Source organism: Trichogramma pretiosum, unplaced genomic scaffold (genome assembly GCF_000599845.2).
Source record: "Trichogramma pretiosum strain Unisexual culture from Peru unplaced genomic scaffold, Tpre_2.0 scaffold3, whole genome shotgun sequence".
Lineage (NCBI taxonomy): Eukaryota > Metazoa > Arthropoda > Insecta > Hymenoptera > Trichogrammatidae > Trichogramma > Trichogramma pretiosum.
Window position 1 is genome coordinate 3120508 of NW_019641698.1, and position 242719 is coordinate 3363226.

Sequence of the window (242719 nt, forward strand, 5' to 3'; positions counted from 1 at the left end):
TCATAGGTATGTCATATTGATAACTTTGTACTAATTTGTTCATACTACTATATAAGAAAGACTTCAAGAATATGAACAAATTAGTACAAAGTTATCAATATTACATACCTAGGATACTTTTTGTATAAATATCAGTTGGTTAAAAATGTTTAATGCACAAACAATGACATGACTTTGGATTATAGTTTGGTCTTTTAATTGCTTCTAACCATTGTTTCCTTAATTTAGGGTCTTTTGTGAATTAAAATTTTTTTCCCTTTTAATTTTTAACACTACAGTTCATTTTTATTATTTATTTCATATTTATTTTTTTATTCAGAAAGAACTGTCAATTAGTCGCACCGAAAAATATCTACTGCTATCGAGATGGCCCGGTCACGAAAAGCATGCATCTGCGCATGACTTGACCTGCGACGCTGCTGTCATCTCGCGGCCGAATTTTCGCCATATTGCCTAATAACTGTAGCAAAGGGTCGCGCCATATACCGAGTTATGCTGCTGCTGCTGCTGCTGCTGCTGCTTTTGCGAGTAAACACGAGCACTTGTTTACACTGTGTTAGCTTTTTCGCGCTGGAGCTGCGAGTCTTCCTCCACCTCGAGAGTTGGATTGCACCTTTTTTTCTGTTTTGACTTACAAGAATTTACGAGGCGAGCACGTGCGTCGTCGACAACGACGTCGCGTCTGTTTTGATTTTAGCGGCGCAAGTGGAAGAAAAAAACTCGGCAGACACCGATTCGCATGAACTTTGCGGAAATCTCTTCGAAATTATTATTATTTAAATACGTAATGTTACTACGGCCGCGGCGCGAAATATCGAAGACGAATCACTCGTATAATCGTGCGAGTAACAGTGCAAGAGGTTGCAACAGGTGCGCGCGAAGAATAGACGAGCCTCATCCGGTTATCGTTTATTAAAATGTGCAACTCTAGCAACAGATCTCGGGTGTGAAAACGATATTATAATAGCCGCGCTGAAGAACTGCATTCGCTCGTGAGAAAGATGAATGAGACAATCGTTAAAGGAGTGACTGATGATGCCTTGTCTCTCATCGGTTGGTTGTACGTATAGCGCTCACGCGCGCGATCGCCCATGGGAGATCACCCAAGCGGAGGGAAAGGAAGCCTTCTTTGTATGACAACGATCTCTTGCATCGAGTATCGAGCAAAATTGTTATTATCTATCACGAAAATCGATGCACTGCATTAAACTATTTTTCTTTACTGCACTATTAACTGAATCACTGCTGTATAAGCCGCACTGGACAACTGACACTTGAACTGCACTCGGACCGACATACAACGTATACCACTCACTTCGCACTAATCCACTGCGCGGCAATTTGCCGATCTAATATCTTTATCACTATCTGCACGCGAGAACACTTTATTACCAGGACACAACTACCGGGGACACCTATTACGAGGTAGAGAGGAGGTAATACGCAACTCCGACGAAGGTTTGCGGTCTTTCAGGTGTAATCGGCATCGACTGCACATACACGCACGTGCCTCCGTATTTACTTGTAACACTGGCACAGACTGCGTCGTGTGCCTCGATACATCGATCGATCGCGACTAAAACGCGCTTACGTTCTCGCTCGCATAATTCAGCGCGTGCGGACTCCGGCAGCTGATTATCTCCTCTGTGTTGCTGCTGCTGCGACTCTCTTGAGTCAGCACTCGGCGCTCGGCAGCGTCGTGCCCGCGATGTATATGTGCTTACAAACTCCGCTATATACGCGTGAGCCTTTCACTCTCGACTCTACGTTTCTGCTGTTGCGGCTGCTGCTGCTGCTGCTATTCGCCTCTACGGTATAAGGAGGAATATACGCCGAGTCTATATAGCTACTTATGTACATCTCCACGATCGTTCTTCTTCGTCGTCTTCTTTTCCTCTGTCTCGCGACAATTTTGCCTTTTTCCCTCCCTCGATTACGGGCCCCATCTCCGAGGCAAACGCATTTATATAATATAAATGAGATGCAGCGTTTCCGCTGATTATGATTTCCCTTTTTTCAAGCTTGATTATCTACCTCTTTAGCTTATTATCCCGCCCCGTTTTCTCTCTAAGGGTCTCGGCTGTTGCTGTTGCTGCGGCTGAATGCAGCTATATACTTCCAGAGAGCCGCAGCTCCAGCGAAATGAGTCATTTTGAGGTTTGAGATTTATTTTAGGCTCTCTCCTCGGGGTTTTGCGGTAAACGACGTGGGTATCAACTGCATTTTTAACTTGCAGCGCTGCTACGACCGCGACTCTCGTGTGTGGTACAGCCACACGCGTCTATACTATATGCATACAGTTCCATGCGATTCCAAGTTTCCAAGTTCCGGCGTGCAAAAACGAAAATCGATCGATTTGACTGCTGGAACTCTGACTGGTTGAAATATTATCCGTCGACTGATAAGAAATTCTAAGTTTCAGACTGCGCTCGACTATTCAAGTTTACAGAACTATTACTCGAGACCAGATTCCAATCGATCGGTAGGATACAATAAAACAACAAGGCGTAATTCGCACACATGCGTCAAAAGTATTTTATGCGCCTTTCTTTGTAAACAGCAGGAGACTTGATCAACCTTGATTTTGTTGTAAAAATTCAACGATTAAATATACTAGGATATAGAGATACACACTCGCATTCGTTGAATTTTATTTTTGATGCATCTTTTATGAGACAAAAAGAGAAAAGATCGTGCTAACGCGTTGGCGCTCCTTACAATATACAATTTTGAGTCATTTTTCGTTGTCCGAAGTAATATAAGACACCAGTACAGTGTACATTGCATTGGCGATACTGCAGACGATATTTGAGAACGAAATCACCTGTCGGTTCATTGAATCTAACTGGCGAGCGAGAAATTAGCAAGTGAAATCGATTTCAACTTTTTTTGAGAAGAAAACAGTTTAATTTTAAAGAATACAGAGGCCAACCTCAAAAGGAAAAATGTTCAAAGCTGTTTTCTGAGATTAAAACTAAACTATTTTCTTAAACATCTCTTTAAAATTTTGAACAAAACAAACATACATCGTAGAACTTCTTAAAAAAATATTTAATAGAAATTTTCGCTTTTAAACATTTTTATTGTCACATTTTTTTTGGAATTCCTTTAAAGAACATTAACAATTCAATGTTTTATAAGATAAACCTAATAATAGTATTAACAAAAAAGGTAGAACTGCTACCACGACGTCAATAATAATAATGATAATACATATTAAATAAATAATGATGCATCATCTGCTCAATTAAGGAGCGCTACCTGATGGTCAAGGTATCAATTTCACGCTTTGCGTATTGATCCAAGAATTACCAAGGTCATTGATGCGATGTGCATTCGACGGGCAGCATTGAATTGCTATTACCTATAAATAAACAATCTTGATTTTGGTTAATTTTCAGTCGTTCATTTGAATACGACCATAAACATGCGAGAAAAACGAGACGAGTTTATTTTACGAACAGAGTATTTGCATAAGTTTCGAATAAATGTCTAAGCATGGCTAATTGATTGAAATGGTTATTAAAAAACCTCTCGCGAGGCACACTAATGACATTTTTTAATCATTTACGAAGAGATGATTGCATAAACACGTCTCGATAAAACACGTTGAGCTACTCGAAATATCTATTAGAGTAGACGAGTTAGTACGCACCGGTGAATCAATGCGTAACTTTAGAGAGGTCCTCTATTTTTCTAAGAAGCGGAGATTGAGAACATTCACCTAGACTCGAAATTAACATACAAATATCACTAACGCGAAATAGAAATTACACATTAATGCTGTTTAAACATCCAAGTGTCAACCTCAAAATTACAGATCAAAATCAAAACGATCTACTTTATTAGAATGTATCTTTTGTTTTTCAGGCATTAAATAAGTAAATACAAACTCCCGATCTTTTAGATTTACATAATGAACAGCTGGGATAAAAAAAAAGGATTTTTCGTTAAAAAATCGTACCTACTTATATATCTTAAATGAGAATTTCTATAAATTGATCAATTATTAATAAAACCATTTCAAAATTTACTTGTAGGTTCCCAAATTTTTCATTGATGAAAATCAAAATGTGCAAAGTTCTGAGAAACAGTTTGCAAACTTTTATTTGATTTCATTTTTAAATAGCAGTGTGTATGACAAAAGAACAACACACTAAAGCTATCCCTATAGAATTTTAGAAAATTATTTTAAAGAATTTTTCAAAAATTTTTATTTCTACTTCGACTTAAATTTCTCTTTAAAATATTTACTACTATGATGTACTCTATTATCTCATACGGCATTATTCCAAACTGTACGGCGTTGTTTCAAACTATATTCAAATATATTACTTTTTTATCATGGTAAAATTGTGGGCTTCTAAAATTTACAAGTAACCCGTTTAGTATATCAAAAGAATTGAACAAGTCATTACACGCATTCAGTAATTGAATTTCTTTGTGCATGTTTAAGCTAACATGAGAAACAAAAGAAAAGCTATTGGCGGTTGAATCTCGTTGGTGAAATTTTATTTGTCAGTCATAATCGATTTATCCTATAAAGAATTCGTTTTTCTCTTTTTTTATTCGTGTTACCAATTAATCAACTTTTTCGTTGTTCGTGTAACGGAATTCACATTACGAAACTCGCAATGCACTTCAAAATTTGTAGCTTGTATGTGTACAAATGAATTAATTAAAAGAGAAATAAAATTTCATGTTCTTATACAGGGCAGGATAATAAATTTATCTTGAATGAACAAATATTATTTAGAGCAATGGAATAAGTAAACACCAAATCTGCCGACAATATACATCACACTTCTATGTGCGTATACTAGTTTAGGGCATTGATTTACGATGAATTTCAAGTTAGCTTTATTTTCGCTCTTTTATTGAACCGCACTTCAGCTGGTTTTTTCGTACTTCCGACTGGCAGTCGTAACACCCAGCTTAGTACATTTCTCATTTTATTGCAATAAGCACACCAAATCAAAAGCGTAAAATCGTCAACATTGATTAATTATTAATTTGAATGCTAATAAATTTTTGGAAATGAGAAAACACAGCATTCTCATATAAATTCACTGAATTCCTTCATTTTGTCGAGTAAAATCAATAATTATTCATCAAAATATTTTACATTTTATTACATTCTATTTCATTTGAGAAACTGAAATATATCATGCTCTGCTCGATCAGCTGGGAGTATGCGCACTCTTTCGAAGCAAATGATAAAAAAACACGCACTATATTGCGTGCAATTTATAATTCAATGCGCCAAACCACACACATGAAATAAATTACTTACTTTGGCGAAGAGAAATAAGAAACTCGGTGTCCACTCGAACTGTGAGCCGCCGTGTAATTTTGAAATTAAGAAACAACAGTGCTTGGTACAATATGTAATATTAACAAGAGCCATTGCTACTGGCTTCGGTACAAATGCAGTTTGTAAAAAAAAGTTGACGCGTACGAAGACATTTAAACTGGCTTCAAAATACAGTTCATGGCAGGATGCATTTAGTGAGCAGCCACTGTAGATCAAGTCACGCTGCAAACGCTCGCGTATACAAGTACATAAGAGATGAAGGGAGAAAGAGAGAGAGGGATACGCAGAACGAGGAGCGAAGTAATCGAGACGCGCACTCCGCATTACCGTTGGACTTCAGGGAAAAGACGAAATTTTCTCTTTCGCCTTAACTTCGGACACTGCTCGACTTCGGAGCATGATTCTTTCTCCTTTTTTGTATTAACATGACTTAACTTCATGATCGTATCAAGAGCTGTGCTCAGTCTATGCAAACTTCACGCAACGTTGGAATGAAGATTATTTTTGCACTTGGATTACGTTCTTTTGGCCCAACAGCCGGACTAAATGAAAAAAAGAAAGACGCAATGTGAGTGCACACATCCGAGAGTTAATATATGCGAGTTGACACTTATTTTCCAACGGACTGATTTTTTGAGCGAAGTACTCGAATGTTCACGTAAAATTACCGAAGATTTAACTCATCGTTAACTTCATCTTGTCGCTTCGATTCAGCCGCTTCGTTGAAGTAAAAATCATTGTCGTGTATGTATGTGAAGTATAATGCTGATACAATATTGAAAATACGTGAGACGTTGTAAAGACATTTACTATCGTTTGCGCCTGGACAATTCAAATTAGCAAGTCAAAGATACAGCAGGACGCAAATGTCAAAACTCAAAAGTGACAGGTATCAATACCTTAGAATTTCAAAGAAGTGTCAGTTGTTAGAAGTACAAACTTCCGCAGTATGTTCATAAAATCTTTCGTGAGATCAATATAAGTCTTGTGATCAATTAACAATTTATGCCAATAGACCCCCATTAATAAATGTACCTTATTTTAACTGAAAGTCTTTTTTGAACTCTTAATTTATGTATAGACCAAATTAAAAACGTTATTAACTATTTATATGTACAATTATGGCAATAGCTTTAAATGCATAAAGCCACAGTTTGTTTATTATATTGACGTGCATGCATTTTTTATGAATTTTCCAGTCCACGCGTCTGCCCTCGAATACAAGTTAATTTTTAATCCAAGAAAAATAAGGCAAATAAATACAAAAAGAAACTCCTCGACTCGGACATGTCAATCGATGCAGCTTTAAAAAATTGTAATTCATCGGTAAAGTGGACAGCAATCATTGTGAGTCTGCTACTGCACGTAGCACAAGTAAAGCAGCGAATACCAATATAGATATATATATCGAGTGCAAGACACACAAACGCACATAATACGTTGACGTGCGCAGGGGGGCCAAGGGAAAAAAGTCAACGAGCCCAGTTCGGATTAACGAGTAGCCTGTAAAGGCCAAAACGAGACTTGAAGAAACAATAAAGTCCCGTATACCTTGAATCGTATAAGGAAGCTATCCGCGTGCGCCGTCGAGAAAGGGGGAGCGCGCGCGCGCCTCATTAAAAGCGAAATCATTGAAATTTTCGGTAATTTAGGTACACAAGCCGCGACTTGTCGAGCGCGGTTAACAAATATTTGTAAATAGAACTCGTGTAAATAAAGAAAAATCGAATTCCGAAAATTCGCTAAGCAAAAAATACGACCTTTTAACTTATGGATTTACGCTTTGAATTCATCGGCCAAGCTACTGGAAAATTAGAATATAGAAATAACGAAGGGCCTCATAAAAATTTTACGATCATTCGTTATTTAATTAAAAAATTTAACAACGAACGGCTAATTCTGGATTTCGTTACTCGCGCGACGATACACGGCTCCACGCAATGGATTACACTTATGGAGAGCTCTCTTAAATTGGTTCATTAACGTTCGAGGCTCGAATGAATTTTACCGAGCGGCCCAAAATAAATCTGCTTATATACGAGAGATAGGAAAAGGCTTCGTCTAATTTACAGTTTTTAATCGTGTACTCGCTGCGCTTGATAAATACAACGCGTCGAGAAGGATATAACCGACGATTGAATCCCCTTGTGCAGCATGTAAATCGCGTACACCTTGATTGATACTATAAAACAGGCTGTCCTGAGTTTTTTTCGTCAGCTCGCAATTAGGCATATATGTGCCGAGTCAAAGATAAAAAAAAAACACAAACTACAGTGCGATAAGATATAGGCATTAATCATATACAAAGCGAGACTGCGCGCATACGCTCAAATTGCTCCTTTTATTCTTCAAATGAAAAAAGTCGTATTATGTAAAGAAAGATGAATAATTAATAGAAGTTAATTTTAAAGAAAGTTATAATAGACAAGTAACTGCCAGTAGTCGGTCGGATTTCACTAAAAGTACTCACATACAAACAAAAGGTTAACGACACTTTTGACACATTTCGAGTTGGTATATCAATCGATAGAACAGCAACACGAGCACACGCGGGTCGACGGTTGAGCAAAAACCGATGATCGTTGGTAATGATCACGAGCATCATGATTACAAGGCCCGTGCTACGCTCGATTCGGCCGGTCCGGCCTTTTTCTTTCGGGGCCTCCTACTCTCGCGGATGTATGTTGTACAACGTGTATTATAACGTACCTCAAAGCGATACACGTTCTCTCTGTGGGTCGAAAATTAAAGATGTTGCATTGGCGCGCGCTCGCTCGCTGGCTCGGCCCGCATCATGCAGTGGCCACCGTTTAACGAGCGCATAATGTATAATACAGCCAAGTTCCATACACGTATACACATGCACACACGGACATCAATTTGAATAAATTTAGGGCCCCGGTGATAATGGCAGGTTTTGTTTTGTAAAAGAGGAGGACGTGTTTGAAGAGCCGTTAAATTGTTTTGATGAGCACGAGTAATGCCTCGGCTTGCGCTTGCTCGCCGCCGCGTCGAGATTGCGGTATGTGCAATTACAGGAGGATCCAATCCATGCCATGCGCTCGATCGTATTATATCCCCCGTACTGCATGCATAGAGTGAGCGAGCGAGGGATTTTTTTTCTTTTTTAGTACAAAACAATCGATACGAGCGAGATGAGAGATATGTTTGTACGTATTATGTTTTACAGCGATGCAGCGTGTGTTTATGTTACATGAGACTCGAGATGCCCCGGGAATTCGGCTCTCTGATAACTCTCGGCCTGAGAGTATACGCGCGCTTTAATTAACCTATACATAACCTATAGATGTTCGCGAGAAGAGAAGCCCCCGCAAAGTGAATTTCATAACTGCTAGGGAGCGCGACGAGGCGCTCTTGGCCCAATAAACACCGGAACGCGAACACCCGGACAGAATCCAAAACCAAAGATCACTCCGAAAGTTCGAGGGCGGATATTCAGCGTAAGCTTACCTCTACGCATCCGTACATAATGCAACGTAGACCAATAGGGTATATGAAAAATAGAGCTTACCTGTGCATTGATGATTCTCTTGCTGGGCTTATCAGCCATAATAAGTGACACATAACTTTACTTTCTTATTTGCACCAAGAAGTTGCTCGTCGGTTTGATTCACTCCACTGCGTAACAGAAAATTTGAACCTTTATTTTTTGTTTCGAACACCGATGTATTTCTGTTTTATGTATCTCGCACTGGTACGTTACACATAACACACGCAACGACTCCTAACGCGCACTTGACTCTTTTAAACTTCACTCATCGGCACAGATCGCACGGCACTAGTTATATATTTGCTCTTTCGCTTTTTTTTGGCGAAGCCTTCTTTGCTCGATGTTCGTTATTGTCGTTGAAACTTCCAAATTGTCCGACGCCTTATGCCGTCCAGTTTCTTACACTCTATGCACAATTTTCAAATGTATTTTTTCACCCTCTCTCTCCGTCTTCTCGGTCGCAGTTCGCAGTTCGCAGTTCGCGAGTCGTGACTTATATTATAGCACACACACACAGATGTGCACACACACGTAGGAGCTGCCGAGAGGAATCGACGAGGGCGCGATTACCGTTGACGGTTAGAATATTCTTCGCGCAACCTGCAAAAAAGTAAGTTTGTTTAACGATGGATTTTCTTCGATATCTTAGAGACATGCAACGTATAAGCGACGCGATACAGCCAGCCGTTGCAGACGGGGGGTGTAGTGGGGGTAGTTGAACGTTTAACTGCGGAAGTTCGTGCGCGGCAGCACGAAAGGTCGAACGTTTTTTAATCGCCGAGCAGCGTCGAAAATTTACTGCCGCGCGCGCGCCCCTACAATTGCAGCTCGGGCTTCGCGAAGAAAAGACGAGTTTTTCCGTTGAGAATTTTCCTTCTTTCAATCGTTTCATATACGTTTTACTTTGCGCTCGAATTTACAAGTTGGAACTTTTCTCGACAACGATTTTGCTCATTCAAAAATATACTCTGAGCTATATGCGACAGTCTCGATCGCCACAAGTATAATTCGATGGAGGTTTTGCGAGTACCGATGAGGGCACAATTTCACACAATGCAATTGGTATATCCAATTAGGATTCTCGAGCTCTCGTCGCGAAAACCATAACTATTAAAGTTTTTCATCGAGTTCGTTTATTGTGTATACGCGTCGGTTCTCGCGCGCAACTGTTTGACCCCGCGGTAATTCGATACTGCACCTCTTCTCGCGTGGCGAAGACATCTCTTGTCACTCGTGGCAAACTAATTTACTTAGAAAGTTGAAAATACGGGGGGTGAGAGGGAGGGAGAAAAAAATGTCGCTCATTCTCGAGCCGCGTCGTCGCTCTTCTTTTTCGTTCGCGCGCGATGCGAGATCGAGACAAGAAGTCAACCTTGCCGCAGACGGCGGCGAAAACTTTTTCCGCGCCTGCATATATCGAGTAATGCTCATATATTCATATTATAAAATCGCGCACATGCGACTCGCGCGCTCTATAGATATATACGGTATATAATATATACGTAAACTCGTATATTAAAGTCTTGAGTTTCTCGCGACGTCAAAGATATCAGAATTTATTTTTCCACTTTCAATAGCTTCTTTCGCGCATTTGCCTCACTTACGCGATGCACATACGCGTATTCGTATTACAAGCTCGCGAAACCATTTGGATGCTGTGTACATTAACGTTAATGGACCGTACTCGAAGCTCTAATGGCACGGATATTGTGTATGAATGTATGTCACCGCAGCGCAATTTTTTTTTCCTTTTCATTTTCGTAAGCAACAAAATGGCAAAAAACAATCAACTCTTCGAGTAATCCATGAAAAAGTCGATGGCCGCAAGCGAAGCTCTATAAGCTCCGCGAATAAAGTGTACAATTAGAACTAAATTTAATAGAGAGAAATCCGTCGAACTTTTCCAAGGGGTAATTGTTACCGCTTAACTATAAGAGCCAAAAAGATCTTCCCTGCGGACTTTTATGCGCGGAGTCTAAATTTTCAGCACCTCTCCGCAGCCCCGCAGCATCGTCAGCGGTGGCTCGTTAATGGCCACACCGCGACGATAATATACTCCACAAGAGATCCGCTGCACTCGACGACTTTATACAGAAAGAGAAAGAGAGAAACGAAGTTCGGCCGAGCTTTTTGAACTTTTGGCAATGAACTTTTAGATAGATAACAAAAAAAAAGGAGGAAAAAAATGCAGCGACTTGCCACGACGATAGCGGGGAAAGCTCGAAGTTGGGACAAAGTCTCGGGCGAACTTGAACGAATCGTGCGGTACGAGTTTAATGAATATGACAATCGTTCAAAGTTCGTATCAACATTTTTAATATACTCGCAGCGTCCAAGTAATTTGTTTTTGTACGGTTTCGCGTTGGCCGAAAGATTTTCTTTTACACGCGCGATATACGTATACGCATGCATAATAAACGTGCAGTGGTGAAGGTATGCGCCTGGCGAGAAGAGCGTCAAGTGTCTACGAATAAAGGCAAACGCGAAGAAAAATATGAAAATTTATGCTACGTACGCGGAGTCAGTTGTGTGTGTGTGTGTTGCGCGAACGTTTATATGAGGCAGTGTCTTTCTCTCCGCAAAATATATAAGTTATATCTGTTGCGTACGACGACGTGCGTGCGTCGCATAGGTCGCTATGAGCGCGCACTGCACGAATCAGCCCTCGTTATATTCCTTATAATATAATGTACGAAGCACGGCCTTTCCAATATAAACAACTCCTTCGCGGTTCTGCTACATGTGTGCGCATTTGTTCGGATGCATTTATATATACGTATACGCGTATGTGTGTAAGCTCGGTGCAAAACAATAAAGCACGACGACCGACACTTGCCTCGCGTGTAATAGACTGTGTGGTTTATATACACCGACGTCGTACCCATACGCGAGGTTGCGAAACGACCTTGAGCGGCCAAGCACACAGCTGCACTACACAAGCTGCACTACACCGCAGCTATATAATGATACATTCGCGATCGGTACGAGAGCCTTGTACCAGAGACTCGATTTATCGGCCAATGCACCAGTTGAGTCTAATGCTCTCTTTCTCTCTTTCACTTTGAAACGCGATCACCATTGCAGCGCTGCACTGCGAGATATTAGTTTTCATTATGCATCGTGGCCGTGAATCGTTGCGCCTTAATTTTATAATTGTCCATTTGCCATGCTTACGAATTTTTCACGCGTACGCGTTCATATCTCTTTTTCTCTTGCGATCGTTGCCCAAAAAGAAATAACAACGATGCACACAGAACGAACCTCGCTGCTATACTTGCAACGAGGAAGAAAATTTATCGCTGCTTTACGTGTGCAGACTGTGTATATATTATACATAAACGTGAACGCGTCCGCCACGCAATACCTATCTAAAAATGTATACGTAAACAACGTAAAGTTGATACTTACGTATTTTTTATCTTATTTTATTATTATTATTATTATTTTTAATTCGAAACAAACAATTTTTATCTTCCTTCTTTTTCCGTCAAGTTTTGCCCGCGGTGGCGTAATTTATTTTTCAATACCGTATAGCCGTATAACTGCTTCTGCGTACGGCAGATTTTCAGTTTTTTAACTTTAGAGATGGTCAAGCGCGGAGCGCGGCTCTCGTGCGCATAGGTGATAAATTCAAAAGATTTTTTTTTCTTGTCGAGCTCTTTCCCTCGCTTAATAAACCGACGGAATGCCGTTCGAACCGTTTTTTATATGTTTTTCTTCGTCATCGCTGTCATTATTATTAAAAATAATTTTGCCGTGTAATTTTAAATTAATTCCGTGAAATTGTTGGAATTCTTCCGTAATTAATTGAATGAACTTTCGGAGCCGAGTAAAACAATGAAATTTTATTATGCAAATCGGGACGGTTAATGAAAAGTCCAGACTTTGATGTCGTTGGTGTTGATAACTCTAGAGTAAGTTTTTTACCTAAATAATTCAACCCTGAGCGAGAAAAATATTTCAACAGTCAAATCGTAAAAAATTAAGATCTATATTGGCTAATTATTCTACCTCGTACAAATATTACGCTGAACGTACAGATACAAATATTCGGACACTGTAAACACAACACAGATGAGACCGAAAACTCATAAGTTAAAAAGACGGCAACCGTGTCGCGCGAAAAGCGACGAAAAAAAGCACACAAGGTTCGATGGACGAATTTTCTTCACGGAACGATTCACCAAGATATAACGTGGAAAAAAATACGAAAAGTCGAACTTTTGCCTCGGAGAGAGTAAAAACACGCGCCGCGGTATATAAGTGCGCGGGTAAGTTTAAAGCTCGCTTCGGTTCGGTGGCTTTTTGAAGAGGAAGGCGTCGCGATAGCAGCCGCTCGCTCACTGTCAACCGAAGCGAGAGTAGCTGCAGAGGCGAGCCGAGACCAGTGCGCGCCGATCTCGCGTGCTCGCTCTGCAGCAGCAGCAGCAGCAGCATCGGGCCTTCTTCGCTCTAAAGTCCAGCTGTGCGAACCGGTTACGTGTATATATGTGTGTGCTTTACGGTCAAGCGTACACTTCTGCAAGTATATAAAGATTGAAGAAACAAAAGAAGAAGAAGAAGACGACGACGACGAAGAGCATGAAAAAGAGAAGAAGGAGCCGTGTGCGTGCACTTCACGCAGATATATATACACACGCATCGAGCAATAGAGGCACGCACGAGCAAAGAAATCGGACGTTTTGCCGATCCGAGCGGAGGGAAAGGGAAGGTTGAGTCGAACGAAAGGAAGGGATAGTAGAGAGATTGTTTGTTTATCTATTTGATCAATATATCATATTCGTAGGAGGAGTTGGTAGCGACGCAGCAGGGAGAGCAGCGTTCGTTATTGAATATCGGTAACAAGATCGCTTTTTCTATTTCATGCATAAAAGTCGACGCGCGGCTACATTTCTTTATCCTCGTATACTATGCGAGGAGAGCTTTTCTCGTTGTGAGCTATGTTTTTGTTTATTTTTCTTCTTTTTTTTTTTTTTTTCGATCGTTTCGGTTTCGCATCGATCGAGTTTCTTTGTTGATGATATTCCTATAACGATGAAGTATACGCGGGAGCGCATCGTCGCGCCTCGGATTACCTATATGAAGGACTTGGTGCTAGCGAGACGTATTTTTTAAGAGAATGATCGATTTTATATACGTTGCACATTTTCATTAGACATCGTGAGGCTACGCATTAAGCACGTGTGCTCCATATTTAAAAATAGCTGCAGTTAATTGTGGCGTGCGATCGTCGTCGGTGTCCACAGATGTCGAACCGCATACGGAACTGTTTGGTCGGCAAATTTTGTCGAAACCCAGTCAGCTCTCGGCAGCATCAGCAGTACGGTACGATATAGGCGATCGTATTTAGCGGTGCTCGGGCGCGAGCGAGATCTTATACATCCATGAGCGAGAAGAAAAAACAAAAGGAGGCCAGCGCCGAGGCGAGTGCAGCGCGCATAATGTGGTCCGCTGAAAGCGAGAAAGAAGAGAGATAGCTACGTCCGATGGCTTACATACCGATCTGCGGCGCATGCGGCAGCAGCAGCAGTTGAAAATAAAGCATCGGTGATCGCACACGCGCGAGCCCCAGCAATAAGGCGAGAAAACAAATTGAAAGAGAGAAAATAAAAGGAGGAGAGCAAGAGCTCGCGCCCGAGCATCAGAGAGAGAGAGAATATAAGGAGATAAAGAACGAAACGATACGCATACATGCATAAGGCAGGATATATAGGCGCACGCGTGCAAGCCACGGGCCAAAGCGGGAATGACAGCAAAGACGGATGGAAAAAGCGAGCTCGAACGAGGCTTTCGGAAGAAAGGGAGAGAGAGAGAGAGAGATGCGAAAAAAAGGAATAAGAGAGAAAAAAGGCACGAAGAAACGAACGAGGTGCCGCCTGCGTTGTCGCCTATATAACTCTGTGTGTGTGAGTGTGTGCGTGTGCGTGCAAGCGCACCAAAGGGCTGCTGTTGTTGCTGCTGCTGCTGCTGCTGCAACTCAACTCGATCTCTTTTAATGTAGCGGTACTATACCATCGCTGCTCCAGCAACGGGCCAAGTAAATATATTACGTATATGGGTAATTCTAGCTTTTTAAAAGAAACATATTAAAAACAAATTTTAACATTTTTGAAAAAAACATAAACATATTTCAACAATATGAAAGATTTTTCGTGAAATCTATTCATCGTTTGAAAAGTGTCGATAAACTTTTTTGCTGCATGATGGCGAGTTTTCTTCAATAGATACTCCTAACTTGTAGCTCAAGTAAAAACCTACATTTTTGAAAGAATTTTTTTTTTCAAACGGCTCGATTACCGTCAATTTTGAAGCTATCAAAAATTAAAAAAAAACCTAATTCAAGATCTTGAGCGACGTTTAATTTGAGACGCCGAACGAATTTGATACAGTTAAAAGTAACTCCCGAAAAAAACCAATTTTTTTCAAAACTCTAGGTTATTTTTTTGAGTATCACAGCCGAAAGGATTGCTTGGGTTTCGTGTAAAGCATCGCACTTTAGCTCCGTATTGTGGTTTTCAAAATTTTTATTTTTATGATATCCATCTAATGTTTTACAGCATTAAAAACGGCTGAAAGCGTTGCAACATTATACTGATAATACGCTTAGAATTCGATGATAGCAACACAGTCATTTGTGCGGGCAAAAGTCTTTAGCGATAAAGGTAGTACTGACGTTGTTTACCTTAAAATCGTTTATTTTTTTTCCGGTAGCTCCAAAATTGACTGCGTAAGACCTTGACTTTCGTCCAAAAACATCAATTTAGCTTTTTGGAAAGCTAATTAAAAAATCGCAATTGTTGAAAACTCCCAACTCAAATTTCCAGTAAAAACATACCATTCAAGACGAAAAAAAGATTCTAAATACGTCCCAAGAAAGTTTAAACTTACCCCTGAGGAAATTTTTAAAAATCGACAAAAAATAGCGAAAAGTTCGACGATTTTTAACTTGGAGAACCCTAAAAAAATGTTTATGTTTTAAAAATTCACAAAGAGTCACTATCATATTATTGAAAATTAAATATAATTTTTTTCAAAATTCTTCAAAATTGTTCCATACATGCTTTTCAAAACGACAGGAGAATGACCCATATACAAAAAAAAGGATCGCGTACTCGTGCAAGCCTACGTAGCGGAGGGTGGGGGAGATGTAAAAAAAAGCGAAGGAGAATTGAAAAATGAGCAAAGATGCGCGAACGAGGCAGCACAAAAGAAGGAAAGGTTAAACTGTATATACGCTGAAACGCCCGCGTGTACCTATCTTACACGTATATTATACCAACCACTTTGATGCACATGCATTTGTGCCACATACATCTCTATACGTGGTATACAGTACGCGTAGCTCTACTTATACGTGGACCATACGTAATATGCGTTGCCGATATAATCTGATCGATTTTTTGATCAGCGCCCGAAAAGATTAATTTTTGACATTTTTTTAACGGTCCGACGAGCTTTGCGCAGAGTATACATACTCGTGGCGGCGAATCGCATGCGATTTTTGATTGTACGCATTTTGCTCGGTCTTGTGCTTTTTTGATAAAATGAAGAAAAAACGTGGTTTTTGCTCGAGCTGTGCCGGCGTTCAAAACTGTGAAAAAAAACACGTTTTTTCTTCTTTCTCTCGCTATAGCTCGTGAAAATTTTTGTTGCGCACTCTGCAAAGTAGCTATTCCGGTGGAAAATTTTATGTTCTTTCGATCTAGAATACTTGAATCAATCTTAAAAGTAAAATTTTTTAAGAAATGGTCTTTGAAGGTTTCCCGGCCATTTTTCCGAGGAAAATTGATAATTTCAGGTAATATAACCATACAATTGGAAAGCTGAGGAAATTTTCCATCGAAATGATGGGTTACTCTTTTCTTCTGGGTGTATTTAGGTATTTTTACAGTGAGTTAGAAATTTAGCGATTGGACTCAATGATATCACGCGTGGATGCTCTGTGAGTTTTGACGTGAAATTCCACGTATAAATTTTTTAAATTATGTATATTTCATGAACAAAGCTGAGCAATTTGCTTGAATAATGCAGAATAAATTTTTTTTCAGTTCGTACCGGATAGTGCAGAACATGTCTGAGTATCAATAATAATTCTCTCTGCTTGTGATCGGTTCAATGGCCAAATCTTTCAGTTTTTTTTATTGCGAGGCTCAAGAAATCGAAAAAAAGCATGAGAGCAGAGACCTACGCATACAGTACGTGTATAGATCACGTGTATGTTATCTATACAGTAGCATCGCGTTGCTAGGAGGCATCGATATATTTTATTTATGAATAATTTTTGATACCAGCTTCCCGAATGCAACTATGTTTCTCCACTCATGCGAAACGGAAAATGCTATAAAACTTAAAGATGTCGGTCTTCAAAAAACTTGGGTGTTTCTATTATAAATATCAAAAAGTCAACTTTTAGTAGATATTGCAGTTATATATTTAGAAAATGCAATTTTCTACACAACAAAGATGCATTTTAAACAAAATATATATAAAAAAAAAATATATAACAAAAAATGGTAAAAACTTAACAACAAAAACAATAAAAGAATTCACTTCAAAAACAACGTAGATAGGAACGAAACGAATGGAAGCTCATTTAATGGCTATAATGGCGACGATCTCGGCGAGGAGTTGAGTGTCCTTGATGGCCTTGAATCCATCCGTGGCTATGACGTCCTTGGCGTAGAGAGCTACGAGCTTGGTGACTCGGGCCTTGAGCTCCCTCAACTCGTAGCGATTGCACAGCTGCAGCATCTCGATGACGTTGTCGATCCGCAGGCCCCGGCGCAGATGCTCGACGCAGACGTCCTTGAGGCCCTGGACCTGGTACTTCTCGGCGGCGTCGAGGAGGCCCGCCACGAGGCCGTCGTCGTCGAGGCCCTCGACCCGGGCGGCGTACATAAAGCGCAGCAGCTCGCGCAGCACCTGGTAATCCATGTCGGCCACCTCGACCTGACTGCTGCTCGCCTCGAGCATCTTCTGCCGGAACATGGCCCGGAACACGGGACTGCGCGACGACAGGACGAACTTGTGGGCTCGCAGGCTCCTGCCGCAGCTGGCCCGGAGCGTCACGTCGCTCGACTCGTCCTCCGCTTCCGACGACAGCAGACACGTCTCGAAGGCGTCGAGCGCCTTGAGACGCTCCTCGGCCAGCAGATCGTCGAGGTCGCACCAAGATTGATCCGGCTTGGCGCCCTCGAACGAGCTCGAGTTGCAGTCGCCGATCACGACGAAGTCGCAGCGCAGCGTCAGCGTGTCGTTGTCCAGGAAGAGCTGCTCGTCGCCCAGCAAGTCGCTCCTGTTGACGAACGAGCCGATCTTGCCGTAATTCGTCGTCTTGGTCAGTCGGCGCTTCTTGCTCTTGGCGAAGCACTTCTCGCCGCTGTTGTCGATCACCGCGACGCTGTACTCGACGTCGAAGGCGCAGCTCGACGCGCTGATGCCGGCATTGACGAAGAGCGACACGTTGCCCTCGAGGTCGCTGTCCGCTGGCCCGTTGATGTAGAGGTCGAGGTACCACTTGATGCCGTCGCGCGGATTCACCGTGAACTGCGGCGACTTGTACACGACCCCGTCCTGGGCGTAGCTGAAGTTCCGGATCTTCCACGTGTAGCTGCTCTTGTGCACGTTGATCTCCGTCGTGCCCCACTGGCCGTCCGGTAGCGGTTGGCTCATTGCGATCGAGCTTTCGAGACTCTTGTACAGATAGCGACGATGATGCAGCGGCCGATGCAAAACTGAATTCGTTGCCGACGATGATAGCGAGCCGACGAATCGATCTCGATCTACGTACGATCAAAACAATTGTGTAACAACGTGTGTGAATATATATCACGATTTTCAGACGCAGCACGGGCCAATAATAATAACAGATGTCAGTGATCGCGACTCTTCCTACTTGTGTACGTATTATAACAATGTTATGTTCATAGGTTCGTTTGTATTGTATACAAATATACTATATATAATGTTTAAGAAGACACGGAAATGAATCGATGCATACTTTCGTGGCGGAACGAACGATTCGCCTCGGCCCCAGTCCATTGTTCGTCAGCGTAATTATTTTAAGAACGATTAATCTTTAATTTTATACGTATTATTCATTTTCGTTCTCAAATAAATGAATATTTATTTGAATAAAAAAAATTTTCGTTGCCAAAAAACGGTCTTATAAATTTTATAAATTATTCTACTATACTTTGAAACTCAAAGCATCGATAAAAATCGTTAATTAATAGTGACGTGCAGTGATCGACTAGGTAACTCTCGCGCAGGCAACTTGTGGGTAAGCTAGAAATTTTCTGCATCTCGTGTGCGCCACGTACCGACAGCGACTTCTGCACTCCTGCGACAGCAGCACAAGCCAAAGTCACAAGCATTTGGTAAACGTATCCGTTATGACTTATGATGTACCGCGAATCGTAAAATATATGAACAAACGATTATTAATCAAAAATTAATCTGGAAGTAAATGCAATCTCGGTTTACATTCAAGTTTCCTTTGATCAAGTTTCTTTTTCTTTTATTTTCTATTTTCAGTGATAATTTGAAAAGACGAGAAACACTTTTCTATAGTTTCATAATTTTTTATCGTTGAACTGTACATTAAATTAAAAAATAAAAACTATGCAAAAAAACAATAGTTGTCATACACTATTTTTATTAAAATTTTTCTACTTAAATCTCAAATCTGATTTATGTACATTTTATGTATCTACAATGCGTTTGTTTACTTGACCTAAATTAAATTTAACATATCAATTGGAAAGTTACATTCATGTCAGAACTTGAGGCATCCTTCAAAGAACTGCCAACGCCTATATACAAAATGCAATCAAATAACAGATTATGCATAGGAGTAGGCAGTTCCGAGGTATAGAATCTAGGCAGTGCTGAACTTGAGAACTACACATATGAACCTAACTTTTTAATTGTTCTATGTTGTCATTTTTTTTTATGCTCAAAAAACAAGCACCATTTTCTACATCTTTTGTTCCACTAAAAATCACACATACAAAACCATGATTCTCCACTTGATCCCATACACTTTTTATCCACTTATTTACAGACTTAAGTGTTTTGCCAATATTTTCTTCATTCACTTCATCTTCAGTCAATCTAACATGACAGAAATTCAAAGCATGGTTTGTAATTACTTCTGAAAACCTTTTCACAGTTTTCTTGTTGGTATCTTTTATGACTAATCTTAAAAAGTCACTTTGTTGGAAATTGTCATCATCCATTATTTTCAAATCTGATTTCACTAAAGCTTTGCTATATTCATTCATAATTGATGGACTTGCAGCAAGAGCTGCTGATTTTAATTCAACTTTATTCATATGTTGAAATATTAACGATGCTAAGATTTGTTCTGTAAATGGTTTACTCCTTCCTTTGTTAATTTGTTCTTGCAGCTCTGACTGTGAGATAAGAAGTCCATCTCCAAAAGTAGGAGTATTTAATAGCTTTAACTGCACCAACTTAATAGCAGCTCTTGAATCTTCTACAGAACAATGACCATCTTTCCCAGCATTTTGAATACTTTCTTTCAAAAATGCTTGAGTAAGAACTTTTAATCCTGCTTTCCGACCTTTAATACCACTTAGATTGAATATCACGGATGTGTCTATTACATAAGGGTGCATCATTTCAAGAGCTCTCAAATCAAAATTAAGACTCTGACCTATTAAAATAGCGTCATCCGGAAGAATTTTTTTTATATGCTCTTGTACATCTTCCAATCTTGTTGTTACATCTTCCAATAATTCTTTTGTTATACCACTGAACCTGGTAAGATAGTTTGTAATTTTATTATATGGTTTTACAAAAGTATCATATATAACCTCAAGGCTTTCATCAACAATTGACACACGTGTTAGCTCTGAACGATTCTTGTCTGTCATACACATTTCACAATCTAAACCAAACATGCGAGATTTAGAATTCACTTCAGCATATTTATCTTTTGTAAATTTATAACCTTTCAGTTCATCTGAACCTCCTTTTATAGGTAACGGATACCCATTCTCTACCATTTGCTGCGAAGAAAGTAATAATTCTGTTCTTGAGAACTTGTCGCCATCAGGTAAATCTTCAGTTTTTGGTATTTCTGTTTCACTATGTTTTCTTTTTCTTTGAACTGTAAACAAGTAAATTAGAAATATTTAGAATATATAGTTGTTTGTAAGTTATTTGTAAATTATAATGTTTTAAAAGTTTAATAGTAAAGTAATCATACCTGAATTAATGGGAAAAATGGTTCTTTTCAGTTTTATCATATCTTTTACACGATCAGCTGCTACTTCTAAGGATCCATAATTATGAATTAAAGTTTTTTTGTAAGTTTCAGTGAGAGGTATTGTTATAATTTCCTCTGCGATAGATTCACCATTAATTGCTGGAGTTATGAGCTCTAATTTGTGTTCCATGTCAGACTTTAAAGTATCAAGTAATTTTTGATTGGTTTTATAATGATTAAAGTTTAAGCCATCAACAATCAGTACAACGGCATGTGACACTTTGGTGAACTTTTCAACTTTGCACCATCTCAAAGGTACTTGAAGATCCGATACTGAATACATAAGTAGATTCTGGATGTCACTTAAAATGATTGGTGTTCTATCTTCATTGTCAATTGATAAACTCGCGTTAACTCCCGCTGGAAGCAAACGCAACCTTGGAATATTTTTTTTAACTTTCTTCTGTTGTTTAAGTCTCTCTTTTAACTCCAAGAATGCCTTGCCCTCAAGTTTTGGCTTCTTTGTTGCTGGTGCACCACCCATGATTGGTTGTACAGTTAATAACACTCGAATAACAGAAGTAAAAACTTTGACGTAATACTGATGATGTAAACAAATTTATTACACTTGAAATAGAAGCACTATTATTCGTGTCAGGTTAACGTGTACCGTCAATACACGTGACACAAATTTAGCTATAGAAAATTAATTTTTAGTCTGAAATGTATGTAACACTCTTTACACTGAGATAACACATCGAAATAATAAGTTTAGATGCACGATTATCGAATATTACACAAGGACTAAAGACGTGCAGCAGATCAAACCAACTGAATACTGGATTTGATCGACGCACATGGCCGTACGCTCGCTCCTTCTACGTCTGCGGCGGTGGCGGCACGAAGAAGCGACAAGACTGCGCCGTATGCGTATGCCGGTGCGTCCAACGTCAGTGACTGTGAGACACGAGTGTCGGCTCTTTTCGTCCGCTGCGGCAACAGCATCGTATTATGCGATGTAGTATAGGTATCGACACGCGAGCGGCATATCATTATTTATTAACTTCTCTTTATTTTGAGACATGATCATTTTGACACGTTGGTATGTATTTTCTTCAAGAAATAATCATAAGGTTATAAATATTATATACATTTTTAGGTTTAATTTCTTCCCGCACTGAAAGATAATGTATTGAACCATATTATCGACATTATTATTTGGTATAATTTTATTTTTTTGTAGCAAAATGAAAAAAGTAACAAATAAGAAATAATTTGGATCACGTTTAGATAAAGAAACACCATGGGTAGAGAAAATTCCATTGATTACAACTGAACACAAAATTAAGAAGCATTACAATTTACAAATTATACTGAACAGTAACTTAGGTCCTAGTCAAAAACCTAAAGTTACGTGCATAATGCCAAAAATTCTGATAAAACTCTAATATTTGCAGCTATAGGTAAGCAAATGGAAAAATTGATCTCACCTATTGCTCAGATGAACCGCTTGGATATTTTGAATTTGTTAGTAGCAGGCTTGTTTATAATTGCATTGATTACCAATTACAATTTGTTTTAAAAATTTCATTGTATCAAAATGTTTACATATTTTGTTAATTTTTAGTATCAATGAATCAAATTTTCTAGGTGAAAAAAATAAAATTTTACTTTCACTAACACATCACCCTTATAAAAATTTCCTATAGGATCTCGCGAAATTCCTACAGGAGTCCTATAGGATTCCAATAGGAATTTCGCGGGATCCTATTGGAAATTTTTATAAGGGCAGGAAACCAACGAAAATAGTAAGTGTTGATTAATTTAAAAAACGATTGAAACGATATAAATTTCAAAAAAGACACGTTTATTGTAAAAAAATCGTGTAAAAAAGTTATTTTCAATGTATAATTGGTGTTTAAAATTACATATTTATGCCATTATTCTATATAAATTATGCATTTTGATGACTTTCCCAATCAAGCCAACCTCCTGTATAGTTGTAGGCACTAAAAAAACGATGAATATAAATATATTTGACGAGTATAATTTCAAGATAAAAAACATACTTTTTGTATCCTAATTTCTCCAAATCTGCTTGTACCATTGCACTCCTTTTGCCCGACCTGCAGCTCAAAATAATCTGAGTATCTTGACTAGGTTTTTCATGACTATATTTATCTTTAAAATCTTGACTAGAAACTGTAGTTAGAACGCGTGCGACCTCTCCCACTTGAGGGAAAAAAATTTAAACGATTAGAGAACGAAAATTTTTTAAATAGCAATTGTTATTCCTGTGATATCTTACTTGGTATGTGAATGCTTCCAGGAAGTTTTCCAGTTTCACGAATCTCGTCGTCTTCTCTGACGTCAATGATCAATATTTCATCTTTTTTCTGCGCTTCTAAAATATCCTCGTAGTTTAAATTCTTCGGCTTGTTACTATCTCCGCTCATTGTTCTGTTGGAAACGTGAGTTGACGCTTCAATTGACGGGCTGCTAACAACTATGTCCAAGATAAAAATAAATATATAAAGTTTCATTTTTGTAACAGTTGACGATCAATATAAGTATGTCAGAAAAACAGAATAATCGGAAGTCGATCGAATTTGATTTGAAGGTGATAATTTTCACATCCAAAAAAGTTGTGAATTTTTGGAAAGTTAACAATCGCTGATTTTTTATCACGTGCAGCGAGTTATTAATTCAAGAATACCGCAACAACAAATGCAGGTTTACAATAGAGCATCTGTAGATCAAAAGAAAATTGAAATGCACATAACAATATGGAGTCGCCGCAAAGACTCGCAAAGTGTCGAAAGTTGTTTACATTACTTATTGTTATTATTGCCTTTACCTGGGGTTATGTAGCGGGATGATCGTTCGAATATTTTCAATTCTTTATGGGTGGAGTCAGCGATCAAATGTTTTCGAAAAATCGGTAGGCTCGAGTATTGTAAACAATTTTTTTTTATCGAAATGAAATTCGACGCCACGAGTCTTCGTGGAATGCCACAACTACTTGCTAACATTTTTCCAGTCAATGTTTTTATGTGCGCCCGCAACTGTGTATTATATAAGCACGATATACTTTTATCATCGGCTAGTAAGGCAGTAGCGCTTTAATCCGAGAGTAAAATTTGAGCCCACCGCGTCGCCGCCGCGTTCAATGATAATACAGAATAAATATACATTTTATTTGTCACAGTCTCGATCGGATCGGTTCTCGTAAATAGAAAAAAACTAATGGTCATAATAATCGCCAAAACTCAAAGTATACAATTTAAAGTCTAAGTTGGACTGTTATTATAACGATCATATCGATGAGTCAAATCCTTCTCGACGCACATCTCTCTAAAAATCCTTGGTATAAAGTCGCTTCGAGTTCAGTGAAAGAGCATAGGAATACGTTCGCAATCAGCACACTTACGCATCAGGGAAGATCGAAAGATGGATGATTTCGAAAATCACTTCGTAATAGTAATGAAAGTTATTCTTTTGGTATCAAAAGAGAATACCCGCAACCTGGACCCTAATGAATCAAAATTTCTACTCTGACTTGGCGATAGTATCCATTTGTCGTTGATTGTTAGTAATTTCATCGTTTTTGATGTTTTTAACGTGCAAAATTCAATATCATTTTTTTTTACATTTTTTCTGACCATAAAAAGTCTTGAAAAATATCCAGAAGAAGAAGTTGTAACCGTTACAGAGTCAAAATTCCACTAATACAATTTTTTTTATGAATTTTATCTCGTTTTTTTTACTTATTTTTATTAATATCAGTTTTCACTTGGAATAACTGACACGGAGCCATTTGTGTGTCAATTGACAACTGTCACACATTTTTCCATTTGTATCAAGGGTATTTTTTGAAAAAAATTTGAATCGTGGATTTTCAAAAATCGGAAATAATTCTTTGCAGGGTACAAGTTTGGCAAATCTAAAAATAAAATACAATTTCTTCAGCAAAAAGGTAAATTTTTCCGGGCCTGGACCCCGGGAAATTTTTCCTGGGGTCATAGAGACGAGAAAAAAATACGTGAACATTTGAGAAGACAATAGTCATGTTTTCACGTAAATACTGCTACTTGATCAATTTCTAAGTCACTGTAATAGAATCAAACCCCTGATGGAGAAATTCACTAACTAATGGATTTGATAGAAAATTTCCTCAGCTTTCCGACGGTGATATCTGATTTTCCGAAATATTCAATTTTCACCGAGAAAATCTCCATTAAACACTCGGAGCTAAATATCTCAAAAGTGACCTTATAGGTTTGTTTTTGATTTTTTTTTTAGTAAATGTCAAAATTTATCGGAAAAACTGGCTGAATGCAAGGAAAATGAGAAAATTTTCTATCGGAATGAAAAAATTTTAATTACTCTGATTTCCATTTTCCTCGCACATCCCTAAGTGTAATATACTACATCTTATTTACAATATTTCAGAGTATGAAAATAATCTTGCGATATGCTGCTTACGGAAAACGATGATAAACTGATTGATAAGACATGTCTTGTTGAAAATGTTTAATTTTGTTATGTTTTATTAATATATGGGCTATTCCACAACAGGTGTTGCAGGCCCAAAATTAAAAAAAAAGTAACTTCTTGTGAGATCTACTTAATGCATGAACAGAACTCGGAACACAGGGTCGAAATTGAGAGATATATATTTAAGAAAATGACTTGTAGCCGTCGAAGCAGTCTTCGTTTGATGCTTACTGGTTGGTGTCTTAACTTGGACTGACTGCGCACATGCACTGTTCAATTTATGAAGAGAACTCTAAAACACGTGGTCGAAATTGTGGACCATTTTTTTTACGAGAATCAAACGGAACCGTCGATGCAGTCAGCTTCTGATTCTTACTGGTTTGCATCTTAACCCATTAACGACCAAAATGCTTGATTTTTTTGTTGGTTTTCGTAGCGATTTTTCTTGTAATTTTAGGCCTTAAAAAAATTTCGCATGGACCTATTTTGATATAAAATTTTATGTCGTTTCAGAAACTGAACTCAAAAACTCGATTTTTTGCGTAAAAAAAAGTTATAGCTACTTAAACAAAAAAAAAGTAAACATTTTTGCAAAAAATCAAAATTACGATTTTTTTTTCGCCATGTTACTTTTAAAGAATCACGACATAAATATCATCAAGGGGGGGTCACGACTATCAAAGTATCTCAGGGATTTTTTATGGAATTTTTTTAAGGCCTAAAACTACAAAATAAATCGCTGCGAAAACCAACAAAAAATCAAGCATTTTGGTCGTTAATGGGTTAATTTGGACTGACTCTGCACATCGGGTTCTAAGAAGCTTCGATGGTATATCCAATCTTCAAACTAGAATAAAAAGTAACTTTTGATGCTTTGCTTATGACTAAAAAATAAATATGAAAATATTACTGTAATGCTTTAAAACATCGAAAAAATTTGACGAGATATTCTTCATTTTTCTAACGGTTTGTGTCACTTTACTCGCATTAAAGCCGTCGTAACCTGCATAATAAACTAGCAACTTTGGTTGCAGTATGCTGACCGAGTTGAACGGAGTATACATTAAACGTGTTATAAAGTAACGAACATGTTACAGTAACATGCGTTATTCGTTTTATACGCACCCAACGACGATAATATAATCATCTGCTTTTACCCACGAGTTCAAGTTCTGTCGGGATTCTATACATCTAAAGTAAAGTTTAAGTGTGTGATAGGGCCCTGAAAAATGTTTTAATTAGATTTTTATCACAGCGTGCGGGAAGTACGTAATTCCCGGGCAGTACTGTAATAACGATTCTTCTCGAAATTACATACTTCCCGCACGGCTGAGCGTGCGGGAAATAAAAACTTCCCGCAACTCGTGATAAAAAATAGTATACGTCACTTGTGCGCGTGGTGATTCTCGCCCCCGTCTCATTGTCACCCTCGCTGCGCTCGGGCGTCAAACTGAGACTCGTGCGAGAATCACCCACTTCGCGCACGAGTGACGTAATGTACTAATTCCCACACGATTGAAAAATGTCTCGCATTTTAATCGTGCTTCTGAATAATTTCAAACATACCAAAAGGGGGGGGGGGGGGGACAAAATGCAAAATATCTCATACTTGGCGCGCGATATAGCGTGTGACATATTTATTACAAATTTTTTAGCGCATAAAACGTATAATACACTTACGCACGCGCGGATCTAATGACGAATTAACGCGGCACGAGATGATAATGTATACGCGGTCAAAAGTGGAGGGTATATCGTTTTGCGTGACGCATGTGTTTCTGACCTTCCATTGAAGCTTATTTATGAAAGAATTGTAATGCAGTGTAATTATCGCGCAAGATAGATCGAAAAGAGCGGTGCGAATACGAGGAGCAGCGACTCGAGAGTCCGATATCAATTGTTATCGTTGATAACCACGAATCGATGGAGATGTCTTTTTTATCAACAATTTCGACTCGTTAACCCAGTCCATGGATTTCTAAGAGTCAAAGTTCAAATCGCTGGATGCTGAATCGCACTGTGGCTATGCGTTCTCGCTCATTGGAATTTTTGATTCTGCAAAATTGATTGAATTCGGGAGATAAGCCAAAAGAACGATCAGTCAAAACACTTGACTTTTTTGAAGAAAAAAATCTTTTTATTATTTCAATTTTAAATAGGAAAAATTTTTGAATTTTATTCCCGAATTTACGAGTTGAAATCGAAAAAGTAGCCGGTCCAGAACCATAAGCGGAAGTAAAATCGGTTTACAGCCGTTGCACACCGGTAAGCCGTAAAAGAGTCGTTCCGTGTAACGCAGTCGAATCTTTGAACACGAGATAGCCTCGAGGTGCAGTGCAAAATCCACATCGAGCTCATTATAATTATATATATTGTACAATATAGCAGGATCGAGTATCAAGTCATATGAAAAGCACGCGCGCATACTCGATTTATCGTTATAAACTCGCGCGTATAGAGTTTATGCCGGTCCCTCAAATCGTCATTCGTGTTCTCTTTCTCTGCCAAGAGATAAATTATCTCAACATGTTATATTTTTTAAATGTAAAGCGCGCTACATATTTCTGTATAATGCCAATCTCTTTGCGACCGATGCGAGCGAGTATGTGTAAAATTTCATACTCTCACTCGCTATTCGGTATCGTCGTCAGAAAAATGCGTGCATACCAAAGTCGAAAAATACCATCGTAAAAAAACAACGCGCACGCGGTATGTTCGATATAATATTATATTCCTCTGGTTCTCTCGCAATAATTGAGCGTCATTCGACTTGATAGGCTGGCATATTTTAGGTAACGTAAAAAATGTATTAAATAGCTGCGTAGTGCGTTTGAATTATTATGGTTTATAATTCACATTATGCGCGGCTAGGCATATTATGCCTATAGAGACTATGGACTGGCGTCATTCTTTGAATTTTTTTCGATCTCCTCATTCGCGATCGTTGGTCATGAGCAATACATGCCGCCGCCGCGCGTCACACGCGATATATTACCTTATAGGTATGTACACGGCAGACGGCTCGAGCATATAAGTGTTAAAAATATTCATATTTAAGGTGTACCCTAGTACTGTATGGAGCACGAGCATAAAATATCTTGTAAAGCTTCAGGACTGCTCGATCGAGCAATCGTTCCCCTATCAAGAAGAGAGAGAGAGAGAGAGTAAGAGGGAGAGAGATATCGTGTATTATTTCCGCAGCTGTTGGGCCTGCTGCTGCTGTATGGGCTCTCGAACGCATTCGCATATTATACTCAAAGCTATAGCTCCTTTAAACTCGTCATTGCGGCATGGAAGAGCCGAGCGCGTCTATATAGTAGTATAGTAGTAGTAGGTAATACACACAAAGCCGAGCAGATGTCTCGCGCACGCATACAAGAGTCGGCGCGTGTAGTCGCGTCGCGTATTCTGACGCGCGCGTGGAGTCGAGAGAATTTCGCGATATGTGCTCGGATGCCTCATGCGGTCTCAATGCCAGACTCGCGCGACTGACTCGGCTGCAAAGCGCTGCTCATGCTGCGCGCGGTATATAGTAGCGGCTGCCACACACTCCTACAGTATCGAATACGTGTGCCCGTGTATGTGCCTGTCTCTGCGTGTGTACGTACGTCGACAAACCGTCGGTCGCTTACTCCATCTTACGAGGAATGCGGCTAGGCTCGCTCGAGCGCTCTCGTCTGTGTAATCATACGCGCCTGTGTGTGTGTGTTGTTATACGTGTGTGTTGTGTATATAGTAAGATAGACAGCAGTGCGCTCCGAGTCCCGACTCCCGAGTCCCGAGACTCTTTTTCGCCTCGCGCGGAGAGCTGCGCCAGTCTATAATCGAATACAAGCGGTAGCGGAGCTCGACTCGCCACACAGCACCAGCATAAAATATAAAATAATATATGTATAAGTGCTGTAAAGCGGAGTCTGATCTTCTGTCGTAAGTCATATTTTTGTTTTTTTCGCCGCGAACCAACGCTCTCGCGATCGCTGCTACTATATATAATTTATGTATCGCAAAAGCTCGCTATTACAGTGTGCGACTCCAGACGAGAATGTGAATTGTAATGTATGTAAAAAATTGTGAAGTAGACGACGACGACGACGTCCAACACCATAGGTCACCGCACCTCGTCGTCGTCGTCGTCGACCATTGGTGAGTGCGCTGCGCTTTGTGCAGTCGTTGTTCCGTGTGCAGTGCACCGAGCCAGCTTCTCTCTGCATTCCGTAATCCAGTGTGCAACGAGTGTACGTGCGAATGCGCACATATTTGGAAAATATAATTCGTCGTGCCAGTGTATAAGAGTGTTCTGTGTGCATTGATCAGTAAAAGTGCAGCAAAGTGCCGAGTGGTAATAGGTATACATAGTCGTCTTCTTGTGGCGTTCTTTTGGAAAATCTGCTCGCGGTGATCAACCTCCGATCGACCTTGTGCGTGTGCGCCTCTCTTTATAAGTGCAGTCGAGTGCGCGGATCCAGATTCCACATAGTTCGATCTCTCGTCGCTCGGTGTATGTGTGTGTGCGTGTGTGCATATTATAGCTCGTGCGCATTGCATATACTCGATGCGGCACGATCGCGCATCCGACGACGATCCAAATGCGTAAATTTGCACGACTGCCTGTGCGCTCGAGACTGGCATGAAATGCGCCAGTGCTGTGTGCGTACGTGCGTACCAGTGTATTATGTACGCGAGGCGCAGTGCTTATATCTGCATTCGCGTACGAAAGCTTAAATTACGCGGACATTGTTGGCGTTAAAATCTATCTACTCCTACGCACAGTGTGTACTTGCGAGCAAGCGGAGCATCGAAGTTCTCTGCTCGAATATAACAAGTGCAAGCGGGTGAGAGAGAAAGCTGCGTACTCTCTGTATCTCTGCGCTGTTGTGCAGGCTTTGTTCGATATTCGGGCGACTCTCGTAGCCGCCCGCACGCGATATCCGGAACCGATCTCTTTACTTTTTCTCTCGAGGAATTCGCGGATCGCACGCACGAGGCGCCCCTTCATCTCGCGTCGAAGCTGCTGCATATACTTCCATACGCGGCTCGCGGTCCAAACCTCGAGCCGCATCTCCGCTGCACACATGCACAATGTGCGCACACGAACGCCTATATGATCGGCACGGCAAGACGATTTTGCGCGGCTGTCTCGAGCCTCTCGCTTTCTCTCTTTATTTTAATCGTCGAATTCGGCTATAGCTATTCTCAGTGCACTCCGCGGTGCGAGCAGCATACACACACACACACACACAGTCACACACACGAACGCTCGTCGTGATGCGCAGCAGCTGCCCGTTTTATGCTCTCAAAGTTATCGTATCCTTCTTAGCTCGAAACGTATTAATAATGACACAACAAAAGTATCGAGATGCAGTGTGTGCGCGATTTTTCTATTGAAATTAATCGTGTAAACAATGAGTGAATTCGCCGTAACGAATATAACTAAATGCTAGCTTGATTTCGCTTTAATGATCGTTACATTGTGTGCTTGCGGGCTTTTTACCATGAACGCGCGTCGGCTTCACGGTAAACTTTTTTTTATCGGAATTTGATCGCTGACGAAATCAAGCGCACGACCAAACTAACATTCCACACTCCCACTTTCAGACTCTCTCTCTCTCCCAGTAGTTGTTGTTCGAGTCGTCGTCGATGCGATTGATCTCAGGATCAAAAACATTTTTGTATACAAAAATCCGATACTTTCTCTGTTTCTTCTTCCTCTCTTTCTTCCTTTTTATAAAATAAATCCGCTCCCGCAGTGACTATGCGACTATTGCACTGACTCATAATATAGTATTTCTTTCTTTCGAAGTGTGGAGGTATATATTAGCTGTAACACACCATTATACATTGCACACAAACAGAACAGAGATTGAGAACGACATTCGCACAAAGTCAGTAAAACTGTAGACGATAATGAGGACTCGGTGTAACTTTTCAGCTCCAGCCAATTAATTCATGGAAAAAAACTTTTTTGCAATATTGTTGCACTAATTTATGCGTAACTTTTGTTCGCCAAAGATTTATTTATGTGATCAACAATTGACCGAAACTGAAAAAGTATGCGAAAGCTCTGCCATCAACATCGTCCGGACTATCCGATAATCGGCGCATTCCAGAGCGTTGACACGCGCCTCTGTGTGCGTATTATATGCACGATCCCCGAACACACATGTATAGCACGTGAGTGTGTGTATGCGCGACTTGCAAAGCAGAGCAGAGCGCAGCAGCGCGTGCCTCTTGCCCCCCACCTCTGTCTCTCTCGCCGTTTCTCTGCACTATACGTGCTGCTCATGTCCGTGCGTGCGTGTGTGTATATATAAGGTGCACTATACCAAATACGTATATTGCCAAACCGAGTCATCCCGCATCGTCATCGTCGCAGCTTACTACTATCTCACTTGGTCGGCATGTGCAGCTGCCATGCTCCTTTCTCCTACAAGCCTGGAAGCTCGGATTTTCGAGTTTCTCTCTCTCTTGCTCTCTCACTCACTCCGCCGATACAAAGTCCACTGCACAAAGGAATTTTCGATTCTCTCGTGCTCCTTTTTGTGCCAGATATAATATTGGCCTTTCGCGGCGGCTCGCGACGCCGATCGCATTATCATATTATTCACGGATATACCGAACAAAGCTTAGAACGAATCGCTGTACACTCATATAGGTATTATACTCGAGGTGTGAAGCACGAATGATACTCATCGAATTCTTTTCTTTTTTTTCGGTTTTTTTTTTCGCGATTACGAGAACAAGAATCGGAAGTGAAAGGTACCGTTTTTTCGAGTGGCGTTGTTCGACGAAAGCACGAGTAATTCGAAAAATGTAGAAAGTTCCGCTCATTAAATTATTATCTGCGTTGATATCGGCTTGGTTAAAATTATTTTCAGCGTGTCGCGTGCGCTCGCGTGTGTATGTTAAATGTCCTCTTGCCGCGAGCATGTCATATGCAACATGTACTTTATGCTCAATATTACATGCAAAAAGTTGTGATACTTGGCTTTAAATTGCCTTTCGTCTGGACGCGCGACAAAATATTCCATCGAACAAAGTGGATGACATATTCATCTTTTTTTATTTTGGAAAAAAATCCCGCTTACTCAAGCGTTTCGTTGATATCCCATTTAACTGATGAAATAATTTACAACTCATAAAGCGCGGGCTATTCGCGAAAACAAATCAATGCGTTTTCGAGCGAAAAATATTTACCCGTCATTGGTATGCGTTTCTTTTTTCGTGATAAAAATTAATACATTCTCGAGTGTTGGAGTACTTTGACGTGCCGAGCTGTTGATACCACTTATTTGTACTTAGATATATGGCTCATAATTTCATGCATTCCGCGCTTATCGGAGTATAAATACTTATAACTATTGAAATCTCCTCTATAGATAAAATCTTTTCGTTTCTTGCAGATAAAGCATTAAATGGATTTATAAAATCATGAGTTCCCTTCAGCAAACTGGTCGCTTCCTTCCCTTCGCCAATAGCAACATACAAAGAAAACAGATTTCCAGCCAAGGTAAGGACACTTCTTTTTTCCATTTGTCGATATACAATCGTTCGTTTCATGTCTTTCCGCACGTAATTCACGCCGCAATTCTGCGTTGATTTTCCAAACGATTAGCAGGCTTACCGCAAAGTCTAAGCGACAGCGACACTGACGTCTCCACGTCCAATGAAAACCTTAGTAACGAGGAGCGATATGTCATCAGGCACACGGCGCGACAAGAGCCACAAGGACAAGAAAATCAGCAACACAGTCCTTCAAGGTCTTCCAGTCACAAAGAAAACATACCAAACATTCAGGTATCTATCGAAAATATTAAAAAAAAAATTAGTACTTTTATTAAAAAAGGATTGATTTAGATCTAAAGAAAACTAGAACTGAAAACTACTACACTGCCGCTACGAATTATTAATGTTTAATTTTAATATTTACAGGCTAATCTTCTGAATAGAAATAGTCTCAAAGACAGCTTAAATGGATCCAATAGAAACAGTTTAAAAGAAAGTTTAAACGGTTCAAATCGCAATAGTTTAAAAGACAGTATCAGCGGTTCAAATAGAAACAGTTTAAAAGATAATCTGAGCAATCGGAACAGTATTGGATCAAACAGAAGTAGCCTGGATGTGTCAACTAGTTCATACAATACGTTAATTATTCACAATGCTAACGAAGAAAATCCATGGACGCCGTCGTCAAGGTTAAATCAAGTTTTTACTATCTTTCGTATTAGTTGATATGAATTTCAATTCCTAATGATTAAACTTTCAAATTATCAGGTTATCCGGGGTGGTGAGGGAACACAATGATAATATGACTTACATATTCTGCGAAGGCGCTGGTAAGCAGTCGCTGTCGAATTTACCGCACGACGATCATATTTACGAAAATACCGGTCACGGTGGATGCCAAGAAATTACGGATATACCCGATGATTATTTAAATCAGTCGCATGTTCTGAAGCATCTTGCGAAAGAAGTCAGAGTTCCCTCGTATTCGAAGCTCACGACCAATGACGGAAATTTTGATGTCAAAAGTGATCGAAGCAAAGATTACGAGGATCAAAACCAATCTAAATATACTTCGACGATGTTGCCAGTTAAAAGCAAATTTCGACTCCCAGGACCCATGGAAAAACTCACTCTTTCTAGGTCACAGCCAGATTTATCTAGAATAAACAAATCCGACATAGATACCTACGATCCGAGAACAACGTCCCCGAGGTAAATTTGCATTTTACAATTTCTTAAAACTTTATAAAAAAAATTGATTAAAATTCACGTGCGAAAGTATAATTTTTATCGATCTTTTAGACCACAAACGAAAGGAAGAGAAGAATTCGAATCTGCGGCCGCCGAAGTGTGGCCTACGTCGGAAATGGTTCAAATTCTCATACAGGAAAATAGTGCCTTGAAACTCGAGCTCGAACGCTGCTTTAAAAAAGTATCGAAATCGCAGCAACTCGAACAAGAAATCGCAAAAGTGCATCGAGCACACGAAGAACTGGTAGCCTCTTGCGAAAGGCGAGAAAAATTGGAGAGAGCCGCAAGAATAAGACTTCAAAGCGATTGTCGACGCATGACTGAGCTGAATCGAGCGCTCAGAGATCAAATTGATTTACTATCCTCTAGGACGGAAAGCCCCTTATCATTAGAATCGATGAGGAAAGAGTTGACGCAGAAGGAATTATTTATTGGACAGCTTATTACACAGAGTAATTTTTCTTGTTACTTTACATAATGAATACAATTGTAGTTCATTGTAGTGTTCATTGTAGCATTCATTAAAAATTAAAACTTTTTACAGCTAAAGAATTAGCAGCAGCCAAAGAAAGACAAGAGATTGAACTAGCCGCGCAACGAGCCACTCTTCAAGAGCAACGAACGCACATAGATATTCTTGACACTGCATTAACCAACGCTCAGAGCAATGTAGTTCGTCTCGAGGAAGAGAACCGCAAAAAACAGGTTTACGTCGATCGAGTGGGTCAGCTTCAACGCGCTCTCAGTTCGCTCCAAGCTTCCAGCGATAGACGAGAAGAAACTGAGCGACAGTTGCGTGGACAGCTGGAACGCGAATTGAGGGAAGGTGGTGGACACACTTCTACTATATACGGTAACGCAGACGGAGAAAATATTTCTGAGCTGAAGCGTAAACTTCGCGAAAGGGACGAAAAAATAATGTCTCTTGAAGGCGACGTAGCTAAATGGGAGCAAAGGTACCTCGAAGAAAGTGCTCTCAGGCAAGCTGCCATCGATGCTGCTAGTCTTCCCAAGTAAGTCTATTTTTATTTTCTACTTATTCTTGTGCATAACAAGATCCATTTGTTAATCATTTTTTTTATTTTTACTCAGAGATGCAAAAATAGCTGCACTTGAAAAAACGAGTCAAGACGCAGAAAAAATGATCGCCGAAGCACGATCAGAAAAGATGCGTCACATGGACGAGGTGCACGCTGCACAAAAGAAACTTGCCGATCTTGAATCAAGGTATGAATTGATTTAAAATATTCTATTGCGCGAAAGAAATCTAAATAATGTTAATGTAGCAGAGAATTGATCAATTTACTATTTTTGTGTAGAATGAAAGATCTCGAATCAAAGTTAGCCGAAAGAGATGCCATGATACGAGTATTGCAAAAACATACGTACGATAAGGAGAGCAGTGCGAGCAGTAGTTATCCTCCAGCACACTCTTCTCATTCCAGCACATCGGCGGATCACCATACAGCTTTAACAAGCACTCCTGAACTAGGTATGTATTCCACTGTGATAATATATGAATCAAAATTTTATTTTTAATTTCGAAACATTAATGACAATATTTGATGAACAGCGTCTATATTTTTTGTTTGAAAATTCACTCAAACATCGTGCTGCGTGCACTTTATAACAAAAAATTTCTATTTTCCTGTTCAGTAAGCAGCGTTTTGGGCACTGGCAGTGCATATGTAAGCTCAGGATCTTATGCTGTTTCGGAGAGCTATAAATATAGAAAGCAAGGCAGCTTCGAACAAACCAATAAAAGTCTCGATGATCAGCTTAAAGAGCTTGATTCGCAGATACTCAGCAAGGTAGGACGAATTTCTACTTCGTAGCCTACCTCATTTACTATTGTATAACTATAGACACACTCTTGCTGTTTCTGTTTACTTTTTTTATATTTTTATCCTCTTATGAACATCATCACGCGAGACTTGTATCAATGTTTACTTATTTTTCACATGAATGTTGTACACTTAAGGTAATTTCAACTTTGCACGCTATATTGTACTATTTATTCGAAATATTATAAAACTTTTCAAATAATATGCGTGCAAAGTAGTAAAACAAATAGAATTTTTAGCTGGTGAAGATATCAAAGAATATTTACAGGTAGTGCAGTATAAGGTACTGATGAGTGCGTGTTTGTGTTCTTGTTTGACAAAACAAATTGAAAGCAATATACCAAAAATTTTCATTGCAGCAATGTATATAATTAGAAAAAATTGTCTTATTGCTTTCGATTTTATCGAGTGTTTGCAAGTTTTTCTAACGTTTGAATTCGAGTTTGTACTTTTTGTATATATTTTTTTATACCATTAATAGTTTTAGTTATTAAACCACTGAGAGAACTTTAAACGTTACATAATCTTGAAATTAAACGACTGAGCACTGTAGATGAGAATTCGATCTTCGGTAAGGACGTTTTCATGTAAAAGTATTGAAAAAATATTACAAATATTTTTTCTACCCTACTACGTTCGTTATCATTGATGTAAATTGAAATGAACGAATTAAAAGTATTATTTATTTTAGAAAAAATTTTATACAAAAAAGTATGATGCATTTATAATGCTACGATGCCAATTAGTAGCAAAGTTACTAAAAATTAAAAATAAAAACAATAAAAAATTTAATTACAAAAATAATAATGAAGTTGTCACGTTTTATTACAAATCATTTTACTCTCAAAAACTACTTCAAGCAACCTAATATCAAAGAGGGTAGTTTTATTGTATTGTCGCACAAATGTAAGTAAAAGTAATTAATTACAAAAATATTCTTACGCTTAAAAGGTAGCCTTCATTTTTTACGAAACTTTTCTCTCGTAGTTGATTTGACTAAAAAATCTTATTACACTGTACTTTTAGAGATTTTTGGTTCTATAATCAGTTATAAATTCTCGATGTAATTATAATGTAATTTGAAATTCTCTCAGTGTCTTTTGTTTCTTTTTCTCTGATTTTCTTTTACAACTTTACAACTTTATTTATGCATAAATTACTAATCATTCTGATTCATGTCAGTATGGGTTGTATGGTCATATAATCGTCATCATTATTCCTAGTAATTTCACATTAGATTTATTGATATTGTATTTGAATTCTTACTAAAATTCTTTTGTCTCTAAATGTTCTATTTAATTGAAAACGAGGTGTTTGTGAGAAATGGCGTAAAAAGATTATTGGTGCTATGTGCTAGCCAAAATTACAAGTATAAGCAATGAAAAAATCTAGACTTTTAGTGTAACTAAATCAAAATGAGTACTATCATTAACATCTCTCACTAGACGTCGTTATTTTAAAATAAAATATTAAAAATAAAAATCCAAACAATTTCCAACTTCCTCGCCGAAATTTGAAGCGCATGAACTGCCTCTCACACGTGTGCAGTGCGCGTGTTGATCCACTAACCCTCTCTTCCTCATATCATTTGCCAGCCATCCTCGAGCTCTAAAGCCCAAATTTCCATTGCCCTCATAATGAAGAAGAGAGAGTACACCCCCGGATTAAAAAATCCATCGTCTATCCAGCCATCACTCTCGTGGGTGTGTTCTCTTTTCTTCTGTTTTCAGCGTGCACTATGCTGTTTTCCAGGATTCTCTAATCCAGGCGCTACGTCGCGAAAAGGAAAAATACCCAAGCCACTATTGGCGAGTGTAGTCGATTCCAACAACGGCGGCAGCGGCGGAAGCGGCAGCAGCACGACCTCCTCCAAGTCGCGCCTGCTGCAGCACGACGACAACAGCCACCACCACCACTTGCATCATCATCACCACCAGATGCTCGGCTCGAGCGAGTCGACGGGGTTGCTCGACTTTGCCACGTCGCGATTCAAAAGTCGCTTCTCCGACGGCAACAAGCCCGAGGACATGATGCTGCTGGAAAAGCAGGGGCGCAGCTCGCAGCGCCAGCGCATGCAGGAGCCGTCGTCGGCCGAGGCGAGCCAGGAGCAGCAGCGGCGAGCCGGCAGCCTGCCGCCCTCGTCGCTGCCGAGGCCTCCCAAGTCCAGCCTGAAGCACCACTCGAACACGCGCTACGCGAGACTGAGCGACTCCGAGACCAGAAAGAAGACGACGAGCGATCCGCGGGACTCGGGCAATTGCACGCTCGAGTTCGGCCGTTTCGACACCAACAAGGTGCTGCGTCGCAAGAAGTCCAGCGAGAGCATCATGAAGAAGACGCTGGAGTACGAGCGGCTGACGGAGAAGCACCACCACTGCAGCAGCCGAGACGCCCAGGCGAGGTCTCTCATACCGCCGCCGCCCTCGTCGAGGCGAATGATGGACTACGGCCGGCTGAGCGACGGCGACGCGAAGCAGCCGAGAAAGTCGCAAGAGTCGTCCATCGGCTCGTCGCGTGGTCAGAGCACCGGTAGTATTATGAGTACCAAAAGCGACACCAACTCGACTCTGAGCACGTGCATGTTGAAGCCTGGAACCAGGTCCATACCCAGACCCAGCAACTACAGAATTCAGTTTTGAGCGATCGCGCTCAAAAAGTCGAGAAGTAGTTTTATCTATGTTATACACTAGTCATTACCAAAGCGCACATGTGTATTTGTCCTTCTTTGTCGATTATTTTCCTTGTACATGCGTACAGACTACGCACTCGATTGGAACAAGAATGATACGCGTTTGATATCGATTTTTTTATTATTCCACGCGACAATGATTTGTTATACACCAATGAAAAAAGTACAAATGTAACTTTTATTTCGGAATTTTCCCCGTTTAGAACTGATTCGAATGGATATTTAATTTCTGGAACAATAAAAAATTCCATGTCGAGCGTATTATCATTTTTAAACTCATAACGTTGTTAAATTCTGAATTTTCGCTTTAATGAGAACCGAAACTTGAAGTGTAATCGACACTTGTCAATTATACTGTGTCTTTAAACGTATACATTTTATGAAAAAGTACACAAATTGATGTTGCCTAATATATTTAATTACTTATAATGACGTGCATGTCAAATCAACGCAAATATTTACATGTTTCACATCAAAGATATTTTTTTTTTTACACTCCTCACGAAGTCACGAGTGTATACTATCTGAAACCATAACATTATAACTCGAGTGATTGGAAACTTGAGTCAAGTGTAAAAATGACGCATCGAACCAAGATGTGTGTAAGCATTGATAAATGAGAAAAATCTGCGACAAGTCCCAGTAATTGACAATTGTGCTCGCGTATAAATTCATATACGAGAGACAAAAAACGATTATCGTTACTAATATTTATTATGAGAGTATAGTTATATAATTTATTTGTAGAATCGAAACAGTCGTAAGTGTTATAATTTCGTTGGCTTAATCTATAAACAAGAAAAGCTTTATTTCGTTGTAATGAATGTCATAATGTGCCGTAATGAATATTTTTTAATATTCACCTATTTCCATAAGTTATGAAATTGAATGGATTTTGGAGCAGCGAGAATGTAAAAACCTTGATGGTTTTTTGTCATTTATAATGCTGTTTTCATAATATTGCGCACTAGGTGATGCATCATTGATAGTCTTGCATTTTAAATAATTACAGCTGCCAAAAAATTTCTAAATCAATTTTATACAAACTATATGATCTGTGTGCATAATAAGAATTTTCATTAATACAGCTTTATGTTGGTTGTGTTGTAACAGCTGACCAAAAGTATTAGCAGCTTTTATTCGTTTTTGATTTGTATTGATAAAAACATTTGAAAATGTGCATTTGTAGATCTGTATTAGTTTTTACGTTAGTTTTTTTTGCAATCTCTTTTTTCTCTTCCGAGTAGTTTTACATCAATCTTTTGCCAAATGATCAAAGTAGCGATTTGAATATAGTATTTATAATTTATAAAGTAAAAACTCATTTCACACTTTTTCTCGCATTAAAAAGGCTGTTATTTCACATTCATCGTAAAGATGTTAATACGAAAACTCACAAAATACTTTTTTATTGTGATGCATACGTACGAAAGTACTGTTTTTATCTTAAAAATCTATTGATTTATTAATGTTACAATTGGTAATTCAAAATATATAGGACTTATATTATGCAAGAATACCAAAATTGCACCAAAAGAGAAACTGGGAAGCTTCCATAAAATCGTTATTCTTTTTACCTGCTTAAAAAAAAAGAAAACATTTTTAAGCTCGAGTTACATAAATTACAGTTTTGATAATTAATTCGTACTTTTATACTGTGTATCTAAAGCATACGAACATTCCGCTGAGTACATTAATTTTTAATAGATTTACCAAATATCTTGATAGTCTTTCAGGTCAGTAGACTTTATAAATTTTGCGAAAATCTCAACCCATAATTTAAATGATTGAAATTAGTAACTTACAAGAGAATCTCCTATGGAATAAAATATCTTACAGTACAGAAGTTTTTGCGATTTATAATGAGAAGCTTCCGTACATTCTCCAGTGCTACCTTCACCAAAGATGCGCCTCCTGTTATTAGCGTTAACAATTATTAGTTATATTTAAGTCAAAGTTTTAGTTTTAAATTGACGAAATGCCTTATATAACGAATATAATAATCTTAGGTACGGTCGCATAAATTTTTGCGTACCCAAATATTGTATCATGAATATTTTTGCGTTCTACGCTAATTTTATCAGTGCCGTACCTCCATAAGAGAGATTGAAAAAACTTTTCGTTCGCACGCCAAATTTGTATAAATATTATACCGTAAGCAACAATTTGTTTGCTCTCTATTTTTGATATAGCCTTTACTTCAAGCCTAGCCCATGTAAATTATATTTTAATTTTTTACACTTTCATAATTCACATGGGTTTGCAAAACCTTTTCCTTTCCCTCGTTCAAAGAGGGCAAGTGTTATAAGGTATAAATTTGTAATTTGAAGCAAAGTTGATCTTGGCCAAATGGGGCTATGAAAATGGAATAGAGTAAGCGATCTGCGAGCGAGAGAAATGGTGAAATAATATGATTTACATTTGTTTGTTTGGTTTTTTAGTCGAAAAACACGAAGTTCCGTATTTTCGTAGCTTGTATATAAACAACATATGTATAAATTTGAGTGAGCTTGTTGATATAGTTTTACTAACTTGCGATTCCTTATACTGTCGATTGTCATATCAAAACATATCGAAATAAAAATTGTTTGTAGTTCATTTTTAGAGTCATTGATTTTTTATTATCTTTCAATCCTTTAAATAAACAACTGGCAATAAAGAATAAAAACCTAAGCAAATGCGATAGGCAAGTACATTTGCCATACGGAAAGTCTCTGCCATACAAAACTAGTAAAACGATTTCATACAAAAATTCTTTCTGGTTAAAACTTTACTCTAGAAAAATCTTGATATTGTAAAAATAAATAAAGTATCACAGATAATAATACTTAAAACTTTAATGTAACATAATTTTTTTTAAATTTAAAATACAAGTTTCCTAACAAGCCAAGCTCTTTTAACACCAACTTTTTACTTCATTGTTGTCAATGGTAATCATTGTTATTTCTATCTATTATATTTCAAATAAATTTCATTAGGTTCAATTCGGTTTATTGAGTATTACGTAAAAAAAATTAGTCGTACAAAAAATTACGATCTATCAATCTTGATAAATTTAGTCTGAACTGGTGTAGCTGGACGTAAAACTATATCGGATTGTATTTTGATGTCAGACAGGTGATCAATCGGTTCCAAATAAAAATCATACAAAATTCGGGCTATCAGAGATTTCAATTCCATCATGGCGAATTTTTGACCTGCAAAGAAAAGTAAATTTACGTTCAAAATTGATCGGATCATTTTTAGAAAATATAATGCTATTTCACGCATACCGATGCAATTTCGATATCCAGCACTGAAAGGAACGTAGCAAAACGGATGTCGTTTCTTTATTTCATCCGGCAAGAAGCGATCTGGATCAAATTTGTCTGGTTCCGACCAAAAGTGTGGGTCCCTGTGGCAATTGAAAAGGTGAACAAACACGTTGGATCCTTGCGGTACCAAACAATGTTCTGCAAAAAATGTTGACCATCATTTTTTTAATGATATGCAACAATGATATGTATAAATGTTAAAAACATACTCAATTGCAAATCCTCGTCTATTCGACGCGCTATCATCGGAACCGAGGGGTACAATCTTATAGTTTCCTTGATGCATCTCTCTAAATAATTCATTTTTTGCAGATCTGACGTATCCATCGCGCCATTTTTAGGTTTTAATAGCTCTTCCACTTCCTCACGCGCTTTTTTCTAATACGAAAGAAACAAGGTTAATAATAGCATTTATGATAAAGAAAAGAAAAGATAATCCTCGCCTACTTGTGCTTCTTTGTTTTCAGCGAGTAATAATATTGCGTAGCACATTGCCAAAGCTGTTGTATCATGTCCCTGCAAAACATATTTTGCCAGTGAATAATGAAAAAAAAAAATTTAGAATGTCATTCTTGACTAAGAAAAAAACTATGTGTAAGAAAATCATAGTCTTGCCTCGAATATAAACGTGGACACTTCTTCGTTAATTCCAGCGTCGTCTATCAATCCGTTTTTTTCGTCCGTGAGCAGCAGATCTAGCATGGCAAGTCTTCGTTTTTTGCCTGCAAAAATCAAACTGGTTTATAGTTGTGATGTTACAAAATTATGAATGTAAAATGGTTCAAAATTCTTAAATGAAAATCGTGTAGAATACCGTAAACGGCTGTGTCGTCGTCAGCCTCATGATTCAAATCGTTTAATTGTTGGTATCCCGTACTTATGTGATACTCCCGACGTTCGTTGACTATCTATCGAGACAAAAATATTAGTACAAATAAACAGTTAAAAAAAAATTTATAAATATTTCGGTTTCAAGTTCTTGGAAAAAATATAATAAAAATGCGTTACACAATATATTATTTGCAGTTACTATAGCGCTCCAACATTCCTCAGACGAGTTTTTGTTTGTTTTACGTTTTAAGGAATGTGTCAATTGAGCTGAATAATATTCATGAATTATTGATCATATTCTTTCTTAAATATAAATTTTACCTTGCTGGTGAACCTGTGAAGATAGCCTAAGGTGTTTTTTGTCTCTTTGTTCAGTTGAGGCATAAAATGGAGCATCCAGTCTAGAATGTAGGGCCTTAACAATCTGTAAATGAATTCGTATAAAATTTAATTAAAAATCAAAGCAAAATTTTATAATCTTATTGTGCATACCTGTAAATTATGATATTTCCTATTTTGTAAACTGCATCTTTATATTTCTTAGCTTCGTTGTTATCCTGTTCGCTGGTCAACGATACACCCATGGACGATTCTGATGCATATTAACTTGAATAAATTCGAAAATTCGGTAAGATCGTATAGTCCAAGTTCTTACCACAAATGATATTCAAAGTGTACTTGGAACAGTAGGGTAACAAGTTCACGTTGGTTTCTTTTCCCAGCGATTCTAGATCCGTGACTGCTTTGTTACTCTGCTCGAACGTGATTTCCATATACTTTTTCAATACGTTGAAGTGAAAAGCCGGAGTCAGAAGTTTCCTTCTTTGATGCCATTTTTTATCTGTTACAAATAATTTACAAAAATTTGAAATATTTCACGAGGATTTTCTACTCTGCGGGTAATTTACGGTTTTTACCTCCGCTTGTTAATAGTCCAGTTTGTAGCCACGAATAGAGGTGCTCATAGGCCATTTCCTTGTTGATATGTTTTGAGCTCATTAGAAGAATCTATAATTAATTCATTCATTATTTACTGACATAATTTTTTTGATATAAAAGCAATTAACCTCGATGTCGTCCGGGTGTTGAATGAAGACGACCGGTTTGATACTAAACCATAGTCTATAAACTGGATAATATTTAGCTCCCCATTCACGTAACAATCCAAACAATTCCACTAGAATTATTTTAAATTAACTTAGTCGGTAAAATGAATAAATAAATACTGGGTTTTATACTTAAAGAGATGGCAAAGATTTTCGAGACCAAAATAAAATGTAAAGAGACGTCGATTGTACATTGCCTGTTTACATCATGCATACTTTGATTTTAGTGCTGTTAATTGAAAAAGATTTTTTTTATTTGTACAAAGCTTTTCATGAAATTCAGTTCACTGTTTGTCAGCAACTTCATCAATGCACTTTCATTTTATGTGCGTTTATAATTTGTCCTAATCGATATAAATAGGTTTCAAATTTAATTAATTCATCAAGAATAATGAGTAGCAAACGATGTTTTTTCCAAATCGTAATAAAAATTCTATCCTTGACGAGCAGAAAATGAAAAGACAGACATTTACCAAGTCAACTTACCGAGCGTCACGTGAAGCTGCAGCAAATTTCCCAAAATCGGTATAGCCCTGGGTCCAGGTAGAGCGTCGATAGCTCTGCCCGTTCTGCTCATGTGTAAATAAAAATGAGCAAACATGATCATGAGGGCAGCCTCGACCAAGGCCAAGATCACGTAGAACCACATCTCGCGTACGTGAATTAAATCGATACTTTTGAAGCCGGGTGTCAAATTTTCGTTTACTATTCGGATCAGAGAGACGCGTGTGATTATTGTCGCGGTGAATATCAACGAATGCGGCTACTGATAGATTGGCCGACCTCGCGGACAGACACTGACAGAGCAGTCGTGCGTGACTCACAATAATGCGCGCAAATTTTTGCCATGCGATTAGTTTGCAATAGTACATATATATACATATAATATCTCATCGCATGCACCGACACACGAGCGTTCGAGCTTGATCGCGACGTTGTCGTTCGCATCGGCGCGGCGCTATTGGACTGCAGATCGCAGCACGAGGCATCGCTATAATGATAATTCATCTCTTGATGTATGTAATAATTTCGTGTCCGCTCCGTATCAATTTCGTGCACGAGTCTTAGCTACTTGTATGACAATGATGTTTTGTTTTTTTTTCGTCTTTTCAACTTGAAACGTTTCCTCGCAGCGTTGACCAGAATTTGGCCAAAGGTCCGATTTAAATAATTATTATTTCAAAATAAAACATTCTAATACAATAATTATTATTGAAAATCGTGATAATGACCGAATGGCTTCACGACCAAGACTCAAGTCAATAATTATTGAAAATAGATAAGGTGACAAAATACTATGGTACATGTCCTTTTGCTTCCTCATCGAGGAAGTTCTGTGATAGGTTCAAAATCAACTTTGGTCAATTTTTGTGTCAGGTAAATTCCGATTACATATTTGTAAACTAGACAAAATTTGTGACTGATGTCTGTATGTATGTTTGTATGAGTGTGTGTGTTGCCTCGGCTTCGCCTCTGCTGATGAATTCCACGTACTCCGAGACTTTACGGTTTTTCATTCCCTCGGGGCCAAATATAGTATACAAAGTTGTATGGAACCTCGCTTGCGACCCATTTTAGTTTTCTTGTAAACATCAAGATTAAAAATGCCGTAGCTAAGAATACGTCAATTTCGAAATTTAAAAATGCCCTCGTAAAATTCTGAATAATTTAAACGTATTTTTTGACTTATTTAAGGATTTTTTGATTCTTAGAAACGTTTGGCCAGGGTTTTTCAACCCAAATTTCATGAAGGAAAATTCGTGCAGTCCGAAAGGTGTGGTTATGGCAGTCTTGCAGATGTCATCCGGGTTGACAGGTATCCGTTGATATGCCTCGATCAAATCGATCGTCGAGAAAATAGTCGATCTTCCGATGTTCTTCGATCTTGTGGATGTGGCGAACAGGGTAGCGATCCGGGATCGTTCGACTGTTGAACCCCTTTATGTACTGCGAGGTGCAATATTGACCACTGACTTTCGGACAGACGGCACACGCCTTACATTATACGTGTGTTCGTGCGTGCATTGAAATTTTGAAGATTCGGCCAGGTATTGTTTGTTCACTTTCTACTTTTCTACTAATCTACTACAGATCAGTAGTACACGCGACGACACGCCTCAGCATACAAAACAGAGGCGAAGATCGCGCAACAAAGTCAATTTCATGTTAAAAGTGGAAAATTATTATTTTATATATTAAAATTGATCGTGTGTCTGAACCATGAGTAGGTCGAAACGTCGTAATTTGTTTGCCACTTTAAGCACCTAGAAGGTTCAACAGCTCGACGAAGTCAATATGGTAAAGTTGAAGAACTCACGAGAGAGCGTCAATTGGGAAATCGAAGAGGAGCGACGCCAACTGCTGGATAAACTTTATCCACTGATGGACGATTGGAGACGATTGCCAAACCTGCGGAAAATTTTTCGAGCCCGCGAGATCAATTGACTTCTCGCGGAAGATCTACGGAAGGGTAAACCGGCCAAATTCGTCGACATGCTGGCGCGTTGGGGGTACAGAGATGAGCCCGACTTGGGCGAAGCAGGCAGGCAACTGCTGAACGGCATCACACACTGGTCCGTCGGCTCCGATGTTTCATCTTTCCCATGTACCCGGACAGGTGCAATTACGTCGGCGAGCACGGCTACAGTCACTTTCGCGTGGCCTACAGCGGGTTCTTCTCCGATCGCGTTGAGGGGTTCCTCGAGCTCGGCCGGGATCCCAATGAGCCGGTGCCGGCGACGGGAGACACGCCCAGCTGCATCTGAGTCTGGCCTTCGACGGGGGCGACTTCAACGAGCGGATGGCCACTTCCTAAAATTTGATAATGAAATTTGAATTCTGAGTTAGTCAAAATCAAGACTGAGTGCAAATGCATAGACGGCGCTCAATGCCAGTTAAAAACTTGGCGGCGAGATTTTGAATCGTCATTTTTTCATTAGTGATTGAAGAATCGGAAAATGTTTGTAATTGTATAGTCAAACCGTGGTAAAAATTTCAGAATTATACACCGAAAAGCTTCTTGAACAAAAATCATTGAAATTTTCCATTTTTTTGCCCCTAAAAGAAGACGTCTATAATATAACAAAGCCTGATCAGAGTTGTTCCTTTAGAGCATCTATATATTCAAAGAGTTTATGTAAAAAAATTTGTCTATAAATTTTGCCTATCAAAAACTCTTTTGTTGTTTTTTTAGCGGCTTTTAGTTTGTTTTTGAGTACAAAGGTAAAATTTCGAAGTAGCTAAGTATTCATGTTAACTGTTGATAACACGAATTGAGCAAAGTCAATCTCGCAATTATTGTAAAACTATTTGAATCGATATTTGCTTCGCAAATTACAGGAAAATGCTTTGAAAGTCTTCTTCTATTAAGAATGCTAGAAAAATAATGAAAAAAATTCTAAATAAATGTTTTGGTTTGCATATACTTCGTTTTTTTTTCGCCTGCATAAGTACTCTTTCAAAGCTATCTCTGTTTCAATAAGATGCAGTATTTCAGAACTCAACGACTCTTGAGTTCAGAAAGTGTCAAAACGTTCTCTAGCAAAGATAATGTAAAAATTTAATCTAGTGAAGTTCTGCAAAATCTCTAATTTAAAAACATTTACTATAATGATTCATTTACTAACATTATTACTCATCATTTGCTTGGGGCCAGCTGTTTACCATTATTACACATGGTACAACAGACGAGGTCGGCTTGTGAACCAAATACCAGGCCCACCAGCTGTTCCATTGTTGGGAAATTTACTGCTTCTCTACGCTCCTTTAGGTAAAAGCATAATTAGTCAAATCGAAAAAAGAAGATTCGAATTGATACTGCTCTCAGTACAATTGAATTATTTTGAAAAAGTCTCGATTTACATTGGATAAAATTTTGCACAGGAAAAATAAACGATCTGTTTCGCGGCTGGTGCAAAAATTATCATCCAGTGTTCAGATTTTGGTTTGGCACCAGACCAACTATTCACATACATCACCCCGACGACATGGAGGTAAGAACATTGTGGATTATAATTATTCAACTTGACCTGTATTAATGTTATTTTCATTTATAGGTAGTATTAAGTAGCACAAAGTGTATTAATAAAAAGTTCGTGTATAATAATCTTGAACCATGGCTGAAATTAGGACTTTTAACTAGTTCTGGTGAGTAGTTATGTTTGAATTTTTTTCATCTCAATGCGGCTAGTACACTGTAATAATAATTTACAGGGCAAAAATGGCATCAGCGCAGAAAAATATTAACACCAGCTTTCCATTTCAATATTTTGAAAAAATACATGGAAATAACTAACGAGCAAGGCAAGCAAGCTATCAAAGAGAGTCGAGCTGCAGGGAAGGAAAACGACGTTCCTCTCTTATCCTTTTGTTCGAAATATACTTTAAACATCATTTGTGGTAATCTAAATTTGTTGCTTCGTCAAAACCGCAATCGTATTTCATTCGAATGTTATTTTAAATTATAGAATCTGCAATGGGCGTTGCTCTAGATGGAGAAATAGATAAAGAGATTTCGGCTAATTACAGAAAATCCGTCGACAAAATGAGCGGAATAGTTCTCTACAGGTAGACGTTAAACTAGAAGTTTTTTCTAGGCAAAATATCGTATTAAATTATTATCGCATTACAGATTGCTAAGGCCATACATTTACGATTGGATGCTTCCATTTTTTCCCAAAATCAACAACAGAATAAGGAGCGTTTTAGAAAATTTGCACGGATTCACGCATAAGGTCTTTACATGAACATTTTTGTTTGTAACATTAAAAAACTGTTGAAGTTTTCGAAATTTGCTTAAAAGTATTATGTCGGAGCGAATATGAATTGCTAATGATTTAAATCATTACCTATTATGCATGCCACAGATCGTAAAAGAGCGCAGAGAATATTACGAGCGTCAAATTCGACATCGAGAATCAAACGATACGAACGAAGACGAATCTTTATGTAAATATAAATTTCTTTTGTCGATTCATTTTCCGGATTACATCTGAAAAAGAACTAACATTTTTCTAGACCAAAAGAAACGAATGGCGATGCTGGATCTTCTGTTGTCGGCCGAGAAAGACGGATTGATCGACGACGATGGTATCAAGGAAGAAGTGGCAACGTTCATTTTTGAAGTTGGTATTTGTATATTTTGTGCAACGAAAGATAAGAAAATCGGTTGAAAAAAACTATGAATTAATTTAAGGGTCACGATACCACGGCTATGGCCATGTGTTTTTCCATTCTTCTTTTCGCAGAAAACGAAGAAGCACAGGTGGGTGACTATTAATATTCTTTTCTTGTACGTTTTATTTTATTTTTTATTTTTTTAAATTTCATTGATGCGTCCAAATTGCAGAATCGAGCGAGGATCGAAGTAGAGGAGATCTTGAGCTTCAAAGATGGCAATTTAGAAACGTCGGATCTGCAAAATATGACCTACTTGGAATGCTGCATCAAAGAATCTCTCAGACTGTTTCCGTCGGTTCCCTCGGTTTCCCGGCATGTTTTGGAGGACATACAATTGAGTTAGGTTTACACGATTTCAGTCAAAATTGCAATGTACAAAATCCACATTTTGTCCACAGAGCACTGCTTGGTGCCCAAGGGAGCCGAAATCTTGCTAAACTTCATCGACACGCACCGACACTCCGAGTTCTGGCCGGATCCCGAGAAATTCGAGCCGGATCGATTTTTACCGGAACGAGTGCGAAGCCGGCATCCGTTCTCGTATCTGCCGTTCAGCGCCGGTCCGCGCAATTGCATCGGTGAGGAAGCGCGCGACGCAACGGCCCAGCACGGCACTCGCGTCATCGATATAATCTATTTTTCCTTCGTCTCGTTCTTGTTCGCAGGTCAAAAATTCGCCATGATGGAGTTGAAGTCGCTGATGGCTCGCGTCCTGTACAATTTCCGGCTGCAGGCGATCGATCGCACGAGCGACATAAAAATCCAGGCGAATTTCGTGCTGCGACCCTGCCGGCCCGTAAGGGCTAAGTTCATTCGAATAGACAGATGAAGCTGCACCTAATATACATACCGTTAATTGTGTAAAGCACGTCGATTGACAGTCGCAATAAAATTGAACGAAGAATTGATTTGTCACTGAATACGATCGAACGCGATTCCTTGGACAAAAAACACGATACGGGTCGCCCTTCGTCGTTTGTGCTTTATTAGCCAGGGCCAACGACTCTCGACCCACAATCGAGTCGAAAATATTCAATTCCATACAAAGTAAGATGTGGTAAGTAGGATGCGCGCTGCGAGAAAGCATCGAGGTTGCCAATAAGCTAATACGAATCGCTGTAGCCTCTCTCTCTCTCTTTCTCTAATACTCGAGGCAAATCGAATGAGATTATAACATAAGCCTAGTGTAGGTATCGGAGCGAGCTGCGATCAGCTCGAGAGTCCCCTCGCGCCGCGCCGTTCGAGCTGTCTCTCTTTCTGCGGCGCAGTCGAGGCGCACGTCTGGCGAGTACAAGTGCACGCATACTCGCTCACTCGGTGCAGCTCTACCTAAAAGACGCGTTATGCATTGAGATTACGTACGGAAATTCGCAGTGCCTATATACACACTCCGTGAGTGTGCGAGTGTCTGTGCGTACGCGACGCTCGCGAGTGCGCAAGATAGAATACTCGAGCGATTCGAGAGAGCTGTGTGTGCACCGCAGCGCGCGGCATGGCCTGTGCAGGCTGCAGCAGCAGTGCAGCCAATAATCGTCAGCCGATAATTTCGCGTGTGCTCCGCCGAGTCAGCGGCGCAGCTCGTAACATTTTTTTGCCACATAATACTACAAGAGCGGAGCAAGATCGAGAGCTGCGTATACGGACTGTACTGATACATTACTAGTATTGCCCACATATATGCACCTGCAGAGTATCGGACGGACGGACAGTTGTAGCCTGCAGCGCATGATAATCAGTGCAGGCGTGCGCTCTAGACGACTCGCGCGCATTATGTTAACTTATGTATAGGATAGGCTCGCGCGATACAAGAGCCGCCGCCGCTGCTGCTGACTGCTGCTGACTGCGCGCGGCGCGAGCAGCAGAGCACGTAACGAGTACGACTAACTTTGCCGTCCATCCGTGCATAATTAGACATACACGCACACGCGTGCAGCGCGCAGTACACGTACATAACATAATATAATCTCTTTCTCTTTCTCTCTCTCTCTCTCTCTTGTGCCCGAGCGACAGTCGAATGTGCGCTGCTGTGCCTGCAATAGTGCGCGCTCAGGCCGATATTATATAGAGCCTCGAGTCTTGCTGCTTTGCGATTTAATGCGCATACACGAATACGTCTCCACGTATCATCGAGGCTCGGGCGCGCGCGCTCAGTAGCAGCAGTCTGCAGCTTTAGGCCAGAGCCATCAGCCAGGCCACTGGCCAGGCGGTCGACTCTCTCTTTCTCTCTCTCTCTCTCTCTCGAATCGTCGTGCGAGTCGTAACATGAGAGCAGAAGACGTTCCAATCTTGCTGTCTGGAGAAGTAGTGGCGGTTCACCTGCAGCCGCTTCAGCTTTTGCCTCGCTAAGGCCTCGTGTGCTGCGTGTTGCTGCTGCGTGTGCCTCGCTCGGCTGCGTGTACGTTTGCAACATCGTGCACGCGGCGGCTCCTTCGTCACCTCTACGAGACTATTATATATATAGATATATATATCGAAGCTCATCCCTGCTGCAGCTGCTGCTGATATCTTGCCCAACTGCACGCGCCGCCGTCTGTGTGCAGCGACGACGACCAGTCGGATTTTTTCTTCCTTCGTCAACATGAGCTACGACATCAAGTGGATCATACCGAAGCTCAGGCAGCCGACCCGGCTCTGGAATGTCGCGAGCAGCCTCACCTTCGCCCTCGTCGGCATCTTCTCCAAAATCGTCATGGGTCAGTATATATGTCTATACTATTGAATCCGCGACGTCTTCTTTCCTCCGCACGCTTGCAGCTGGCTCGCTGCTGCGAAGAAGCAAATTAATCGAGCCAAACTAGAGCTGCTCATGTCCCCGTTATAGCTGCACTATGGTTTTGTGCAGACGTCTCTCTTCTATCTGTCTCTCTCTCTCTCTCTTTCTGCATCGTGATGTAACCTTGCATTTTGATTCGTTTACCTCTGACCCTCGCCTCTCTTTCAGCGCTCGTTCGTGCTTTGAAAAAAAAAAAAAAAACAATGTCTTGTTTATTTTCGCTTGCTACTATGCAATGTGTTTACATCATGACTCCAGACCATTTTTGCTGGCTAATAAACGCATGGCCGTTCATTCATTGCGTTTCTTTATTCGTACCGAATTTGCGTCGACTCGAGAAACGGTCCCTCCGTTATTATTTCAATTCAATTCTTTTTTACTTTCACTCCTGACAATTTAATCTGATTAAATTTTAATATTTTTATTTACTGTGCTATTACAGAATGGCTGAACAAAACAACAATTTATAACAAACACATCATGATAAATGCCCTCAAATCCAGGCCAAAGGAGGTTCCCTTAATAACAGTATCTAATCATCATAGTTGTTTTGATGATCCTGGAATATGGAGTAAATCTTTTTTTCGTAAATTTTTTAATCTAATAATATAAAATGAATAAGTGACTGATGCCTCCCAATTTCTTGAACTCGATTAGGTACCTTGGATCTCAAATATTTACTGAATCGAAAAAAAATGAGATGGTCCTTGGCAGCTCATGACATATGCTTTACAAACTTCTGGTGTTCTTACTTTTTCATGCTTGGAAAATGTGTTCCTGTAGTTAGAGGTAATGGAGTTTACCAAGAAGCCATAGATTTTTGTATTGAAAAGTTAGCAAGAGGAGATTGGGTTCATGTCTTTCCAGAGGGTAAAGTCAATATGCAAAAAGAGAATATGAGGTATATTATTGAAATTAACTTGAGCATATTTATTTCATTTTAAGAAATTTCATGAAACAATTAATATTTTACAGATATAAATGGGGCATCGGGAGACTTATTTTTGAATCTCCAGTGGTACCTCTTGTTATACCAATTCTTCATTTGGGTATGGATCAAATTCTTCCAAATGAACAACCATACATGATAAAAACAAAGAAAAAAGTTACAATGTATTATGGAGAACCAATAGATTTAAGTGAAATGTTAGAAAATTTGAAAAAATCAAATGCCAATGAAGAAGAAGCTAGAAAAGCTATTACCGACCATATTCAGAACGAAATGTTCAGGTAAATTCACTGTTTAATTGAATAGCTAATAAATTTATTGACAAACTAGATTTTTGGTATAAAATATCTATTTTTTCTTTTAGATTGAAGACTACTACAGAAGAACTTCATGCGCAACTCTGACGTAGATGTAAGGGCTGACAGTAATGTCAGCTTTAGTAAAAAATTTAAAGCACAAAGTACAATCATAATAACGCAAATACTTTTGTGTAATTGACAAAAAATGTGTAAACAAACTGAAACATGTAAAGATTTTTTAACACTGAATGACTTTGAGATAGTGCATGATCATAAAAGGTTATTAAAATAACTCCTCATAGTTATTTGATTTTTAATGTATAAAATAAGCAATAATTTGTAAAATAGTACATTATGAGTACTTACTCTTTTTACCACATTTCCACGTCAACGCAAAGTAAATTAATTCGTTCAATATCACATTATGAAAGTAATGAAACATCAAAAAATTATTGTAAAGTTAATTCTAACAATTCATTTTCAAATTTGCAGACAATTTTTGTCACATGATTGATGTACTTTTACTAAAATTATTGTAAATAATGCAAAAAATTACTATGTAAATATTTTCTTGAGTAATAGTTTGTAGAAACATACCTTTTAAATGATCACCAAATTAATCATTATTTCTGCATCATTTTGTAATTATTCAATTAGTTTAAAAATGTATAGACAACTACTGTCTTTTGTTATTGAAAATAAAATAATTACAATAACGAAGTATATCTCATGAACTTGGAAAACCATTAAAATTGTTTTTTAATAGTTGAATACAAGGATAATAATTATGACGATAAAATTCTCTTTCAAATTTGATTTATATTTATTAATAATCTCAAGTTATTGTTTAAACAAAAAATACCAAACAGCATTAATCAATAAATGGCAAAATTTCTCTTTTTAAATTGTATACCCTGCATGATTATTGAGATTCCATAGATGAAATTAAGTTAATATGAAAAAACAATATTTCAATAGAATATTTTTACAAGTAATCATTGTGAATTTGTTCAATTTAAAAATTATATTTACTACAAAAAATTAATGAAATTAAAAAAACATTATAAATTGAGATTTTATGTACATTGTCATTTCAAAATTTTCAAATATTATCGATTTTTCGTAGCCTCAATAGTTAGATTCTAAATTATTATTAGTAAACGTAAAAATTCACGATGACATGCTAGGTGAGTGATATTTAAATCAGTGATTACCTAACTTGAAAACATTCTTAAATACTTGTCATTCATTTCGGTCTTATAATTCTTAATCGGGTATTGTACTGATATAATTAAATAATTCAGAATATTTTATTGTTATATTTTTGTTTTCAAACAAAAAATTTTAAAAAATATAAAGTTTTTTTCTCGCGAATGAATCATATGCACTCAATTGGTTATTTCAATGGAAGTATAATATTGCACATTTTTCAATTAATATATTGAATTTTTTTAATTCTACATGAGTCTATTGAGTATGATAGTAGCATGCGCAAATATTGATGAATATGAAGATGTTACTTGTGCTTTTTTACATATTCGATTCGATTAAGTATGTACATTCAATATTAGAAACATTTATGATGATTATCAAAATGCCATAACTGTTATACTTTCGGCAATTAATGTATATCGCGTGTCTACGGGGTAAAATTACAAATTAATTCATAGACTTTTGATCGTGACGCGAGAATCACTTTTGGGGTACGAAAAGACGACTTAGTGCATATGATGAAATACTTGAGTTATGCAATGATTATGGAAAGTGCTTATTTATGTTTCTATGTCTATTTCCTTCACTACTTTCCAAAGCCATTACATAACTGCTACTATGCTTGCAATTGAGCATGAAACGCACAATCTCTTTCTCGGTATACTTTTTCAAGGGAAATTAATTTGTACGAAAATAATGTAACATCACGAGAAATATTATGTACTCCTAGCATATTGATTTATATTTAAATTGTTCGTTAAGAAATTTCGCGGACAAATATTTGCGAAAAGTGACATACTTTTGGACTACAAAACAACGCGTTAAGTAATGAATCGTTTTTAATTATTTGATTTACGCTTGCTAGTCATTCACTGATAAATATACATGATACCATGCATTCATATTTATATATGCTCTACTTTCACAAAAATTATGTTTAGTCGAAAGTCACAGCACAGTGATGAATTTTCCACTTGGATAACATCTTTCTTCTCTAAATATTTCTAATAAAAATCTTAATTTCAAAATTATAACAACTCAGCATGAACATATTTTTCGTACATTATATATATATCGTTCACAACGAAAAATGGAATGTTCAAGGTTGAACTATATATTTATTAATTTATATAAAGATAATATAATATTTTTGAACATATTATTACACAATATTAACAATTGTCCCTAGAAACTTTTCGTAAATTTGTTTTGTTAAACGAACTAATACTTCTTAGTAACGAAGCGCGATCATTTGTGTTTTGTGTATTTGGTGTAGTTTCAGCATGCATTGCTGGCATCGGAGGTGGCGGAGGCTTGAACTCTTCTTTTACCTCTCTGGAACGATGTATCATCTCTGGTGCACCTTGAATTATTTTTTAAAGCATTAAAAAAATTGTGGAAATTGAATGGGATCAGCTAACTATACAAAGAGTATTAAAGCGAAAAAATAAAGGTGTAAATGATAACTAAGTTATAAAATTATAAAGAATTAGTTTGAATTTTTTCTACTGAAAATAATAGAATTTCGTAAAGTCAAAAAATTGACAAATGATATAACTAAACAACTGACAATAAATTATGTGATACCATGGATTAGATTCAAATTTGCTTCAACTCCTATGTCCAGCTTTTGTTAAATTATAATTAAAATTCAATTGAGATTAAATATTGAATAGTCAAAGTTAATTATGAATAATCATTTGTGTTAAACTACACTTACTATGTGATGGTGGTGTTAAAGTTCCAATGCTAGTTGCAGTTGATGTGCTAGTAGGACTGTCAGATCTTTCTGAACTTTTTCCATTAGTATTTCTAGTATCATTTTTACAAAATTGGTTTGACAAACGCTCTTGAGCTAATTTTTGTTCTTTTTTCTATGAAAATTTTTTACATCAATTTTTCATCTTATTTTTTTGTTTATTTTATTTGAAATTTCCTTACCAATTTATGCCGCCTTTTTTTCATTTCTTCATCAGAACTCATCATTTCTTGAACTCTGATGAGTCTTTTTTGGTGTCTAGCTACTTTCTGTTCATCTTTAAGTCTAGCTTCAGTTTTATTTATGGCTTCCAAAAGCGCATCTTTCAAATGACTATTGAGTTTAAAATATGGTTTTTCAATTGCACTAGCATTTTGTTGAGCACTTTCAAAAAATGGATGTTTCATTAACTGAGCAGCAGTAGGGAGATCGTGTTTCAAAGCTTCATGAGATAAGATGATTTCCAAAACATTTTTCAGTTTTGCATCACAATGAGGTAAATTTAAACTCTCAAATGTAGCTTCAAGTAGAGGTTGTCCAAATGCCATTTCATAAAGTACATGCCCAAAAGCATATATATCAACTTGAGGCTAAAATAAATTAGTTAAAATTTAATCAATTAAACATTACATAAAAGTTCAAAGAGTCAACTCTTACTGCAGCATATAATTTTCTTCTCTGTACCACGTAAGGTCGATAAAATGCTGGCAAGCCCAAAAGTCCATTTTCTATATCTAATAATTTTATGCCATTAGGAGTCAACACAATATTTCCAGTATGTAAGTGACCATATGGTAAACCTTTTTCATGCAAAAACTGAAGAGCTTCTAATACCTGAAATCAGTGCATATTTCATTTGCATTACAAATAGAATCTTTTGATTAAAGTTTAAGTTACAAGCAAAAAAATAATAATTTGTTTTTTTCAATAAATGTATGAACAAAAGATGTTAATGTGAATTTGAAAAAATGAAATATTTTTTAATAATCCATAAAATAATAAGCAAGTGACATGGACATACATACTTGATATGCATAAGTAGATATTTCAGATGTAGTTAATGACTTTGATTGTTTTGGATTCCCATATTTTTTTATAAAAGCCTGTTTCGGTTTTGTGTTACATAAAATATCTCTTAATGTTCCATCTGGATAAAAATTGCGAATGCTCAAAGCACCATTTTCAGTTGCATGAAGATGTATAATAGGCTCTATATAATGATGTTTTAAATTTCCAAGACTTTTAAAAACACCTATCATATCTTTATCTTGAAGAAATTTATCTGGTCCAAACTCTACCCATGCAAGCAGTAATTCTTGCTTGAGATTTTGTTTATTTTTGACTGTATAGTAATGTTTTCGAAGCCGCCATCCCATATCAGGAATAGCTTTTCCGACTTCAAAATTTGCATCGCTTCTTAAAGCCAGTGACACTTGCTGCAGAGCAATTTCTGTTGCATAAGATAAAAGAATTAAATAAATAAATCAATTATCGAATCTAATATTAATAATTACCATGAAGAGGAGCTATGTAATTTTCAGGATCTAAAAATTTTTTCATATACAGTGAAGATGCTAAAATTGGATTCATGAGTACAATGTTTAAATAGTTCTGCAAAGTATTAAAATGAAGATCTTTAGATACATTAATGTTTAATACATGAATAAAATATTAAACATTATGAACCTGTAAGGCTGCTTGTCTTTGAACTATGAATTCTGGATCCATATTACCAATAATTTTTTTTGGAGGCAGTGGCAATTGGAGGCCTGAGGTAGAAAGCACAGCATGGAGTTGAATGAAATCATTGTATCGTCTATTGACTCGCCAAGAATTGTCAGGCAATGGTCCTCTTTGTACTTTAATAACGTACTCCTATAAAATACAAGATAATTGACCAATGAGAAAGGCATAAATAAAAGCTAACTGATAAATGAGTGCTGTGCCATGAGAATGTATACAGCACAGGATATGAAATTTATTGAATCAACTGACCGTATGGCCGTCGATAGGACGTGCGTTTTCAATGCAACATGTGAGAAGTTGGGTGTCGTCGAGCAGCACTTTATTCGTATAAACTTGCTGAAACAGGGCCATTGATCATGACAATCGGGATAGTGGCTTTCCAGAGCTGGACGCCGCTGCGCACTTTGGCCGGGGTAGTGCAAATGGATCCGCAGAAGAGAGGGTTGATGAGATCCGATAACGACGACACATTCAGACGACTGAGGCGGCTAGAGCCTGGCCGCCAAAAATCTTTCAACATTTCGTGTATCAATCAGCTCGATGAAACAGTTCTCGCTGTCCGCATTAGATTTGACTGCTAATCATCGACGACGCGATGCTCCCACATCGGAAAGCTCCAATAAGCACAAATCACGATGACGCGAGGCCTCAATGCTAGCAGTATTAATTATTTTACACCGAAACGAGACGAGGCTCATCCAGTTGCGATTTTTAATGTTATTGAAGCGACGTAAGCAACACATACGAGTGCAGAGAAGGTGTCATTTGACCAGCAAAGTCTGCTCTTTGCAATGTACACATACACAGTACACACTGCAAAACTTGAGAATGAAAGTACGACGAGCGGATCAGATGGTTGCGCGCGCACAGGCGTTACGTTGTTTACATATATAATATACCTGCGTAAAAGCTTATGACTGAATAAGCTGTATAATAAGACATCAAGCTTCAAATTGAAATCGAATCAATCGCTTGAGATTTGTAATTTTAATCGAACCAATGAAAACTTGAAAACATTTCTTACAAATTAAACTTATTGTAACTTATTGGAATATCTTCTCCCACGTGATTATAGCATCCTTCAAATATTTTCAAAACACGTTTTTAACGTTGTATACATTTTTGACAGCTTGAGCCGAGTCATTTTTATTACTGATTATCTACAGATGTGTTTCATACAAAACGCTTTGGCGTCAGGATTAGAAGTTTCAATTCTAGTTTGAGGAATGGAACTGTTAGATACAAATAAGAGGACCTTTATGGCCAAAATTTTACTATATAGGAACTAAAGCATTCAGTGCAATCATTTCTGAATTTTGCGAATCAAATTTAAGTGGCATTTGCAAGGGGTTGTTATTTTTTCGCAAAAGCGTCTTCGGTTTATTTGATGGTACCTAAATCCATTTAAAAATCATGCTCTCTACTTTCAGTTACGACTTACTCAAATAGATATCAGGTTGCAAAGGTACATTATGACGTCATTCGCCTCTGGTGGATCAAATTAATTAATTCATTATTACACCTGTTTAAAATAAATAGCTAGATCTCTACGTGAACATAGACCTGGAGTCGCCCTGGTATTACATATGGATAAGTGGATTTTCACGAAAAATTCTAGTTTTCGGAAATCTACCTGAAAGTTTGGTAAAATTTTTTTGAACATCTACATAGAAATCGACCCAAAAGCTAGTAAAAATTTAGTTTTATGAGTCGATTTCTACTCGAATTTTTAGATTGAATTTTACGTGAACTTTCATTTCGATTTTCACGTATAAGTCATCTTGAAAATTCACGGGGAATTCAAGTCAATCCACGTGATAATCCAGCTATTTATAACACGGTGATATCTAAGAAACGAGATGCTCTTATGAAGTTCGTTATTTCAAACAAATTAGGAAAGCACTTACATGATTCTTAAGATAAATTAAGTGTGAACAAATATCAAATACTTCTCATGCTGAATAACGTATATATAATCCCAATTATTTGACACTTTTCTAGACTTTTCAAAATTCCCTTAGAAAATTTATTTTAAGCTACATCTATACCTTCATTGTGTAAATATTCAATATAAACCTCACAATATTATTAGTCATATATTAAATGTTAATTATTTATTTTTATAAAACTTTTGCATGGGACAGGTATTTATTTTTGGTGCAAAATGTCATCGGCATGACTTTAATATTACGAGTAACTCTGTAATGAGATAACTAGAAGAATAAAATCATTCGAAATTAACACCACGCTTGAGAGAAGATATCCTTTCTGCATCAATAGAAAAAAGTTTGAAATTTGAAAATATGCGCATTTGGAAAAATATCTCATTCATTATATTCAACTTACAGTAACTTATTTCAATTTGTTCTCCATTTAATTAACACTAATGTTCCCATGAAAAACCACTTCCTTGAAGCACTCTATTAAGATTTTTCAAATTTCTGACAGCTTGAACTAAATCAAATAATAAGCAAACTGTTTTAATTATGAAACTGTTCAAGTAGATACAGAAATACATAATAGAACAAAAACTAAAGCTTATCAAGTTTGTTAATCTATTTCCAATTATGATCATTTAGAATAAAATTAATGAAACAAGAATGGGATAATCATATCGTAGTATAATAAAATGAATAAATAAATGAAGAAATAAAAACCACAACATGTATAATTTATAACACTTTATTCAATTTTCTTTGAAGAATCTTTGAATAATAGTTTGTTTCTTATAATTATGATTTATAACAAAATTAGTTAACCATAAGTACAGAAATGAACTTTCTGATTAATTCAGAACAGCTGAGCTCATTCTTCTTACTTCTTACTTGCTGACTGGATTGGAAGATTTGGAGTCGCGCATGGAAGCACTGCGTCTTCTCTTTTGCTCTTCTTGGCGCTTGGCTTTTGCTTCCTTGTGCCTCTGAGCCAAGAGTTTGGCATATTCAGCTGCTTGCTCTTTACGAGCCAAGCAACGTCTCTTCTTCAAAGCAACCCTATGTCTTTTTCTCTGCAAGGTAACTGGTGTAATGAGTCGCTGGATTTTTGGTGCCTTCAACTTTTCTTTTTTGCCTTCCTTCTGGACAGGACGCTTTACAACAAAGCGTCTCACATCATCTTGCTTGGTGAGGTTGAACAGCTTACGGATTTTGGAGGCCCTTTTTGGTCCCAAGCGACGAGGGATGTTGTTGTCAGTAAGTCCTGGCAGTTCTTTCTCTCCCTTCTTTACAATGACCAAAGCCAACACGCTCAAATTGGAGTCAACGATACAACCTCTGACAGATTTTCTTTTCCTCTCACCGTCACGACGAGGTCTATAGCAAGAATGTCCTTTGGATAACAACAGACGAACTCGGCCATTGGTCAGGATACCTTGCTTCATGGGAAATCCTTGCTTATCATTTCCACCGGCTATGCGTACGACATAACCCTTCCACTCGTCTCCAAGGGAATCAGCAGGCACTTCCATGCCCATGCGCTTCTCGTAGAAAACGCGAAGTTTATGTTCATCGTCAACTTCTATTAACTTTTGACACCCTGTGGCAGGGTAAGAGACGTTCAATTTCATGATTGTGAACTTGTTTATACACTAATCAACTTTGGAATAACACACCGCCGTTAACACGCGATGAAAGAAGGTTACGTTCAACTTTTAATCTCGCAAGTCGCAACTCGCAAGTAGTCTCCGGACTACATGTGCGCCTCGTCGCGGTAAAAATACACATTCAAAATGAAAATATTTTCAAAGAAGTGCAAATTAAAATTTGTTGGAAAGCTGAACCAGTTGTTTTTCATACGAAAACGGAAAAGTAAAGATTAAAACAATGTGAATTGATGTTTACGTATATTTTTTTCAAAATTAGAAACTTTTCTTGTTATTTTCTTATACTTGACTTTTAGAAAATTATGATATGAGGTTTCATTTTAAATCTTGAAAGGTTGAATATGATAAAAAAATAAAAATCAATTATACTTTTTAATGTTTACCTTTTCAAAACTTTTTATCTGGTAATCAGTCATCTTCATTTTTCAACTTTCAAATGACCAACCATCACTAACTTCGTTTTTACAAAAATTTTATATTTCTGTCAAACTACATAGTCCGGGCGCTGGTGACATTTGAGTGAACTTGCGAGATCCCCTCGGCGAGTTGACGGATTTCTATGTTTTTTGGGTCGCTGAAACCGAATTTGAAGGTCGCCAGGCCGAATTCCTGGTAAATTTTTTGTTATAAACAAATTAATTGTTTAAACAGCCATATCTTGAAAAATATTGAAGATAGATCAAAACAATTTGTTTTTATTTCATTCGTCTTTAAAAAACAAAGAAATTCCATTAAATTAATTGAAAATCCGTCCACTAGAAAAAAAGTTATGCAATAATTAGTGTAAAATACGTCTTTTTTCACCTTTCAACCTCTGTAACTTTGCTCGTATTAGTGCGATCGAGCTCCTGGACGTCTCATTTTAAAGGTAATAACCTACAGAATGATGTAACATAATTTTTATGTAGGTAAAATTGTTTATAATGCAATCTGTAGACGCCCACTTTTCCGTCCGTCCAATCCGTCCACTTTTTTCTAGTGGACGGATTTTCAATTAATTTAATGGAATTTCTTTGTTTTCTAAAGACGAATGAAATAAAAACAAATTGTTTTGATCTATCTTCAATATTTTTCAAGATATGGCTGTTTAAACAATTAATTTGTTTATAACAAAAAATTTACCAGGAATTCGGCCTGGCGACCTTCAAATTCGGTTTCAGCGACCCAAAAAACATAGAAATCCGTCAACTCGCCGAGGGGATCTCGCAAGTTCACTCAAATGTCACCAGCGCCCGGACTAACAGTTGCAGCTTGAAACAACTATTTACACACGAATAAATAATAAGATTATTTAAAAAATGGGTTCTTTAATTTGTCGATAGCGAATTGTTATTTTAATTATTTTAAGCTCTGTGATTCAATAGTTAGATTGACAATAATGTTCAAATAAAACAATAACATCGATAAAAGTTCGGTGATTAATGACACTTTATTGGTTGATTGCATTAACATGAACCAATTATTATTGATTTGTACATAATGGTCACAACAAATTTTCATATATTGTTACATCAAATAGACGAAGTACTATTAAAATTCATAAAATTTGATGCTAAAAATGAAAAAAGTGTAAATATAATATATTTTCGTAATGCTATCTCCTCTATTATCAAAATTATAAAAATTATTTTCCTGAAAAAGCTGTATACACTAAGAAAAAGAGAGGCAGGAAAGAATAAAACTACAGTATAAAGTGAAAATTCATCTAAAAACATTGATATAAAAAGTTTGATAGAATCTAATTGGTGAATTTGACAATTCATATACTTGTAAATGGATATTTCAAGTATACAATACATTGTTTACTGCAAGAAACACCACTACAAACTGCATTTTTTCTTACAAAAAAATGTCTTAAAACTTTTTTTTAGATAAAAATGTGTAAAAATACGCTTTAAACACACTTATTTTAGGTTCATATTACAATTTGCACTGAAAATCACGATGAGCTCGTGAGTATCAAAACCCCATACATATATATTGTATATGTATCAGTTTAACATTCTACATATACATAACTAATAAACTATTTTCGATTTTACGATAGAAAATTTTTAGTACAATCTTTGTACTATCTGATTCTATACTACTTATACATTGAAACAGACTGACAACGTCATAACAGTCTTTCAGAAATTTTAGAAATTAAGAGACCGCGGACGTAGAGGCGTGTAACCGTGTAGGTTGAGGAAATTCCGTGCTGCCTGGGTCATATCTAGCTGGTCTTGAGTTCGTCCACAAGCTACAGCAACCCATTGCACTTCAAAGTTCATCTAAAATGATTTAAAAAATTATTAAAATTTATTTGATAAATATATAGTGAACATTATAATGAGAAATTTCTATTAAAAAATACAAAAATCGGATAAAAATAATCATCAATGCTCACCTTCGGAATTTTTGATGGCGCTGCACTTGTACTATTTGGACTATCGAAAGTATCAAATGAAATGGCTCTCTTCGCATTAGGCCTCCGTTGCATAGGTGCAGAGTCGTGAGGAGTCTGGAAAGAGGAATTGACACACTAGCTACAGCCGGCAGTTCATAGTTCGGAAAAATGCAGTAAAGAAAATGTGTTCGTACAGAAAATAGAGATTTTTCTTAGAAATTGGTTCTCAATCTTATTCTCTCCTTAAAATTTATTAATAAGAAAATGACTAAGCTACTCAAACGCGATCATTAATAATCGCTTTATTATTTTATGTTGATCGAGTCATTTCCTCAACATGGTTCCCATATTATTAGAAAATCTTAGTATACTTTAATTACTTTCTAACAATCACGATAGAATAACAATAATTATAAGTCTGGGAGAAATAAGACAAAGTAATGAAAATTATTTTTCCTTATTTTTCACCTTCCTTATTTTATTAATTCTCTATCGTTTTATTTTGAATAATTTTGATAAAAAATCGGAGTGACTAGGCCTCTATATATTTTATATATTTGATTACAACGTGTATTCGCATAAATTACACTTGCATCCTTAAGGCATCATTTTATGTTATTATCTTTGGGACTGAGCATTCAATTGATTTTTGAATTTATTTTAATAAACAACGTATCATATTTAAATTTGAAGGGCCAGATATAAGGAATTGCTTGTTACAAAAAAGCAAGGAAAAAGGATTCTGTGGTCGGGAATTGCTTTGGTACGCTAGACCAGGCCTATTTACAAGAAACCGATGTGTTTCAGTATAAGGCATGCTTTTTACATGAATCATGATGACTAAAAATTTATTACAAACTCAAAATTAATTAAAAAAAAGACAACATTAATAAAGATAACGTTAATAAATAGATATTTATATATATTTATAAAAATTCATTCAACATAAAAGTAAAACATTTTTGTTTAAAAATTACGACTCAAAAAGAAGCAAGATTTAAAATAATTTTTATGACAAAAAAATTCCACTTAGAAAAATTAATTCATGACGATTCAATTAATTGATTCCTAAAAAATGTTTTTACTCTTGACATTACTGCAAGCAATTTTATTAAATTTAGTAAAATACGATGAAATAAATGCATCGAGTTTTGATTACGTAATTGTTAGTGCTAGAAGCTTAAAGCTAACTTGTACTTTGAAAATTTAATATGGTTATATGCTGTAATGTTAATAACTATTAAAAATTTCATAGGTATAGGGTAAAATAACCAAAATTTTTACAAATAATAAATCCAAGGTAAGTCATATCTTATTTGCTTATATCTCGTCTGCAACTTAAAAAGTTGTGCTTTAAAATGTTAAGCAAGATATATTCATATTATATACAATATGTACAAATACAATATATATTAATATATATTAGGGTGGAATTCATTTTTACCAAATTACATGGAATCTCTCTCCTAAACTTTTTTAGTTTGCTTGAACCTAAAAATGAAAAACCTATAGCTACGACCCTTTTATAGAACCACTAGCATGCGTTAGATAAGAAAGTCGTTTTTGAAATTCAGAAACCAAAAAGTCTTCAAATCAGTATCAAAACTCGTAGAGATTCTTTAAATTTCGTTTAATGGCCGTATGAAAGGGTCATAGCAACGAAGTGTTTCTTATACAGGTTCAAGCAAACTAAAAGAAGCTTAGTAACAAGGTTCCATGCTTCTTGGTAAACAAGTGTTCCCCTCATATATATTTATTAATATGCGTATAAAATATATTTTCACATTCTTTCGAAGTACTTTTTTGAGATTTAAGTTTAAAAAAATGGTTTTAAGTCTTTTTGGGAACTTTCATCGTCACTGCATAAACAAATGAATCTATTAGGTCTGAAATAACAAATAAAAAATACTACACATGTAGCTAACACAAAAACGTGCAAATGTTGTATGTTGTGATAATGGAATTAAAAACAGAAATTAGTTAGAAACAAAAGAAAAGAAAGAAATAAAGTGTGAAAAAAGGCCGGCTAGCGTGTCTAAAGGCGAGAATTGCGGGTATATGTCCAGGACATGGCAGGTTGTTCAGGATTTAACAAATCGCAAAGAGGTTCATCAATATGTACCTTTAGTGGACTTGGACCAGCCGTGAGAAAACTGTCATCCAATGCCAGACCAGATGGAGAAAACAGAACTGAAGAGTCTATGCTTTTGCTCTGAAATAGAAATTGAATTTATCATCCAACTTCAATGATGTAAAAAGTATCGATGATTCAATCTTAAATCAATCAACGATTTAAGAATCTTTTTATCACTCACTGGAGTTTCGACGGCAAAGCTCATTTCGGAGCTATCTTGCCAAGCTTGGCAAAGTGCTTTGCGAGCTTTTCTTCCCCCTGGTGCACTGTTTTCTTTTCCACGCCGACGACCTGTACCATAACCCGAATCTTGAAGCAGGCTGTCATTGCTCGTACCGGCAAGACTTTCACGATCTGCTTCTTGCTTGATGATTTCGGAAAGAGCTTCCAGCCTGTTAGGTGTATTGGTCTGATTGATTTTGGCAATTGGACTTCGACGCTCCAATTCAGCTAGAGCATTTTTGAATGGAGTAGGAGTTCTGGGGGTGACTCGGTCTGTGCTTTCTGCAATAGTGCCACGACGCAAGATCGATGGTTGAGGTGTCGTCAATGATGCTGGACTCTCTTGCTTGGTTTTAGGCGTGCTTGCTCTAGGCCAAGATGACATATCTGAAGACAGGCTGTTCAGAAATTGTGACGGGCTAAAAGGCAACTGCTTGATTGGAGTTGAAGGATTGCCTAGGAAACCACCAGGCGCGGATTCGATGTCTGGATACGATGTCATTAAATAATCTTGATTCTCAAGATTTTTGTGAGCTCGCTTGCGCAAAATCGATGGAGTACTACTTTTTTCTCGCTCCATGGTCGATGTATCCGCATCTTCAAAGTCAGGCATAGGTACGAGGTTAATTTCGTTTGACCTCGAATTAGGAGCTACTTCTAAACCATCGTAGTATCTGTAAAAAAGTAAACCATTAACTCAAGTAATCATGTCGGAAAAAAATAGAACGAAAGTAACCGTACAGCTTTGAAAACGGCGATATAGTCAACTGATGTTGAGTTGATATCGGAGAGCGATTTATTTGTAAACCTTCCTGGTATGCTTGTTGGTGGATTATTTGACGATCGGAATACGTTAGTTCAAGCTGACTTTGAGATGTTTGTTGTTGGCTTTGTTGCTGTGGGTCCACAAAACCCCATTGCGGTGACCATTCACCCATTGTTTCATGTTCAGTAGGTGCACTCGAATTCGTCTCATTTTGTGTTTCAACCTCCATTTTCATCAATCTATCTGCCACTCCTGTCAAGTTCGTGCTGGTGCTGGCAGGCGCTGTGCTAGTTCGTTTTTTACCTCGACCTACGGGAGAAAATCGTCCAATTCAGTGTAAGCGAGAAAAATGATTTTAATATCAAGTAAAAATAAATATATTACCTCGAGAACTCTTTTTGCCATCGTCGGCTTCGTATTTTCTTCGCATCGTACTGTTCCAGTGATTTTTGATGGCATTATCCGTTCGCCCGGGTAAAAGTTTTGCTATTTTAGCCCACTGGTTACCAACGCGCTTGTGAGCAACGAAGATTATATGGTCTTCTTCCTCCGTCCAAGCAGTCTTTTTGATAATAGGATTCAAGTGATTGTGCCAGCGCTCTCGGCATTGTTTGCCAATCCGGCCTTTCAAGTGACGCGCTATGAGTGTCCATTTTTTCGCTCCGTAGCGTTGCACCAGGTCCACAACTTTTTGATCCTCCTATAAACATTATTATGTTAGAAGTGCAAACCTATAAAGTGATAATTGTATTCTTTGATTCAGTCAAAATTAAAAAAATATATTTAATATATTATTTGGTTCGTTCGATTGAAACATGTACAACTGAGAACATACACGCAGCACAGTCATAGACAACCGTTCCCTTAATCGTCCCCACACCAGATAGGCACAATTCAAAAAAGCATTTTTAATTTATTCGGTCGATGCGGCACAGTAAAAAATGATACGAAACATGTGATGTACAGTTGGGTCAAAAGGTGCAAATGAGATGATGTATATACTACATAGCGATGTAGAACGTACCAGGAGACAAGATGATTCCAAGTGTAAGTTTTATGTATTCATATTCGAAAGAGGTAACCTAATTCTAAGAAATCAAAACCGGTTTTATTCTTGGTGTTTGTTTTGCCTTAAAGGGTACCACACATTTTTTAACTTGATGCACCTCGCGCGCTGCACTGTGAATCTTTAAAAAAATATTCTTTCTTTAGATACAACGCTGCTAAAACTTGACAGAACGATTTTATTGGGAAAGCAAATTTTCTTTTTCAAAGATCAACGATTCACGAATGAAATGATTTTTAAATGCCATTGTTTTGCTTATTGATCAATGAAATTAATGTCAATTATTATAATTTTAAGAAACAATAATCGTAATTTTCAAATACAAGTAACACCGATCGTAATAAGGTGAAACCTTCAATAAAAATTGAAGCGACTTCCGCCATACTTGGTGGTCAAATAAGTCCTTCTTATGTTTCGTTCATATCCTATTTTGGTTAGTTCGAAGGTTTCATGGTCAGTACATCATGAGAAAAATAATTTACCGCGTGGATTCTACAGTAAAATAAAACTTATAATTCAATACTCGGTTTTGTATACGGGTAAGTGCATCAGTCAGCAATAAAAAAAAAACGCGGGGAAAATATTCTCAGGAACGCACCAGAAACGTGACATACTAATTTTGGGTAACACTTGCGGAAGAAGCAAAGTAGCATCGAGTACCTCGTGCCAGGTGGACAACGTATATAGAGGCCTGTTTTAAGTATAAAAAAAAACTGCGTGACACGAGTGGGGATGAGAAACGCTTATACAGTGCCGTCATACTGTAGGAATGTAAAACTATAGTGGGTATTCAATGTTTAGATACGTATGATATATTTGTTGCAGCGCAGTGGTTCTGTACATGCGTTGGGATTTCGCGAACTTTTTGAAAAGATTTTTATACGCACCGGTGTATTTTACTAGGGGGTTTGAACGAAAAAACAAAAAAATTTGCAGAGTTGCTCGAAGGGTCAAGCCCCTCGGATCGATGTGTGCGCACGTGCACTCGAGGCGGAGAAAGAGAGATGTCCTCGTGTAAGAGTAAGCTTCTGACATGTGTCTCGAGTACTTTTACGCGGTGCAAGCTCATTGCGTATACCAAAACTGCGATATGCATCGGGTAAGTGATTCGCGCTTAACAATCGCGTTAAATTCGTTTGTTTAATCGATAAAGTTCAATTTATGATAGTATAGCTTCTACACGTGTCGCTGTAATTTTCAGACTTTAAGGTTTGCTACACTGCTCTGTGTACGAGATCTTAATTTCGTAGATTATTTCAAAAAAGTCATTCATCACAGGCGACGACGATAAGTTGAATCGGAAATCCCACGAAACGGAAGCCATCAAAGCGCGAATAAGTTGAGCGAAAATGTCGATAGTTGCGTGCATCGCTCGACGATAGGGAATATTTCAAATTTCGTAGTAAATTAAAACATTCTTCACTTATTCCTGCGCTCGGCGTAGAGAAGTACGAACTATAATTTATATAGCGAGCGCAACATCCTGTACGGTCTCTACCCTAGGTCTCCCCCTTGAAATGGTATGGTTCAACTACCACCTGCTCTCTTTACTTCCACGAGTAGCAACCCCACACGTGTGACGGTCAGGAAAGCAAATCTGACGCAATCATTTTTTCTTTTTTTTCATGTCTTTGGTGGTTTTTTTTTTTTTTTTACTGTAATTATGTAGAGATGGAATAAAATTGCGAGTTTGACTAGTTTCAAAATGAAAACTATTTCGTGGGATCGATCGTGCGCGGATCAAAGTAGATATTTTTTCAGACTGTCCTCGAGATCAGACGCCGTTCATTCGAATTCACTTTGTAATCAGTTCACAAAAAACGGTCGGGACGATGACTGAATCCGAGAGGGGTTCGAATTGCTAGGGATGATTGTCCGTGTAGAAAGTACGTACAAAGCACGAACAAGTTGTGACGTGTTCGCAAATGTTTCTTTCGATATCATAGGGTGCGTCTGTTTGGTTTTATACAAATTTAAAGATTTAAACAAAAATATTTTTCAAATCGAGAATCGAATAATTGAAAAAAGTTATGAATCGCACGTGCGATCAGGACTTACCTCTTTGGTCCAAGGACCTTTGACGAGAGCAGGGTTGACAACCTTGGCCCATCTCTGCTGACACTGAACGTCGCTTCGATTTCTGAAGTGTTCCGCGATCATTTCCCATCTCGGTTGCATATTCGCATCCAGGGCGTCGGTCACTAGCTCCTTGAGCAAAGCATCCTGCTCGACAAAAAAACCGCAAAAAATGCGAACGAGAGTTAAAAAAAGAAAGAATCGCTCGATCGTAGGCCTTGCGAATATGGCGAGGGGGCGCCCCCCGCCTCTTATCTTATCTCGCATACGAAATCAGGAAATCGTCATCGAGCTTCACCGAATTCTAATGCTAAACACTCGGGACGTAGAGTATATATGTATTATTATATATAAATGAGAATGCGCATCGTCATCCCTTGCAGAGTCTAGGCATATATATACTTCCGCGCAGATACTCTAAGCATAATATAGGAAAGAACGTGTGATCGCTGCGAGCGTGCATTTCCCATGGGAAACCATACATGTGTATATGTTATGTATGCTTATGCGCGCTGCGTAGTCTGTATCCATGTGCGTGTGTGCGCGTCTGCCTGCTCGTGTATTGGTCGGATAGCTACGCGTTAATACATATGCGCGCACATACACACACACACACAGACGTACTTTCACTCGTGTGTATGTATACTTGCACGGCCAACCTTATACGCATATGCCGCAAAACTTACCCTCTTTCACCCGCTCGGTTGCCGCACGACCCTTTATATGCCTGATCTACGGCGTGCCTTTATATATATATGTGTACTGTATTTGTGACGCGCGTGTGCGTGTCTGTGTGCGTATGTGCAAAATATACATACACAGCACTACGACATGACTAACTCAAACACTCCCCTGATGCCTGCTGGCTTCGTTCGTGCGTACATAAAATCATTACATCGAAATATTAAGCAAGCGTGAAATAAAAGTAAAAGTAGAGACGCTGTACTATTGATTTGAATTAGAAAAATTAATGGCAAACACGTGCTTTACCAAATTTCACTTTTCTTTTACGTTTTCGATTTTTGCTCGCGCAACGTGTAGCTCTTTCGAGCACGCTCCAAGTGTGATTCTTTACAGGGCCATCTTTTTTTCTTTTTTTTTTTTGGTATCCACATTTCTGACGTACGTAATCTTTGTCCGACTTTGCGATAAACTACATGAGCGATTAGAGGCTTCATAGCGCATGGAAGAGGAACGAGTACAACTCGCGAACGAGTAGTCGAAACGCACCTCGTCTTTGTTCCATCGACCTTTGTAGATGTGTTTTCCATTGGCTGTGGATTTGCTTTTTTTGGTCGCTTGAGCCACCACTAATGGTACGTCCGCCGAGACGTCCGATATCTCGATCGTTTGTGCGTGCGTCGGTAGCATCACCTCCATTTCCACCAAGTCGGGTAGCGGCTGCACCGCTGGCAGCTGCGACGATTGCTGCTGCTGCTGTTGTTGGTGCTGCTGTAAGACGACAGCATGTTTGGTCTCTGCGTCGGACTCAATCTCGCTGTTCGACTCTACGCGCGATAAGTGGACCCTGCAATAAACGAGAAGAGAAAAAAAAATTATGTTCAATTCTCGAATGGATAACGCTTTACCAAGCGTAATTTCGAAAAAAATTAATAGCGCGTATAATATAATCAATGTTAAAAAAGTAAGCGATAGTTAAAACTTTAATTCATACGATTAATCGTATCAAAATCGGTCGATACTATGCAAGCAAACTGTAAGTTTATAAATTGCAATAATCCTGTAAATGTATTCCATATATCTGTAAATACAAAGTCTCGACAAGCATGTATTATATACCCTTAAGTTGAGAGATAATTGTCATCAAAATGTAAAATACAAGAAACATAAGCAAAGTTTGATTAGTTATACCAAAGGCGATTTGTATAGGTACATGTATTGAAAAGATATGTAAACAAAAGCTGATGTATTGTTATTACCAGATAAACTTCAATTTCTTCAATAATCTAATAATTATTTAAATGATTTACAAGTAAAAAATAAATCTTTTTTTGTGATTCAATGAAATATGTAACATCTGAATTACTGGAGAAATAAAAATTAGAAGAAAAAAATCAACATTCCTTAATAGGCTAATTTTGAAATAGCACATTACATAATCAATCCGAGATTGTAGTATTCAAGAGATTCTTTGTATAAATAGCGGCTCTTTAAAACCACGAGTAAACGATTGATTTCCGTCAATCCACTATTGCAACGAAGAGTGCGGAAAAACGCGGCGAAAGTATAACATAAAGTAATACAACTGGCGGTAAAAAGTAGGTTATAATTCTCACACACTTTTTGTAAAGTGCTTCTAAATGTTTGATGACATATTTACATACGATTAATTTGGTACAACACCTTGCACTTGCTCAATGCTGACATTTTTTGTTTTGAACATTGAGCATTCTGATATTTCGTGCAATGCAGTTTTTTTTTAAGGGATAAACGGGGGATAAACAGGGATAAACAGGGATACACTTCGGGTTTTTCCTTGCGCGCCCAAGCTCCGATCTGCAAGCGTTATTGAATTTTAAGAAAACATGTACACAAAACCAATCATACGAAAGTTGCGAAAGCGTTTGTACAGTGAAAAAAGAAATTACGATTTGAATGACAAAAATTTCTCAAATATTGAGTGAAGCAATAAATGTTTCCATGACTAAACTAATGTTGTGTTAAATAACAAATAATTCATCAACATTACTGTGTACAAATAATTTTCAAAGCAAAGAAAACCGAATTGCTAAATCTCAAATATTCATGGTGTCATTATAATCGGTCGATAATGGTGTTTCAAGGACGCCTATAAAAAAAACTTGTTGGCAACGATGTTTGTTGACGCCATGAATTGCACATCGGTTGTCGGGTTGTAATGCATCATTCAACTTGTTAAAAGCGCGCGATGTTTAGTATTTTTGTGTCCATTAATAAATCGATAAATTAATTTTACTAATTTTGCAAACAAAAAAAAGAACCGAAAAATGTAATAAATTCAATAATAATTACATATTTTCATGTTATTCGGACGAATCCTCGAAGCGTCGTCGAAGTGATCCGTGAAGTCGACCCTCGAGGCTCGTAGAGGCGTTTTAATTGTTAAATAGACGCCTGAGCTGCTGCGGCATCAGCATCGGCGGCAGCAGAACAGAAGTATAGCAGCGTCAAAGCGTTCTCTCGGCGCGCAAAAACAAAGGCGCAAGAAGATAATGCGGTGCGAGCGAGAGAGATAGACGCCGGTACGGGTATATCAGCTCGATGGGGTTCTGTTCCTATAACCCAGTGGACGGCTCTCGGTGCCCAAGGTCTCTCGACGTCGTTGTATATTACGTAGCAACAACTAAAATGCGTCGGCGCTCCAGTTTATGTGTGCGAATATGCGCGTGTGTGTGTTCGCAAGATGGCCAATGGTCAAGATGCAATTCACCTAACACTTGGTAACACTTGGTATGCACTAACACACGGACACGTAGAACGAGCACACACTTAAACGTATGTGTATATAAATGACATAAATGCACTGTGCGCGACGAAACGCGATCGAGAGAAAAGAGATGAAGTTAGAGAGATAGAGAGAGACGGAAGTTTCAGTCGCGGAAAGCAGAGAGGCAGATGCTTGCCATAGCGTCGTCGTCCTCGAGTCCCGTGAGTGATACCGGTCGGACTCGTGTATGGTTACATACAGACGCGCACTGTTAGCAAAGCATACTTATGTGCTGCTGCTGCTGCTATATACTGCGCGAAGCTTTTTACACAAGCAGCGGGGCACTGCTACCATGGGTTGTACAGCGCTATAATATAGCGAACGCAGACCCTCTGCTGCTGCTGCTGCTGCTGCTGCGAAAGCGCGCGCACTAACACACCAGCACTGTATACTGCTCGAGAGCCGAGAGAGACTATGGCGAAGTGAAGCCTAGTGCAGACAGAGACAGTAGATGCCGCGCGGAGACTGACTCTTGTTGTCCTGCTCTCTCACACGAGCGGCGGCGCATGCCTCTGTCTGTGTATGTGTTTAATACGAACGTGTATTGTATGTATACATATAGGATGCAGACCGCCGGTGAATGTTACGTATTATAATGCTGCTGCCAAGTTCGAAACTGCACGTATACACTACTGCACACCAACGCGCCAACACAACACACACTGACACTCGTTGTATTTATATATAGAGACGTTGGACCTGCGCTGCCGGTGTTCCGATACCGCCTACTGCACACAACTCGCGAACCGCGATGCACTGCGGCGTCGTCGCGCCGTTACGTTGTCGTGCTTGACTCACCGAGTCAGTGCGAAAATTCAAAGGGCGGAAAATCTGCGTTCGAAGCGTTCGAAAGTTGGCATCGTTGATTTTTAAATGTTATACCGACGTAACGTTCCCTTATACATGTACGGGTGCATCTCGTATATGTACGTGGATGAAGGAAGCTGCAGCTCGAGTTACGGATTGGCTATAGCGATGACTCGGAGTTGCGAAGAACACTGAGGAGAAGGGAGATTGCCGGCGCACGAGAGACAACCTTTTTGCACTGATTAACTGCGCTGCTTTTTCTCTCTTGGAAGCGCGATTTCCTCGTGTAGACGCAGTAATTTTTACAAAATATATATTTGAAGAGTCGAAATAAGAACTCCCCTGGCTGTGTGTCTATACACGGTGTTGCAAGAATTTTATAATGTATTATGTAAAGCAGCACACCAACACCACACAGAAACAAACGCGCGCATACGATACCGTTCGGCACATGTACGTATATACACTTTGAGTCTTTTCGAGACGGCACGCGAGGGCCTTTACACCCGGCAGGCAGACAGCCGAACACTGCTAGATGAGCCGGCGCAAAAGCACAAGACCACTGCGAGTATAATCCGCGATGGTAGTGGCAGGCAGCAGGCAGAGATCCCGCTCAAAGTTCGTCTATAGGAGTGTGTGTGAGTCCTCGTCTTACAGTGGCCGCACACACACAGGATATACCTTATACAGTATGTATATACATACACGCCTAAAGGTGCCCTGCGCGTCGGTGAGCGCTCGTAATAATAGCTTCTTTGTGTGAGTATGCCTTATAATACACGAGAGCAAAGCCCGCTTGTGCCGAGTGCCGACTGTAAGTCGTCGCGGGTAAAATTTCGCATACACATGCCGGTGATGCACATGCGCCCTCGGTATATATTATACGATACGCACACACACACATACTTCGTCGTCGTCGTTGAAGTTGTATTGGTTCGCGCCGTAGTTTGCGGCGGGCGCACGCAGCTCGACGCAGCCGGTGCAGTCCTTTGCCTCGCACGCTTCGGCGCTCCTTCGACTCTTGTGTGTGTGTATATACGAGCACACTTAAAAATGCATATGCCCACATATACATACGTGCGATCGGGTGGTTGGAAATTTTTTTTTCTTCCTTCTCTCGTTCTCTTTTTTTTTGCGTACACCGCTGTCTGATATTCCAATCTCGCGATATATGTAGGCGCGCAAGAGCGTTCGCCTTGTTTTCGCGCGCTATTCTTCTTTTCTCGCGTTAATGAAGAAAGCACGCTTGCGCATCTGTACTGTAATGATACATTGACAATGAGCGCGATTTCCCCCTGGATTCGAGCCAAGTTGGACACGCGTGTTTTAACATTCACTTTCCAAGTCGCTGTAAGGCCATTTAAAATTGTATATGGAATCTCGAGCCGGCTCGTTTTAATGTACAATAAAAGAGGAAGATTCCTCTACCTCCTGCCTGCAAAGCTTTCTCTGTTGGAGGCGAATGACGCGGGCTCGAGCACGAATTACGACGATGCATTTCGGAGCGCGGCCGTGAGCCACCATCCCAGATCCGATTCATATTTTTCTCGCTGTGCGCGGGCTCCTCATACAGATCCTCTCTCGCGCGATACCTCTCGTCACCCGACAACTCATTGCACAAGCTTATATAGGAGTACTATATAACAGCAGATATATATATACAGCAGCTTGTGCCTCGGGGGCTAGAACGTTAAAGAAACAACAGCAGCAGCGGAGCGAGCAGCCGTGTGCGGCATATGCGCTCAATGAAATGTTACGCTATACACACGCGTGTTGTGTCTATCGATGTGTGCTTAGAGTCAGAGAAAAATACACACACACACACACACAATACATAAATGTAGGCCTCGTGCGCGCGGAGTGGCAAAGCGAGACGCGGAAAGGAACTTTTGGCTCTTTAAGTCGAGTCTCGCGAGCGCCGGAGCTTGACTCATGTACATATTTCTCTTATATACAGTGATATATTATATAGGTATACCGAGAAGTCGTATATAGAGTATCCAAATAGGCGATATTCCTCGAGCCTCGAGATCGCGGCTCTCTCGGCTCGCGAGTAACCCGAACGAATAACACGATCGCGTCTCGGCACGCTATGCTGGCTTATATAGATGAATCTTGCAGTTTCCATCTCATAAGCATAATAAGTAGGCAATCCAAACGCACGCATACAAGTACGTAAATATAAGTAGGAAGAGACCGCCCGAGACACGTGTGTGCGCTGCTATGCTGTGCTTATAACACAGGCCAATTGCCGCGCGCCGGCTTATACAGCTTGATGTTGGCATTAAGATCTTTTAATACATATGCTCCGAAATGCTCCGAATACGTGTGTGTGCGTGTGTGTAAACAAGCTCTCTTGCACAGTCGCAGACACGCACACACACGCACGCACACACTAGCATACATATTTTATTTGCTGGCAATCAGCAATGGCAAGGGCAAACACGCACATGCAGACACATGCGCAGAATTATGCGCTTTCCTTGCTATACGTACACGCCAGTAGGTATTTATATACGACGACGGCTGTGTGCAGGGCCATGGCGCACACCCATGGAATGACGAACGCCAGAACCCATGGGCTATACGCGCGCGCGCATATGCACATACAGCAGCATACGAACACATTATATTCGCAAGAGATAGAGAGAGAGAGAGAGAGAGAGAGAGAGAGAGAGAGAGAGACGCAGCTGCCTTGTACTATATATGTACGTGCAGTCCTGCATGTGCTATATATATACACCAAACATATACACTACCTTAGGTACTACCGCGAACATGCGACTCTCGAGCCGGGGGAAAGTTCTGCAATATGTGCGCGCCTCGATTCTTATGTATATAATATGGGTACAGTATCGTCGCCCGCTTGTGTGTGCAATTCTTCGCATCCTGCCCCAACACGCAAAGAAAGAGAGAGAGAGAAAATATAACGGGGAGGATGGTCGCTATCGATAAGGCGCGCGAGCGGAATATATAAGCGCGTACTTCGCTATATCCCTTATATGCATTATTTCCTACTACTACCACCGCCTGCAATGCCACGACTCGACCATCCTTACGATTGTTATTATTATTTTTTTGTTTTATTACGATGAACTCGACGCCTTGACTCTTTACTTCCCTCCAAGAATGACCGAGCACAAAGAAATGAAAAAAGAAACAAAAGGTTGAGACTTGGGTACGGTATATACTTATGAGCGTAGAGTGGAATTTCGGAGATACATGCGAATGCAGCGATACACTGTCGAGCGCAATTCGAAAAGGGCCAAGCGCGGGGATTTGCACGTAGCGTGCAACAATGCAACGTAAGAAAGTTGAGTTTGTACCTGACTTCCCTGTAGCGATTTATGTTTTGCTTAAGTCTATCGAGTGCGATCATTTTTGCTAAATTATTTTAGCTGATTTCAGTACAATTTTACGAGTAGTTGTCAGTACAAAATAAGTTTTGTATTTACCATTATAATAATTTATCAAAATTATTAATCACATGAGCTATAAATCTGAAATGTAAAAAAGAGTAATTGTTATCGCCAGCAAAAATCGCGAGTCCAAACCATCAATTCGAAATCATCTTTGTCAAACAAATGAATGAAAGAAAGACCCTGTCACCCCGATTGCGGAAGTTTCGTTGTTGTTGGTGTTTTGTTTATTTCACGACTATGCACTCGGCCAAGCAGTCGTGTGCGTGCGTATTTTGCGCGAATTTTCGGGCACTCGTCGTCGTCGGTGCGCGCGCGCGCGCGCGGGAGCGCAGCACACCTTTCATTATTTGTGGTGGAGGTACATATAGTCACCCACTACTCCTGGGCGCTTCGCAATTGGCCCGTCGTTTCCCGGCAAAAATTCTCTCAAACTTGCCGCCGACGCCGCGCGGCTTCCTCTCGCAAGTCACAATATCTCGATGCGATGCCGCCCCGCTACCATGTAATTACGTCATTCGCATATAAACATGTTTTTGCCCTCTTTTTTTGTATTTTGTGCAAACAAACGCATCATACCAACTTACCTTTGAAACGTCTGCAATACCCCTCTCGATTTCCGATTTCGACCGGATGAATTACGTGCGATGATTCAATCAATCGACGCTTACGAATTTCGCAGATCAAAGACAGGGGGACAAGAAAAAAATAAACAAACGAACTTTCCTCACCGCTTGTTATTATGGTAGTAGCAGACTGCAGACAGGGGTACAGTGGTGACGGCTATCAAGTCCGGCAACTGTTCGAACGGCAATGTCCAGTCTTCGTTTTGGAAGCCGTGAAATGTCAGAGACTCCATTTCTCGCTCGCGTCCGCGATTGAATTTCGGTCCCACCCAGACACCGCCGATCTATCGAACCCGAAGTGCGCCCACGCGGCCCCGAGTTCGACTTCGATGGATGACCCTGACAAGCTCCGCACACCTTTTACGATTTTCGACTCGAATTCGACTTTCACAGATTTTTCTTCACAGATCGGATTCTAAGGCGTTTTTCTCTTCATCTTTTCTTAGTCAATTTCTCTCATTCTCACACGTTGTATACGTTTTCGGAACTCAATCTACTTGAAAGTGCGACGCAAGGTAGACGTCTGTCGTGCACTTGCTCCTGGCTCACGTTTTCTATTTACTTTATTTACCATTTAAATGGAAGTAAAAGCCGAAAAAATACACGTACTGAAGAATAAAGCACGATTCGACGTCGCGAAGTTTTAATTGCATATAACACACTGGCCGCACGTGAAAATGTATGAGCTCGAGTTTGGGATATTATTATTTATGAACGCTAACCCACACATATCTACACTTATGATAAATACACGATATTTACGTGTTCAATGTCCAAATCATACTTCCAGTCGGTATAAACACACGAGGCGTCCCGAGATCGAAGACAATCCCCTTTCTTGCGCGAAAGCTTTTCCTTCTGCTCTGCAGACGTAAGACAACAACAGCGACGTTATAAACAAAACCTCGTGCGTTGCTCTGCACCTGACTAAATCTTCGCTTTTCAGCTATTCTCTCGCTTGAGTCGAGGGCATGAGTGATCAATTTCTTTTCATCGGGTGTGCTTCGTCGCACGTGCATGTGCAAACGTCATTATCATTTAGACACATAGAACAAAAAGAAAATAAGCGCAGGTCAAAATCAATGCCGAATACCGCAATTTGATTTAGATCTAGAAATTACCCGTGTGCTTAAGAATTTTTAAAATTAAACTTAGAAAACGTACTGAAAGTAATTATCTAAAATCTTAAATCACTTCGGGTTATGAATGATAAAATATAAAAAATTAATTGCAGCTATTCTAAGTAAATCATAACTCGTGAGTTTGCTTTAATATGAATCTCTATAGCTTACTAACTTGAAGCATTGTATGAATAAGACGATCATTTATAGTACTCGCACAGACAAAGCGCAAAAATATTAGTTCTACAGCCGAAACGGAATCATCGTGTTTTTCTGAGAAATCGTGGAAAAAATAGTGGGTGTAATTTATAGAAAGTGAAAACGTCTGATCATTTACATACGCGATCTACATGATATGCTATAGAATACTTCCTTTTTCTCTAACTTGCTTGAATACAAGCGGTCAAGGATTAAATATCTGCGTGGTCAGTGAAAATTTTCCTCTCCAGATGTATTCAGATCGTCAAACCTCTGTATTATAGCTGTGCCTGTGCAATGAATTTTCGACGCATGTCTTATTTTATATAACACTCTATCAAATCCTAAAACTTAATAATTGAATAAAACGATACATAAAGAATTTCCCGGCAACTTATTCAATATTTCGTCGCACCAAGTTCTATTTTAATAAAAATTTTTGTCAAGTGCAATTGATTCCATTTTTTATAAAACGGTATTAGAAATAATTAATCTGCACAGTACTGTAACTCGACAATGAAGCTAAGGTAAAAATTTTAGATTCTGTTTTCTGAAACTTGTCAACTAACAAAGAGACCACTTCGGCTCTGGGTAATGAATCTTCCCCAAAAAATTTTTGGGGTCGCCTGGTCGAACAATGAAACTCCATATATTTACAAGGAGATCTTTCCACCTTTGGATCACAGATCCTTCCCAAAACTTTTTTGGAGTTTAACTAAGCACAGGGAGCTTCATTAATAGGTACCACAAAACTCCAAAAAAGTTTTGGGAAGGATATGTGATCCAAAGGTGGGAAGGTCTTCTTGTTGTATCCCATGAGCCTTGAGGCTCATTTTAAAAAGAATTTTCTATTTTATTCAAAAATCTTTGCGATTTTTTACCTCGGAATGGAAGCGCTTGAACGAAGAAATGCAATGAACAAAAAAGTATTAAATTTTTTCAAAGAATCCGCCAGAATTTTCCAAAACTTTCGAGACAATTTATTACTTAATTTGCGAGGCCCAAAATTACCCTTTTTTTTTAAGTTTTTAGGACTTCGTAAAAAGTGTGCTAGATGTTCCCAAAAATTCTGATAAAATTTAGGCAGATTCTTTGAAAAATTTATAATTTTTGGTTCTAGCAGTTTTTCGTTCAAGTACTTCTATTTCGAGATAAAGAATCACAACGATTTTTATATAAAATAGAAAATGCTTTTAAAAATGGGCCTCAAGGGGAGCTTCATTATCATTACCAGGTAACCACAAACAATTTTTGGGAAAGATTTGCCCCATATGGGGCTGTCTTTAAGTTCTGCAGAGCTGAAGTGGTCTCCTTGTATTATTTTTATAAGCTCGACAGTCCTACAGGACTTCACATGACGTAAAGTCGTGTAGGAAAATTTTCTAGTAGAAGTCTCAGAAAATGAAGTTCATTATTTTCCATTTTTATTCTGGAGTTAACTGGAATGAGTTGACTTTAAAAAATTTCCAAAAGTTTGAACCAAACTTACGGTTTTGAGATATTCTTCAGTTCAAATTCCTTTAGGTCTCGATCGTATACTTGAAATTTCATCTTTGTTGAAAAATCTTAGAAAATGTATTATATTTTTTGTATACAATTATTCAATTACTTCTCATTTCTAGTTGTCAAGATAAAACGCATAATAAGTAAACATTTATTTTTAGATAAATGATCTGTTTTAAAATAATTTATACAATTTTACGAATACTTCAGTTGATCAATTATTATTGAGAATCAAAAATGATATTTTGTACAAATTAAAGTATCGTTGTTTTACGAAGTTATATAATAACAAAAAATTGATTAAGTGCCTATTCATCTCTGAAAACGGTAGTTATTTGACATAAATATAAATTTTATAATCAAAGCATTAGATGTAATTCACAATAATTTGGTATTGGTTATTCGATTATATATAATAGGTTTTCTTAATACACATTGTAATTTGATTTATAGCAAACAAAATTAATCGTCTACTTCTTAAATACAACCAATTTTTGATTTGATTAAAGAGTTTATAAATTTAAATATATTTTAAAATATCTAATCTTACGTGTTTATGTATAGGTAATATGATAATTTTTTAAGAAAACCTAAAGATCAACTCAACAATGCAATAATATTTTCAACTATTTTTTTGATAAAATTACTACAATTTCTTGGAAAAAGAGCCATTGTAACTATTTCATACTCAATTATGCTATAACAATATTTAATCCATAAAAAATGTAAATATTCATCTCAAATTTTTTTCTAAAATAATAAAATAAAAATACATTCAAAAATGTTGAATACAATAAAACTGTCTACCTACAAAATTTTTATAGTGAATGTATATAGAATTTTTCAAAACTTTTTTAATAGTTTTGTTATTATAATTGATGAGTATAGTATGTATATAGATGTTGGGTAACTAGATGATTTAAATGATTGTCTATGAAAATTTTGCACATTATTTTTGAATGACTATAAACTTCATAAAAAACTTTGTCGAAAAATCCTGATAATAGATGCCACCTTTTTATAAACCTAAAATGATTTATATGTACTCACAAAACGCAATAAATCTTATTTTCGTAAAAAAAAATATTTTAGTATCATGCACAAGGAATGAAAGGTTACATTTTTCCAGCATCTTAATAATTTTTGCTACTGTGTTTGTGATCCTTGAGGTTGATGATCATCATTTCCTGAATGACTACCACTAGCAGCCACGTCCAAAGATTCTGGATCTGTTAAAATAATTTAGAATAAATTAAATGAATTTTTTACAGATTAATTTAGCTTACCAGGACAAGGTGATCCTTTGATTCTACATGTATTGTAACTACCACAGCTTAAACATTTCAGTCCAACAACATGGAATTTCACAGTGGATTCCTAGAATTTTTAAATGTAGATAATTCATAAATTTATAACACACCAATAAAAGAAAGTGTCTATCTAGAGAGCAAAATAATTCATAATATGATTAATTATATGCTAACAATTTATAAATATACCCAATAATGATTATTCTCAATACCAAGTAGACAATTTCTTAATTAAAGTAACAATCATATAAAAAATTATTATCATAAAATACTAAATAATCTAAAAATATTTTATTATAATCTAATTTGTCAAGTTTCTCATTGTATACAAAAACTTTTCATCAATTTCATCTAACAAATAAGCAAATCAAATTAAAATTATAATGAAGTATTCTCATGTAACCAAAATATACATTGTTTTTCTGAATTAATTTAATAAGATTACCTCATGACAATCTTTACACAAAATTTCAGCTTTGAAGTCTTTGTATTCTGGGGGCATGGGAGTCATAGTCACTTCATTATCCAAAAATCTCCACAAATCGCTCATGTCCAAAAGTGATACTTGGCATGTTGGACAAGCATAGTGTCCTGAATGTAACAAGTCTTCAAAACAAGTTCTATGAAGCAGATGACCACAATTGGGAATGTGACAAGGAATTCGACTTGTATGAATATCTTCCAAACATACTGGGCAATTAGCATGGGAAACATTTTCAACACACTGAAAATGCAAATGATAATTAACAACAGAGTTGAATTTAGAGAATATCTAATAAATCTTTTTTACTTTGTGTCCATTTTGAAGCTCAACTGGGAGACACATATTGCACTTAGCACAATGGAAAAATCTGTCTCTGCCTCCTAATCTACAGATCCCGCATCCATCACAATGATATTGATTTTTATCTTCGTCATCAAACAAATTACACTCTAGGCAAGTATACTTTCCAAATCTCACATGACACTTTTGGCAGGTTGCCTGCACAGGTTGACGAGTATCACATAATACACAAATAAGTTCAGTGACTTCTTTACGCTTTACTGTATGAGCCTCTTGTTCATCATGACAGAACCTGCATGGATAAACCTTATCGCAGCAAGGAGTCTAGAGTAAATTAAACAATAAAACATTACTTAATTAAAAAGAGTTGATGGAAAAATTATTAACAAAAGTAAATGATTATAGGTTAAGAGCAGAAGAGTTTTGATAAATGTTTAAATACCAACCACAAATTTTGATTTTCTTTTATAATGCTCACAGCCGTACTTGTCCTCGATAACTTGTGGTTTGTCAGCGGGTGTTTCAGAAGTTTTGAGGCTTGAGTTAGCCTTAGTCTGTTCTTGATCCTGGTCCATGCTGAAAAAGTATATTGTCTAACGATTAATTCCGTGGCAAAGCAAACGGCATGCAAGAGATATATTCGCCACAGCTATATAGTGAGTTTCGCACGGTCGAAACCAGCTCGTCGGGGCGCTAATATGAGTGTGACTAGAAAAGCACTGATCACTGAATAAGCAGCCAGAGGAGCACGACACTGTGATCCAGTGTGTGGCCAATGGGTCTATAAATGAAACTATGTATCGTTTGTATGTGTTCACTATATTCAGACACCTGACGTAGCAGCAGCACGCGCACACATATACGCGAAAATCTCACACTTACGTCAACGCCTTTCTCTGCTCTGCGCCTTTGCTCCTCGCGCTATTATTACTTAGTCCGTCTTCGCAGCAGCATCGAGAGGCGCAGGCAATGCGAAAACTGTGCGCGTCGACGACAACGACGACGACGACGATGAGTTCGTCCGCACCGAGTCTGCTGCTGCTACTGCTGCGAATTATACCGACGACTGCTGCTGCAGACTATTATCGAGTCTCTCTTCGATGCGCGCGGGATCGCCCGTTTTGACAGATTTATACACGGTGCGCTGCAGCAGCAGTCCGTATATACCACAACCTGCACTGCACCAATTAGTCGTCGCCTGTGTGTATAACTGCACTTGATACAGATTATATTGCGCGGGAGACTATACGCGCCGCGAGACAGAGTAGCACCTGCCAGTATATACAGTATACCTAGTGTATTATAATATAAAGTGTACACTATACACAACGAGCACTGAAACGCGCTCGCGTATCGCTGCGTTCGATTTTTATGATTGGCGACGAAGCCAAACCTATTAGCTATGCTGCATTTCTGCCGATGTGTGTCACATGAATTACGCGATTTTTTTTTCCTTGCGTGACGCGCGCCGGTACGACCTCTAACGGCTCTAACGATGATAAGGGAGGTATTTTGAGCTTTTGCTGCCTGTCAATAAATATTAGCCAGAAGATAAGCCATCCAATAGTTTAGTGTTTCATTCTTCGACTCTTCAAATTTTATACTTTTTTTAATAAATAGGACACACTCATCGGAATTCGTTATCATTTTTTTTAGTACTAATAAGAGTGTAATTAAAAAATTATCAGTGTTTTGATATTAATTTAAAACTAATGGTCAGGTAGAATAAATCGATAAATTTACTAAAACAATTTCTTTCTATTTAATTGAAAACTACAGCCAGCCTTATTCATTTCAGATCATACTTTACCTAAAATGTCATCATTTTGAATAGTTCCAAGTAATACTTACTTTTTTATTTTTAAGTATCATATGATCAGCTTTACAATATTAGTATTAAATTGAATTGATAACAATGCGTTTTCAGAAATAAATATCAATGCATTTGCAAACTACAAATACTTGTTTTACCAGTGTCCTACAACATTAGCGATACTTTTCTTTCGATAATTAATTCAAATTTTTCCGTGTATAATATTATGATAAAAATTATAATTCGATAATCTAATTATGAAAAAAAAACATAACATGTTTTGAATACATGAATTGGAGTAAGTTATTTTTTTACTTACGATGGATAATGAACTGACCTATAATGGCCGATTGTTATGAATTTACAAGACGTTTGTTGTAAAACTCAACAAGTACATTGTTATAATTCGATATTTTTTACTATTAATATGTTTTAAAAGCAGAAGTGAAAATTGTTCTCATAGAACAGATAAAATGATATTTTCTAATTGAATAATGGCGATCTAACTTGATGCTGATAATAACTTTCAAGTGACTTTGTAAATCAGTAATAGATTATAATGCAAATATAAAACTTGAATAGATCTGCATACATTTTTTCATCCAGTGCTCCACGGTTTTGATGGAGCATCGTTGAATGTATTCCGATATTTTCAGTATAATTTTACAATGGCTTCAATAGAATGTTTTTTTTAAATAAAACAACCTGTTTTTTGTTAGTTTAATAAAATAGATTTATTTACAAGAAGTAGAGTAAATACAATAATATTGTAATCTTATATTACTACAAGAATAAGTTTTTATTAAATAAAATCTACAAATTGTCTGGCGCACTTTAATCAAAACTATTTGGAAAGTAGTTAATTGAAAACTATTGATCAATTGATAATAGAAAATTCTATTGTAAATGATTACTATTTAATCAAATAAACCATGCTGCTAGGATCAAGTCAGAAAATCAGTAAATATACAGTGGTCATAAACAATAAATTATTCATCAAACATTGTCTGATACATTATTGATCTACAGTTGAAATTTGTTGTAGCTTGATAACTACTATTTGATCTCAAATTTAACTTTTTGCTCAAAAGATTAAATTATTCATATGTAGTACTCAGTAATGCAGTAATACAGAGAATGCTTAAATTTTCGATGCACAAAACAATATTACATGATAATTAGTAATGAATAACACTAATTTTAGTTGTATATGGAACAAAATACTGAAAAAGTAAACGACCATGATTCGTCGAAAGACAATGATTCCAAAGTTTGATACTAGTAACTATCTATTTTCATCAACCACCATAAATCAAGTGCATAAATGAATCAAACTAACTCTATTTTTATAAATTTAATAATAGAATCTATTAATTAATTCATCTGCACATTAATCTTTTAAAGTAAAGCACACGGGCACTTGACAAATAACAATTACGCCATACAGTTATATTATATAGAAGTTAATTCTAAAGTTTTTCTGATCTAGAACTTTTGTTTATGACATTGCTCAATATGGAACATGTTATATGCAAATTTTAAATCATCACAAATGATTCAATAGATTTTATATTCTTAAGTGCCACCATGACGAAAGAGTAATTGCAATAATTTCTTCCAATTTCATAATGACTATTAAGATTCTACATAAAACAATCTATCGCGCATAACATATTCAAATTATTAGTTTCAATCAACAAAAGTCTAAACAATGATGAGATCATTAAATAAAAACCATAGCACACCTTTTTATAATAACACTTCTTAGTTACTCTAGGGTATATTGCACCCTCAGCAGCATTTCATTTCTTATTCAAACCAGTACATATTGGTTATAGTCTCACAATGACATTTCAAAATTGCTAAAAATCTTGCAAAATTTTGCAACGGCGACCAATATAGCTATTGGGTATTGCACAGCCCGTGATCAGCTTGTCATTATTTTAAGAGAGTAACTAAGAAGCATTGAAAGTATGCAAATGAATTTTTTTCTAAAATTACTAGAAATTTGATTACAAATAAGTGATTAATTGCTAAATTATAACAATAGATTTAGTTTAAAATATTGATCACTTATAACACAAACTTCAAAAGATAGGATTACATATTGAAAATCATTCTACATGGGCCATTCTAAAGCCTTTTCAATCTTGTTTCTTCATTTCACTGCACATGAAATTTGTCTTTTTTTCCAATTAAATTGGCACATTATAAATCAATGGCACTGCAAATGGTCCGTAGAAAACTTTTCAAGTCCTTAACACTGTAGAACATATCATTTCTTGTATACTAATTTTATAATTTTATATACTTCATTGTACAAGCAGATACAATATTGATATACATATACATATCAAGACAATTATGAAGATGAAGATCTTTTTATCTTTGAAGAACATTTGTATTTCTTGATATTTTTAGTGGTGGTTCTATTGACTTGTTCTTAGATGACAGGGGTCGTTTACGGTTTTTCAAAAATTCTGAAAAATAAGAGGAAATATTAGAAAATACTATTCTAGTATTTAACTGTTACAAAATATAACTAAAAATTGATAATAAATCAGCATAAGATGTAAGTATTTATATTTATTAAATGTTTCCTTATTAGATTGATTTAAAAATACCTGAATCGCTTATTTTAAAATTTGAATTTTCAAACAAGTTTCTACAACTTCTACAGAATATATATCTACAAGGCTCTATGGAAACATCTTTTACATGTTCTTAAGGTTTTAATTGAGCTTTGTAGACATATATTTAGTAGAAGTTTCACAAAATGTGTTTGGCAATTTGAATTTTGGACTAGAATCCGGATGTCCTTAATACAAACAAATAATAGAATGGTTTTCAAGTATTAAAAAAATTTGTATTTAAAAGAACCATGTGAATTTCCAACGGAAGATTGATAAAATCTTTGCGTGAAAGATTTTAAAAAAATTTAAAAGAACTCCACTGTCTAACTAAGTTCTTAGTTAAAAACTTGATTACGTAGTAAGATAGATGAGTTCTTAATAGTGAAATAGGAAGTTACGTAAGCAAAATACTGTTTGGTAATAATAATTTTGTACTAACCAGTGATGGGTACTTGTTTCTGCGTCGCTGGAGAAGATTGTTTAGATTTAGGTGAACTGCTTTCATCATTCTGTGAATATTTGCTAATATTTGCCAAACTGTGTGATTTACTTTCAAGCGCTGATCTAATTTCTTGCTGTGGTGGTGTCTTTTCACATGTGCTTGTGCAAGAAATTTGACAATCGGGTGCAACAACTTCTTTGATGATTGTTTCAGAAATAATTTTTGAGAGCTTATTTGGAGTAAGCTTCAAGGAGCACTGTGGTTTGGTCAACTTACTGGCGTAGAACGACCTACGCTTAGTGAGACATTTCATGCTTCTAAGAGCATATGGCTCTGGAACATAATCTTTGTCTGAGATGAGCTTCCAATCGTATCTGGTGCCTTTGAGGGGCCTCTCCATCTTAAAGTCGAATCCCCATCGCTTGGAATCGAGTTCCGCCTGAGCTTTGAGCTCGCGGTCGACGAGCGCTTGGGTAGCAGCATGATCCACGGGTCCAAACAAATCACGACGCACTTTGGCCAGAGCTGCTTGATTGGGAGAGATGCGATACTTGGAGGGAATAACCTTAGTCGAATTGCTTGCACTTGAGGCCATCCTGGTCATTTCGGACATCATCGCGGCTTGATTTAACACTCGCGCACTCATATTACAGTATTCTATTGCCACTTCGACTCACTTTTTAATTGTCAAAACTTGGTTAACAACAAGGAAACAGGAAAACAAAGCTCTCTCTCTCTCTTTTTCTCACTCTTGGCGAGACACACAGTCACTAGTCGCACAGCACACAGAGACAAGCCTGTCCGTTGCGGACGCAGTATGGCGGCGAATAGAGTAGCGCGTAGTATTAGCAGAGCGGCCGATTGCGAGGCGTAGCGGCGCGTCTGTCTCTGTCTGGCCCCTCACTGCCTAGCTGCTGCGTCGGTGTGTGGCGTCGCGCGCGCGTGTGTGTGGCGTGGCGTGGCGCGGCGGCGATAAGCAAGCAGCGCGTATAAGGGTAAGGTAACGCGTTAAAACAGACACGGCCGTGCCGAGCGTCGAATTCGGCTGCGAAGCTTCATGGCGGCGCTGCTGTAGTCGTTTCGAGGCGCTGGCCTCCGACTGTTGCGGGTATATTATGATACGAATAACATGGCGACGATCCGAGCGACGACTCCGAAAAACTTTGAAATGCAGCTGCCTATGTATACAACTAGATATGCTATACGCGATCAACGACATCCATACAGATGTATCGGCGAGGTAAAAATGCCTTTCTCCGTGAGCGACCTTTTCTCTTTTTTGGCCAAATGACTCTTTCCAATAGATTGCACGGTATATTGTTTCGCATCGAAAATTCATCGACTAGACTTCCGCGATGCCTATAGTAAGCCATATGGTTTAGGTGCGCTCGAGGCAGATCTTTTTACGCGTGTTTTTCAGCGCGCTGAAAGCAGCAGCAGCACGAAAGCGCGGACCGTCGTCGATACATGTAGGGCAGCAGTTTAGCGAGGCTCGCGCCGTGCGCTCTCGACTTACCCATACCGCTTATAGGTATGCACCGTCGTTCGTCCAAAAAGCCTCGCGCGCTGCACTCGTTATATATGTGCGGCGCATTGCTTCGAGAATACCTATAGGGCGTCGTACCTACTTTGCAATGAGAAGCAGTTGAACTTGCGACGATGATTGTGCGTGCTTTGTGGTTTTTGGTCGACGATGAAACGATCGAGCTGGACCGAACGAATTCAGCTTTCGTTTTGGTTTTCCTCGCGCGAATGCCTTGAAAAGCTATTTATTCGATGCAGATATTTTTGGCGTTTATTTTTGAAAATACTCTCATTTTCTTTTATTGACGCGTATCTCGTTATTTCAAATGCTGTACTCATTTGAATCAGAAGCCAAAGCAAAGCCGCTACTTCGCGCTCGTCGCTTATTGGCCGCTTATTCAGTCGGAGCTCCAAGTTCGACGTTCGAATTTTCAAAAATATCATCAACGGATTTTTCGGTTCGTACAGTACATATTGTATCTACGCGATAATATCACATAGGGGCTCGTCGAGTGGTCGGCAGTGCAAATATATACACAATATCCAACGGCTTTTTCACACTTTCGGAGCGCGGCTTGGGTCATGCACCGCGCACGCCTCCCCTCCCGATTTTTCCGATTCAGTGAATACAATTCGCCGCGTAGGTACACACGCGTATTATAAATATAATATTATGTGTGTATACGCAAACTGCAAAGGGGGTCTCTCTGCTCTCTCTCTCTCTCTTTGCCCACTCGACAATTTTTCAACGCGCAAAATAAAGGGCCGCACACGGACGGAAGGACGGACGAACGGATGGCCAGAGAGTTAACTGCCTATGTGCCTTTGCACCCATATAAAGGCACGAGCGTAACCGCCCACGCCCCACGAATCGTTCACTAAGGTAATCCAACGTTTTTTTTTCGTTTCGTTGCCAGATCATCCGAAAATTGTGTAAGCCTCGATGGTCTATACGATATATTACTCGAAAAAACGTAACCGAATTTTCATCATTATCGTCGAGATACGAGATTAGTTAGGCGAGATAACGCGCACAATACAATGACGCGTGGAGACCGAGAGAAAAAAATTCTTCCATAACAAGGGTTATCGATGATACGCCTAGTCGCGAGCAAAGAGGAGATTATATAAATAGCAAACGAAGCAAGAAACTTCCAAGATTTGAAAATTGTAGTTATTTTTGAGGGGAAAATTGAGAAGTTTGGTAAAAATATCTATATAGCCTTTCGATGTCGATGATGAACTTCAAAACTTCAATGAGGGACCGGCATATACTTCTCGACGAGTGGCGTAACGAAGTTACTTGTAACGAGTTGCACATGTGATACAGCCACGTAGGAGAGAATGAAAATTTTTAGAGAAAAGAATTCAAAAATTGTCCAAATAAAATCTTTATTAAACACGATTTTGTTGATTTTTTTTCGGTAACATCGAGGACGAGTCATACAATACAACACAAAAAATTTTATCGATCGGTATATAAGATATAATATAATTATTATACATCACTTTCAGCGCTCAACAATGAATCTACTTTATAAGTTTTTTTTTGTTTCTTTATATTTCGGTTATTCTCATCAACACTGCGGAAGATATAGCGTATTTATATATTATACTGTGTAATCATATGTATACTGCATTGATGGGGGGAGATTGTAGTATAATGAGCTCTCGAGTGTTGTGTTTGATACGCTTCGGCGGCGGCGCGGCCAAAAATCATGGGCTCGAAAAATTCACACGATATAATAATTTTTCCCTTTTTCCAATGACATTTATCTCGTGATCTGCACTTTTTCCGTTGTACTTTATCGACTATGTAACGACGAGATCCATATTTTAAACAGTCGTGGAAATAATGAGTCAGCGAGTACTCGAGTGTATAATATGTACATCGTGATATGGTGTGGGTGTGTGTGTGTCGCATAAATGAGTACGAGTACTCTGGCTTTTCTCCAGTTGGAATCGTTAGAATTAAAGCGCCTCGTTCGCGTGCACGCGCTCAGCCAACAACATGACTCATTGGATTCAGCCCAAACACCCTCGATTGCCTACATGCTCTTGCGATTGTGACATGCTGCCGATCGAAATCGTTGTTGCGGCGGCGGCTTCGATCCAGCCGCATGCTGCGCATAGCACGAGTTCGAGTGTGCGTGCTGTCGTGTGTAGGCCAATTCTCAGCTGGCGTGACGCCCTCGTCTACCTATACCCACGGAGCACTTTAACCACGAGGAAAAAGCCGCAACGATCGCTCCATCCCCATTCAGGATTTCGTTATTTCAGGAGCGACACAGGGCGTGTGTGTGAGAGAGAGAAAGAGAGAAAAAGATAGCGCGATCGCCACGTGCAGGAAACAAAAAGAGTGTACATTAATCAAAGTAAACCGCAGCGGTTTGCCGTGATTGAGAAACATCACTAAAATCTGTACAGCAGATGAAAAAAAAAATAATCGATATCTGATCCACGCAGTGCCATTACTTCGCTTCGGGATTGCCGTATGTTCATCGATCATAATACATGTGTGTGTATGTCTGTGTGTGCTCCGCCGGGGGGCTTCGATGGATAAATCAGCGTCGACGATTTTGCGCCGGCGGCTTCCCCGATCATCATCGATCCAGCAGTGAAAATATTTTGTGTACATAATATTTTATTGTATCAAAAAAGTTGAAACGAAACGAAAAAAGAGAACAGATCGGCACGTGTGGCGGTAATGATGTTTTTATTTGAAAAAAAAAAGAAAGAAAGAAGAAACGAAAGAAGAACTTCAACACTTTTTGACGATACATTATAAGTATATATTTGTCAGGCAAACTCTTTCAAAGAATTCCGTAAAACGTTGATCGGCCAATTAATTTACTTCACTGCTATATAATAATTTTTTTTTCAAGTACAAGCGAAAAACAGCTCTTTTTTTCTCTTAAGTTCAACATTGTTTAATAACAGCACAACAACGTATTGAAATTCATTTGTGTTACTTTTTTTTTCTTATACAGTATATGCACATACAGGCTTGTACATCAGAATCGCATAAACGGTAGTGAACGCACAATAACAATCGCTAATTCCGCTCACTCATGATTTTTCTTTCATCAATATGATGATACATAAAAACAAAACTGAAGAAAAAAAGAGAAAACAACGATAAAACAATAACGACTATAGGTATATTATCGTATGCACCCTTTTTTCTCTCTCATTGATTTTAATTCTTTTGCCACGAGTCCAAGCGGAACAGGACACTCGGCCAATTTTCTCTCTCACTCACTCGCTCGCTCGCTCGTTCGATTCGATGGCTTTGCTCGGTATTGTCGGTATTGCAGATACACGATTGGCTTATCTCATCTCTCTGTGCTCGATCGTTCATTTATACTTTGAAATGTCAGCTCAAAAGTAAATAAACTCCATCGACTCCGTAAATGCTACTCTCGATTTGTACCTATATCCCTGAATCCAAGATCAGCTAGTCATATTATTTACAAGACATTCGTAACGCACGCATCGTTTTATCCTCGTAAATTTCAGTACTTAGCACCCGCCCCTTCATACATCATATTTGTATACATACTTCATATGGTATATATTTTATTCAAATATATAATATTTATGTAGTATTAATGTGTGTGCATGTTTAATGTTGTTTTTAAGTTCAATTATTACCCGCCGTGTTTGTCACACGTATTTAATTTGTCACGCTCGAATAAGAAGTAGTATAACATTTATGCGCACGTATGTATGGACACGCGAGGCCCGATGTCATCGGAAATGTATACACTGGCACATCATCATCGATTAACAGCGACGCGTGATTCTGGAGATCTCTCGATTAAATGTTATGTACTCCGCTGAGATGAATTGAGAGAGATCGGACGAGGCATCGTACAATGATGCTGCATTTTTTTCATATTACAGTTTTGTGATTCGATCGATACTCGCCCATAATGAGTACGCCAACGATCAGTACCTCATAATACATATTATAATACTGTAGCATACATTTAGTACCATTACGGGGCTCGTCGTGCCTCGCAATTTGTGAATAAATTCGATCTTGAATCTGTATTAGTTCATACAAAGTTAAGTATCAGAAAGGTTGGTTGACTTAGTTAATCCGAAGCATAGACATGTGATTTAGTTTTCTCGAAAAAGAAGTCGACACGAGTTATTCATTGGTCATATCTTCATTGTCACAATATATTCTGTTTTTTTGTCATAATCATGAGAAATACAAATTATTATAACAATAATAATTAAATATTGAGTTGACGACTTGAACACATTTATGCTAAGCGCTTTCCGTTTTTTTCAAGATTATTAAACGGTTCCAATGAAGCTACACCAAAAATATATTAGAATGTCATCGTTATCGGCCCGCCACCGCTTGTTTCTCTGACTCTGAACTTTATCCTCATTATATTTAATTTTTTTTCCTTTTAATGGGAATACTGATACAATTATCGATAATAATTAAATATTGAATTGGTAAAGCACGAAATTCCCTTACCTTGGTGAATTTTCAATTTATCTTTCTAAATACCAATGTGATTTCCTAGTCATGAGACTTTTTTACTTGCTAGATGTTCTCCGTTTTGAATACCAAATATGCTCTACTTTTTGTTTTTCGTCCAGATATTGCTCGATGCCCACTTTCTTTCATACTCGCGTATTTTCTTTCAGGTTTTTCTCGGATGGTCTCAGTGATTTTTTAGGATCCGCACACTTAGTAGTATTGCACATTTGTCTTCAACATTCATTGTAGCACAAAGATTTCAACGAGCCTCAAACATCATAACTTTTCGTTTATACATTAACTTTTTTGTTTCTTTTTTTTTCTGCATTTTTTTCATCATTTTTTTTCATTGTTTTCGGAGTGTCACTCGTTCGTCGGTCAGTCGGCGTAATAATATACATATTATAAGTATCGTGTAAGTGTCGCATATAAGTGACGTGTACATAGGACACGTACTTGTACGCATATCTTTTTTGTTTCATTCATTCGCGCATGTGCATTTCTGTGTGCAATGAAGCTGTCAATTTTTTCTCTCCGTTTCTGATTGTTTTCACTCGCGTCAATCGCGTGTGGCAAAAGCGCATTTTACGTGGGAGAGTGAACGCCTTATTTTTTTATTCCGCGTCTTTACTTTAATATCGCTCAGAAATGCACCTGCGCGAGTATGTAGCTAATTGTAGCCTGTCTTATCTGTCCGTTTGTTACTCGCTTATCAATTTTAAACATTTACAGAGATTAAGAAATACTGCACTGATAATGTCTCGAACGCAAGGCAACAATAAACTAGCTGGTGACATTCGTACGCCATCGCTGCTACTTCTCTTTGCTCGCCCATGGAACTTCGATGTCGAATTTTGGTCCCTTGGCGATCTTTGCTAATGCATGATGGCGTGGAGCTCGTTGCGACGACAAAAGAAGCTTCAGGCTTTCGTGCTCGTATCCGGTCAGTTCGTGTGGCCTTTGGCGAAGCTGAGCCACGAGCTGGCAGTTTCGCCGAAGGGCTCACCACGTATTCTAAGGCAGTAGCTGAAAATTCCGTCGTCGTAACCATGGATTCACTTTTCCGATCGTTACTCTTTCCATTTGACGGAGCAAACTCGTTTTTATGGAATGTACAAATATGTCATCTTCTTTCAAAGATTACTTCCGAACATGATCCTTTTTTTTCTTGCACTGCACTGAAAAGCTCTTTGTACGAATGGCATCTTGAAAAATTGCCTTCTTTTTTTCCTTGTAAATAATACATCTTATAAGATTTCGTGTGCGCCTTTGCTTTTTAACTAATGTGTATCTTCCGAATATTACTGCCAGCTATAACTGCTTACTCGAATAATAGTAAGTTTTCTAAAACATGACATTTAAACCTAAATAACTGTTCGTTTTACCCCTTCTGACGATTCGTACATATAGCTAGACGTTTGCTGTTTCTGTGTATATCTCTATGTAAGATATTTCTGTAAGTGTAAATCATTTTAAGCATTCGTAAATGAATGCACCTTTCATTAGCAAATCCATTATTTACGTACACATGCGCTGTATTAGTACACAGCAAAAAAACTTCTCTTAATCAGCTCGCACAATTGTTTATACATTTTCGCGTGCTTCTGTCTTGTCACTCGTGGGATATGTGTATATATTAGTATTGATGTCTGTTTTGTCCACGCTGATTTTAATAAACGCTTTTTTGTTTGTAAATTAAAGTGTATCATTAACATGTTATAAAGTTTGCCGATTAATTTATGCTCATTTTTGTTTTTGTTTTTTTTTTCAAAATTCGTTCACTCTATATATCTTTCTCGCGCACAATCACACTTTTTCTCTCGTTTTTTCTCTACTTCAGGCTAGCTTCGACTTAGATTTTTGTTAAAAACAGTATTGTATCATCGTCGCCGCATCGCTTTCATTTTATGTATGAATACATACATTTGTTGTATATGGGTAGATGACAGAAAATTGGAAATTTTCATGTCTTGCTATTAAAAATGCTAATAGATATAAATTTTATAATTTTGAACAATGATTTCTTGTAGTTTTTTTATAGACCCATCCATAGATGGCCGCCCATAAAGATATATCTTCCTTTTTCAGAGGCCCAAAGGTGGAATTTTTCCGAAATTCATGATTATCGCAAATATAAAATAATTTCTATTTCAGTATAGAGTTATTTAAACGAATAAGTGCAAGAGAACTTTTTTGTAGGAGATTATCAAAATTTTCAGAAAAAAAAATATTCTAAAATGATAAATATTCAAATGATAAATACTCTATAAATATTCTAAGCACTCTAGAGTCTTGTTTCCATAAAAAGAGACACAGAAGTAAAAATCTAATCGAATTCGATCTGGGCTTCACCTGGACATCATCAAAAATTTCCAAAACCAAACAAAGAACTTTCTCAAAGTATCAGAAAATATCTGTCAAATTTTTGTAACTATCCGATAATTTTAATAGCCAGTTAAAGTCCAAGGGTATTGAAAAACGTGCAAAAAACATCGAAAAACGGTCAAAAGCAGAAAATCGCCTTTAATGACTAAGGTTTCGTGCAATTTTGTTTTTTGATTTTTTTGTATGCAGTTTTCAATTTTGAACCCTAAAATCTGTGAGTAATAAAGATAAAAAATTTAATTAAGCAATTTTCGGAATGAGTCGAAAATCCATTGAAAATATTGCCAATTTTTTGTTATCCACCCATATATATATTATATATATTTAAATATATATTAATATATTGTGCTAAGTGTTCATTTATCAATAAACTTTTTTTCACAATCTCCACTTTCTTTGATCAATTAATCATTTGTTTGCAATTTTTAACTTTTATACATTTAATAGAGCCAATAATTCAATTGATAATTTATGTCAAACTAGACTAAAATGATTACTATACAATGATGAAAGAGAAAGGTCTTAGCATAATATGGGATATGGGTTAGTAAACCATTTAGCAAGAATTTATCGATAACAATTGTATTTTCATCAACTGGATCAATAATCAGATCCAGTGGTTATATCATGCCCGAATTTCATTATAACAACACGGCTCTTTTTTAAAATTTAATCTACACATCTAGCGTTTTTTTAAAACATAAATATTCGTTATAGTGTACAATTTGAAACTTTTGATGCGAATTAATGATTTTTGTTAAAAATTTACTCAATAAATAATCTTTTTACAGTACATGTAATTAATTTGTTGATAATAACATGTGTTCTCTTAAAAGTTAAATGCATCAAATCCAAAAAGTTTATAACTGATTTTAATTACAAGAACTATTTGAATGTGTTACTTTTCATTTCGTAATGTAGGAAGTATGCAGAGAGAGATGATCGACGATGACAGCTTCACAAAAAAAACGTAATGACAACAATAATAATATTAATAATTAATAATTAAATATAAGCGTAGAAATCACGAATCAAAAAGATGTCAAAATGACTCTAGATATTCTCCCGTTGTTTTTGTTTTCATATTTATAATAATATTGTGTTTTTCAATGGTCTATATTTCAGCAAGGAGCGTCGCGATCTTTCTCCTTTCTCACAGCAGCTGTTCTTATATTTCTCGTTGATCTCGCCCGCTCGCAGTATTTATGAGCTAGTGTATAGGTAGATGGCAACGATGAGACCGTAGAGACCCAATACTTCAGCGAAAATGAGGATGAGGATCATACCGACGAAGAGACGTGGCTGTTGGGCTTGACCTCGGACACCGGCATCACCAACAATGCCGATGGCGAAACCGGCCGCAAGACCGGAGAAACCTACGGCCAGACCAGCACCTAAGTGAATGAAACCCCTGAAAGAAATCAAACGATAAGTTTTTGGTAAAAAAATTATCAAATACAGATAAATTGCGTCGTTGTAGAGAAGTGCTTGCCCCTTTTTAACTGTCATGGGTAGAGGAGTGCAAGCACAAAGAGGAGGAGGAGGAGGAGGAGGAGGAATCAAGATGGGACTAGTATATTTCTATTAAAACATATAAGTCATGCAAGCTCGCTGGTAGTTTGCAAACATTAGAGCCTCAATCATCGTTCGTACACTACTAGAGATCTTTAAAGGGGTTTTTGCAGGTCAGGACAAGAGGACAATATTAAGGAGAATGCATATGTTGAGATTCGTTTACTTACTTGAAGAGGGTGTACTTTTCTGCCCCGGACGCGGCGAGGTCACCGGCGATGAGTACGGCTACGACGAGACCGTAGATGGCGATGATACCAGCCATGACAACGGGAATGATGGATTTCATGATAAGTTCGGGCCTCATCACAGCCATGGCTGCAATACCCGTGCCGGATTTTGCCGTGCCATATGCCGCTCCCAGAGCTATGGATAAAAACAACCGAGATTAGTTCAACTCGTTCGAACATATTGTAAAAGTAATACTAACAAGACGTTTCGTTATATTGTTGCATAAATTCAAGTATCAAGTAAATTTTGCTGTCAGAGCTTGCGCCGAACCAAGCGACTCGTACAATTTTCGGCAGCTATCGAGTACTCGACATCTTTAGTTGAGATTTTGGTTCCATTACGATAGTTTATCGAATTCTTCGTGATTTTTTTAACGAAAATTCATCGCATAACGTGTTCAAGTCGCTGGAAAATCGCAAGAAAACAACTTCCTTCACTTTTACGTAATAAGCACGAGCAAAGGCAGCAGCATAAGCACCTTGATTCTGCGTGGTAGATATTTTCCATGCCACATCCGCGCGCGCCTACGAAGATTACGATCCGGCCATGCAGCTTACATTATTATATACAAGAAGCTATAAGCAGCCTAAGCGGAGTCATATACGCGCGTGCACCAAAACGAAGGCGAAAAGCCTCGTTCGCGCTGTGTCGGTTCGATACTTGCACCGATGCATTCGAGGTTGTCCTCGTATCTTTCTCTTTTCCTCGTGTCATCGAGTTTAAGAGCATCGGCGAGTCTCTTACTCTCGTTTACACGGCACACACGCCCCGTATACGGAGCGTATAAAGTCACATGATGCGATGTCGACGACGACGACGATTACGTATGTGTGTACGGCATTATCAAAGTAACGCGAGATGAGTGTTTGCACGAGTGTACGTGTGCGCCTCCATCTATCCGTTCGTGGCGTTGCGTTCGCGAGTCTGCTGCTGTTGCTGCTTCTGCGGTTGGTAAAGAGTAGTCTGCACGGTAGTCGCACATCACATGACGACCTCATGTTGGAGTAAGCTTCGCGCTCGAGAGTATCGACAACTGTCGAATACGCCAAGAGTCCACCATGTGCATTTGTAACTATTTTTCCTCTCTCTCTCTCTCTCTCTGTCTCGATCAGCTGAGGTCGTTTCCAGGAAATTTTTTGCGTCCCGCAATGCATGCGGTATAAAAGAATTTCAATTTGACTCGCGGCTGCTTCTAATCGTTTTTCTCCCCTCCGACGAAGCAGGTTATTAGGTAAAGATAAATCGACCCGAACGAGCAATCGATAAGGTTAAAACGCGTAAGCGTGTGTACAGTACGTGTGTTGATATAAATCGCGCGCATCACATGGCCGAACACCTGAGTATTCGACGATAATGCGCGTGTGCCCACTCGGCGCGTTCATGGGAAGTAAAAGCTCGTGCTCCGGTCGTCACGAGGCGCACATACTCGTGTCACATGAAATGCCACACAGCCGACAATAAAGCCATTAGCCAAGCCAAGAGACAGCGAGAGATGGATCAACAGCCAATATAGCCGTGCCAATTAGAACGAGAAGAAGATGACGTACAGCGAGCGAGTCAACGAAAAAGAAGCGAGCGGCAACGACGAGGAGATTTTCTCTAGCGAGTATCGAGTCGTCGACGTCGTCGTCCTGAGGGATTCTCTCTTGGGTACTTATTGATTCGCCGGAAAGGGACACACGCGCTCTCGAAAGTGAGAGCTACTTTATGCTGTTCGCGTACTTTACAATGTATATAGATATGTAGCTATTAAAGCATAGTTAACGTGTAGGTAGGCAGAAGCAGTGTGTAGTAGTAGTCGAAAGCTATATCGGGTTGGTTGGTGGGTGGCTCGTGGATGGAATATAGGAAAAAGCACGACGCGCGCCGCCCCAAAGCAGAGCGCGAGCTTCTTTCCTCGTGTGCGCGAGCGATCGAATATTCGTCCTACGAGACGATCGAATGGCTGGTTAGTAGTAGAGTATGGGGCAAAGGCCCCGATAAAAAATTACTCGAGATTTGCCAAAAAACGAGAAACAGCATCTTGGTGTTCGAGAGAGAGAGAGAGAGAGAGAGACTGCATCAGAAAGAGAAAAAGAGATTGATTGGATAAGCCGAAGGAAAACACGAGCTGCGAAAGTCGGAGCGAGAGAAGAATCGATCGAGTTTCATTGTAAAACGGCGCCTCGTCGTATGTGTGTAGTAGGCTGCTGCTGCTACTCGCTCGCGGCGCGCGATGCTGACCATGTGACCGCCGCACGAGTATTGACGCGCACACCTACACTCCGCGCTGCTATGTTATAACGCGGAGTACAACATCGAGAGTTAACCGTGAACGTATATGCGCACATACACACACAGACGTGCATACAAGACACAGACGTGCATACACACAAGCACTGGCCTCTCTGTGCAACTTGTATGCATATGTTTTTTTCATCAAACGAGAGCTCGCGCAATAATACAACAAATAATGACATAAAAGTTGCACGGCCAACATCACGGGATCTATCGAGCTGGTCGCTTCGAAGTTAGTCACACGCACGCTCCGCTGAAATTCAATGAAAGCCTTCGACGTGAGTCAGGGGCAGCAGCAGCAACAGCAGCAGCAGCTTTTAACGTTATTTTATTTACGAAAGCCAGTTCGGTACATGGGTTTTTTTCCTCGACTCCGTCCCGAGAAAGTACTCAATCGGTCTATAGGATATAGTCATTGTAATGGGATATACTATCCTTCCATACTTCGATTCGTTTGTCAAGTTTGACGTTGTGTACATGTTTGTGTGTGTGTGTGTGTGTGTGTGGTAAGTATGTCTGCGCCGACAGAACGATCAAACGTATACGCTACTGGCTATACTGCTGATGTTTCTCAGCAGAAAAGAAACAGAGAACTCGTCGGTGTCTGGGTGACATATATGTCTGTGCGTGTATGTGTATGTGTGTATGCATCGTGCAGGCATGTCTTATATAGTTCAAGCCTCGAGCTTGGCTCTGGCTACTCTTTGGCACGATTTGGCAGCTCTACCAACGAACGAACGAGTACTTTGGGATACACACGGAGCGATTTGTGTCTATCTGTCTCTGTTTTTCTCGCTTTCGCGAGTATATAGAGGCACATCGTTTACGTCGATGTGTGCGTGCTCGAGCGTGCGTATACGCGGCATTAAACTGGTCCGAACTCCGAAGCCAGTGGCCCTTTAAAAATGGAGAAATAAGTCAACAAGAGTATCTCTGGCGAAACACGTCTACCGTCCACGTAGCAGCCGATTCGATCAATTTTCCTGCGAGTACTTTTGCGCAAAAAAAAACCATAATTTTCGTCCCGATTTCGAGCCTCGCGAGTATGTCTCCCCGTACGAATGAATGTATGCGTGCGTATGTGTGTGAGTGCTCCGTCGAGAGTGAATATGCATGCGTGCGCGCGCGCCGCTTGGCTCCCGGGATGCCAAGAATGGGAAAATGGCGCTTATCCGCCGAGTAGTATAGTAAATCGCGAACGAGCGAGCGAGACAAACATACGCGAGTTGCTCAATTACGAATGTGTGTGTGTGCGTGTGTGTCTGTGTGCGGTATAGGCAACGATACGCGAGCGAGCGAGACACCCGCTGCAAAAAGCGTCACGCGCCAGACGTATCACCGAAGGATTATGCTCGCAGCGCACGGCACGACGACGACGACGACGACCAAGTCAACGATGACAACGACGACTTTTTGGCAAAAAGAAGGCAAAAGCCGATCGTAGAAATGCATTTTATGCCCTTTCGCGTAGCCGAGGATGTTCCTAGGCCAACTAATGGTTTTCTAACGACGAGCCTATGATAAAACAAAGCTCCGGTCGACGCCCAGCAAATCGAGTCAGAGGAGATCACGAGACCTGCTGCTGCTGCTACTGCTACTGCTGCTGCCACTGCTACTAATGCTCTCCGCTTTTTTGCGAGTTTCGCTCGATACAATTCCGCACCCGCGAATTAGAATCAATTTTCCAGGTGTTCGTGATCGCTCAGGGATCGTGAACATTCAATAAATGTAGGAAATTTAGGAGAATCGTGGTACTTACCGGAGAAAATGATGGCCGATGCAGCACCCATAACACCGAAGAACGGCGCGTAGATTGGAATTTTTTCATCAGCAACCATTTTTGTTGATTTTGTTGTGAAGCTTACTCGTTAAAGTATTATACTAAAAATGTGTATAACGTATGGGAACACTGGGTTATATATTATAATGTGTTAAAGTGTATGTGTGTACAGTACCACCAAGTGGACGACAAATAACTGTCTCTCGCGGCTGGTCGACAAGCACTGAACTCCGAAGTTGGAAGCTGACTGCTGCTGCTCGCTGACTGTAATGAGTCGCTATACGTCCCTCCTCGGCTCGTAGCGAATAGTGTTTGACCGACTGCTTGGTTTCGCGCGCGCGCACTGCGATTGCTCGATTGCACACACACCGACTAATGGACTCCCGTATTATATACGTGTGCGTGTGCCTGCTCGTAGCGACCTGCGAGTTAGAAAGAGATATTTGTCAGTATAAAAGCAATGATATCTGCTAGTGTGTTTAATAGTTTTTCATATCGGAGCATGTACTACTATTAGTGTGTGAGTATACGATTGTTTCGATGACTCGTGAGTCTTGATTGCTCCTGCTGGTATACCAGACGAAGACGGCGAGCTTCCTGCAATACACGAGCGCGCCTTATCTCTCTGTTGCTCGATTGATAACGAAGCTGCACGCACACGGCTGCTAGGTCGTTTATTGTATAGGTATTTGGGAGAAAAACGATTCGATGTTGGGGATACGATCATCGAAGCAGCCAGGCTGCTGCTGCTGTTGTTTTATATGCGCGAGTCGATGCGAAACTTGGCGTGTGATGTCATGTGACGGCGTTGTCGCGCCGAAAACAACCAATCGTCGTCGCCCTGGCACGAGAGTATAATATACTCTAGACGGCGGGTTCCAGAGACTACGTCATTTACGCGGCCAGCAGCAGCTTCTGCTACTTTCTGACACGAAATCGCGCCGAGTTACGAGTTACGTGTTGCGTGTATTGTTGTATGTATGTATGAAATGCGAGAGGAGAACCGCCGCGCATGACGAGAGCCAGTCGCAGCTGATGCCGCGTGACTGACATAGCCGTCTTCCTGCCGAGAGACGACCTGGACTCGTCTGATTGAATTTTTTTATGCACTCGGATCCATTCAATATACCAACGTTGCTCGACACGTGCGGCTTCGATCGCGTTAACATTGAAACATTTTACGATGGCATTATTGATTCAGATCGAAAACGCGAATTTAGGTCGAACGCGAGCAAGCACATGACGTCCGCATTCTCTGCGGGCTCCGTGTATAGAGGCGTTAGCCGATTTTTTTTATACCTGCAAATTTACATTACCTCTATACACTGTGAACATTTCCTCTACCGCTCGATCTTCTGTGCGAACCCTTGGAAATTTTTTCATTCGGCTGAGTGTTCGTCTATTGTAATTAACCATGATTTCCATTAGTAATGAGTTGAACTTTATCATTCATTATTAATTGACTTAATATCATCGTTATCACGTGCTTAACTGTATCTTTTCTGAATTATCTTCACGGGGAGAAATTTTCGAAACTTACTGGTACCAGCCAGCAACTTTTCCATGATGATTAAGAAATTACTAATAAATGATTTTATGAACCTCTTGTGCTGTCATTCATCAACAGAAACGATACAATTTTTATTTACATTCAATTTTTCAATAACAAACATTAATTCAAATAAAATAATACTTACGAAAGTTTTGATTCATTTTTACGAGAAAAATTGTATATGAAAATTTCGCGCATTTTTCAAATAAAAGCCGATGGTCTGCAAACTTATGGCCTGATTATACAAGTCACATGGTAACGTATGAGTTGTGACATCTGATGGTTCACTCGTGAGTTTCGCTCTTGGGGGTTTCACGCAAGAAGCTTTGCAACGAGACCCTTATTTGAATCATTTCAAGTTTGTTCATTTCTATGCAAAATTATAAAAATAAAGATGGAGTTCATGTTCAAGGTAAATATAATTACAGGTTTTCTTATAGCTCTCATGATATACTTATCGTTGCCGGAAATATGGCTTTTTACATATAGGTTTTTAATGCACTTGAACAACTTTTTTCACTAAAAAAAAACTAGATTTTTCTGATAATTTTATCTACTCGTTATTATAATCATAATTTCATTAAACATAAAATGTTTCTATGGAATAAATTGTTCGTTCATAACTAAACACTATTAACTCATTTTTTTACATACTTTTATTTGCCATTTGATAATTTGCTAGAAATAGGTCATTTTCCAAATAAATTGTAAATATAGATGATATTTCAATCATGAATTGGTTGCAAGATCCATTTTTGAAACTTCATTAAAAAAAGTGATCATAAAAATATCTTTAAAATTATATAATAAAATAAAAATTTAACCTTAACTTACATTTACTTTTACTTTTAATATTGAAGATGCAGTTTGAAAATAATCATATACACACTTTTATGGATTTATCTTTTTACAAATAAAAACTTTTTGTACATAATTAACCTGATTATATCCCCAGCACCATTGTAAATTTAATAGAGATTATAACAACAATTTTGAAGTCCTGATATTTAATACAATAATACATGTGGACACTTTGAATAATAAAATAAATATAGGAGAATGAAAGTGTAAAATATGATTTAAAAATAAATTTTAGATTTAAATGATGATATAAAATGCCTTGAGGTATACTCACATTTAGACTTGATCTCTAAGAAACAGCTACAATACTATCTTTTAAATCTGCAATAAATATAGATAATTATTATTCTTCATAAATGATTAATAAATTTTCTTGGTTGAATTACTTCAAGTTGACACAGTTCATTTTTAAGTCAATTAATGATAAATTATCTTATTGATAAAAATTATGGCGTTTTTCATGTATCTAATTTTTAAGATTTTACAATTTTGAATATTTATAGATTACTTATGAAATTATTGTTGCAATTGCTTTGAAAGGATAATTATACTATACTCTCTAATAAAACAAATTTTATATTTTAGCTTTATGAAATGGAAAAAGGTTTATTTATAATAATTTAATTGATTTTTTAAATTATTTCTCATTCAGAAAAGTGATAGATATAGAATTCTTTTTCAATAAGCAAAACATCAAGCGATGTTTGAATAAAAACTTAGACTTGATATGATAGTAGAATCAATTCAACAGATATCAGATTGCACTTGTGTTTACACGAAATAAATATCATGGTAATTTTTTGATGATCTACGTGAGTTTTTTTTTAGTTTTATAATATTTTTACTTTCTTTTTTCGTTCATAAAAAAATTTTTACAGTTAATTAATATTACGTATTTCATTATAATATCATTATTCGTCATACTGAGATTTCATTTCACATTTTAACAACAGTATCGGCCAATACAAAAGACTAAACAGCAGAAAAAGTACTGGGAATACTATTCGGCTGTATGCATCGATCTGTTTAGCTCGGTTCTTTGGTCTGGTCAGCAAAACCTCCGGATCGATCCAAGTATTTTGAAGAAGATTTCGGCTACCGGCTCGCTTGTTGCGGCTATTGGACGAATAAACCGACGACTCGTAATCCCAAATGGATACGCTTTTCTCCACGATCGACAGTCTCTGCGAAGAAAGCAAAGTAGTTTACTTGACATCTCATGGTAAAGCAGACCTCGTGCTCGATAATAGTTCACGCGCGCATGCAGGTAAGTAGACGGCTCTCGCAGGTAAGTGCGTATATTTACAGCGGGTAGTCGCCTGTACGAGTTCGAGGCTTCTCGTTCCTTTTGGTATCGGAGATCGAGTACTTTGACCACGACGAATTCTCCCAGAGCCGAGAATACGGAGAACATGCATCCAGCCATCCATAAGTCCAAAGCCTGCAGAAAAAGCAACGATTGAAATCAACTTGCTGGCTGATCGGTATGGCAGGTAATGTATGTCTACTACCTTGACGTAGGCGACAGGTGGGATATCGCTTTTCAGACCGGTAAACATCGTTACGAGGGTGAGCATGCTAGTGACGAGCAGAGCGACTCTGCCGGGGATAGCGTCGAGACCCAGCCAAAAACTGAACCAAGACAGCATGACGACGAGGGTCGACGGCGCGAACGTCTGTATCAAGTGATGGCCAATTTGACGCTCGAATTGAAAGTAAACGATCAGACGCGAGTAGTTGCCTGTTAATCCGTTGGGGAAAAAATTTCTCCATTAAAATATATCGGTATTAATGTAATTCGAATGTACTCATGGAAGCATAATAACGTGCCGCTTTTTTCACTGATGTAATTGATGGACTCTTCTATTTCCAATGGATTTTCCAGATTGTACTGCAACAATTTGAGCTCCGGATTGACTTGGACACCTTCGTGGCCCCATTGTAGTCTCATTTTGTCGCTGTCGTAGGAAACTGAAGGGTGCAAAGCACGCGTCAATTGCGCCGCGAGTAATGTCGATTCGTTATAGAAAACTTACAACTTTCGATTTGCATCGGACAGACCTGGATGTCCATGGGATAGAGCTGGAATTCCATTTGACAGGCGAGTATGGCGTGCATGCGGGCCGAGTAGCGCACCGTCTTGTTGCGGAACAGCATGACCGACGAGTGCTTGCTATTCAACGTCGCGATCTCTGCGCAGAGCAGAAGTGGTTTTTAAGGGTTTATTAACCGACTGTGCCCAATTCAATTCAGTAATGGTTCCGGAATACTTACCGGAAACTTTGGAGTTGAGAAAGTAGGGATCCGGTTGCCAGAGATTGTCGATGAACTCCGGCGGCAGAGTCACGTAATCGTCGTCGTCCTCGAAGACCTCGTCAGACAGTCTCAATCGCGCCTCCGTCCAAGTTTGCGACACGAACATGTCGACTCTGCCGACACAAATTCATCTTACGTCGATGATCAATAGTTCAATTTTTTTTTGTTATTTTCTATAAAAAAAGATTTTTTATCATTATTTAGTTACCGAAAATCCATATCTTCGACATTGATGGAGTTGATGTCCACGATGAAAATATTAAAGTCCACGACTACCGGCGTTCTTCCTTTAGTCGGCGGCCTTATCTCTGTGGCAATTGATGCGCGAGAACATTACTTTTTTTTCTTAATTACCCATCGCATTGATGAGCGGAATGTGTAAGGTAATAATGAAACACGAATACGAAAAAAAAATGAAACGAAATGGAAAAATAACAAGAACGGCTGTGTCTCTCTTACCTTTGAGATAAAGTCGAGGAAGCACCATTCTTGGCCATGCTGTGTAATTATTTTCTATGTGTGGCTCGTAAACGCTAATAACGTGCGAAGAAAAATGGAAGTGGCTGATCGATTAAAAAGTTCACTCGTTCACACGTATAACGGAGCGGCTGCAGTCGCCTTTTTAATTTACATAATAATAATAATACACTACCTGTTGGATAGGACAGAAACGGACAGTAAAAGTTGCAGCAGAGCAGTTGCACCGGTGGCGCTGCTCCTCATTGTATGATCTCCGAGAGGACAGTGCGTAGGAAAAGGAAAAATTTCGACGCCGCATCGGTCGCTGTATTGCATTGTACTGCGTGCGCGCGGTTGCGGTCGATATTACATCCTCCATGGATGGGCACTTATTTCATCAATACACGCATCCGTCTCTTCGACTTTTTCACCAATCAAGCCTCAATAATAATCCCGCGGACTTTTTTAATCGTTTGTTAATAGGGAGGGAGCAAAGTGTCGAGTATAATAGCGAGAGAGCCTGACTGTGCGGAAGCAAATTTTCTTTATTGCGCAATGAGACGTATCGCATGTATGTGTATATGCTGATACCTACACGTTTATAACGTTGAAGAATTGACGTATTGACATCTGTCACATTTGCTAGATCAATGGGATATGCACGAAATATTTTTCAAGTGAGATTTTCAATTAGACTGTAAATGAGACACTTTTAATTTTCTTCCTTCAAGAAGTAACTTTTATAAAAGCTATTTCATAAAGGCAATATAAAAAGCCATGGGCAGCAGACGATGAAATTATATAGCATGTGAATTTGATTCTAGAAAGATAGCACCTAGATGCACGAATTAATTTGTCTACCTGTTATAGATTTATTGTTTCATCAAGAGAATTAACAACAAACTTTCTCATGCATTATGTGCTTGTTTCTTTTTTGGATTATGATCGAATATAACGTGACCATAGATTTCTTGTAAATACCTTCATCAATTATACCAGAGCATATAGCATTTGTAAAATTTACCTACATGTCACATTCAACGATGTCAGTATATCAGTCATCAGATAATCGTAGTCGACTGATAGATAAGTCAACAAGATCGTTTGAATTCTTTCAAGTTTTATTGCTGTCTTTCATAACTTCCAAATCGATATATGGGTTTTTAAAGTTTATATTCTCGCACTTGTACTATTCAATTCGTGATGTGATTTTACCGCGACTAAATAATTACAATACGTTTCCATATTTTGAAATACAATTTATTGAAGTGCGAAGTACGATTCAAACTTCGTTTCGAGACAATTCCGACTACAAAATGTCGATTGGCCATCCAATCGGTTATTAATCACTTGTAAACGATTGTGATTACATCGTTTAATTACTACATCGCTTTGATTTTATTCGCTTGGGTATAAGCTATAATTGACCACAAATTGATGATTTCTGTACGTTATTTATGATTTACGAATACGAATAGGTGAAGCGAACTCATCAAATATCGACGATATAAAATTTAATCTGCGCAGCGACACAAAAATTCCCCGTGGCGTTTGCAAAAAGTATTGCGCTTTCATATCGTCGCCAATGAAAACTTGGAGCTTAATCGTTCTGCGGTACAAAAGCGAGTCTCGCGTGGATAATTCCAAAGAAAATCGTCGTAGCTCGCGATTATCTCGATAGCGACGAGCGCGAGATGATGCTGCTGCTGCCGCTGCCTCGTGCATGTCGCGTCATTTTCAAGTGCGCAATATACTTATATAGATTATAAATTTGTGCAGCAGAGGTACGAGCTACACCGCGTTCAAGACGTCGACGCAGCCGCCGCCGCCACCACCGCTCGCGCAAGAGAAAGTTTAGTCAATCGTGAAAGTATCATTGGGCGAAGCGAACGAAACGTGCTTTTTTGCCGACTTTTTCGAGCGAGCTCGCGAAATGCAGATCGAGAGAAAGAGAGAGAGACATCATTAAATGTGTATCGGATTTTCAGGCTAAAATTCGTTTTATAAGTCCCCGCGATCCACCTTACGTAATATAATGTGAAAACAACACCTTGAGCGGTACTTGAGATCGCCAGCCTGAAAGAGAGCTTAACGCACGTACGAAAAATCCTGCGATGTTTTCGTTTATAATTTTTTTTTTTTTTGAAAGGGGCACGGACGAAAGGTTCTCAAAGCTATGTGTCAAAAAGTGGCCGAACGCGCGAGATCGTGACGTATCGTTTGCGCGCGGATAATTTCATATATAAATCCACGCGCGGCCATTGCCTGTGTTGTTGTGCATTAATGTATATAGAAGCGCGCGTGCGTTGTGCATAGCGTGCGCAGAATAATCGCGCGCTCAGCCGATGACCGAGCGGAAGATGTAATTTAACACTTTCACCTCAAATCGCGCGAGCACTGCACACTGCTGCGCCGCTGCTGCACGAGTGCAACGATCTCGAAATTGTTAACGAAGGAAACTTTTCGGCGCTGCGCCGCTTTTCTTTCATCTCTTTGCGAACTGCGCGCGATGCGCGCCAAATGGACTGCTACCTCGATCGCTGATACGCGTGTCGATATTTTCGGATTCGGCATGTGGACTGCAGCGCGCGCGAGATAGTATCGCGCGACACGATCGTCGCCGATTAGCTGCTCGCTCCAAGCCGTGAAAAACCTATATATGTAAACGTCCGCCGTACGGCGGAAAACGAGTTTTTCTGTTGTTGGTGCTACATTTTTTTCTTCATCAGCCGCGCGGCGTCGATTAGAAACTCTCGATCGCGACTGGCATATACAGCAGCGTAGCACAAGTGCATTAACCTTGGAGCGCGGCTCGGATTTGCTATATAATCGATTATGATACGCAACGATTATCGTAAATATGGTTTCTCATGAGTGACTTTCCTAAATTATTAAACGTTCGTACATAGAAATCAGCTAAATTATGATTAATCTCGGTTCACTTTGACGACATGATTTATTTTGAACACCTTCCATAATGTATCTAATTTGTTTATCGTTCTAATGGTGCTTACATCTTCAAGTCCAATAAACAAAAAAAAAATCATCTACATTCATAGGTATTGAATTCATTGATAAATTTTAACGAGCTGTTTGTTTTGCGAATTCTCTCGCAATGGCCCAGAACACAAGGAAAGTATACCTTGAACTTGCATCTGAGCCAAGTCCAATCGCGCTGTATATCGGTTTTGTGTACTATAGTGCGGGAGACATAGGCGCGCGAGAAGGAGAAAGGTGAGTTCATTAGCTGATCTTCTCCTTTTCTCTCCGTCTCTCTCTCTCTCTCTCTCTCTCTCTCTTGAACGTATAGCCAGTGTGCATGCGTACATGCACCGAGAGATGTTTATGCAGTCCCGTTATTAAAATCTCAATTCGCGGGGGCATATTGCATCCTTCCGATGCACGCCACGCGGCCGTATTACGTTCGAGCTGCGAGATACGAAGCACAAACAGATCCACTCTTCTTTTTATAATAAATTGCACTTTCCACGGGTTATAATTTATATATTACATGCGTATGTAATGCACTTACGTTTCGGGGAAAAAAGTGAAACCTTCCGACCGGTCGGTTTCGTCATCAAAAAAAGTGAGCACCTTCTCGATCGGTGACGTATGGCGCACACACACGGGATTTTACCCGAAATTATTTACGAAACGCGGCAACTGCACTGGACGGCGCGGCGGCATCGGTTGTTTACGCGTTCAATTATAGGCTCGCCTATGTACGCGCAGTCGGTGACACTCCGTGCAACCGCACGAGCCGCCTATAACGTATGTGTTAAAACATATGAGCTTTTCTTAGAGCTACTCGCGGACAACTATAATGCATGTTAAATGGCGCTTTTCGCCAATGATTTTAGCGTGAATTACGACGAGTCAGCTGCTGGCTAGCTGCAAATGCAATACGGCCTAGACGAGTGAAAAAAGTTGCCGAGTTATTGTCCAGCCGATCACGCGGATGCGGCTCTTTCATCGTAGTTTTTTAATGCTATTTCACATTGGTAAAACGCGGACGAAAAAAATTGACGAAAAGAACAATCGGCGTTGAAAAAACTGTATATTGCAAAACGCGACAAGCGCCTATACAGCAGCGAATCAAACGGCCATTGCTCTGTACGCGATGCCTTCGAGCTGCGGGGCTCGCGAAGAAAGTCGCGAAAAACGCAACTAGGCAGGCGCTCGCAAGTGTCTGGACCTAGACATTGACCTCGAAAGTCGCTTGAGAGAGAGAGAGGAAAAGAGATAGAGAGACTGCTACACGGACGCAGCATCGCAAGGCTTTTTGTCAATTTGCCGTTCAACTCGCGCATGAGTTCGCATCGCAGCTTTCGTCTCGTCGTCGTCGTCGTCGTCGTCGGTCAATCGTTTTGCGAATACTTTTTGCACTCGTTACGTAGTACAGAGTCTGTCGGACGCCGCTATTGTGCAACACCACGCATATATATACCGTAATTGTCAACGGCTCGTTCGCTTCGGTTTCGGCCGCGTCCTCCTCTCTTGTTCTGTTTGTCTTCGGACTTGCAGCTCGCGCGAACGGCCATATATCTCACGGGCTTTTTTGTTATGCTAATGCGCGTACATAATAAGCGCAGCACTCGATACTTTTGCGCTGTACGCGCGCTCGAGAAAGTAATTGAACTTGTCTCTTTGTGTGTAAGCACGCGCAGAGGCTCGCGCGTGCGGACACGTACGCCAACTCCTTGTACTCGGGCTTGTTCGACGCTCGGCGCGAGGCTAATTAATACTTTTCCATTTGTCAACAAATATGCGGCTGTAAACAGTATTTACTATTTCGGATCGCGGCTGTCGCGGATACAGCACACGTGCAAAACGCCTCTGATATAAACGTTCGATAATGAGACTCGCGCGATACCTGAAAAGGATGCCTGACGAGGTCTATCTGAGTCGCGAAACTTTCTTATTACGACTCGGAATCGCATATGGAGCCTGTATGATATTTTTAGGCTTGGTTGCTCTTCTATTGTTTCCTCTCGATCATTATAATATTTGGAATCGCATACGCGAGTGTGTGTATATGTGTGTGTGTGTGCAAACGATTGGATAATCGGAACGTATACGAATCCATTGACTTTCTCCGCGATTATAAATGATGATTTTTCTTCTCGCGCGAGAGACGCGCATCTCTTTTCACTCGTTGCGCGTACTTCGTGTGAAAACTCCATAATCCGCGCCGGTGCTGCAGCGATGATAGCTCGTATATATACGGCTAAAGCTACGGGATAATAAGCACGTTTGATAGGTCATCGATCGGCCGACTGTTTCTGTTGCTGCTTTAGCTGCAGCCATACTGCCGCAGATTCATAGAAAGCGAAACTTGATAATAATAAACCGTTGATCAAGAGCTCGGGAGTGGATATACAGCGAGCTCTCGTGTGCGAGTGTGCGTTCGACTGCACCGGCTGCATGCACGCACGTAGTCTTACATATGTATAAGACGGGGAAACTTGTTGTATAGCCGCACGGCTACCGGTCAATGGCAACAGTATCCCGACGCATAACACGTACCTCTGCGTATGTACGCACATACATCTGTACGCGAGGTAGTTATGATGATTTTTTTTATTTTGCAAAACTACAAATATTTTATCAAACCTACTTATTTTTTTGCGCTTGAGCTTAATTTATTTTCATTTCCCTGATTATCTTACACTTACTTGGCCAGTGGAACATTCAGTTAATACACGTGTCAGTCATTTTGACAACTCTGATATTACAGAGATTTTTTCCCTAACATTAAAATACTATAATATGCCATTACGTGTAAAATAACTTATTCTATTGGAAATTTTACAGGAAAAATATGGCTAAGAAAAAGTGATTTGTTTAGAGCTCGAGGAAAATTTCAACTGCTCTGAAATTGAAAGCCATTAAGAATTTCAATAAAATGATAGTTATTTGATAAAACGATTTATTTACATCCACGTGATAATTTTTTTAATTTATTTTATTCCTACCAAGAAACAAAAATTTTATTTGAATAATTCAATGACAACCCAAAAATATCTGAGATCTAGACCTGGTCGCATTTAATAAAAACAACGGCCAAACGAGTGTGCCTTTTGTTAAAAATGTGTGCCATGCAGTAAAATGAAGCAATGCCGAGGTGCAATGTTTCAATAAGTCAGCATTAGGTATAAAGAAGTTCACACTCGATTACGGATCGCCTTATGGGTATATGACACACATTCAATCGCAAAAGCAGCCGTGTCATTGCACCGCGAGCTGCGATTTGTGGCTTCTGGAGCGACAAAAGCTCAACTTATGCTAATGTCACGATTCTTTCAAAAGACCAAAGACTTATACACGCGCCGCTCACTGAACGTCATCTAAAAAAGTTTGAAAAAAAATATTCTCGTTGATTACAGAGTTTATTTTTGAACGCGAAATAATCTCTAAAGAATTACAGACAATGTAGACATTTGAAAGATGAATAAAGAACTTACTCAAACGTTTAACACCTCTTGCCAATGCTATGACTGAACAAGTGCTGAAATTCAAATTGTGTGCGAGTTAGTTAATTAAGAAATTAACACATCGCGCGCATCTCTAACGTGATTTACAGCTGCTATAGTTTTGTTTGGCAAACGATTACGAAACCTCATTTCAATTTCATTTCTGAGGTATAGTGTCAGTCTATTTCAAGTTTAAATATATCGATTAACGGCATTAGAAGTAATTGTGTTGATAATGAAGACAAAAAAATATTACGTTTGAAAAAAAATTAGACATTTTTTTGTTATTTAATGAAGGATGCAATTACAGTTCAATGTACGTTGACTGACGCGAGCAATATGCTTGTATAGCTATATAGTTGAGATGTGGTTTTCTGCTCCTGCGGAGAATTTAATCAAGTATTTCTCTCTCGCTCTTTTTCTCCCTCTAACTCGTTTACTTTCTAGATGAAGAGGTTTACTTTGCTGCACCTCGTGAACAACTTAAATTATTAAATTATGGCTTTCTTTTTCAGAAATTCAGATATCAGCACGTTTAAAAAAGGATTTTATTGTGTGAGAAAATGTTTTCGTGACAATTTCTTTCATACAGCTTAATCCTGCGAGTAAAATTTTCAACGACATTTAATTTTAAGTGTGTAAAAATCAGTCGAGTTTTTTCTCTTCTACGCCTACGCAGTCAGACATTTATCAGTTTTTGATATTCCGTAATTCGCTGAAATATGTCAGCCATTAAATAAAATAGCCATGAATCGGTTGAAAAGTCATAATAATTTTTCGAGATACATTCCACGTCTACTTTCCCAGGCGACGTATAAGTACATCTATGTACACACGACACTGACATTGAATGTTGTATAATTTTAAGCATAGATAAACGTTGAAAAATGTATAAATCATGTTATATTAGAAAAATGTTTATTATTTAATCGGGATATAAGCCAGACTTTGTAATGCTTTTCTAACTTACAATTTACGTAAGAAAACTATAATCAATCCAAGTTAATATAAAGCATGTCATATTAGTCTACACATACAGATATAGATGCAGATGGCAAAATAAAGATGCATTCGTAGGAAAGAAATTAAAGAATATTATTGATTACTGGATAGTAAAAAAGAAACGCCCTGGCTAGTAATAAAAAAATATAGTCAAGCATTAGAGCATTACGTTTCGAACACGATTACTGCATGGGTCAAATAAATTTTGATAAAGTGAAAGTCGATGTTGCTAATAACGCTTAAGATATTCGAAGACAGGTTCAATTTCATTTTTCGATAGAGAAATTGAATCAGTTTGATGCAATCTTATGCAGCGAGAGCTTAACAAAGTGAACGAAAAAAAATGAATTTCTCCTTCCAGCTATGAAATTGGACACAAGGAAACAAACGATATAAAAAGCACGTGTAGATTTTAATCTTAGGCTAAAGCATAAAGGGATTAAGGTTGCATTATGCACATACGCCGTATAATAACAGTAGAATAGCAATAATACAAAACATGAAAAGTCAAGCTAAGCCATTATGAAGAAGTTGCGATATCGAAGCGATTTTGTGGATGCATCAGCCCAACAAACATGACGTTTTTACCGTTCTACGAGATGTAATATGTTTCTATACGTGAATGAAAGCTTTGATAGGGTTTTTTGAAAATTCGTGCATTCGATGCACCGGCTCGTTTGTCAATGCATTAAAATCTTTTTGACGTAAGTACCGCGCGAGATTACTCGCAAGTTTTGGGGGGAAAAAGTCAAGTTCTTTACGATGTTAGCTTTACGCGGACCGCTAAATATTTTTCATCTGACATAACGGATGACACCTGTGCACGACTGCGGCACAGGTGCGCAGCTCGTACGTACGCCGTAAGTGTAAAAAGTGTTTTTGCAAATAAGTGTTACCTGTTTCTCTCTCGATACTTTTACCATAAAGGCAGCTCTCGCGAGCGACGAAAGCATACAAAATACTTGAATAATTCATTTTCGTTAATGATAGACGAGTCAGAGAAAAATAAAATAATAGCTGGATTTAATTTCTGAAGCATTTTTAGCGAAGAGAAAAAGAGTCGGTCTATTGTGCTCCACATATTATCATATGGTCTACTTTTCACAAGTAACGTCAAGTCGTAAACTTCGAAGCCCGCGTTCCAATCCTTGCTCGTTGGGTATTGATTTACAGCTGCAAGTGCACTCATGATCAATTTATAATAATATTTGAAAATATCCATTTGCACGTGCATAACTGTTGTTTTTTGTATACAATATAGTTCAGTTGGCTTTCTGTAAGCGGGTTTCTAGGTAAAGTACTTACGATGCATAGAAAATGTAAAGGAACGAAGTTATTCAATGGTTCGAATGATATAAGCTATCTAAATCGAGAGGTGGTGAAGTTTTCCCGAAGCCGATCTCAAAGTTCGAAGGAAGCTCCAATGCCAAAAGTTTCGTTTTTTATGTACCTGAATGCACATACCTTATCGCATTACCTCCCACCAAACCATATTATATCGTACAGAATATATCTATCGTTGCGGTCCGCGGTTCCCCTTCCCCGCCAGTGCATCTCTTTTTCAAAGTTTACAATGGCAGGTAAGTATTAAAGCGTATAGGTATACAGCGTGGAGAAGCTCGCTGGTGGCGATGGTGGTGGTGCGGCTGCAGCCGAGAGGGAAGGCGCGCGGCAATAAGTGGGCAAGTGGTTGCTGCGGCGACGCGGGGGCCGAAAGTTATAAAGGAGCCTCGTCGAGCGCTACGCGGGCTTACCCAAAGTGTTCTTTGAACGCGCGCGACGCTGCAGCCGCAACGCGGAGAGGAAGAGAGCCAATCGACGGTGGCGGTGGTGCGCGCACACACACACACACACACACATTCGAAAGCATACACACACGGTCGTACTGGAAGTAGCGGCAGGTATATGCTCTTATACCGCTCGCGACCGATAGGCCTGGCCATCATCGTCGACGTCTCTGAGCGCGCGGATCGTTGCGGATCGTTGCAACAGTGCCTGCTGCTACGCGTTTTTCGAGCCGCCAAAAGGTGTTATAATAAGCGCTGATTGCCGATCTTGGATCGACGGCGGCCCTTCGATCGGGAGAAAAAGGGACGATCGTTTTTGTGCTTTTTTTTATTGAGTGCGCGATTTCTCGAAACTGCACCGCCTTGTCGTCCAGTGAACAGCTCCGACGAATCCTTCGAGGTAAGGAAACCAAGATTCCCAATCGAGTAAATGGTGTATAAATTGGTACTGGTGGGTTCTTTGGCGATGGTCGCACGCTTTGCAAAATACAAGAAAAAAAAAGATAATAACCGCGGCCACATATTTACCGAGTGCGTCGAGAAATAAACCGACACAGCGCAGAAATCGAGTACACGGAGCGACGAGCCGCGTTAGAGTAGCGTTAGAAGGATGACGGGGCGCGAATCTCTCGGGGTGATTGATTGCAAGGAGCAGCAGCCGGCCGAAGTAGGATGCGACCGGTCAATCGACGCGCAGTGACGATTGTAAATTTTGCTCGTATGTCGGCTAAAAAATTTACGCGAGCGGTGCCGTCGAAGCAGCTCCGAGCCATATAATAAGAACCGAGGAATTGACGTGTTTTGTGCGTGCTCAATTTGATATTATTTACGACGGAAAAGTGGCGCGCGCGCGCGCGTTTTAAACGCGTCGAACTTTTACGCGAGCTTTTATGCATTGTTCGGCATGCGGATAGACGTATAGAGTTTTTTACGAGTCTCCTTGAACACCCCGGCGAAAGTCTTCGTAGGCACGATCAAAATACGATCCTCTTCCCGATTTAGTAGACAAAACGGCTCGTGGAAATGTTGAAAAATACTGTATTATCGGTACAAAAGGCGACGATCTATACATATTGCTCATCGTAATTTATGATTAGAATAGCTTTTGTTTATTGTTGATACATCGAGGTCATGCATGAGTAAACTGATCGTTATATTTTACAAAAATTCATGCTACGGGTTGCTATAGATTATATCAATTAAATAATTGTATCCATTCGTCAATAATAATCGATTATTAATATCTAATCTGAATTGTATGTCTGAATAAGCAACCTATTTGTAAATCCAATTAACGTCATGGGGATAGTCAAAGAGAGAATAAAAGTCGGCGAGAATGCAAATCTCGAACGTAGCTATAACAAAGCGATTAACGTAGTCAAGAAGGAGCTTGTGACTGCGTAGCAAGTTTCACCGTTCATAGCCAAGATCCGAGTAATATGGTCGCTTGGTCGGAGTCGGGGGCCCGCGCGCGCGCGCCTGCAGAGAGCATTCACCGCTCTCGGGGAGAGACTTCATCTCGTGAAAATCCGACGACTATAATAGAGAAAAAGAAAGACTACACGTAGACTCTCGCGGCTTGGCCATGGTATACGTGTTATGCACACTCTCCTATTGGGGGCCAAGGCCCTCTCGACAGATGTGGTGGCTATACGCACACATACACGTATAATATACGTATAAACATTGAAAGGAGCCAGGAGAGAGAGAGAGAGAGAGAGAGCAAGAGCGAGCGAGAGAGAGAACATCAATTTGCACTTTCTCTGGCTGCAGCACGGCTGCTGCCGCCGCTGCAGCTATGCCGTATAGCTGGTGCCGTTTTATCCATATCGGAGAGCTCTCAAGGTTTCGATGTGTATAATATTTCCGCAAGTGAAAACTCTCGCTTACGTTCAATGTACGCTACGGCTCGCTGCTGCAGCAGGCCTTTGTATATATATAAAACACCTCTACTGTATTATACGATATCTATATATATAACCGTATGCATTCGTGTGCGTGCAATATACGTAGATACACAAGCTTGCTTGCTTGCACGTACGTAGCTCGCGTGCTGCGCTGCACACACAATCTTCGGGCTTAATTTTCCGAAGATTCGCTCTGCGTACTAGCTAGCTTTCTTCACGCTCGTTAACATCGCCGTCGTCATCGCGGCGAAGCTGAGCACTTGCACTTTTCTCGGTTGCGTTGTCACGGCCGCTTGGAGAACGGATGTACGTTATTCGTGCATTACTTATACGTAAATTTCGTGAAGCAATCCGAGCTGTCGAGTTCGTTTCGAGAGAATCGAACGAATGGAAAAATAAAAAAGTAAAAATGACCAGCGCGATCGACGTAATGCGTGCTCAGCTCGTATGCGGGGGCAAATTCTTCTGGGCCCGAAATATGTGCAAGCTCGTCGAATATTTCACGCGCTTACTTACGCCCGTAACACGCGACACCGCTGGATAGGCGCGCAGAGAAAGAAGCGCGTCGAACGAGACATCGGCCAGGTATATATAGCCATAGGTCCGATGACTCCGAAACGATCGGCTCTTCGATCTTTTCTCGCGTGCAATATTATTAATTTTTTTGTGCACGCGATCAACGGATAAAAACCTTATTGCGGCCATTGAGGCGTGCAGCATCAGCAGCAGCTGCGTTCGAAAGAGTTATGCGCGCGCGAGGTAATATAAGACTAGAAAGTGGCGTGAAGAAAAAAAAGTTGCGTTGAATTTTCATTAAAAAAACACGGGCGGCGAGCGAGCGAATTGCCGCGCGATAATTAGCCACGTTGCACTAATTTGTTACTGCTGTTGCATTTATCTGGCGATAATAATCCATCGCTTTTACGCACTCGCAAGTTTTCCTCCATTCATTGTTGAGGGTAAATTTATAGAGCGACGTTTTTTCGTCCAGTCGTAAAGATAAAAGTGAAAAAGTACAAGTTAATAAGAAATATGCTGGCAATTATATTCGCACGCGCGCCAACACGAAGGTCTCTAGCGACGAATGTTGAATCGACGTCGAAAACTGCGGCGCTAATGATCGCGCGCGGTCAAGTCGTATCGATAATCGGGGATGCCATTATTATATGCAGCGAGCAATTATATACGTGCGCATGATACATTTTTTCATATATTATAACGCGCGGGGAAAAGGTAAAACTTTTTCGCACTCGTTTCTGCTCGATGAGAAATCCTCGGCGCGCTCGCGGCTGCTCCTCGTTCTCCCACGCAACGACGACTTTATATTTCTCTTATTTCTGACGCAGGGCCATGGCGAGCATAATCAATTCGACGACCAACATCATCAACGATGCCTACGATTACTATCTCTGGACGTTGACCTTATCAGGTATGGTCGCATATGTAATGTGTATTGTTGTCAACGAACTGCTTGTATATGTCTGAACTTTGCACATTTCATCACACACGTTTGCGGTCGTCGGTCGCGCGCGTGTCTTGCAAAAACGTCAATGATAATCGATATTAATGCATTCGACACCGTTTCGAAAGTTTCGTCGTTTTGAAAAAAAGAAAAAAAAAATAACAAGCAGAAACATACGTTTGCCAACATCGACGATATTCGAGCTTGAAACGCTCCGTACATGTGGAGGCATCGTTTTAATTCTTTGTTATTTTTTCGTTCGTTGACTCCCGCAGACGAAAGGACGAAAGGATGGCCGTTGGTCGATTCACCGGCGCCGACGCTCATGTACACCATGATCTATCTGTTCATCGTCTGGCAAGGACCAAAAGTCATGAAGAATCGCAAACCCTTCAAGCTCACGTGGCTGCTCGTGCCCTACAATCTCGCGATGGCCGCGCTCAATGCCTACATCGCTATCGAAGTGAGTCTCCTTTTCCTTTTTCGACTATGTCAAATCGTTGGGAATACGCAAAAGGCCAACCAAACACACGTGACAACTTTGTCTTATTTTCCTTAACAGCTGTTCATCGCGTCGACCAAGTTACGCTACAGCTACGTGTGCCAGCCCATAAGGCACATTACGAGGCCGGAAGAATTACAGGTGAATAAAAGTTATCCTTACTTGACCAGTTGACTTTTTTCATTTTCCATTCTATTTGCTAATGATCGATCTGAATTTCGGGTTTTAAGATCGCAAACGCCGTTTGGTGGTACTACTTCAGCAAGCTGCTCGAATTCTGTGACACGTTTTTCTTTATTCTTCGGAAAAAAGACAATCAGCTTAGCTTCCTTCACGTCTATCACCACTCGACCATGTTTTCTCTTTGGTGGATCGGCATCAAATGGGTACCAAGTGGCTCCAGTAAGTTCAGCTCTTTACCGATCTGTTAAAAAGGAAATTTCGTGAAAAAAATGCTGACAACGATTTGACAACTTTTTCTTCACAGCGTTCTTACCTGCGATGGTCAACAGCTTCATTCACGTACTGATGTACTCCTACTACGGCCTCTCGGCTCTTGGACCTACCGTGTCCAAGTACCTCTGGTGGAAGCAGTACCTCACGATCCTCCAGCTCATCCAGTTCACGACGGCTCTGATTCTCGGCATCAACGGCATCAAAACGGGCTGCGAGTTTCCCCTCTGGATGCACTACGCCCTCGTCTTCTACATGATCTCCTTCATCGTCCTCTTCGGAAACTTCTACGCCAAGGCTTACATAGCCAAGGGCAAGCAAGCTTACGCGGCCAAGCAGGAGAGGCAGAGGCAGAAGCAACTGCTTCTGGCCAACAACAACGGCTCGTGCGCCAAAGAGGCCAACGGTACTTGCTACAGCAATGGTAATGGCAACGGTTACGCGGCGAACGGTCACAGCAACGGTAAGACCAACGGCGCTGCCAATGGTCACAGCAACGGCAAGACCAATGGTTCCGCCAACGGTCATAGCAATGGCAAAACTAGTGTTCCAGTCAATGGACAGAGCAACGGCGTATCGAAAAAGACCCAGTGATGCGCTCGAACCCATACACACAATTACACAAACACGTACACATTTGCATATAAATTACGGACATATATATTTGTAGAAGCATATATTTTTTACGTATGTATACGCGTGAACGCCGAGTGATAAGAAGTGCGATAAAGTCACCTCCATTACCCTCTGTCTAGTACATTCATATGTATGTGTTTATTCAATTTTAATATACATATGTATAATTATGTACACACACAACTATATATATTATTGTATAGAAATTTAAAATATCTATACGTATAGGCCCATTAGCTGTACGCGTTTACTATACGTATTGACTATGTAAAGTACTCGTCAATTTGCACTTTCAACGTTGAGAGAGCATAAGTGCAAATCGAGGAGTAATTTATACAAAAGCATTATCGAAAAGATTAAATTGGAAGAAGGCTGCGTTTCATTTTTACGAAAATTTTGTTCCTGTTCTTTTCGTAAAAATGGGCAATTTTTATAATAAATTAGAAATTTGAAGTTTTATCGATCATTGCGCCGGTCGAATATTTCAAGTTGTACAGACAAGTAACTTCCATTTTCTCCTAAGATATACGTGCATATAACATATAAAATATTTTTAGTATATGAATAATTTAAAAAAAAAAAAGCGAATATGGACACATGTAAAATCGAAATTATTTTTCCACATAGAGTAACGAACACATAATACACGTTCACAAAAGGTAAATTGTATACAGAATACAATTGATTTTTGAGGAATGAATAAGAAAATATATAAATATTATTTATTCGAAAAATATTTGGAAGCGAAAAAAAATGAAATGAAATGATAAAATGAAATTATTGAATAACTTGAAGAGTGAAAGAAGAAAGAAAGTGCCTTTTATAAAAGTTCGTGTGAAAGTATATGCCAGCGTTACTGAATATTATAAACATACACGCATAGGGATCGAGGTTTCATCATTAACTTTACCTCCAGAGTTAACAGAATTATCTATATCAATGGTGTATAGTGTTTCATAGAATACACCATTAATCGATAACTATATTAGTAAAAATGTTTGGCGCGTACATATCGATAAGCCATTCATCATCAAAGGCTTTTTTTAATTGTAAAACAGTCAATCATTGTTTTATTACTTGTCGTGGGTCAACTATCAATTGGTACCATGATTTTGTTAATCGGTATCTTGCATTGAAATTAATATTATTCTCATTGTTATATAAAAAAAATCATTGCTGCGCAATGCTTTTATTAAAAAACCTTGCGTTTACATTTTTATTCATTCCTACCTTTAGATTTGTTTCTAATTTGGCTAATTAATATTATTATAAAATACATCATTGCAAAACCGAGTAAAAATTTTAAATTCCAGATTTCAACTCTTAAGTCTTACTTCTTAAAATAACAACGGCTAACCAAACTGAACGAATCTTACCAACTAATTTTACGACGCGGCATACCAAAGAAAATTCAATAGGGCCAGTCATTGCGTGAATCTTAGTTGATACTAGAAACTTTATGAGATCGTCCATGTCGATGTATCTTACGTTGACGACAAACCCATGAGTATAGTAAGCCCTATAAAGTTGTCGAAATTCTTTTTTATCAAATTGATTCTCTGCTGAATCTTCGGATTTATCGAGGATTTCTCTTAATATCGAATCAGCATGCCTATTGAAAATAGTCGGTAATTCAAGAGTTGTTCTCCATTGACTGAGATGTTCCCGAAGATTTTCTTCAATCTCTTGTGTTACATCTTTTTCATTTTCTTCTTTTTCATGAGCGATATTAAGATCGACTGTTTGTATGGCACGTGAACTCGAAGCTGCCGCGGTACTAGTAAGTATTTGCCAATCTTTGTTACTTTTTGGATCGTAACGCAAATTTGCTGGTACTACAGATTTTAGAGTATTTTCCCAAATCTTATAAGGTAATAACAAAAGTTAATTATCGACGGTTAGAATGATCATTAATTTTCATTGAATCACTTACGTTTTGATAATTTATTAAGCGTGAAACGCTAATTAACGTGCACCTATTGTCCTGTAACTTGTAGCGTTCGCCGTTTTCTGCATCCCAGAGAGTTACAACATTTTCGTCAACTGTGAGGGCAAAAGATGCCCATTTTCTTGTTTGGGACGAACCTGTAAAATATGGAAGTTATTAATTTAAATTTATAATTTCAAAACACCAAGCTTACCTAAAACAACGTAAGATTGTAAGCCAAGACCCTGAAGTAAAGATGCGAGTAATGCCGATCGTCCGTAATGATCAACCTTGTTGAGATTGAGCGCCTGTCGAGGAGTCAAAGGTCCATAATGGACTGGCAGCGGTGCTAAAAGCATACAGAGCCTGGCAGCATCTTCAGAACTTTCGATTTCAGAAATTTTGTAAGGTACCACAAGACATCTTTGAATAGCTTTGGATAATGTGTTTATGGAGCTATTGTCAATCGGATTCATAGCACCCATTTGTTCCATTTTCATGAGAACGTAAATTCTCGTGTATGAATATCCCGGACTTGCTTGGACGTATCCGAAAGACAGTGATGGACTGTAAAGAGATGATAACCCAATCCAACGTTCCAATTGTTGATAATTTCGATGACATTCTAACGGAAATCTGGCTTCTCCAAGCCACTGCAATCCCCAAACGGGATGTTGATCGAACAGTCTTATTTTTACACAGTGTTCTCCACTAAAAAATGAAAATAAATTACTACTGAACAAAAATATGTAAAAATATAAAATTAAATACTTTAATTTTTTGGTAGGAGCTTCAAATTGAAGAGTTTGTTGCCAAACAGGGGCTGGACCCTCGGATGTAGACGTTGATCGAACAATATCTCCCCATTCTACCTCTACAATTGGTTGGATCAAAGCTGACTCTTCTCTAACTGGAACTTCTACTCCCCTCAATACAGTGACTGTCAAAATTTGTTTCCTACCACTATGGTGCTTAGGTCCTATAGCTGTACCAGAAGAAGGTCTAAGAGGTCTCCGTTCTTGAAACCAACTTCTTAGAGATATATCTAACAAAGAAAACATTTGCTCAGCTACAACTATATCAGGTGGCTTAGGTAACAATTTTTTTACCTGAAAATAAGGATAAAAATATACAAGCTATTTACTCAATATTTATGCACAAATTATACATTTAATAGTACTTACTGAATTTTTCTTATTATAAACATCTGATGAAAGAGTATTAAATGTTAAAGCTGGATCTTGCAAAAGAAAATAATTGACTTGCTTTCTTTGAGAATTGTTTTTTGATTTCATAATAGAAACACTATTTCTTGGATCATTTGGATCATTGGTCGATGGCGTGAATAAATAAGTTGAAGCATCTGTTTTAGTCTGAGGGCCAGTAATATCTAGCGATAAAGTACAAATAACTATGCCAGAATAAATGAAACGTTTACTGTCAAGAATTGAAAAATCAATTTCAACTTTTTTCTGTTTCACACAGTGTTCAGGAAGTGGCAAAGGTATACTTCCTGATGTGGATCCTTGTGCTTGAACTTGCATAGATAATACATTTGAATCCACTGAATTTCTAATATATAATTTATGTAATTTCCTATTGAAAGGAGCATTCGTTTTGCAAATTATTTTATTTTTGAACAAAAATGTCACACTAGTTATTGCAGGAGGATTTCTACTTGAACCTACATTTGGTAATACTTTGACTTCTCTTATTGCAATTTCTAAAATTCTTCCCCTGATTTGGTTGTTAGTTCGACAAAATGAAATTTGATGTTCTAAAGGATACGGTTTTGCAACAATGTTTGTTAAAGGTGATTTCATTGAAGAATACAATCCATCCTCTTTGTATACATCTAGTTTACTATTATCCTTAGTTTGGTTTTTCCTTAGTACGATTACTGAACTATCTTCAAGTTTTCTTTGAAAATGAGCTTTTTTATAACATAAACTGAGATTCGAAGATTTTCTTTCTTCTTTGGTTGTAGAAGTAAAACCACTTATAAAATGAGGCACTCTTTTGGACATAATGAACAAATTTATAATTTTTGAACACTCAGTATCTAAATACATGTGCCAGCTTACACCTATGTTTTGTATCATATCTTGTTGCCATGGTGACATAAGTGTATTGCTGCTCTGATTAACTAACTGTCATGATGATTGTTGAATACAATTAATTTATCTACTTATATGCATAAAAAAATATCTTCATTAAAAATAAATATCTTTTTTAAATTGATTCATGTTCTGATTTAAAAAACTGATTCGCATTAGGTCTAAAACATTTACTTCTTTTGTTAGTTTTTCTGCCCTTGAGTCAGTAATAAAACCTTGTTTATTCATGAAAGCCCGTTCACTGCTCACCTGAATTGCTGGTATTGACAAATAAATCTTTGCTAATTTGCATAATTTTGGAAAACGGGTTGCATTTGATTTCCACCACTCATGAACAACTGTATCTACTGGAACTAAATTTTCATGTAAATAATAAGTCAACTCAGCTTCAACCATTTTTTCAATATCAGAAACTTTTTTCTTTCGAATATCTACAAAATAACTTTCTAACGCAAGCTCTGAAAAAAACAATTGATTTAGAAATTAACTAGAATAAAAAAATGAAATTTTATGTATAGATTCAATTACTTTACCTCTTGTATTCTTAATCTTAAGAGATTCACATTTTATCTCTATGTCTATATTATCTACACAAAGCATTTTATTTTTAATAATATCAAATACAGTACTTTTTTCATCTTCTAACAATAAATGTGTTTTGAATCTAGGATCTGCAACCATAGCAATAATTATTGGCTCGCTGATATTGATGTGACTAAATCTTGAACAAATTGAATTAATTAATTGAGCTGAAAGTTTATCAGTCCAATTTTCAGATTCTATTAATTCCAGTATGCCTCGGATGGTTGATAAATACAGTGAAAGTGGTGGATAAGCTTCTTTACTCATCAAGTTACTAGCTTGTTTCAATAAACCAAATATTTTAATATAAACTGATATTGATTCCCAATTTGATTTTGTTAATTTTTCTGGTAGCAAAGGAGTATTTCTCAAAAACATTTTCAATGAGGAACGTAGTTTGATCAAATTTTCAAACATGTCAAATGTTGAGTTCCAGGAAGGAACTATATCATCTAATATGCTGCAAGTTTGATTCTCAAAGTTATCTATAATTGATTCTTTGCAATCAGATTTAGATGGCCAAATATTGGAGACTAAAGTATGACATTTTGTAACGAGATTACTAAAATCATTAAAACTGTTTAGAACATCATCGATTGTAAATTGTAACAGACGAGCGAAGCAAGGAATTCTGATCCATTTATCATCCATAGAAATAGCTTTAACTATATTATCACCATTTGTAGTGACAATGTGGATGGTCATATTTTCTTTCAAATATCCATACTTCAGTAGCACATTTTGTATTAGATGGAATAGATCTTCAGCAGAGTTCCAATTTTTCGGTAAACTTTCTAATTGCAATAAAAAATGTCTTGGTTCAAAATCAGCAGTCCAATAATGTACAGTAACTGTCATATGATCAGTGATACTTCTTCCAGTCCAACCATCAATAGTTAAGGCTATTGATTGAACGCCTGAAAATATTTTTTCATCAAATAATAAATAACAAATACAGTGTATAAGGATTGGATGAAAACTAGTGAATTCTGAAATCGACCTTACCATTTGACAAATCGTTCTTTATTATCGTAGAAACCTTTTTCTTGACTTGTTCGTACAACTGCGGTATGATAACATCGAGCAGTTGCTTTTCACTAGGAAATTGGTAAAACGGCTCGAGCACACGTAGAATTTCGCGTACATTTTCAATTTCGGTAGACGTAACGGTCAACAGTTCGAGCACGACGGCGAACGCTATGTCTTTGGTTATATTTTTGAATTTTTTCCAGACTCCCAGAAATGACGGCGAGCGAGTGCAATTTTTCGCAACTTGTAGCTGAGTCTTAATACTACTTATCATTATCGTTTCCTCTTTTCAGCAAAGGTGTGCGAGATAAAAAAGTATAAACTATACAAAGTGACGTTTAAAAATAGATTTATAAAAAAGTCGACATTATTTTTAATAAAGTAACCGTAATAACAGCAGCATGTAAAACCGATTACAAACGACGAGCAACAGTGTGTGTTGTTTTTTTCCGTAATCCAGTCAAGGTATTTCACTTGAATATGTCGAGTATACGGACTGCATCCATTGAGCTGTATAAAATTTGTAAGTATGATACATTTTTGACTTTGTTGGCCATTAAAATCAACAAAAAACACGTTTTATTAGTTCGAAAATGTACGTTAGGGAAATCGGTAACCGTTATATGAAAGAAGTATAGAAAAAAAGTGCAATGCCGGTGCCGTACACTACCGCCTCGAGGTGGAAACTTTTGGAACTTGATTCGCTGATCCGCTTGCAGTTTGCGCTGCTAACTTATCGACATTAACGGCTTGAAATTTCCTTTTTATCGACTTTCAGACAATTACAGTGGTGATTACATAAAATTCAATGCATTTTGCAAAATTATAACCACGTAAGCTATATCAGGTATTAATATTATAAAGCTACGAATTCTCAAAAGTCGATCGAAATTTTCACGAAGTGTTTATTTCATTCGTATTGTTGGTAATTATTCAAGATTAGGCATTAATATCTCAATTCACTCGCGAATCGTCCAGCTATACGTTCGCATGCCAAATGAAATGCATGGAATTTTGTATCAGTTCATGTTCGTGCCATAATCATAAAATTGTCATCAATCACCATATTTTTATTGAATATAGAGCCGCGTGTTGGCCGATAAAATGAAAAATTGTGAAGTGGTTTTAAAAAGAGAGAGAGAGACGATGAAGAAGCGATCGTTGCATATAAAAACGATCCGTACCAAAGCGCTCCAAAGTTTCATGAGAAAATGATCGAGTCGATCCGAGAAAAATAAAATAATAGTAGCGCAATATAACTTGGCATTATTCCCTAAGATATAGAAAACAACTTATTTTATGATTTTGTTATACAATAAATATAAATCATCGAGGTTTTATGAAGGGTCCTGGCAACGGCGAAAAATGGCCTCGGCCGAGCTGCATGCAGGACCAACGAATAAAGGCAAGCTCTCGGTTCAAGCGAATGTATTATTAACGACGAAGGCCGCATTAAAGGAAATCGCCATTTCATAAAATACATCGTATATATAGGGCCATATAACGCCGTGTTGCTTCTTTTTTTTATTTGTCTCTCGAAAACAATCGAAAAGAGTTTCACAAAATACACGTACGTGTCGCGCGTATATATTTTATATAAAAAAAAGCTTTTGCCGTTTGTCCGTGTATGTGTGCGTACGCGTCGCATTTTATCCTCTGATGTTTTATTGCTACCGATCCGCCGCGTATGGCTCTCGTCCTGGGCCGAATCGGGATAAAAATTCGCGTCCCGACTTTGAAAATTATCTCATCAAATTCGCCAAGTTCTGACGACTGACTGACTGACTGACTGATGTCCGGGGCGACGCGCGTCTCATTCGCTCGCGCACACATAATACATAGGCAGCAGTGTGTTGCGGTTTAATTATATTCTCTACCTAATAGTCATAAATTCCCCAGCAACAGCAGCAGTGATCCTTTTTAATAGTCCGACGGCAGCAGCAGCAGCAGCAGCAGCACGAATAAAGTTATAAAAGCTTTTGGAACGTTTCGGCTCTCCATATACCCACACACGATATTATACGCGCGCACTTCCACACGGTACACGCGCGTGAAATAATTTCTTATAAACACGATATATACAGAGAAGCTTGGAAATGTATTCGCGATCGTAATGCGGCGGCGGCGGCACATCCGTCGGACTGCGAAATCCTTTCGCGAGTCGAGTTCCTTTTATCGAGTTGCGTGTTCTTCGATGATGAGAGTTTTATTGTCGCGCCGATGAGCCTCGTCAAATGGCCAATTAATCGTATGCTTATATACTTCATTAGAACGTCCGCTCGATCGACGCACCTGTTATCGTATGAAACATTTATATAATTGAACGCGAAACTTGGTAACCGCGTAGAAAAACCTTTTCGTGCACCCGATGCAACGTCTCAGGGATTTTCGTTGAAACGAAAATCATCGGAGATGGCATAAATTTCAATCGTAACAAGTGCGGGATAAAATTTTTTATTTTCATGACCGTCGGTGGCATGGGGATGCACGGCTTAAAGTTTGCGCGATATTGCGACGAAACGTCACCGAGTGATATATCTTATTCGAACAATTATGGCTTAGAAAATAAAATAGCCCATAAAGCATCCGCGATGGTGTGTGCCTCGCTGCGACTTCTCACGTTCACTGGGAGAACGCTTAAAAGTAACAATCGTAAATTTGAAGAATATAGATATTCGCGAAATTGTGGCGCGCTTTAATATTATTATGTGCTGCGGCCGGCGCGTCGTTAGCCCCAAAAGTTATATAGGGCTTTGCGAATATTGTGTGCGCACTGATTCATCGATGGGCGGAAATTAGCAAACATTGTTATAAGCTCATGATGCCGTATTGAGCTGTTGTTAGGCATTGGACGAGAAATTTCAATCGTTAAATTTACAAGGAAAGTGTATTAGGCTGGTATTTAAATATTTTTTTTGGCACCGATTTAAAATGACTTCTTTGTCTGATATCGTCATTTGCTCATTCCCGATGACGTCTAATTGAAACGCACCAACGTCATCAGACCAATCACACCAACGTCATATTGTAAATGCAATTAAAGCTAAAGTAATTTGATCTGTAAACGCTTTAACCAAGAAAAAGGATACAATAAAAAATTACGATTTATTGGTTTCATGCAGTAGCTAAAAGTAATAATCGATCGTAATTTGATATTATGATATATGATAATTTATTCTAAGCTTCAGATTTAAAATTTCACTTCTACACAAATGGAACGATTGAAAGCTCATCCTAACGTCCTTATTTTGATAAGAGAATTATAGATAATAATAACGAGTAAAATTTAAATATTTTCTCTGAATTCTGAGGTGTGACTTTGCGTAGTCTTGAAAACGCAATGCTCGTACCTTATAAGAGTGAGAAGAAAATCGTAGAACATTTCTTACTGATAGTCGATCAATGGGGACGAGTCGTGATCCGGCCATGAAATGGAGTTTTGACTTTTCAGGACTTTCTTTAATTGTCGTATTTCATTGACATATACGACATCGATATGAATAGGAGTTATGTATGCTGCATCGATTTCGGAAAGCCATAAAAATCCTTTCTTTTTTCTTTATACCACGCCGCCGAATACTTGTTCTATATCTGTTTTTATTGACACGCGCCACAGACGAGCGGTTTCCGTTTTTCTCAACATCTGACCAAAAATTAAAAATTCACATCGATTGAAAGAGAAAAGGATGACATACGACGAACAGGCTTGTTGACTATAAAACAGCTTCCGATGGCGCTGCTCGCTTAGGCCTGTTCTAGCGTTAAGTGCATTCCTCAATCATTGAGAGATCAAGTACTATCGATTGAAGTTAGACTTACTTGGGTCACTCGCCTTATTCATACCATCACTCGAGCTTGACTTCATGTAGCACGCATAAGTATGTTTATCGGTGAAAACGTGTTTTCGAATTAATTAGTGAACGATCTTCACACCCGTATCCTAATCAATTTGGTCACTACACGACCACGTAGACTCACGTATATGTTAAGAAATTAGAATAATTTCGCGCTTTTTTTCGCTTTTTTTCGTTGTCTGGATAATTAAGCGTACGTTCTATTATAGATTATGTATGTAATTCGCGGGCGATCCGCTCTTGGCATTTTATGTGATTTTTAATTAATACGTATTGAATTTTATTTCGGTATCCTGCGATGTTTTCTCTCACGAACTACTGCTACACGCATACGTATATGATTTACGCTGCTGTACACGCGCAGATCGTATACGTGTTTTGTAACATACACCTCTTTCGAATCGGAAATTTTTTTGTCTTGCAACAGCCGCGCGCGCCGATAATTTGCCATTTTTAAAATTTTATTTCATCGGTGTACACAGTAACGCCCGATAAACCCTGTCGTAAAATGTCGTTCACTTTTTGTACAAATCTATTTTGAAAAAAAAAGAGGAAAAATAACAATAATACATCGTTTAATCGCCGCTCCGCGCGGCATGTTTAATTATACAAATAAGGTACGGTACAGGCAATGGTTTTTCCAAGAAGTTGTAATTCACTTTGGGCCGCGTCTAATAATCATCGCCTCCGACTTGTCGCCTCGAGTAATTAAACAGACGATGTCTTATTAGGCGCTGTGCCGTGGCTGCTGCCGGTGATTTAGCTTACCTGCGACGTGCACCACATTCAGACGTACATATGTTCAATAGAGATAGATTAGCGATTACAATTACTTAGCATTGTGAGAGCAAACATGTAAAGACATTGACTCTTAGCCTACTTGTACAGATATACGATACACATTATACATACACACGCGCGTAATTGTATATGCCGTGATTTTGTGCTATGCTCTTTCCATAACCCGAGCCCCGTGAGTTGCGTATGTGTGTATTAAATATATGTAGTATGTGCTATACGAACTCGTTTGAACTTGAGTAAATATAATAAAATTTGTGAACCACATGTAAAGACTATGTAGTTGCTCGAGACTCGTCGCGTTGAGATATGGATAAATGATCCGATGTACATTGTACGTCTCATATATATAATAGATTTCACAATGGTACAAGAGAGCGACTCGTGCGGATGCATCATGTACGTTGTATTCACGTGGGCAATAAATGTCAAAAGCATCTCTCCCGCGAACGAGCATTGACCTTATGTGACACGAGGCCATCATCGAGGAAAAAGAGTTATAACCGCGCGATGAAAATTCAATTACTCAACTGCGGCGCTCATCGATCAGCTCCGCGTTCAGCCCCGCGCGCGATACAATATAATGCATCGTCGCGCGCGCGCGGTGACTTTTATCGCGCTATAAAATCATCGATCACGCCTGCGGCTGGGCGTCGAGAAGCCGCAGCAGCACTGCACTCGATATACATGCGCTACATCGCGAGACGAGTCTCGAGTCTGGCGCGAATCCAAAAATCTCGACAATAACGCTCGAGTCGATTCTCGAGATTACATATATATAATATAGTACGAAAGCAGAGGCAAACAGAAAAAAATGTAGCACGAGCGGTACGACATAAATAAAGCGCCGAAGCAATCAAGTTTCATCGCTTGGCGATGCGACGCTCGGTCCCATTAAATGCATATATCGCGAGTAAAGCCAACGGGTCGGGGCGCGAGCAAGGGTCGACGACGAGAAGCCGAGAATAATGAGATAGGTCGGGCTTGTGGGTTTGTGCGCGTTTGCCTGGGTGCTCCGTGCACGCGAGGGCGCATCGATCCGGGCGCGCGCTCGTTCGAGCCGAGAGCACCCTGGAGACTCATTTTGGCTGCTTACGAAAAGGTCCGTATTGCCCGTGTATAGCAAATGCATTACTGGCGCGATGCTGCAACGGAGCGCTCGAGAAAAGGCCAACGCGCAACAACGGCCCCGACGCGATATTTACTTTGCGGTCGACTCTCTCGTCTTTTCGTATACTCGACAAAACTAGCCCCGTGTATATGATGTACAGTAAATCTTGTCTCTCTCTCTCTCTCTCTCTCTCTCTCTGCTGGGATGCGGTAATTGCTGCGACGTTCCGTCGCGCGCCCGGTTATAGAGACACCATGTACGCGATATATTGCTATTCATGCGCTACACTTGCATTGGATTATTGCGTGCGTGGTCGTGGCGAGGGTAGCAGCGAGGCGCACAACATGTCGACTTCACCGCGTAAACGTTTCCAATTGTCTTTTCGCAACGAGCGAGTAAATGAACGACCGATTCAAATGGAATTGATGCGCCTGTAACTTGATACTTATCGCCTTTTTAATTTATGCCCTCGCTATGGTATTTGATCATCGCATTTCTCGACTCCGTATTTCTTTTGGCCATGGAAAAAGAAGGACAAAAACCAATTGACAGTTTGTTATTACTTTTTTTTTTGTAATTTTATTTTTATTTTTCATCGTTTACCTTTACGTTTTTACACGATAATTGTAATAGAGAAATACATATTTTGTGGTAATAGCGCAATGTATAAAAATATTACAAATATAAGAAGGTGTTGAAATAGTAACACATGATTACAGATAAATGCACCAAAATTTGGATGACACAAAAAAATCATCAAAATATCTCTTTCTCCGTACAGAGCACACGATAAACTCGATTCTGAACGCCTTGAGAAAAAAAGTCCGTTTTTTGAATCGTGTCGAAATATTTGTAGAAGTACACTTATCTCGAGCACGTACATGTTACAATTTTATAACCAGATAAAATTTTTCAGAGTCGAATTTTTTCGGATTTTCATTAAAAAAAAAATAGCGCGTAATTTTACATTGATAGCGAGAGAGACAATCAAGATGGCATAAAAGGCGAATAGTTTATACCATCTCACTGTCCAGGGTGCTAAATGTTAAAATTATTGACGCTATATGTTTATAAAATGTTCTTCATTTCATTAATAATACGTTCATTGAAAAGAAATCAAGATGTCGATATTTTGAATTTTCACGTTATATTACTTCTAAAATTAATTGTCAAACAATTACGTTTAGCTATAATAAACAACGGTTTTAATTAAAAATTAACGCACTAACTAATAATACTATGTACAAAAAAGATCTTAATAAGCAAAATGGACAACATAATTACTTTTACAATCTTTTATGCTATATATACAAACATTGCTTTAGTTTTGCGGTTCCATTTCATTTATTTAACAGAGTATAATATATATCTAAGTAGTAAACGAAACACTCGTACCATATTACAAGTGTATAATTTATAAAGCGTTGCAACCATACTTAGTTTTACATTAAAATGAGATGAAAAATAATCGAGCAACATTCCTCGCTGTTTGATCACACATTTGTCGAAACGATAAACAAAAATAAAAATAAACGTACTTTTGGAACTTAAAACGACAATTCGTAATGCGTAATTGTAATGAGTATTTTAACTGTGTTGATGTAAATTACGTTCGATGTGTTTTATTTTGTCGCAAAGTGCATCGAATGCGACGCGCTTTCAAATTTATGGTGTACTTAATTTACATGTAAATACAAAACGCAACGGGTAAAACTTGAAAATTATTTCCGAAAATCCTCATAATATTGGTCAATTATTCAAAACGATAAGCCATGGAAATCGTCTCTAAAAACACGAATGAGCATTATTTTATAAATAAATTACATTCGGTAAATACTCGTTACAGTTCCGTGGCTCGATCGAGTACTATAGCAAGAGTCGGTTCGATGCGAACGATTTTGCGCTGGTACTTATCTTTGAAATATATCTGCGAAGCGTCGGATAGTGTAAAACAGCTTTTCATCCGTCGCTCGAGACTCGTTGAATTCTTCGGAAGTTTCTTCTTTTGTTTTTCAAGTTTTCACGCGCGATTTTTCGAAATACAATAAGCTCAAACGATCGGAGTATCACATTTATTCTCGAGGTAAGGGTGTGCGGTCACCTCTCTATACATTCAACAAAAAAGTGAGAACAATGAAATAAATCAACGAATCGCACAAAAGGCACATTTTTACACGATTAAAGCTAAGTCAATGAGTACATTCCGTTTTGTGCATCGCGGCATACCTAAAATGACATGATACGTACCTATAATCTTAGAGTGTAAAAAAATCGTATTTATTTACATGATTTGAGATGGCTATTTACAGCGGACCCGTAGCTATATACCGTTCGGTATATATAAAATGAAGACTCGAATACTAGACGTCGGTGTGCGAAGAGAAAAGAAATCCCGGCAAATAAAAGTTTGTTTTCGCGTGCTAGCAGCAGCAGCGGAGCAGATCGAAGGAGAAAAAGTTTCTTACTCGTTCAGCGCGTAGTCTCTATATAACTATATTTACAAAAAGAGAGAGAGACGTTTTCTCACTCGCGCGACGGGGGAGAGAGCGAGAGAACCCACGGGAAAAACGTAACGGGTACTATGCGCGTGTGTGTGAGTCTATGTGTGTGCAACTATAGACACTCGCGTGCAACAAGAAAACTACTGCGAGAAAGTCGTCTAGCGTTGGATGTACGCCGCGCGCAAAACAAAAGCTGCAAATAAATTTACCCCCTGATCGTATACACGTGCGTCTTATGTACCCTCGTATACTCGTAAAAGTATTTACACCTATAGTAATTCGCGTAACTTGAATACGCGTGTGATAATGACTAAATTAAAAAATTCGATCGCGTCGATGCCTCATCGGGGGAGGATGAAAAATGAAGTTATGAGACTATTTACAAGCCATTTGGCGGCGAGTGATGCTGATGATGCTGCTGATGTTGCTGCGTCGTCGGCGACGACTGCTGCTGCCCTTGATTGTGCACGCCCTGCTGCTGCTGCTGCTGCGGCGGCGAGACCATCGCGTGCATGTGCTGAGCTTGGGACTGTTGTTGTTGCTGTTGCTGTTGCGACAGCAGCGGAGACGTCGCCGCCACCGGACCCGCGTACTCCGGGGGAGGCGGGGACACGTGCAGACCCGCGGGATGAATGTGCTGCATCATCGTGTGGGCGTGGGCCGAGTGGGCCGCCGCCAAGAGGGCCTGATGGTGCACCGCCGCCGTCATCGCCGTGTGATGATGATGATGGGCGTTGCTCAGGGCGTGATGCACCGGATGATGATAGGCGTGCTGGTGGTGGTGCTCGTGGGCCGCGATCGGGTGGTGGCCCATCAGGCCGTTGAGCATCGAGGCCTGGGCCATCTGGGACAGGTGGCTCATGGCCGACAGAGAACTGCCGCCCGGGGAAGCCAACGCCGTCGACGGGTTGACACCGGCACCACTGCCGGCCCCGATGCCGCTGGCTGCTGCCTGCTGTTGCTGCTGCTGCAGATGCTGCTGATGATGGTGATGGTGCTCCAAGCTGCCGCCGATGACGACGTCCTGCGGTCGCTGTGGCTGCTGCTGCTGCTGCTGATCGTTGCTGCACGAGTCCGACGGATCGCTGCGCTTCTTCGTCTGCTTGCGCTCCTTGGCGCGTCGATTCTGGAACCAGATCTTGACCTGACGCTCCGACAGATTGAGATTGGTGGCCAGCTCGGCCTTGCGGCCGATCGTTATGTACTTGGACAGATAGAACTCCTTCTCGAGCTCCAGCCGCTGATACTCCGAGTACACGACGCGGTACTTGTCTTTGGTGCGCGTTTTGCCTGCAACAGAGAAGCGCAACGAAAAATTCAACACCTCGATTCGTTTTTATCGCACATTTTTTTGTAACAAGTTGATAAAAATTACGAAAAGCAAACGCATGTTTTACATTCAAAATGCGATAATAAATTAATGATTGATATAGATGTTAAAATTTTGTTTCGTTAGAGTTTTCTTTGTTAATTAAAATTACGTAGCCAGATCTAGATCTGCGAGGTACGCAATACGCAGTGGATGTTTCTACGCTACAGAAGAAAAAAAAGCAGAAGAAGAATCGAAGCCGATCTCCGATTTTTGAATTCCATCGTTCTTTACACGCGCTCGCGCGAATCCTTCGCATTCGTGCCGTATAATACGAGCTTGATAAGGGGGCTTTTTCGCGTGTTAAAGAGCGTCGGTGCGATAAGAGAACGCGCGGAGTTACCCGTGCACAGCAATGCGAGGTTTGCTACACGGCATACTTTTGTCATAACTTCGAGCACGTATTATAATTACATGAACGCGAGAAGAGCAGTTTAATTGCAATAGAAATATCTGCATAACGGTTACGTGAAAAATAAAAAATCGAGACGACAATCTCGCGCTAGTCTACGGAATTATTCCAGATTATACGGGCTCGCAGCGATCCGATTGTTGCGATGCATCGATACTCATCGGATCGCGTGTTTCGATCGTTACATAATTGTTGTTAATACCGCTGCAATGTTATTGAGCTTGCGACGTATTTATGTACGTCTGAATTCGATATCGAAATAATTGAACGAGATCGCAGTGCACAGGCAGGACGAAAAAAAGAAGACAAACTTGCCGAGAGAAATCGTCGTCGCGTCGCACGCAGGTGGCGACGCGAGAAGCAGAGAGAGAGAGAAAAGATTCAAGATGCGCGCAAATGTAAAGAAGAAACACGTGATTAGATAAGACGAGCGCGTAGGTCGAGCCGTGTACGAAGCTTCGTCGCGGTGCGCTTCAAAGAGATTCGCGCGCAAAAGCGCGCACAGGCCTTAATCCGCACGACGATAACCGGAGCGTCATTTTTTTCGTCTTTTCTTTTCCTTCTTCTTTTCTCGCACCCTCGCCAAAGTTGCGCGTCTCTCTCTCTCTCTCTCTCTTTTTCGCTGTGTTTAGGTATATGTCATGATTGTACGCACATGGTGATCAGTCAAAATTTTACGAAACTCACGCACTCGAAATTTAGAAATACTTCATTCACCGTATACGAGAACGTTTATATCGACAAAAAACTAGTTTAAAAATCAGATAAGCCGGCCAAGTTGTCACATCATGGCTTATCAACACCGTTGCTGCCGTTGCCGATGCTCGAACAATAAGTACAATAGGTGAAGAAATTGAGTAATGATTAATGGGGTCTGTCGGCCGATTGTACAATTGTTAATGTACTATACTAACACCCGATGCATCGTGTCGCTGTGATGTTTCAATTAGTCGCGCTCCGACATATCGCTCGTTAAACATCACAAACTCCGGAGAACGAGGCCTAAATCGGTTCGCTGTACAGCGCCTCGGTACATATACACATGATATACACGAATGCGCAATAATTGTACATGTGTCGCCGCGAAGCAAAGTGATAATAATTACACGACGCGCAGGTATTTTGTCAAAGACTGTCGCGCGTACATTTTATACGTGTGTAACGCGAGAGGAGCCCATCTCGCTCTAAGCGCGCCAAGTGCTATCTTTAATTTCCATCGCACGGATAAAAACGCAATAGACTGCATCGAAAAAAAAGTGAAAGAACTGTTCTTGGTTACGGGCAAAATAATAATAGAGAAAAAATCGCGGCGAGAGAGAAAAAAATAATTAGCCTGTATTATAAAACGTCGCGAATTTTAATTGATCGATTATATTTGATACGTCTCCTCGGGTTTGACATGCGGGTCATTTATTATACCTTGTGAGAATCGATCTTAATCGGATCTCTACATCAAAAATAATGCGTACGACGTGCTGTCACAATATATCGGATACGACACACGAAGTGACACATGCGATGACACGATTCGAATCTAGAAATATACAGTATTTTGTTGTAACACTTAGCGCGCGAATCGATTAGAAACGTGCGGACAATAAATTTTTTTTCCGCGAGTCTTAGAGTACGTATATAATATGTGTGTATACACGATGTGGAGTGTATGTGCTTTAATCGCGAAGCGTAATGTCGTTGTTATGAAATGTCCCTCCTCCTCCTCCATCTCACTCATTATCAAATTCAATTATTGATATTTTCGCCCGTACGAATGTAAGAAATGTGTCTCTCTGATTGGGCGAGGGGCACGTGATTGCTGATGTATACACAATAACATTTTGATAGTGCACGTGCCAAAATAAATTCATCTATAAATAATCGTCTGCCATGCTACATGTTTCTTCTTTTCGAGATTCTCTTGGGTGCGCGTATCGTTATGGAGTAGTGCAGCGGTGCTGTAAGGTGGTGTGGTTAAATAAAAGAGCGACTATATGTAACAAGTGCATCTGCATATACGCGTGCGTCGAAACATATGTTGTGGGAGATAAGAGAAGCCTATATGCGGCACACGCAAAAAATTTCGATAAAAGACTCGCTAAATCCCTTCGTATTCGCGCGCGCCTACGTGCATATTCATGTATACCTACGTGTTTGTATTACAAATGTGTGCAGCTGTGTATCGGTTCGCAAAAGTGCTATATTGTACGAATGTATGTGTACGCGCGCAGGTTACCCGTGTGCCGAGTCTCTCTGATAATCTCTGTGCAAACAGACCGATTCCCAAGGTCGACTTTCCAAGCATTTTTATAATAAACGAGAGCGCGCGAGGATTAAAGAATCGTTGCATTATTGCGAGAAATTAAGAGAGAAATTGAGGGAAAATTGAAATAAAAAAAAAAAGAGTGAAAAAAGAATAAAAAAGAAGAGGAGCTCGCCACTGACCAAGAGCTACCGTACGCGGGCTATTTATACAGAGAGTCAGTTAATGTTTTTTAATGGCGCGGCCGCTCACTCTTTGATGATCATTGAACACACACGTCGGGTGCCGCAGCGCGTCTTATACGCCGATCCGGGCGACGAATCGAGCCGATTATAGAGGAAAAACCTGTTCTTATACGCACACACACGCGAATAATAATATGCGCGTCGTCGCGCAAAACGTGCGAATGAGAAATAAACGTTTTTTCACGAGGCTATATAATAATGCGCGCGCGAGCGCAAAGAGATGATAATTGAAAAATTTTTCAGCTTCTTCAAAGCTGAGATCACAATATACACAAATACACACATACTCATGTAGGTAGTGGCACATTCGGAGCCGCGAAGGAGGTTTATAAGAGAGATGCTACATGGCCGATTTAACGTCCTATAAGGTGTACGTACAGTAATCTTTTCTCACGATTTCGCGCAAAGTGAAGAGAAGATCGCACATCGTCGTCGTCGTCGCGGTATACCTCGTGCAGATATGTACGCCAGGCGAATAACAAATTCTTCTCTTTGCTCTTTTGCGCCGCCAGCGACTCGAGTCTCGGGGAGGTGCGCGAAAAAAGAGAAAAAACAAAAGCGTAGCCGAGCCCGTTGAAATGGTACTCGAGGGACTCGTTGCCACCCCATTATATACATGTGCTGCAGGATATACAGTGTGTCGGGCGCCATTCGTCGAGCTCGGCTAAGTAGACACGCGCCTGCGTTGCCTTGGAAAAATATCCTCGTCTCGTGCGCTCGCGATGCTTTTGTATTGCTATTCGTGTCTGTGCGCGCGCGCGGTTACAAGGAGCCCGAGCGTATAATGCGTCAAACGCGCGTATGAATATAAATGTCAACCTCAAAGTGGCGTGGAAATTCGGAATAGAGAGAGAGAGAGATGAGGTGGCGATCTTTATAATTCGAATTGACTCCGAGCGAGCCAATCGTCATGGGTGTGGGTCGCTGCTGCTCGTCATCGGAATGTATAGTCTCTGCGCGCGGCACAACGTCTGTCTCTTTCTCTCTCTGTTTATCATCAGAGATTTTCGGAATTTAATTAATACGAATGATCGAAACTTAATTGTAATCGATCGAGCACGCGTGTCGACTTCGTCAAATTTGACGTCGGCGTTTTGTGTGTATTACATATCTCGCGAATCGATCGCTACCACGAGCTACTGTGTGTGTACAAATAGTTTTGATAATTTACAGTCACGCTGGACGGGCATGCAGCATGCAGCAATTCGTATACATATAATTACATAGGTACACAAATAAATTACGATAAAATACGATAGGTAAAAAGAAAAAAAAATGAATGAATAAAAAAATCATCGACGCATAAATTTAAAAGACAAATCGTGCACGCTATTGACTATTGTATAGCTACCGTTTATAATGTAAACAACGACTACGTGCAAAAACTATACTAAATGTCAAATCATCATCTTTTATAATTTCTCTTTTATTTTGCTATGTTTTTTTGTAGCTGTTGTTGTTGTTGTTATTATATCATTTTGCGTACCAAAGGCATCTAAAGTGCAGAGATCGGAGACCGTTGCAGTAGCCGCTGTCGTGTCGTTAGCAATGTTGCATGCTGCTGCAACACAATTAAAACAATTGACCAAGACGTCGACACACATGTTGATTTTTTTTTTGTTTTTTTTTTCATATAATATTATTAAGTGGCTTTGGCTCGATTCTTCTTCCTTCTTATTATAGTCAGGTCTGTATATAGCTATACAAATCATTTCGCACAAAAGAGGTAGATTGAAAATTCTGATGAGCTGAGCTTTTCACGCGAAATTACGAGGTGAAATTGCAGGGTTGAAAAATGAAATGGTTAGTGGCTTGTATGCTCGGAGCGAGCTTCACTCGTTCGTGAGCGTCGATGCAAGTGAAATGTAAAAAAAAGGGTAAAAAAACTCACCGGGTGCCGGCTGAGGCGCTCCTTTCTTCAACCAGTTGAAGGGAGAACGATTGCCGGGCCTGGCACTGGCGGCATAGGAGCCGCCGCTGGATCCCTCGAGGCCGTCCTCGAGCCTGCCGCTGCAACCCGGTGGTCCGACCACCACCTGCTCGCCGTGCTCGCTCGACAGCGACGAGGGGTACCTGCTGTGATGATTGCGCACCGCCGCCAGCTCGGCCGCCAATTCGCTGGCCGTCCTCTGCCTGCTCGGGCTGCTGCGCATTTTGTTCAGCTTCTTGGCGCACTTGGGCCTCTTGGAGCCGGTGCCGCTGTTGTTGTTGTTGTTATTGTTGTTGTTGTTGATCGAGCCGGTGGACGAGGGACTGTTGCAGCCACTGCCGTCGCTGTCGTTGCCGCTCGACTCGTGGCCGTCGAAGATCGGGCTGCTGTCGCTGTGGACGGCTGCGTCGTTGTTCGAGTGCTCGGCGACGCTGTTGGACAGACCCGGACCGACGGCGGTCGCGGCGGCAGCAGCGGCAGCTGCGGCGGCGGCTGCTGCGGCGGCTGCTGCCCCGGGCCAGGACAGATTGTTGTACTGGTGGTGGTGCGGTTCGAAGCCGTGATGACCGTACTGTTGATGATGATGATGATGATGGTGGTGGGCTTGGGCCTGGTGATGATGATGCTGCAGCTGGTGATGGTGACCCCCGTACACGTGATCACCGTAGGCTTGCTGATGCTGCTGCATATTTTGTTGCTGCTGCTGCTGCTGCTGTTGTTGTTGTTGCTGTTGCTGCTGTTGGTGATGATACTGTTGTTGCAGGTGGGTCTGCTGCTGTTGCTGCTGCTGCGTTTGCGGCTGCTGATAGGCGAACGGCGAGGGAGCGCTGGTGGACCACTGCATCAGCGAGTCGTGGTGATCCGTCGGATTATTGTTGGACATCATGTAGCTGAGCCAGGGCGAGTGCGTGTCCATAGCTGCAGCCGCCGCCGCCGCCGATGACGGCATCGTTTGTTGCTGCGTCTGTTGTTGTTGCTGCTGCTGCTGCTGCTGCTGAGCAGAGGTAAGGCCGTGAATCGGCGTTTGTACCTGAGGACTCGTCTCCGCCGCGGCGATCAGATGCAGGGGTGGCGATATCTCTCCGGTCTGCTGCTGAAGTTGCAAATTCGTGTTGGCGTTGGTGCTCGACGACATTCCTGACGATGCTTGCGACGCTTGACAAGTGTCCATCGACTGATTGTGAAAACTCACCATTATTTTCGCGATTTCTTCATTTAGCGCTTACGGCCGAGAGACACAGAGTAGTATTATACAATCTTTTTTACGATGGGCCGTGAGTTTCGCAGCGCAGGCCAATAAACGTTCGTGCGTATGTATTATGGCACACACAACGACAACAACTTTTTGAAGAACAATCGTTAACACTTGAAAAACTGTCAAACTGCACTGTCACAACATTTATAGCACACGTAGATATATAGTCACGCACTGTTGGGTCGAGCTGTCCCTCTGTTTATATTACCGTTTATTACTCGTAAATAGGAATGCGAAGCAGCCTATCTCTCTAGTTCTTGCAAATAGGCACACACACGCGCTCGCGGGCACCTACTGCGCTGTCGGACGGCTAGTCGATCACTGATACTGGCCCCGGTCGAGTCTCGTGTTTTTTGTAATCATCGAAATCCGCCATATACAGCAACGCCGTGTCTCTCTCTCTCTCTCTTTCTGCCTGAAGTCGAGCTTCCTACGCGGCCGTCAGCCAGGCGCGATCTGAGTTCAGACGATCCGTGGCGTCTCGGGCATGCTTACATGCACGATACTTTTGGCACATAGTAGGAGTTGTGTATACCTCTACACACCTATGATATTGTACATATCGCACTGTGCGCTCCTCTGTCTGTGTCCGTACGTACATTGAGAGACGAGAGCCCGAGTGTATCGATATCGTAGTCGGCCGAAGCACACACATACACGCACACACAGCTAGACCGAGTGAGAACAAGCCAGCGGAGCCCCGCCCACGTGTGCGTGGCCCCCGATGGGCTGGTATCTGCCCCGCGTCCCCCACCAACTCGCCTCGGCTCCTCGCCCTACCAATCGACTGCGTCGAGATTCCGAGCCGTGCTTTGCATTATTGCCACCACGTCTCGTTCGAGACGCCGCGGAGTCGAGCCGAGAGCGCCAGTATTGCTGCCATGTAGTACTACAGCTCGCTATCCGTCTTCGTGCTTTACCCTGGCCTTTTTTTTTTAATTTCATTTTTCTCGATTTTAATCGCTGTATCGTCGAGTACGGATAAACATGCTAATTTTGTCCAAAGTCGATATGGCTCGTTTTGATTTTCGAGCTAATAACCTGACCTCCTTAACTTTTTTCAAATGAAAAAGTTAATGAAATATGTTTACATGGAGCTGTAACTCTGCCGTATCAAGCTCGCTCGTGCACAATTTTCCTTGTATCGTGATTCACTTTTTTACGCATGAATTATATTTTTCGTACGAAGGCTTCGTTTCGACTGGCTGTCCTGTCGCCACCCCCCAGAGACGAATTAAGGGGCGTCGGGTTGGCGATTATCCTTGACATTTGATACAATAACGCGATGGGACAATTTACTAACGCGAATAATGTGTATAATTCATTTATTTATACATACCAGACGCGTCCGGATCCCAGCAAGATTTCCTGCAGATAAGATTATTTCAACAGATAAGATTAGACGCGTTTTGCAAATTCGTGCGTACACCAAGACTGCACTTCTCAACTTTTTTCCGAATGAATTATATTTTCGGACATTATATATGAATCGATCGTGATTGATCTACTCAACGGATTCAACGAATTATATTGTTTAAATGCGTGCGTTGCACTTGACCAAGCCATTTACAGGTTTTATTTGGTTCAATAAAAATTTAATTACGATCTTGTACACAATTGTTTCAAATACCTCAGTGTATTGGCCTTTGTACAAGAGTGTGCTATAAATATTCGTAATTCAAAATGTCAAGATAAAATCGGCTCGTTTTTTTCCTACAATCTGACGAAACGTAGACAACGAGTAATTTGTGTGCGTGTATGCGTACGTGTTTACGCGCGTCTGTTCAAATGCGCTTGAAACAATGTACGTCCCAAGCATTAGAAAATTTGAGTGCTTGGAGTTTTCGAAGCGCATCCAACGATATCGATAGGAAATTCGTAATAAAAGTCTTAAAGAATTTTTATTGCTAATATGATTTACGAGGGGAGGTCTGGACAGTATCGAAAGAAAATTTTACTGAGCCTTAGAGCCAATCATCTGTCGTAACGATGCCCCTTTACAAGAAACAGAAGGTGTGAAATACCGTACATGCCATCTACTTACTATAAGCTACTGCATCTTTTTTTACGAGCGATCTATGTAAATTCTGGATCCCGAAATCGAAAGAGTTGATAAGCCAACTTTCTCCCAGTTCAAAGTATCTGAGATTTAATAGAAATTATGACCAGCTGTGGGTGTCAAATTACACGAAGTTGAATTTTAATTATAGAGACAGGCTCTATTTATTGACAAAACCACCAACGCAAGTTTGAGTTTTGTTGATACCTGCGGTAATACACGTGCACATATAATACAATACAGAGAGTCGTAACGCACAACTCTCGTGCGAAATTGCCGCACGCTTCTTCGCGATGAGTATAACAATAAATTAATAAATTTTTCATGTTTAGCAAAGCATTAAGAACATAAACGCCGGCTATATTATCCGTGAAATTTTGGAATATGAGCTTGGCACGTGCTGCTGCTGCTGCGGGATCGATATGGGAATATCCTCCTCTATCGTTGCAACGATCCTTTCACTGCCTGTCACCCCAGAGTCATTGTTGTTGTTTTTGTTGTTGTCAAAAGAAAGAGAGTGAGAGAGAGGAAGAAATGCACATGTGAGCGACTTTTATATGGCTTTATTGCAGGCGTAGAAAAGATGCTTTTGCAAAGCTTACACACGCGCGTGTGGATTTCGCACCTGTGATATATTTCAAAGCACTGCACGCGGGCATAAAAACTCGGGCTGTGCGCAAGCCGCCGAGTAAAGCTTTTATAAATCAAACAGCACTCTCGGCTCTTCGGCTGCAATCCTCCTGGACTCTATATTGTATACAATAAATAATAGATATCCTTCAAAAGCTCGTTTCTTCGATTGCCCGTTGATCTTTCAATTTAAAGTAAGATATAAATACACATACACATCGTGCAGATTTTTTATAGTAGACGAATCAAAACGTTTTATGGTCAATCGTACGCGCGTTAATATCCTTTTTTTCTGCCTTGACTCCTTGTCGACTCCGTCGTGCTCCCTAACTCGCGATCTCTTGCTCTCGGTTCTCTCGCGTTTGCGCGAAAAATTCTCACGAGTTATCGTTAAATATTGTCGTATGGTTTATAATTGAAATCTTTATTAGTTTACAATACGCATTTAAAAGATCGTCTCGTAAATATAGACACGAATTATTGTACATCGTTATGATTCTTGCAATTTATAAAATGAAGCGCGAGCAGCGATGAGTCGTGCGCATACATAATATGTGCATTTAAGGTTTATAATATAGTTATAAATGTGTAACGAGGCAGCTACCGGTGTTTCACGCGTCTTTTTTATAATATCGTGTTATTGTTGTTATTATTATATTATTGTTATATTGTTGAAGCGCCAACGCACACCCCCGTAAATTACTTAGCATACATAAAAATATATATTAGTGTATGACTCGGTTTGTCTCTTATACACACTTTACGCCAGATGTTGGATTGTTATTGCTATATGGTGTTGATGAGGAAGTATATTATTCTTTATGAATACGATGTCTATTAACTATTTAGAAAAGTTTACAATAATCAACTAATCCTTTTATTGAGTATAATTCATTTCATTCGATGATCTTATAATAGTCGGATACTTCGATACATTAAATCAATATCTTTTAAGCACTAAAAGAGGTCTATAGCCGATCAAGAGGCACAGATTATTTGTTGGTACACAGCAATGAAAATATAATATTTAATGAGATTTATAATACATTTTTGCACATAGGAATTGAATATGGGTTTTCGAGTACTTCTTCGAAAATTTATTAAACTGACATCAATTGATTTATTAATGATATACTCGTATGAACTATAATATTAAATTGTTGTACTCTAAGACCATATGAACCGATAAACTATGGAGAATGTATGTATGAAACTGTTTCAAAATTGCAAAAGTAAAATGATTCCATGTAGATAGCTACATTGATAATTTTTAGACATGTAACTAGTACTTTGTCGGAATTTTTATAGTATTTACTATAGTTCTGAATTTTTTTATGGCCGAAAGAGTGTGACAAACTGTCTTGTTTTGATTGAGTATGTACTTGTATTTGCGAGAGTTAGGTAAATAAATGATAATTTCATCAAATTTATTAGATATTTTATTGGATTCTAAAATGTAGACAGATTACACTAGACACACAATGATCTCTATAAATCTAATATACCGACGAGAATCATTACGAACTGTAGTAATTTGATTGTCAACGTACATTATAATTCATCGAAAAAGTGCTATACTTGAAGATGTTTTTAAAGTTCATTATAGACCATCAAACAATTCTATAATCCAATTGAATAACAATACACTTGTTGCGTCATAATTATGCATTGGTTTCTTTTTTAACTATAAAACAAGGTAAAGCGCTGTATTATAACAAAGGATATTGAAACCCTAGTGGTGTTGTAGAAAATTCTTGATTACGCGTACTTGTAACAATTGTATAAAGCTAAGAATCGACGTAAGGCTGTTAGCTGCAACGCAATATTTTTATTTCTTCCCGTACATGAAAAGTCGCGTTTAATTATCTTGGGCATTAGAAATAAAAGTATGCGTTTAAACACGCGAATACGGCCAACTTTTCATTTTCAACATTGTTCTTATATTTATACGCGTTAACTTATAATTCGTGCATTCATATATTCTCGTGGGAGCGAGCAATGTTGAAACTGTGTTTTCCAAGATTCTAGCCCGGTCGTCTCGACACAATGCCATCATAAAAAGGGATAAAAGGCGGCGCTTCGTCAAAAAAAGAGTATCGACACGCGGCGACGTTCAACAATATAATAAAATATTTAAACAGATTTGTTACTTGTATCGCGTACTGCGGCGCGCGCGAGCGCACACGCGGTCACATTAATATGTATATAATGGGTGCCATAAACGAGATTTTTTTTTGTGCCGAACACATCGCAGCGACGAATGAATTAATTGTCCGATCAAAGAGAAATTCGGAATCTCTTTCTATCTCTCTCGTTTCCTTGACCATTATTATTAGCGACTGTATATAACGAATCCGAAAGATTTCCGAGAAACAATTTGGCGCGTATCGCAAGCGCACGAAAGCGACGGACAATCGTATACGTGCAAAAAAAAATATACGCAGCCCGCGTTATATAGTACACAGCACACACTTCTTGGCTCCGGCTTATATACTACATTACATACACGCGAGTTTCGATCGTGCGCGCCGCGCTGCACCGATTCTCTCATTAAAGAAGAATAAAAGAGAGAAAAAAAAATAATCATAATAAAAAGAGAGGAAAAAATGGTAAATCGGTTTACGACTTGCGCGCAGCACGAAACTTTTCCGGTTTTCTGGGCGGCGCGAGGGATGCATGGAATACACACACACACACGTACATGTACGCGGGGCAAAAGCAGAAAAAAAAGAGCACCAGCTTACAAAGAAGCGAATATATAATGCAGCCACGACGGAGAAAGAAAGAGCAGGAGAGCTTCGGGGCCTCGGCGTATGTATATATATGAGCTAATTGGCGCGAGTCGCTTTTAATGATATTCCAGTCTTGTAAAAATGTTTTCTATTTTTTTATTTTTACCTTTACGATGGCCTGGCAGGCAGGCCGTCATAAAAGCTCGCGCGCGCGCGTACACAGCTCGATTCCCGAGAGTTCCTCGAGAGCGCGAGCGTATCACGTAAAGCCGCGCCATGTGAAATGTGTACAGATATATATATGAGAAAAGAAGCCAAGCTCGCCGTGTCGTGCATAATACGAATTTGCGCGCGCGATATATAAGTGCGGCTTATTCGAGGCCTTATCTCGAGTGGCTGGCGCGCACGATGGTCTATGAGAGAGAATTCGTGCGTATTACAGGCGGACTCGAAAGCACAACAACGACGACTACAGGAGCGTCGGCGGCGGCACCAGCTAGCAATACGCGCAAAGACCTTTTATTGACTGGATTTTCTCGTATATTCTAGTTATCATGCTACTCATCCTTCATTATTAAGGAGTACCCCTGTCGTATATGCAACAGTACTGATCTTTTCTCCTGCCATTATAAAAACACACGAAAATCAAAATCTTCACAAGATCGAAGAGTTCAGGTCATTTTCTCTCTTTTTTTTCTTTTGTAAACGCTGTGCTTTTACAGCGCTGTACACTGAATGATCGCTGCCTTTTTAGTCTACATGACAGACAATTTTGCGTTCGTTTTGATACTTATATAATTATTTTAGTAATGTTTGTTTTTTCAGACAAAGACGATAGACCCTCTTTTCTTGATAAACGAAGAAATCACGAGAATGCAAAATAATTTTTTTTTTACGACGATGTAAGGCAACTCAAGGTATGCTCGACATAAAAATATTATTGAATGCATAGTTGTTTTTCTTTTATTATAAAAGCTTCAAAATGAATTTAAAAAAATCATCAATGAACAGCATCTCAGGCGTAATGTATGCGTATCCCATATCATATAGCCCCCCGACTTTCACAAATTTCGGCTTACGACACCTGCGGGATGCATATACACACGACGCACTCCTTTGCGGGCAGCAGCTCAAGGCAGGCATTTTGAGCTTTGAAGCTCTGCTGCGATATGGCCCGCTTGGGTCGTCGTCGCGGGCACCCTCAAACTTATTCCTTCGCGTATGTAGCCTACGTATATCGTGCACAACGATAATGCCAAATTCAAATGTCTGTACATAAAATTAGTACCTAAAAGCCCTTGGAGCTGCAACTCGTTCGTATAAAGTCACTCGAATAATATCGTGTAACGCCTCTGCGGAGCTTGAACGTATATATAATTTATATAATATATATTATAGTATCGCTCGTGCTCTGTCATTGTTGGATGTATCCACTTAGCTGTGCATAATCACTGAAGATTTGGCAATATCATAGCGGGCTTTTATCGTGATTGCTGCGAGTCAGTTCTATTTGTTTTCTACAGGTAAAATTTCCACAGGCTCCTGCTTATTTATATTACAATTTTTATAAAGTTATAAAGATGTAAGGTAAAACCGAAGTTTTTTTTTTAGCGTATAACTGGAGCGATAACAAACTCAAACGAACTCGTGTCTGAGACAAAAAAAAATTAGCCCGATTATCGTTTTCTCTTTCAAAAAGATTAACAAAATGTTTGCTTGCAAGCAAAGAAGACGGGAGAGCGAGAGAGTAACAGTTAGACAGAGACAGAGAAAGAAAAATGGAAGACGTCACGCGCGAAGTACGTCGTTAAAGTGACGATGTTGACTCGTAGCAAACGATTATATTTTTTTTTGCTTCGAACTGTACATACATACGCATACGTGTACCACATCAAATTCATACCATGTCACAAGTAAGAGTGTTCGATTTTTTTTCATTTTATGAAGGTCACGTGCTTAAATTCTATCGACACATAATTCGCATTAATGTTTATGAAGGTACCCGTGATACATTTGTTACAGTGTAACTTCTTCGTGGGTACTTGTTTTATTTTTATTTTATTTTAGAGTGTATATTGCCGTTCATTGGGCACTCGTACTCTTCGGGGGTACTTGATTTTTATTTTCTTACAAATTATATAAATATCAATGACCAAGATTCAGTTGGCTTAAGTTCATTTCTATAACATTAAAAAATACAAATAAACAAAATTGTCTATCAGTAATCGAGTTAAAATATATAATAAGCCGTTTCTTCAGCCCAGTGTTAAAAAAAGTCTCGATACAACATACACGAACTCATAAAACGGTAATAATTTGATTGCGCAATACTCGTACTTCAAAACCAAAATATTTGTGACATAAATGGGTTTTAGAATTGAATTATTTTATTACCAAAACACACAACTACATCATACCTTTCCTATATAAGCTACAACGATGCAAAAATAAAGTTCAACAAGTTTATTGGTTTGAATAATTATTTTTTTTTCATTTCCATTATTTCGTTAATATAGATGTAATTGAGTATTTCAAACATTTTTATGAAGTACGTATTTAAAATAAAAAATAACACCGACTTTGTTTTATAGTGCTAAATTGTTATATCGATGAGCTGTACTTTAAAATTTAACTACCTCCGAATCATAATTATGCTAAATTTTACTTTCACCAATAATTTATACTTAAATGGTGCTAATTTCCAATTAAAGACAATAATATATACGGTAATTAAATCAAGCATTTAGTTTAAAATAATTAAAATTGTTATTAACTATATTTAATTTGATAATTTTACTGTTAAATCAAGATTCCGAATATATTTCAGAACATACTTTTCACAATTAATCACCATTAATACAGTTGGTTTATATGATTCAAAATCTTGTTTTATTCGCAAACTTCACAATTTGTTAATTTAAAGAGTTTAAATAATTATATGAATTATTAGATTGTATATTTTTGATTAAGTAGATAAAATTAGTTTTTTTAAATTGAAAGGAAAAAAATCAAAATAACAAGATGATACTATTCAAAATAAGCATTAACTTTTGTAGAAATTCATTATAAAGCAGCGAAGTACAAAACGTAGAACATAAGACTAAACTTTTAAGTAAATAAACTTGCCTTCGGCTCGTGATATAATCCCTCGTTTGGCTAAAAAATCACAATTTGCACCCCTTGAAAAATATGCTAATCTTGTAGCATAACTTTGCTTATTCTAATTAATCAAAATTGTATGGCATTTTTAGTTATAGAAGCAAATAATGAAAACAAGAAAAGAAAAATACCTAATAAATAAATAGGTTGTTTAAATGTTCCACAATAATTTTATTTCATATTACGCAATAAAATATGATTTTTGAATTTTGAAATAAATAGACTTATCGTGGTGAATAATTTAGAAGTTTTTAATTTTGTTGAACGTAAGGACTAGTGTTATCAAAATTCAACTTTATAGCCATGAACATTTGGAAGAATTGACTTGTTTTCTGTATCCGGTGCATCCGGGTTAGCATAGGCTTACATCCTAGATTTACGTTTTCTACTCCTTACCAAAGTAGAGTCTCTCAGCTGTTCTCAGTGAGCTAAAAAATTCTGAGATAATTCTTTCAAATTCAGTATTGGCTTCAAATCAAATGACCAATAAACTATTGAATTTAAAAATAATCGTTTATACCATTATTACCAAATTGATTTTAAAAAACTTTACCAAGTTTGATTCAAAAAATATTTTAAATATATTTGATGAAAAAGTTTTCAAAATAGTTTATTTTTTATTTCCAAAGACTAATTATTTTTCCTTTTACATATTTTTTTAAATAGAATACATCTTTTTTGATACGTGGGGCTTTGATTTTCTGATTGGTATAAAAAATACTGGTATAGAAAAGATGTTATAAATCGGAAAAATGTCGAATTTTTTGGATTAAAAAAAGGACACCATAAAATCAACGAAAACACGTTTTTGATTTTTATAACCCATGCGCGGCTTCTCTTGTATTAGCCGTTGTGTGGATACATCCACAAAGGAACACAGCGGCTATATAAAATATACTGGTAAAAAAATTTTTTATAAGGCTCAGATTAAGCCTGATTATAAAAGCATCAAGGAAAGAGAGTATAATGATTCGCGTATACATACGCCACGTGAGAGTCTTGCGGCCATTAAGGCTCACGTTGTCCACCTATAGCTCCGCCTATTTATAATGAATGCGTATATATATAAGAACGTCTTTTACATATTCCAAGAGTGGAACAGCTGTGTAGCTTTCGAAGTAGAAAAGAAATCTGTAAAGAACGTTGAAAAAGTTTTTCCCCACCAATGTAGCTCTGAATTCTATTGGCTCTTATACCGATGTCAGTCCCAAAAGATATTTCTCCCTCCAAGTTACCGGGTAAAAAAGAGGACGTCTGCAAATGGACCACAACAAGAAGTTATTATAAGAATAGGTAGAAATAGAAGGGAGATTTTTTTGTCTTTCGAAAGAATCGATGAAAACTTCCATTTAACGTCAAAATGGACGGTACCTCGCACCACCTGTTTTGATTTCATTTTAATTTGTTTTTTTTACTTTTCTAAAAAAACACCGCTTACAAAAATCAGAATTTATAGTCGGAAGTTGTATCACTGTTTTTTTTTTATTGAAGAGAATGATCTGTTTATGGATCCAAATTAAAACAGTATATCTTTAAACAAATACATAGTGTGATTCGGATCAAAATCGTTTGTTCAAGTTAGCATTAAAAATATTACAAAATTATTTGAAAAATGTTTCTTTTGCATATAATAAATAGCTCATTTTAAATCGAAGCAGGTAAAAGTTCTGATGGTCATTCTGTAAACTTAGACTAATTTTGTTAAATACTTATATTTTAAAATATATGGATAGTCTATACTTTAAAGTATATGCATTGTTCTGATCATTAAATTATAATTGTATATTTCTTTTTTGTAAGAGTGAGCGCTGCATATAGGTTGATAAAAGTATCTACGTTTAAAGTTGCTATTTAAAAAATGAAATATATATCAGAAAGTGAATAAAGTACGTTCTAAAAAAACATTTTTGTTATTCAATTTTATTTTGTTACTTTTTTAATATTTTTAAAAACTACGCTGATTTTAAATTTTGATTGGGCAGGCAAAATGCCAAGTTAATCTTTACCAGCTCCTGAAAATAAAAGTATGACGGTGTTGCACGTTGACATAACTATGCCTATCGGTATATAATTAGCTATCGGTGGTGCAAATTCCTTTTGTACATATGATACACGAAGGTCCACTTTGCCAATTTCCAGTTTTGTCTTTTTTCGATGTAAGATTTGCGATGTGACCACAGTATAACGTTTTACGAGGTCACTTTTTAAGGAATAATCATGAAAGGGATTATGGTTGAAAACTGAGTGAAATTATCTAAATTGAATAAATTGTATTTACAAAAAATGAACTAATGCGTAAAACTTAAAGAGGCGAAACGATACAATTCAACGTGTTTAGTTTGTATCAGCGCTATCATGCGCCTTTTTGCTTGATAAATAAATATGTTAAAATCTACCTCGTATTAGCCTAAAGTATCAACATTTCAGATTCTAAGTGCAACTTAGAATGAGTTTTTCTCGAAAACATCGAGCCGAGTTCGATAAACAAAAACAATCAAAATTTTAATTTAAAAATCTTATCAATTCTATTTCAACAATGCCTACTATGTAGATCATTGTTTTAATGACTGAACAATGTTAATTAAAAATGAGCTTTACTTATTAAATGATACTATATTTACTGAATATAATGATTTAACTCGATTAGAATATGTTCAGAGATTAACTACCAATGATAAGTAAGACATTTTGAAAAATGCTGCCCCTTATGGCGGTTTTTTTAAACTGGAACTAACAGTTTTAATGTAATGGATTCCTTTATCTTTTGCATTCAAAAAACTTACCCCAGCGAAATTATAACATAAAAAATAATTCAAAATCTTCAAAAGAGTGGGTATAATATTTTTTAAATTTCTCATATTATTTTCTAGAGAGTTGTCAGGAAATCCAAAAATTGTTGTTTCGGTGCGCAATTATGGTGTTCAAATAAGGTGGATTATTCTAACATCTTTACTGGAGAGAATCGTGTAATATTATTGTTTCAATACAAAAATTTAAATAATTTTTTTTCAATAAAAATAATGATAATAAAAGAGGAAAACTACATTAAAATCTTGTTGCTAATGGAAAGTAAAATTTGAATAACATATCATTATTTTTTATCATTTTTAAGAATGAAATATAAAAATAGATATTTTAAATGTACCAAACCAAATTGCTTCATTTATCAAAAGTAAAGAACCGGTAACTCAGCATAACATCCGCGAAAAGTAAATCAGTATACAGTTAACTTATCAACAAATTTTATTTTTAGTATTTAATACTTACATTCGGGTAATTATATTTCTATAATAAGTATTTGAATAACTTTAGTGAGTTAACTTTAAAAATTGCATTTTATAAATTACTTTTCTAGGGTATGGAGAATTTGTAAACTTAGTAATCATTTCAATTTATTCTGATACGCTGTATCATGGTTATTATTATAATTATGTTACGATAAAAATCATATTAAATTATTCAAATTGTATTCAAACGTAAAAAAGGTAGAAGTATAAAAAGATTTCTCTTTAGGTGACTGAAAACTAAAGACATAAATACATTTAGTACAGCTACTACTCGACTTCATGATCTAATTCTTTGCACGACGAGAAAAAGAGAGAGGGTATATGACCGGTATAGATTTCAACGCCGATATATGTGTTGGATTAAATACAACTAGTGTCTGCGTTAGTAAAGTTCGAATAAGCGTCATGTCGTCAGATATATGTAAAAATGTATAGATAAATCTCACTTCCCCTACTTTTTTTGTATATTTTAAAGCAGAACATTGATTTTACCAGTCACGCGGCACAACGTCAACACAGTATCGTTCTAGTGATATGCATGTATGGAACTATACATACTAAACGTTTTGTTTTTCAAGTTACTTGTTTTTACCACATTGAGTTGAATCCAAAAATTCATTATTTTCTTTTGTATAATTGTTATTCCAGTATTTGTTTCATATTGAATAATCTAGTTGTAACGTTTTTGGCATTATTAGTCAATTTTCATAACAGTTTTTTTGACAGTTTTTTTAAGCTAATAATTAAAAATTGTTCCAGGATTATGACTTCCAGAGGAATTTTAAGCATTCATGAAGTTAATTCATTACCAGATGAAAATTTTGAATGGTTATTTCACAATGTGATAGAATACAGCCCAGAGGCTGCTACAGCTGCAGTAAATAAAAAACCATTCTCTAGTACTGAAGATCTCAAGAAAGCTTTTGATGATTATTTAGATAAGCTTGATATGTCAGGTAAAGTTTTTTTATTTATTACAGCTTAAGATTATTCAAGAAAATACAATTCTCTTTTATTTTAAAAAGAAAAAGAAATTATATTATTGCATCATCCTGATTTGTCAAGCAAATATTCTGAAGTTATGTTGACTGCAGAGTCAAGAAATGAACAAAAATTGGCTGGTCTAGATACAATAAATCAATGCGATAAAGAATCCTTCATTAATAATTTAAGTCTGTGAGTGTGTGATAATAACCATGTAAATTTATAAATTATTTTAATTTTTAATAGTAATCAAATTACATTGTTTTGAAATAGGTACAAGGAAAAGTTTGGTTTTCCTTTTGTGATATGTGCAAGAGAAAATAACTTAAAATCAATTATGGATCAATTGTGCCAACGATTACATAACTGTAAAGAAACTGAACTTAAAGCAGGAATAGAAGAAGTAAAAAAAATATGTAGAATAAGAATAGATGATTTGGTTTGGCCTGATGTATAATACAATCTATTGACTTTTTAATGTTGAGATTTTTCTATTGAACATTTTATATGTGTATATAAGAAATTTATTAAAAGAACTTACAACTATATGCATTTAGCACTGTTTTATTTATTGAATATCACTATGCTGGCCAATCTTACAAGATTCCTAAACTTTTTTCCACCACAGCATGTGGCTGTCCCATTTGTTCTCTGAATTCAGCTGTATTCAAAATATCTTCAAAGCTGAAAAATAAAATAAAAATTATAGTTGATTATCAATTTAAATAAAAATTTTGCACAAATATACTGTAAAAATGTTTTACCCAATATCATCTTCACGTCCAAGAATAATATCCTTCATGAGATTTGAAGATGGCAAGAATGGAAGTCTACCAATTTTTTCAGCTGCTTTGATTTCCATCGCTAAACGCATTGGAGCATGAATTCCTTGTGTATTACGAAGAACTAACATTTCCATCTTTTCTTGGTTTTTATGAAACTGAAAATAATTAGTAGTATGTTCATTAGTTATACAAAAAAGTGCTCGATTACTCGATAAGATATTAGCTAATATCGTTAGATTCAATTACTTACATTCAATTGTGACTTTTCTAGTGGATGCGGGCATCCCATTTGCTTTCTAACACCGCCCAATCTTTAGTAAAAACAAGAAAAGAAACTTTAGTGTCATTGAATAGGAAAAGTTTAATTATTTCAATTGGTAACTCACCCAGAAACAAAAGCACTCTGGACGCCATAAGGACTACCACAGGAATTATCTGCAAAGCCTTTAGGCTCAGACTTTAAAGAATCAAATCCAAAACTCTGCAAAAAATAAAATATTTTTAAAAATGAATGTTTCTAAAATATAAGTGTTAAAATCCCGTAGATATAGATCAACTCATAAAAATCTTGAACTCAAAAATATTGACACAAACATAACCAAAAACGAAAGTTTATTATGTTTGATGTATAACTCGTATGTTAATGAAAAATTTATTTTGCCGAGATAAGAAATGAAATAATATTTTAAACTTACCATTTTGATATTATTAAATTAATTTATACAATTTTATGTGCGTTGAAAACTTGATAACGTCTTGACACAGCACAATATTTAGCGGTTCGACTGTGTATTATATGCGAGAATAAGGCAAGTCATGCATAGCAATCTGCTTTACCAACAAGTTTCACATTTATTGTTGACACTGTCAAGATATACAACTATTAGAACAGAGGGCTCAAAAAATTTGAATTATTTACAAAATTTAATCATTAGCTATCGAAGTTTTTGAAAAAGGTGAATTGTTTCATTAATATCAATGAAATGTATGCTTAAAATACCACATGTTTGACTATTTTCAAAAAATACGAATTTTTGAAACGTTTTTATTTTTATGTGGTATACGTTTGATTATAAGATGAAAAAAAGGGATTTTGAGAATTAAATTTAACATTTTCGGTACTTAGAACTCAATTAAAAAGATTTTTGTAAAATATTAGTAAAATCTTGAATTTTTTTAAAAATTAAATAAATAGATGACACAAATTTAAAAAATTAGTATCATTTTTTTAAATTTTCATTCAAATGTACTTAGGATTATAGATGTTGCCGTCGAATAAAATAGATTTGGTGTCGTTGTTTCTATAATCGAGAATAAGAATAGAAGATTAGCTACGACAAAGATTGGTTCTCTAGCCATGCGGAATCCTAGACCAGCTAAAACTGTTACTGACTTAGTGCCTTCTTCGAACACAGAACCTTTGACTTTTTGAACGATTTTATAAAAATATATGTTCCGATTAATAGATTTTGTGTTTTTTCTTAATTCATCAATGGTCGATGGAGCGCGTTCGCTAAATTTAAAAAAAGTTAAATCAGCTGTCTTTTGGTCAGTTAACGATGTGAGGCATATTTTCGACTAATTTATCGATAATTTCTGGTGTAAAACTTTTCTTCATATTACATAACGTACATGAAAACGTTGAATAAAATTAAAATTATTATTTTTCTAATGTTGTCATGAGTAAATATTATTTATTTACTCGAATATTATTTATTATTTATTTACGAAATACCTGTAAACCCTTGTATGACAGTTAAAAATGATTTCCAATCCAATATTTGCATCCTTGTGATAAAGATAATCTCCTTCGCAGACCATAATCATTTTCATGATCTTTGGCGAAAAAAGGGACCTGAAATACAACATTGAAAGAAATTGAAAATGAAAATTTCAATTATGTTCACCTTATTCAGTCGTTGTTTTTAATTCGTTCGCTCTTTGAATCAAACAATTAATCGAAACAATTGAATGATTTATCATTTTTTATTTATTATTACATGTTTTTTACTTATTTATCGCAATACACGAATTTTCCTTTTTTTCCTATTAGTAACATGAATTTCAAGATGCATTAATCATACTTCATTAATTAATATTGTCTTATTTATTTATTGTGCATTCTTCCAAACACATCTTCAGTCCAAAGCTTATCTCTAGCAATAAGTCTATTGTTAAATATCAAGGTTAATGTACTCATTTAACAATGTTACAATGTAGTATTGTTTGAATGTTGCTTTTCGCGGTATTTGGGCATGTTGTATGCATAACAGATTATTATGTAACAGAGTGGTGTCAAAGGAAATATGTTAATCTGATAAAAAATGCATTTATAACTTTTTAATGCATCGGTACGCTATAACTAGAAACTTGCTTGAAGAAAAACTAAACAAGCTAAAGCAGTCATTTTTATCTCTTTTCTAGAATTCCGGGAAAACAGCCATAAGACGTTTTCAACTAAGGTATCGTAATTAATTCATTCACAAAATAATTTTGCTATTTATAAAAAGCTAAAATTAGTGTATTGTTATACACTAAGTAAATAATTTAGAATGATAACAAAAAAAAAGATAAATCATTCACTTATTTTGATTATTAATATTACTATTCAAAAAGTGAAATCGGATTGAATACAACAACCAAATGAGGTGAACATAATGTAAGCCTAATCATTGAATTCCTTTTTATTGTACTTGTTCATACATAGGGTATAAATATGGAACGAACTGAATTATGAATTCATTGATAATTACTTCAGTAGCGTCTCTGCTTCATATTCGAAGCATTCAATATGAAGTTCTCTGTTTTTAAACTATTTTTAGTGCTATTCTATTCTTGCCAAGCTCAAGATATTTTATTTCCTGATAAATTCCAGAGAATTCAGGAACGATATCAGGTAAGTTGTTCCTTCGACAAATTGTTGCTCAAACACATCAAACGTAATGAACACAAATAACACAGAACATAAAAACAATTTATTACAGAACCACTATCCACGACCAAATCAGCCCTCACCACCTCATCACCCACCGGTAATTATCAATATTTAAAAAACTGATTTTATATGATCTCACACTTCCAAATTACAAAAAAAGACGTCATTTTTAAAGTGGAATTAAAAGTTATTTATTCATTCTGAGCAGTAACTTATGCAGATCATTGTATTGAAATTCTATAACGATAAAATTTATGGTTTTCTTTAAATCTGCACGCCGACCTGCAAAACGTTTTGAGAAAAAAGTTGTTGTAGACGATACGGAGTTGCCAAAAATCTAAAAAAAATTTTTTATATATTTTAAGGCCGATCAATTCTATGCGAAAAGTTTCATTAAGAAGTCTCTTTATTGCAATGAAAATTAAACATTATAAAATTGTTATTATTGTAGTTTCGAGGGGTTAGGTCCCTTAATCAAAAAAATATAATTTTTTTTGCAGGTCTTTAATCGACAACAATGGCAGCCCTCACCGGTAATTATAAATAATTTAAAAAATTTAACGATTTCAATGCACGAAAAGTAATACATTTCTTTTACAGATATGGGCCCCGTTTCACGATAAGTATCCACCGTTTGAACAAAAGGTAAAATATCTGATCATAATGTTATAAGTACTGTGGTTTATTAAGAGCTATCATGTCTATGCAGTCCGAACTACCGAACTCAGTAATTACTTTGTTTCTGTAATTCTTAATTCTAGTTCAAGAACTTATTAATTTGATTTTCAGAATGTTGGAACAAGTAGACCATTCTTTGAATCATTTGAACAGGTAAGCTAAATATTAATTATAATTCAAATTTAAATTATAAATTATTTCACGAGCTTTAAAATTTAAGTTTCGGGATATTTTGTCAAGAGGAACAACGCAATTGACTTTGAACATTGATAATATAATGGAAAAACAATATCCCAGAGACAACCTTGTTTTCTCACCTCTGAGCTTGCAAATGTTACTTGCGACCATTCTTTTGGCGTCCAAGGGACAAACTTTTGATGAAATCACCAAAATTTTTAATATCAACAGTGGTATATTCAAAAATTCGGAGAATGATTTCCACCAAAATTTTGGAAAACTTATCCAGCAAACGCTTTCTAGTACGAATAAACTTGGAGCGCCGAAATTTAACTTTGGAACAGGAGTGTTTGTAACGGTAATATAACAGATACACATAGTTAATTAAAAATTGAAAGAAACATAATTTTCAATGTTTTTTTTAGAGAAATTCTCCTATAGGCAAATCTTTTACATCAGCAAGTGAGAAGATTTATCAAGCTCATGTTAAGAACATTGATTATAGATATGAACCAGCTCGAAATATCATCAATGATTGGGTGAAATCTAAAACCGAAGGTCTAATTCCATCGTTTTTGGACGAACAACCAAGAGGCGATACTAAAGCTATCATAGCATCTGCTATATACTTTAAAGGAGAATGGAAAGCTCGTTTACACACTAGTGACATAATGTATGAATTACTTGTGCACTTATTTCTTCTCGAGGGGTTATTTTATAATCAAAATTTTAAATTTCAAATCACTATTTTAAAAATTCCAATTGTCAATTTACAAATTCCGATCTCTAATAGGGATATGCGGAGAATTTTTCTTCGAAAATGATCTATCGGTTTATTAATTTTTGTTCGCGACAAATTTTTAGCAGAACACCAATCGATCATAATGTCAGCTAGGAAAAAAGAATTAATTATGAAAAAAAAATTGATGATACTTCAATAATCCTGAGTATTTATGTTACAAGGTGGCGATTCAAAATTTCAAACAATGAAATGAAAAAAGTGAATGCGTTGGTATCCGACGGAACTATACCATATCGCTTTTTGGAGGAAAAAAGACTAAAAATAGTTGCACTTCCATACAAAAGTTCACAGGTAATTTATATCAAATTGTGTTTGATGTTTTACTTAAAGTTATTCTTATTGTAAACAATTCCATTCAAGGTTTCTATGTACGTCATTGTACCACAAAAACCAGGAATAGAAGGTTTAAGAACGTTAAAGAAAGAATTAACACCTGAAATTATCGATGATTTAATTGGAAAAATGAAAGAACAATCCATTCAACTTATGCTACCAGCAATGAACCTATCTAGCACTGTGGATTTGGAAAATATTCTAGGAGAAATGGGTCTCTCAACGTTGACTGATCCAAGCCGAGCTGATTTGAGTGTTTTAACATCTAACGAAGGCATTCCTATCGATGTACTAAGAACAAACCGAAATATTAGGAATCCAGGTATATTTTTCGATAAAATCGTTCAAAAAGTTAAAATTGCTGTGACCGAAAAAGGCACTGAAGCTGCTGCTGCCACAGGCGCATTAATTGACCGAATGTTCATTCCCACCATAAACGCTAATCAACCGTTCTTATTTTTTATCAGAAACGACGATACTAAATCTATATTATTTTACGGTAGTATCAAAGATCCTAATCCTTAAGTTTATTACACCAGTGATTAATAATTTTAGACCTTGCATTCACGAGGTTTTGATTACTTTAGTAATTCAAACATGTTTTAAAAGTTTTTAATAGAGAACCACACTTTGCTTTAAATTAATTTTCAAGTTTCATAATTCATTATAATAAAACGTCATGTTCATAGAACAAGTTACATCAATGGTTCAAATCAATTCCTTACCCCTAATTGATTTAAACTTGGTTTTTATATTCAATTAAACGTTATGCTCAATTTTGGAAAAAAGTAATTTTATGATAAAAAGTAAAACTATTTAAAAATGTTCATGGTTCAATTTTTTAATTTCTATGTGGTTTTTTCTTTCTTGAAAAATAGTAAAATTAAAATTTTATAGCAAAGTAGCTCATGTCATCTAGATTTTATAAGAATACAAAGCCCAAACTTATAATAATTTTGTTTAAGAAAAACGCAATGTAATTAAAAAATTGTATGTACCTTTAAACTGTTATGGATAACAAGTCATAAAATTTCATTGAATTTTTTGCATAAAATATATATTGAAGTAAAGGAATAGCATAATAATTTTTCCAGATTACAAGTCCACTTGTCCATATACTTTAATTATTTTAAAACTTATTGTATTTACATACCATATTATAATAGTATATGAGTGTAACATTCTAACATTAATATTCACATGAACACAAGTATACACTTACTCACAAACAATTATACTTAAAAAAGCATAAATATAAATTTTAATTAGTCTAATAATATTTTCTTATTAATTCTTTAAAACCTTCTTTTAAAAAAGAAAAAATTTGACGTATTTTTTAACGAACAACAAATTGGCACGCTCACTTGATATTTACAAATTATAAAAACTTAACAGCTTCGAAATTATCATAATGAATTTACATTCAATAAATGTTATACGGCCAACTTTTAAAGAATGTAGCATATGATAAGTTAAAACTGAAGTAATTTAACAAACTGCGTTTAATTCACAATAGATTTACACTCTGTATAATAGATTCATTGCTTTTTGACGACCCTTATAATTCCACAAAACATGAGGATGGATCGTTCCAGATACCATTCTAGCATCTCTGAAAAAAGAAATGCAAATTAAAATAAAGTTTTCATCTACAATGAACTGTTAAGTAGTAAATAAAATTACTGCTAGTTCATACGTACATTTGAAAATAGCTGTAATCACAAAGCTTGTCACCAGGAGTTGAAAATTCCATATGAAAGTCTAACAATTGATATCCTTTTTGACTTGCATAAAATCTTATCCACTCATTGAACGTTTTATAGTTAAAATATCTATCTATATCATGAATGCCAACATTGCACATCGGCGGTAAAGTACAAATCGTTATTTGGGTTTCCTTGTATCCAAATTTTTCTTTCAATAGGAATAAAAGATCTTTATAACTTTCGATCATTTCGGAGGCATTTCGTCGCTGTAATTAAAAATTAAATCCATGGTTATCATATAAAAAAAAATTTGATTGGGTTATCAATAAATTGCAAAATTTACATTATAAATATCGACGGTTCCTAAATTGATAACTAATTTATTGGCCATCGCCTTGATATTTTCCAATCTCTGAATAGCTTTCTTTATAGTTTGTCCCGATTGTACAGTTCCGCAAGTAATGGCTGCTTTTGCTACACAGTTAATAAACTAATTAATGTTACACGATAACATTATCAGGTAAGAATTATTCTACTTACCGTGCTTACGCACTAAGGGCACGTCGCAGTATTTTATGCACAATTGCAAGAAATAATCATCCCCGATCAATTGTGATCGGTATACAACAGGAGTCGTGCAAACCTGATCCTAAAAGCGATGAATTACATTTTTTGATTATTAAATTCAGATTTATATTTCTAACTTATAAACTTTAGGTGAATTGAGCTTTGAATGAATTGATCTCAATGATAACGCTTTTTAACAAGCAAGCCTAAATTTGTGGAAATAAAGTCGATCTACTAAATTCACAATGTTCATTATAAGTTACCTTTTTAAAGTCCTCATCAACAGTCATGATTTCTGGACGACCCCAGTTCTCATCAGTCGGTGGTTGCATGCTGGTGTTATTTGATCTGTTGGGTCTTGTCCATGTACTTCTATTCATATCATGTCTTTCTTTTCGGGTTTTGTTTCTTTTTTCCATAAAGGCATCGCGCTTTACTCTTTTTGAGCGCTGTAATGAAAGTTAAAAAACAATTTTCAGTGTGAGCATTAACTTGATACAACCCAATGATCCTTTGAGAACATTCGGAGTTTCTTCGAAAAATGATATGAAAATAAAAATTTACCACAACATAATTTTTCGGATCCTTTTGTAATTTAATCATCTCTTGCAGATGCTTTGTTTTACTGCTAGTGCATAGTAATACTTGTCTACCGGCTTCATTTTTGGTATTTTTAATATCTGGTATGTCACTCAACATATGATAGAGACTACGGTAACCCATTTCACGAATAGGAAGATCTTCTCCAGTATTTAATCTATATTCACCTATGAACAATAATAATATTGAGCTCTAATTTATAGAAAAAAATGGGTTACTTGAAACTTCAATTTGCAATAAAAATTTGTATCGATCGAACTAAAATTACTAGAAAAAAGTAATTAATAAAATTTTCAAACGATAAAACATTTAATTTGATTTGATACATAACAAATTTTCATCAATTAAAACTTACGTTCAAGAGCGCTAGGTTCCAATCCTCCTTTTTGCGTTGCAATGCATGATTTTATTGCTGCTACCACTGATTTTCGCTCTTTTTCGAACTTTGCATTTTGCATCATTGTCTAAAATAGCAAAATGCAAAATGTAAAATATTGTCAAGTATGTGAAGTGTTATTATTGAATAAATCTCTCTGTCATGCTCAAATTAAATTTTTAGCGTTGCTCGCAATTCAAAAGACATTTTTGACTTTTGTTGTTCTTTCACAAATTTACAAATCTTTTAACGAGTAAGGTACTCAGTCAGATGCCTTTCTGGTGTAAGAAGTACAATTGAAAACTATCGTTGCAATCGTCTATTTTTTTATTACAAAGTATTGATGATTTTGAAGATAAATAAGGTTAAAATTTTGTAGCTCACACTATTTGATTATTAGAAGATCGCGTCTCTATCATTTTATAGACATTACAACAAAGAAACGTTTTTTTTATAATTGAATTGTAGAAATACTCACGAGATTATTCCCTTTATTCATCCACATATTGTAAAATCAGTACAGTAAAATTTTCTCTAAGCGTGCTTAACACAGTGCGATCAAATTGTTACTAAGGGAAGTGTATTTGGATTTCTCGCGTAGTGAGATTATCTCGATAACAGTGCGAAGGCAGGACAACAAAGATCTACGTGTACCAATATTATCGCGGGGTCAACGGTCGTCGATGAAATTCTTCGATACAAGCGCCGAAATGAAATTGATCTTCGCCGAAAGTTAAATTTTCTTTTAAAATTACATTTTACGAGTTCAGAGTCTTTTCGTGTGAAAATATTTTTCAATGTAAATGTTTATCTTCGTTATTTTATTGCTTTAATCTTTTCTCAGCCTTATTCTTCCTGTCAACAGCGTTATTTAATACGTGTGTTCAAGCTAACAGGATCATAGACTCGACGCTGCAAATCATGAATTTCAAAAAGCCACACAGCCAATATATCTATACAACTTGCGTTACCATGCAAACGAAAGGCACAACAAGTGTCGCGCCACGCGCCAAACAAAACTCAGCAGAGTGAACCGACTTGTCGAAGCGAATATTTTAGTCAGTGTCATTTGACAATCGCAAAAATTGTAAAAGAACCGAAACTCTAGCTCGATACTCGCGAGATTTAATTGTAAAATCAAAGATCATGGCTGCGTTGATGGACAGCAATCGGGCTTACGCGGGTTACAACGACTACTCGACTTCGGACGTCAGCCAAGAGGATTATTTTCGCGAGGTACGCAGAAGCAGTTATGGCCCTCGGCTCGTTGTAAGTTATCATCATCAGCAGCTTACGCTGCTCGAAGGCAACAAAAAATGCAAGACGATCTTTATGAGTTGCAGGCAACGCCGAAATTTCCCAACAGCGTAATGCGGCTGGGAACGTCGTCAGGAGTAAGTGCACTCGATCTTTATTCGGCCGGATAAAAGTACGCGAAATTTTGTTTATCAGCGTTCTTGGCTACGGAATTCATAAATGTAAATATTTGGAAGAAAATCGAGGATCGGATCTATTTTGAATTTGAGTTGCTTCGACATATCATTATCAAAATACACAATGAGCTCTGCGAGCTCTAAGCATGTGGTTACTGACTACACTTAGTAACTTTTTGAAACAATTTGGAGACTGCAAAAATAATAAAGCGTGCGAAAAATTAGAATAATTAAAAATTAGAAATATGAACAATGCATTTTGCTTGGACATTATTTGGGATATTACTATCTCGATAGTATCATAACGCTGTTATTTTTTTATCTTTCGTTTCAAAAAAACAAAAATGAAAAGTATCAACGTAGCGGAACGGCGGGACGTCCCGGGACCGGGCTGCTGCGACCGATGACGGCGGTTCGCGGGGCCGGCTACTCGAGCGCGGCTCGTCAGAGCTTCGATCCGCTCAACATGAGCAGCGCGTCGCGCCATCATCCTCTGGACGCCGAGAAAGAGGAAACGTAAGCGCAGAACAATACTTAAAAATAATCGTCGTCGCATATCGATGAGCCTATTATAAATGATTTTCCAATTCGGCCCGCAGACCCGAGGACAAGATCAAGCAGGCCGAGCGCCGCATCATGACGCTGATCGAGGAGTCGGCGAGGGCCGCCTGCGAGAAGAATTACAAGGTGGCCCTGGAGCGGGCTCGCGAGGCCTCGTCGCGGGAGCGGGCCCTCATCAGGCTCCAGGAGCAGGCCGGCCTCAGCGACAGTCACAATATCGACTTGACTTTTGCGGTACAGGACCGATCGATTTTTATATCTGCCAAGTTCGGTTTCGGTGTAGCTGTAATAGGAATGCCTGTGCACAGGTGATCTTCAATCTGGCCTGCCAGTACTCCAACAGCGAGCTGTACACCGAGGCCATAGCCACGTACCAGGCGATCACGCGCAATCGCAACTTCAGCAACAGCGCCCGGCTCAAGGTCAACATCGGCAACGTCTACGCCAAGATGGCCCAGCCCTCGCAGGCCGTCAAGATGTATCGCATGGCCCTGGATCAAACGACCACCGCTCAGAAGCACCTCAGGTATGAAGCGAGAGTCCGAGTGCGAACCGAGCTAATTATCGATCGAATCGTATAATAATTACAGAATCAAGATAATGCACAACATCGGCATGCTGTTCGTGCAGATGGGCCGCTTGGAGGAGGCCGCGAACAGCTTCGAGTGGGTGATGCGCGAGAAGCCCGACCTCAAGGCCGGCATGCACGCGATCCTCTGCCACTTTGCCCTCTCGCACGAGGACCAGATGAAGAAGGTCTTTCTCGAGCTGCTCGACGTCCCGCTGCACATCGAGCACGACGACAAGTACAGCATCAACACGGTAGGGGCCGATAGACGCCGCGATATTTTCCTATACCATAAACGAGTGCCACATCCGATGAGAAAAGTTCGATATTGTCGCAGGACGATATCGCGGCCAACATCCTCAACGAGGTCGTCAAGAACGACGATCTGTCGAAGCTCGAGCGAGAATTGAAGGCGAACGCAGAAAAGACGATCCTCAACGCGGCCAATCTCATCGCTCCCGTTATAGAGGACACCCTAGCCGGAGGCTTCGCTTGGTAAAATACATTCCGATTTCCTTTGCAATTGTCACGCGCAATTGTGCTACCTCGATCTGGCCATTTTATCTATAGGTGCGTCGACGCGATCAAGTCCTCGTCCTACGCTCCGCTCGCTGCCAATCTCGAGATCAACAAAGCCATGGTTTTCTTGCATAATCGCGAGGTTCGCATGGCCATCGACGCCCTCAAAGTTTTCGACAATCAGGACACGAAGATCAACAGCTCCGCCTCGACTGTTTTGTCCTTCATACACTTTCTCGTTCGTATCGAAATTGTTCTTCGCGTTGATTTGAATCGTTTGACATTGGTAACTTCAATTTCAAATAAAAGCATACCATTCTTCGCAGCGCGGTGAGTACAATCAAGCGGAAACTTACAGCGATGCGGCGAAAAACGCCGATGGTTACAACATCGCTGCGTACGTCAATTTAGCAGCTTGCTCGATCATGAAAAATCGCTTGGACACGGCCAAAGAATATTTGCTCTCTGCTCTGGAAAACGATCCAACTCACGTTCAAGCTCTTTATAATTTAGGTGAGATCTTTTTTTATTTTCGATTTATACTTTTCAACAAATTATAAAATTCATTCATGCACTAATGTATAATTTAATTTCGGACTAAAGGTTTGGTTTACAAAAGAAAAAACATGCTCGAAGAAGCTCTGGAGTGCTTTTGGAAGCTCAAAAACATCGTTCGCTACGATCCTTTGACACTCTACCAAATTGGTCACATTTATCAGTTGAGCAATGATGTAGAAAACGCATCGGAATGGTACGTTTTTTTTTTAAACTTTTATCGTTTTATTAAGTACCCAAAATAATTTGTGCGTCTTTTCAGGTACAATCAACTCTTGAGCATTATACCATCAGATCCTGGGGTGCTGAAAAAATTGGGTGAAATGTTCGATAACACTGGAGATAAACAACAGGCCTATCAGTACTACAGTGATGTTCGTAATATCTAGAATTATTATTGTAAAATTTAAAAATCGTAATTTTATTTGTAATTAAATTTCTTGTTTATAGTCTTACAGATTTTATCCAGCAAATTTTGATGTCATTGATTGGCTTGGATCATATTTTATATCGATGCAGGTCTTGACTTTAGCATTTTTTATAATTCCAATTGTCATTTAGTCGAAAACAATTTTCTAATTCTTCTAATGCAACAGGTTGCAGAAAAAGCTCTTGTTTATTTTCAAGAAGCTGTTGAATTAGCACCAACTGAACCCAGGTGGCGTTTGTTAGTTGCAGCATGTTTGAGAAGGATAGGAGAATTTCATAAAGCCTTAGCTGAGTATCAAGACATACACAAACAGTTTCCAGACAATATTGAATGTCTAAAATTTTTAGTTCGACTATGCAGCGATTTGGGTCTGAAAGAAGCTCAGTTTTATGCAACTGAGCTACGAAAAGCAGAAAAAAGTAAAGAAACTAAAGAAAGAGTTGGATCAGGAAGACCAGGAACAACAAGTATGTTTTTATGGTATAGTTTTAGAATATTAAAATAATTTTGTTTATAAATGGGCTCATTTGTACGGTTTCATAGATTCAAGATTGAGTAATAGTGATGCATCTTCAAGGGATGGTTCAGGTTTGAGTACAAGAACTAGTCCAAGAACACACGGTGACAGTGTTCAAAATGGTATAGGAAGTGCACACAATCATCGCTTGCTAAGGACTGATTCTGAATATACAAATAACTCAGGTACAAATGGTATTACTTTTTAGATAATTCAAAGAAATGAATTTGAAATTTAAAAAACATCAAATGCATTAACCAGATTCCCATTACATTGACCCAGTGGGTCCATTACCAGTCAGACCAATGACTGCCGCAGGAAAAAGAGATGACGATTTTGGAGATGAAGAATTGGGAGCTGAACTTTTACCCGAATAAATACAATATAAAAACTTTTTCAGTTTGTAAATAATTTATTACTAATACTTGGAAAAGTATTGGCTTAATAAAGTATACAGATTAACACAAAGTTTACTTTTAGTTCAGTCAATTTCAAAGAATTACATATTTTTATGATTTAAATCTGTTGAAAAATTCATCTCAAACCTTGAGTGAAAAAAAACAACAAAAATATGTATAAAGTACTATTTAACTTACATACATACATATTTATAGATAGCCATATTTGTAATGTATAGTAGTTTATCTATAGTATTTATAGTATAAGCTACTATTTTATCACAATTCTATTTACAACTTTAAATGTACACTTTTTTCAATTGATTGCTACTTAAGATTGAATACTGTGGAATTACAATTTTGTATTCTTGATGTCACTTGGTTTTTGTAGTGTACACAGCTCATCTACCATAAAGTCAAAATTTTCAGCGGTACAACCAACGCATTGATTAAGAAACTCTCCTAAACGTTGCATGTCACTCATCGGACTGTGGAACATGATTGTAAATGCATATCTCCAAATAAGTGTTTGATTGTGTCCATTGGAAATATCGAGTAGAATCGGAAAAAGTCGTTGAAGATTAATCCAATCGTGCCTCATTAAACATGAACGCATCTCAGATACCACAGAGTACGGCAAAACTGAAGTAGCTATGGATCTTTTTGTTTTGCCAACAACATCATGATGTGTGCTCGACGAATTTGATTTGGATTTGGAGTCTTTTTTTGCCTTCTTAAAAAGTTCAAGCGCCTTTTCCTTAAAATAATAGAACAGTTTTAATTTTTTATGCAACTCATACTCAAATGAAACAATGAAAAAAACAATCAACTTACCACGTTTTTTCTGCGAGTAGGAGGTTTTTCTTCTTTAGGCATGTTGAAGCGATAAAACTAAGTTTATCAGCCAAATAAAGATTGCAATAAATTAAATTTTCAACGTAGTATAAAATCGTTGGTGCAGATCATTCGACATATATTACTGCACATATTGACAACAACAATCGACTGTGTAAACACGTGGGTTAGTCGGCTGTCGGCTGTCGGCACTCCGCACTCAACCTGACAGAACCAACTCAGACTCCCTCTTTGTACAGTAAATGTAAGTTCTAAAGCGCAGAGGACGATTTAAAATTTAAATCCTTTCAAAATTTTTTAAATTGGCTTCAGGTTATCAGGCCTTCAGGTTATTGGCTTCAAAATATACAGCAAATTTCAATGAATTTATATAAAAAACGTTTTCGACTTATGATCAATTTATAAAAAACTAAAATTTGAGCTCAAGAACCTTATCAAATTAACAACATTTATCGAATGAGGTATTATCTGAACCAAGCCTTATAAAGGCGATATAAAGAGCGGCTAACTCATTCACCGTTTTCTGTGTTATCAAAGTCATAATTTCAGTATCATACCTTACATAATTTTAGTATGATATGCCACTTTACTGATGTGTATACCTATCATGCAATATGATTTGATCGTCTGCTGGATCCGAGTCACCGACCGACTTTAGTCTCTTCTCTTGTTACTTACTCGGCATGTGAATATTCGCGAATGCGAAGTAAGTAAACACCACTAGCTGAACCTGCTGAACTCCCACTCTTTATAAGTAGCTCTCTCGTTCTCTCGAGTTTCCACTCGCGCGATATATAATAATAAGATCGGATCATATTGCCGGCTACACACGCACGCTCGCACATCATTATACTGGTAGATCTCCGGCCAGAGGGGTACAAAATATAAACTATCAGTGCAGTCGCGGGTCGTCGTTCTTTCAACCATGTTGCGTTTAATCAGCAAGAAAATTAATTACAACTCGCTGCGCGGTTTCGCAACAGCTGTACCTGCACCAGAAACCAATCCATCAGTGCTTTATGCTGGAGTAAGTTTTTTCTTTCAATTATTTTATATAACGTCTCGTGATACAGCAAATTGAAAAATACATTTCCATGCCTCTCTTTGATATTATCAAAATAATTATGAATGAATGAGCACTGCCCTTCCGGTGCACGAATTTAAACTTTTTTTGATATAGAATAAATAACTTTGATAGTTTGATAGTTGCAATGCCATAAAAGCCAAAGCTTTTATTCTACATTCTAATTGAGATGTAATTAAAAGTACTTGTATTTTTTTACTTATTTCCATTACATAATAAAGTCCTTACAATAAAATGAATGTTTGATATCATTAACTGACGTGTTTAATATAAAAATGTATCTTATGTATCACAAAATTTTTTTAGATTTTTATCAACAATGAATGGCATCAATCAAAATCTGGAAAAAAATTTGAAACCCTTAATCCTGCTACAGAAGAATGCATCGCTCAAGTTCAGCAAGGAAGTGCTGAAGACATTAATATTGCAGTACAAGCAGCACAAGAAGCTTTCAGATTAGGTTCACCATGGAGAACTATGGATGCTTCTCGAAGAGGCCTTTTGTTAAACAGATTAGCTGATTTAATGGAAAGAGACCGCACATACTTGGCTGTAAGCTAGAAAATCTTTTATAAACCATTGGAATTATTTGACAAAAATTTATTTTAAAATTATTTAAATTTAGTCCTTAGAAACTTTAGACAATGGAAAACCTTACTCAACATCTTATGGCTTTGATGTCCCAGCAAGTATTGGAGTTCTAAGATATTATGCTGGTTGGGCAGATAAAAATCATGGAAAAGTTATTCCAATGGATGGTAAATTTTTTGCTTACACAAGACATGAACCAGTTGGAGTTTGTGGACAAATTATTCCCTGGAATTTCCCTCTTCTGATGGCAGCTTGGAAATTGGGACCTGCTTTGGCAACAGGTATGAAAAAAAATGTTTTGATGATTTAATAGTTCCTATAATCATGAATAAGCTTAATAACACTGAAAATGATAATATTATTTCAGGAAATTGTGTTATCCTTAAACCAGCTGAACAAACACCACTTACTGCATTGTACATTGCTCAATTGACAAAAGAGGCTGGATTCCCTCCAGGCGTTGTCAATGTGGTTCCAGGGTTTGGGGATGCTGGTGCAGCATTAGTGCATCATCCTCATGTTGACAAAGTAGCTTTTACTGGCTCAACAGAAGTTGGTAAACTTGTACAGAAAGGAGCTGCTGAGAGTAATTTGAAAAGAACAACATTAGAACTAGGAGGAAAATCTCCTAACATTATCTTTAGTGACAGTGATATCAATGAAGCTGTTGAAACTGCTCATTTTGGATTGTTTTTCAATATGGTATTTAATAATTACCTCATATTATGATATTCAAGTTACAAATGAAAACTTCCATATTCTACACCCATTTATTTTTGTTGTTTAATAGGGACAATGTTGTTGTGCTGGATCAAGAACATATGTAGAAAGTTCTATCTATGATGAATTTGTGGAAAGAAGTGCTGCCAGAGCAAAAGCAAGAACAGTTGGAAATCCTTTTGATATGAACATTGAAAGTGGTCCACAGGTATAAATTAATAAATCCACAAATACACCTTTGAATAAAGTTGAATACAATAATAAATCATTTTTAGATTGATGAAGAACAAATGAATAAAATATTAGGTATGGTAGAAAAAGGAAAATCTGAAGGAGCAAAGTTAGTACAAGGAGGTAGTAGAGTTGGTGAAAAAGGATACTTTATTGCTCCAACTGTTTTTGCTGATGTTAAAGATAATATGACCATTGCAACTGATGAAGTAAGAATTAAAATCTCGTTGTATTTTTAAATTTACAAAAACAATAACATCGAATTTTCAGTTTATATAGTATTAGTTCTTTTTTGCAAAAAAAAAAAATACTTCTCATTTATTTCAGATTTTCGGACCAGTTCAACAAATATTGAAATTTGACAAAGTTAGTGAAGTTATTGAGAGGGCAAATAAAACTGATTATGGATTAGCAGCGGCAGTTTTCACAAAAGACATCGATAAAGCTAATTACATTGTTCAAGGATTAAGGGCTGGTACTGTTTGGTAAGTAATCATACAAAATAGAAATATTAAATACAGAAACATAAAAATGGTGAATTTCACGTTAATAAATTATTTCAGGGTAAATACCTATAACGCCTTGGCAACTCAAGTACCATTTGGAGGATACAAAATGTCTGGAATGGGAAGAGAATTAGGAGAGTATGGTTTGGAAGCTTATACAGAAGTTAAAAGTGTTATCACCAAGGTACCCGAAAAAAATAGTTAGATGAGTAGTTGAACGATTTTTTGATAAAAGTGTTATGATGACTATAATTTTTTTTACACATTTGTACTTTGAAATATGTAGATCATAGGTATATTATTCATTGTAAATGAAAATATTTTTTTAATCATGTACAATTCGTTATTATGTGTCCACCACTTCAAGTGTTTCAAGAAAATTTGTGATAGACGTATCAGTTAAAAATAAAACGCAACAGACTTTATTATTTTATGTTTCATTCAAACGGAATGTTTCGTTTGAATTTTTATAGTTGCAATGTTTTGAAAACAACGCTTCTATTTCAAAAAATGCCAAGATAATAATAGCAGCCAATCACCATTAATAAATTCTTATATTATTTAATATTTTCTTCTTTGTCTAACCGAGCGAAGAGCGATCTTTTCGATGCGTAACGAATGATCTCGAATTTCGCTTAAAAACTTGGTCTCGCAATGTCGTAAATTATTAACTATAACTTGACAAAAACAACTGTTTGCTTCATAATAATAATCTGGAGCTTCTAAAAATAAAATGTTGGACCGAGGCTGCCAAGACAATTCTTAAAACCGTACACATATATACATTAATTGTTTTGAGAAGAAAAGAAACGAATTAATCTGAAGTGTTTACCTAGAGTTTTGGTAAGCATCACGAAAAAGTTTTTACGTATTTTCGTTAGTTCTTGCTTTCGTGGTAAAAGAAAAATTTGAAATTCAATAAATAATTTTTTAGTTGGAATTTACATGAAAATTATAAAAATTAATTTCTTTGATTCCGATATAATTTGAATTGTTTCAAAAAAAAATTTGCTGACTTGAATAATTCTTATTTTAATTGAAATTTTGCATTGATTATAGACGGGAGAGGTAATAAAAAAAGAAGGAAATTTCGTAAAATAAAATAACAATAACAATGTATAATTGTGTGTAATCTTATAAAATAAATTATCTCGCCGTGGACGCATACATCAAATGAAAAGATTTTGTTCACAACGGTATGAGAGCTCGATTTACATGATCAATAATCGTACAGTATAGTAATTTTTTTCACTTCACACCGCTTACATGCCAATCGAGTGAGATGATAGCTTTAAGATCGAATTATTACTTAGAAGAAAAAGTTCAATTGTTCATTTTCCTAAGAGGATCTTGCGGGAAGCGCCCATGTTCTGTCCTGCCTGGGTGGCTCCCTTGTTGCTGCCAGCCTGGAGACCGATCACCGACTCGCCGGCTCTGAGCTGCTCCTCCGTGAAGTCGCGCTTGTGCTCGTCGGCGGGCTTGGGTCCCAGGTTAGGTCCCTTCCATTCGGGGTGTCTGTAGGTCTGCACAAATGAAAGACAACGTGTAAAAACAATAATCGAAGGTGCGAAAGATGGTCGCGCGCGACGATCCGTGCCGGAATACTGACCTCGCGACCGAGGGCGAAAAGTGTTGTGATGACCTGTCCAATGTCTTTCTTTTCCCATAGCTCGACAGTTTGGAAAACATCTATGTCTGCGACACCGTAATCTTTCAAAGCTTTTTGGAATCTGTTTTTTTTTTTTGAAACGAACAAAAAACAAAGTTAGTAAAAAAAGCAAAAAATCGCGCCGCTGAATTACTAGCCATCGATCTCTTGCGAGCGACTTACTTGGTGATGTTCTCCATCATTTTGAATTCACCTCCGGAGGTGTTGATTTTGGGAACGGAGCCGGGCTTGATGATGTTGATGAGCTCGCAGAGCACTTGGCCGTCGCGCAGGTACTCCTCGAAGGGCGATGTGAACTTCCTGCCGATGATGCTTTCGATCCATTCCTTGGCCTCGGCCTCCATCTGGGGGTCGCGCTTCGCGGCTATCTAAAACAGGGCACTGAACAATGAGGCACTCGGCTTTTTGCGATTTCCCGATATTCTTCTTTTTTTTTTTTTTTCATTTTCGTTGTTGCACCGGTGCGAAAGACGACCTACCTTAGCGCGGACTTGACGTTCGAGAGTCATGACTGTGTTTGTGTTTGGGAGATGCGAGTCGTACGAGCAACTTTGAACGAATCTGCGAGCTTGGGGCTCGGTCGCGAGCTTTTATAAAGCTTTCGCGGCTCCGCAGGGGGCTCATATACGTCCCACGCATTTCCTCGCCAATGTAATATACACACATTATACATTGTGCGCATATGATATCATCTCGTATACACAAACACGTATACAACAACACGAGCTCGCGAGAAATGCTGCGGGGTATGAGTGTCTATTATTAGAAAGCGCGACGAAAACTTGCTGCTGCTCGCGAGTCGCGCTTTTTCCAAGAGGCCTGAGCTTTTGTGTATATACGCATAATTCCGAGGAGAGCAGCGCGCGCGGATGAGCGATGAAAGCGAGCCCGCGAATCAGAAAAGAGAGAGAGAGAGACAGAGACGATAGTTTGCTAGACCTTGTGCGAGATATTCTGCATCGCGAATCGCGAGAAAAAATAGCCGTTTCGAGTGTGCGAGCTATGCCCGTGGAGCTTTTTCGCACAGCTCGCGCATGCAGCGAATTCTCGCATTTTATGCGACCAAAATATGCGATGTATAGAGCATGCCAAGGTGGCACACGTTCACAGGACTCGAGCCGATCATCTACCGATCTTCGCGCCGATCGGTATGCTCGCATCTCGTTTGGAACGTGACTTCATCCGTATAATATACGTAAAACGGTTTCTATGTTCTAACAAGACATTTGAACTTAAATTTATGAGCTTTTGAAACGATCCCGTGTACGCGCAGCGGTGGACAGCTCAATTTCTACTTGAAAGGCAAGAGTCGAGGCGACAACGCACGACTCGTGCCTCAGCGAGCGAGCCAGCAGCAATGTCGTCGCCGAGTCTCTTGCCAAAAAAAACTCGAACGAACGACGAGCCATGTATCTTGCCACGAGTGTACACACGCATCCCCAAGCGCGTTATGCATACACTCAATTTAACGCGTTATAAACTAAGTTGACGCGTCGTCTCTCCAGAAACGGAGCATCTTTTGCACGATCGCGACGTCGTCCGTCCCCGACGAAGAGCACGACGCGATGCAAGACGAGCTCGCGACGATTTTCGGGTCAAGGTGTCGTTAGGGAGCCGTAGTGGTAAAAGAGAGCTGCAGCACTCGTCATTCTGACGCTTATGATTTTGTCTCCATTCTTGGAAATTTAGTTTTATTTTTTCTTTCTTTTTTTTTTATGTTTTTTAAGACATTATAAAGAACATTGATTAATCATCTAAGATTATTGGGAGAAAGAAAAAAGCGTATTTTTCGGAGCTTGCAATGTCTTGGCCGGCAGAACGAATTTACGCCAAAAGTCGAAAATATAAAAATAAATACTGGGAAAAACATTTTTATTGACATTTCAGCTAATACGGTGGACTGTGAGAATTTGTTGACTCATAGAGTAATCAATGATAAAAATTGATACACTCATAAATTTATTACGTTCTAAACTTTTTTTTGCAGTTTACTTCTATAGATTTCAGCCTGGACGCCGAATCGATTTATAAGGAAGCATACAAGCCTTTTAAGGATATGTAATACTCGAATAAGTTTTTTAATAACGTTTCAAATTTTTTTTTTTTTTAACAAATTTCCAAAAAAAAACTGCTTGAGATAATAAAATTTGATAGTGAAAGAAAATATTATATTTCGCAAACAACAATATTAAATAAATCTTTTACTAATTAACGATAGGTGTCATTTTGATGTAAACAGTCGAGTCAATACTGTTTAAGTTTAGAGATGACTCAACTTCTAAGCCATTTAAATCGAAATAAGCTACAAATTTTGAATTTAATGTAAGCTGCAAGCATTAATTTGAAGATGATTACGATATTGCGCGATAAATTTCTAGATAATTGAGATTGAGTTGAGATGAGGATTGAGGATTCATTATAGTACCTTTCTTTACTCTACATAATAGCTATCACGACCTCTTCAAGAATATCGTCAAATGTAGCTGATCTGAGTAGAGCAATGGATAAAATTAAGCGAGGGCAACGACATTGACGTAAAAATATTACTTATGCAAATTCTCTCATCTGGCCGAGTTGATGATCTTTTTGAAAAGGTCATTTATTTTCTGAAAAACGTACGTTGAATATATAATCAAAAATTATCAATGATGTTCTTTTATCAATTCGTACGTAATAAGAATAAATTTTCGTAAGAGTAATAAAAATTCATTGATCAAGATCTATTACTGTGTTCAACTCGGATCAAATCAATCAAATGAATTGTTAGTCAAATGAAGATGTAAAATTATGTTTGACTGCATGCTGCACTTATTTAATTTACTAAGCTTTGTCCAAAATATTTAATTGTTCGAAGGATAAGTATGAATATTTTTCGATTCATTACTTATGACGGCTAAATTTTTTGTCCATTGTAATAATGACTTCACACGACATTACATAACTTTTATCTAAAGAATCAGGTAAACCATTTCAACTCAATGGGATATTGCTTTTTGTATTATCTCCGTGTTGTGTTTTTTTCGTGACACTGAAAAAAAATAATATCTTTAAAACTAATATCCAAATCTAAAAAAAATTTGAAAAATGAGTAATAAATATGAACTATTATTTTATTTAGAGTGAAAATTCAAACTTTTGCGTATCCTTACAAATCCTTCAGGCCATATATTCATAATTATAGACAGCCCCTTGTTGGCAAAGCACTTGCAAGTCTACAACACTGCAGTCTGCACCTATGGGTTATTGCAAATTCGAGCGATAGCCGGCCCGCGAATCAAGAAGTTTACGAGCTTGTTTACCTAATATTGGATAATGCATCATACTCAAGAATAAATCTCGAAATTATTTTTAAAACGTTGAGTGACATTGACAACAAAAATGAGTCAACTTTCCGAGGATGACAGTGGTTCCGACAGTAGTAGTGATTTTCTCGTTCCAGCAGATAAAATTGATCTCGATTCGACTTTTTTCAAAAGTACCAACGAAAAACCTAACCCTAAGAAAGCCAAAGCCGCGCCAGTAATTGAACACTCAGATAATTCCGACGATGAGTTTGACTATTGCAATGATAACGTCAGTTCGAGTGAGCTTCTATCGCAGGTACTGAAAAATCTGAACGATGCTCAGAGTTCTCATCTCTTGCTTGCCCCCACTGATAAGCATCAAGAAAGCACCTCTAAATCTCCGAAGAAAAGTCCTAGTTCGCCGAAAAAACATGATTTGTCTCAGGAAATCGCGAATCTTCTGTTACAAGGAGAAACGTCAACGACTTCCTCAAAAGAAGATAAAACTGAAGAACATAAAATCTTAGGGACAAAAGAAAAAGATCAGGAAGAATATGTTATTCCTCAAAAAGGTGTGCAAGTTCATCTGCCAGGAGAAAGTGTTGTTATGTTTGACAGGAAAAAAAAGAAACAACAAGATTTGCAAAAAGTTCTTCAAAGTAAAATTAATCAAAGAATCAGACAAACTCAAGTATATGTACATAAAGTGGGTTTACTCAGTTGGTTGACTCATGGATTTTATCTAAATAAGTTGGCTAATGATTCTGCACTGCTAGAAGCATGTCTGTCATTAGTTTCACAAAATGACTATCCTAAAAGTAAAGTTGATTTAAAATATCTTGACAAATTTACAAAATGGTTTTATGGGCGTTTCAAAATTTTTGCTCTCCACAAATCTGAAACCATTACAATAGATCTCCTTTTACAAAAAATAAAAGAAAAAAAAATCCACAATTATATAGAACTTGTTATATTGTATATTTGTACACTTAGAGGAATGGGAATAAATTGCCGTTTGGTTATATCTTTACAACCGCCACCACTAAAACCAACAGCAGATCAACTATTTAAAATTCCTCAAAATGAAGAAAAAGATAATTCTAAATCAACTGAAAAGAAAAATTCTACAAAAGGGAATCCGAAAAATAAACTCAAAACTTCAAAAAAAGATTCATCTGCAAATGAGAAAGTTAAAAGTCCAAAAAAAACTTTACCAAAAAATGTTTATGAAAATAGTCGAGCTGCAGTACTCATGGAAGCTAGAAAAAAAGCAGCTGCTACTTTAAAAAATAAAGGTAAAGCTGAGGCTAAAGCTACAACTTCAAAATCTATCAAAAAAGATGACAACGAAGATAGTGAAGATTCAGAAGATGATTATAAACCAGATTCAACAGCTCTTGCTCAGAAATCTTCAAAGCATTTCAAACATAAACGTTCCAAAAAAGATTCTGATAGTGAATTTTCTACAGATGAAGATTATGTTGAGAAAAAACCAAAAAAGAAACCTGTAAATAAACATAATCTTAGTATTGCTGCAAAACTTGCTGATAGAGTAAAAAATGAAGCTAAAGTATTATCAACTGATGATGAAGAATCAGTTCCCAATTCATTCAATATCTGGATAGAGGTATATGTAGAATCTGAAGAAAGATGGATAAGTGTAAATCTCCCAGATCAAAGTGTAGATTGTGTTAATACCATCTATGTGAGTATTATATAGAAAAAAATGTATTAAAAAGGTTCTAATTCTAATCAATGTTGTAATTTTTTAGAAAAAAGCAGCTAGTCCAGTTTTGTACATAATAGCATATAATTCATCGAACACCATAAAAGATGTTACCAGGAGGTATTGTCCTCATTGGCTCACAGATACAAGAAAGAAAAGAGTAGAAGAAAAGTGGTGGAGCGATACATTGTCATATTGGAAAGAGAAGAAAACTGCCATGTCTAGGGCAGAAGATGACCAACTGTTGCAAAAGTATGTAGTTTGATTCAAGTATAATAATTTCATTGAAGTTAAAATTTTATTATTGATTAAATTTTTTCTGTTTTAGAGAATTAGAGCAGCCCCTTCCAACAACACTAAGTGCTTGTAAAGGACATCCTTTGTATGTCATAGCTAGACATTTATTGAAATTTGAAGCTCTTTACCCACCTGATTGTGTACCTCTTGGACATTTAAAAACTGGCGAGGCCATTTATTCTAGACATTGTGTACATACTCTTTATTCAAGAGAAACTTGGGTAAAAAGAGCCAGAGTTGTCAAACCAGCTCAAGAAGCTTACAAAATTGTCAAATCTATGCCAAAGTATGATAAGGTATTTTGAAATAATAATAATTTTAATGTTCAAATGAAACATCAGGCAAAAGTACTGATTTTATCACTTTAATTCATCAAGTTATCAGGTATGAAGATCAAAGACCAACCATTAGAATTATTTGGAAAATGGCAAACTACTCCTTATGTTCCTCCTGAAGCTAAAGATGGTAAAGTTCCTCGTAATGAATATGGAAACGTTGATTTGTTTAAAATGTGCATGCTTCCTAAAGGATGCGTGTATATTAATCGTGAGTATTTTTTAACAATTATTAAAATATTATTATCTTGGACTTGAATTATAAAATATAATGTTTCAATTTATAGTTCCAGCATTAAATCGCGTCGCACGAAAATTAAACATCGATTGTGCTCCAGCATGTACTGGCTTTAATTTTGGATGCAGAGGAGCTTTACCTGCTTTTGAAGGATACGTTGTTTGTCAAGAGTATGAAGATACTTTAAGACATGCTTGGGAAGAAGATCAGATTGAATCGAAAAAAAGAGCTGAAGAAAAGCGATTGAAAAGAATTTATGATAATTGGAAAAAATTAATAAAAGGTGTACTTATCAAAAGAAAATTAGCAGCAAAATATAATTTTAAGGATGATGAGGATACTGTTGCAGTCAAGGATAAAACTAAAGTAATAAAAAAGTTTGCTATTACTGACAAAAAGAAACCCGTTGTTAAATTAACAAAAGCAGATAAAAAATTAGCGGAAAACAATAGTGAAGAATGTTCTATAAAACAAGATTCACATGCTAGTAAGAAAACAGCAAATCAAAAGTTAATTAAGGAAAATAATGAAAAGGAACAGAAGAAAAAAACATCGTCTATCGCCGCTTCCAAAACTGATGCAACACCAGTCGATGATAACTCTGAAGATGGTGAAGCAGTTAATGATTCTGATGAATCAGAATCTTCAAAAATTGAAAAAAATTCCTCAAAAAATAAATCAAGAAAGAGGAAATTACCCGTTGAAGACGACGACGACGACGACGATGATGTCACAGTTGAAAGTAAAATTAAAAAAATTTCTGTTGAAAAGAAAAAACCAGTTAAGAGTCTAAATTCAAGAAACAAAACGAATAAAACTGCAAGCAGTGAAGCTGTTGAAACAACGCAGACAAACGATGAAGAAAATTTAATTGAAGAAAAAAAATCTAGAAGTGTAAGTAAGTCACAAAAAAGAAAACTTTCTGAAGACGAAGAAGATTCAGAAATGTTGAGTAAGAATGCAAATAAAAAGAACAAAATCTCTAAAACAAAAGCTGGTCTTTTGAAAAGTGCAAATGCAAAAAAACACGTTGAATCAAGTGATGATGAAGAATTTGAAAGCAAAGTTCGGTCTAGTAGAAGAAAACCTGCTGAGAAACTTGCAGCAGCAGAGCCCTCTGAAACTACTGCTAAAAAAGAGAAGGCTAAATCAACAAAAAAAATTAATTTGAAGAAAAAAGATTCTGAAACCGAACCACCCGCTTTGACCAAGCGTATTACTAGGTCTTCCAAAAAAGTATAAATTTCATTGAATACAATGAAATGAAACAAAATTAAAAGTTCAAAAATTAGTGATGAAAAAAAAATATACAACATTAGTTGCTGCATTTTTTTCGTTGAATTATAATTTATTGTGTTTTTGATGATGAGTGGGAAAACCGTTATTACAGTACATTTAAATTTTTTTTTCAATTTATAGCAAAAATCGATGCAAGCTTCATGATAACTTCAATTTTCGAAACATTTCATCTGCAAGTCTTGTGAATATTTCACATCACAAATAATTATCCTTTCCCATATAAGTGGATTAAAAGTATATCATCCAAAATATACATATTTGTTGAATTTAATTTATGTACAATAATCTTTAACGTACCAAATTGTTTCGTGAATAATGTAACAAAAGCCGGTTTTCGTAAATGTTTTGTCTAATGTAATGATACAATGATTAAGAGTATCATATATATATTTTTAATAATATGTACACTACCAGTATTAAACGTATCTCAAATAAATTAACGCACAGATTTTACACAGATTTATAAATCTCTCAATATTTTTTGTAAAGTATGCTTGTAAAAAATGTCTTGTATAATCGTAATAGATGTTTATTTTTTGTATAAAATACCGTTATCAAACTCAACATCAACATTGGCTTTTTTATTTTTCCAATCAAATCATAGTTATACCATTACAGTTACATTTAATTTCTTTGTTAAGAAATGAATACAGATGAACTACTGGTATATGATAAAGTTCTAAAACATTAACAGTACTTAAAAACTAAATGTCATTTGAAATATATTTGTAATTTTCTCGATTTTTGTTTCTTTCATTTTTTTAAGCCACAAAATTGCAATTCAATTGCAAAATCAGTTGAATTACGTTTCATTTTCATAACTATGAAATTAATTAATTTTAACGGAATGTATTGGCAACCATTTTTGGAACATAAACAGTTACAGTAGAAAAAACTAGTTGTACCATGAATTTGATTACATATTGCAATCCAATTGACTCAAGATGGGTTATATCACATGTAAGTTATAATAATTTAAGATCATTGTATAAAAATTTTATTTTTCAGTGTCGATTTTTTTTTCACTTGACGACTGAGTCCTTGACGCGTTTGGATTCAACTGCGCTCAAAGCTATGCCGAGTTGCGCCGCATAATACGTCAACATGATAGTGATCTAAAAAGTTGAAAATATTGTAGTAATTGTTTTCTTATTATATCAGAAATTGATGGCTTTAAGCTTTTTAAACTCACTTGAGGATAAGGCACAGGGCTGTAAAAATGATGAAAACCTATCATAGTATCCGAAATGACAAAGCATATGCTACCGATGCAACAGCATAATCGGTTCCATGTCCACTGACCCTATAAATTATTTATTTTTAGAGGTAATAAATGGTTCATTTAAAATCTTTACTTCAAAAATTTTAAAAATCAATCATATCGACTAGATTTTCATTGATTATACCTCGAAAAATTGTACCCTAGAGATGGCCCTCCAGGACATGGTACCTAATAAAAGCGTGTAGACAGGAACGCCTATTTTTAAGACACCATTCAGACCGGGCATGAGTGTGAAAATGACTAGAAAAATTGGATCAAATACAACAACTGATAAAAATATCAATATCATAATCATAAATCTATGTAAGTATTTTTAGTCATTACTTATGGCGCAAAGAAGATACAGAAAAGCACCAAGCTTAGCGTTGAGGGGTTTAAAGCCAAATGCGGTGGTGTACATTATTTGTGCTACGGCGAACATAATCATGCCAAAGACAAAGCAGCTGGGCCAAACGAGCAGTGCATCCCCCAGGCAGCTGAAAACTAGGCCCGTCAAAATTCTCTGACTGAAGGCACGCCTTGCAAAGAAAAAATCAAAATTTGTAAAATCGTTAAGCAGAATTCAAGTTAAAGCTAAATCTAATGGGAAATTTTTATTTATAAATAATTCAAGCTCACTCTTGGGAATAGTCGATGCCGTGCAACAGGATAAAGGCAATCAAGCTTATGATCGGTAAGCATTTGAAGCAGACCGTGAGGATGCACGGCTGATCGGATACCAGGACGAAGTAGATGCCGACGCTCTTGAAAAAAGGTACCAATTTCGGGCCAACGTTGCGCAGCTGTAAAAAAAACAAAAAAAACAAATTGTCGAGACGTTTGCACACTCGTATCGCTGGAGAACCCCACTGACATTTATGTCTCCTCAACTTGACTATTTCGAAAGCTTTCGAAGACTTTTGCATTACGTTCCACATCGATTTTTAATAATGCTACACGAAATTTTTTAAAAGTCGAATAGCCTTTTAATGAGTTGTTTTTTGCTTGAAAATACAACAAATTAATACTTACATGTAAAATCGTTATCTTAAGTCAAAACAAGATTTATATTTTATTTTCGTAAAAGCAAATATTTAATAATGAATCGAGTCGTTTTTGTAGCGTGTAATAATGATTTCAACTTGTGAAAATTATCGAATATCTAAGCAAGCTCAATGTACAATTTATAAAATGTGACGATGCACCTTTACTATTCCTGCAATTAATTCAAAATTGTTGGAAACCAACGAGTATGTACCATACAATCATTGCGCAAACCTGACATTGCTCAGTTGTTCGTAATTAAAAGATTTGACTGCATAAGAATTATAAAAATTGCGATCAATGTAAAAATCGGATAGTTTTATAGCTACGCATATATAAAATATAGGATAAAATTCAAAAATATAAAAACCTATTCATAATAAAAAATTGCCCGGCAATGACGATCATTCGTCGTCTACAAAAGACATTTCATTGATCAATCAATGACAATGACTTATCTATAATTTTCATTAAACTGACGACAGTTAGACGTCAAAGTTGCGTGAAAATTACATTGAGCAATCATCGAGTTTTGTAAGCGACGTTTCAAATTGCCATTTATTTATCGTGTATCATTCAATTTTAGCGCTACAATTTAAATTTAAATGAAAACGAGAATATCTCTGGGGGAACATTATCAGCTTTATCTCAACTTTTAACGAAACAACGCGCTAAAGCAATGAACGATTCGGCCTAGTACATATAGAAAAAATAATAATTGTGCACCGGAGCATAAGTGCAAGTGTAAGAGATAAAAAGTAGGTTTGTGGTCGCGCGCACGCGGCTAATGCATATAAGTAAGGCCAGTGCAAACTCATCATCGATTGAGCTGTGTGTATGCACTTATTCGTCGCGCCATGCTCGCTCTCAAATGGACTATCTGTCAGGCGTGTGCGGAGTAGTCGATGGCCGATGCTCGCAACTGCCTTTCTCCTCCCAAATAAACGCGCATTATATGCTCGCGTCCGGCACGCGCACAATCTGTTTCGAAGCTAGCGTCTTTGTCAACGGAATGGGCCAAATGATCCAACCGCTAGTGGTCGAAACCAAACTTTCGCGACTCGTGAACATTCTAAATTTCGATACTCGCGATGAAAAACCAAACAGCGACAACAAAAATCATCGGGCCTGTAAAGTTCAAAAAATTGTCACGTTACTGACCACTAGAGCTGGCGACGTCCAAGCCAAAGCGGTTTCCATCGATTGTCTGACCTTCGCCGCCGACCCCCTGGACGGTCTCGCTGCGTGCGAAGCGCTGCGGTGCATGCGACCGGCCGCGCTCGGACTTGCGAGGAGGAACTCGCGAGATTGGCCAGTAATAATGCGCCGCCGACTCGGCGAGCGACCCGCGGCCAACTGCTCCTGCGCCAGAACGCGTGGAGTCGGTGGGTGCACACAATCGGACAACGATATATCGTATGTATATAGTGTATCGACTCCGTCCTCGCTGCGCGTCGCGCGACTCGGCGACCTGCTTTATCGAAGCTCCAACACGTGCATAATCGTCGATTGTCTAGTCGACGCGATCGTTAACGAAACCAAGTTTTTTTACGAGTACGAGTTAAATATTGAATGATTGATTTTGATGTGTAATAACCGCTGCTCTGCACGATTTTTCCTTTTTTCTATTTTCCCGCGCTTAGGAGCCACTATTCTTGAATGATGCTCGAGATACGCTCATCTTGATAGATTCAAACGATTAAAAAGACTAAAATTACATTTTGTCTAGAGGTTTGTTAAAAATTGATTATTAAAAATGTATAGTTATGTTATTGTTCAGGTAGGTTTGTATTCAATTAACGAGCAGTTTTCATGTTGATTATATATAAATTTATATATTTATGATCTTTTTTTTTTCTTTTTTGTATTTTTTTCATATTTATGATCTAATAACTAAGCACAATAATACTTAGTTAAATATTTACTAACTGAAACAAATCAAGTATTTCGGTAAAAATTTAATTTAAATAGGAATCGGCAGATCTTTAGCTACTAATAATAAAATTTGTTCAATGCCAAGACACCAGTTCCTTATATCTTTTGACACCTTGCACCAATTTTCACCATGATGAGGTTCAGCTGCGACGCATCGTTTCTTAACGTCTGCCTGTTGTTCTTCAGTACCATTCAAAAGTTCAAATTTATAAAAATATGCCCAAGCATCACCTAAATCTGGATCTATTTTAACTGTTTTGTTGAACCAATCGCGACATTTACTTATTTTATTAGGATCGCACCAGAGCATTCTGAAAAAAATTGTTATATTTTGTCAGGAATATTATTAAATGAAACGAATGAAATTGAAAAAAAATCGGTACTCACTTTGCTATAGCTAGAAGTACGTGTGGATCATGTTCACATTTTTTACACGCGTCTACACTCTTTGTTCTCCTTTGAGGTCTGGGCTCCATAAATATAGATTCAGCCCACAGTATTCCTGAATTCGGACATTCCTGAAGAGCTTTGGCCATTAGAGTATTGGCCATTTCACGATTTCCGCCTATGTTTAATTCTATTCTTATGGCCTCAAGCCAAAGTTCGGCGTTTTTAGGGTTGCGCAATCTTGCTTTTTCTAAGACTGAACGAGCCTTGGTAATTTGTTTTCGTTTGATTTCTAATTGTGCCAATAGTTTCCACATAGGAATTGAAGTTGGACATTTTTTAAGCTGAAAAAAATTTATATATTTTTAATTAAAAATGAACTTATTTTGATGACTTTATTAATTGAAGATTGAAATTAAAAATGTAAAAATATGATTGTTTTTACTAATAACTTACTCCTTGATTGTAGGTTTCAATGGCTTTGTCAATTTTTCCAAGCTGCTGTTCAATTTGACCTTTCATCAACCAAAGTTTTGGAAAATCTTCAAAACTTTCTATAGCTTCTTTTAATAGTTTCAAAGCATCTTCGTTATTATTTAGAGCCCATTCTAATTTCGCGCTTTTCATCATCACTCGAGGTGTTGGCGCAGAAGCTCTGGCTTTTGCAAGCAATCGTCTCGCCCTTTCATACTCAGAGTTTTCTGATTCAAGTTTGACAGCAGCCAACCAAATATTTTCGGAATTTGGATTAGCTTGAAAAGCTAACGATAAGATACCTCTAGCAGCTGGTACATCACCCTGATAAAAAAATTAAAGAGTTAACTTATTGTCTTCAAAAAATCAATTTTAAAAATAAATATAAACTTACAGCCATCCATTTTGATTTAGCTCCCATAAGCCAAAGTACTTCACTTTTAGGACAATGAGCAACTGCTCTTTGCAGCAATGATTCCAATGATTCTCTTGTTCCGTACTTTTTTTCAAAGTATGCCGCTCTGAGCCAAATAGATTTCTTACTTGGAAATGCACTCAAAGCATAGGCATATACTGCCCTTGCACACTCAAGAGCTCCCTGATCAGCACACTGTAATATATTTAAAAAAAATGTTAATTATACAGTTTTATTTTAGTGATTTATTTAAAACTTTCATTAGATTAATCAAACAAAAAGCAATTACCTGTTCAGCATCTTCCATCCATGTGTGCTTTCTATCTTCCTCTTCAACTCCATAACTTATAACTGATTTAATTATAACTTGACAGCAGTAAACAGCACCCGCTTTTTCGGCTTCCATAGCTTCCTTAAACCAGTGCTCTCTGTTTATTTCTACTCCATTAGCACTCAAAGAAGAGATAGCTCTTTCAATAATTTTTTCCACCATGTGCTTATTGCCATTAGCTTCTTCTAATTTAGCAGCTGTTGTCCAAATTTGTCTATCAGTAGGAATATTTTCTCTTGCCTTATTTAATACTTTTCTTGCATTTTCATAAGTTTCAAGTCTTGCCAGTGCCAACCATAGATCAACATTAGTGGGACAACATTCAACAGCTCGACTTAACAAAATGCGCGCATCTTCTGGTTCCTCTAGTTCTACAGCAGCCTTCCAAAGTCTGACAGAGTTTGGTATTTGTTCTAAGGCTTTTCTATAAACTTTTTTTTTAGCTTTTGTCTCTGTTTCTAAATCTGCTGCTTTTATCCAAATCCTTACCGACGTGGCAATATGCTTCACAGCTTGAGCTATGACAGCTTTTGCTGTATCAGGTGGTTGTAGTCTAGCAGCTTCAAGCCACAGATCTTCGGATGAAGGATTTACTTCGCAGCCTTTCATGATCAAATTTCTTGCAGCCTGAACCTTTCCTACCACTTCTTCTAATCTAGCTGATGCTATCCACGCTGGTGGATGATTGGGATTTGTTTCTCTCACGGATTTGAGAAGCAATCTAGCTTTTTTAATATCACTGAAAGAATAGAAAAGAAAATATATAAGCATCCAGCTCATTGTGAATTTACTTTTTAAATTGAATGTAATGTTAAGTTACTCACTTGATATCTCCACCATAAGTAGGTATCATACTTTGAAGATCAGTTAGATAACCTTTGGGATCTACAACAGTTTGTCCTTCAACAGAATCTGAAACTTGTCTCAATTTCACATTCATCAAATTATTTCTAGCTTGACCAATTTTTCTCAAATCCAAGTCTCCTGTTGGAGTAAGCATTCCTGGTGTAGCCACACCAGGTAACATTGACGCTAGACCACTTGATGGATCAATAGTAGTGGCTGTTTCTCCTCCTAAATTTCTAGCTAATACTGAATCTGGAAGAGGTGTGAATTTTTCAGCTCTTGGATTTCTTTGTTTTCTGTTTCTAGCATCACCCACTTCAGGCACATTTCTCCATTCACTTTCTGAAACACTAGCTAAATCTCTCTTTAAATCAGAAAATTGCTGTTGGATTTTGGGTCTTTCCTGTCTGTAGCGTTCTAACTCCTCTCGTAATCTTCTTTCTCTGTAATCTTTTCGTTTTTCATCCATACGTTTATCTATAGCTTCATATATTGCATCAGCCTCTTCATCGTCTTTGTCATAGGGATCCTAGAAAAAATATGCATCTATTCGAATATCATTAATAATAGTAGAGTGCTTGATTCAAAAAGCATTTTTAAAACTTACTTTGCTGAATAGTGATCCTCCATATCCAGAGAATTCATCATAATTAGAGTCGTTAAGATCCTCCTCATCTTCTTCCTCTTCTTCTTTTTTTTTTGCTCTTTTAGTTGGTGGAGCATGTCTGTCATCTCTATAAAATGAAAATCATAAATTAAGCAATAAATGTCTATAGAAACTCACTTACGTCAATAGAAAAACACTTACGAAACATCATTAGCATCACGAGCGGGTCCAATATCAGATCGAGTCGTAAATCCAGTGGCTCTGAAAATTTATTCAATAGTTATAGCTTTTGTACACGATCAAAATAGATTAAGAAGATGGCAAAGTTAGCCAAAAGTAAAATTTTCCAACTTGTTTCCTGAAACTGGAACTAATTCACTTGACTAACTGAACCACAATAGATTGTTTCAGTAAAAGGTTCTATAGCAACCTTGATTTTGATATATTATAGAGCATCATAGAGTTTTTTAGAGAAAATATATTTAGTAAATAAAAATGTCAAAAAAAAGGATTGAAAATTTGATTTTTGGGCTAGCTTTACGTTGAGGTTATGCATGTTTAAAAAAAATACTGTACCCTCGACCAACACCAGCTACATATCCCAATGGAGCTGGGACACCAAGGAAGTATTTTTTATTTCTCGAAGATAAAGATGCAGGAGGAACAGCCATGTTTATAGCCGCAAACAGAAACAAATTGTTTTAAAATCCAATCGGTGTCGCGTTTGATATAAAACTGTCGACAGTCAACAACAACACTGAACACAGACAGCGACACGCGTGAAGAATGAGGATGGCAGAATGCAGATGGCTCAAATTCAAACTTCAATTGCGCTTGAGCGTGCTGCGTGATCATATGAAGTAAAGGGTCGAAGCATTTCTGCAATATGCTTGCTGCATTGTAGAGTGTTTACTGCACTTGTCAGAATGCAAAAGAAACAGGTCGAAATTAATCATAAACTCTGTTTTCAAAAATAAATTAATTTCAATTTTTTTCGTTATTTGTAAATTATTTATGTAGTAGTAGAAGATTTTTTTTTTATGAAAGTGATAAAAGTCACAAATTTCAGTGAATAAGGTAAATTTTCAGTAAAATAATTATTTCAAAAGTGGTCTTTAAAATATATTACTTCGATTAATCCTATATCGAGCACCATTTTTCCCCTAGAATAACCAGACCCACTTATAGGCTATATACCTAAATGAGCTTTTTGCACAGGTATACAATCGAAGTCGCGCGTGTGCCTTTATCAGTTGATACTGGTCTTTTTCACCTGATATGTCGCGATAACATCTGATTGTGTCTAGCTCGCTGGTAGCTAGGCTATATATACTTCCTATTAGCTGTTTCGAATCATAATAAACGACCGAATTTTTTTCCGTTCTTGTATCATAAAGAGCGAGGAAGTGGAATCTAATCATGAGCTTTAATTTACGTTTTACTGTACTCTTGTGATAAGTTAATAATTTTATCGCATTTAAGTAGCCAAGGCATTGTCATAGGCCATCTCTGGAAGGATAGAAGATTAAATGTGTAGAGAACGCTTTCATGACTCACCTTGATAAAGTAAAATTTGAGTTGTCAAGCAGTCTTACATTAACAAAGGTTTGATTTATTTTAGTATATTTTACTGACCATTCCTCATACGCTTGATAAATATTTTCAAAGTTGACTTGGAAATAAACTGAAAATAATTATTACATCCCTGCGAGTGTAATCAATACATACAACTATGACACATAGTACACATTAAATTGTAATTGAATTTGACTTCAGATTGCTTATAATTTTTTCAGTTATGATGCTTAACAGCTGGACAAAACACACCTTGCACTGTGTTTTATTGGCAACAGTCATAATAATATTTGAATATATATCTGGAGTTCTGAAATGGGGGCCAAGAGAAGAAGACACACTCGATCCTTGGGCAGTTTATGGATTTGTTGGTGCATTCACACTTTATCTACTGAGAACTTTGACCTTGCTCTCTTTACCACAAGTTTTATTTAACTTTTTTGGATTAACTATATATAATGCTTTTCCTGATAAAGTGGAACTTAAAGGTTCACCTCTATTAGCGCCTTTTATGTCTATAAGAATAGTGACACGTGGAGATTATCCTCAACTCGTAAAAGATAATGTAAACAAAAATTTAAATAAATGCATTGATGCTGGTTTGGAAAATTTTCAAATTGAAGTAGTAAGCGACAAACCAATTGGTTTAGTTGCTCACAGAAGAATAAGAGAAATTGTTGTACCATCTAGTTATCAGACAAGCAGTGGAGCACTTTTTAAAGCAAGAGCGCTTCAATACTGCTTAGAAGATTCTGTTAATGAGTTAGCTGACAATGACTGGATTGTCCATCTTGACGAGGAAACTTTATTAACAGAAAACTCTATTAGAGGAATAGTAAACTTTATTCTTGATGGAAAACATCAATTTGGTCAAGGTCTTATTACTTATGGTAATGAGCAAGTGGTTAATTGGTTGACAACTTTAGCTGATAGTTTTCGAGTCGCAGATGATATGGGAAAACTTAGATTACAATTTACTTTATTTCATAAACCATTATTTAGTATGAAAGGTTCATATGTAGTAACACAAGTATGTAAAATTTATAAAAGTACCAATCTTTTACCAAATATTCACCTCATTTTAAATTAAATAATTATTTTTAGATGGGTGCTGAAAGACAAGTATCATTTGACAATGGATTAGATGGGTCAGTTGCAGAAGATTGTTATTTTGCTATGAAAGCATTTTCTCAAGGATATAGCTTTAATTTTATCGAAGGAGAAATGTGGGAAAAATCACCCTTTACATTATGGGATTTTGTTCAACAACGTAAACGATGGGTTCAAGGTATATTACTTGTGGTCCATTCAAAGGCAATTCCTCTGAAAAATAAGATATTACTTGCAATATCTTGTTACTCATGGGTCACAATGCCATTATCTACATCCAATATTATTCTTGCTGGTCTTTGTCCCATTACATGTCCAATTATCATGGACTGTGTATGTACATTTATTGGCGCTGTAAATATTTACATGTATGTGTTCGGAGTTTTAAAGTCATTTTCTATGTATCGCTTTGGAATGACTCGATTTTTATTGTGCATTTGTGGAGCTTTATCCACTATTCCTTTCAATTTAATCATTGAAAATGTTGCGGTGATATGGGGGTTGTTTGGAAAAAAACATAAATTTTATGTTGTAAATAAGGAAATCAAACCTATTATTCAAGTCTGATACTTAATTTGTTTAAAAATACTTATTAGTCAATTCTGTAGTCAGTATGCATGTGTTTCAAATATTGTTGAAAAACTAGTTTTTTATAATAAAATTTATCTAGCTAAAAATCTTTGATAAGGTACTGTCATATACTTCTGACATAAATTTTAATTGTTTAATTTAATTATTATTAAGCTTCATTGTAATATGATTTTTTAGAATCATTTTGTTCAATTGTTAAAAGTAAGCTGTTTTTTTTACCAATGTAGCTAGCAATTATTAGACAAATAGTGTAATAATATTTACACTCATAGCTTTAAAAGAAACTTCGTAGTTGTGAAAAAATCGATAAAAATATAAGTGAAGGGGCCAATATAAAATCTTCAGCTCTTTAGATACAAAGTTAATCTTTTGAGGAAAAATTATGCTTAGAAGATAATTAATGGTGCCTAGTCAAAACAACAAAAGAAAAATTTAATATTTGCTATTAATAGTAAGTAAAACAAACAGTATTACACAAGTAAAAATTTGGAAAAACTATACTGTGCACAAATATTATAGAACTAAAGAAATTCTGAATACTTCATATCGTTATAACTTATAATTGTTTTATAGTTATAAAATTTATTTAGAAATGAAATGTCTTCTATATTTTCATATTGATGTATCAATGCATTGATCTACAGATACATATAAAGCAAAAGCAAAACATTTAATCTAAATATATTGACTATAGTTTTTTACAGAACTGTAAAGTCATGTCCACATTGACTTTATTCAAGAAAATAGAGTCTAATGAATATATTTTGTTTTAGAACTTAATATTAACTTGCATGCAATTCAATTGAGATTTTTATCCTTAAAATCTTTTTTCAATAAAAAGTTTTCAAGGAAAAGTTATAAAGTGCTCTTTTGTAACTTTATTTCAAATCAAAAATTTTCTGCAAATATCTGTAAGCTGCATCTATTAAATGATCACGAATCTGCGAAATACTATCACATATCATACAAATCAAACGATTATAATCTAAAATATAATGTCATTCATGTAAAATATAGAAAACTGAATAATCAACCAAATGTCTTTAAATCTTCAACCCTGTTCTGCATTAATTAAAAAATTCTTTTGTATATCAAAAATTTTTTATTAAAATTATGGTAAGTAATTGATATAGGAATTTGTAAATTTTGTTTTTATGCAATTATGCTGCAATGAAATATAGGAATATCTACAATCTACATTCTGCAACCTTGAATTGAATCACATGCACACATCGTTTTACTACAAGGTTGAGCTCTGTTTTTTCAAAGAAAATATAGAATTCAATAAACAACACAATAAATTGTAAATAGTACCAATTACATTTTCATCAACCAACTTCTTATTTTGATTTCCAATTAGAATTTTTGATGGTATTATGAAGGATTTTTAATTTATATAAATAAAATTCTTGAAGATGAATACACTTTGTTTCGAATATAAATGAAAAGTTAATAGATAGTTAACTGAAAATTACCTTTAAAAAAATTTATAAAAGTTGTTTCAGTTTTATGTGTAACATTTCAAAAGAGATTAACAATTTAAATATTAATAATATTCTTTCGGGGATCTATGCCGATATGGACATCAGGCATTGATAGATTACTTATACGTCGTGTATCACACACGCCCACGTATAATGCTCATTTTTAAACGCTAATTTGTTGTTTTCATAATTAATCATCAATAAATTACTACTACCGAATGGTTATTTTGAATAAACTGCATCCGATGAGAAGAATTATCAAGAGTCCCGCCAAATTTTGCGTCATAACCTTTTGCAAATACCAATCCAAATACATTATCGCTCATCTTTACAAATTCTGCGTCAAAGCAAAGGATGGCTGCTTGCTAAGTGCGTGTAAATAAACAAGTCAATGTTTGGTGCATGTGATCTCATTGAACATAACATACTTCTAAATCTAAGAAAAATGTGTTTTGTTACCAAGTGTTACAATCTAGATACATAAAAAAAGTTCGAATTTTTATTAGTTTAACTCATATTGTATACAAATTTTGGAATAATGAGTGAATTCAAGCTTCACCATTTGGTTGTGGAACTAATCGACTTGCTGGGGTAAATTAATAATTGAATTTATTTTGTATAAGCAGTGAAAAAATATTTTTTGACATTTCAGTTCATCTTCTGCACCCGAAAAACATGTAGAGAAGTTGCAAAAGGAAGGCTCTGCAACGAATGTTGTCACATTAAATTCAGTAGCTACACAAAGCTGTGTTAGACAATTAGCTAAAAATTCACCAAATGCAGAATTATTCATAAAAAAATATGAGGAACTTAAATCCAAGAAGTAAGGTTTATTTTCAATCAGTAACTTGGCATTTTAAACAAAAATTTGTAACATTTTTGTTGATTATTTTAGAGTGGACATGTTAGGTCCTTTTATGCAATTATTGGAATTCATATCAGTAGACAGAGAGCTCAAGAGTTATTTGAATAAAACTTCATCCTTAGCACCAGTAACAACTTCAAGCACAACTATTACAAATGAAGATTTACCAAAAGTTTGATTTTCATGTCTTACATATAAACTTACAATTTCCAAATAAACATGAAATTAATTTTCAGATATTTAAAAATGTAATCAAAGCAGCTCATGAGGGTGAGAAGAAATTAAACAAACAACTATGCCCTGTCAATACAGAACGCGATATTAGTCATATGAAACATACTTGGTCCAGTGAAAGGCCAAGATTATCGTGGAATTTTCAAACAGAATCTCCTGCTCTGCAACTGCAAAGTATTTAATCACATTTTTTCAATTACTCTCACAATTTATTAAAGAATAAAATTAATCCTAAAAATTATAGAAGTGGTCCCAAGTATTTCACAAGAATCAGTTCTTTTATGGGATACATTGCAATGTTTAAAGGGAATAGATGGGTCTTACATTGTTTCTGAAACTCCAAGCCACCCATATGGACCTGTAACTTTTAAAATATCTCCAGATGTTGGTGAGTTTATAACTTGATAATTTAATATGCGTTAGAATGTTATTTATAATATTAAAAAATTTGGTAATTAATTTTTTTATTTAAACTTTTATGGAGAAGCATTTTTAAAACAAATTCAATGTTTAATTACTGATTTACTTAAATTTTACTTTAATTACAGGTGTTTCATTCAAACAACTAACAGAACAGATTCTTCCACTTGCTTCTCACTATTCCATGACAGTCAGATTTGTAGAAGAAAAAATGTTACCCGATGATGGACAAGTAAATCATGCTTTAAGAGGAGCATTAAGTTCTTTACTCAGAGATTATTTGGTACAAAATAATGTTGCATTAATAATTTAATCAAATTATAAGTTAATTGACTAATATAATAATTTGTTATGATAGTTATTTGTTGTACAATTAGAAATTGAACATCTCAGAGGAAAGTTAAATTTACAAAAATTATGGTTTTACATTCAACCTACTCTGACAACCATGTCAATATTGAATCAGATAACTTCTACTATTTTTAAGGTATTGAGAATTTTCAATAACTAAGACTTTTATGCAAGAAAATTTTCAAATTATTATCTTATTCTATTTTTACAGGCAAATGCAAAAGGTGGCAAAGTTTTAAGTCTGCTGCATGAACAAATTAATAATATGAGCGGAGAAGCCAAGTGTAAAGAATTGTGCTTATTTTTGATAAAAGCAGCTAGTGTACCTTACATGCAAACTTTGGAAAAATGGGTTTACAAAGGTGTCATATATGATCCATATCAAGAAGTATGTTAGACATGGTAATTCTAATAAAATTGAACATTTAATTTACTTCTTTATATTTTCAGTTTTTCGTTGAAGATAATGAATTAATTCAAAAAGAAGAATTACCAATGGATTATTCTGCTGATTATTGGGAAAAAAGATATAGCATGAGGCCTGAAAGAATTCCTGTTTTTCTTAGCGAACACGATCAAACAATTTTGAGAACAGGAAAATATTTCAATGTCATTAGACAATGCGGTGAGAAACACAGCTTTCATATAGTTTAATCTTAGTAAACATGAAAAATTTAAATATTATAAAATGAAATGTTCATAGGTAAAACTGTCCAATGGGGAAAGCAAGAACCTCTAGTTTATCAACACAGGGATCAGAAATTTATTTCTGCTATTGATAGAGCTTATTCTGAAGCAGCTAGAACTTTACTTGAAGTTTTAATTCAAGAAAATGATTTGATGGGAAGATTACGAAGTGTCAAAAATTACTTTTTGTTAGCTCAAGGGGATTTCGTAGTTCAATTCATGAATCTTTGTGAGCCTGAACTCAGTAAAAATATGTATGATATTGTGACTCATAGATTATCATCTCTTCTGGAAGTGGCATTAAGAATGTCTACTGCTGACTCTGATCCATATAAAGATGACTTGAAACCTGAACTATTGCCTTATGGTCTACAATATCAAATGTTCAGAATTTTAACAATTCAAACTAATGAAGAAAAAGGTACTGTCATATGGCAAATAGGAACTATAAGTATATGCTGTCCTTGATAAAATAATTATGTTATGAAAATTTTGTTTCATAGAATATTGTGCTCAAGCTGATAAAACTGTTAGTGGGATGGAAGCATTTGTTTTTAACTATGATGTAAAATGGCCAGTTTCATTAGTTATCAACAGAAAAGCCATTGCATGTTATCAAATGCTATTCAGGCATTTATTTTATTGTAAGCACGTTGAAAGATTATTATGCAGGTATTTTATTAATTTATCCTTCAATAATAATGATCGCCTACCACTTTACTGAAATTAATATATTATTCAAGAGTTTGGATTAGCAATAAAATTGCTAAAACTTTCACTCATGAAGCTGCGATGACTTACAGACAAGCGTTCTCGTTACGTCAGCGTATGTTAGATTGTATTCAGCATCTAGAGTATTATATGATGGTTGAAGTTATTGAGCCAAATTGGTTAATGTTTTTGAACAAAATGAGCAAGGTAAATGATTTAATTTATTTATAAAATTATTCCAAACTAAACTAATATTAAAATATCTTTTTAGGTCAGTAATATCGACGAAGTTTTACGAGTTCATCAAGATTTACAAGACAGTTACCTAAAGGAATGTATGTTGATGGATCACGAACTTTTAGAATGTATTACTGGAGTTTGTTCAGTGTGCATTGAATTTTGCAAATTTATGCAGGTAAATTGAACTAACTTTTTTATATTGGTATACATTTTTGCGATCTTGGAAAAGCGATGTAAATTGATATGGCTTGAGAAATTTGAATATGAATCTTTGCTTATAATTAATGGCATTATACTCACATAAAGCGTATGAGCCGTTACTTCATTGATGCTGAATTGAGATCGATGATTGGAAGCTGTCAAGATGACATCTTTGAACCAGAGGTATTTTAAGAGGTTCAGAATGATTATGAGAAATTGTAATCTTGAAAATTAATTCAAGTAATATAGTTTAGTACCACTGCTTGCTTTCGTAATATTAAATGGACTCCATATTTTTTGTTCACAAATAGTATTGTTTTTAGTTGGTTTCTAATTTATTCAACAGAAAGATTTATATTACCTCAGCATGCATTATTTTCAAACATCAATTGAAATATAATTTCATATCTCAAAACATAGATTTTAACTTTAATTCTAAATAAAAAATTTAATATAAATCAAAGAAAGTCATCAATGCTTTCTGAGCACTATCATAAAGCTTAGGTACAATCATCTATAAAACCTGAACTTGGTTCATTTTTGTAAAAAAAAGTAGTAATTCTTTTATAATTTTTGATTAAATAACAATATCTAAGTTTAGTATTACATGAAATTGTGAACGCAGTCAAAAGATGAGTTATAATTAATTGTCTTTAATCATAAAATCATAATTTAAATCTAATTGCATGGAAATTTAATTTGAAAATTTCAGTATTTTAATAAGGCAGTTTTTTTAAATTGTCTGTGACCGATTGAAGTATATTTATTAGGAGAACTAATAAAAAGTTCGAGTATCTTTATATGGACATTTATAGCCGCAGTAATCTTTTTCCAACCAGGAAACAGTAATTTTTCTGTAATACAACGTGGAGTAGTTTGTTCCATTTTTTCGAGGAATTTGTTTTTTACGTAGTGTGTTTATCCCAAAATCATTTAGCGATAATTTCGAGACCCTGAGTACCGTGATCCAAGAGGTTTCTATAGTTCATTACTATTTCAATTCATTGGTTTTTGCCATTCAAGCTTGGGAGTCATTCAAAGAACCGCTTCTTCAGCCGTTTGATCAAGCTGCTGCAATATTGATACTCCACAGCTGCAGACCCCAAAGCATTTTAGCATAATTTATATATTTAAATTTCTAATCATTTTTACAAAAAATTTTTTGTTCAAGTAACTAATGTCATACATTTTTCAATTGATCTTAATTTTTACCGAATTTTTTGATGCACGTTCATGTTACTATTCATTTTTAAATCATTTTTTCTTCGTACTGAATGTTTTAAAACATATACAATTATTGCTTGGCATTGAATGCAAAAAGTTAAGTCATTTTATTCTTTAGGCGGAATGCAGCGGAAATTCAAGTGCCGACGGTGTGAATTTCATCGACAGAATTATGACTTTAGACAAACAATTTACGGAAGTATTAATTCGGCTTCTAAATCGAATATGTGATTTAGGATGCGACAACAGTAACGAAAAACTATTGAACGTAGTTTGTCGGTAAGTTGTTTTTTTTCATTCAATACGCTGCAAAAGTCGAGTGTTTTTTTAACCATCGAAAAAATTTTTTTCGTAGTCTGGACTTCAACCTGTATTATACTCAAATTCTCATGCAGAGAGATAGCAAGAAAAGATCGCAAGAGACATCTGGGTGACAAAAATTTGAAGGATAAGATCCGTTCGTCAGTTTAAAATATGTTCATTCATACAAAGTGAAAAACAATATATTACTTTTTTATATACAATAAATCGTTTTTTGATTAATTTAAAATCGTAAAGTAAACCTAAACTTATTATCGAGAGCGATTCAAGCATCTTGTGAAGGACTGGCAGACCGCGAAGGCGTTTGACTATTGACAGTGGCAGCGAGAGAGTTCAGAGCTTTCTCGATGTCGCCGAGACGATGACCGATAATGTGCTCGAGGCTTTTCACCTGACTCACCATCCGGTCGTAAGCCGAGGTATTTTCTCGATCCGCTAGGATCTCCTTGGCTCGGCGCACCACCATCGGTTCCATGCGACCCATGCTCGACGTCATGCCATGGGCTCTGATCTTCGACTCGTTGAACGGTTGCACGCTTATCTTCGCCTGAGGCAGACAAGGGAACAGCAGCACTCGACGGATCAATCGACGAAACAGACCCAACCTGGCCAGACCCTCTGGGCGATAGCAGCAACAGCAACAATTGGCAGGTTTGGCCGGGGGTCCGCCGACGGCCACTTGATCCACGTAGGCGAGCACGCGGGTACGCGCCACCAGGCCGACGATCTCGGCTTCGGCAAGTATCTCGGCCGCGTCGTTGACCGCCACGCCGGTGAAGATGTTCAACAGAATGATGACCGCGAAAAAGATGAAGCTAACGAACACGAATCGGCTGAACGGTGAATTGGAAAACGGCAGCCCGGTCGCGTCGAACTCGCCCGTGAACATGACGATCGTCCTGAAAAGCGCCGAGTCGGCGGTGGCAAAGCTGTCGTCCTGGCTGCGGAACAGTTGGAAAAATGCCATTGCGAATGCCATGAGAAGGAGAATGTACAGAAGAAGGAACTTTGTGAAGTTGGCCGTGACAGTCTTGAACATCTCGAGGTTGCTGGATAGGAGGCTGCGAGGATGCGGAGATATGAGCAGTACCAGCTCCCACGTGGAAAGCAGGATCGCTACAGCGGATATCTCTGGCCCTCCGCCCAGTAACAGAGCGATGCTCGCACCCACCAACGTCAACTCCAGCCAATTTGTTACTGTCGTTAGATACTGCAACGGCGACGAAACAAACTGCAAAGTTTCGCGAACGATGAGGTAACACAGGGACAATCCAAATAACGTACTGAGCAATGGATGACTGTACTGTAAATTATCTGGTTCGTTCGAGGTGGATGTAGCTACCAAAAACAGACATATTTTTATTAAAAAATTGTTATAAGATGATAACGTAATCAATAATAACATCGAGCTCTTTACCATTTAACGATGGAGTTTCTTCGTTCCCCGTGACCCAAATGAATGAAAACAAAGAAACAAAATACACAAGGTAGAAAAAAAGGTTGATGTATATCAGATGTCTGACGCGCTGGTACTTGAGCTGGAGGAAGGACGCCAACAAAGGATGCGTGAGCAAATGACGCAAGTTTTTGCGCTCGGACAGGTACATGCAGACGTCGGTTTCCGACGACAATTGCTCCGACAACGTATCCTGCAACATGTGACTATTTTGCTGCGATTCTTTCAAGTCTTTGATGTCGTAGTCATCTTTGTTGAGGCAGTGTGTACCGTGCGGTACAAGGTTCCTGTAGTCTATTACTATTTCGAAATCCTCGGTATCCTCCTTGGAGCTTTCGAGGCACTCGTTGAATCTCTTCTCCAGCTGCTCCACTTTCAGCTCGTCCAGTACCGACTCGCCGAAAACGTTTCTGTGGCCGATGTAGGCGCCCTTTTCCAGCAACAGTTGCACCCCTTGGTCGCTCGAGGCACGCGTCGCGTAATGCAGCGGACTATTGCCTTTGTCTGCAAATTATCGCAATGATTTTATCGTCAGAAATATATTTTCTCGCAATGGCAAGAAGAAAAAAGTAGAGTTTTACGTACCGTCCTGTTGGCGTACATCGACGTTTTCCTGCTCGAGAACGAGCTCGAGGCATCGGAAACGCGGCGCAGCGGCGTCGTGATCCTGCGCTGGTCTGGGCTCGAGTCTCGTGCAGAGCGCCTGACTGGCGGGCATCAGCAGCTGATCGGCGAACTCTCGCGCCCCGAGCTTGAGCAGCCGGTCCAGCACCTCCGGCCAGGCGTGCTTAATGGCCAGCTCGGCCAGAGCCGCCAGCTCGGCGGGGCCGGGCGCGAATCGATGCAGCAGTTGGTCCAGCGGTCCGGTCAGACCTCGCATCGTCGCCTTCTTCAGCAGCTCGAAGACTCCCTCGGGCGTGCCCTCGATGGTCTCGAGGGTGCGTTCGAAGTTGGCCGGGTCGTTGGCCGTCAGGTAGTGGAAGAGCGCGCGCGACGGATCGGACGTCGTGGCGTTCGGCAGTTTTATGTCGGGGAATTGACGCTCGATGGTCGCGCGAGCCGTCTCCTTTCGTCGTGGCTCCCTATCTCGCGAGATCAGAATCGTCAAAAATCGGCCAAGCGATCGTTTCACCGTATACGCTTTGGTAATACTCACTTGTAGGTGTCGATGTCGAGATAGGCCGCGTGTTCGATCATGAAACGCACCATATTCTCTCTGGCCAATTGGGCCGCCATGTGCAAGGCCGTCAGACCCTTGACGTTGGGTATATTGGGAGTTGCCTGGGCCTCGATCAGCAGCTCGACGCAGCGCTCCGAGTTGGCGCGGACCGCGTAGTGCAGGGCCGTCTGTCCCGCGGGAGCCTCGAGGTTCGGCTGGATTCCCTTGGCCTTGAGCAGCACCGCCAGAGCCGAGTCGCTGCCGTTCTCGGCGGCGAAGTGAATCGGCGCTCGGTCCAGTTCCGGATTCACCAGGTTCGGATCCGCGCCGAAGCCCAGCAGAGACTCCACGAAGTCCGGCAGATTCTCCGCGGCGGCTTTGTCGAGGAGTCGCTTGTTCGTCGTGTCGGGTATGAGATAATTGACATCGATCGTGACTGGACGCTCCGCCAGTCCTTTTCGGATCATCGCTTTGAAATTCGCCAGACGCCTGTCCTGCATGGCTTTCAAGAGTCTCGCGTAGGGCTCCCGTGACCTCATCTCCCACGTCTCGCCGACGCTCGGCGACTTCATTTTTCTCCGTTCTCGGTGTCCTGTGAACTTGTGATCGCCGATCGGCGGCGGCCCCTCTTTATCGATCTCTATCTGCAAACAAGTCGGTATACATTAGAAATTCATCAAGCTGAGTGCAGCGGCGACGTACTCTCGCGTCCATTGGGAATCATAACAGAAGAAAGTGGCTCGCAAACACGCGACTCGCGGAAACAATTCGCTTCGTTTGCCAATGTAGCTCACTGCACATACAATAGAGGTGTGTACACACTCGACCGGGGAAAAAAAGTGAAAAATGACAAATTATCGGTCCTCGCGCGCTCGCTCTAAGACAGCCGCTCTTTAACCGCTTCACGAGTAATATCGATCTGACACTAACACTCCAAGCCCTGCCAGACCCGCGTACGCGCTGATATGTGTATGATTTTCGCAGTTTGTATGATCGCCATACGCATTACTAATTCAGCGCTATCGACTGCACACGCGGCGGCGGCGGCAGCAGCCCCCATTCGCGAGCCAACCGGACAATTATAAAATCATAAATGTAAAGCTGTTTATGAGACAGCAAGCATTATAAGACAGCGAGCATCAGTCAATGATCATTCTGTGTATAACATAACATGTATAAAAGCTGATAAGTCTTTTAAATATGTTTATACCTTTCTGTATCACAATTTATTTCATGAAATAAACGTAAGTTTATAAAAAAAAATAGATGTAAAGCTGTGCTCTGCTGCTCCTATACGTTTGTATAATGTATCTAGAGCTCAGCTACGCCGAGGGCCTATTATTTCAGCGTATCTATTAATTTATGCGGGCGATAAGTGCGCGGGCGATTGTCTATAAGGTGTGCCGCGAAGATCGGCTGAGCTGAGTCCACCACAGCTGCAGTCGTAGCGTGGAAAGCAATAATGACTTATGGGAAACAGATAGCGCCTAATCGATCGAGATAATGCTGCTGATGCGATACTTGATTTACTGAGAAATCGGCACAGTCCACCAACACCGTACGAAAACAATATTATTATTTATTTTTACCGATCAAATTACATTTTACGCATCGAAGGTGAACTCGATTTGAAAACTAATATGGGCGTATGCATGCAAATTTTCAAGAACTATACATGAGAAAAGTCAAAGATACCAATAGAAAACGTAAACTGGTAAAGCAGAGTGCACGAGATTATTATTTATGTAATCGAACGGATACCGACAATTAGCGTTTATGGTGCGCTTTTCTCACGCATGTCGAGCAAGGATTCATGAAATGTTCGATGGTCACTTGCTTTGTTTCATTTTGTTTGTTTTTTTTTTTTTAGTTTTTTTTTTCAGAAAAATAGTGACTTCATCGCTCGAGCCATCCAGACACACGAATTGAATCATCAATTTAGCTCGCGAAAGGCGACACTCTCGCGTCGTGCGAGTGGATATAATATTGCCTTATTCGCAGCGACTGAAGAATATACGAAGAGCGAGCTGAAAGAGGAGTAGGAACTCGTCCGTCCACCGCTATGCACACATATATACAGGCGAAGGTCCACGACAGAGATTATAAACCGACACCTACGTTGCCACAGAGCGAAATATATATGCTGCGTTCGCGAGAGAGTTACACCCACTTGTAGCGCGCCGCACTGCACTGCACTGCACATCGTAATCTCACTGTCTTTTTCCTTGTCTTTTTTTCTCTATCATTGAATCACTCGTTATGTATTACATGCAAAAACAATTGATTCTCACCTGCTTTGAACGTTATTACAGAAATCGAAACGGAGACAAAAATCGCTTCGTGACATTTAGCTCGCTCCTCGATCCCATGGGCTCGCATGCGGCGTGCAGACTGTTACTGCCTATAGTGCCCAAGCCTGACTCGCCGCTCCACTGTGTCGCCTGTGCCTGCGGCCACTTACAATCGCCGTAATTCTATCGTACGTGAGAGTCACGTAAACGAACGAGAGCGAGATCGGTCTGGAGCATCGGCATGTGTGTATATTATTATAGAGCTGGCGATGATGTAAAGCAAACCATATCTCGGCCTTAAAAAACCGGTGTCTCGCACTCTCGATGGTTTAATCGCTGATCGGAAATGTAAATTGAGTTATAATACATCGCGCGCGTAACCAGCCGAAATATCGCTCCGCGTCCGTTTCGCGTCCGATCTGTATTGCGGTTTCTTGATTCCGCTGTAAACTTCAGATAAACTTGTTTCAATATTGACACGGGGCATAGCTTTTTATATATAAAATATTATACACCAGAACTCGGTACGCGATTTTTATTGATTTCGCGCTAAATATTATCTTTCGTTAAATTATTAATTAAAAAAAGATCTAATTCAAATGGCAACAGATAAATGAGGTTTCTCAAACTTGAGGCTCCATAGTATTCGATTCTGATTTTCAATTCTTTGATGTACGATTGTTTTCTATTTATTATGAGGTCATCGCGCAACAGCATTATTGTAATTACCGGAGCGCAACTCCTGTTTCTATTTATCACCCGCACCTCTTGTTATTCCACGAGTCGCGATTAAACTCTAAGATGAAAAAATTACAACAATTATACACTATTATACAGTATTAGTACAATGTAAATTATACAGTACTAACTTGCATGATTGACAAGTTCTAATTTTTTAAAATCATTCAAATTTTTAATTAGCAACATTATTTTTTCACAATTTCTGAAATTGTGTTTATTTTGTTAGTTATTTTTCATGCAAATTAAGCAAAATAATAATAATAATTTACAATGATATGATCGTGTTTCGATGATGCTTAAGAAAGCCGGTTCGTCGAAAAATCTATACTTTCGAATTGCGAGGATTAAGATCACTTATCTCAATGTTTGGCAAAAAATATATCTTTTGTGTGCTGTTTTGTTTCCTATATTTCTTTTGTAACGTCAATAATGAGTGAATAAAAATATCTTGAAAACCTCAAAATAAATATGATGACTTAATTTTAGCCCACTCAAAAACCCCTGACATTTAATTTTCAAGAAAAAATTTAACGTTTTTTATAATACTCATAAGTTTGAAAATGCATGCACAAAATCGGCTTTTTACACATTTACGGGTTAAAATGGTCTGCGCAGCTGCGTTTCCGCCAATAGTCGAGCCAGAAAGTTAACGTGTAGTGGATCAATTTTCATCGTATGTTCGTGTAAAGGTATTGCGATGTTCAGTCGACCGTCGAGTTCAAGAACGTGCATATATTCATTCGAAAAAAATACGAATTCTTTTGGTCTAAGAACAATTGAAACCGACTAATTTTTACATGTAAATTTATACAAATTACTATTATTCTTTGCTGCATGTTACACAAAAGAGTAGATAATTTGTTCAATTTATCATAAATTTTAATTTATTAAGGATACATTTTTTAACTAAAATAATTATTTTTGCTATTAGTTTAATTCATTCTTGTCGCAATGCGTCATTGAGAGTGTCTATACTGCCTTAAAAAAAATGTATTTTCATTTCGTTGACAATCTAGGTATGAGAAGTTTGACAGCTAATCTCGATCGGTCTAAAACACAGCTCTGCATACATTGCAGTTGCTTATAAATAATTTTTACTCTCATGTTTTTTCAATAATACTATTGAATTTTTGTAGCTCTATTATTCAGCCCCCATTTTTACTTATTACTTAACGTTACACGTAGATAATTGAGTTGATTGTAATAAAAGCTGGGCCTCATTGCTTAAATGATTATTTTATAATATTATATAAATAACTCCTGCACAATTATTCAAGTTTTTTTCATTTATGTACAAATACATCAAAATATTGTACATTTCACAAACGCGGATGAGCATTAGTTCGATGTGATAATTAATTGTTCGATACATTCGTCACGATCAACGCTGTTGAAAGGTGCGTCAGCCAATTGACGAATGTGTCGCTTTGAGGCCGCCAACAATTCTCATGGTCCCCTTCGTAGAATTGCGTTTGGCTTCAATATAAGGACCGATAAAGATTAGCAATAAATGGCAGTATCCACCCACGCTGGATCAACTAAGAATAAGTATTTTTTTCTCTCTCAATCCATTAGTGCCCGAGAAAGATCATCAGTTGCAGTGCGCATCGAGTGCAGTGATCATCGTTCGGTCCTGGTAGTTCTTAACGGAGCATGGGTGGCTTGACTCAGAGGCCCTGGACACCCACCAAGAGACGAGGCCCAATCGCCGCGGAATTTGTTACTCCGGGTCCGGCATGCGTTGCTCTACCGCCTTTGACTGGTAACGTTAATATTCTGCTGCTTATTTCTTGCTCAATTTATTTTATAACAATTGCAATCGAAATTTTTTTCGTAGGTAAAACGATGACAGATTCGAAAAAGGGTAGAGCCCCAGCCTTTTCGTTTGGAAGCAGGTTATTACATTTTTTTGTAAAATCATAATGAAAAAATATAACATTATATTGTAATTGGCAATGTTATATTTAATATTTTAGGCACTCAAACAAAAATGATAGTCCAGGACCAGGACCAGGACAATACAATGTTTCTGGTCTAAGTTCGAAAGGTAATAAATAGCTTAATTCCAAAATCCTTCGTCGATTCGAGCAAGCTAAATAATATTTAAATCAATTTGAATATTACAACCATTTAAAAAATTATCTACCTATGAAATTTCCGTAACAGTAGAAGCATTTTAACAGTCGCATGCAACAAGATACTCTAGTTATCGATCAAACGAACGCAACGTGAACATGCTCGAACATTCCTTTGCCCATGGCATACCTCCACTCCAACATTAATCGTAAATGCTGTTAAATCTTCGTATGTCACGAAGATTTTCGATGCGATGACCTTTGACAGGATTTCAGAGCAAGATTAATTTTCGGGGCGTTTGTTTTGTTAGGAAAAGATGCTGCACCATCGGTTTCGTTGCATGGACGAACAAAGACTGGAAAAATTGAAATTACTCCTGCCCCGGGTGATTACGATCCGCAAAAAGCCGAAAAAATGATTGCCGATACTTCGCCAAAATTTTCTTTTGGTATTAAAACGCAAACCGAAAAAGTCGATCATACTCCCGGTGAGTGGATTTGTTAAGTACATATAAATTGATGTTTGAAAAAGTGTTCAATCACATTTGTTTATACCAATACATGAATAAAATCATCAATTTTCATTTTTAAGAAATTAAAACAACAATAATTGAATCTAACAAGATGTAGGAGTTTATACCATTTTTAAAGTATGTGCACTAGTAGAGCTTTTTGTATATGTATTTCTAATATCACTGCTTCAATCAATGACACGTAATATTTTCACCGCAATATTTTTCATGTTAGCATTGAATTCTTTAATGATAGTGATAGAATTGATTCAAAGGAAACCTTAGTTTTTGCTTGATCATATTTTTCGCTAAATTAACTATCTAGTTAAATGGACAATTGAATTTACAAATGACGTATATTTTTTATCCACATTCTTTAATATTTTATAGCACCAGGAGCCTATTATCCCGAAAAATTTCATTTTAATAAATTACCAGAATATAGCTTTGGAGGCACTAAACCGTTGGACAAAATTGAAGATTCTCCAGGTACGGAAAATTACTAGTAACAAAATAAATCTTTGCTGTCACATGTTACAAAATACTTGTATCAAGTGGGTGGTAATATACCCTGTAAAGTATCACAGTTTATTCAGACCTTTAACTTTAAATATTAGGATGTCATTTTTGAAAGTATTCAAAAATTTAAAAAGTCGATTTTTTAAAAAATCCAAAATTATGCCAGTACTTCAAAAGTATATATTTTTTTTAGCACCAGGTACTTATTCACCCTCGTTGGGAGAACTCGATTGTAGTCCGAGATACAGTTTTGGTCGTCGAACATCTATTAATAAGATAGACGATACACCAGGTATAGATTTTAAAATATTAATGTTTTCGACTGACAAATGATTCAATAATTCAATCTTTTGTGTTATAAATGGTATAAAAATCATTAGCTCCTGGTACATATTATCCTGAAAAAGTTAATCTTGACAAAGGGTCTGAATTTACGATAGGAAAAAAAAGATGCATTGAAAAATTCAATGATGTACCAGGTAACGTTCTTCTTCATAAATTTAATAATTCTCAAATTGATTTCGATTTTTGTTAAGCCCCAGGAACATATTCACCGGAAAAAAATACAACTAATCAAAGTCCTCAGTTTAGTTTTGGATCAAAAACCACATTAGATAAACCTAATGATGTACCAGGTAAATAATATAGTCTATTATTTTCTTCTTACAATTTTTTTACATTTTTTTTCATTTAGCTCCAGGCACATATTTTTCGGAAAGAGTAAATCTCGGAAAAGGACCAGAATACAGTTTTGGGCATCGATCCCTTGATCAAAAAAAAAATGACACACCAGGTACATTCATGAATAATTGATTAGAAATCGTTGAATAAATACAAAGTAAAACAACTTTTATTTATATGCTATAGCTCCAGGCTCTTATAGCCCTGAAAAAGTAAATTTATCTAAAGGGCCTGAATACAGTTTAGCTGGTAAATATATTAATAAAACAGCTGTTGATGATAAACCAGGTAAGCCATTGCCTATAGATTTTAAAAGTATTAGTGGTAATTTTCATTTATAATGAACCAATAATGATTAAAGCTCCTGGAGAGTATTTTCCGGAAAAATATTCATCTGGTGTAAGCCCGAAGTACAGCTTTGGATGTCGAACTTCTACTGAAAAATTCGACATAACTCCGGGTAAAATAATATAGAAGTAGTAAAAAAGTATGAAGATTGTAATTTTGAATTCTCTTAATGATAATCATAAATTTAAGGACCAGGCCAATACTACCCTGAAAAAGTCGATTTGAATAAAGGCCCAGAATATAGCTTGAGCGGAAAACAATCATCGACAAAGTCTAACGATGTTCCAGGTAATTTTCACTAGATCCAGAAAGATTTTATAATTTTATAAAATTCTTAAAATCGTTATAAATAATATTGCATCAAATAGCAGTGCCCGTCCTATGTAGATCGAACACTTTCGATCGTACTACCGCACCACATTGCAGTAAGATTAGGACCGACGAATTCGATTCTGAACCCGGTAAATATTAGTCTAGTCTGTATTTTTATTAAAAACTCAATTGCGATGTATATGAGGAAGCGTACGCCGCAGCTCTCTCTGTCATACTTGCTAGTGGGAGCGCGCTCCTCAATTAATTTATAATTTACTCGAAATTTCTGGTGGACAATAACTTCGGTAAGTGCATGAAATAAATAAGAAATTTTCATCAAGCAGAATTGAATGGAATTCAGAACTTATAACCAATTCAAGTCAGAAACGTTCATTTTTTGGCGATTTAGAATTATTTAATAATTTATTTCATTATTTTCTTTGAAAAAACATTTGCAATATCAAAAATGTGATTTAAATGTTAAATTAGATTTTATACTTAGAATGAAATCATTTATTGCACGTTCTTCACCGTAATTTATAGCTTAGTAGATAAATACACAGTCGTTCGTTGAAATACTTTTGTAGTTTATAGCTATTCGAAGTAGTTTATATGAAGTAGTTTATAGCTATTCGAAAGTAATATCACACTTAAAAATTTGAATCAGTTGAATTGCAATTATGTGAAAAAATATTTTAATATAATACAAACTAAATCAATAGTTAGAAGAAAAAACAGATGTGATTGAAATTTACTCCGAATCAAAGCTCAAAATTTACTTACCAAATAGGACTATCCTGTCTGACTATTAATATCGAACAGAAAAATATGTCAAGAACTCCGATAACGCATTGACTTTGACCGTAGCTCCAAACGTGTACAATATTCCATCGGCCTTGCTGGGCGGGACGAAGGAGAGCAACATCAAAACGGCGCCGGCATTCTCCATCAGTGGACGTCAAAAAGTGTTCACCGACGATCGAGTTCTGGTGCCCGGGCCGGGCTCCTACGAATCCATCAAAGCTGACGCGATTCGCTCCAAGAGTCCGGCCTACAGCATGAGCGCGCGTTTCCAGCCTCACGGCACCGACAGCAGCCATCAGACCCCGGGCCCGGGGGCCCATTGTCCCGAAAAAGTAGGCGATAAATTAATTAACCGTACGCCAACGACCGTATCCAGTTAAACTAATCTGGTTATTTTATTTTTGTAGGTAATCTTAGACGTGCCGCCCGCTCATACGTTTGGTATTCGACATTCACCTTACATTTGCAACTTGAAAGATGCAGTATGTTAAACACGTTTTTCTTCGCGCTCGACGAGGTCATTTATTTATGTGCCGATATACTTACATCATGCACATTTAACGCTATATTTTTCTATTTTTTAAGTTTACTTATTATACATTTTAAAAATTAGATACTTGCGCTTGAATGCTAATGTTGTAATTCATTTCTTTCGTAAAAAAAGTTGTGTATTATACTACGATACGCGTAAAAACGTGCATCTTTCTTTATATTTATTCGTTGCTGTAGAAACCAAAATAACTGGTTTTGTAAACATACAAATAATTTGATGTTTCATGATGATTTTCATTAATGTAATTGGCACTCATAAAATTGTAAGCAGTTTAAAATATTAAATTTACTTTATTGCATAGACAAAATGCAACATGGACAAAAAGGCGTCTGTCTTGTATATTTATATAAAAGTTAATAATTGAGAGTATTAAAAATATACTTTAACTATTAATATCATTTATGGTAAGCATGCATAATTAAAAACTTGGCTACGCAAATTTTCACAGCCTGAATTATTTCATAAAAAATAAAAAATCTCTTAAACATAATAAATAGACTCGGGTAAATATTAACAATATTTTCAAGCCTTGTGTACACAATGGCCAGAAATCCATGTAGAAATAACATGTAAATCTTTGTCAAGAAATACAAAATCAGCTTGGGCTCCAAAATTCAGAACTCCTTTGTGACTTTGTATGCCTAAGAATCTAGCAGGATGAAGTGTGGCAGCTTCTAAAGCCTCTACTACTGAGCAACCTGTACAAAATTTATAATATTTTTCAGACACTTTTTTCTTAAAATTTAAAATTAATAATACATTTTTAAAAGTTTTTTTTGCTTCACAGTTCATATAAATAATTTTTATGAACTGATGAAACATTTTTTCAGGAATAAAATGGTCTGTTAAATTACCTGTAGATTTTTTGAAGAACCGTACACATTCGGCCATGTCAGCAATGCTTCCACATAAAGTATTAGTGTCAGCAATGTAGGCACGACTTTCTCGAATCTCTATATCAAATTGGCCTAATTGATGCACACCATCTTGTAAACCAAGTGCTGAAATGGCATCAGTTACAAGCACCAAACCTATTTGAATAAATATCTTTGTAGTTTAGAACAAATTAGTAATTTAAATATTTCATTTGTTTTCTATGTAACCTTCTGGATGTGTTCGATGAGCTATTCTCAAAGCAGCTGGATGTGTGTGTACACCATCAGCAATAATCCCATAGTGTATAGACTTTTCTTTTGGTATCTGATCAGATGCGAGTAATCCTACTAACCCAGGATCTCTATGATGAAACTAAAATTTCAAAGAAAAAAATTTATTAAAAGCTATTACATAAGATCATTAAATCAAGTTAAACAAACATATTACTGGAAGCATTGCATTGAATAAATGAGTGATAAATGAGGCTCCATTTTTTACTGCTTCTTCCCCTTGCTTCAAATCACTTGCAGAATGACCTAAATATTGAATGAATCATGCAGCAAATAATCAAACATTTAAAAGAATACATAATTAGTAATAAGTGTTTAAATCAAAGAAGTTTAAAGTCTTGCTTACCAACAGATATTTTAATATTTCTTTTTTCTAATTCTTTAATTACATCAATAGCATTTTCTAATTCTGGTGCTAATGTTATGTAGCATATATTTTCAAGACTTCCATAGACATCAAGAAGTGATTGAAAACCCTTAAACAAATAATAAAAAGATGATCAATTTTTTAAAAGATTTTAATTAGGTAAATGAAGTAATACTAACTTTTTCAAATTTCTGAATACATGACTCTGGATGAGCTCCTTTTTTCAGAGGATTCAAGAAAGGTCCCTCAACATGAACACCTAAAATAGCTGCTCCATCATCACCTCCACTTGTTCTTTTTATTTTTGGAAGAATTTTTTTATAAGTTTCTACTGGTGAAGTCACCAAAGTTGGACAAAATGAAGTAACTCCATATGCAAGTAGTTTTTTTGCAACATTTGTTACTCCCTGTTCTACCTTATCCACATTGTGAGAAAAGTCAATTCCAAAACCACCTGTAGTCCAAGGGCAATGTTTTTTTATTAAAGCTGAGTCAACTTGAAATGTTTAACATTATTTTTGTGTGTCAAGGTAACTCACCATTTATTTGCACGTCAATAAAGCCTGGAGATATCAAACATCCATTGCAGTCGATCTTAACATCGGGCTCAATTTTTTCGTCATAAAAGATTTTTTCCGGATCAATTATTATGCCATCCCTCACCCACAAATCTTCCGTAAGGATTTTGCCATCGCGCAAAATTTGGCAATTATGAAAATGTTTTAGCTGACCACTTGTTGACTCCGGCATTTTTTACCACACACTGCGACAGAGTCGACAAAATACCGCAGAGATATCTCAAAAAATAATAAGCACTATCGCTACGCATTATCGAATGTTACGCCTCGTTATTCACCATCAACACTTTTTATACGATCTCACAGACGCTCATCAAGTAAATAATTCGCGAGTGTGTAGGTATAAAGTGATGTTTGTCAAGCTACCACCTTGCTGTCACTGTTTCGCGTTCACTGCTGCATCCTTCTACACTGTTAATAGTCTTAGCTGAAGAGTGAGATAAATTGCTCGCGCGCACATATGAATACTTCTTATTCATGTCTAGAGTACAGGTGCTATTGTAAGTTCATTGTGAAAATTAGAAATATGTTAAATAAATGTGCTGTAAATATTCAAACGCATGTAATAAATGGTAGCTATGATTGTCACATTATTTGATTGAAAAACGTGAATTAATGAAGATCAATTGTAATTTTATTGAGTTGGAATATTATAATCCTCAGACTACTAAATTCAACACGAAAATTACACGTTCAATTCATTTATCAATAAAGCTTTTAGGATCATAATTCGTTTGCTTTATTTTTCATGTTAAACAATGGAAGATCGGGGAAAATAAAGTAATAATCATATGAAAAAAATAAAAACGTATTTACTTTTATTGTAGAAAAATTGTTGCAAGTACATAGATTTTTATTTTCAACAGTCACTTTTTTTCTAATTATATTAAAAATGTTTACAACAGTACCAAAAATTTATTAAGACAATAACGTTCTCATAAGTCGGGCAAAAAGTTTTTGTTTGTATACAAATGTAACAATAATATGATAAGGGATTCGAAAAATTGATTATGATATATTTTTCATAATAAAAAGACGAAAACGTCACTATCACTTGAACTTCACAGATCAAAGGGATGAATATCAATAGGTGTGATCCAGTTTTTTGATTGTTTGATATCATTTAAGATATGATGCTCTTAATTGAAATCCTCTTGTTGTTCTAAAATATCTTTTTTAATTGATTGAAGGCGTAAATTCATCGGTAAAACCTGATCCATTGCAGAGCATTTTAATCTTAGATGCAGATGTAGATGAAGTTTAGTCGTTCATTGACCACGCAGTTCTGTCTTGTGTTAATAAAAATTAAATAAATTTATTAATTTTATAATCAAGGACCGTTTTATTGTTGTCTACATTCAGGAGCTTCCTGGTTTTTCATGTCTATCTTGCCTTTTGGTCCAAAGTTTTTAGGTCCATCTTCATCATCTTCATCCTCATCATCATCATCTACATCATCATCATCTTCGTCCTCATCCTCATCATAATCATCATCCTCATCTTCCAGAGCTTCGCCTATAATTTAAAAGTTCGTTATATTCATATATTTATTAACAAATGACAATTAAGACGTCTGCCTTTTTTCGAAAGACTTCTTACCAGTGAAATATAAAACTGCCCTAGGCACAACTCGTTCTCTAATGTAGTGACCAATCTCAAAATCAGATGTGAGCATCAACTGTGTTTCATCATCCAGTTCTACATCAGGATCATCAGGAACTGTAAATTAAAAAATAAATATGTAGCCAAAACTAACATTATTAACAGATATTAACAGTTTCATTTTTTTTCTTCAAGACTTACCAGGTGTCGGAGAAAAGAAGTTGAAGAATGAATCATTTTGCACTGTTTTTGTTACTGTGCGCATGGAACCACGTGACTTGTGTTTCTGATTTTTTTTGATCGTTTTAACTGTGACATTTTTGCCTTTCTTCCAATCAATTGTGCATCCCTAAAACAGAATACTTTTTAGAACCAAGTTCTTAATAGAGATTATGTATAATCTTTATATGGCTGATTTTCCAACGGGTCAAATACTCAAAAATATTTGTGAAACAAGTTTTGAATAAGGCTATTTTGATAATTTTTTGATTTTTGTTAAAGTAACAGAATTTACGTAAGTGACTGCAATAACTTGAATTCAACATAAAGCGACTCCAAATTTTTTTTAAGTTACCTTGCATTTGTAAATTTCTGGACCTTCGAAACTGAAGGGATCATTTTCTTCTGGAGCACATTTCATTTGATACTCCTTTGTTAAAACTGAGTTTGAAAAGTATTCATTTGGTGAGAAATGAAATTCCAAAACGAAGCCCTGAAAAATAAAATCAATTTCAAGTATATTTAGGATTGGCACTTGATATTTATAAAATCATAGATAAAATGTAATAAAAATTTACCATTGGGTCTTTTTCTAAAAATATAACTGTGATATCATAAAGATGTTTCAAAATAGGTTCGTCATGTTCTTGGACCATATCAGAAAGCATGCTCACATTCTTAAAAATGGTCAGCCAGAAATCTGGGATACCTTTGATGTTCTCGTCAACAGTTCTGAAAATATCATTCAAAAAATTTTCATTTAAAAGATGTATTCTAAAGTTTTTGGAATTATAAGCAATAAATCTTTTTGAGATTCTTAAATAATTGTATTCAAATATGCGATTGAGCACAAGAGCAACTTGATGCAAGTAAAATTATTTTCTCTTTTCAAACAAATACCTACCCATTTTTTTCGTTTTTGGATTCTTCTTTTACTTCAATCTGAACTTTATCTTTCATGTCTTTGCTAAGATCTTCCTCTTCATCTTCGTCACTTTCCCAAACACATTCTTCATCAGTTGGTTCTTTTTCTCCAGAAACAATATTGCTTCTTTCCTGGTAATATTGGGAATATTTTTGAGCATATTTGCACTCAAGAGCATGTACCTCTTCATAAAACTCAGCTTCGAGATTTATAGTTTTCAATTGTAATTGTTTCAGTGCTTTTACCCTTCGTTTAACTGGAGCTGGTAACTAATAAACATAAAATGAAAGAAAATTATGTTAACTATTGTTAAAAATAATGAACAACAGTATATCTAAATATATTACCTCAACATTGAAGTGATTGATACCATCTGCTAATGCTTGCAAGAATTCTTGACGCTGCTTAGATTGCTTTACAGCTTTATCATCATCTTCTTCAACAGATTCAAAATCAGTAGTGTCAGCACGCTCTGGATCGTTACTCATTTTGAGTCTGCAAATAACATAATCATACGATTGAAAATGATATTTAACATGTACCAATATTGTTGTATTCTTGGCATTTCAAGTCAACTATACAGGTTATGCATAAGAGGAAGATTTTAAACTATAGTAGCATAGATAGATAAAAAAATTATATGCAGTAGTTAAACCTCAACAGATATAATACCTAAAAATAAATATATATGGCTAAACTTAACACTCATTCATTCAATTCTTAACAAATAATGCGTGAAGGTGAGAAACACATGGAGATGCCTACTATGAAAATATGCACGAAAGCGCGCGAAACAAGAAATCGAGTTTTGCATTTAACCACAAATCTTTCAATTCACACAAAATATCGACTATTAAAATTAAATTTAGTCGATGTCAAGCCAAAATCAGTTAGATAGAATACAATGAGTACTGTAGAACTAATTTGAGACGCTTGTGGCAAGCAAACACGTGCCACAAAAACCGGAGCCGATAGATGAAAGGAATATTTAGCCAACAAAATAACAAATCAAATTAATAACTTATTAGACATGGAAAGGTATAATTCGATAAATGTTGAATAACATGGTTTGATGTCGAAAATTTAACATTCTTGAAACTCACATATATTTTATAGCCTAGAACTAGTAGACATTTGATGAAAGAAAGAATAAGGAAACAATTCTTAGATAAATTAAAATTTGCTATATACTGAACGAAACTCACTTGTTTGAGGTATTGCTTAGATACGACGTCAAAGGGAAGAAAACGAACTGCGCCGGAGACGATAACGACTCGCTCTGCCTAAGCCGAAGAACAGGGTATATCTCACTGCCGAAATTCCGTTCGAAACGAGTCACCCGTTGGTCGTTTTTGGTACCACTCGGTGGTCGATGTTCTTGTCGTCGTCGTCGTCGGCAGGCCAGCTGCGCTCGTTGCTTAAAGCGAGAGAAAAAGAGACGAGACTCGTAGTTCAGCCGATTAAATACGCTCTTACACGACGAATCTCTCGGCGCGCGCTTCTTTTTCGCATTCGATATTTAAGCTTTATAACCTTACCGGCCTGGTCGCTTACTCAGAATCGCTTTAAACGCTCTTCTCGTCTTTTTCTTTCTCGCACGCTCTTATGAGCGAAGTTCGCGATCGCTTGAACATTCGCCAATTGCTTATTTACCTGAAGTTTGCCGCTATTGCACACGCGCCTTTTAATCAAACAACTTCCGGCTTCTCCGTTGAAAGATGATTCGAATGAGAGCTTTAAAAATTTAATTGATCTATAATTAGATTAAAAATTTTGAAATCAGAAAGATGTTCCAGATTATGCTGGAATCGCGGGGAAATTCGGCAATTTTTTTTTGTTGAAAGAGGGAAGGCGAACGTACAGAAACGAATAAATTTATGCAATAAAAATTTCTGCTCGTAACTTAAGAGGAAATATCACGTGCCATGACCAATTTCAGTTGAAAATTCAATCAGATCGAATAATCTCATTACTTCCAATATAATAGAGAAGTTTTGATGGAAATTGGCAATTTCTTTGAAGACCTGCTCCTATATGTTCGTGCGATAATTCATACGTGCTGCACAAATTTAAATCATGATTTTACTTGGATAACGTAAAAATTCAATGATTTTTTCGATATGATTCATTTGTTATCAAATTAGCTCATCTATTGAAATTTTAATCAATCGATCAAATTCTTGGTTTTTTCGGGTCAAGTCATAAAGCAAACATCTTCGCAGTAGGTGTGTCGTCGGTACCTCAAGTTAATTAGCTACGATTATAGGAGGCTTTAAAAAACAAATTAGAATTACACAATAATTAGCGTCTTTTTTAAAAGTGTAATTAAAAGTTTCGATGTAGAACACTCGTTTTGTTAGGAAAACAGATAGATCGGAATACATTAGTGTCGGAAGACTCGCGCGTTATCTACTGATGTGAAACTTTTTCAATTCAATGCTCTTGATATCGCTGCAACGATTAACATTAAATCTATGCAAATAGGCTAATCATATTGGCAACAAGCACCTCGATTCTGCCAGTGCCACGAATTGCAGGCGAGATGCGTTCCTGCGCGCGGGAAAGACAATTTCGCATTTGCAGCGACCTTTGGACTCAAAGATTAAAGGTAAATTGTTATAAAGTTTGCGATGCGGCGACTCGCGAATCCAATCCACGCGCACAACGTGAGCTTTTTCTTGCCTGTTCGTACACGCGCGAATCGCAGCTAGCGGCCGTGCAAAAATGCGAATTCAGCAGCGTGTACGAAATAATACAGCTCTGCGCTGCTGCTGGTCGCCGCCGCACAGGCACAACCGCACAGCCGAAGTGGAGAGGAAGGAGGGGGGTCGGAGGGAAGGGGAAGTCTGACTCGAGGAAATGCATGGCAGTGCACCAATGCGCGTTTCTGCACACACGCGGACGGCTCTTCTCTCTCTGTCTGATGTTAGTGTATTGTATAATGTTCGGCCTATAGGTAGGCGACGAGGCGCGCTCGACGACAGACAAGAGTAGGACGATCGACTCCGAAACTCGAGACTCTTGCCTGCAGCTGTATAATAACGCGCGAGTCGGCTGCATGCATCAGCATGCAATGAGGTAGATTGATTTGTGCGCCGTGCGAGCTCTCTGTACGTACATACATAGAGAAATACAAAACAACCTATACATGTATAAACGCGCGAGTGCGTGCTTGTGTGTCTCTCTATATCTATGCAGCTTCCGCTCATCGTCGTCTCAGCAATGATATAATTCCGTTTGTGAAATTTCGTTTGTTTGCTGGGTGATTCTTGCCTTACATTACCATCCGTCAAGATAAACTCCAAACGCGCCTAAATAGTGTGCCTGCCTCTCGTGCGTCTGTCAGTGTGCGTTGGTCTTGTTTGTGTGTCTGTCTGTCTGCCTGTCAGACTCTGTGTGTGGTTCGCGGTTATATGTGAGTGTGCGTGCATGTCGCGGTTCGCGCGTGTTTTCTGCCGTAGAGACTGCCTGATCGATCAGTGTGTGTGTTTTATTATGTGTACCTCTCGTGTACATCCACGTATATATACATACAATGAGCACGTATATACATGAATGCGTGCAAAATGAAACGCGGATAAACGCATATATATACATGTATATATTAATAAGCATTAATCGCGTGATTTTGATATACCCTCAGCGCAGCGATCACAGGCAGCGAGTTCCGTGAACAACAACAACAACGTGCTTGCGGACCAGTGAGAATCGCGCCATATACCCAACACACACACGGCACACGCAGTCAGAGGGCCAACCGCTAGGGACGAAATTGTCATAGAGGGCAGAAATTCGCATAGAGAGGGAGAGATCAGCAAGCGCGGAAAAAAGGAGTTTTCGGCGATTTACGAAGAGACGAGACCGAAGAAGCTATGGCCAAACATAGACGGGCTCAGTTGTTCTGCTAGGCACTCTGTGCGATTATCAAACTGGCTCGGACAATAACAAACTCTCACAGCCGAAAGCGCTCGCTGCTGCAGCGTTTGACCTTTGGATAGCTGCAGCGCGAAGAGCTGCATCGCGATCATCGTCGCGGCTGCTGTTCCATCATCGATAACGGCGACCAGGGCTTTTTCTTGCGCGCACTAGGCCCTCGCTCCGTCTCTCTGCAGTCCCGGATTGACGGCGATTTGCCATTCTTCGACGACAAAATAATCGCGCTCGTGCCCCCACGAGCCCGCAGTTGCACACACGGTCACGAGACACACTCCGAATTTTTCCGTCGTATTATGATCCAAGCACGAGGATGCCTTTGTTTGTTTATTTTTGTTTTCCTGGCGAACGTCGTCCGGATTCTCCCAACCCTTCACGGCCAAAATCATGGTGAGTTCGTACAATTTTTTACATCAAAATGAAAAAATGATGATTCTTTTTTTTCTTTGTTTTCATGCATCAACAATGTTGACAATATTATTTTGATTAAAATTTTCCTGACTTCCTTTGTCTTTGTGTCAATAAAATTTTATCTTAAATTCATCATTATACTACTAATAATTTATAAGTGTTTATAGTTTATGAACAATTCTTTAATTCAGTTATCCTTTTTCAGCATTTGTCCAGGATGATAATGATGTGCAGTATCTTCTTGATAGCTTACCAGTGTCAATACATAAGGTAAATAGTCCATTTTAAGAATATTTATTGATGGTTCTTAAAAGAATATCAAAATAAAAAAAATGTTTTCTAACTTAACTTTAGTTTATGAATAACATTTTACTACTTTATCTTCTTTAATTATTACTGTTTTTCTTGCAGGCTTTTGGTGATTCAGTTCATGGAACTGGGTAAGTTCTTGAAAATGTATGTGTTATTGAATAATACTTGAATTTAATAATTATATTCTATGAAGCATTAAATTAACATTAAACTAGATAATGAAACAATTAAATTAATTTTACTATATGATGCAGGGATGCTATTGACGAAAATGGTATTCAAAGTTCACTAGCACATATTGAATTCGAACCAAATGTGCTTGATTTTAAAGAAAGGTAATTTTTAAACATTTATTTTCAATCAAATATTCTTACATCCAGTAAATGATTCATTTTATTTAATTATTTTGTAAAATTACTCAACAGACAACTTGGTGTACCACATCAACAAACTGTTACATTATTTAACAGAGATGATAATCGTACTATTCATCTCTCTTCAATCACTGGTCTCACGCAACATTTTCACTCATCTTTTTTTCAAGATAAAGTAAGTTAACAATAACATGGCCCAAATTCTATATACATTCCTACTAATTGAAATGTTTAAAATTATAGGTAATACCTCCATTAGGTAATACAACATTTAGTGTAGTATTTTTAGGCAGAGAAGAAGGAGAAATTGATAGTTATCTCTTTATACATACGTCAGATGGAACACTTAAATACCAAGTAAAATTTTTATCTTATAGTAAAAAATTTATATCAATATATTAAATATTCACTACATTTATTTTTTAGGTCAAAGGTACAAGCGTGAGTAGTCCTTACAGATTGCAACCTGTCTTAGGTGTGAAACTACCTATAAATGCATCATTTACTCCTCTGATATACATGCATAATCCTTATTCAGAGCCTATGCAGGTGAGAAATTTTATAACTTTAGTTTACTTTTATTATGGTTCTTTTTTTTTAATTTTAAAATTTCAGTGTTTTCCAAAATAGTTCAAGCATTTTAATTACTATTGATTTTCAACAGGTTACAGAAATATACAGTAGTGGTGTAGAATTCGATTTGGGACTTCCTAATGGACAGACAGAAGGTCCTCGTGAATTATGGGAAATTCTTCCTTACCAAACTAAACCTATAATAAGGTTACATTTTAATGCATACACTGAAAAAAACCATACTGCATATATAAGGTATAAGGTTCATTTTATATATAAACTCTTGGCATTTTACCTTATACTTAAATTTAAAATTCTTCTTTTTCTAAAAAATGTTTTTTAGGTTCAGGAGTAATAAAAGTGCAGAAGTTCTGATTGTGGCTGTGGAAATTGAAGTTAGTAGTGGAGCTGGTCTTCATTGGGGTGATAACTCTGGATTAGTAAATTTTGGCATGGGCGGATCTCATCAATCACCAACTACTTATCAAATAGCTTTGAAAAATTCTGCCAAAAAACCAATTAAAGTTCAAGTAAATTTTATTTTTAGATTGTTATTAATGATGGTTATTTTAATGAAGTACATTTTTAAAACTACAATGACTTTTTTCAGAATATTGTTAGTACTCCATCATCCAAAGCATTAAAAGTAAATTTTGAACCTATTGTGATACCAGGGGAAACAGAAACTCCAATGGTTGTCGGAACGCTTGTGTATGATTGTAAGAATTTTTATTTATTGAAATAAAGATATTGATAATGTTGGTTCACTCATTATAATTCTAGGGAAAACTGGATTACAAGATAAACATTTTAGAGGAAAATTATTAATCAAAGGAATTGGACCGGGTGGTTCTAGTCAAAAACTTGCGATACCCTGGGTGGTAGAAGTTTTGCAAGGGGGCTTGGAAGTGAACACTTCTGCTGCTCATTACTGTTCGCCACATTCAAATCGACCACGAAATTTCAGCGTTGTTAATAAATTTAAACTGCCTCTAGCTATTACAAATGTATCACTCTCGTCTGATGCCGCACCTTTATTTAAAGTATGTTAAATTATCTTGTATCAAAAAAATTACTCTTTTTAAAAGAAAGTATATTAACAATTCTAAAAATGTATTTCTTTCAGATAAGTAACTTTATCCCTAAGGTTCTGAAATCTGGTCAGAGAGATGATATTTTTACTTTGGCCATGAAAAACGACAAACTGCATGACGATTTACAATTAGAGTCCTCAATACTCATCCAAACAAATGTTTCGACTACAGAAATCCCATTATTAAGTTATAATGGAAAGTTACATAAAATAATACCTGGTGAAAAAGAAAGTGACAAAGGTACCTTGAATTTCGGTACAATCAGTAGCGGAACAGAAAATGAAAGTATATTTGCTCTTGAAAATCAAAATCCAGTTAGTATAGATCTTCATGGTTGGGGAGTAAACATACCCGGTGCTGTATTAGAACTGATGGGCTGTCAAAGTGGACCTACTACATTATTTAATAAAGGAGTACGCAACATAAGTTCATGTAGTGTTACATCAAACGTAAGTTGTGAAGGTTTTATATGGATTTATTTTCCATTGATGACTTCATGATTTTTTTTTATTTACAGCAAAGCATAAAACCACGATATTTAGCTATTTTCAAAATAAAAGTGAACACACCTCAAGTTGAAGAAGATGCGATCATTGGAGATGTTTTCATAAAAACAAATTATGAAAAATTAACCATCCCTGTTTATATGAGGGTTGCTGATGGAAGAATAGCCGTACAAACGTTGACTTTCACAGATTGCTTTCCTGTAAGTATTTAGCCAATTTTCTATTAACAGAGCTATACTTACTTTCAAAAATGTTTCATTTAAACTCATCATATTTTTTAATGAAAATGATTTATAAAATGATATATTAATTATACTTAATGTATGTAGGGTACAGTATGTCTGCAGGAAGTAAATGTCCATTCAACATTTGCACAACCTATGGAAGTAACACTTGTATCCTCGCTAAACAAAGATGATAGAGTAAAATATGTTCCTCTAAACGAAACATCCAACTCAGTTATTTCTAAAGGAGACAATTATATAGGTTCTATTATGATTGATCCTTTAGTCTCATGTAATGATAACTGTTATATTGGATTACCTTTGAATAGTAGCGGTGAGTTTCAATTTATTGTGTGATCAGAATGATTTTGATTAAATGATGTTGATACTTTTATCTATTATACAGCTGGTAAACAATGGTTAAACACCATTAGCCTACCCTCACATACCCGAGATTCTGATTTGAACCTGTTAAATACTCTGTATTCTCGATTTTCAAATACTACAAGCGTTAATTCTTGGGAAAACATTACGATGCAATTAGATACAAGTGAAGTTCGAGGACACAAATTTTCTGTCGATTTGAAACCAGCATGGCCGAGTCTTTTAGTTGGAATGGATGAAACTAAAAATAAGAGTGTGCTTGCTTTTCCATTGACTCAGGTTGGAAATACGACGTACAAAAATATCACTCTGCACAATCCAACAATGCACGTATTAATTGTTCACTTGGTTATGGATTGGACATATCCTCAAGGCTCGAGGCTTTTTCAATTTCTACCTGATACGTAAGTTGGCTCGAGGTGACAAAACTTGTATTTATAGTTTAATATACAATTATATTGATGTTGATTTTGTAGATTCAAACCGGGTTGTCCTGATTGTCCGGGCGCGGTTCAAGGAGAATTTAAACTCAGTGAAGATGCTTTAGAGGAGAGAGAAAGATTTGAAGAGCAGTGGGGTATCGGTTCAGCTGCCCATTCATTACCTTTACTTCTAAAAGCTAATGAAACAAGGAATGTGAGGCTTTCTTATACCCCTAGTGCAGATACAAGTTCATCTGCATTACTTTATTTACGCAACAATATGACGATCTTAGAGGTGATACGATTAGTTGGTCAAGGAGCTTACGCACATTTTAAATTCGAAAATCGACAGTCTGATTCCGAAGCACCGTTATTATTTGAGCTTACTGACCAGCAGTTAAAAGCTTGTGAAAATGTTGAGGGAGCTGAGGTATTAGCTAGCCTCACAGTTCGACGTTCCTTTCAAGCTCGTAATACTGGTCAATTACCTATCGAAGTGTCAGGTTTTGCTGTGAATGGTATTGATTGCGGCGGCTACGGTTTTCATGTGATTGACTGCAAGCATTTTCGCCTCGAACCCAACACTTCGCGTCGAATTGACATCACCTACACGTCAGATTTAAGCTTGGCCTACGTTGAACGTGAGCTGCAACTTCACACGAGTTTAGCACCTGATGAGGCAGGTCTCGTACGAGTTCCAATGTTGGCGAGTTTACCATCAAATCGCGTCGAGGCATGCAGTCAAAAGATTCCGCGACCTACGTGGGAGCCGACAATGAACTTATTAGGAACAATACTTTGTTTCATAACAATCGGAGGTGCTATGACATTTGGAACTATGGAAGCTGACAGACGCCTCCGAGAAGCTCTCAATGCTATAGCTCATCCTGGCCCTTTGCAACCGACTTTAGACTTGCGCCTCATAGGAGCTAATGCTGATAAGTCATCTACACAAAAATCATCGCCGCAAGCTTCACAAGGTCGAAGCAACGCACTCAGTAGACGATCGCAAGAACCTGATAAGAACTCACAACCAGTAGTTCGGGCTAAGAACAGTCCTGTATCCAGTTCTAATAAACGTAATCTGTCGACAGAAGTGCGTCAAAATGGCTCGAAAGCTAAACCCAAATTGAAACAAGTGTCTCGACCTCAGAATTCAGAGGAAGAAACGTCTTCCATAACGACTGAATGTTCACTACTAGATGAACGTGCTTCTTTTAAGGTATTTTTGTGTTATTTTATCTATTGATTTGTGTTAAAAATTTAGTAAATTTTTATTAAATTATCTTTACTTTACTCTATAGGATACAGAAAATGTCGGGGAAAAGTTTGTTAAGGGACAGAAAAAAAATACAAATAAAAAATCGAAGCCACAAACTTCAATTCCTCCTGTGCCTACAGTAGATTTTAAAGAAAATTTCGAGTTAAATGGCGATGGTGAATATCTTAAAAAAGACAGTCCAGAAAATCAAAACAAATGGAAAATAAATTCAAATCGTTCCACGAACAAACTAACACAACAACAAACGACAATTAGTACGGTGTCACGTCCTATTTCCGAGCCAGCCAGTAAACTTACTCGTCAAAAGTCAAATCCATCGAAAAAAGATAAACTATTGCCAAGCAAAAAAAACCAAGAAAAAGCTCAAACCAAAAACGATAACAAAGATGTCATTTCTGAAAAATCGATTCACCTCGAATCTCCAATGGAAATTGGGCCTCGAGTATCTGTAACATCTTTAACAAATGGATTATCGATAAAAAAAGACGAATTGAAGTCAACTGCATCTGTTTTACCAAATACATCTATATTTACAGCTACAGCTGTATTACCAGCTACGTCTCTATTGTCATCTACATCTATAGTACCAACTGCATCTGTATTGCCAGTTACGTCTGTATTGCCAGCCACATTTGCATTACCAACTACATCTCCAACATCGTTAGCTCCATTGCCTCCACTATCACGTTGGGAGAACAGAGCTAAATTCAGTGATGTAGTTGCTCGTAATCCAGATAACTCTAATACTTTTGCAAATAATTGCAATCTTACAAAAGTCAGTCAATCTTACAAAAATGCTATTTCGAGTCCTACGAGTTTTGGTACTGAAGTTCCTTTTACAAATGGTCTCACGAAACGAAATCCACCTCAAGAATTTTTGTTTAACGGGAATCAAGTTAATTCAAAATCTCTGCTTGGTGACAAAAATGGCATTTCCTGCCAATTGAATTTAGTGCCTCCCCAAGATGGTACTCAATTGAATAATTATTTTTCAAATGCTTGTAATTCTCTATCGGTTAGTTTATTCATGGAATACTACTATTTTAAAATGTATAGTATTTTATTAAATCAATGTATATTTTTTATTAGGCGGCAGAACCCGAACTTATTCCATTCGATTTTACCGACGCAGACGAACCTCGTTTTGAGCTAGAAAATGCCTCTGATAATAATACTAATGATATTTGGCGTGACAATAGTATCATTAATAACATAAACGACAATCCATCATCTCAATTTCAAGCACAATCACTTACTTCAGAAAATGTATCAAACGCAACAGAATCTCTTCAAGGTAAACGAAAATTTTTTTTACTTCCAATTTCTCATCGTGCATATTTTTTAGATAAAATTTTAATTAGTTCCAGACAACTGGTCAAATGTAGACACGAATTGGCAACCTCAATATCCCCGTGCGGCAGTTGGAGAAGGAAGAAGCGGTGCATCAGGCAACAATCCTGAGAGAGTGTGGTCCACATCTTGGGGAGATCCAGCAGCGCCTTATGCCCAATCTCCTGTAATTCGACCCGTTCAAATAAATCTTGAAGTAATTTTACAAATAATATAATTTTTTATGAATTGAGTAAAACACTTTTATATAAATGAATTTTAATTTCCTAGGAACAAGAGGGTTTTGATCCTTTCCGGTCTTTAAGTTCAATATGGACTCCAAATTCAACTGAACCTTGGATTGTTAGACCGAACCAAGAATGACCATCTGCAAAAGAGTTCCTGTCCGATCAAAAAATTTTTGCTTAGAAAATTTTTCATTACAATGTCCTAAGAGTGAAGCACTAAATGTTTGTGATAACAAATACTTAATAATCTTTTTTTCCTCGTGATTTTGGAAATATTTAAAAATTACTTAATGTACTTCAAAAGTTTGAAGTATTAATTTACAATCCAACTTTTTTTTTCATATCCAATGAAAGCACACATTAAAAAAATAATGAAAATTGAAGCAGCTGTGTTATTATTTTAAATGATCATTTAAAGTCAATCTCAACTTATTCAATGTGTAAAGGTCAAAAATAATTTATAAATATTGAAGTTTTTAAGAAAATTACATTTATTACATATGAAAATATAGTATAATTTGTGTAAGATTGTCACATTTGAGTGGTTCTGTATCCAGATATTCTACTTGAATTAAGAACACAAGATTTAGCTCTTTGCAGTCTTTTTAGAAGCACCTGAAAAAATATGATTTATAAGGTATTTATTAATTAGAATTAATCTCCTACTTGCATCTTATACCAACCATATTTTCTTCTTCAATCTTTTTTTGTAATCTCCTCCTGTTGATTGCAGAACTACTTACTCTTGGTTTGATCTGCTGAATGTTAGTTTTTGGTGCTTTATGTTGAGTAATGATTTTTTTTAACAAAATTTCATTGTCACGTTCAATTTTCATAACTTCGTCATTTGTAAAACTCATATTTTTTCTTGAAGAAGAAGCTTTAACATTTCTTGAAGGCGTTTCATGAAAATTTAGGCATTTTATTTTATTATCTAAAACTGTCAATTCATCATCGGATAATTTTGATGTAGATGGGAACTTGTCAGTTAATTTTTGAGGTTTTTCCAGGATGTGAGTTTTAGATGTCGTTAGCTTTGTAGATGGAGTTTCTTTAGAAAAAGAACTTTGGCTATCATCAGACTGCACTGATTCTTCATCACAGTGCTCGGAATAACAAGAATCCTCGTACGCAGATTCAACTTCAGCTAAATCCAAATCTAATTCTGAATTGTTTTCAGAAACAGTATCTCCTTTATTAGAAATTTTGTTGCTTACTGAAATTCTGGTTTTATTATGTTTTATGAATGATTCATTAAATTTTGAATCACCAGACGAAAATGCAAATTTTAATTTAAAATTACTTCCTTTATCAGTTGAATAAGCCATTATAAAAAAATTGGCAATATAGATTACAGATAAGAATAAAAATGCAAATGCTAGTTCATTTTCTTACTTTTGACAATTGAATTTGTAGGGTTATGTATCTATGGTAACTAAAATAATGAAAACAAAGATTTACTACATTCTCAAATACTTATAAAAAAATTATATTATAATTATCATTAAGGTTTTAATTTTCATTTATACAAATTATTTGTTAGTGCAAAGATTAAAACTTAGTTTGTTATGTTTATGTCAAGTTACAAAATTGAAAATTCAAGAATTAATTTTCATTAGGAAATCCAAACACTTTTAAGCTACCTGCATCTCGTTTTCTATCATAACTATCTTTATCATCACAGGCAAATGCAAGTAAATATTGTTTGGGATGCCAAGCAACTGTAAAAGTTGCAGCTTCTACAGGAATATCAGTAACTTTTTCTCCAGTTTCTACTTCACCAATATCTATAATTAAATCTTCAGAAGCAGCCGCTAATAATTTCCCATCATGTGAAAATGAAATTGTTCTAACTGGCCAATCTAATCTAGAAAAAGTTCTCAAGCAACACAATTCATCAGCATCCCACAGAGAAACCAAAGCATCTGCTGAACCAGTTGCAAAGTAACGACCAGTTGGATCGAATTCAATACAAATACATGTTCCTGGATGAGCTTTAATAACATGTAGTAGTTCCAAACTGGGGTAACTTAAAATATGCACACAACCTTGACCATTAGTTAAATAAAAAGTATCAGAATCTTTGTTCCAAGATATTTCATTCACTTCAAAATTGAATTGCTCTTCGTGTTTTATTTTCATAGCCCGAGCATCAATAAATGTAACAAGATCTTCTTTATTACCAACTGCTATAGTGTTGCCATCGGGAGACCATGAAATATTGATGTTTTCACCTTTGGTACTAATAGTTGCAGTACTTTTTTGAGTTCTAGTATCCCATATCCTTACTGTTTTGTCACCACTAGCCGTTGATAAAAGTTCTGGATTTGATGCATGCCAACATAACTGGTCTACACTTCCACCATGACCTCTGAATGTAGTTTCTTGTTTCTGCAATTGAAAAAATTTCGAATTCAATTTTAAGTTACTACAATATAATCAAATTATTCATAAATTCTTGATAATGATAGAGTTAATAAAAAATACATAGTAACTTTTCACAAGCATTAAAGAGTTAGACTGACTGCAAGTAACGAAGAAAATATAATCTAGAATTTTAAAAAAATTGAGAAAAATGTTAATTTTAGAATGTTAGATTATGAATAATTTCATCAACCTCATAACAAATTATACTTTGAGTCATGAAAAATGAGAAAATCAATAAAGCCGGTTGTAAAGTAAATAAAATAGGTTAAGAATTACCAAACGATCGGGTGACAGTGAAAATATGCAAACACATTTGTCGAATGAACCCGATGCCAGAAGTTTTCCGTCGCAATTCCAACCGACACTATGAACTTTGGCAGTATGACTCTGTTGTTCACGCACTTTGTTGTGCGATTTAAAATAAGTGATCAACTCCTCCACGCTACTTTGCGGAGCCATCTTGTTTATCGGGCGACTAATATACTATTGTTGTTGTCATTCAAGGCTGCTGCTGCCAGTGTTGTGAAAAGGCTCCTGCTGCTGCGATCCGTAACACTAACTTTACGCGACATGTGGACTAAACGCGGAACTCTTCAATGTGTTATACTTATCGTGATATGATTCAATGCGTCGATAAAACAGTTAGTTCAAGAGTGACGGACAGTCACCACTCACCACTACCGCTCGGTAAATAAATATATATAAATCACTCTTCACGATGGTGTGTTTAATATGCAAAATTTGAATGTTTCCATTAATTTTGCTCTACGTAAAATTTACAGAAAAGTTATCCTGTTAAATTATAAGGTGACGATTATCAGAAAATTCATATGACTTACATAAAAACGACTCAGTTTCTTTATTCACATAGCAAGGAGGCAAAGTTAGTGTAAAATAAATAAAAGATTTTGGAGAATAAAATATTCATATGTTAAATTTTAGATTTCAATTTATACAAAATATTCGGCCATAAATTGTTGTATGGTTCGAATACAAAATTTTACTTATGTACTAGGTAAGTGTTATAAATTTATAAATATAGGCACATGACAATCTATACTAATATAACGTGTTTTACACGCGAAAATTCTCGAGTATTGTCGTACAAGGGACTCCGAAATGAAATGAATACTTTTGATTATCAAATGTTATTTGTTGTTAATGTTTTTTACGTTGATTAAATGCTATATTTAGGAATATATAATATTCATACTAATATGACTATGAAAGATGAAAATAATTTATCTCGCATTCATCGCTTCATCTTGTCCAAAATCGGTACAACCATTGCAAAAGTCGGACGTTTTCCGGGATCTTCATTCATACATATTTTTATGAGCTTTGCTAGGTGAGATGAGATTCCAGGTGTAATGCTCACGCGTAAATCTTCTAAGGCAATCTGTAAAAAGTATTTGTTTGTTAATTTTAAATGAATACATTCAAAATCTTATTCAAGTCTGACAGAAAATTTTCTAAAAGGCCTGAAAGGTTTGTACCTTCATGCCACATTCCATTGGCGAAAGTTCAGCAAAAGGCACTTCTCTCGTTGCTAGTTCCCATAAAAGTACGGCAAAACTCCACATATCGCTGGCTTCTAAATTTATGTCAGAGGGTCGTTTGCTAAGGGCTTCTGGTGACATCCAAGCTGGTTCATATATCCTACCAACTTCTTGAAAAGAAAATTTAGAATCTGCCATGTTTACTCGAGCCGTCAAATCTTCGTCGATCTGTATATAACATAGTTCATACATTCAAAAGCTTAATATACTAGTAAAATATATAATTATATATTCTATATACCTACCATAACATGTTTACTATTTAAATGAAATCTACATCGCATCTGTCTTTCGAGTCCGTGCAAAAATGCCATAGCTCTAGCAACGTCGAGGGCCAAACGCAAGGCTCGAGCTGTATCGACAACTACGCCGGTTCCACCGTGTAATAAGCGATGTAAGCTTCCTCGAGCCATGTACTGAGATACAGTGGCAAGTCTGGGAGGTTGATTTACACATCCCAGAACTGGCAAAACGTTTGGATGGGAAAAAATGCGTAATTTTGGGAATTCCTCGTTGAAATCTCGAGAAACTCGAGTTGAACACTCCTGGACAGTTAAAATTTTTGCAACAATATCGTTATTTTGCCAACGGCCTCGCCATGTTTCTCCGCTAGCTGTGACAGCCAATTGAGTGTGTAATGATAGATCAGACATGTTGATGCCTTTATATCTTGATAAAGTGGCATCTCCTAAAAATTTTAAAATTAAATTAGCTAAACATGGCAGCTTGGTGATTTTGAAATTTTACATTAATGTTTCAAAACTTACTGCTTCTAGTTTTTAAACCTAGCCAGCTTTGATCTTTGAATTGAATTTTTTTCAAATCTTGACCAAAATCAACTGCCATATCTAAAAATTATTTTCATAAAACATTAATTTTTTGTAATATTATTATAAATACTAGAAACATTTTGGCATACCATGCAATCTCTTTGCCAACCCTCCTCTACTTTTGTCCAATGGTGTATCACTATCTTTATTGGCAATTGATACTAAAGCTCCAGCTGCAACTAGGTCCTCTGCAACAGCTTCATATCCCCAAAAGCATGCATAATGTAAGGCAGTGTTGCCATGTTCATTTGTAACATTGACATCAGCTTTATGTTTAAGTAACTTTGAAAAAATTAAAAAAAATTATAATTAGTATGAATACTATATATTAGTACCATATAAAGCATTATTATTTATTTTTTACCAATTGCACTATTTCCCTATGCCCATGAGCAGAAGCTAAGTGAAGAGGTGTATCATCGCCACGATTTGTTGCATTTATGCGAGCTCCTCGACTAACAAGTAATTCTGCCAGCTTAGAGTGTCCCTCTTTACAGCACCAATGAAGTGGACTAAAGCCATGATCGTCACTAAAAAATTATAAAAGTAAAAATTATTAAATTGAACATCAGAATGATAATAACATAGATTAATTCACCATGCCTACCCTTGATTCATATCATTTTCAGTATCATCTAACCATACTCTTACTTGCATTGCATTGCCTTCTCGGCACCATTGGAAAATGTCTTCCATATTTATAGAATATGTATGTAATTTTAAAAATAAACACTTGTTGTTTATACCACTTTTTACACAAAAAACAATAGATTAAGTGATAAGCTTCAAAGTGAATTGCAGTTCTTGAATCTTGTCAGTTAAGAGAAAAAAGACCAAAATAGACTCTTAAGGGAGAAGGTTGAAAATCATAAAATAAAACGAGCCACAGCCCATTCTACATACTGGACACATACGTCAGATGCTAAATATAATCATATTCTTTAAGTTTACATTACACATAACCCCATATATTATTTATCATCAATTATTCAACTCTTATTGTAAGTTCACAATTCACGAACGATTAAATTTTTCATTTGCATAAATAAATTAGGACAATCGGCCACTCCTACGACATGTATTATGGCAATCGGCATGTAATGTCGAGTCAACGACAGTAAAAACACAACTATAAATGGAACATGCGTAGGCTCTGTTGCGCACAACGAACAGAATCAGAATGTCAGATTCTGACTTCTGTTGGTTTTTGCAGACTGCAGCGTACAGTGAGCGGAGCGAGCAGACGCCTATAAGTTTAAAATGAACACATAAAAATTGAGTAGGGACTGGGCGAGCCACATAAACCACTACATTCATTGAATTTTCAAAGAGAAATTAAAGATGGATAAAATTTAAAGATGTACATCACCGTTCAAATTTCAACAAGTGCAGTTGGCTTCTATAAGCATATAAAGAGCTACATAGCTTTATGAGACGGACTTTTTTTTGTTAAAAAATTTTATTACAAAACCCTAAAGTCCAATCATTTGAATTTTTTACACAATGAAGTTCAACTGTAACAGAAATTGTAAAAAAATTTTTGATAAAAATGTTGAAAATTATCGATTTCCATCAGAATATTTCAAAATAGAAATAGTGTGAGCTTTGTGATCGAGATTTTAGATCGCATAAGCTGTGATGAATTATTCGCTTGCAATCGCATCCTCGGATATTCTTCAAACGAGTCGTATCAAATAATATCAATCAGTGGTACAATAATCCACGAAAGTTTAGAGTTCAGAGAAAAGAGTCTTTTAACGAACTGGAAAGTGTGTTTCTTACAACCGGGTATTTGCAGCACATTGCTAATATATCATGTATAATAAAATATATACTTTGCGCTCATATGTTCGTATATGTATATAGTATCTCGCGGCTCAGTCTGCGCGCCCTCCTGCAGTGCATCATATGTGATCATAGAAAGAGCTTTATATATAGATGTGTATAAATATATAACAAACAACGATCCACATGACCAATTTTCATAAGCACTTGTTGGGATAGCTCTTCCATCGTGATATCTAAAATACTTTGATTGTTAACATCATACAAACAAATTTCGAGCTTTTAAATCAGCAGTATACTATTGTCTACAGTTGAATAATTTGACAGTTGTTAAAATAAGATGATTAATTGAGCATTTAATCTGTTTTGAATAGAGAGAGTATGAGTAAACAATAATAACAATCTGCAATCATAACTCGTTTTCCAAAGTATGCTCGACACAACAGAATGGTTAGACCATGGGTAGGATGGCTTTGTATACTTGTATTTATTGCAATGTTATTTTACTTATACTTATCCATAAATGGTAAGCCTCTATAATTATTTTCATAATTGTTTAGATTGATTAACACTATCTTTTTTTACAGCTCCTATAATAAGAAATCCTTATGCATTATCGACAAATATGCTTTCTTCCAAATCTAAAGAATCACAGAAATTCATTCATTCTCAAGAAAATCTTTTCAATTTACATCGTTCCAATAGAGATATTAAAGTAAGTATTAGGATCTTTCAAAATGATAATTTATGTATTGATACAAGCTCTTTAATTATTCATGAATTATATTTATATTGTAGGTACGAGATTGTAGTACCATTCATGTAGCTTTAGTGTGTGCTGGTTATAATTCAACTATTAGTTTTATAACAACTGTCAAATCTATTTTATTTTATCGTACAAAGCCTCTTCATTTTCATTTATTAGTCGATGATATTTCTTTGAGATCTTTGAATGTTGTGTTCAACACTTGGAATCTACCACATGGTAAAATCTATTGCACTTTAATAGATATAGTTTTAATAGATATTAATATTATTTTGGATTACAGTTACAATATCTTACTATAAAACTGAATCATGGGTATCAAAAGTTTCCTGGATCCCCAACAAACATTATTCTGGAGTTTATGGATTATTGAAATTAATTTTACCTGATTCAATCAATGAAGAAAAAGTAATAGTTTTAGATACAGATGTAACTGTACTCAATGACATATCGATTCTATGGAAATTTTTTGAACAATTCAACAATAATCAAGTTTTGGGTTTAATTGAAAATCAGAGCAATTGGTACACAAGAACATCAAAATCTGTCTTCAGTTCTCAGCCTTGGCCTGCTGTGGGTAAAGGTTTTAATACTGGTGTAATGTTAATGAATTTGCAAAAATTACGTGCAATGAAGTTCAATGAATTATGGAAAAATACAGCATCTACTGTGCTGCAATACATTCCTAAAACAAGTTTGGCAGACCAAGATATAATTAATGCTGTTATAAAAAATAATCCAAATTTAGTATTTGCCATTGATTGTACATGGAATGTACAACTAAGCGATAATGCCTTAAGTGAAACATGCTATACCAACACTGATCAAATTAATGTAAGCATTTCAAACACATTATTATAGAAATATAGTCAGATTTTTATGTAGCTTCCAGAAAATTTTTGTTATAAACTGTTTTTTTAGATTGTTCATTGGAACTCTCCAAGAAAACAAAATGTTAAAAACAAGCATGCTCAGGATTTCAGAAAAATGCATCAAATAATTTTAGAACTTGATGGAAATTTACTCAGAAGAAAACTATTTGGATGTCCTTCAAATGAAGATATAATTCAAGTATGAGCACTTTTATACTTATATCTAAAACAATTATAAAATGATGCCTTAAATTTTGTATTTTAGAGTGATGAAGACGATCCATGTTCCAAATTTAGAGAAGGAGCCAACATTATTTATCGTACACATCCTTTTTATTTTGAATTTGAATACAACATCATCAGTAATGCTGATGTAGTTTTAGCTGCGCAATGTAGTACTGATAGAATGGCACTATTAGAAGATTTATCTAAACATTGGGATGGACCAATAAGTGTTGCACTTTATTTGAGTGATGCTGATGTACAAACTTTTATAGATTTTGTACAAAATTCGGCTGAGCTTAGAAATCGAAAAAATATAGCTTATCATATTGTTTATAAAGAAGGGGTAAAACATAATATAATGATACTTTCTATGAATTTATAAAATGATATAATATTTGAATTATACTTACTTTTTTAACTCCCGTTGAAGGAATTTTATCCAGTTAATTATTTGAGGAATGTTGCCATGAAATATATGACTCAACCATTCATATTTCAATTAGATATTGACTTTTTACCTCAAATGAATTTGCATAAAATTCTAATGGATCATCTTATTCAGTACAATTTAACTGGTAATGAAAATATTGCATTTGTTGTACCTGCATTTGAAACACAACGATACAGGTATAATTAAAAGTAATATCTCAAAGGTATTATGTAAAAATAAGATTAATCATGTAGTGATTTGGAATTACTCTAGGTTTACGTTTCCTATGTCAAAAGCAGATCTTTTAAAGTATTTAGAACTTAGAATATTATATACTTTCCGTTATCATGTGTGGTATCAAGGACATGCTGCAACCAATTACAGCTTGTATCAAAATGCAACTGAGCCTTATGAAGTATCTTGGGAACCAGATTTTGAACCTTTTGTAGTTGTTCCAAAATCTGCACCAGCATATGATGTGCGTTTTTTAGGATTTGGCTGGAACAAAGTGTCATATATAACACATTTAACAGCTATAGGATATAGGTAGGTTCTTTTATAATTCTAAACAATAACTTACTTCACGATAGACTCTGAATGAACTGGATGAAAGAAAAATAAGAACAGAGTTTAGTCTGCAATGCTATAAATATAAGGCTTCTCTATTGATTACCTACAAATCTTATGAATAAATATGAATATATTAATTTAATTCATAGATACGTGGTTTTGCCAGACACCTTTATAATTCATCGACCGCACGCCCCCAGTCGAGATATAGGAAAATTTAGAACGGATGCTACTTACAGAAGGTAATAATTATTATGTTAACTAACCAAATTTTAATACAAAAATAAATAAAATTTTTTCGTAATACTTGGCAACCTTTAACGCACACATTATTATTTACAGATGTTTAAAACAACTAAAAGACATGTTTGTAAGAGATTTAATAGATCAATACGGGGACAAAGCTATCAAAAATCTAAAGATTGTTAATGCCAAAGAAAACAAGAGTGTTTCAGTTTAACTAAATATAATTTAGTCAAACGCCGTTTTATTCTATGAGACTACTTTATCTGAGTTAATAATTTTATGATAAAAGGTGCCTTTATAATTATACTAAATAAAAAGACTGTATTTCTCTAATCAATTCGAGTAATATCAATTAATGTTATTGTTATGTAAGCGTTATTCGCAAAAACAGAAATAAATATTTAATTGTTACATGAGCTACATTTGTTATTGTTCTGTAATTAGTTTAAAGCGTCGCTGTATTACTTTGAACAAAAAGTTTTACCTCTAAGATGACTGTTTTTGGAATACGTTATTTATACAAATTAAAAATTTAATACGAATGAAATTTTATTGAGCTGTTAAAATTACTATAAATACCTTCTTATACCTTACCATTAATCATTTTATTCGTTAACTGCACAATAAAAAAGCCATTGATCTTAGTTAAATTGATTTGTTCAATTATTAAAGATCCTCTCTTAAAAAATGTTCAAAGAGTTCACTTTTTCTAAATTCTAAAGGATGGTAAAAAAAATTATTATAATTGTATTTTATTCTAATGCGTGGTTACTTTCAAGAGATTTTCTTTAATAGATCTCGACTTATTTAACCCTTTTACTCTTTAAGTTAAATCAGGTACTCGATTGAAACCCATAGTCTGTCAGTTTGGATACTAAGAATACTTTATTTTGCTAAACCAATTGTACGACAAAAATTGTATCAGTTTACCGAATCGATGAGTGGCATAGATGGTATTTTCTTAAAAATATATCCTCGTAAAAAGCTATAAGTAAGGTGTCGATAGCGCATAAGCCGGATGCGGGTCAGCAAAGCAAATGATTTAACGGCAAGCCTTATTTGACAACTAAATGTGCACCATGCCTGTTTGTTCAAAACTCGCGGAGATAAACCTACGAAAAAGAGACATGTACGGGTCGTCGTATATCCCTCTTCCGTACCGATTATCCGTTTGATTTCTCTTGGAACGTGTTTTTTTTATACTTTGCGCAAATATTGCACGAGTGCGATCAGTCGTAAAATAGAAACTTACATCGATTACAATTTACGAAGCCGGCAGGCGCGACAAATGTTTATTAATACGTGTTTTACGAAAGTTTGAGCTAGCTAGCTCCTTACTTTTCCGCACTCCAGAGTTCTTGTTTCTGCATCGACGCGTGTATTTTCTGGCTGCGAGCAGTTCTCCTTTCCGTGACAAACACACAAACACACATATATATATTTTAATTTACGTGCCTCTGCGAATCTGGAACGCTTTCAGTAATTGCGCGAGTGGCGCTTACATTTTAATTAAATAATTAGAAATACGTTCTTCAAGGCAATAAATTCATATGCATCCATCCTACTTTCAAGCGAGTAATTTTAAATTAAGAATTATCAAATGTAAAACTAGCAGCAGAATCTCGGATAATTATGAGATGTTTCGTCGCCTTCTATGTAGAGAAACTGAGCTTATTTTATTGTTGCAGAAAGAAAAAAACGCGAACGAATGGTAAGCTATATCGAAGGAAGAAGAAAAAAACATCTCATCGATTCTGCTTTCTTGATGAATTATTTGACATTGACTACTCGGCATTGTGCCGAGAGCCCGTTAGGTGTTCTGGATCCATTGCGCATTGAATAATTAGCGATGCCAGGCCTGGATTGGTTGGACGTTTATTTCTTTTTTCTCGTACACGCGCGCATGTAGTTATGAGTCGGCACATAAAAGCGACGAGCCGGTGAGTCAAAGATTGATTCTCCGGTGCTGCTGGGGCTCGAGTCGCAAGCTCCGTGGACTTATCATCGGCGGCGGATAGAGCTGCAAATAGCAGTCGCATTTATGCACGAGAAAGAGCGAGCGATTGGACGTGGATTTCAATTGGAGCTGTAATCGCTCGGGCGAGAGGATGAAAGCACATATATACTACGTGTATATGTACATATACGAAGGGATCTTTGACGGCGAGATATGTGTGTCACAAGAGCAGCAATGCGAACGAAGAAGAAAAAAGAAGTGCAGAAGCCGAGCCACGAGAGTCAAAGGACGCGAGCTTTCGAATTATAAATTAAACATGCGACTGCTGCAGCCTATATGCTATTATAGCGTATATATACACACGGACGACGGAGCTTTAGCAGATTTTCGCGAGAGCCCCGGACAAAAGCTTTGTTGACCCGTTCTTAATGGAGCGCTGTATGTGCTTTTCCTCCAGTTATCTTTCTCTTCTCTTCTTTCGTCTTCCATTCCATCTTCTCTCGCTTCAAAGATTCATGTACGCGTAGTACACTTAAACTTGTATAATATATATTATAGTTCCATGGTATGCGTTTATGCGGACAGAATGGATCGACGAATAAATATCACATCCTGACACGTGCACCCACAAAAATACACGCACTGTGCGCAATAACTCGACTGAGATAGACCGACAGATTCGTTTTGCGCATAGGCGCGTTTATTAACTTTCCAACGTTTTTTTCATCCATCGTCTCTCGGGTGGTTTTGCCGAGAGAAAGGCGAACCGCTCGCGCACCCCTCGCATGTCCATCGCGCTACATTATACGCGCGTTACAGCCATCTGCGCAGCGAGCAACGTAGCTGCTTACACAGTGTAAAGTACGTATAATTGCTTTTTACGAGGCGCGCGTACCTGCACGCACCGACTTTTCAAGTATACAGACACTTTATTAGCCGGGCGCAGAAACATCTTTGCCCTGCTGCGATCGTATAACTGCAGCATGCACCCGTGCGCGCCGTGTCGTGATAGTTTTAACTGTCGCCAGGAGCTTATCCGACAAATGTTCATCTAAAAGTAAGCTCGCGCAGTTTTCTCTCCGCTCGTCTCTTTCAAGCTCCACCTTACTCTTTCAAGAGTTTACGCATAAAATAACTCCCTTCGTGATATGCAAATTTATAAATGTTTTATGAGATATATATTATTGTTTTGACTGTAGTTAGGTTCTTAAAAAAGTTACGGCTTCTCGATCATCAGATTTCAACTGATATACAATCAACGTTTTAATCAATTTTACTCCGTCGTCTTTGAGTTAATTTTAGGACTGAAAAACTTGACTACATCCAAATGAATTCAAATGTTCGAGAACCCACGTAGTGCTAAAAAAAAACTATATATAAATAATTTTTTCTATCTTGTTTACAAGTGTGTTACATGAACCGCGAAATAAAAATGAAGCCACTGGTATTACTCGCGCACACGATCAGAGAGGAACAAAAACAATTATTCACGAATTGTTTACTTGCTCGCAGATAATGCACTCGTACACACGTAAGCGCTAATGAAGCAAAGAATATAAATAAAGCTCGGAGCATTATACTTTTATCGACTTCCTGCATCCGCTCCTGCACTCGACTCCGACAACGGTCACCGAAAGAAAATAGCGCGCTGCGCTGCACCTGCACTCCAAAACTTTCCATGCGCTTGAATCGATCGGTCCGTGGATACGTATATACATGCGATAACGCTGATCAAGTGATCGGCGTTTCTCTTATTTGCATTCAAGATTTTCTATTTCGCAAACATATACTGCAGGCCAGTCGATATCATGAGCTCCGAGCTTGTGTGGCATGCATTATTCAGTGATACGTATCGCGCGCGCGCGCAGCCACCTGTCTTTCCAAACAACGTAATTGGGCATGCGAGGCAAATAGATCGTTCGTTAAAAGTTAGCTCAAGTTTTTTTTTAGGCCTCTTCGATTTTTCAACCTCTGCCCCTGTGTTCACGTGTGTGTATGTGCGTGTGTTGTATGCACTTACAGCTCCCGCTGTGGCCATGTAGCTGTAGCTCGTTTTGCCAACTTTTATCCTTATTCCTGCGCCTTTCGCACGCTTTTGCATCGTTTCATTCTCCCTTCTTGGCCTATTTTCTTTTCAGCGCAGCCCTCGTATACAGTAGTAGCGGGCAGAAGCAGAGCCAGCACCGGCACCAGTCGTGTTTCACTTTTATATTTCTCGTTTCTGTTTTCATACGCCTCGTAAAGTGGATCCTTTTCTCGCGACTTTGCGGTGAGCTGCTACGGTAGAGGCTTTTTTGCTCTTCACCCATGAACTCGGGGAAAATACTTTAGTGCTTGCTTTTTCTCGGCAACATCTTTGGATTATTTTGTGGCCTATTTTTTCTTAATTCTCGTTTAAAAATGTATATCTCTTTTAAATTCACTTAATAATATAAGAGCTATCTCTAGCTTTACAGCCTTAATAGCTAAATAATTTCATACTTTCAAGCAAGACTATTTGCAAGACATGGGGTATTTTAAATTGTACTTCAGGACGTATACTCATTACTCAATTGTAACTAATAAAATAAGAATTATTTAAAACATGAAGGTGAATCACTAACATGTGATAACGTAATTAATATGCCATTTTCATTTATACTTTAAGTGAGTTAAAAAATTTATGAGTTCATGATTCCGCGACTCTAATTTTCTTAAATTAACTTATTAATTTTTATCTTCTTTGTCATGTTTTATTATTTACTGTAGTATATTAGTAGCAACAATATTATACACGCTGAGTGGGAAAAGGACGATTGCTATGTAAGTAACATTCGTCAAATTCAATTGATTCAATTTTCTAATTTCTATACTTACTCTCATCATTATGGAAGGATGCCTTTTAAAATAAAACGATAGTATTTTGAAATTTGTCTTTTATTTGTTAGTCCATACTTAACTCCTATAATATATATTCATTTTTACATAGTATACAAACTTTGCTCTTCTCAACGTTTTGTATCAAGCTGAGAAATGTACATTGTTTACGCATAAATTAATATAATAGCGCTATGTAGATTTTTGTATTGTTACAAAGGAATATTTTTCATATGTATTTTACATCCTAATCTTAAGAGTTTTATTGTACATATTTTATTTACATCTGTTCTTTTTTGTCTATAATATAAAACTATGGTAGGCTTAAACGATACTTCATCGATGTGTTTGAGACGCTTGACACTGTTCATAACATTT

The 242719-nt window shown here is 37.2% G+C and overlaps 41 protein-coding genes across 55 annotated transcripts in view; 14 read left to right on the forward strand and 27 right to left on the reverse strand.

Annotated features, from left to right (window-relative positions):
- LOC106650961 (transcription factor mef2A-like) overlaps positions 1 to 8977 on the reverse strand; it is a 212702-nt gene extending 203725 nt beyond the window's left edge. The window contains exon 1 of the mRNA XM_014369268.2: positions 8847 to 8977. Within this exon, the coding sequence (XP_014224754.1) occupies positions 8847 to 8885 (39 nt within the window). The 5' untranslated portion in view covers positions 8886 to 8977. The remainder of the gene's footprint in view (positions 1 to 8846) is intronic.
- Positions 8978 to 17232: 8255 nt separating this feature from the next.
- On the reverse strand, positions 17233 to 18757 carry LOC106650885 (TD and POZ domain-containing protein 5-like). The gene has a single exon (XM_014369135.2). The coding sequence runs from the start codon at positions 18495 to 18497 to the stop codon at positions 17415 to 17417; it is 1083 nt and encodes a 360-aa protein (XP_014224621.1). The 5' UTR covers positions 18498 to 18757; the 3' UTR covers positions 17233 to 17414.
- Positions 18758 to 19480: 723 nt separating this feature from the next.
- On the reverse strand, positions 19481 to 21997 carry LOC106650886 (uncharacterized exonuclease C637.09-like). Its single transcript, XM_014369136.2, has 2 exons — positions 21061 to 21997; positions 19481 to 20961 (listed from the first exon to the last, which is right to left on the reverse strand). The coding sequence occupies exons 1-2, from the start codon at positions 21602 to 21604 to the stop codon at positions 19742 to 19744; spliced, it is 1764 nt and encodes a 587-aa protein (XP_014224622.1). The 5' UTR covers positions 21605 to 21997; the 3' UTR covers positions 19481 to 19741.
- Positions 21998 to 22971: 974 nt separating this feature from the next.
- On the reverse strand, positions 22972 to 24114 carry LOC106650893 (heat shock protein 67B2-like). Its single transcript, XM_014369149.2, has 4 exons — positions 23918 to 24114; positions 23369 to 23566; positions 23130 to 23292; positions 22972 to 23069 (listed from the first exon to the last, which is right to left on the reverse strand). The coding sequence occupies exons 1-4, from the start codon at positions 24090 to 24092 to the stop codon at positions 23015 to 23017; spliced, it is 591 nt and encodes a 196-aa protein (XP_014224635.1). The 5' UTR covers positions 24093 to 24114; the 3' UTR covers positions 22972 to 23014.
- A 5250-nt stretch (positions 24115 to 29364) lies between these two features.
- Positions 29365 to 41442, forward strand: LOC106650933. Of its 2 annotated transcripts, none has more exons than XM_014369218.2 (11): positions 29365 to 29484; positions 32958 to 33064; positions 33170 to 33351; positions 33487 to 33749; positions 33829 to 34272; positions 34363 to 34763; positions 34856 to 35324; positions 35404 to 35538; positions 35631 to 35803; positions 35968 to 36122; positions 37886 to 41442. In XM_014369218.2, exons 2-11 carry the CDS (start codon positions 32986 to 32988, stop codon positions 38792 to 38794), a joined length of 3210 nt encoding a protein of 1069 aa, XP_014224704.1. In that variant the 5' UTR covers positions 29365 to 29484; positions 32958 to 32985; the 3' UTR covers positions 38795 to 41442. The 2 variants fall into 2 exon arrangements, with proteins under 2 accessions (XP_014224704.1, XP_023318068.1); XM_023462300.1 differs by having other exon boundaries at positions 33173 to 33351.
- A 221-nt stretch (positions 41443 to 41663) lies between these two features.
- Positions 41664 to 44961, reverse strand: LOC106650935 (cytochrome P450 4C1-like). Its single transcript, XM_014369219.2, has 12 exons — positions 44582 to 44961; positions 44057 to 44166; positions 43907 to 43997; positions 43645 to 43830; positions 43482 to 43581; positions 43311 to 43413; positions 42973 to 43066; positions 42774 to 42880; positions 42606 to 42674; positions 42368 to 42536; positions 42117 to 42296; positions 41664 to 42041 (listed from the first exon to the last, which is right to left on the reverse strand). Exons 1-12 carry the CDS (start codon positions 44742 to 44744, stop codon positions 41875 to 41877), a joined length of 1539 nt encoding a protein of 512 aa, XP_014224705.1. The 5' UTR covers positions 44745 to 44961; the 3' UTR covers positions 41664 to 41874.
- Positions 44962 to 47594: 2633 nt separating this feature from the next.
- On the forward strand, positions 47595 to 50177 carry LOC106650915 (cytochrome P450 4C1-like). Its single transcript, XM_014369186.2, has 12 exons — positions 47595 to 47864; positions 47978 to 48087; positions 48151 to 48241; positions 48308 to 48493; positions 48562 to 48661; positions 48726 to 48828; positions 48961 to 49042; positions 49112 to 49218; positions 49290 to 49358; positions 49443 to 49611; positions 49672 to 49851; positions 49939 to 50177. The coding sequence occupies exons 1-12, from the start codon at positions 47705 to 47707 to the stop codon at positions 50100 to 50102; spliced, it is 1521 nt and encodes a 506-aa protein (XP_014224672.1). The 5' UTR covers positions 47595 to 47704; the 3' UTR covers positions 50103 to 50177.
- An 877-nt stretch (positions 50178 to 51054) lies between these two features.
- LOC106650916 (tafazzin homolog) lies at positions 51055 to 54313 on the forward strand. The gene is made up of 5 exons (XM_014369187.2): positions 51055 to 51966; positions 52489 to 52617; positions 52704 to 52947; positions 53022 to 53276; positions 53360 to 54313. Exons 1-5 carry the CDS (start codon positions 51852 to 51854, stop codon positions 53397 to 53399), a joined length of 783 nt encoding a protein of 260 aa, XP_014224673.1. The 5' UTR covers positions 51055 to 51851; the 3' UTR covers positions 53400 to 54313.
- A 909-nt stretch (positions 54314 to 55222) lies between these two features.
- LOC106650914 (PX domain-containing protein kinase-like protein) lies at positions 55223 to 58888 on the reverse strand. 2 transcript variants are annotated; one of them, XM_014369185.1, is made up of 9 exons: positions 58261 to 58362; positions 57952 to 58140; positions 57780 to 57876; positions 57291 to 57715; positions 56923 to 57099; positions 56448 to 56855; positions 56227 to 56380; positions 56094 to 56133; positions 55784 to 55869 (listed from the first exon to the last, which is right to left on the reverse strand). In XM_014369185.1, exons 1-8 carry the CDS (start codon positions 58360 to 58362, stop codon positions 56117 to 56119), a joined length of 1569 nt encoding a protein of 522 aa, XP_014224671.1. In that variant the 3' UTR covers positions 55784 to 55869; positions 56094 to 56116. The 2 variants fall into 2 exon arrangements, with proteins under 2 accessions (XP_014224670.1, XP_014224671.1); XM_014369184.2 differs by lacking the exon at positions 56094 to 56133 and having other exon boundaries at positions 55223 to 55869; positions 58261 to 58888.
- A 1789-nt stretch (positions 58889 to 60677) lies between these two features.
- On the reverse strand, positions 60678 to 61674 carry LOC106650918 (40S ribosomal protein S6-like). Its single transcript, XM_014369188.2, has one exon. The coding sequence runs from the start codon at positions 61574 to 61576 to the stop codon at positions 60833 to 60835; it is 744 nt and encodes a 247-aa protein (XP_014224674.1). The 5' UTR covers positions 61577 to 61674; the 3' UTR covers positions 60678 to 60832.
- Positions 61675 to 63022: 1348 nt separating this feature from the next.
- Positions 63023 to 79373, reverse strand: LOC106650967 (transcriptional activator Myb). Of its 2 annotated transcripts, none has more exons than XM_014369280.2 (9): positions 78710 to 79373; positions 71496 to 71793; positions 70248 to 70412; positions 67508 to 67823; positions 67099 to 67432; positions 66317 to 67031; positions 66124 to 66213; positions 64002 to 64115; positions 63023 to 63885 (listed from the first exon to the last, which is right to left on the reverse strand). In XM_014369280.2, the coding sequence occupies exons 1-9, from the start codon at positions 78835 to 78837 to the stop codon at positions 63751 to 63753; spliced, it is 2295 nt and encodes a 764-aa protein (XP_014224766.1). In that variant the 5' UTR covers positions 78838 to 79373; the 3' UTR covers positions 63023 to 63750. The 2 variants fall into 2 exon arrangements, with proteins under 2 accessions (XP_014224766.1, XP_014224767.1); XM_014369281.2 differs by lacking the exon at positions 78710 to 79373 and adding an exon at positions 73278 to 75093.
- A 2882-nt stretch (positions 79374 to 82255) lies between these two features.
- LOC106650872 (RING finger and CHY zinc finger domain-containing protein 1) lies at positions 82256 to 85073 on the reverse strand. The gene is made up of 5 exons (XM_023462371.1): positions 83967 to 85073; positions 83527 to 83844; positions 83182 to 83460; positions 82713 to 82803; positions 82256 to 82655 (listed from the first exon to the last, which is right to left on the reverse strand). Exons 1-5 carry the CDS (start codon positions 84093 to 84095, stop codon positions 82573 to 82575), a joined length of 900 nt encoding a protein of 299 aa, XP_023318139.1. The 5' UTR covers positions 84096 to 85073; the 3' UTR covers positions 82256 to 82572.
- Positions 85074 to 86048: 975 nt separating this feature from the next.
- On the reverse strand, positions 86049 to 89316 carry LOC106650940 (cyclin-dependent kinase inhibitor 1B-like). The gene is made up of 2 exons (XM_014369226.2): positions 88406 to 89316; positions 86049 to 87813 (listed from the first exon to the last, which is right to left on the reverse strand). Exons 1-2 carry the CDS (start codon positions 89052 to 89054, stop codon positions 87716 to 87718), a joined length of 747 nt encoding a protein of 248 aa, XP_014224712.1. The 5' UTR covers positions 89055 to 89316; the 3' UTR covers positions 86049 to 87715.
- Positions 89317 to 97387: 8071 nt separating this feature from the next.
- LOC106650834 (V-type proton ATPase 16 kDa proteolipid subunit) lies at positions 97388 to 103096 on the reverse strand. The gene is made up of 4 exons (XM_014369058.2): positions 102857 to 103096; positions 102661 to 102782; positions 98564 to 98759; positions 97388 to 98232 (listed from the first exon to the last, which is right to left on the reverse strand). Exons 2-4 carry the CDS (start codon positions 102737 to 102739, stop codon positions 98025 to 98027), a joined length of 483 nt encoding a protein of 160 aa, XP_014224544.1. The 5' UTR covers positions 102740 to 102782; positions 102857 to 103096; the 3' UTR covers positions 97388 to 98024.
- A 2763-nt stretch (positions 103097 to 105859) lies between these two features.
- LOC106650760 (glycine receptor subunit alphaZ1) lies at positions 105860 to 108188 on the reverse strand. Its single transcript, XM_014368961.2, has 9 exons — positions 108063 to 108188; positions 107870 to 107943; positions 107619 to 107718; positions 107369 to 107523; positions 107131 to 107286; positions 106925 to 107065; positions 106606 to 106835; positions 106401 to 106535; positions 105860 to 106278 (listed from the first exon to the last, which is right to left on the reverse strand). Exons 1-9 carry the CDS (start codon positions 108131 to 108133, stop codon positions 106006 to 106008), a joined length of 1335 nt encoding a protein of 444 aa, XP_014224447.1. The 5' UTR covers positions 108134 to 108188; the 3' UTR covers positions 105860 to 106005.
- An 8923-nt stretch (positions 108189 to 117111) lies between these two features.
- LOC106650861 (elongation of very long chain fatty acids protein 4-like) lies at positions 117112 to 123268 on the forward strand. Of its 3 annotated transcripts, none has more exons than XM_014369095.2 (6): positions 117112 to 117531; positions 120385 to 120467; positions 120776 to 120963; positions 121063 to 121143; positions 121233 to 121404; positions 121490 to 123268. In XM_014369095.2, exons 2-6 carry the CDS (start codon positions 120389 to 120391, stop codon positions 122047 to 122049), a joined length of 1080 nt encoding a protein of 359 aa, XP_014224581.1. In that variant the 5' UTR covers positions 117112 to 117531; positions 120385 to 120388; the 3' UTR covers positions 122050 to 123268. The 3 variants fall into 3 exon arrangements, with proteins under 3 accessions (XP_014224581.1, XP_014224583.1, XP_014224582.1); XM_014369097.2 differs by lacking the exon at positions 117112 to 117531 and adding an exon at positions 120185 to 120271; XM_014369096.2 differs by lacking the exon at positions 117112 to 117531 and having other exon boundaries at positions 120294 to 120467.
- Positions 123269 to 123323: 55 nt separating this feature from the next.
- Positions 123324 to 126222, reverse strand: LOC106650761. The gene is made up of 5 exons (XM_023462383.1): positions 125203 to 126222; positions 124790 to 125127; positions 124233 to 124729; positions 124025 to 124176; positions 123324 to 123954 (listed from the first exon to the last, which is right to left on the reverse strand). The coding sequence occupies exons 1-5, from the start codon at positions 126139 to 126141 to the stop codon at positions 123415 to 123417; spliced, it is 2466 nt and encodes an 821-aa protein (XP_023318151.1). The 5' UTR covers positions 126142 to 126222; the 3' UTR covers positions 123324 to 123414.
- Positions 126222 to 128020, reverse strand: LOC106650762 (zinc finger BED domain-containing protein 6-like). Its single transcript, XM_014368964.2, has 3 exons — positions 127723 to 128020; positions 126669 to 127634; positions 126222 to 126593 (listed from the first exon to the last, which is right to left on the reverse strand). Exons 1-3 carry the CDS (start codon positions 128018 to 128020, stop codon positions 126232 to 126234), a joined length of 1626 nt encoding a protein of 541 aa, XP_014224450.2. The 3' UTR covers positions 126222 to 126231.
- A 6066-nt stretch (positions 128021 to 134086) lies between these two features.
- LOC106650825 (homeotic protein caudal-like) lies at positions 134087 to 144084 on the reverse strand. Its single transcript, XM_014369044.2, has 2 exons — positions 142185 to 144084; positions 134087 to 137300 (listed from the first exon to the last, which is right to left on the reverse strand). The coding sequence occupies exons 1-2, from the start codon at positions 143416 to 143418 to the stop codon at positions 136390 to 136392; spliced, it is 2145 nt and encodes a 714-aa protein (XP_014224530.1). The 5' UTR covers positions 143419 to 144084; the 3' UTR covers positions 134087 to 136389.
- Positions 144085 to 155673: 11589 nt separating this feature from the next.
- Positions 155674 to 156809, forward strand: LOC106650873 (2-oxo-4-hydroxy-4-carboxy-5-ureidoimidazoline decarboxylase-like). Of its 3 annotated transcripts, none has more exons than XM_014369119.2 (4): positions 155674 to 155774; positions 156105 to 156301; positions 156371 to 156521; positions 156603 to 156809. In XM_014369119.2, coding segments are annotated over exons 1-4 (534 nt in total). In that variant the 5' UTR covers positions 155674 to 155772; the 3' UTR covers positions 156787 to 156809. The 3 variants fall into 3 exon arrangements, with proteins under 3 accessions (XP_014224605.1, XP_014224604.1, XP_014224606.1); XM_014369118.2 differs by lacking the exon at positions 155674 to 155774 and adding an exon at positions 155786 to 155885; XM_014369120.2 differs by lacking the exon at positions 155674 to 155774 and adding an exon at positions 155789 to 156021.
- A 68-nt stretch (positions 156810 to 156877) lies between these two features.
- On the reverse strand, positions 156878 to 157916 carry LOC106650874 (proteasome maturation protein). Its single transcript, XM_014369121.1, has 5 exons — positions 157810 to 157916; positions 157501 to 157595; positions 157365 to 157425; positions 157094 to 157269; positions 156878 to 157013 (listed from the first exon to the last, which is right to left on the reverse strand). The coding sequence occupies exons 1-5, from the start codon at positions 157810 to 157812 to the stop codon at positions 156926 to 156928; spliced, it is 423 nt and encodes a 140-aa protein (XP_014224607.1). The 5' UTR covers positions 157813 to 157916; the 3' UTR covers positions 156878 to 156925.
- Positions 157917 to 159905: 1989 nt separating this feature from the next.
- LOC106650763 (leukocyte elastase inhibitor-like) lies at positions 159906 to 162564 on the forward strand. Its single transcript, XM_014368965.1, has 9 exons — positions 159906 to 160010; positions 160099 to 160146; positions 160550 to 160582; positions 160650 to 160694; positions 160839 to 160880; positions 160948 to 161262; positions 161330 to 161577; positions 161868 to 161997; positions 162067 to 162564. Exons 1-9 carry the CDS (start codon positions 159906 to 159908, stop codon positions 162562 to 162564), a joined length of 1464 nt encoding a protein of 487 aa, XP_014224451.1.
- Positions 162565 to 163134: 570 nt separating this feature from the next.
- On the reverse strand, positions 163135 to 165896 carry LOC106650944. Its single transcript, XM_014369234.2, has 8 exons — positions 165767 to 165896; positions 165268 to 165376; positions 164877 to 165079; positions 164576 to 164761; positions 164286 to 164394; positions 164089 to 164219; positions 163740 to 164011; positions 163135 to 163651 (listed from the first exon to the last, which is right to left on the reverse strand). Exons 1-8 carry the CDS (start codon positions 165791 to 165793, stop codon positions 163558 to 163560), a joined length of 1131 nt encoding a protein of 376 aa, XP_014224720.1. The 5' UTR covers positions 165794 to 165896; the 3' UTR covers positions 163135 to 163557.
- Positions 165897 to 166015: 119 nt separating this feature from the next.
- Positions 166016 to 170248, forward strand: LOC106650946 (intraflagellar transport protein 88 homolog). Its single transcript, XM_023462363.1, has 16 exons — positions 166016 to 166087; positions 166154 to 166557; positions 166632 to 166682; positions 167074 to 167237; positions 167321 to 167516; positions 167591 to 167808; positions 167873 to 168104; positions 168188 to 168345; positions 168421 to 168607; positions 168696 to 168882; positions 168973 to 169120; positions 169187 to 169298; positions 169375 to 169443; positions 169521 to 169821; positions 169898 to 170056; positions 170133 to 170248. Exons 2-16 carry the CDS (start codon positions 166435 to 166437, stop codon positions 170246 to 170248), a joined length of 2421 nt encoding a protein of 806 aa, XP_023318131.1. The 5' UTR covers positions 166016 to 166087; positions 166154 to 166434.
- A 221-nt stretch (positions 170249 to 170469) lies between these two features.
- Positions 170470 to 171321, reverse strand: LOC106650945. The gene is made up of 2 exons (XM_014369235.2): positions 171104 to 171321; positions 170470 to 171026 (listed from the first exon to the last, which is right to left on the reverse strand). Exons 1-2 carry the CDS (start codon positions 171143 to 171145, stop codon positions 170622 to 170624), a joined length of 447 nt encoding a protein of 148 aa, XP_014224721.1. The 5' UTR covers positions 171146 to 171321; the 3' UTR covers positions 170470 to 170621.
- Positions 171322 to 171950: 629 nt separating this feature from the next.
- LOC106650943 (aldehyde dehydrogenase, mitochondrial) lies at positions 171951 to 174682 on the forward strand. The gene is made up of 8 exons (XM_014369233.2): positions 171951 to 172151; positions 172515 to 172760; positions 172834 to 173080; positions 173167 to 173501; positions 173590 to 173727; positions 173795 to 173959; positions 174078 to 174235; positions 174314 to 174682. The coding sequence occupies exons 1-8, from the start codon at positions 172050 to 172052 to the stop codon at positions 174459 to 174461; spliced, it is 1539 nt and encodes a 512-aa protein (XP_014224719.1). The 5' UTR covers positions 171951 to 172049; the 3' UTR covers positions 174462 to 174682.
- Positions 174683 to 175349: 667 nt separating this feature from the next.
- On the reverse strand, positions 175350 to 176515 carry LOC106650855 (muscle-specific protein 20-like). The gene is made up of 4 exons (XM_014369088.1): positions 176405 to 176515; positions 176088 to 176293; positions 175866 to 175986; positions 175350 to 175779 (listed from the first exon to the last, which is right to left on the reverse strand). The coding sequence occupies exons 1-4, from the start codon at positions 176432 to 176434 to the stop codon at positions 175588 to 175590; spliced, it is 549 nt and encodes a 182-aa protein (XP_014224574.1). The 5' UTR covers positions 176435 to 176515; the 3' UTR covers positions 175350 to 175587.
- Positions 176516 to 179176: 2661 nt separating this feature from the next.
- On the forward strand, positions 179177 to 183665 carry LOC106650973 (DNA repair protein complementing XP-C cells homolog). Its single transcript, XM_014369291.2, has 5 exons — positions 179177 to 180914; positions 180982 to 181187; positions 181264 to 181528; positions 181610 to 181778; positions 181855 to 183665. The coding sequence occupies exons 1-5, from the start codon at positions 179304 to 179306 to the stop codon at positions 183045 to 183047; spliced, it is 3444 nt and encodes a 1147-aa protein (XP_014224777.1). The 5' UTR covers positions 179177 to 179303; the 3' UTR covers positions 183048 to 183665.
- LOC106650974 (lysoplasmalogenase-like protein TMEM86A) lies at positions 183133 to 186750 on the reverse strand. The gene is made up of 6 exons (XM_014369292.2): positions 186571 to 186750; positions 185005 to 185168; positions 184711 to 184904; positions 184511 to 184626; positions 184297 to 184407; positions 183133 to 184219 (listed from the first exon to the last, which is right to left on the reverse strand). Exons 1-6 carry the CDS (start codon positions 186673 to 186675, stop codon positions 184127 to 184129), a joined length of 783 nt encoding a protein of 260 aa, XP_014224778.1. The 5' UTR covers positions 186676 to 186750; the 3' UTR covers positions 183133 to 184126.
- A 477-nt stretch (positions 186751 to 187227) lies between these two features.
- LOC106650971 (pre-mRNA-processing factor 6) lies at positions 187228 to 191567 on the reverse strand. 2 transcript variants are annotated; one of them, XM_014369287.2, is made up of 9 exons: positions 190981 to 191567; positions 190606 to 190665; positions 190405 to 190531; positions 189776 to 190326; positions 188910 to 189690; positions 188600 to 188815; positions 188188 to 188529; positions 187732 to 188075; positions 187229 to 187655 (listed from the first exon to the last, which is right to left on the reverse strand). In XM_014369287.2, exons 1-9 carry the CDS (start codon positions 191073 to 191075, stop codon positions 187373 to 187375), a joined length of 2799 nt encoding a protein of 932 aa, XP_014224773.1. In that variant the 5' UTR covers positions 191076 to 191567; the 3' UTR covers positions 187229 to 187372. The 2 variants fall into 2 exon arrangements, with proteins under 2 accessions (XP_014224774.1, XP_014224773.1); XM_014369288.2 differs by lacking the exons at positions 190606 to 190665; positions 190981 to 191567 and having other exon boundaries at positions 187228 to 187655; positions 189776 to 190343; positions 190405 to 190487.
- A 68-nt stretch (positions 191568 to 191635) lies between these two features.
- Positions 191636 to 194666, forward strand: LOC106650972 (beta-1,4-mannosyltransferase egh). Its single transcript, XM_014369289.2, has 3 exons — positions 191636 to 192009; positions 192201 to 193009; positions 193084 to 194666. Exons 2-3 carry the CDS (start codon positions 192203 to 192205, stop codon positions 193654 to 193656), a joined length of 1380 nt encoding a protein of 459 aa, XP_014224775.1. The 5' UTR covers positions 191636 to 192009; positions 192201 to 192202; the 3' UTR covers positions 193657 to 194666.
- Positions 194667 to 195505: 839 nt separating this feature from the next.
- Positions 195506 to 200626, forward strand: LOC106650826 (gamma-tubulin complex component 2-like). Of its 2 annotated transcripts, XM_014369045.2 has the most exons (16): positions 195703 to 195755; positions 195817 to 195987; positions 196060 to 196201; positions 196266 to 196437; positions 196508 to 196651; positions 196812 to 196966; positions 197042 to 197170; positions 197246 to 197422; positions 197485 to 197659; positions 197738 to 198142; positions 198225 to 198393; positions 198465 to 198639; positions 198704 to 198847; positions 198979 to 199056; positions 200216 to 200376; positions 200453 to 200626. In XM_014369045.2, the coding sequence occupies exons 1-16, from the start codon at positions 195703 to 195705 to the stop codon at positions 200529 to 200531; spliced, it is 2529 nt and encodes an 842-aa protein (XP_014224531.1). In that variant the 3' UTR covers positions 200532 to 200626. The 2 variants fall into 2 exon arrangements, with proteins under 2 accessions (XP_014224533.1, XP_014224531.1); XM_014369047.2 differs by lacking the exon at positions 198979 to 199056 and having other exon boundaries at positions 195506 to 195755.
- Positions 200627 to 200660: 34 nt separating this feature from the next.
- Positions 200661 to 205879, reverse strand: LOC106650764 (transient receptor potential cation channel protein painless-like). The gene is made up of 5 exons (XM_023462394.1): positions 205325 to 205879; positions 203031 to 203677; positions 202460 to 202956; positions 201836 to 202378; positions 200661 to 201756 (listed from the first exon to the last, which is right to left on the reverse strand). The coding sequence occupies exons 2-5, from the start codon at positions 203603 to 203605 to the stop codon at positions 200684 to 200686; spliced, it is 2688 nt and encodes an 895-aa protein (XP_023318162.1). The 5' UTR covers positions 203606 to 203677; positions 205325 to 205879; the 3' UTR covers positions 200661 to 200683.
- Positions 205880 to 206776: 897 nt separating this feature from the next.
- Positions 206777 to 212187, forward strand: LOC106650836 (nucleoporin NSP1-like). The gene is made up of 16 exons (XM_014369061.1): positions 206777 to 206864; positions 207641 to 207827; positions 207903 to 207960; positions 208042 to 208112; positions 208452 to 208628; positions 209043 to 209141; positions 209365 to 209463; positions 209552 to 209650; positions 209708 to 209806; positions 209866 to 209964; positions 210039 to 210140; positions 210214 to 210312; positions 210390 to 210488; positions 210569 to 210661; positions 211380 to 211648; positions 211724 to 212187. Exons 2-16 carry the CDS (start codon positions 207719 to 207721, stop codon positions 211805 to 211807), a joined length of 1656 nt encoding a protein of 551 aa, XP_014224547.1. The 5' UTR covers positions 206777 to 206864; positions 207641 to 207718; the 3' UTR covers positions 211808 to 212187.
- On the reverse strand, positions 212140 to 214385 carry LOC106650837 (N-acetylglucosamine-6-phosphate deacetylase). The gene is made up of 7 exons (XM_014369062.2): positions 213942 to 214385; positions 213582 to 213856; positions 213382 to 213511; positions 213193 to 213281; positions 212973 to 213117; positions 212724 to 212900; positions 212140 to 212567 (listed from the first exon to the last, which is right to left on the reverse strand). Exons 1-7 carry the CDS (start codon positions 214150 to 214152, stop codon positions 212392 to 212394), a joined length of 1203 nt encoding a protein of 400 aa, XP_014224548.1. The 5' UTR covers positions 214153 to 214385; the 3' UTR covers positions 212140 to 212391.
- Positions 214386 to 215134: 749 nt separating this feature from the next.
- On the reverse strand, positions 215135 to 218312 carry LOC106650821 (nucleosome assembly protein 1-like 1-B). Of its 2 annotated transcripts, none has more exons than XM_014369039.2 (8): positions 217932 to 218312; positions 217074 to 217221; positions 216706 to 216995; positions 216380 to 216533; positions 216157 to 216294; positions 215784 to 215931; positions 215580 to 215699; positions 215135 to 215495 (listed from the first exon to the last, which is right to left on the reverse strand). In XM_014369039.2, the coding sequence occupies exons 2-8, from the start codon at positions 217212 to 217214 to the stop codon at positions 215323 to 215325; spliced, it is 1164 nt and encodes a 387-aa protein (XP_014224525.1). In that variant the 5' UTR covers positions 217215 to 217221; positions 217932 to 218312; the 3' UTR covers positions 215135 to 215322. The 2 variants fall into 2 exon arrangements, with proteins under 2 accessions (XP_014224525.1, XP_023318183.1); XM_023462415.1 differs by lacking the exon at positions 217932 to 218312 and adding an exon at positions 217830 to 217897.
- A 1314-nt stretch (positions 218313 to 219626) lies between these two features.
- Positions 219627 to 228201, forward strand: LOC106650963 (transmembrane protein 131). 5 transcript variants are annotated; one of them, XM_014369271.2, is made up of 21 exons: positions 219627 to 219836; positions 220370 to 221049; positions 221276 to 221340; positions 221482 to 221510; positions 221637 to 221717; positions 221808 to 221931; positions 222000 to 222113; positions 222183 to 222305; positions 222421 to 222584; positions 222673 to 222859; positions 222940 to 223048; positions 223113 to 223372; positions 223456 to 223872; positions 223941 to 224129; positions 224259 to 224487; positions 224560 to 224941; positions 225014 to 226181; positions 226264 to 227256; positions 227331 to 227535; positions 227603 to 227787; positions 227862 to 228201. In XM_014369271.2, exons 2-21 carry the CDS (start codon positions 220956 to 220958, stop codon positions 227952 to 227954), a joined length of 5211 nt encoding a protein of 1736 aa, XP_014224757.1. In that variant the 5' UTR covers positions 219627 to 219836; positions 220370 to 220955; the 3' UTR covers positions 227955 to 228201. The 5 variants fall into 5 exon arrangements, with proteins under 5 accessions (XP_014224757.1, XP_023318147.1, XP_014224756.1 ...); XM_023462379.1 differs by having other exon boundaries at positions 220375 to 221049; XM_014369270.2 differs by having other exon boundaries at positions 219627 to 219804.
- An 84-nt stretch (positions 228202 to 228285) lies between these two features.
- LOC106650868 lies at positions 228286 to 229155 on the reverse strand. The gene is made up of 2 exons (XM_014369105.2): positions 228502 to 229155; positions 228286 to 228433 (listed from the first exon to the last, which is right to left on the reverse strand). Exons 1-2 carry the CDS (start codon positions 229144 to 229146, stop codon positions 228350 to 228352), a joined length of 729 nt encoding a protein of 242 aa, XP_014224591.1. The 5' UTR covers positions 229147 to 229155; the 3' UTR covers positions 228286 to 228349.
- Positions 229156 to 229291: 136 nt separating this feature from the next.
- Positions 229292 to 230879, reverse strand: LOC106650867 (THO complex subunit 3). Its single transcript, XM_014369104.2, has 2 exons — positions 230522 to 230879; positions 229292 to 230209 (listed from the first exon to the last, which is right to left on the reverse strand). Exons 1-2 carry the CDS (start codon positions 230702 to 230704, stop codon positions 229424 to 229426), a joined length of 969 nt encoding a protein of 322 aa, XP_014224590.1. The 5' UTR covers positions 230705 to 230879; the 3' UTR covers positions 229292 to 229423.
- A 308-nt stretch (positions 230880 to 231187) lies between these two features.
- Positions 231188 to 234089, reverse strand: LOC106650856 (integrin-linked protein kinase homolog pat-4). The gene is made up of 7 exons (XM_014369089.2): positions 233242 to 234089; positions 232999 to 233164; positions 232724 to 232916; positions 232572 to 232652; positions 232050 to 232492; positions 231742 to 231972; positions 231188 to 231644 (listed from the first exon to the last, which is right to left on the reverse strand). The coding sequence occupies exons 1-7, from the start codon at positions 233328 to 233330 to the stop codon at positions 231498 to 231500; spliced, it is 1350 nt and encodes a 449-aa protein (XP_014224575.1). The 5' UTR covers positions 233331 to 234089; the 3' UTR covers positions 231188 to 231497.
- Positions 234090 to 234183: 94 nt separating this feature from the next.
- Positions 234184 to 238057, forward strand: LOC106650865 (LARGE xylosyl- and glucuronyltransferase 1-like). The gene is made up of 11 exons (XM_014369102.2): positions 234184 to 234712; positions 234794 to 234945; positions 235007 to 235134; positions 235218 to 235404; positions 235469 to 236019; positions 236107 to 236256; positions 236323 to 236625; positions 236713 to 236909; positions 236986 to 237258; positions 237432 to 237524; positions 237625 to 238057. Exons 2-11 carry the CDS (start codon positions 234867 to 234869, stop codon positions 237740 to 237742), a joined length of 2079 nt encoding a protein of 692 aa, XP_014224588.1. The 5' UTR covers positions 234184 to 234712; positions 234794 to 234866; the 3' UTR covers positions 237743 to 238057.
- The last annotated feature ends 4662 nt before the right edge of the window (positions 238058 to 242719 follow it).

Bases quoted from the DNA above. Each gene is read 5' to 3' on its own strand.
- LOC106650834 (XM_014369058.2), bottom strand. From the start codon at position 102,739: ATGGTTGCTGATGAAAAAATTCCAATCTACGCGCCGTTCTTCGGTGTT. The intron at 98,760-102,660 runs GTAAGTACCACG...TTTTATCCATAG, and splicing joins ATCGGCCATCATTTTCTCCG to CTCTGGGAGCGGCATATGGC. The intron at 98,233-98,563 runs GTAAGTAAACGA...GATTTCTTTCAG, and splicing joins GAAAAGTACACCCTCTTCAA to GGGTTTCATTCACTTAGGTG.
- LOC106650865 (XM_014369102.2), top strand. From the start codon at position 234,867: ATGGTTAGACCATGGGTAGGATGGCTTTGTATACTTGTATTTATTGCA. The intron at 236,020-236,106 runs GTAAGCATTTCA...CTGTTTTTTTAG, and splicing joins CCAACACTGATCAAATTAAT to ATTGTTCATTGGAACTCTCC. The intron at 237,259-237,431 runs GTAGGTTCTTTT...TTTAATTCATAG, and splicing joins TTAACAGCTATAGGATATAG to ATACGTGGTTTTGCCAGACA.
- LOC106650893 (XM_014369149.2), bottom strand. From the start codon at position 24,092: ATGTTAGCAAGTAGTTGTGGCATTCCACGAAGACTCGTGGCGTCGAAT. The intron at 23,567-23,917 runs GTAAAGGCAATA...TCTTGGACATAG, and splicing joins ATCCCGCTACATAACCCCAG to TTGTTAGCAGCCCGTCAATT. The intron at 23,293-23,368 runs GTAAGATATCAC...TTTTCCCTCAAG, and splicing joins TGGAAGCATTCACATACCAA to TGGGAGAGGTCGCACGCGTT.
- LOC106650944 (XM_014369234.2), bottom strand. From the start codon at position 165,793: ATGTGGATGAATAAAGGGAATAATCTC. The intron at 165,377-165,766 runs GTGAGTATTTCT...TTGCTATTTTAG, and splicing joins TGAATAAAGGGAATAATCTC to ACAATGATGCAAAATGCAAA. The intron at 164,220-164,285 runs GTAAGTAGAATA...TTAACTGTGTAG, and splicing joins GCCCTTAGTGCGTAAGCACG to CAAAAGCAGCCATTACTTGC.
- LOC106650918 (XM_014369188.2), bottom strand. From the start codon at position 61,576: ATGAAATTGAACGTCTCTTACCCTGCCACAGGGTGTCAAAAGTTAATA.
- LOC106650943 (XM_014369233.2), top strand. From the start codon at position 172,050: ATGTTGCGTTTAATCAGCAAGAAAATTAATTACAACTCGCTGCGCGGT. The intron at 173,081-173,166 runs GTATGAAAAAAA...ATATTATTTCAG, and splicing joins GGGACCTGCTTTGGCAACAG to GAAATTGTGTTATCCTTAAA. The intron at 174,236-174,313 runs GTAAGTAATCAT...AAATTATTTCAG, and splicing joins TTAAGGGCTGGTACTGTTTG to GGTAAATACCTATAACGCCT.
- LOC106650867 (XM_014369104.2), bottom strand. From the start codon at position 230,704: ATGGCTCCGCAAAGTAGCGTGGAGGAGTTGATCACTTATTTTAAATCG. The intron at 230,210-230,521 runs GTAATTCTTAAC...TTTCAATTGCAG, and splicing joins CACTGTCACCCGATCGTTTG to AAACAAGAAACTACATTCAG.
- LOC106650868 (XM_014369105.2), bottom strand. From the start codon at position 229,146: ATGGCTTATTCAACTGATAAAGGAAGTAATTTTAAATTAAAATTTGCA. The intron at 228,434-228,501 runs GTTGGTATAAGA...ATATTTTTTCAG, and splicing joins AGATTGAAGAAGAAAATATG to GTGCTTCTAAAAAGACTGCA.
- LOC106650886 (XM_014369136.2), bottom strand. From the start codon at position 21,604: ATGGGTGGTGCACCAGCAACAAAGAAGCCAAAACTTGAGGGCAAGGCA. The intron at 20,962-21,060 runs GTATGATTACTT...ACTTGTTTACAG, and splicing joins CATTTTTCCCATTAATTCAG to TTCAAAGAAAAAGAAAACAT.
- LOC106650872 (XM_023462371.1), bottom strand. From the start codon at position 84,095: ATGGACCAGGATCAAGAACAGACTAAGGCTAACTCAAGCCTCAAAACT. The intron at 83,845-83,966 runs GTTGGTATTTAA...AATTTACTCTAG, and splicing joins AAAGAAAATCAAAATTTGTG to ACTCCTTGCTGCGATAAGGT. The intron at 83,461-83,526 runs GTAAAAAAGATT...TTGCATTTTCAG, and splicing joins AGCTTCAAAATGGACACAAA to TGTGTTGAAAATGTTTCCCA.
- LOC106650916 (XM_014369187.2), top strand. From the start codon at position 51,852: ATGAGCTACGACATCAAGTGGATCATACCGAAGCTCAGGCAGCCGACC. The intron at 52,618-52,703 runs GTAAATCTTTTT...GAACTCGATTAG, and splicing joins TGATGATCCTGGAATATGGA to GTACCTTGGATCTCAAATAT. The intron at 52,948-53,021 runs GTATATTATTGA...AATATTTTACAG, and splicing joins ATGCAAAAAGAGAATATGAG to ATATAAATGGGGCATCGGGA.
- LOC106650945 (XM_014369235.2), bottom strand. From the start codon at position 171,145: ATGCCTAAAGAAGAAAAACCTCCTACTCGCAGAAAAAACGTG. The intron at 171,027-171,103 runs GTAAGTTGATTG...TATTATTTTAAG, and splicing joins CTACTCGCAGAAAAAACGTG to GAAAAGGCGCTTGAACTTTT.
- LOC106650914 (XM_014369184.2), bottom strand. From the start codon at position 58,362: ATGGCCCTGTTTCAGCAAGTTTATACGAATAAAGTGCTGCTCGACGAC. The intron at 56,856-56,922 runs GTAAGAGTTGAC...AATTTATTTTAG, and splicing joins GAAGAAAATTATATGCTGCA to CCTCAAGTTGATATATATGC. The intron at 56,381-56,447 runs GTAAGGAAATTT...AAATTTTCATAG, and splicing joins AAAAAAGGCGGCATAAATTG to AAAAAAGAACAAAAATTAGC.
- LOC106650764 (XM_023462394.1), bottom strand. From the start codon at position 203,605: ATGAAGTCGCCGAGCGTCGGCGAGACGTGGGAGATGAGGTCACGGGAG. The intron at 202,957-203,030 runs GTGAGTATTACC...CTCGCGAGATAG, and splicing joins CTCGACATCGACACCTACAA to GGAGCCACGACGAAAGGAGA. The intron at 202,379-202,459 runs GTACGTAAAACT...GATAATTTGCAG, and splicing joins CGATGTACGCCAACAGGACG to ACAAAGGCAATAGTCCGCTG.
- LOC106650874 (XM_014369121.1), bottom strand. The intron at 157,426-157,500 runs GTGAGTTACCAA...TTTTTACTAAAG, and splicing joins CAGAGTGCTTTTGTTTCTGG to ATTGGGCGGTGTTAGAAAGC. The intron at 157,014-157,093 runs GTAAAACATTTT...TTTATTTTTCAG, and splicing joins GGACGTGAAGATGATATTGG to CTTTGAAGATATTTTGAATA.
- LOC106650885 (XM_014369135.2), bottom strand. From the start codon at position 18,497: ATGAGCCAACCGCTACCGGACGGCCAGTGGGGCACGACGGAGATCAAC.
- LOC106650855 (XM_014369088.1), bottom strand. From the start codon at position 176,434: ATGACTCTCGAACGTCAAGTCCGCGCTAAG. The intron at 176,294-176,404 runs GTAGGTCGTCTT...GCCCTGTTTTAG, and splicing joins AACGTCAAGTCCGCGCTAAG to ATAGCCGCGAAGCGCGACCC. The intron at 175,987-176,087 runs GTAAGTCGCTCG...AAAAAAAAACAG, and splicing joins ATGATGGAGAACATCACCAA to ATTCCAAAAAGCTTTGAAAG.
- LOC106650837 (XM_014369062.2), bottom strand. From the start codon at position 214,152: ATGCCGGAGTCAACAAGTGGTCAGCTAAAACATTTTCATAATTGCCAA. The intron at 213,512-213,581 runs GTTAGTATTACT...TATTTGTTTAAG, and splicing joins GTATTCAGAAATTTGAAAAA to GGTTTTCAATCACTTCTTGA. The intron at 213,118-213,192 runs GTAATATGTTTG...TTGAAATTTTAG, and splicing joins TATTCAATGCAATGCTTCCA to TTTCATCATAGAGATCCTGG.
- LOC106650946 (XM_023462363.1), top strand. From the start codon at position 166,435: ATGGCTGCGTTGATGGACAGCAATCGGGCTTACGCGGGTTACAACGAC. The intron at 168,883-168,972 runs GTGAGATCTTTT...TTCGGACTAAAG, and splicing joins TCAAGCTCTTTATAATTTAG to GTTTGGTTTACAAAAGAAAA. The intron at 169,299-169,374 runs GTTCGTAATATC...TCTTGTTTATAG, and splicing joins CCTATCAGTACTACAGTGAT to TCTTACAGATTTTATCCAGC.
- LOC106650825 (XM_014369044.2), bottom strand. From the start codon at position 143,418: ATGGTGAGTTTTCACAATCAGTCGATGGACACTTGTCAAGCGTCGCAA. The intron at 137,301-142,184 runs GTGAGTTTTTTT...TCTCTGTTGCAG, and splicing joins AGCGCCTCAGCCGGCACCCG to GCAAAACGCGCACCAAAGAC.
- LOC106650861 (XM_014369095.2), top strand. From the start codon at position 120,389: ATGGCGAGCATAATCAATTCGACGACCAACATCATCAACGATGCCTAC. The intron at 120,468-120,775 runs GTATGGTCGCAT...TGACTCCCGCAG, and splicing joins CTGGACGTTGACCTTATCAG to ACGAAAGGACGAAAGGATGG. The intron at 120,964-121,062 runs GTGAGTCTCCTT...TTTCCTTAACAG, and splicing joins ATGCCTACATCGCTATCGAA to CTGTTCATCGCGTCGACCAA.
- LOC106650821 (XM_014369039.2), bottom strand. From the start codon at position 217,214: ATGAGTAACGATCCAGAGCGTGCTGACACTACTGATTTTGAATCTGTT. The intron at 216,996-217,073 runs GTAATATATTTA...TATGTTTATTAG, and splicing joins TCAATCACTTCAATGTTGAG to TTACCAGCTCCAGTTAAACG. The intron at 216,295-216,379 runs GTAAATTTTTAT...TTTATTTTTCAG, and splicing joins TTTTAGAAAAAGACCCAATG to GGCTTCGTTTTGGAATTTCA.
- LOC106650933 (XM_014369218.2), top strand. From the start codon at position 32,986: ATGAGTTCCCTTCAGCAAACTGGTCGCTTCCTTCCCTTCGCCAATAGC. The intron at 34,764-34,855 runs GTAATTTTTCTT...AACTTTTTACAG, and splicing joins TGGACAGCTTATTACACAGA to CTAAAGAATTAGCAGCAGCC. The intron at 35,539-35,630 runs GTATGAATTGAT...ATTTTTGTGTAG, and splicing joins CTTGCCGATCTTGAATCAAG to AATGAAAGATCTCGAATCAA.
- LOC106650826 (XM_014369045.2), top strand. From the start codon at position 195,703: ATGAGTGAATTCAAGCTTCACCATTTGGTTGTGGAACTAATCGACTTG. The intron at 195,988-196,059 runs GTAAGGTTTATT...TGATTATTTTAG, and splicing joins GAGGAACTTAAATCCAAGAA to AGTGGACATGTTAGGTCCTT. The intron at 198,394-198,464 runs GTATTTTATTAA...ATATTATTCAAG, and splicing joins GTTGAAAGATTATTATGCAG to AGTTTGGATTAGCAATAAAA.
- LOC106650967 (XM_014369280.2), bottom strand. From the start codon at position 78,837: ATGGAGTCTCTGACATTTCACGGCTTCCAAAACGAAGACTGGACATTG. The intron at 70,413-71,495 runs GTGCGTTTCGAC...TTTGTCGAGCAG, and splicing joins GTCGATGGAACAAAGACGAG to GATGCTTTGCTCAAGGAGCT. The intron at 66,214-66,316 runs GTGAGTGATAAA...TTTCTATTTCAG, and splicing joins GCTTTGCCGTCGAAACTCCA to AGCAAAAGCATAGACTCTTC.
- LOC106650760 (XM_014368961.2), bottom strand. From the start codon at position 108,133: ATGAGGAGCAGCGCCACCGGTGCAACTGCTCTGCTGCAACTTTTACTG. The intron at 107,524-107,618 runs GTAACTAAATAA...TTGTGTCGGCAG, and splicing joins GTCGAAGATATGGATTTTCG to AGTCGACATGTTCGTGTCGC. The intron at 107,066-107,130 runs GTAAGTTTTCTA...TGCACCCTTCAG, and splicing joins TCCGATGCAAATCGAAAGTT to TTTCCTACGACAGCGACAAA.
- LOC106650915 (XM_014369186.2), top strand. From the start codon at position 47,705: ATGATTCATTTACTAACATTATTACTCATCATTTGCTTGGGGCCAGCT. The intron at 49,043-49,111 runs GTAAATATAAAT...ACATTTTTCTAG, and splicing joins GAACGAAGACGAATCTTTAT to ACCAAAAGAAACGAATGGCG. The intron at 49,612-49,671 runs GTTAGGTTTACA...TTTTGTCCACAG, and splicing joins TTTGGAGGACATACAATTGA to AGCACTGCTTGGTGCCCAAG.
- LOC106650762 (XM_014368964.2), bottom strand. From the start codon at position 128,020: ATGATAAGTAGTATTAAGACTCAGCTACAAGTTGCGAAAAATTGCACT. The intron at 127,635-127,722 runs GTAAGGTCGATT...AAATATTTTCAG, and splicing joins AAAGAACGATTTGTCAAATG to GCGTTCAATCAATAGCCTTA. The intron at 126,594-126,668 runs GTAAAGTAATTG...TGTTTTTTTCAG, and splicing joins TAAGATTAAGAATACAAGAG to AGCTTGCGTTAGAAAGTTAT.
- LOC106650940 (XM_014369226.2), bottom strand. From the start codon at position 89,054: ATGAGTGCGCGAGTGTTAAATCAAGCCGCGATGATGTCCGAAATGACC. The intron at 87,814-88,405 runs GTTAGTACAAAA...CTTATTTTTCAG, and splicing joins GAAACAAGTACCCATCACTG to AATTTTTGAAAAACCGTAAA.
- LOC106650873 (XM_014369119.2), top strand. The intron at 156,302-156,370 runs GTAAAGTTTTTT...TATTTTAAAAAG, and splicing joins AGATAAGCTTGATATGTCAG to AAAAAGAAATTATATTATTG. The intron at 156,522-156,602 runs GTGAGTGTGTGA...GTTTTGAAATAG, and splicing joins TTCATTAATAATTTAAGTCT to GTACAAGGAAAAGTTTGGTT.
- LOC106650763 (XM_014368965.1), top strand. From the start codon at position 159,906: ATGAAGTTCTCTGTTTTTAAACTATTTTTAGTGCTATTCTATTCTTGC. The intron at 160,583-160,649 runs GTAATTATAAAT...TTTCTTTTACAG, and splicing joins AACAATGGCAGCCCTCACCG to ATATGGGCCCCGTTTCACGA. The intron at 161,998-162,066 runs GTAATTTATATC...ATTCCATTCAAG, and splicing joins TTCCATACAAAAGTTCACAG to GTTTCTATGTACGTCATTGT.
- LOC106650836 (XM_014369061.1), top strand. From the start codon at position 207,719: ATGGGTGGCTTGACTCAGAGGCCCTGGACACCCACCAAGAGACGAGGC. The intron at 209,142-209,364 runs GTACGGAAAATT...TATTTTTTTTAG, and splicing joins CAAAATTGAAGATTCTCCAG to CACCAGGTACTTATTCACCC. The intron at 209,464-209,551 runs GTATAGATTTTA...AAAAATCATTAG, and splicing joins TAAGATAGACGATACACCAG to CTCCTGGTACATATTATCCT.
- LOC106650856 (XM_014369089.2), bottom strand. From the start codon at position 233,330: ATGGAAGACATTTTCCAATGGTGCCGAGAAGGCAATGCAATGCAAGTA. The intron at 233,165-233,241 runs GTAGGCATGGTG...ATAATTTTTTAG, and splicing joins GAAAATGATATGAATCAAGG to TGACGATCATGGCTTTAGTC. The intron at 232,493-232,571 runs GTAAGTTTTGAA...TAAAATTTTTAG, and splicing joins AGGTTTAAAAACTAGAAGCA to GAGATGCCACTTTATCAAGA.
- LOC106650971 (XM_014369287.2), bottom strand. From the start codon at position 191,075: ATGGCTGTTCCTCCTGCATCTTTATCTTCGAGAAATAAAAAATACTTC. The intron at 190,666-190,980 runs GTACAGTATTTT...ATAAATTTTCAG, and splicing joins GTAGCTGGTGTTGGTCGAGG to AGCCACTGGATTTACGACTC. The intron at 190,327-190,404 runs GTAAGTTTTAAA...TATTTTTTCTAG, and splicing joins GAGGATCACTATTCAGCAAA to GATCCCTATGACAAAGACGA.
- LOC106650761 (XM_023462383.1), bottom strand. From the start codon at position 126,141: ATGTCACCATGGCAACAAGATATGATACAAAACATAGGTGTAAGCTGG. The intron at 125,128-125,202 runs GTAAGTACTATT...CCTTATTTTCAG, and splicing joins TTTATAATAAGAAAAATTCA to GTAAAAAAATTGTTACCTAA. The intron at 124,730-124,789 runs GTATTTAATTTT...TTCATTTTTTAG, and splicing joins GCTCCTACCAAAAAATTAAA to TGGAGAACACTGTGTAAAAA.
- LOC106650972 (XM_014369289.2), top strand. From the start codon at position 192,203: ATGATGCTTAACAGCTGGACAAAACACACCTTGCACTGTGTTTTATTG. The intron at 193,010-193,083 runs GTATGTAAAATT...AATTATTTTTAG, and splicing joins GTTCATATGTAGTAACACAA to ATGGGTGCTGAAAGACAAGT.
- LOC106650935 (XM_014369219.2), bottom strand. From the start codon at position 44,744: ATGTGGTTCTACGTGATCTTGGCCTTGGTCGAGGCTGCCCTCATGATC. The intron at 43,831-43,906 runs GTAAAAACCGTA...TATTTGTAACAG, and splicing joins TGGACTATTAACAAGCGGAG to ATAAAAAATGGCATCAAAGA. The intron at 42,042-42,116 runs GTATGCGTGAAA...TTTTCTTTGCAG, and splicing joins TGGATATCGAAATTGCATCG to GTCAAAAATTCGCCATGATG.
- LOC106650963 (XM_014369271.2), top strand. From the start codon at position 220,956: ATGATCCAAGCACGAGGATGCCTTTGTTTGTTTATTTTTGTTTTCCTG. The intron at 221,718-221,807 runs GTAATTTTTAAA...ATTACTCAACAG, and splicing joins GTGCTTGATTTTAAAGAAAG to ACAACTTGGTGTACCACATC. The intron at 222,860-222,939 runs GTAAATTTTATT...GACTTTTTTCAG, and splicing joins AAAAACCAATTAAAGTTCAA to AATATTGTTAGTACTCCATC.
- LOC106650973 (XM_014369291.2), top strand. From the start codon at position 179,304: ATGAGTCAACTTTCCGAGGATGACAGTGGTTCCGACAGTAGTAGTGAT. The intron at 181,188-181,263 runs GTATGTAGTTTG...TTTCTGTTTTAG, and splicing joins GATGACCAACTGTTGCAAAA to AGAATTAGAGCAGCCCCTTC. The intron at 181,779-181,854 runs GTGAGTATTTTT...TTCAATTTATAG, and splicing joins AGGATGCGTGTATATTAATC to TTCCAGCATTAAATCGCGTC.
- LOC106650974 (XM_014369292.2), bottom strand. From the start codon at position 186,675: ATGCACCGCAGCGCTTCGCACGCAGCGAGACCGTCCAGGGGGTCGGCG. The intron at 185,169-186,570 runs GTCAGTAACGTG...TTTTTTTTACAG, and splicing joins GGACGTCGCCAGCTCTAGTG to CTGCGCAACGTTGGCCCGAA. The intron at 184,627-184,710 runs GTAATGACTAAA...CAATTTTTCTAG, and splicing joins GTATCTTCTTTGCGCCATAA to TCATTTTCACACTCATGCCC.